Raw genomic sequence first — 288,358 nt, forward strand, 5'->3', positions numbered from 1 at the left:
AGACTGTTTCTTCCCGCCTCACCCTTAGAAGAATCAACTGTGTATGGGAATTTGTCCTGCCTCCTACTGACAGCGTGGTAAAGTCCAAATAAAGCATCTCTCTGCAAGTGAGGAGAGACAGAAGTTCAGGCCTCTGTGTTGGGTACCACCTGCTACACAGACTCTGCATCTAATGGTATCCCTGTAGCAAGGGCTGCTGCCACCCGCCTGCCCCAGTTGTCACCCAACCCCTACGAGCAGGTGTAAGCTCACAGTCGCCTCAGACTGTACATTGGTAGGCAGATGTCCCAGATTAAGCACAAACTGCACCTCCAAACTTCTCCTGCTCTTCATTTATCAAAAGTAGTGTTTTAAGATTTCTAGAAATACAGAGGAAAACAGGAAAGAGAGCACTTAAATTTATTTACTGTCATGATGCTTGCGGTTCCACATGAAAACCAGGCTTTTTCAGTACTGTAGAGTTGCATTCACAATTCATTGTACTGGAAATACTCTTCACAAATCCCAGGAGGAGTTGGCCAGTATTATCCAACACATTGAGATAAGAATATTTCCCCAAATGTCTTAGACTTTCCAAGGCTACTGGCAGATTGTCATTCAGAAGAACAAGCAAGTAGACTAATCCACTCAGGTAAAACATCTGTTTATAGGCACAAGGTCAGTTCTGTGAATAATCACAATGAAATGCTATGCTCACCAGAATTTATTATCATATTCTGGAATTAGTGAATATTAATATGAGTGGGCAAGGGGAACCCTAGAGAAAATATTCTCTCATCAGTAACAGCCTCTTAGTGCATACAATTTCTTTTTTTTTTTTTCTCTGAGCACAGAAAGATTTAGGTCAGGAAATATCATTCATGGGAAACAACTAGTTCATTTGCAAACCCTCCTTGGAATGGACGTGCTCTTGGCAGGTTAACATTTGCCTAAAGGGGTCTCTGGTGAGGGGAAACAAGGACTTCGGTTTCCACCACAGTCAGTCTATTAGCGTTAGCCTAGATGAACACAAGCTCAGCATTTAGAGACATGAAAACAAAAATCTCCCCTCAAAACAATAAACATAATCAGGGAAAAAAAGAATGCTGGTAGTATTTTGGGAAGGGAAGAAAAAACCTGCCAAAAAAACCCGCCAAAAAAACCCACCAAAAAAACCCAACAAACAAACAAAACCCAAAGTGTGTAAGAGATCACTTTGATTTTGATTCTTTTCTTTTTTGTTTCTTTTAATAGTGCGGTAGCCTCCGCTTCAATTGCCTGCCTGTTATGGCAAATCTACTCGCTGGCAAGGGAGAGGAATGGGCTGCTGTCTTTCAAGAACTTTACCTTCTTGCTCCCTCTAGTGTTCTGAGAAATCATGACCAGTTTTACCTGGCCCTAACCAGAAAATTTTTCTCATTATTTCCTTTCCCATCATGCCCAGCCAAAGGGACTTGACAGGAATGGACCGAGACTGACTTTATCATGGCAATAATTTGAAAAGTAAACCTTTGCCTGGCATGCCACTAAGTAATCCAAACTGTTGTAAGATCCTTTACATCACTCAAATTAGTATGCCTTATCTTTGCATAAAAAGTAATGTCTGGACTTGAGAAATGAAGTACAAATATATGCATTACTACAGCTGCTTTTAAGCACACATTTTAATTGCACATTGGTGTTGTAGACCCAGTTTGCAATCTTCACAAACTTTCTTATAACCAAAGGAAAAATATGCTTGCATGTTGTACTTAGTTACTTGTCTGCATTATGGTGCAAATACTGAAAACTAGCAACTATCAGCTTCAAGAAAAGAAGTTTCTAAGTTTAACGGAAAAGCAAACACCCACTAGCTGGCATCATTAACACTTCTGGCCTGCTATGACTGGTGATATTCTTGAATAACGAACATCTGAACTATCTGATTATATATGAGAAGCAGTACTGCTACGCTTCCACAGGATAGCAATAGGCAAGTTCATAACACTCCCAAAACACCACTGCTACGACCTTAAAGGTTCATCTTTATCTTTAAAAAGAGAAGCTGCAAAGTTAAGATCCAAAACATGAACACAGCGTGACTCACTGGCTCCCTGTAACTCCAAACTACCTAAAACAACACTGCTCCCAGGCACCTCAGTGTAACATGTTAAAGTCTGAAACGTCAAGCTAGCAAGACAAGACTGTGTTAATTAGCTTCCTGATGAGTAGGTGTACTTACAGTATGAGCATCTGCAGATTTTATTGTGGAAAACATTGTTCTGTGATAAAAACATGGGCAGTGCCTAGAAAACTAGCACTTGTAGTTTTCCCAGTCTGACTTCTGCCAGTAGCAAGCTGGAAGCACTCCCAAGGCAATAAAACGCGAAGGGATCAAAGTCTTTACTGCTGTATCAGCACAATCCTCCCGCCACTGTCTAAATTTGAGATGGGGAAGAGCAGAGCCCTTGCTTATCGTAATTTTCAAACCCATTTTTTGAAGCTGTTTTTTATATGCACAGGAATATCTTGGATCAGAAAGATCTCAAATAAAACCTTTTCTTCTTTTTCCTACCTCTACAAATTACTGTATCATCCTTGCCATAGACAATGGTTGCCCTAATATTTATATATCATTACAAGTTCCCATTTCTAATCGAATGCCATATTCTTTAATGATGTATCAGAGGGGCAAAATTTTTCACTTGCATACTTCAATTTAAATTCTATAATTTTCTTCAGCATGATATGTACCTAAGTCTTGGAAGGTAGGTTTAAGCCAACTGCTATGTAGAAGGAAAAACTATAAGATAGTGATGAATACCAGAGAAAGTTTTAGCTTCATGCCTAATGCTGAATCACTGATACAGTGATACAATATTTTGGTACACAGATGTACCTTTCGAGAACTCAACTCAAAACATTTTAAGGGGTCAACATAATGCTGTCTTAACAAACAGTGTCATATTCCTTTCTTTAAAAAATCAATTCAATGTGAATCAAGAAAATGAGTCATCCTTATTTCCTCCCAGTCTTTAATGCTTCTGGCTGCTCATAGTTTGGTTTCAGATGAAAGCAAGATAGAAGTGAATTAAAGATTCTTCTAATCTGTTATTCACATCTGACTAGAAATATATTTCCTTTTACCTACTGCATAACATTTCACACATTTTGTTTTATTGTGTTTTGTCCGGAAAATGGAATACAATATGTCTGTGGAAATTAAGTTTTATTTAAATTTGGTAAATACTTTATCTGCACTTACAAAGTAGAACCACATAAAGTGTCTACACAGATAAGTAAATGAACGGTAACAATCATGAATGTATCTATTACCAAAATAAATGTTTATTTGTCAAATTTTTAGGGTAAAAAAGCATAGAATTTTCAAAGACATTTGAAGGATTAATTTTCAGAGTCATTCTCATTTGGTAGACTGAAAAAAATATAGTAGAGGCTTAGTAGTCTTTTAAAAAGTCTTCAATTTTATTTTAAAAACTTCACAGCCAAAAATACTTTCTTTTTCCATTTCTGCTCCCAATCTTCTACTTTCCCATATGGAGAGGAAAAAAAAAAAAAAAAAAAGAGCAAACCCTGCACAAAACAAGACACATATAGACCACCCCCAGTCCCCCCCAGAAAAAAATAAACAACAACAACAACAAAACAAAAAAACCCCCAAATAATTAAAAAAAAACAACCACACCGAGAAAGGAAAAAATGAAAAAAAAAGGAAGTGGAATAACAAACAAAACCCTGGAAGAAAGGCTTGTATTTTACTGATTTCATACCAAATATCTGTTATTCTTTGTAAAAGATAACCAACAATGCTTTTCAGTAGATGACTTTGAATAATTGCAGACCAGATGACCCTGAAAAATAACATATTACAATACATGGGAAGTCCATGTAAGGACTGTTCCTTTCCCCAAACCGAATAATAGCAAAAATGCACTGTTCCACCCTGAACGGTCACAGTCATGTCTTTGCAATGCTGCTAGCAAACATAGCTGCTTTCTTCTGGAAGAAACTGGGTGACAGAACAGGTCCTTGGTTTCTCCATGCTTGTCAGTACATTGCCATTGTTTTCAGACTTTATCTATTTCACACCTAGTTTAGTGGCTCTTCTAAGCAGGTATTGTCCTTTTGAGCTGACTCTTGCCATCAGACCTTGCTGTTGTAATATAATTAAGACTTGGACAGCTACACCCCCTCTGGGCTGCATTAAAGCCAAAGGGCCACAGGCAAACATACTATTTCCTTTAATGTCACTGTATATTACTGTGATCTAAATTAATGTCATAACTATTTTATATGCTGCTTAGCAACAGAGACAGAAACTGCAGCAACTGGGGTCAGCTGCAGTGTTTTATACATTTCTGCATTTGTCATTCAGTTCAGAAGGAAAGAACAGACCTGAGGACACCAATCAGGCTGGTAAATCACAGCCCCCACTATTCTGGCCTCAGAAGGTTCAAAACTTGAAAACAAGGAACTAATTCTATAGCTGATTTCCCAACTCTGCTCACACCCACTGAAAATGCCCTAAAACCTGTCCATAACTGGTAAGACACTTCTGTTATTTGGGCTCTTGGTTGTACCAGTAAGGACCTTTCTGTGAGACATGCATGTTTTTCACCACTTCCAAAGTCACATGAAGAAAGGCTAGTATTCAGACTGACATTTTTCCCCAGCCCATGAAATCAGCTAAAACTCTAATTTGTAGTGCAATCAATGAAAATCTGTTGCTGGAAGCCCTCCATAACCTTCTGCAGTTATTGAAGAAGCATGTTCAAACCCGTAGTACTTTGATCAGGCACATAGGCAAGGTACATAAGAGTGACAGAGCAAAACCAACTCTGTCACCCTTGAATCTTGAATGAAGGCTTAAACAGACTCAAAATTTACTTTCTGTGAATATTATCAAATGTTTGTAAAGAGTTGCTGCTCTTGTGAACACAGCTGCTAGGAAATATTTTCTAACAAATGGACCTCCACACACATTTTCTGGAAATAGTGCAGGAGGGTTGGTGTTTTATTTCAGGTCTTCCTGAGCAGGGTGTTTTTCATTTGACACCTGCTGATGCACCCTGTGATGGAAGACACTAAGAGCAAGCACGAGATCTGGTACTGAGCAGAATAGATGAAAGACACTGCCAATGTCTTTGAGCTCTCAGAGAGTAACAAATTTATTTAGAGAAGATGCTGTAATGACTTAGCAGAAGTGAAACAGAGTAATGATCCACTGAAAATGTCCCAGATCCTCAGTATTCCCTACAAAGACAATTTAGGGGAAGCTTTTCACATCCAAGATCTAGCAACCAGTATAGTGAGCAGAAGGCAAAGCACCTATCAAGCGAAACTGTTCCCTCAGATGCTGATGCTGTTTCAGCTGTGGTGTATTTAAAGAGCTGTGTAACACGTAGTACCAAAAAACCATGAAGTGAGCTGCAGCTTGATAGCAGCGGGATAAAAACCAAAGACTGAAAGCATTGATTGATGAAAGCCTGTTAAAAGAAGAATAATCTTGAGTAAAGTCCTACCCAGTGCAACCATGGCGCAAACAAAATCTAATCCTTCCTGAAAAAGTTGTGGCAGTTTCTGTGTGACACCTTGCATATGTGCAGTCGCAGGTACTTACAAGGGAGCAAGGCTCACAGCAAGCAGCTTTCCAGTTCTTCCGATGGCGCATGCCTTGAAGTGGTTAAAAAGAGGACTTTTTCCTCTTTCTAGCGGTATGCACCCTTCAGGCGCAGAGTAATGTTAGATATCTGCTGTCAGACTCGGTCCCCGAGTTTGGACACATAGCAGATGCATGGTGCTCCTGCTACCCTCACCTGAAGGTGTGAGGCACAGAAATCAAAGAAAGGAGAAAGTGCACAAAGCTGAATCAATTTACTGAACAAGGTCCAAGCCACGGCACTTTCACTCTTTGCCCTCTCTAACCTTTCTTTTCTAACACCCTTGTTGAGAATCTGCCCAAGAGAACCCAAGTTTTATTGTTTTCATGTAGCTAATTCAGTGAACTGTAATTGAGAATGAATAATCGAGGGCTTGTTAGTGTTTGGATAAATTGAATGTCACTGGTCTTTTGCCCTTTATTCCTCTCCATTACACCTTTTTGTATAATAAAACTGTAGCTTCTAGTCAGCTTTTACTAATAGCTGCGTAGTCAGTTCTTTCCCAAACACTGGATCACATTTCTTCATCCGCTTAAGGCCAGAAGTCAACTCCCTGACTTATCAGCAGCCACAACTTCATTAGAAGATGAATTTAAGATTGAGATAAAATGCTGCGTAACACATAAAATTTTTTACATATGGAATCTAACCTAATTGTAAACAGGGCATACAAATGGGAATAAATCTGATTCATGATCACATGAGCAGGATCCAAGGAACAGGGTGTGAGGGAAGCAAGTGAGTAGAAAAAGATGTAATTTTATATGAACAGGAAAATCATAGAATGGTTTGGGTTGGAAGGGACCTTACAGATCATCTAGTTCCAAACCCCGTGCCATGGGCAGGGACACCCTCCACTACACTAGGTTGCTCAAAGCCCCATCCAACCTGGCCTTGGACATTTCCAGGGAGGGAGCATCCACAACTTCTCTGGGAAACATGCTCCACTGCCTCGCCACCCTCATAGTAAAGAATTTCTTCCTTATATCTAATCTAAATCTACCCTCTTTAAGCTTGAAGCCGTTACCCCTTGTCCTATCACTACAAGCCCTTGGACGCAGTACTCCAGGTGGGGTCTCACCAGAGAGGAACAGAGTCGCAGAATCGCCTCCCTCAGCCTGCTGGCCACGCTGCTTTTGATGAAGCCGAGGACATGGCTGGCCTTCTGGGCTGTGAGCGCACATTGTCGGCTCATATTCAGGTTTTCGTCAACTAGTACCCCCAAGTCCTTCTCCGCAGAGCTGCTCTCAGTCCCCTCGTCCCCTAGCCTGTATCCATGTTTGGGGTTGCTTTGACCCAGGTGCAGGACCTTTCACTTGCCCTTGTTGAACTTCATGAGATTTTCACAGGCACACTTCTCTAGGCTGTCCAGTTCTCTCTGGATGGCATTCCTTCCCTCTGGAGTACCATCCACACCACTCAGCTTTGTGCCATCAAAATGTGTGAGGTTTGGTTTTTTTTTCCACATTATGTCTGCTTGCAGGTTCAAACCGACTCAGAGTTTTGTGGAACAGCAGGCAGGGTAAGCTATTTTTGCTAAAGTCTTACTAGGTCCTGACTGAACTGTTATGGGAACACAGTGAATTAAGTTCTTGAGAAAACAGAATTTGATTCTTATACTTTGTAGGGATATGTTTGGCAACAAAAAGGAGCACAAGAAATAGCAATGAATACATAGGGTCAAGCTCTATGAGATGCTGAAGTAGCCCAGTTCCCACAAAAGGCCACATCCATCTTTTCTATTGCTTCACATTTACCCGGGAATACAGAATTCTGCCATTCTGATGTGTCAGTGTTTCATGCCATACTTTCTATTGGGCAACAGGATGTTAAAAATCAAACAAAAAGCCAAAGGCCTTAGAAATGAGCAGGATTGTAGGTGGTCAACACAATACCTGCCAAGTTCATAGATAGTGAGCAACCCTCTAAATGGGAAGTAAACTTCGGCTAGCAATGTTCATAGGCATTAACAAGGAGAGGAAGATCGTACTATGTCACGTTTCTTTTCCACTGGCATTAAAGATACTATTTTTTATCTTATGAAAGTCTTGTCCTTCCCTCCCCAAAATATTTTGCATCACCTCTCGCTTATTCCTTTGACTGTAAGAAAGACACCATCACTGGCAGGCTACTTGCAGGGTTCTCTTCTTCAATCTTACAGCAGTAAAATTCTGTCTCAGAAAAACTTTTTCTTTCACTCTATTCCCCCTTTGCTCTTTACTTCATTCCTCTTGCATTTCCTACTCTCTCTCATATCTTTGGAAGGGGGAAAAAATCCCAATACAACAACACTTCAAAATCATGTTCATTACCTTGATTCTTACCTTTCGTATACTGAGGATACTATCTTATCAAGATTCAATCTATTTTGGATTCACACATTGCTAACAAAATTATTCATAACAACAGACTTCTAAGAAAACAATTTCAGGTTCTTGTTAGACAATTATCATTAGCTACAAAGTACTAGATGACTACAACTCCTCAGGTAGATCATTACATGCATATTCCATTTGATTCAGAATAAATGTCACACACTCCTTCACTCAAGTTCTCAGCTACAATTATTAAAGTCTTCAGAACCAGCTCCGAATAAAATAAAAAAAACCCACCGACTTTCAAGTTTTGTAAAAGCTAAATCAAGTTCCAAAAGATTTAAGTCTGAGGGAAGAGTTGAGGTTTGGGGGGGAACTGGTTATTTTATATAAGAAGGTATGTAAATCAGGAATTAAGAGAGGTGTGAAAATGCTATATGGAATAAAGTTTGCAATTTCTCTATTTCAGCCCAAGTTAAAGCAAAAAATATTTCTAATACTTCTCTTGAATTATATGCAGTACACTTAATTATAGACTAGCATTTATTGCCTCAGTATGAGCGGAAGGACTCCAGTTTGATCTTACCTTACACCACAACACATTAGATGATGGTATTCTTTTCCTGCTGGGTACCTCAAAGTCAGCTGAATCCCAAGGCACTTCTTTAAATTGTCTATGGCATGCACCAGCAGTTAACAGGAAGCAAAATTATGCATGTATGGTGTTCTATAGCTGGAATAAATTAGATGCACATGGAAATCTCACCTATTGACTTAATAATTTGCCTGTATAGCTTATATTTCCTTTTTCTCCATTTGTACTTTGTGGAAAAGTGGATATGAACCTTGATGATTTGACCTGTCTAAGCTAAAGAGGTGCATAAGTTTCTACAGAGCAGATGTCTCTGATTACAGTTTTTACAGAGCCATTGTGAAAGGAGCCAGAATTTACCCCAACATATATTTCCATGTAGCAATAGGCATGAGGGCACTGATAAAACAATATTCACTGTGATAGAAAAATTTAATAAACAAGAAAAATGTTTTGATTTCTTTTACTGACCTGGATCATTATTCAGCATGGGGGATTCATCTGCTAAAACATTTAGCAGTACCTTGCCTGTTGATTGCAGCAGCTTGTTGCTTTCTCTGCAAGAATATGATGGCTGTGATTTCTGCCTCGTACCTGCTGGACACCTTCATTGCACTTGAAGCATCAGTTTTATTTGTAATGTAAGTATCTAACATGCAACTCAGCATGCATTTTCTCTTCAGGTGTTGTAAGCGTCAGGAAAGCTGTCTGAACTAGTCAGCTCTCAATCACTTAGAGCAAGATCTTTGCACTGCTGACTTTGATCTCCCTGTTCTTCAGAAAGAAAAATTGAAAGTGCTGACATAAAAAGATTAAATCGCATTAAACTGAATCAAAGAAACTGTCAGCTTTGCTACTTACTAGGAAAGCAATAATCTTACCTAAATTGGGTTTAGGCGGATCTAGTAGTCGAGCAGTTCCGGCAAGTCAGATTCAACTCCCTAAGTTATGAAATTTCGGACCCAATGATTCAAATTTCACAAGGACAAACACACTCAAAAGATGCCCTATTTCTCTGCTGGAAATCACATTACATGTCTTCCACTAACCTAGTGGAAATTTATCACTTTTGGTCATGATGGAACCAAACCAGAGAAGCAAGTTCTTTCTTTTCAGGACAAAAAATTATACAGAATTTTAATATGTAGCAGGATTCAGAATGACAATTCAGGTGTTTTGCCATATTGTCCACTACTACCACCACCCCTCCACCTTCACCGAGTTTGTGGTCCTTTGAGTTAAAGTTCAGATCTACAGTTTATTTTTGCCCACCTCATTCTTTAATTGTATGAAGATTAAATTAGGGCCTGAAACAATCTGTTCTATGGTTGGCAGAAGCCCTTCTTTTGACTTAGTGTAATAGTCCCACAGAAGTAAACCATCTCCCTAGTTTTAATTTGAGCATTTCAGACATTCAGTTGATTTTCTAATTTTGAGCTTAATTCTACTTTATCATTCACGGTGAAGGGCACATTTTCACAGTCAGAGAAATTTCCAGTTGTAAAAACATGAAGGTTCCCTAAAAAAAAAATCTTACAAGAGAAGTTATTATTTTAACTCCTCAGATGTCTTTGAGTCAAAATCCAAGATATTTCTGCATGATTTATGAATTCAAGGACTCTTTCATCATTAACATATAAATGACCTTTTCTGTGTACCATCTTAGTTTGGGAATTAATTAAAAAAAAAAAATAATCTTCCAGAGACTTTTCTTGAAACTTACATACTTCAGGAATGCAGGAAGTCAAGGAGAGAGAAAATATCCTCTGAGACAGAACCCAGTACACTGGAACTCAATTAGATTTTGACCTTCTTCAGCCATAAAGGATTGGTAGACAGACATTGTTTGCTACTTGCCTGAATTAAATTTGGTCTCCTGAGACACATATGAAGCAAGTGAAAAAAAGAAAAACACAGTTAACTGATTTTACTCAACCATCAATCTGAAGTAAAGCTTATTTACTGTACTTATCTATTAAACTAATATAATCTTTTACATTTTAATCAGAAAAAAAATGACATTTAATTAAGTTGTAGAGCCAAAACCTGAAAAAGCTCCCCTATCTAAGCATTCAGCTAGGTCACCATTTTTCAATCTCCCCACAGTAAGCCTGGTATGCTTTTATGTTTCCCTTGGTCTAAGCCATCTACAGGACCACTTTTCTTAATTCATCTCCCTGGCACACTTTTGAAGCAGGAATAGGCACTCTTGTCACAGTTTCAAACAAATGGAACCTTTCTGGCTCAGCTGCCTTACACCATGAGAACTGGCACCATCTCCATTCCCAAATCCATCCTCTAAAATTTCCTTGTGTACATTTCGGGGGCTTTTTAAGGACTTGTGAAGGTTGAAAGAGCAATGTTAGTTTATAAAAAGAAAACATAAAAATAAAGCAAGCCAATCAATCATAATGTCAGCAATTTACAGATCTAGACATACCAATAATAAAAAAAGTGCCCTGTGCACTTGTTCTTGGTATACTTTCCCTTCTATTTTTTTGATCTGAGCAAGAGCTCCAGAAATGTTGTCCTGTTGAGTGGTTTCACACTATGACTCAAAGATGCTTGGCTATGCCTTGTACCTTCAGTTTCTTCCACCCCAAGATCCTGAAAATTAAGCAGGACACTTTTATGAGAACATACCGCTATTTCTGCCCAAATTTCCTGTATCTGCCTTCTTTTTCTTTCACCTCCACTACTTCTTTCACACTCTTCTTTGTAAGACTGACTTTTTTTTTTTTGTTCTGACTGGGGACCTTGGAAACTTTCTGTCCTGGGTTTGGCCAGGACAGGGTTAATTTTCACTGGACTCCAGGAAGGGGCACAGCCGGGGGGTGGGGGCTGACCCCACCTGGCCAAACAGAACCCGGTATTCCATACCATGTGACGTCACGCTGGGTTCTGGTGGGGGGGGGGGGCGCGGCAGAAAGGGACTCGCGGCTTGGGGGGATGCGGCACCGGTGCTGTTCGGGAGAGCGGCTGTCTGGGTCGTGCGGTTCGTTGTTGTGTTTTCTCCTTATTTGTACCGTTGTTGTTCCTGTTTCCCTCTGTTTGCTGTTCTGTTAAACTGCCCTTATCCCGACCCACCAGTTTCTGCCTCTTCCTTTTCATTCTCCTCCGCACGCCGGCGGGGGGAGGGGCGGCCGCGTGGCGCTTTTGTTGCCGGCGGCAGCCGAAACCAAAACATTAATTACTTCTTTCACACTCTTCTTTGTAAGACTGACTTTTTTTTTTTTGTTCTGACTGGGGACCTTGGAAACTTTCCAGTCCCAGCCTCGTGTAGAAATTAAAAATAACTACTTTCACCTCAAACGCAGCCAGCCATCCCATTGTGCCATGGCATTTCTACCATTTCTACTGTTGGAGTTTAATGGCTCTTCAGTGCTTTGGATCTTGAGAAGCATGGCAGAGTTCTAACACTATGCAGCAGACTGTATATATCAAGCCATTCTAATGATAAAGCAGTTTCACAAGCTTACTCCCTCTGACCCATTTCTACATGCAGACCTAGTCTGTAAATCTTCACCTTTGTTTATTTTTCCAGGATTCAATTTCACCTTTACAGAAATGGGTGACTACAATTCTGACTTTAAGAAAGCATAGTGAGCCAAAACCAGACCAACAAATCAAGCCTCAATAAGCAGTCTTCTGAGTCAGCTTGCAAAGTCTAAAACACAAATATATATTTTTTATTATTTTGTCATCTTACAGCAGGGAATTAGAGCAACAGAACTGCAAAATTGTTCATTTAAAATAAAATTCTTCTATCTCAAAGTACACTTCCTCCTCCCTTGCCCACCGCAGAAATACATTGCAGCAATTCACTTCTAAGCCACCAGTTCTACAAGTTCAACTATCAGATAACATAGTCAAATAAAAGTGACATCAGCTACTTTTCACAGGAGCCCCAAAGACTTGTTTTGGAAGAGGCAGCAGTTTACTCCAAAATTTTTTAGTAATTTTCTTCTCCCACTACAATACACAAGGAGTTTTTATTCATGAAATGTTCTCTTCTTTTACACATGTATAAGCTGAAGGCTGTGGCATGGTCTTCTCTGGATAATATACATTTATTGAAAAGTTTATTGATCAGTGTCTGAACACTTAGCTTATATTCTTTTAATATGCCCATTAAACAGAATTTTGATATTCTTTTTGGAAAAAAAAAGAAACAAAAATATGAGGAAAAGGAAATAGGTGATTAAAAAGATACTTGAAAACTCCTCCAGCAGCAACCCGCAGGCATAAGGGAAAACTCATTGTCAAGTATAATTTATGAAACCTTGTTAAATTTACTGAAGATAACTGGGAGGCAGACTAGTAGACTAATAACCTCTTTAACATAAAAACTTATGGAATATAGTGCATCCTTTCTACAATATAAAAGCTAATTTATCTTGTCACAACACAGAACTGAACTAATGTGGAAGTCAAAAGGCTTTCAATTTATGTTATTAATTACAAATATTGGGTGACAGCCTAGCTACTGCTACTATTCAATGGTTTTTTCTTGCCTTGTCATATAAAAGTTAGATATTAAGTGTGCATGCAAGAGACTACTGTAGTCAAATGAATGTAGATCTACCACCACAAAAAAAATCTACTATAGACTGTGACATTTTAAATCAACTTTTTTTTTTTTTTTAACAGAAAGCTGCATTAAATTAAGCCACTTATGTGATAAAAGTCCAGTTCATTAAAAATTATTACTTCTTGGCAGATTTTTGGTCTGCATGTAACCAGTTTCTTGTTTTACCGAGTATTGGTATCATTCCTTCTGGCCTACAAATGCCAGCTCACCTCTGCTTCTACTACTTGTTTCTCACACACAAATTGTTAACCGCTGAAAAATTGCTCCATGCAAAATGCATGTGTATATATACAAACATACACAGACATGCTGCTGAAGCTGTATCCTATTCTCAGCCTAGACTGGCAGGTGGTCATGACGAACACCACGAGATTCTTGTGAAGAATGCGAGACTCCTTGCTCTTGTGTAGCAAAATTAATGAATACCTGCAAGACATGAAAAAATAGGACTTTCAAAGTAACAGTACTCGAACTGAAACTTCGGAGACATAGCTGATGATATTTTCCAGTTGCTTTAGTAAAGCTTTCGTGACACAAAAAATAATAGTTTATGTTGAGGGAATCTCTCTAGAGATATGTTTTGTAAACTCTAGAAATAATGCCTCTCCATCACTCCAGCTAACACAGTGGTTGATGAATTATAAAAACAATGGTAAAACGAGTTACTAAATTATGTAGGAAAATTATATTTTACTGCTGCACAAGTTAGTAGGAAACAATTGTTTTAATTTGATTTGAAATATCACACCTAAGGAACTTGAGCCCGCTGTTTCTATCAATAACCATCACAGAATCACAGAATCACAGAATAGTAGGGGTTGGAAGGGACCTCTGTGGGTCATCTAGTCCAAACCCCCTGCTGAAGCAGGGTCACCTACAGTAGGCTGCACAGGATCTTGTCCAGGCGGGTCTTGAATATCTCCAGAGAAGGAGATTCCACAACCTCCCTGGGCAGCCTGTTCCAATGCTCCGTCACCCTCAGAGGGAAGAAGTTCTTCCTCATGTTCAGACGGAACTTCCTGCGCTTCAGTTTGTGCCCGTTGCCCCTTGTCCTGTCACTGGGCACCACTGGAAAGAGCTTGGCCCCATCCTCCTGACACCCACCCTTCAGATATTTGTAGGCATTTATAAGGTCCCCTCGCAGCCTTCTCTTCTTCAGGCTGAACAAGCCCAGTTCCCTCAACCTCTCCTCGTAGGGGAGATGCTCCAGTCCCCTCACCATCCTTGTAGCCCTCCGCTGGACTCTCTCCAGTAGCTCTTCATCTTTCTTGAACTGGGGAGCCCAGAACTGGACACAGTACTCCAGATGAGGCCTCACCAGGGCAGTGTAGAGGGGAAGGAGAACCTCCCTAGTCCTGCTGGCCACACTCTTCTTGATGCACCCCAGGATCCCATTGGCTTTCTTGGCAGCCAGGGCACACTGCTGGCTCATGGTTAACCTGTCGTCCACCAGGACACCCAGGTCCCTCTCCGCAGAGCTGCTCTCCAGCAGGTCCACCCCAAGCCTGTACTGGTGCATGAGGTTGTTCCTCCCCAGGTGCAGGACCCTGCATTTGCCCTTGTTGAACCTCATCAGGTTCCTCTCTGCCCAGCTCTCCAGCCTATCCAGGTCACGCTGAATGGCAGCACAGCCTTCTGGTGTGTCTACCACTCCTCCCAGTTTGGTGTCGTCAGCAAACTTGCTGAGGGTACATTCTAACTCTTCATCCAGGTCGTTGATGAAGAAGTTAAACAAGACTGGGCCCAGTACTGACCCCTGAGGGACACCACTTGTCACCAGCCTCCAACTAGACTCTGCACCGCTGATGACAACACTCTGAGTTCTGCCATTCAGCCAGTTCTCTATCCACTTCACCGACCACTCATCCAGCCCACACTTCCTCAGCTTCCCTAGGAGGACATCATGGGAGACTGTGTCGAAAGCCTTGCTGAAGTCAAGGTAGACAACATCCACGGCTCTCCCTTCGTCTACCCAGCCAGTCATGTCATCGTAGAAAGCTATCAGATTGGTCAGACATGATTTCCCCTTGGTGAATCCATGCTGACTACTCCTGATAACCTTCTTTTCTTCCACTTGCTTCATGATGGCCTCCAGGATAAGCTGCTCCATCACCTTTCCCGGGATGGAGGTGAGGCTGAGCGGCCTGTAGTTCCCTGGGTCCTCCTTCTTGCCCTTTTTGAAGATTGGAGTGACATTGGCCTTTCTCCAGTCCTCGGGCACCTCTCCTGTCCTCCAGGACCTCTCAAAGATGATCGAGAGTGGCTCAGCAATGACATCCGCCAGCTCCCTCAGCACTCGTGGGTGCATTCCATCAGGGCCCATGGATTTGTGGACATCCAGATCACTTAAGCGATCCCTCACACAGTCCTCCTCGACCAAGGGAAAGTCGTCCTCTTTGTAGGCTTCTTCTCTTACCTCCGGGGCCTGGGATTCCTGAGAGCCAGTCTTAGCACTGAAGACTGAAGCAAAGAAGGCATTCAGTAGCTCTGCCTTCTACGCATCCTCCGTCACCAGGACACCCGCCTCATTCAGCAGCGGCCCCACGTTGTCCCTAGCCTTCCTTTTGCTGCTGATGTAGTTGAAGAAGCCCTTCTTGTTGTTTTTGACATCCCTTGCCAGTTTCAATTCCAGGTGAGCCTTGGCCTTCCTCGTCGCATCCCTGCATGCTCTCACCACATTTCTGTACTCTTCCCAAGTGGCCTGTCCCTCTTTCCACATTCCATGGACCTTTCTCTTCTGCCTGATCTCCGCTAGAAGCTCCTTGTTTAACCATGCAGATCTCCTGCCTCCTTTGCTAAATTTCTTTCTCAAGGGGATGCATTGCTCCTGTGCATGGAAGAAGTGTTGTTTAAAGAGCGACCAGCACTCATGGACCCCCCTGCCTTCAAGAGCCCTGGCCCACGGGATTCCTCCCAGTAGCTCCTTGAAGAGGGCAAAGTCAGCCCTCCTGAGGTCCAGGGTTTTGATCCTGCTTATCGCCCTGCTTCCTCCATGCAGGATCCTGAACTCGACCATTTCATGGTCACTGCAGCCGAGTCTACCTCCAACCTTCACATCCTCCACCAGTCCCTCCTTGTTTGTTAACACGAGGTCCAGCAGCATGCCTTTCCTTGTTGGTTCCTCCACCACTTGCATCAGAAAGTTATCATCGATGCTCTGTAGGAACCTCCTGGATTGCGCCTGCCTAGCTGTATGGTCTTCCCAGCTGATGTCAGGGTGGTTGAAGTCCCCCATGAGAACCAGGGCCTGTGACTGTGAGGCTGCTTGCAGCTGCCTGTAGAAGGCCTCATCAACCTCCTCCTCCTGGTCAGGTGGCCTGTAGTATACACCCACCGTAATGTCACCCGTGTGAGCCTGTCCCTTAATTCTAACCCACAAGCTTTCAACTCATTCCTCATTTGCCCCCGGGCCAAGCTCAATGCATTCCAGTTGCTCCCTCACATATAGAGCAACTCCCCCACCTCTCCTTGTTGGTCTGTCTTTCCTAAAGAGTCTGTAGCCATCTATGACAGCATGCCAGTCATGCGAGTTGTCCCACCACGTTTCTGTGACGGCGACCAAGTCATAGCCGTCCTGCTGTATAATGGCTTCCAGCTCCTCCTGTTTATTGCCCATGCTACGTGCATTGGTGTAAACACACTTGAGCTGGGCTGTCAATCTCACCCCTGGCCTTGGCACTCCAAGCCTAGGCTCATCCCTAGTGAGCTGGGCAATATCCCCTTCCCCCTTCGAACCTAGTTTAAAGCCCTCTCAATGAGCCCCGCCAGCTCGTGGCCAAAAATTCTTTTTCCCCTTTGTGATAGCTGAGTTCCACTTGTTGCCAGCAGGCCCGGTGCTGTGTACACCTCCCCATGATCAAAGAAGCCAAAATTTGACCGATGGCACCAGTCCCTGAGCCACCTGTTAACCAGGTGAGTTTTCCTGCCCCTTTCAGTGCTGTCCCCTGCCACTGATGGGATGGAGGAAAACACCACCTGCACCCCTGATCCCTCAACCAGTCGCCCCAGTGCCCTGAAGTCCCTTTTGATGGCCTTGGGACTTCTTTCTGCTACCTCGTCCCCGCCAACCTGCATTACCAAGAGGGGGTAGTAATCAGAAGGCCGCACCAGACCAGGGAGTTTCTTAGCAACATCTCTAACCCGGGCCCCAGGGAGGCAGCAGACTTCCCTGTGGGATGGGTCCGGTCGGCAGATCGGGCCCTCTGTTCCCCTCAGAAAGGAATCACCTATGACAATGACCCTCCTTTTTTTTTAGTTGAGGCAGTCGTAATTCTTGGGGCTGTCTGACTCATTCTAGGCAACCCCCTGGATGGAGCCTCACCTTCACCCACATCCTCTGTGGCCAGTCCCTCACATTCCAGAGCCCCATACCTGTTGCTTAAGGGCAACTGGGCAGGTGAGGGAGGCCGGGGGGAGATTCGCTTGCCACCCCGAGCAGGGACCCGTTTCCATTCCCCCCCATCTCTTAGGCCCCCTCTTTCTGCTCGGTGGCAAGAGGGTTGGGGGTTCTCTGCTTTCTGTGGAGCCGCCTCCTGCTGCCTCTGCCTCAGGGAGGGCAGGGTGTGGCTCCACCAGTCGATCTCCCTCTCACACTCCCGGATGCTCCTCAACCTCTCCACTTCCTCCTTCAGCTCTGCCACCAGGCTGAGCAGGTCATTCACCTGCTCGCACCGAACACAGCAGTTGTCGATGCTGTCCTCCGGTACGAGCGCCAGGCTCAGGCACTCCCTGCAGCCAGAGACCTGGACACCCGCGTTCTTGCATGGGGCCTCCGTCTGGGTCCCCACACTCCTTCGAGCAACAGCTTTCCCACGGGTGGTAACCATGGCTAGAATATCTCCTGGAAGAGCGATGCCCACTACTTGAGTTGCCAGAAGGGGCGGCTGCACCCTGCCAGTCGCCTTCCCCGCTCGCCCTGCCCGCGCGAACTGCTGCGCAAACTGCTGCGCCGCTCCCGGGCTGCTGCGCCGCCTCTGTTTGCAGCTCTGTTCGCCCGCGCTCCTGGTCGCCCGCGCTCCCTGGGAGCTGCTCTTATCCCTGAGGGGGTTTGGCCGCTGTCACACTCGACTCCACCCCCCCCGAGTCAGAGCTGCTGCTCGTTGGCACTTCCCGCTTTCCCGCTTTTCCTCCAGTGTAAAAAGAGTAGGGTTCATGAAATTACTATGTAGACATAACTGCTGGTTAGTCACACATGTTTGGGATGATATAGTATTCTACTACATCAATAATTACAGTACACAGCATGTTCAGACAAAAAAAGGGAGGGAGGGAGACAAAGATAAAAGAAATAAAAATAAAAAACAAAAGAGAAAACAAAAAAATACCTGCTCTAATGTGGTTTGGCTGATGGAGTAGTGTCTGATTTGAAGAAAAGCTTTGTGATTCTCTAGGACTCTGAAGAGCTCTGCTAGGCGTCCCTGACTTCGTGGTACATGATACTCGAGCAGGTTAAGAAGCTGTCCCTTAAGAAAAGCAAAATTATAGAAAGGGATAAAAGTGAATGCACATTATGAAGAAGTTACACTTGCTTATAACCAGTCTAGTTTCAATAGGCTTGCATTGCAGTTTAACATGGAAAATATGAACTTTTAAACAAGGATGTGTTTTTCTACTTTGGTAGCACAAAGAAATGTTCATACTCAGAACACATATTTTGTGTATGTTCCAAGGTGACATTTTGTCAATTTCATAAAAGATATATAAATTTAGGAAAAGTTTATGCTATAGTTTTTTAATCCAACAGATTAGTGCTGTTACAATACAGTATGGGAAAAGGCTGAGCAAACACTAACACACACAAACATATACACAAATAGGTTCATATATAAGGTAGACAAAGTTTTACGTGGTTCTTTTCCTAAACACAGATAAAGTAAAAAAAAAATAAAAATTAAAAGCCTTTGAGAGTTTCTTGGAATCTAATTACTATAGGTCTTTTGTAAGGCTTCTTATCAAATAAAAGAATCTCAGTAAAGACTGAGACTTATCATTATGGAATTTCTCAGGAAGCAATCAAATCAACGCAAGTTCAACTTCATCAACAATAAAAGTAAAAGGAAATTTTCACTCAGAGAAAGGGTCTGTTTATTCCTGTGGCCTAAATGACTGTTTGGAGTTGATTTAGTCAATACCACAAGTCAGATTTTTAAGAATTGCTTAACAGCGAAAGGGATGCTCATCATACTTTTTCCAGAAAGATCAATACATCCAAACATGTATATATTGTTCTCACCAGCCCATACTTAGTCCTGCCATAGAACAAATACTACAGTGAGGAATTTTAGCTGTACCTTAAACTGCGTTCCAGGAAAATGCAGTTGCAGATGGTCCAAAATCATTCTTCGATAGCTTATTTCTTTACTAAGCCAAACCTTGACAGAATAGCCATCTCCAAACCTGAGAATTATACAGAAACAAAAATCCATTTGTCTACTCTATGAAGACAGGAAGAACATTTGTTTCAATTGATTTTCCTATAAAGATTATGTCAAATAACATCATGCATGCCTACTGTATTACCACTGTTATTTTAGTATTATAATATTGAACAATAGAATTTCACTGAGAGAGTTGTTAAATCAATGATAACAAACAGGAACAAATAAACAAAAATGTTATGCCTATGTTTTAATTACTACAGGATATTTTGCTGTTCAATGTACCTGAATTTATGTTAGCTAAAGTACGCTTTAATTACCATATTGCTTTGAACGGTTAACAAAAAACTATGATTACCAATCACAAACACAGAAGAAACAAAAAATCCTTTAACTTTTCTAATGAGAAATATGGGCATGTAGCACTATTTTTCAAACCTTCTAACAAAGCTGCACAGATTTATTTCAGCCATGTGAGTACAATTGTGTTTTACAGATACATAAAGGCAACTGTAGGGATATTCAGAGAGATGGCAAAGTTAATGAATTTTCTTTAGCTCTATGGCCACACAATGTCTCTCAGAATAGTTTAGGAGAACTTCTCTTTCTCAACATACGTGTGATAAAAATTAAGTACAGGCAATGTAACCAGCACATTATTTTTATTATATTTACTCACTGCTAATATTTAGTTGGGGAAGTTGCAATAAACCCATAAACGCTGAAATGGCAGCCATGTTTTTATACACCTTGCTTAAGCAATGGAAGTTATTTGACATCACTTCCCAGAGCAAGGGTAGAGCTCAGCAGAGTGATGGGGTGATATAGGGCTGCTGCTTCCGTCCCCTCCCAGCCCTCCTTTGCAGATACTTGTCCTCCCTTTGGGTTCACCTTCTCGGTTAATAGCTTGGGAAAAAAGATCAGCAGGAGCCAAGTCAGCAGACCTTTTCCTGGCTGCTGCTGCTCCCTGTTGCCAGTGAGCAAAGGAAAGGCAGAACTGGGAGGAGGACAGGGAGCTCAGACTGCGCTGCCCATGTCCCTCCGGAAACCTGCCCCTTCCTCCAACCTCCCAGCAACCACCGCTCTCACATGCTTCACTCCAGCATTACTCCCCGTTCTTCACTCTCCAGCTCCATGATTACTCATCGCCAAATCCTTTCCTACAGTTCTTTGGTTTCTAGTGGCTATCCTCTGTATTACTCCCCCGTGCTAACATCCTCCTCTCCCAAGTCTTGTCTGTGTACACCTTGTGATTCAGGGTAGCAGCTGAGTTAATGGCATCTGACAGATGTGAAGCACATTTTCATCTGACCAAAGCAGAAGAATATATCACAGCACACTCTATGGTGCTGCCTTTTTCTAATATACAGAATACTACGTTATTATTTCCAATATAGAAATATAATATTTTTATATTATATAGAATATCAATCAAAATGTAATAAAAAGTGGAAAGGACTATTCTGAGACATATGTTCAGTTTAACCACTGTCTGAAAGACTCCCAGCAAAATGCTTCACATGAAGCACCACCTGTTCCTCATCTATAATATGTGTATAGCAATGTAGGGGCATTAACTTTTATTTTGTGTTGGATCAGAACCCCTGTTGTTATAAAGCAATTAAGTCTTCATTGATTTCAGAGCACGATAAGTTTCCACAATGAAAAATTCTAGACTGCAGATTTTATTCTATTAAGAATTTCACATGAATTCAGGATATAATTTCCAAGGATCTTCTCAGACAGGAAGCCTATTTCTTTGTGTAGGATGAAACCATAGTTGCTACACTTTAGTTGTGATAGTGGCAGCTTCTGCATAAAAGGTTGCACTGTGTTAAAAGCCTCATTACAAAGAAAATATTGTAGCATTTTTTGGTCTTTAGTTGGAGCCTTTTGTTTATTTTTTATTGCAGTCAAATATAACCACTGAACTGCATGAAATGAAATAATAAGAAACATTGCTGATGCAGTGTCCTGTTTGCTAGTTCCTGAAGGATGTTACAAGAATTAAATCCTATGGGGTCCAAGCTGCAGGGAACCAGATATTCACTGGGCAGTGGGACCTGACAAATGAACAATGCTGTTACACCACAGAGATCCAGAATCAGGTGGAATCCAAAGCAGTGGCTGTCTGATTTGCCTTGCAATGATTTACTAACACATAATAGATCTCTAATTAAATGTTTTAAATGCATAACATCACCCTTGGAAAAGTACATATGACAATAAAAAAAGATGTTACAAAGATGGATATAGTTAAGAAACGTGTTCAATTTAGCTGACAGCCAACCTGAGGCAACGTTTTACAAGAGATCATTGATTCTGATCAGTTTTCTGGCATCTTTACACAGCCACTGTTGAATTACTGTTTGAAAAAAAGGCTTATGGAGATGTTCAACATTCTCATAAAACAAAATTGTTATATGCAATGAATTTTCCAAAGAAAATGAATCAAAATACTGATTAGCAAAGACAGAAAAGTCTGCAACTTTGGTTTACTTCTAAATTGTGAATTGCATAAACACTAGCATGGTACAAATAATAAGATTTAAAAGATTTTTTTCTTTTGGCTAGTCAGATTATGATGCTTCTATGCCTTGATTTTTAAATTAATTTTTGTACAAGAACTCCCTATACAGAGTAAGCTGATAAGTAGTAAACAGTTCCCCTTGCTATAATCATCAAGCTGCTTTCAGTGGTGAACTGAGGCAATGGAAATTGAGATGACCATTTTTTTCACTGTGTTTTCCTCCCTGTTTTAGACAATATAATTAATTCAGAAATCCAGAGTGGAATTGCAGAGTAAAGCACAATCTGGTTTGATTAGCACCATTAGGGTCAAACCTTTTTACCTGATAGTTCAAGACCTAAGGAGGGAAACATTATCATTAAAATGGCGTAAGCTGAGCCAGCACACCTGTTTAGAAGCCATCTGCTGCAAAAGAATCACCATCTCTTCAAAGCTATTCAACAAAGATATTTTCTACGGCCAGTTTCTACTACATTACTTTAACAACAACTGCATTTTTATTTGTGTATACACACACATTCTGACAAAAAAATATTTTTCCTTTCTATCCTTCCTCTGCTCAATCAAACTAGTTGTTCATGCCTGACTTTCATCTCATCACTGTTCTGGGACTATTATTTATCAAATGCTTTTCCTACTAAAATGCCACCATGAGAATTAAACCAGAATATAAATTCCCAGACTGCTTATAAACTGATTGAGTATCAACAACCGCATCAATCACAAGAGCATGAACTCAGCAAGGTCTACAAAACGCATGCAAGTACTCCACATCATTAATTGCACAGGTTCTCAAACTAGCTGAGCAGCTCAAATAACACGCAAACAAAGAAAACATAAAATGACAACAAGGAATGGAACAAATTCCCTATCAGGAATTACTAAATAGGCTAAAACTTTTTGGCATAGAAGAAAGATGACTAGGTAGTAGAACTGTGTTTTTACAGAGGCCAGGATCATGACTGGCCTAAGGAAAATAACTAAGGAATGATTCTTCACTCTCATTTCTTCTCACGCAAGAATAGGGGGTATCAAATTAAATTATAGTGAAGGCAATGCAAAATCAGTAAAAAGAAGTAATTTTCCCTACAGCACAGAGGCAAACTGTACAATTCGTTGACACAGGATGTGTTGGATGCCAGCACTTCACATCAGTTGAATAAGAGTCTGGGTAAATTCATGGAGGGGAAAAAAAAACAACATCCACTAAGAGCACCTCTGGCTTAGGATGCCTCTAAGCAACAAATTGCTGAGGCATGGTTGAGCAATGTGGAAAAGTAACTTCATGTGCTTCTCTTGTTCCTGTACTTTTCCTTCCTAGCCGCTGTCAGAGAGAGGATACTGTGCTAGATGAGTCTTTGACCTGGCCTTAGTATAAATATCACAAAGAGGAGATCAGCCTAGGCTAATCACCCAACCGGTTCCCCAGTTCTCAGAAGGGTTTTGCAGCCCACAATACAGTTCCACAGCCATACTGCCAACAGTACAAAGATATATAACGCAAAATAACTTCAGATATGTGTCTACGCAAGCTGCAGTAACACACTGGAATAAAGTGTAGCCAGATCCATAACGATGAAGTAGTCCTCTCCTGCCTGCTCTAGGTGACCCTGCTGCCTGCTCTAGCTGACCCTGCTTCGGCGGGGGAGTGGACTAGATGACCCACAGAGGTCCCTTCCAACCCCTAACATTCTGTGTTTCTGTGATTCTCTGGCTGTTTTCCTGGTGCTTTTTCTGGCCTTGCAATGGGAATAGAAGTGGATTTAGCTGCCCAAAGGATGAAAATTCTCATGAACACCAAGCAGAGTAATTGCCACTTGGAGCAGATCAAGTAATACTAACTTCTTAATGTTCCCTTCTGCCCATTTCTCAGAGGTCCTGCTTCAGAGATTTGCATGGGAACAAGCAGTGAGGTTGCTGAGACACAATGCCTTGTGGCAACATAGCTGAACCCACACCTGGCTGGTCACAAGGGGTCCCTACAGGTGCTAGCCGAGTGTTTTTTGAAGTACAAACCATGAAAACCTGTTTTCTGTGAAGGGTGAAAAAGAAAGTCCATTATCAGCAGACTTCTATTTGCTTTAAAAAAAAAAATCTGTATTTTCATTTAAAACCTTAGGGGCTTGCTTGTCTGCAGTTGAACAAAATCAAACTAGAAACCACTGTCTTAACTTACAGCAGGGTCAAGAATGACCAGTTCATATAATCACACTCTTCCCAAAGCCCCATTACCATCTCTTCTCTCCCCCGATCAAAACTGCTGAAGGTGACCTCAGGAAACCAAGAATATGGCCCTGTTTCCTAAACCATGATAAATAAAAGAAGCATCTAATCATCCATATGCTTTTTTTCCACTAATCAAAGATTACATTTCCTGGAGAATGCTGTGCTATATATGTATCAAAACATTACAGCTCCCAAAAAGTTTACTGGTGGAAAATATAATGTGCATACTTTATGTATGTGCTAGCCTGATTGATCAAAAGAATACTTCAAAGTGACATTATTGGATAACAAAATAAAAAATAATGAAAAGAACATTGGCATTTAATGTTTGCAAGGAACTGCATATTTTAGGGTATATGCCATAAATCAAAGAGGGGGAATAATTTATTACCATGCTGTTTGCCCCTCTGCTTTGCTTTAAATTCCTTTGCAGGCAGATATGGTTCTACTTTCCCTAAGTGAACAGGCCTCATCTAGACAAGCTAACTTAGCTATTCCAGCATGATTGCTAAAGCACAGGATACAGATTCAGGCCATTTCCCCTACAGGCCTAGACACAAGTACAATTCACAAAGAGAACAAAACTTGAACAATGTTCAAAACAAAATACTTTGAAAAACTGAACAAAAGAAACAAAAATTGAAATAAAATTATTAAAACAAATATGTCACAGTCTAAGAAAATTTGAATTCATACACTAAATGTAACTATTTCTTCTATTAAGTGGCAGGTGAAGACAAGATCTAGGAAGGAAAAAAGGTCATTAAATTTGAAATAGTTGCTTTGTTTTTTAAAAAAATACTAAAATCAAATGTGAATATACTATCACTTGCAAAATGTGAATTCCTTCCGCAATTATTCAGAGCAACCTCAGTGTTGTTAAACAGATAAACTTGATTAGATGCAAACAAACAGACATAACAAATAAATTATAAAATCTGTCTTCCACAGATTATTCATAGATTTTTTTCATATTTTTTTAATTGATTATGATTTTTCTGGGCTGACAACAGGAACTTGAAAAGAATTACTGAAACAATGAGTAACACTTGTTCAAATATACTGTACATGCACTATTTGTTCACACAGAGTCCAGGTTCTCATATCAAGCTGTCTAAAATTAATTTCCGTATTCTATAATATCATCACCGTAACAGTGACAGCCTCAGGTTATGAGCAATGAAGGGTACAACTTTGCCTTGCTTGCTGATTGCAGGCATTTAAGTGCTCAGGCATGATTTCAAAATATGTGGTAAAACCCTCAAAAAAATCTTGTTTATTGTTTATACATGTGCACACACAAAATCTGTCTGTATATGAGCTTTTATGTCTGTACATGCAAGTATCAGAGATGTGCTACTCTTGTATTATTTATCTATTACATTCCTAGAGGAACAGGAACAGCAGCACTGTAATTCTGTGCAAGGCTGATGGCACAGTCTACAAAGAACCAAAACTGTTTCCTCAAAGTACTTCTGTCCCTCAATAGTGAAAAAAGCAGGAAGAAGTAATATTATCATTGTGTTACCATCACTTTTTTCTGGCATGCTGTTTTTAAGTGAGTTTAAAAAAAAAACAAACAACAAGATATTATGAATTAAAATGTCTGTTAAAAGGACCTTATCAACACTTCAAGGTTAAACTCTCAAGTTAAAAAGTGCTAGAATGGAGATCACCTGTGAAATTAAAATTGAAACTACTGGTATACTTCCCTTATAGAATAAGCTTTAGTTACATCATCACACAGCCTCCCTTCATGAAATCCCTATCATTAATGCCTTACAAGATATACTGACAGTACCTGCTCAGACAAGTGGCTTTATTTACTGCAACATCTAGAATATGTTGCAAGATAGCAGATTGCTAAGAAAAGGAAAGCACTTCACAGTTCTGGTATGGTCCCGGGGAACCGAATCCTACCCTCCCACTCCAGCACACCTGTGTGACCTGAGGTAATTCACTCAGACTACGCTTTTCTCTGCTGCTTTTCTATTTTGTACAGGGCCCAGCTTGAGACCTAGGGCTCCAGTTTGCAGAATGAACTTGTAGTACTTTCAGGAACAACCACAGCTACAGCTGAAGTTAACAGGCATTGTACTTTGAATGTAATGTTAAAAAAATGGAAAATATTTAGCCATCAACTGCTCAGATTGACTACCCAAACCCTTTTAACTTTAGCAACATGCTTCAGTTACTCCTCCTTAAAATGTGAATAATTACTTCAAATCCCATTTCCCAGAAGTATTGTGGAAAACATAGATACTGATATTTATGAAGCACTGCTCCAATGGATGCTGATAATACTCTACTGAGAGACAGGTTTAAAAAATGTCTAGTAAAACCAGTACACCAATCACATACTAGGAAAATAGAAGAATATGAAATCTTAATTAGCTGCTGCTCATTGAGTAAATAGGTACACAGCTATACTGCAGTGTCCTGTGGAAAATGTAGTATAAGATGACAAAACGAATTTTAATGTACATGCACAATAGGGCTTAATTAATGTTGCACAAAGTTTTATGACAGTGCAAAGATATTGCTCATTTCTGGACTTTCAGTCTGTGTGTTTTTAAAGTTGTAAGAACTCTTTTCTTCAAGCTTTCCTCTGGGAAGATAAATTAATAGCTATATTACATGAATCCACATCCACAGCCTTAATACATTTTTCATGCACAAAGAATTTTTTTCTAGTCAAGAGGAATAACAATTATATTCACTTCTGTATTTTATGGCATGTAAGAAACTTACTGATAGTTTATCTGTTAGTATGACAACACTGTTTCCACTGAAGTATGAAATATAGATGAGATCTTTAAACTTAATCCTCTCTTTTACATTTAAGAAATCTACACGTGTGAGTTTGAAAAAAGCAATAAAATATTCTCAGTCAACCTTTTTTAAAAAAGGTAAACTGTAAATAGCTTGCCAACACATTTGCCATTCTAACTCTGCTGTAACAAATGGATTAATTGTTGGGTAATTTCATCAGATAGCTTGCTGATAAAATTTGAGGAAAGACTTGATGTGTGTCCAGCACTTGAAAAATTGGTATGGGTTTTCCAGCTATGAGAATTCTGTCCAGATGGCCCTAGAATGAAGGATAGTATTCAAAATGTTGTTCCCAGAGGATTGGCCAGCTGTATCTAACATGAAGTGCTTCTGTGAATTATTTAAAAAAACTTTAAGTATAATGGAGAATACTGGAGAGAGCATTTAAGTGTAATCCATTCACAATTTAGAGTAATTGACTCAGTTGGCAGGAGTCGTCTGAAATTAGGTTTTCACGGGCAGAACTGCTAACACATCTATCTCATACAAACTACATCTAGAACTAAGATGCTAAATTTTTTTGGAAATTGCCCTTCAGTTCATTCTTTCCAGATAACACCTTTCCTGGCATTATTCAGAAATTTGCCACGTGCAACAAAAGGCCTTTCTAAAGAAGTCCAACATTTATTATTCTACTGAGAAACATTAGAGGGTATTTTAAGTCTGTTTAAACATAGCTAAATATAGGTCTCAATAGCTGGGAGCAGAAACCCAAACATCTACATTTCTAGCGAGAAGATATTTTCGAATGAGCATTTTGTAACAGGCTTGCACAAGAGCTAGAAAAAAGAGTCAAGTCTCACACATTGGAATCAGCGTCACTTTTTACATCCCTATGAAGCTTTTATGTTTCACATTAGCGTCTTCCTGGAGCTCACCCATAACCTTCATAGCAAAATTTTGTACTGCCATCTGACAAAGCTGTATTCAGTCCAAGACTATGATCTTTCACGTCTGCCAAGGGCTGAAAGTGTAGTGAGAGAGAAAGCTGAATCCTTGAATCTTCCCACCACAGCAAAACAGCAGATTTAACAGGGCCCCAAAGAAGACCCATTAAGCCTTCATCACGCATCCATCAGAAAGGTGATCATTATCTAGATTTTACAGACTGGAATGGTACTAAAGGAAAAGCAAATAAAACAATTCCAAGGATTTCCATCAAGCCAGGCAGAATTGCCATAAAGAGAAGAAAATATTGTCATTTTGGTGGATGTAGCTACTTTTAAAAGAGGAAAAAAACGTCTTGATACGTGTTAAAGTAATTGCAAGTAATATCAAAGTGTGCTCCTACTGCTATTTCTTACAATACCGGACTCATTCTATCATAACTAAAACCTGTATGAAAGTTTTCTTTCTTTTAAGTGTTCATACAATGTTTAGATTTCTTTCATTCTTCCAGTCTTCAAGGATAGGTCAGGTCACTTGAACTTGATGTTAAAATATTTGTTCAGTTAGATTTGTAGAAACAAATTGAAGATAGACTAAATGATATCAAGAGCTACTTATAAATAAGATCAAATTAAAAAAAAACACCTGTAAAATCTAACAGAATAAACACAATAATCTGCAGTTATGGTCCCCATTAATTTTTTTTAGTATCATTCTTGCCTGGTAATATAAATATGTGTATTACTAGCATATTTCATTCACACACAGAGCACACAAAAGCACCATCAAAATCCAATATTTATGGTATGAGTAATTTAGATTAAATCAGCAAAATCAGTTTTTCTTATGCTTTCCTTCACTTACATTGCTTCATGAAACAGTTTTGTTAAACAAAACATAAGGCAATGGGTTTTTGTACCGTGAGATGGTATCAGGAACAAACACACTAGGCAATGGTAGTTGTAGGATAACTCTGAAAAATGGAACTGACTAGTGACTATACCAGTGGAGGTGGCTGTTAAGTAAAGTATTCTTCTGTCAGTGGGTGTTTCCTAAGAGTAGATTTAGAAATCCTCACAGTCCATCAGTTTAGAAGGAATAAAGTTTTGCTGTGTATGACAGTGAGAATAAAAGGGCTGTTAAATCATAGGGAGGGAAGGAAAATGGGAAGGAAGAAGTAACTCAATACTCTTTCAGGTCCCGGACGTTATTCAGGATGTTCACAGGTGGAATGGAAAATGAGAAAATGAAAAATTTAAAATAATTTAAAGCTTAATTATTTCAATGGTTTTCTTTGGAGTAAGAAGTTGAAGAAATCTGTTTCTCTTCTCCTTTCCCATGTTGTGTAGATGCAGGTGTCCTCCATAAGGTACACAGTAGCATATCTGGAAATTGTCTTCAAATAGGTTCGGAACCTGAATTACACAGAGGTCCTGTTGTAAAATAGGGTACATGATGTGATGTACAGGGGGGGTACATGATGTACAGGGGGGAGTACATGATGCATAAGAAGGACAGGGAATTCCACAAAGATTAAGCAGAAAATGAAGGACTGACTGTCAGAGGCCTCAGACAAGAATGTAACAAGCACATGCTAAAGAAGTGCAGATAAACCAGCAGACAACAAGGTCAGGAGAAATCCACAAACGTCTCAGTGAGTCAACTCATGACCGTATATGGGAGGAAAGACACTAAGAAATACCACTTCTACAGCCACCAGGGACCACCAGAGACCATCAAGGACCCCATGGAAGCCCCACAGAGACCCAGGCCGCATGCATACAGACCATGCAAATATGATAATTAGTTCCAGAAAATCGAATAAATATGTATGAACATTCCAGGAAACTTAATGCACATGCATGTAACAGGTTTATCTAAGCTTGGGGTGAGGCAACATATGGGATGAATGTTAGGATGAGCGATCCCCCATGCATCCGGTGCCGTAATAAAGAATGCCTGCTTTTTAATGCTACATTGGTGTTAAGAAGTTTTACTCCTGATTTCAGTGACAGTCCTGGGTTTCTTAATCTCCTAACAACGACTTTATTTATTAGGTGTGTGATAGCCTGGGGTTTATGATGGACCACTGTATTGGCAAGTAAAGAAAACCACAGTCAGGAGTTCTGTCTGGAGGGAAGTTGGAAGCTAGAGTAAGCAACAAAATAATAGGAGCAGAGAGACAGTCTTTGCCTTCTTCCCAGCCCTTATCAAATGTTTTCCAGAGAAACCATGGAAATGTCTTTAATTTAAATTCAGCATACAAGAAAAAAAAAAAAGCAAGCTCAAACAGCTGTGTGTATATGAGGTTTTAAGAGACTGTGCTCTCTACAGTGGCTTTGCTCCCAGAAGCCAAGAAAACGAATTAAGCGGTCAGAACAAATTCAGACAACTGCATGATTTTAATTAAATCCTTCAATAAAGCTAGTGACTATTTTTTCCTAATAAAAAGTTCTAAAGTTTTAGAAAAATTCAATAGGTTCCTGAACAGTAAGTGTGGAAAATTTTGAGACTAAATCAATCAATGAGCTAGGAGTTAAAGGGATTTTAGTCCTGCCTTAAATGAAAAATCTTAGTGCAGCTTCAGCTAGACAGTTTCTATGGAAAGCCTCAGCAATATTGGTATCCAGTGCACATATTCTCCCACATGAATGCTACTGAAATACATTAAAGCATTGTCATAGCAATACAAGGAACGCAAATCTGCTGACAGTATGAAATATTCTTCACACAGAGAAGGTGTGCTTTTTTTAAAGTTACACCGAGTTTAAACAAATAATTGCTATGAATACAACTGTCAAACATTCTTATCATGACCTTGCTTTGGAGAAATTAAAAAAGGCATTCACACGGCCTTGATTCTTCAATGGCTGATCTGTGAATGTCTTGATATCCTCAGAATTAATGTGAAGATACTTCCAGCGTGTCATATAGTTTATTCTTCTACATTGATTTGCTTACTGTGATCTAAAAGAGGTACATCTACAGAGACAGTGCAGCAAATTGAGAAAGAACTGTCCTATTTATAGGAATATAGTGCATACTTATGAGTATGCTTATGATATCTTGCTTCCGAAGATGATGATGGATTGATGCTGCTAAAGGAAACATCAGGAGTGGCAAAACAATGGCAAAGTCACTGAGAAGATGAAGGTGAAGCTAGCCTTTGTGGAATGCCTGATTTGGCGTTCTCAAGGTCAAGCTGAGAAGACAGAGACACATACTCACTCCAGAGGATTTGAAACATAACAAGGAGATTCACATTTGTCCCAGCTAACTTTATGCACTCAGCTGAATTGCCTAGGTAATACCATTTTTCCTTACATGGGGACACAGTTTCATTAGTGGACAAAGGCAGTTTTGACTGCCCAAAGTCTGCATTGTCCTCTACAGACATCGTCTCCCTTACTACAAAAGGAATGAAGCGTGCCTGCACTCTCGTTAAAGTACTCCAGCTAGTAGGACAACAGGCCACTCCGTGCTATGAAATTTGGGAATAAGAGACAGGATGGCAGACAAAGAGCTAAATACAAAAGAAGCAGAGACTGCTGAAGAGCGATTGACTTCTCATGCCTCCAGAAATTGAGGCAACTCCTCTCTGAAAGGTACACAGACATGAAAAGAAGGCTGTGATTACACAGAACAATCAGACATATAGATGCAGACCTCAATGTTTTTCACCATCCAGTCAGTAAGGTCTCTAGCTGAAAGTCTACCCTGATAAAAAAATGTTGAAAGGAGAGAGCTTATGGAAGTAAACGTGAGTCGGGCCCGTCATGCAAATGTAACTGTGAAACAACGGCCTGTGATTCTACCCAAAAGGAAGGACAGAAAGCCAAAAGTGCCCTCAAGGGACAAGAATTCATCTAAGACACAGATAGTTTCTTACCCTATAACCATGGCAGACAACAACTCCAAAACACTTCTGTAAAGCTTGTTTACATTGCCAAATGTATCTGCACTTAAGAGTGCTAAACGCTGAGCTCCTACAAAGCAGTGTAACTTCATTGCTTGTAAATGAGCTGTATCATTTCACACAGCTGACTCTCTGGGTGTCATAAAAACTCTACTTATTACTGAACATAGATGTTCTAGCTAGAATTTGCAGCATTTTTCCCCTCAGCTTCTGATCCTCTTTCCTTTATGGTGGTTTGAGCCCATCCTCTAAATAAACATCCTCATTAACAGATATTAAATTAGCTCATGAGCAGAACTGGAGCAGAAGAGAGGCTCATGCACACCAGAAAAAGGATGCAGAAAAAAGCATAAATATCTGCAATTGCCAGTGAATTCGGTAGAAAGCAGGGATAATTTAAAATACACTTTCTTACTGGCTGCTGACCTATTAAAAATGCTTCTTCCTGTTACAAGAAATCCTCACAAGGAACCAAAGTGTATTTCATCTCAACATGTTGAATTCTTACAACATATTTCTGAGGCTGAGTGCAGAAGTGCTTCATTTTAGATACTGATCTGTCTCTTTCAATTACCAGTGCAGACTACAAAGCATTTTAGCAATGCCATATGTCAATTTAGCTTGCTAAGATATCCTAATTGCCTCTTTTTTAACTTCAGTGATGGCAGAAAAAGAAAGATGTGCTTAGCAGTGGTAAGTATTTATGCCTTGGCACTATTAAAGTGTCTAGCCAGCTCTTAGATTGAATATGTAGCTGCAGAAGGTTTGTTGTTGACATATAATACCTGTTTTTAATGTGCTGAGGAGAACCAAGACACTTGAAACTTCCATTGACCATAATAGCAAGTCGTGTGCAGAGGGCTTCACACTCTTCCATACTACAAAATAAAGAGAAAAAAAAAAAAAAAGGTTAAAAGTATAATCGTGAGATCAGAGAAACCTAAATTTAATTGAAGCAGAAGGATTCTGGACAGCTTTGAAAATGGGTACACAACACTTTTGACTTCAAAGGCAACTGTCCAAATTGCAACCCTAGTCAGCACATACCAAAAGTTATTACCACACGACAGCTAGAAAAGCACCCTAAATTGGAATTAATGTTTTTACTCCAGAACTAATTGGACAACTCTGGCCATAATACAAAAGTTTTATTACCACAGGCAAACATCTAGTAGGCAGTCTCAGAAACGCCACTGAGTGTGAGCGCCATGAACTCTGTTTTTCTCTGTAATATCTGTTTGTGGCCATTCTAAGATAAAGGATAGAGGGAGAAGAATGAAATGTTTGCTTAGCTTGCCTCATGCGTAGTAAATACCCTTAAAACGAAGTTACCCTTAGTCTGATTGCAAGACAGAAGAAGACGCAAAACACTACAATCCAAAAGGAATTTAGAACATGCAAATGCAGCTGAATAGAAAAGCAGAATCCTGTTAGATGTGACTGCTTCAGATGATAAATAAATTTGACTTGTAAAGCTTAGGGTAGATGGACTGCCATTCTACATATTATACATAATTGTGTGAGCAGTTCTTCCAAAGAATTGCTTTTGACTTAGGACATCATTGAGGACAGATCCAACATCTCAAAGAGGAGTCAAAGTTGTTTGATGTTCCTGCAATTCACTGCGGGCACTCCCCAACTCTTCTGAGATAGCTAAACAAGAGTTGTCTTATGTGCCTCAGCCACGTGCCAGTCAAAATTACAGTGCTTTTACTGAACAAGCATGGCAATTAAGCACTGTCCTAGGAACAATTTCCTTAGAACAGAACAGGGAGGGATATGGTGAGAACTGACAAACCACTGCATTTGTAAGAGATGGGGAGAGGGCTTGCTAACACATCTTCCCACAAATTAGGAAGTTAGCTGAGTCTGTTTGGGGTGTAGTAACTCCTAATGCTCCCCTTGGCATAACACTCCCCTGCTGTGGCAAAATAACATGAATTTAGACTTGTATGGACAGTTAACACAATCTCACTCCTCCCTCCCTCAAAACGGAAGTCAAGTTTTTTCTCTGAAAATTAAGTAAGTAGACCTCAAAAATTTTTTTTATACAGGAAACCATCTCTATACCTTTCGCACTTGTTTGCTGATATGCAGGAAGATTCACTTCATAAGAAAAATTCCTTTACTTATACAAGTAGCCTTTGAAAGATTCCCAAATAAATCTCCAGTGTCTTTCAGCAAACAGCATAAACAATATAAAATAACTTCTCCTTTCTCTGCTCTAGCACAACGAAGTCTTATTAATTAGAAGTGAAATACATACACTATCACTGTACTTATATCTGCTTCAAGTCATTCTTTTGTAAAGCTAAACGAGTAATTAGTAACAATTTGATGGGTTTGTTTTGTTATGTTTACAGCATATTAGTAACGAAACCACAACTCTCTTCTGTTTAGCTGGTGTTTGACAACTAAAGTTTCTTAATCTGAACTGAAAAGCCAAAGCACACTGTTTCTTAAATATCACTCAACTTAATTCACAGTGCATAACTTCTGTTCCCTAAATGAGTGAGTTGGTAAGTACTTGGCGATCAAATGCAAGTAAATGATTTTCAAGATTCAGCTTCCATAAATAGAATACTAGAAACTTTTGAGAGCACTTTTGTATCAATAATGTCGCACAAACATGCACAGGGACAACAAACACATTTTGAGAACATCTGAAAAAAGTTTAACAATATGTAGAAAATATTGAGGGAAGTTTTGCTGCATTCTTTTATTGATTTGTCTATGCTTCATATCTCATTTGGCCAAAATATTATATTGCTGTTTTGATTAATGAGTTCTGTCCTCTCTGGGCATGTTTTCACCACCTCTCCTTCACTTCATGCCATTTTATATATAAATATACACACTATACTCTATTTCCTAAAGGAACATATAATTTATTCCATTTTACTATAGATGTTACAAAACAGTATTGATGTTTCCTCCATTAAACCGATATACTGATGACCATATCAGAGAATTGACAAGATATTTAACAGAGACAGACTCTTCTAAGATGATGGGGTTACTCCTACCATTTCCAGTAGTGTGTACAGAGAATAGCTGAGGCATTTGTTGTTTGGATGCCATGGCCTACTATTTTCACACACTGATGCAAAACAGAATCTTTAATAAGATCAGAAGATGATTTTTCAGTCCCTACCTTCCAAGCAAGAAGAGAAACTGCAATATTGAATAGAAAGTGCATAGAAATGAAAAAATTAATTGCATCATTTTTTCTGTGCCTGCAGCCCCCATAAGCCACACTCTAATCCTTGAAAATTAAATATAGAAAGTATTTAGGATTTACAGAAGTTCATTTTTCAAGAGGAGGAAAGAATTACCATAATTTACCAGGACATATTCCGTATTTCACATCAGGGTGAGCACACCTTCAGAATATGCTCTTCTGCTTTCAGCTGACAGCAGGTGAGGACAGAGAACAGGAATATGTTGGCTGCTGGCATAACGGTCCTACCTGTGGGATGTCAGCACAGCTGCACAGCCATCCTGAACTTCCTTCAGGATGGTTTTCCAAAGGTAGCGTTTAGAGCAGGGATCCATCCCAGAGCTGGGCTCATCCTACAGGAAAAATGAAAATGATGATACAGCAGCATGGGAAACACATACCACAGCTCCGGCCCAGCATTAAGAATTAACAAAACTCACAATAAATTCACATATTTTTCTCTAAAAAAGCTAGATTTTCAGGAGGTTCTGTAAAAGACATCCTGATCATTTTTTTGCTTTAACGTATATAATTTCATTTCTAGATTTATAGATGTCACATTTTATTCAAGAAATTGTCATGGTTTAACCTGGAAGCTGACAATTAAGCACTAGACACCCTCTCATTCACCCATCCTCTTTCTCCCTAATGGGATGGGGAGGAGAAACGGGCAAAAGGGGAAACTCATGAGTTGAGATAAAGACAGTTTAATAAGACAACAAAGGAAATACTAATATTGACAATAATAATTATAGTAATAATTATAATAACAAATATGCAAAACAAACTATATACAATACAATTTTTCTCACCACCTGAAGACCAGTTCACAGCCAGTCACTGAGTGGTGATCATGGAACCCAGAATTTGTGGACTTCGCAAATTTCACAAAATTCCCCAAAAGACCAAACTCCCAGGAAAGTGCGAACTCCCAGACCAGAGATAATCTGAACTCATGGCAAAGGGAAAGAGAGAGTCCTGCCCCCTAAGCCAACCCCCATAAATAAACTGAGGATAATGTCTATGGTATAGAATATTTCTATTGGCCAGCTTGGGCTAGCTGTCTGGCTAGGCTCCTTCCCAGCTTCTGCACACCTGCTCATTAGCTGACTAGGAGAAACTGGAAAAAGTCCTTGATGTCATAGCAACATGTGACAACATCAGTGTTATGAATCAGTGTTTCTTCTTGTACTAAATCCAAAACACAACAGCTACGGGGAGGGAAATTAACTCCGTCCCAGCCAAAACCAGGACAGAAATTTAAATACATTAAAATAATATGTTTATATATTATATAATAATGTAATAAATGTAGTATCACTGATAAATATACATATATATATTTAATAATTATTCTATATATACTTTCTTAAATAGGAGAGACTTGCAGATGGTTTTCCCTCACCTTCTTGGAGGATTTGTTCCTGTTGCTCCCCTACATGCACATCTGCCGTGAGCACAAACAAGTGGAGAAGTCATCCTGTAACTCCTGGCTGCCTGCACTGTCCATCCCATAGCCAGATGTGGATAGTATGTTTGGATTTGACACCCTCCAGCACTTACTCCCAGGGTCCATTCAAGCAAAATTGACACCCACAGTAGAGAGAATCCACAGAATTACATAACAAGCCAGTCAGCACTACCCAATGCAAACCACCCGGCAAACCCATTTCCCACTCGGGTGGCTTTCATGGAGTTCAGCTACAGAAAATACACTTCCCCCTGTTATCTAATCCTGCTGTCTTTGCTAAATCAAATTCTGACTTCATCTGCTTGTGGAAGTAGAAAGCATGATATCTGATTGCAAAAGCCAGTCTCTGTCGATAAAAAACGTGGGAGAAGGAAACTCTTCTCGTTTTTTATACTATGGAATTTCATCAGGAGTGTCGGCACCTATTAGAGTGGTATGGCCTTGGCCAGTGTATTTGCAGCAAAGAGTCTCAACCGAAACCTGAAAGCAAAGTTCTCAAGAAACAAAGCAAACACAACATCCGGTTTGATGCTGATTTTGATGCTTAGCTACCAATGGCAGAGTTGAAAAATAATTCGGTTCAGTCTCCTATTATCTGTGGATAGCTAACAAAGAAAAAGCAAAAAAGAACAAAAATAAAGCAACCCACACTATTACTTAAATTAATAGCTATGGTCCTGGATGAAATCTAGAAGCAGACTCAGTGGTTTACATTGACGTCTTTGCTTTCGGACAAAAAAAAGCACCTTTAAAAATGCAGAATAACTCCTTTACATTCTGCTAGTTTTCTAAAGTCAGCCAAAAGTTTTAAAGCATTTGACATGTTTAGATATTTTTTTTCTCCTCTTGTCATTACATATAGAATAGTCTGTGCCCTGCAGCAAGAAGTAGGTTGAAATGGATACTTGCAGTAGCATACTGTCATAAAGACATTAAAAAACAGTTAGAGCATTTTCTCAGATGAAGAAAAAGTACTGATTTAAGATTATCTCCTCCTTTTACTAACTGAACCAGGGTCAGTTTGAGCATAAAATGTAAGTAAAATAATTCACCTCAGAAGTGAGGCAATGACGGGAATTTAGAAGCCTCAAAATGCGTCTGATCTTCTGAAAAATGAACCCTGCGAGAACAACAGATTTATCTGGTTCTAGTTAGCCTGCGATCTGTTACTGGAAGCACTGTCTGTGGGACACAGGACTTGTCCAGATTTTTGGTGCCAAATATAGAAATCGCTGTAAGTGAGCAAGGAGTAGCGGGGCTTGACTTGAGCAATGTGCTTAGCTTGTGGCTTGACTTGTTGCTTATCTTGCAAGACCTGTGCGTATCTTGCAAAACAGATGTGATGTGTTGCAGTCTAACACTCAAATTGAATGAGTGACACCCAGAGCAGGGCTTAGGTGTCACAGCCCGATGTTGCTTCAGCAAAACCAGAAAGATCCCCATACATCTGTACCGAATTCCCTGCCCCCATGCTGAACCATCGAGCCCCGCTGACTTTCCATAGTTGACAACACTTGCTAAGGGCCAACCGGCACGGCAGTTGACTTAGTCCCACCTTGCCAAGTGTACAAACCTGGCATTTGGAAGCCTCTATTTTGAGGATGAGAACTCCAACTAACCAGACAGGTTGATGGGCCTGTACCTTGCTCCTTCCCAAGCAGGGGTGCATCTTTGGTAAGATTTGTGCCTCCAGCTGTGTTGGATGATATCTGAGCAAATTTTTGCTATTGCTTAATTAATTAATTACAGTTTAACCTTAGGATATTTAGCACTAAATGTGGTAAGTGAATTTAGTAATGACAATTCCAGATTTGTTATATCTCTTGCCTTAATACATCATCTATCTGTTCAAACTTTGCGAAACTGACTCAGCGAAAGTCCTTGACAGGGCTCTGAGAGGCAAATCTTGACTCTGAGAAGTGGCTACACACACACGCTCCTTTAAGCATAAACTGTTGACCAAGCCTGGGACTAAGACTGAATCCAGACGCACCTAGACTCCTCTCTGAGAGAGTTTATAAAGCAAGGGGGTCCTTTCTGAACCTCGTGACTCAACAGGAGGGCCTTCCTCCTGCCCAGCCACACATCAGACTTGTACTCCTAACACAACACCAGTCAAGGCTGCTCTGGTAACAAGGCTTCTCGAGTTGCAACCAGTTCCCTAGCAACACCAGTCACTTCCCTAGTGAAACCACAGGCAATGATAAGAAAGAGAATGTGGTGCAATAACGATGCATCTCCCAAAGCTTTGTAATTCCCTGATCTTCAATACAAAAGGCATTGTTTAAACTGGAAAGGCCAGTTTCGGGCCTAAATGAGCAGTAGGGTGCAAGCACCAAAACAACACGTGATAAATAATTCAAATTAAAATTATTCAGGAGTATTAGTTGGATTGTGTCAATTGTGAATCCAACAAAAGTAGAAGAACTAGATAGATTTACGAAGCATGACATAGCAAGGAATATGAATATCCTGAAAATGATGGGTCAATAATTAAGAACACCAGCTCCAAATTACTGATTAAAATAAGAATCTTCCTTCTTAAGGAAGCTAGTAGAATTGTTCATATATATTTTTCTTATGTTATATGCGAGGCAGAGAATACATAAGCAATTAACATATTTTACATTAAATTATTTTTTTTCTTCTCTTAGATAAGGAAATCTTAAAAAAAATTGCATATCCATCTGGGCCATGCTACAAATGCATTTCTGTGTGTTTAGGGCCCCCCCTTTTTTTTGCTCACCTAACTACTCCAAGGGAAAAAAAAAAAAAGGAAAAAAAAAAAAAAGAAAGAAAAAATAACTTCACTTTCTATTTTTGTGAACACTGGAGAATAAAATAAGGATTCATACAGCTGAACACAGAGAACAGTTATACATCCATGTATCAATTACTCCCTGACTGACCAGGAAACTGCCTGATTTTCTTTAGAGCAACATACAAGACAACAAAATTCAATGTAACCCATTTATCATAGGCACAATATTACCTTTACTCACCAGTAAAAGTACCTGCGGTTTACCAACTAAAGCCACAGCAGTAGAGAGTTTCCGCTTTGTGCCAGCACTGTATGTTCTCACCAGTTTGTCAGCATGGGCTTTGAGATGTAACCGGTTAATAAGGTCTTCTGCAACCTGTGGTATAGAAATTTGAAGGCCAGAGAAGATGAGCCAAATTAGGTAGTGTTTGTGCTTAGATTGAAAGAACACTCTGTGCATATTAAACAAATGTACACGTTGTTTCCTTATTTACCTTCATTTGTTTCAAATTACTGCTTTCAAATCCTAGACACATACAAAAAGCTGCTCCAGGACCCCTTAGTCCTCCACAAAGGATAAGGATTTTCTTATGTAGAAAATTGGGCTTTGTCATTGCTTGTAACAGTCATTTGCTTTCAATTTGTGTTGATGGGTTAGTGATCTAAAATGTTCCTCATTTTAGCTTATTCACTGGTATTTATTTGATCAAACATCTTAGTGACTGAAAATTCAGGAGACAAATTTCTACATCAGCCACAAAAAGATGGAAATGGCAGAAAAACAAGTCACAGGTTGAAGATTCAGAGTTCCTTAAAGACAAAAGGTAGCTTAGAGCCATAGTTATATACCTTTCTAACAAAAGAGAGGGGTAAGTTGACCCTAGATGTTTCAGCTATAATTGCTTAAATAAGTACGTGTGATGTGAGTGGGGTGGGCAGGCACATAAGCACAGCTGGAGACAATGTTAATGCTGTTCTCTATGGCCTTTCTTCTTTACCTGTTGGAGACACTCCCAATGTACAAGGCTCCCTCACATACTGGTGCTAGAGAATTTTATATGTTGCAAGAGCCTTGCTCCGCCTATATCAACTATCATTGCTAGGCATCCAGGGAGACCTCAAGTGAAAACATGAGGGACACAGCAGCAACTTTTCTTCTTACAACTGCCAAACGCACTCTGCAAAGCAGCAGGTATTTAGTGGCATGGTGCTGGGTGGGTGTATCATGAAGGGGTGATCCAATTTGTAATAAAGCCAGTATGTCTTCAAACTGAATGTACCACAGCTGTGAGATTCTTGCAAAACAAGTAGTTGCATAGTGCTCTGTTGTGCGAGATCAACAGCCAGAGTACCCCCAGCAACACGGTCCATGCTTTTTGCTCCTTGGTGCTACCTTCAGCAAAATCCAAGGAAGGACTGGAAGGATTGGTCAGATCAGATGGACAGTCTCCAATTAATTCAGAGAATCCAACATGATGAACAATATTGTGAATAAATAGTCACTATCAATTTCAAATAAGCTGCCATAAGCACAATATTTTTTATGACAGTTTTATGCAAGATACTTATGAAATGATCAAGATATTCGTGACCCTTTCAGCAAGATTTTTTCAGTGCTACGTACAAAAATAAGAGACACCTCCAAGAGAAAGTTCTCTGTAAGTAGGAACAACGCTGCAGTGTAAGAATCTGCAGTATTCTAGTGTGGATCCTGGCACTGGTATTAATAGTTGTTTGTGTTTTGTGTACCCTAATGTATAACCTGACATTAATGCATGTTCTCAGACAAAAGCTACATTTCATAAATATTGCTGTGACTATATTAAATGCATAGAGTTTTTAAAAATACTCTTAATCAACAACCATTAAACCACCCACAGGTAATTTTATACTGAAAATTTCAAGTTTTCTGCTATTTCAGAGTTAATCCACAGTGATTTACTTCTGTTTAGACACTGTGGCTGCATGTCAGAAGTGCTGCAAATTTGAACATTCTGTGGCTTTAGAAATGGTCAAGCATCTAAGCTATATTCTAAGATCTAGTAGCTGAGGTTTTTTGTTTGGGCTTTTTTTTTTTTTTTTTTGCTCTCAAGCATAGGTCTCATTATGCATCGAAACAGACTGTACAGTGAATACCTCTAAAGTGTATGGTAGACAGCTTATCCACTCTACTAAATTGACTTGAGTTTACTACCACTGGGAATGCATGCATGTTAGTGACAGTAGGATTATCCTCCCACAAATCCACCAAAAATACACAGAGAATTGCACAGAAAAGCCAATAAAAAAATTAAGACCAGAAAGTGAAAGAGTGTGTGATCTCCTGTTTACACCAAAATTAACATATATTGTAAGCTACAGAAGTCTTCAAGAGTTATTAAACAATAAGAACGAGTACTCAATATCACAGTTGGAACGTAGTAAAAACTACCCTTCAGCTATGACCAGAACCACTGTTTCTCAGACTGCTTTGAAGTGTTACCAAAACTCTTAGACAAAGTCAGAAAAATGCCATTCTTTGAAAGAGACAATGAATGCTGCACAGGGAACAATTTAGAATTCTCTCTGGGAATAGTGCTGGAGAGAGAAGAAAGAAACATTCAAGCAAGCTAAGTCTTCTTGTAGTCTATAGCCCCCAAGGAGACTGAATCATGTGACGGGCTTGAACATAAAGCTCTTTGTAGGCAGCAACATTAAAAAGAATCGACTTTGCAAGATTTACAGTTCTACACAGAGAATCCTCCCAACTATCTGGTATCTACTCAAGCATTCAGTGCACAGATGCTCATGACTACGCTTTCTCCCATTTTGTACAAGGAGAGAAAGCCAGGCAAGTCCTCTGCTACTAGAATTTTGCAAGACAAGGTTTACTTAAGGTAAAAAGAGAGGGGTGGGAATCATTTCGTAGTACCCACTTTGCTGCTGCTTCAAATGTGTAGAACTTCCAAGATAAACCTTGCAGGTCATTGCAGTGCACACCACAATCTGGGTTGATAACTAGATACACTTCTTTGGTGCAAAACATAGCAAATTAGAACAGATTTGGAGCTGAATTACACCAGTGACATAAAGGCAGAAGGATTAACCAGCTTTCTTACTCCTAAAGATTTCCCAGCTGCACCAAAAAAATATACTATTCCTGCTATCCTCCTCATCCCTTACATTTCAAAGGAGCACTGCAGAGCATGCTTCAGCAAACACAAGAATATAGAGCTCATTCTTCTTTCAAGAGACAACCCCAACCCTTTCTCTCTTTTGTTTAATGTATATCATAAGATTTCCAGTAATAACATTCTCAGCTTCATCAATATGACCTAAACAACAACCAAACAGTGATTTGAATAAAATTAGAAACATTATATATTACATATATTGTGGACGAGCCTGTACGTCTGCATTATAACTTCATTTACCTGTATAATCACTGGTATATTGTGGTATGTATCATAATATACTATAAAGTAAAAATGAAAACCCCTCTTAAACTACTTTAAATAAAATTCAGAATTGAATATGTGACAAATCCTCAAAGAGACACACGACTTTATGCAAGAGATTTACAATTCTAATGGTTTCTTTCCTTTAGTGAATGTGAGATATATACACAAGCACCTTCTCTCCCTCCTTGTCATATTTATCACGATGTTCTATTTCTGGTTTTAGTTATTTTCAGCAGTGAAGAGTGAGGAGCTACATCAATTTATTTAACAAGTTGGTAGCACTGAGGCTAAATTAAAAGACACAGAGCTTTATGCAAATATATACATTGTGAGTGCACTTGTACCGTAAAGTTGTTTTACATCTAGTCATGGCTCTAGTAATGTATTTAAGCTCTTTCCTCCCCTACCCCCACAATCCAGTTTATAACAGACTTGACATCTATCAGCTAACAATTTCCCTATTTTCCAACAATCCTCAAAATTATTTACTTTTCTCTTGTCAATTCTAACATCTTTAGCAAAAGTTCTTTTTCCACAAATGAACTGGGACTAGTTCCCCTAGAACTGTAACATCTAAACCAAATCCTCCAATACTTCGTGCATTTCCTAAAGACTACATTCATTCCAGAACAGGCAGTATGGCAATTTTGCACACATATTAATATTTGTGGGAGTAAAGGTTAAAGTAGGCATGTAGGTGTCCTCTATCCACCAGCGAACCAAGAGACACATCCACCTTACTGAAAAGCAGTAAGGGATGCTAATTATGTAACCACTAATGGTCATGATTTTCCACTCTCTTTGATAACTACCATTAATATTCAATTAAAAAATTGAGCAGTACTGAGAGTTTTTAGTTAGTCTTCCAGAAAAACTTGGAGTTAGAGAAGATTCAGTCTATTAGAAATCACTAGAAATGTGATGGTGGTCTATCTTACCTTCAAAGGCTGTATGCATCAGTGCATTAAGTTTGCATCATTTCTGACATAATATACTGTAGAGTATATTCTTCCTATTTTATTTTGAACAAACGGTCATAAAGCAAACCTGACATAATACTGAAAATGTGTATCATACCTAATACAAATGATAATGAGCATGGGATTAATTCTAGAGTCACCTGAAGAATAACCCAAGGAACTACAGGCCAGTCAGCCTCATCTCCATCCCTGGAAAGGTGATGGAAAATCTCTTTCTGGATGTCATCTCTAAGCAAGTGGAGGAAAAGGTGGTTATCAGTCAACATAGATTCACCAAGGGGAAATCATGCTTGACCAATCTGATAGCTTACTGTGATGGCATAACTGGCTGGGTAGATGAGGGGAGAGCAGTGGATGTTGTCTACCTCGACTTCAGCAAGGCTTTTGACACTGTCTCCCATTATATCCTCCTAGGGAAGCTCAGAAAATGTGGGCTAGATGAGTGATCAGTGAGGTGGATTGAGAACTGGCTGAATGGCAGAACTCAGAGGGTTGTCGTCAGCGGCGCTGAGTCTAGTTGGAGGCCTGTAGCTAGTGGTGTTCCTCAGGGGTCAGTACTTGGCTCAGTCTTGTACAACTTATTCATCAATGACCTGGGTAAAGGCACAGAGTGTACCCTCAGCAAGTCTGCTGACAACAAAACTGGGAGGGGTGGCTGATACACCAGCAGGCTGTGCTGCCATTCACCAAGACCTGGACAGGCTGGAGAGTTGGGCACAGAGGAGCCTGATCCCTGGGGAGGAACAACCCCATGCACCAGTACAGGCTTGGGGTGGACCTGCTGGAGAGCAGCTCTGCAGAGAGGGACCTGGGTGTCCTGGTGGACGACAGGTTGACCGTGAGCCAGCAGCGTGCCCTGGTTGCCAAGAAGGCCAATGGGATCCTGGGGTGCATTAAGAAGCGTGTGGCCAGCAGGTCGAGGGAGGTTCTCCTCCTCCTCTACACTGCCCTAGTGAGGCCCCATCTGGAGTACTGCGTCCCGTTCTGGGCTCCGCAGTTCAAAGAAAGATGAGGAGCTACTGGAGAGAGTCCAGAGGAGGGCTACAAGGATGATGAGGGGACTGGAGCATCTCTCCTACGAGGAAAGGCTGAGGGAGCTGGGCTTGTCTAGCCTGAAGAAGAGAAGGCTGAGAGGGAACCTTATAAATGCCTATAAATTTCTCAAGGGTGGGTGTCAGGAGGATGGGGCCAGACTCTTTTCAGTGGTGCCCAGCGACAGGACAAGGGGCAACGGGCACAAACTGAAGCACAGGAAGTTCCGTCTGAACATGAGGAAGAACGTCTTTACCTTGAGGGTGATGGAGCACTGGAACAGGTTGCCCAGAGGAGCTGTGGAGTCTTCGTCTCTGGAGATATTTAAAACCCACCCGGACGAGGTCCTGTGCAGCCTGCTGTAGGTGACCCTGCTTCGGCAGGAGGGTTGGACTAGATAACCCACAGAGGTCCCTTCCAACGCCTACCATTCTATGATTCTGTGATAACTATACACTTCCAAAATAGTCGTTCAAAGTGCCAGGTTCCGAGTAAGTGAGTGCAGTGTAGTTTGAGCATCCTAAATAGCAAACTTTCATCAATTCCACACTGAACAGCATTCATTCTGCTTCAGAGTGAACTGAGAATTGTTAGATTTCTTACATTAGGAAAGAGTATACTCATGGTCAAACTTCTCAGAGAAAATATTCTTTATCCCAGAATCTTACAAAATTGTACACATTAATTCTGCTTGGGGTCTGAAAAAAGTAACCAAATAATAAATGAATTTACAAATTCCTATTTCCAGCAGCTATAGAATATAACATGTAAGGAAGCCAATGAGATTCCACAATAAGTGAAAAATCTTCCTGGAGAGTTAACATAAAGAGAAATCATACTGAAAGTCCAAGAAGTTGCCTCTAACAGCCTGGGTGAAGCTTATGTTGAGATTTGCAACACAAGTTGTAATGCAAACGAAACATGTCATTTTATGTTCTGTTAATATTTTATATTTTTTAACAAGACATGTGCTGTCTTTTGGAACAAATTCAGACATTGAAACTTGATATATTAAAGAAATAAAAATAATATGTTAAATTCATATCTGTCTAAATAGCTCAAAAGCTCTACACTAACTTTTCCAGTTTTGCAGCAAAAAGAAACTTTTGGAGCAGAAATGGAAAGCAAAATAAAGCTTTTCATTACATGAAGCTTAACATCGATAGCAAATGACCCGTTTTTCTCCTCCTTTCCCATTCAGTTAATTACTGTTTTGGAACATTAAGTGCACTCAACTTTATATCAGGCACTTAACTCCTGCTGCTGATAGATCTGTCTAGCAAGGGATTTGATCCTTGAAGTTAGTGCTTCGATAGATAACTTTAGGAGCAATGCATTCTGTAAGTCACCTGCCAGCCTGACAATTTATTAAAAAAGTGAATGTATGTTTCCTTCCACGTCAAAACCATGTGCTCTCTAGAATAGATATGTGTGTGCACATTAGCATAAACACTCACTGGTAAACATTCAGAGGTAGTCCTGGAGCGCCATATCATACGCAGGAGGGAATGAGAAAATAACAGCTTACATTTCCACACAGCTGCTATTCCAAAGCATTCCCAGGCCTTATTTTCTTTACAGGCATCTAAAATGCACAATTTCTCCAGGCACCAGACATTTCTGAGTTGAAACACAGCAGCTGTTCAACACTTGATGGCCATGCTGCATAGTTGGAAGGGCCCACTGACAAAACCGTTTGTTTTCCTCTGAGATAGCAGCATTTCAGGTTTTGATGAAGGTAAACCAAAGTAGCTAAATATTATTTGCAGGAGCCCTTTGATGCCTTGATCGCAAGCATATGGCAACAAAGTCTGCTCTGCAATCCATGCTGACAAAAAAATGAAGGCAACTGAAGGGAAGAACAGTGTCTATATCACAAATGTGAAACTAAGGCACAGAAGGCTGCCTATAAGGAATATTCTAAGCCTACGCCTAGTTGTCTAAGGTCCAGGATAATCAGAAGATAAACATTTATCTTCTCCCAGTGCAGCACAGTAACATAACTCATCTCTAAACAAGGCAGAGTTGATTTTGGTCCACTCGAAGGAGGACTCATACGTGAATTACCACACCATTTCAGGAACTCTTTCCCAAATGCTTTGAGAACTGTAATTGCAGTAGCTATGTACTAATTGCCCAGAGAACAGCTGGATCTGAAAATGAAGTGGAAGTTCTTAGGTACACCAATTATTCATAAATACTTCTGCATTTGAAATGGGTTTTATGAATGCTGGGTATTTCAGAGAGAGCGCTGTTCTCCCATTAGCTACAGAGAAAGTATGCGAAGGCAGGTTACCTTTGTGGCTCCTCACCAAATACAGAGACACCCCGCAGGCACAACACTGAAATGTGTTGGTATTATCCTGCTCATCACACTCTGGAAAACTTCCCAGGCACCTGGGACAAGCTCACTGCCCCACGGACAGTTTACTTTTGAAATCCAGGTCCTTAAGCACACCACTGATCTCTCTCCATTCTCAAGCTTCCACATAGCTCCTGATCGTGCCCCTCATCCTCCAAAACAGTTGCTGCTGGGAGGCCAAATGACCCAAAGGAGTCACAAATCAAGCAGTGCTAGCAGGATTCATGTGCACACGCAGACACGCTCTCCTCTCCTCTACTATGTGGTGTTGACAGGGCTTGCGCAGAGTCTAAGATTAAAGCATTAACAGCCCACTGTAATGCATGGATCAGTTCACACTTCTCAAAGCTACTGTCTCCAGTTGTCTGCAGATAAGGTATTACCAATAAGATGATCTCTGCCAGTGCCACCTGAGCAGCCTTTCCTCACACCTGTGAGTACAAAAAAAGAATGATAACTAAGAGCCTGTGACTCCAGGAGTCAGAAAGGTAGCACAGCACTAAAAGCCCTACTCAGCTCTCACTCAAAGACACCCCTCTTAGCAAATTTCAAGTCAGTTGTAAAACTAACTCTTCCAATAAGGATTACCATCCACCTGGGTTTAAGTTCTTCAGCCTATTCACAAATGGGGAGTATGCTTACTCTATACTCTCGAGTGAGCTTGCTGAGAGTAACACTGTGTGTATATGACCCAAAGTACGTGAATTAAGAGAGTCTCAAGAAATTTAATTAAAACTATGTACTTCTATGATTCAGGTGCTTCTGAAATTTTCATTCTTCTTAGGGTATCTTAAAACCTGCTTCATTTGTAATACATGGTGTACCATTTGGACATATGCATTTCAAGAATATACTGTCTTTTCCTACGAAAAGACAGAAAAAACTTAAAAGCCATGCTCAGAGTATTTTAAGAGCACTGCTGCATAATTAAACAATTGAACGGTTTTAAATTACATGTAGGACAAAAAGCATTCAATAACACCTGTAAGGCATTTGGATATTTAACAGCATCCTTTTGAATGACTACAAAGCTCTAGAGGAGATGCTAGAATCTCGTCCTGGGTTTGGCCAGGACAGGGTTAATTTTCACCGGACTCCAGGAAGGGGCACAGCCGGGGGGTGGGGGCTGAACCCACCCGGCCAAACAGAGCCCGGTATTCCATACCATGTGACGTCACGTTGGGTTCCGGGGGAGAGGGGGGGGTGGCTCGGGAGCATGCGGCGCCGGTCCTGTCCGGGAGAGTGGGTCTGTGGGGTCGTGCGGTTTGTTCTGTGTAATCCCCCTTTTCTGTATCGTGGTTGTTCCTGTTCCCTCTGTTTGCTGTTCTGTTAAACTGCCCTTATCCTGACCCACCAGTTTCTGCCTGTTTCTTTCCATTCTCCTCCGCACCGCGGCGGGGGGAGGGGCGGCCGCGTGGCGCTTTTGTTGCCGGCGGCAGCCGAAACCAAAACATTAAATTGGCGCCCAGGCGTGGGGCGGGGATAACGGCAGGGCTGAGCAGCGGGTGTTAAAACTGCTTTCTTAGGTTTTGTTAAATTTTGTTATAGGCATTTTTCTGTGTTAGTTAAATAGTCACCGGTAAAAATGTTGCTGACTTTGATCAGATGGCTCTGGTTTTTGAATCCTTATTTGCAGTATGTATTCAACACCGTGCTGTTCATCATCACTGGGAAAAAGATCAGGATGATAATTTTGTTGTACTGTATGATGTCGACTTATGACATGATAATGTCAATGTGCATGAAATTAGGCTTGTATTTGCATGCGGTACTGCGATCATTTCCATACCTCGGATCCTATGTCTTAGGATTTGTTAATAATCAAACCCAATCTGTGGGGAAAACCGGAGGGGATACCTTCCGCCACTCTTTCGCCCCCCCTCTCTCCTTCAGGCCAGTCCTAACGGCTTTTGAGAATTTCGAGTACCCGTGGGATGCTCAGGCCAGCGGGTTTCTATTGTTATGCCTCCTGAATGGGCTTCAGGTTTTGTTTAGGGTTAAGCAAGCAGTTAAGAACATCCTGCAGAGACGTGCCCCGGAGACGGATAGCTGTGAGTGGCTGGGTGTGTGGGACAGCATGGGCAAGTACCTAGGGCAGTGGACACCTCCGATGTTTTTTAAACTCACCCCTGAGCAAGTACAGAATCCGGAAAAACTAGTAAAATATCCGCAAAAAGTGTGCTGCCACCCTGGGAACTCCAGAGAGACACAAATCACTGCAACGTGCTGGGGTCTGGCCCATGCCTACCGAGCTGCCCTGTTTAACACTGTTCAGAGCCCTAAAAGGGAAGGGGGGGAAGCGAAGCGGCAGGCACTGCGACTGGCGCTGCCGCCTCAGCTGGCCCTTCAGCCCCTCCAGCCCAGCAGGCAGTCACAGCCCCCCTGACCGGCACCACCGCTGCCACAGCTGCAGGGTCTGCCTCAGTTTCCCCAGCGGGCACGGCAGCTGCTCCAGCTCCAGCTGCAGGCATCGCGGCTGAGCCCAGTGACCAACCTGTGCCAGTAGCAGTCGCCCCCGTAAAACTAAAGAAAGACGCAAAGAGAGCAGATCGCTCCGGGAGGGATGACGATGAGCCAGGTTCATCACGGGAGATAGAGACCGAGATCATCACCCAGTCCCTGTCCCTGGGCAAGCTGCGAGACATGCAGAAAGATTTCAGCCGCCACCCTGGCGAGCACATTGCCACCTGGTTTTCAACAACTGGCATCCAGCACAACTTCATCAAGATCAACGTCTCCTGCAGACTGTGGGCACGGGCCGCACCAGATACACCAGCCGTGAGCTCCGGATGCAGCAAGTGACCGCCCATCACCACACATCACCTCTCCTGCTATGGAAGACCATTACGACAGATGGAGCCCGAAGTCATGGATTAAATGAACTCAACAGACACTTTAGAGTGATGATCCATAGACTAAGGGAATGATATCTGGAGACAGGAGAAGTGGTGGTGATCAACTGGACAATGGGGGACCTGGGCATGACGTAGATGGTATGGAATAAGGGGTGGATAATGTCCTGGGTTTGGCCAGGACAGGGTTAATTTTCACCAGACTCCAGGAAGGGGGGTGGGGGCTGACCCCACCTGGCCAAACAGAGCCGGGTATTCCATACCATGTGCCGTCACGCTGGGTTCCGGGGAGGGGGGGGGGGGCGTGGCGCGGCGTGGCTGGGACTCACTCGCGGCTCGGGAGCGTGTGGTGCCAGTCCTGTCCGGGAGAGCGGGTCTGTGGGGTCGTGCGGTTTGTTCTGTGTAATCCCCCTTTTTTGTATCGTGGTTGCTGTTTCCCTCTGTTTGCTGTTCTGTTAAACTGCCCTTATCCTGACCCACCAGTTTCTGCCTGTTTCTTTCCATTCTCCTCCGCACCGCGGCGGGGGGAGGGGCGGCCGCGTGGCGCTTTTGTTGCCGGCGGCAGCCGAAACCAAAACAAATCCGTTGCCAGCTTTGTGTCTATTAAAGTGCCAGGATAATAGATGCTAGTTATGATAGAGTTTTAGCCCAACTGTTAGAGAGGAACTGTCAGTTCATGGAGAAAACAGGTAATTATACTTGAGAGGTTTAGTGCAATAGCAATTATTCCTTAATATATTTCCTTTAGATCAATGGAAACATATTCAAGTTTTCAGTACTCTGCTAGCACTCAGAAGCAAAAACTACCACCGATGAGTTATGAAGAGAAAACAATGAAATAAAAGACTGTATAATTTCTAAGCAGCCTGCAGGAGATGTACTTTTGAAACAGTCAATTAAAAGTCCAGCCAGGCAGGATACTGCCCAAGAGAAGGGGCAAAAACTTTTAAGACTTTTTTTTTCTTCCAGTCTCTCATCCAGAAACACCCAAATTATTACCTTAAGACAGAAAAGTTTCAAAATATTGCCTGTCCCGATGCTATTATTGGGGCACGATGGCAGTTATTTCTGAATACTCAATGTCCCATTGTGGGAATCATACCTTATTCTGGAATAGCACCTAGCTGCTGGAGACAAAAAAAGCTGCAAAAAACTGTTAGGCTGCCCTCTCACATATAGACAAGGAACTGACTGTAAACCACTTAGCAGACCCTGAGGCATTAGCGAAGAAATTGCTGGGTAGGTAGAAAAAAAGATGTTTTAGTTACAGTTTTTCAGTTTTGCTTCTGGAAAAAGGAAAAGAAAGACAACAGGCAGCATTCTGGAAATTACGAGGACAATCCTAGAGCCATAGCAACTACATGGGACCAATCTATACAGCAGGAATAACAGACACCGACTTCACATCACACTCCAATTTCCTCTTGTTAACAGAGGTGCAATTAAGCACAAGAGACTGAGGTCAGATCAGAAACTTCCATCTACAGAGACAGAAAAAAACCTGTATTTTACACTATATCCATTTGGTACTTAATTTCTGGTATTAGCTGACTGATTGCTTCTACAGAAAAAGATCACTGTTTGCTGCTCAGCACAGCTACATCTGTATCTGCAAATTCAAAACTTCTCAGTGACATTCCCAGATATTGTCATCATCTACACTAGTAAGCTCTTAAAGCACTTTCTGGCATGGGTTTGGCCTCTCCTCCTTGGACACAAGTCCAGGCCTGGTATGGCAGCTGGAGTGTTTTAGGGATGGCCCCCAGCAGACAGTTTGAATGCAGCCACTATCTCATGAAGTTTAAGACATTCACTAGCAGAGTGCTGACAGCTGCCATCTCAGCACCCAGATGTCTGGTTTATTTATACAACGATTTTTAATTCCTTCAGAGTTTAATGCCATCTCTGAAGAAAAGATTTTTTTCAGAGTTGTATGACTTGGAACATGTGGTGTTTCCTCCCAGTTCTCTAAGTGTGGTAGTGAAGGTGTTGAACCATTCATAAATTTCATTTCCTTTGGAGTTTTTGTGCCTAGCATTTCGTTTACATTAGTGTTATTTTGCTATGCTCAGTGACTTTATTGTGTTTTGAAATGGCAGAAGATTGAAAAAAATCCACATTGTTTAAATGAAGTAGTAGTAATGAAAAATCTTATTACTAAGCTGTTAAGATGAAATATTATTCTTCCACATGAAAAAAGTACAATTGTTTTGTAAAGTTCACAGCCCAACCTGGCTTCAGGTTTGTCTGCAAATCTGTTCTGGATAGTTACCTTATCGATATCCTGTTTTGGAATTCCACGCAGTGTACAGTAATAATAAAGATGCTCCCAACCTGTTAAAAGTTCATCCAGGGCATCTTGCTGTGGACAATAGCCAATGAGAATGCCTTCAGAGCTAGCAGACAGTATATCCATTTCAGACCTGTTTAAAGAAAAAACAGAAGACTTGAATGTTGTTTAAAAATACCCCAGCCCTGGGTTTCACCCTTGGGATACAGAGTCTTCAAGACACACACACTTACCCTCAACTCCATAGGTAAATGAGTATGAATCTCTTTGCTCTAATCACTTGCCGTAGTACCACCCACACGCAGTGCACGATATTTGTCGCTTTCAGATTAGCACTGCCACCCGTGCACCACTGTTCTAATGGGATGTGTGTCAAGGTGAACAGATCAACCCAGGAGGAGGACAGATCTGTTAGAATTCTTACCAGGTTTGCCTCCCTCGTCTCTTTGGTAGACCCTGCTCTAAGAAGACATATTTCAAAACCATACAGTGTTTATCACATTCAATATTGAAGGGGCAGTAGTAGAGACAGAGGGAAATGTTGCTGTTTATTCTTTGTGTGTCTGTGCACGCACATAAGCACGCATGCATTCTCTAAACAACAAGAGTAAAAGAAAATGCAGACTATTAAAGCCTAGTATGTTAAAAGACAATACAGAAAATAAATTATAAAATGATCCTGATTTAAGAGGCTTTGGCCATCACTTTGTAGCTGTACAGCATTACTTGAAATTACATTCATTGCTAAGAAGCAAGCTTGATTGGAAGGGTGTCTCATTACCCATAATGACACTAAATCTATCCTATTTATTCCAACATCTAATTCAACATTCAATGAAGCTGATTTACATGTACAGAAAAGACCTGTCAAAATTAAGATACTTAATAATAAAAAAGTCTGAGCTTTGAAAAAAAAAAATTTTAAAAGGAGTCTGAGTAACAGAATGGTTTTCCCCCTAGTGGTTTTCTACATTTCTGGTTTAGAGAACTAAATATATGATTAACCATTAAACACAGAGTAAACGTATTAAATGCAGGATCTACGAATTCCAGCACTAGTGAAAACATAAATATATATCTCCTGTTAACAAGATGCAGGAGTCTGGGAAGAAAAAGAAGACAAAAATTCTGCATTTTACATAATGAATCACAGCACCAAAATACATTTTAATGCTATCTAAAGATAAATTATCATGATTATGAATGACAAACCTTGCTGGGGACAAATTAGAATGGTCCTTTGCTCTTAATGGCAAAGATATAAAATTTTAGTATTTTTGTAGGTTTGGAAGAAGGTGCCAAGGAAGTTAACTGCCTGTAGACAGCTCTCTAAAAGACTTAGCAAAAAAGAAAAGGGATGATAGGGAAAAGGGAATACTAGAAGAGTACTTCCTCACTAGTTTATATCCACTTATAGGTTATTTTCAAGGATGTATATACATAATTTTTACCAGATCATTTTCCAGCCATATCTAAATCAAATGAAATTATTTTTTAAGGTTTTCTTCACCATAAGATACAAGTTGATCAACATTGATCTTTTTGCATAACCTGTCAGAAGCAATGGATTCCTTATTTAATGAATTCTAACATAGTGAAACATTATCCACAGTGAAATGCTGTCTAGATGCTGCTGAGCACAGAGAGGTGTGTCTGGGGTTTGTTTTACTAGGAAGATTCAGGCACACTAACAAGGTTTTCTTTTGGTGCACCTGCTGTCTTTGGAGAAAAAAGGAACTGGGCTTTTGGTAATATGCCAAGTTCAGTCATAAGAGAACAAATCACACTCATGTAATTTCAGGGTCATTTACTCAGCATGAACCCTGTAGCTGGATAGAAACATCTAGTCTGAAATGGGTCCATACCATGACGAACAAAAAATAGGTAAGCACAGCTGCAAAAAATAACATACATCTAGAATATAGCTAGAACTATATTAGACAATAGTTACTTGGTTTGCATCAGGAAATAAAAAAACACATCAATCTTAATTGTACAGATACGATTTTAGTGTTGTGCCTCCCATAAAGCTCACAGACTTAGATGAATAACAACCCAGCCACCAACCTTTAGCTTTCATAAAGGAAGAGTACAGTGAGAACAGATCATTTAATATTCTTACTCAGTTCAGTCCTTATCATGCAACTTTATCCATTAGTGCTGACCTTGAACATTTAAAGAGTTTCCATTCATAAAGAGATTCTAATGTATTCACTAAAGCACTCATGGACCTAATTTTTTTCCATCTCTGTATCTGTCAAAGCAGAAAACAATCTGACCAGAAGAAAAAAAAAAAAGCCATAAGAGGATTCTGGGTTTTTAGTAAGACTTTATTGGTATGTACAGTACAATGCCTATTCTTCCCTCAGCTATATCACCAAATAGATTTCCAGATCAAAAAGCTGGAGTTTATCCTTCAGTTTTATTTAGCCAGGTCCCAAGATTTTTGTCAACACTGAAAGACTAGATGAAAAAAAAATACAGCATAATTTTTAATTACAGTATATATTTTACAACAGAAAACTGCTCTCATCTCTGGAAATGGATTTTCCTTTTTCTCAGATTCTATTTTCATGAGTCTAAATGAAATTAAAGTTTCAAGTAGTGATGGCATGATACCAGAAAACCCTTTCACTAAATGATATACTGTAAATGTTTTTCCCTTTTTTTAAAAAAAATCTGGTGCCATTCATTAAACTAATTATAAACCTCTTCTTCCTAGACTAATAAATTCACAGATGATGTTATGGGAGTCAAATTTGAAACATATTTAAAAAAAAAAATCTGAAGTCAGATTAGCATGCAGCAAAGTGCTGATTTTTTTTCTGAAGCTAGAGAAAACCAGATGTTTGTTTTCTGCCCTTCCATTGTCATCATAGTAGCATTTTTCATTAGGCCATTCATATACACAACAGGACATACAGGAAGAAAAAACTCAATTTGTTTTATAAATAAAAAGAGAAAGAATATCTAAGTACAGATTCCAGCCCCTCTCTCAGCCTTTTTGTCCATAGTACAGTAGACACAATCAATTCCAGTGCAATATCTGAAAACTATAATCAAGAAATCAGACTTTTACACTAATACAGGAGTTTCTGTATCATTATAAAAACATGGAGTAACTGTTATCTTTAAACTCTGTTAGAAACTTTGGTTATGTATCCTGATCAAGTTAAGGCATAGAACTAACATGCTACATGAGTTTTCTCTTTCCTAGTAAATACTTCATTTTTAGACTATATTATTATGCTCAGTCAATACTTTCATTTACTATTTAATTTTTCCTTTAAAGTAGAACAGCTGTAACAGACAAAACCAACAGAACATTTCCAGAAAAGTTTATATGTTAAACAAAATTTTAAAGTTGCAAAATTAATTTCTAGGACACTTTCAGAAAAGGTGAACAGGATGTATGGCATCCATAAGAAAAATAGCACAGTCTAGCACTTGAAGCATGGAAGATATTGTATTCCAGCCCTTTCTAAGTGCTTTGATCTCCATTTATACAGTGAGAATTATGATACCTTGGTGCAAATCATCCTCAAAAAAATCCAGGACTCAAGGAGGCTTCCTAAAGTTTGGAGTGCTCATCTTACAGAGACTTTTATTATCGAGGGAAGAAATTAGCCAGACTTGCAAGATACTGGGGATAATAAACTAAACTCTTAGTGAACAAAACTTTTCATTCAAAATCATTCCTCCACTGATCATTTTAAGGACTTTTACATCGATCCATTTCTTTCACATGTTGAAAGAAACCCCTGAAATCTCATTCCAGCCCTGAAGACTACATTGGGGTGGCATGGGGTACTCCAGACAGAAAGCCTTTGCTGTCACTGAAAAGAAACCGAAACACTGGAATGAGCAAGAATGATCTCAGACAAAAGCTGTGGCCTTCTGCTACCTGAAATGGACCTGTAGTTTCCAGAAAGCTAGGCTGGAAGAGACTAGATTTGGTTCTTCTTTGTTACTGTGGTTACCAGCAACACAGCTTATAGGTAGCTGTGGTCTGACATCCAAAGGTACATCTCACTTTCAAGTTTCCAGAGACAACTTAGTGCCCTCAATATCAGCCTTATGGCTGGGTTTGAAAAAATTGTTTCACTTTTGACTCCGCTGTGCACTTTGCTTTACTTTTGTAAGCTTTTTCTGCAGTGTTTGAATGCATTTAAAATAAAGGCAGTGATATATATGGAATTTACAATGGCTTCTGTAGAGAGATAAATTCCATTAATTAGTCAAAAGGAAATACAAATTTGCAAATTGCAAAAGTAGTTAGACATTCCATTGTACTCCTAACTGCACATTCAATTCAGAGCATACTAAAGCTCAATTAACATTATAAAAAATCAAGGTTAAAATATAATTAATGTAACTATAGCTTAGTTATAATTAAACTAATTATACTGATATACAGCGTAACAACAGCTATCTCAGTCATTATATTGACGTAAATTTATCCTGGCTTTAAAGTAAAGCTATTTGAATTACATTTTAAATTATTTATCAAGCTGAATATCATAACAATCAAAAGAGTCCAAGTTCTAGGTATAAAGAAATATTTCACTTTCCTCTCCTCAGAGAGCAATTCTTTGGTCTTATGACTTCAATCCAACAGCTGAGCTGACTGACACTTAATTCAAATCTTATGGGGAGCTGCTGTCAAGGAGGATCTCTCTGTTCAGAAGGAAGATGGAAATTCATGGGGAGATATATTAATTACATGAGGAAGACTGCCAAATGCTTCAGGCGTCAGTGGGGTAACTTATGAATGACACCCATCTTATCTATTTCTTCCTCTATGCACCACACTACAAGTGAGACTTTGCTCTAAATATGACCTTAAAGTCAACTTTATTCAGCAAACTACAATGGCAAAGACTGCAAAATACCGAGCACAAAAAAGGCAAACAAACCACTACTCACATTATTTATTATTTCACATTGATCTTGACATGACAAAAGTATTTTGACACTTTCTCTTCCAAGCTGCGTTTAGCCCTCCTCAGTTGAAGGAGGCTTTATGACACAGAGTCACTGAGGAAGACTTAGACACAAATATGTAAAGGGAAAGAAAACAAAGAATGGCCAAGGTACACTCAAAAAAAAAAAGTGGAAGACATGTACAATATCTGCTGACACGTCAGCACAGCAGAGATTCAAAGACTATGAGGACTCACTTTGTTTTCCTTTGTTTCACCAAAACAAAGTGTCAGCTTTTCTTAGTACATATTTGATATAGACCTTACTTCTTCAAACTATTTGACAGAAAAACTAACGACAATTACGCTTACAGTTTTATACGCTAACTTTCAGTTAGCCAGCTCACGCACTGGTGGCAATCTAGTTATGGCAGTAGAGATAAACATAAGCAATTTTGAGTCCATTTGTACTCTTAAAGAAGAGAAGCTGTGCTACAGAGAACACAGAAAAAACTTCTAAATGTCAAGCAGACCATGCAGTTAACTATCATACAGATTTAAGCTTGACAACTCCTTCATATGGATGTTGTTCAAAAGCCAGTCAGAGTCTCCTAGTATCTTATAGCACCACACTTTACAAATACAGGTAAGCAAATTTTATTAAAATACTCTCCTTTCTAGTCATTTTCTTTTTTGCTTTCAATATTTCTGCCCTTTACGAGATGGACTGCTGGTACTTCAGTATCAGTATTTTATTTCCACATCTTCCAAAGAAACTGTTTCAATGCTGCTTCTTGCTTTGGCACTCTTTAATATCGGGGTTGCAAATATCCCTAGCATGGAGACACACTTGCTATATGATAACTATTTTTATGTTTCATTTGGAAAGATATGCCACTGACAATGGCAATGTTAATGAGGTACAGAAAATAATAAAAGGGGCAAAATCCCCTGTGAAAGGCCTTTTGCTATTATCTTCACAAGAATGGCTGTGGTTTGTGACAAATTACTACTGTTTATCTTACTGAACTCTCTTTATCATGACATAGTTATGACCAGAACGGGACTGCAAAGGTTAGAATTGCCTAAAAACATTTTCTGTAGAAGGGTATGAAAATAAAAATAAATCAGGTTTTTTGTAGACTCCTCAGCTTGTATACCATAAATGTGCATTTGCCATGTAAATGGTAAGTTTAGGCACATAGTGCATTTAAAATATCTATTTAATTTGCAGTGTATCAAAAAGAAAATAGCTTAATACAAACAGATCAGAAACCTCCTGTTCCCCAAAAGAATGTCCCCATCAAGAAGAATGCCAGGAAACCCTGATTTGCAGAAGACATGAAGTTAGCTGTAATACTTGATGAACATTCCTACTTAAGAACACCCCATCTTACGAATCTGCAAGATATTTTAGACGGAACTTCCCAAAATTCTATTTTACAATTCAACATACACTTTTGAAAAAGCTCTTCCGTTTCTAGTCTCCTGTGTTGTCCAAAAGTGCAAAAGCTGTCCTGTAAAATTCAAGGCTCTCTTCAGTGCACCTGCCTCGAAGAAACACTTCTGACTTCATTGTAAATTCAGTGAATTGAGTAAAATAGCAACCAGGAAAATGTACATATGGTTTTATTTGGGGGGTGTTGGTGGTGGTGGTGTTATATGGGTTTTTTTAAACCACCAACTTTCAAGCACAGTTATTCGAGAAACAGGAACTATTATGAATTAAGAATTTTCTGCATGGAGTTCCATCACTTAGGTTCTCCAATATTTATGATAATAATTTTGCATACTCATTTCATTATTTGGTCACGAGGAATGTATCATGAAGGATCCAACAGATTATAGTATCCTGTCCTCTCAGGGTCACAGAGGACAAAGGTTATATTTTTCCAGTCAAACCCAACAGAGATGGGATGTACATCTAAGCTGCTGCCATCAAGAATTGCTGTCAGAGGTAATATCTCTATGGATGCTGTTTCACAACAGATTTTAAGCAAAGAAGTCTAGATCTGCTGACCATCAAATGGTCTGCATCTGACCAGCAACTGCTTTCTTCAGCTAACTCTTCTCTCTTCCTCTTTGCCAGGAATACTAGACTTTTGAGCACATTACTGGAATAAGAAAAGGAGACTTCCTACCATGATATCCCCCTTCTTCCATTTATCTCAGGTGAAAATGCAAATAAATTGACCTAAAAGTCCCTGGGATGAGTAACTTTAGTCATTCTTCAGCTGTTGAGGAAGGGTTCTCCAGACCTGTCGTGGTCACAATCTTAACGACGGAAGAGTCAACAAATTAGGCCCCTGGTGATTTTCAGTAGTACAGCAACACAATACGCCGTGACCTGCTTAACAGCAGTTGCCAAAATATGAAGCAAGGAACAAAGTCAGGAATGACATAAATCTCTCAGCCTCAAAGTTGTTTGTTTCCTCAAGTTTAGCTACCATGTAACTGCAGAGTTTGCTTGAGGTTACCTTCTCAAGTTAGTGATAAGTTTTGATATCTTGGGAATATGGGTTTTACACTCACTTCAGCCACTCCAAACACCTAAAGATCCTTAACCTATGTTGACACCACCATAATACCAGGTAATAATTGATGTTGTCAAAGGTATTTTGGACACTTAAATGCAAATACCTAATACTTCCTCTCGAGTCTCCTAAATGTGTCGAATTTCATTACCTATATTATAGCATATAGTAAATAACGTTGAATCATAAAGTATGCTTGCATGTTGGATTTAGTAAACACAGTAGGGAAATGAAAGTAGCACACATGATATGCATGGAGAGCATTTAACCTGTTGTTAAATGCCAGTAGCATACTACAGTTGACCTCAGAAGAATTTTTATCCATTTAGCCACAGGAACGTACCATGTCTGGTAAAAGGAATACGGGCATTGTTAAATTGTTTTGTGATTTTTTTTTTTAAAGTTACCTTAAGGGGTTCTGCTAAAATAAATTGTGTAGTCAATAGACATCGTGTAAATGCCAATACACATGATGATGAAATATATACTTATTCTATTTGCTTTCAAGTGGATATTAAAATTTTGGAATTGTCACATAAGATGAAATCATTGACCCAAATACAGATCTGGTACCATATTGTACAGGGAAAGCTATATGCAACCCGTGAATGCACAGGTGGGACCAAAGGCAAGTTCTATTCAAATCTGTAGAAAAATAGTGCTCAAAATCTAAACAAAATCTGGGAGCTTAAATACCGCCTTGAGGGCAATATCTTATAAAAAATTATTACAGATTTTATGTCTGTAAATCTCGACTCCTCTTCAGACTCATGCTAAACTTCTGACCTCCATGATATCCTGATGCAAAGCATTCCATCAGCTCCAGAGAACACCAAATGTTAATTTTTACTTCATTTTAAATAACTTTTGTCATTGTTGTTGTTGCTTAATATCTGAAAAATTTTGTCTTCTTTTCTGGAAAATTAGAAGTTAAAAAAACCATCTAAAAGTCTCTATAGCCATTGTAAGGCCTCACTCATATAACTTCTTATTCTTGTAAGAATAATGTTTCCAAAATCTCTGTAGTCATCCCTTCTTCATGTTTCACTATTATTTGATGGTCATTTCAGGAGTTTTTTGTGATCAAATTACTTTTTTACACTGAATCTCTTGAAAAAAATTTGTTATGAAACATAATGAAAAAAATCGAACAAAACACACTTAAGTAAAATCATGTTTGGTAGTAGTGATGCTGTCCATTTCAAAAGAAGTGTAAATTTGCAGGAAAATGAATTTTGCAATGACTGAAACTACTTACACTTTAAAGTTAAATCTATTTATCTTTGTAAAGAAGTGAGCAAATATTGAGCTATGAAAGCATTTAATTTCTAAAACAAAGAAATGTAACTTGTCATTTTGGAAATTCCAAAATGCTTCCTTTACAAATTTTCTGAATTAAACCCTTTACCTGTCCTTCTCGAAAACACATATTTTGAAATAAACCTGATTTAGAAAAAATTATAAAATTGTTAACTGGCCCAGAATACATTTATATATACACTAATACAATTTTACTTTGACCTGGCTGAAAAACAAACTTTACTTCACCTCCAAATTTGCTGGGAAAAATGATAAATGTTGGTTACATCTAACCCAAAAAGTCCGTTATTCATTTATCACTTCATCAAAGTTAGCCTCGATTCACCAACACTGCCTCCTATCCTACTTACATAGCATATTGATCAAGTAATTAACTAATGACTCAGAAGCACACAAGTATCAGAAAACATTTTAAAATTATCCACTTGAAGCACTGCTCATCAGCCTAAGCCTGGAAACCTTTCACTGCAGCACTAGTATAGGGAATATATGTCCATGCATCTGGAAATACTGTGTGTTAAGATTTTTGTTACAATTTTAAAAGGCTGTGAGTTAAATCTTGTTAGAACCTACTCTTTTGCTACCAGACAAGTTCACTCAATTAACAAAGCTGTCAGATGGGATTAAATAATGCTAAAATGCTTCCCTGAAGAGACTTCACAGCAATTGAGAAATATACATTTAAAAAGGAACAAAACAGGTCCTTAGAGTACATTATAAAGGACTGAAGATGTGCTGAGTCTTTGATCACTGGCATTATCAATTAGCACTGTTCTGGTCAAACCCTGTGTTATTTACCCTGTAGGAGTCCTGATAACAGCACGTCCTGCAGATGGGATGACATCTCCAGTTAGCATCTTAAATACTGTGCTTTTCCCAGCTCCATTGGTTCCCAGGAGTCCAAAACACTGAGCCCCCCCCAAAAAAAAAAAAAAGGAGCAAAAGCAATCATTCTGCTATGCTGAAAGAAATACGTAATATTAATTCTTCAACAGTTTCTCCCCTTTTCTTACTTCTTGTCAAGTCTCTAAGATACTGTATAAGTATACACCATATGTGCAAATTTCATTTCCCACGGAAAACAAGTTTTAAAAAACACATATATATAACATTTTGATCACCCCCTAATTCCTAAAAGTAACTTATTTAGGATTCTAGCCCTCTGCTTAAAACCTTGCCCAGTAACTAAATGTGTTGTTTATCTGTACTATTAGTAAATGCTAGATTTGAACCTGAGGATCTCAAGCCCTGTTTAAGAGCCCTGACCACCAGTCTATAGAGTCAGTATTTCCCAGCTTCTCATGAGCTGCTTCACTCTGTACAAGTAAATGAACACCAAACAGCCAAGACATACACTGACTCTGAACATTTATTTCAGACCCTTAACTCCAATGAATATATGCTTAAGTCCACATATAGCACTTCATAACTTATGAAATACTTCTTTCATGAACCTGATAAATAGGCTTTAATCAGCAATAGTATCCTCCTGGTTACCCAGTTACCCAGCAATCGACCTATAACTGGTAGCACATCACTGGACCTGCGCTGCCATACACTAGTTTCTCGTATCTTCGAATTTGTTATTAGCAACCAAGAAAAGGCTTTTCCTTACCAGTATTTCTGAAATTGGTATCTGCAATTCCCAAAAGCATCAAAATCATGAAAAAAGAAATCCCAGATACATGCTGTCCTGAAATCTTTACTATATTCAGTGCTGAATTTCAGTTTAATAAAATAGTATATTATATGTTATATAAAAATATACTGTGATGATTTCAGCATGGGAATTACAAGTTTGCCTTGGTGACAAATTCAGGATTCAATCCACTGTTTACAACTGAGATGGGTATATTTTTTTTTTTTTTGACATTGAACTGCTATGCTACCTACTTGTTTTTTATGTTAGCCTATAATACAGTAACTTGGTAAAGATAAGCAAGAAAAAAAATTAAGACTCTGATGAATTTTCAGCTGTGGTATTCTGAACCTGGCTAGACGTCAGGTGCCCACCAAAGCTACTCTATCACTCCGCTCCACAGCTGGACAAGGAAGAAAAAAAAACAATGACAGGCTCATGGGTTGAGATAAGGACAGGGAGAGATCAGTCACCAGTTACCATCACAGGCAAAACAACTGGGCAAATTATTTTTATTTATTACCAATCAAATCAGAGTAGGAAAATGAGAAATAAACCCAAATCTTAAAAACACCTTCCCCCCACCCCTCCCTTCTTCCTGGGCTTAACTTTACTTCCCATTTTCTCTCTCCTCCTCCTGAGTGGGGCAGGAGGATGGGGAATGGGTGTTGTGGTCAGTTCATCACACATCATCTCTGCTGCTCCTTCCTGCAGGGTCCTGCACCTGGGGAGGAACAACCCCATGCACCAGTACAGCCTCGGGGTGGACCTGCTGGAGAGCAGCTCTGCGGAAAGGGACCTGGGTGTCCTGGTGGACAACAAGTTGACCATGAGCCAGCAGTGTGCCCTGGTTGCCAAGAAGGCCAAAGGGATCCTGGGGTGCATTAAGAGGAGTGTGGCCAGCAGGTCGAGGGAAGTTCTCCTTCCCCTCTACACTGCCCTGGTGAGGCCTCATCTGGAGTATTGCATCCCGTTCTGGGCTCCCCAGTTCAAGAAAGGTGAGGAGCTCCTGGAGAGAGTCCAGCGGAGGGCTACGAAGATGATGAGGGGACTGGAACATCTCTCCTTCGAGGAAAGGCTGAGGGAGCTGGGCTTGTTCAGCCTGAAGAAGAGAAGGCTGCGAGGGGACCTTATAAATGCTTATAAATATCTGAAGGGTGGGTGTCAGGAGGATAGGACCAAACTCTTTTCAGTGGTGCCCAGTGACAGGACAAGGGGCAATGGGCACAAACTGAAGCAGAGGAAGTTCCATGTGAACATGAGGGAGAACTTCTGTGCAGCCTGCTCTAGGTGACCCTGCTTTGGCAGGGGGGTTGGACTGGATGACCCACAGAGATCCCTTCCAAACCCTAACATTCTGTGGTTCTGTGATTCCTCCTCACACTGTTCCCCTGCTCCAGCGTCAGGTCCCTCCCACAGGAGACAGTCCTCCATAAACTGTTCCAACATGAGTCCTTCCTTCCCACAGGCTGCTGTTCTTCACAAACTGCCTCAGCATGGGTCCTTCCCACGGGGTGCAGTGCTTCAAGAACAGGATGCTCCAGTGTGGGTCCCCCACAGGGTCACAAGCCCTGCCAGCCAACCTTCTCCGGCATGGGCTTCTCTCTCCACATGGTCACAGGTCCTGCCAGAAGCCTGATCCAGTGCAAGCTCTCCATGGGGTCACAGGCTTCTCTGCGCATTCACCTGCTCCATTGTGGGGTCCTCCATGGGCTGCAGGTGGATATCTGCTACACAGTGGACCTCCATGGACTGCAGGGGGACGACCTGCCTCACCATGGTCTTCTCCACGGGCTGCAGGGGAACCTCTGCTCCGGCACCTGGAGCATCTCCTCACCCTCCTTCTTCACTGACCTTGGTGTCTGCAGAGTTGTTTCTCTCACATATTCTCAGTCCTCTATCCTGGCTGCAATTGCCATTCTGCAGGTTCTTTTCGCCTTCTTAAATACATCATCACAGAGGCGCTGCCACCATTACTGATGGGCTTGGTCTTGGCCAGCAGCATATCTGTCTTGGAGCTGGCTGGCATTGGCTTTATTTGACATAGCGGAAGCTTCTAGCAGCTTCTCACAGAAGCCACTCCTGTAGCCCCCCCTGCTGCAAAAATCTTGCCATGTCAACTCAGTACAGTAACCTAAAAAATAAGTGAACTGTTGCTTCTTAAACACCACCAGAGCTTCTGCTTTTATCCAGTTATTGATTTTCAGAAATTACTACAATTGAAATTGTTCTGCTGCTATCTACAGATCTTTGACTGTAGACATCCTGAGTATGTCTGAACAATTGCGCAGAATGAAGTGTTATTTTCTGAAAGGAAAAAAGAGACCTCTTTACCTCTCCCCTCGATATTCCCAAGCTTATGCTTTCCACAGCTGTGTTGTTCTTACTGAAACCTCCATAACACTTCCTGAGGTTATACAGAAGGAGGACATCATTACCAGTTCTTCCACCAAAGAGTCGCTGCCGCTCCATTTCTACATCAACATCTTCTGAAAGGCTGGCCATGCTGTTAACTGAACATTGACCCCTAAAACAGAAGATAGTAACAAATGATGCATGGCAAACTGGACATTGCTGTACTCTGGATAACTCTGTTTTATTTCCCTGGTTGCAACGTCTTAAAGATTGGTGATAAAATCTCAGCAGAATCCAAGGGAAACATCAACTACTTGTATTTTTTCTGCAGTGTCCACTAATTCAGGTACACCATGTTACCAGAAATATTTATCTTCATGTGTTCAAATGAATCCACCATTTTATTTCTTTAAAAATTAGTCCAGTGTCCACTATGGCAGAATACAAATGATAACACACCTTTGTTTCTGGAGGAGATCCCAATGAAGAAAAAGTCGTAACAGCAGAAGCAGTGTTCCCTGCAAGGCCATTTCCACAAAGATCCAGCCCAGGAAATTCATCTCAAAGGGGCTCACATATGAATCTATTCCAAAGTTGCTGGTCAGGTCAAACTTGATCTGATTATATGAAAGTTCTATTAAACCCTGGCCTAAGCAGAACTGTGGGAATACGATGAACACCCATTTGAGGATTTTGTAGATGTTCTGAAAACTCTGTATTAAGTTTCAGCAAGAAGAGGGGAAGAAAACAAAAGGAAAAAAAATTAGCTTTCTCCAATAGCATATTAAGCAAATGTACAAAGCTGGATAATGCATTCAAATCCTACTCAAAGCGAACAGATTTCAGAAGAGCGTATAGTGAACTATTTTGGGGCAGAATTCATCTTTTATTGTATTTGAGACTGCCTAGGGCCATATGATTTCAATTTTAGTTGAGGCTCACAGACAGTAACCAAACACATGTGGCTGTGATCATTCTATTTTGTTAAAATTTTAATATTTGACTGCTTTTAATTCTTAAACCTTAAAACTCAAACCCAAGTCAACACCAGATCTGCCTCCAAACGTGAGTGACATGTAATCCAGACTTGACTTCAAACACAAAAGTTTTTGACCTGATATATACATAGATTTTCATACACATTCTGGATCTCCTCTCCAACAAGTTGCTTAATTACCATTATCACTAATGAAAATTACATACATGGAGTGAGAATGCATGTTACTATTCATATAGTGCAATACAGATCCTAGCAATATGCAGCTTATCTCTTATGTCAATGTTATTTGAACACATTTTACAATGCATGTAATCTAGTCAATGGACCAGAACAGCTGCCATTATGTGACAATTACAACTTAATGGTCTGGAAAATGTCAAGGTTTCAATTAACGCTGTTTTTCCATTATTACAATTTATTTGTTTTTGTTATAAATAAGTTATAATTCAAGATGGTAGCAAGCAATATAGTATATACTAGGGCAGAAAAATCATAGATGTTTAAAACACAGGTTTTTCTGTAGGAAAAAATCTTGTCTGCGCATATGTATAAACATACATATGTATATATACAAACATACACACACATGCATGTGTATGCATACATCTCCCTTATGGGTAATGTAAAGCAAAGGTTTTATACTGACCTGCACTTTGGAAATTATAGCTAACAAACGAGGTAAGAGAGTCACCAGCATGGTACACAGGCCAAAGACAAAATTTAAGGAAATGTAAGAAATAAAAGCTACATCTGAACTGGAGAAGAATCTGGATAGAAGATACATCCATGGTAAAGTAGCATACCTGAAAGTTTAAAGAAACAAAATTACTACAAATAGCAATTTTTTTGTGAGTTGGAAACATGAGACATTCATCATACTAGAAAAAAACCCAATAGTTTCTCCGTATTTTTAAGATATGCAAACAACTCTTTTGACCAACTGAGAAAAAAGGACTAATTTGGGATATGTTTTCCTTGCCAAACTACCTTCTCATTCCATAGAGGTACACACAGCTACTGCCATGTGATGGGCAGATACAATCTGTTTTTGCATATATCAGCTGCAAATATTTACTTTCATTGTTCCAGAAAGCTCACAACCCTAATTTCCAAAAGATTGCGAAACCATGCACCTTAACAAGCCTCTTACAGAGACGGAATTAAAACCAAATATTTGAAGCTTAAATCATGGATGCTGAGCAATCAGCTTTTCTTAGATGCTTTCATAGGGAGAAAAAAGAACAAAAAAGGAAGCAGAAAGTGACCAAAGAGAAAGAAAAAAAAAGAAAGAAAAAGAAGAAAAAATCTTTAATCCTTGAAGTGGAACTAATATTTGTGCCAGAGATATCTGAGAACTGAAATTTGCCAGAGGTCACGAAGCATTGTTATTGCGTAAAACAGGGTATCAGTTAGTAAAGTAGTAGCCATCAAAAACAAGTGCATAGTCACTTCATAGCACAGTGACGATAAGACAGCGTGTCTACAGTTACATTGTTCTCAATGCAAATCTTTAAAGGAGGAGCGAAGGTGTCCTCCATTCTGGCAAGTCAAACGACACCTATTCAAAATGGAGCAGACATATTTTTCATAGAGTGTTAGCTAAGTCTAGGTGGACTAAAACAAAGCCCAGGCAATTTGATGAACATGAATGTGATGTAAAGGAAATTTCTTTTCCCTTCAGCATAGTGCAAGAGATATCTATCAGATAAACAGCATATAGACTGCAGGAGCATAGGTATCAGCACACACCATTGCATGATGATAAGTATATATACAGTATATACATAGAGTTATAGATATAAATACTTCTTATACAGTATTGATGTAAGTAGATAAAATTGTTTTAATAGTTAGCTCAATGCAAGAGCAACTAGCCAAAAATCTGTGAATTCAGTTCTTCATTGCATTAAACAGTAGTTCAGATTATGAACCGTAGAAGTCCCTTTTCAGTATTGTGTATTTCACAGGTGAACTTTTTTCATCTAAGAATTCCAAAATCCCTCACCTTAAGTAACAAACTTTCAAATCCTGCTGTGAAGAAATAGCGATGCTATCCTCAGTTTACAGGAAGATAAAGGTTAGATGACTTAATGTTTGGTTCTCAAGTGAAGACTGTAAGTATTCAAGATCACACTATAGGTTTCAGCATACTGTTGTCAGTTTTAATCACACAATCTTTTCTTCCCTTTGTGCACATACCAATATCACCGTTCCAAGTTTTGCTTTCAATTACAATACCACAAATACAAGACAAGTCCATCCTTGGAAACAACTCAGGAAAGACACATGATTTAGACTGCTGTTACTCTGCTGTAAATGACAGCAGAATTTGATTTGTTTGCTTATAGCTGCTAAGAAATGAGTAAGACTTTCAGAATACTGAAGTTGCGTGATGTTCAAACGCAGCCTTTAAAGTAGCTGCCATTCACACCTACATTCCTATCCCAAGTCTTTCTTTTCCTTCAGCTTCAGCTGTAATTAGTGATTTTGTAAGTATCGAAGATAGAGCATTTTGGACAAAAGTGCTTAAGCAGTTGCACTATAAAACACTTCTGCTGTCAGCTAAAAGAGGAAAAAAAACAGTTTAGTTAAAAGATCATTACATTTTTAAAGAAATCAGTTGTAAAGCAGAACACCATGAAATTGTTGATTATTCTTTCAAGCACACCCCCTTCTGGCACATAACTTCACTTTTTTGTGTAACCGACCTGTTTTTATCTTTATTCTAGATCAGAAATGCTGCACAAGTGTACCCTGAAGAGGAAAAATAAAATTTTAACTTGAAAAAATGCATTATGGAATGGTGATAAATGAGAATTACGTACACAGTACTGGGGAAGGATAAAATGACAATAGGTGTCATCACACTTACTGTGTAGTTAGCCTGAATAAAGGGTGGAATAGGAAGAGTGACAACTATGAAGTTTATCAGGGTGTCCTTGAGACACATTAAACTTACTGACTAACAGTTATTGTATCTTTAATACATGTTAATACACATAGAATATATAGACCTTCTTGTTAAAAATCACTGTATTATCTGTTATGTCAGCCAAAGCTGAATAGTACAGGAGGGATTATACTGAGGTGATTAAGATGCATATACAGTCAACAAAAAAAATTTTAGAAGACAGTCCAGCTTTTCAGTAAACGCTTGTTTCTTCTGAAATATCCAGTCTTTAACTCAACATTTTGGTTAAAACAATGCAAGCATAACTCTTAGAATCTGGGATTTAGCAGTACACTGTGGGCAGGACTAAAGCCTGGAGCACACCACAGAAAATAAGTCCTGACTTCAGCAAACATACAAGTATGTACTGTATGGATCATTTGCTGCTTGACTAAGATCTCTACAGATGCCTATTTTTATGCTAGGATCAGAGCAACTGGATTACAAGAAGGATTCAACAGTTGTACAGGTAATAAAAAAAACAGGGAGGAGATTTAGTAAAGTCATTGCACTAAGACTGACAAGAATTTCTGGCTTTCACTTGAAGGAATGAATTGGCAGTAGTGCAGAAGGAAGGAGGAGGAAGACAAGACTGATACAGAGAGGAGAAAAGTATGGACTTGGGATGTTTTGTCTGAGTCATTTACAAGACCCTGGAACCAAGGCATTTTTACAAGAGAGGACTTGGCTTCTTTGGACTTGCAAAAGTGGTTTGATGAAGGAACATTCTGAAGTATAGCTCCAAATAAACTTAGGCTGGAATTTCAAATACTTCCAGATATGGAGATACTGAAATAGTTTTCCAAAAAAAAAAGGAATTGCTGGAGGCATGAGACCTTGAAAACAGTTTCAAGGTGAAGTAGAGTAAGGTGATGTTTTTAAAGTGTTTATCTAAGTCTTCCTGGAATGGATTTTGTCCTGATATTGCAGAAGGTCCTTTCTACATACTTCCCTGTGATTCTCTCATGGAGCAGTTATATTTCATTATCTAAACAACTGTCTTGTAAAATATGCATTCCCCCTACAAAGATAGCAACGAGTTGCTTGAGATAAGGAAGAAACTTCTTCTCAGAATGCTTATCCTGTAACTATTCATCTTCAGCATTTCTCACATCACCTGGAACTGCACATAGGAAGAGTTAAAGGAACAGAGGAGACAGATCATTAGTTTGACTGAGCCCATGGCTCAACAGCCCTATTTCTACAAAGAAATTAATCCTCTGCTTAAGCAGCTGTTTTAACTTTTTATAACTGATTTTTTCATGTGAAACTAAGCAAGCGGGTAGTATGGGAGGACTTGCTCGCAGTACTATCTGGAGACAAATCTCCAGCCAGCCCAGTACTCCTCATTGGATAGACTTCTGATTGGAAATACAAATTCATGGAGCTATGTAAAATTACAAAATTACAGAAAACGGGTAGAACTGTAATAAAAGACAGCCACTTTTTATCTTCTTGATGATATTCTGCACAGCTAAGCACTGAAATTCTGACCTGACCATGTTATAATTCCCTCATTTTCTGGAAGATAACATACAATCAATTTCTAACACCAAATGATTGTTATACAGGTTGAGTAATTTCTGATACATTTCAGTCCTTTTCTTTTTCCCCTCCTTTTTTTTTTTTTTAAATGCATGAGCAAATCTCCCCCCACCTTCCACATGGAACTTTCAGACACGTGTTTTAGTCTGTTTTCTCACTATCTTTTGCTGAATCATAATCATTTCCAAAGAGAGAAAATCATGCATCCAGCAGCAGGTGCAAACCAAGTCTAAAGATTTCTGTTTGTTTCTTACAACCTATAATTCCATAGTAGCATTTCTAATCACATACCCAAAGAGTATCAGCAGGAGAACAGTGGCTGCCAAGTTCTTTCGGAAAGTGAAGGCTGATAGCTGGAAGGCACTAACAACACCAACACACAGGGTGACTGGAACCATGTAAACCAGCTAGAAACAAAAGAAAAAAGGCACTTAGCAGGTGAGTGTCTCTTACTGGTCTTACTTAATTAGCATAGAATGGGTCTATAAATTAACTTTTTCATATCTGCAATATAATTACACTACCAAATTAGTAAGAATTAGGCAGAAGATCTCTGAGATTTCATAGTCCACACTTGCTGTGAAACTGCCCCTCTTACACAGATACACATGAAACAGCCTGACAAAATAAAATCCAAGTACAGAATATTCCCCTTAATTCCATTTCTATTGACCTTTCCAATACATCCATTTAACAAGCTAACTCTTCCAGATAATGAGTCCATCAGGGACTATTGCTCCAAAACATCAAATTATACTGTGAATGCAGAGTCTTGGATTCAGAAATAGCAGTTTCACTGATTGGTGCTTCAGTCTTGAGAGAATAGTGAGGATACAATTTTAAAAGAGACTTTAATGAAGGACCATGTGTGTTGATGAAGCAAATGACAACTTTTAATGGGAACAGACATAATATTTAGAAGAGTTACAGCCATTAGACAACAGAGAAAGTGGTTTCTTTGTCAAACCTCTTGACATAATGATCACAAAATACTTAAAGAGGGGAGGATATGATTGGTACAGGGGGTTCATATGCAAGTATTCAAGAGAGACAGGTTCTGCTTGCAACTAGCAATGGCAAGATGTGAACAACTATGCTCAATTCCATCTTCAATGACCACCTGCTCTGTGCCTTGAAGCTGAGCTCATTAGGGCAGTGCCTGCCTCCATTTCTGCTTATATAATCTTTAACCTTATCCTAATATAACATATTCCGAGATGCAACTCCAATAGAGGCAACAAATCAAGGTCTAGCTAAATATTCAGTGTAAAAGAACAACATCCTTACTGTTAAATTTGGACTTTCATACAGAAATACAATGCAAACCTGTTCAAAATCAAACCAGAGGGCATCACTTCTTTGCCAGTGGGAAGACAGAGCTTTTTTTAGGAGAAGAGCAAAGGAGTGAAATGCAGGCAGACGTAATGTTCTTGTTTTGTTCACAGTGTACCTTATTCAGTGCCCTATACAAATATCACACCACACCACTCCACAGTTTTAGATTTCAGCTGTCCTAGAGCTGTTTAAAAATTATGGTTGAGAAGTCACAAAGCATCTGAGTCCCAGTCTGTTTCAACAGATCTAGGACACTTTTCTATAAGTAAATAAATAACTTTAAACATTAAATTTTCTTAGAAATCTTACCTGAAAGCAAGGTGTGTTATAGAAGTTGGGCATGTACAGAAAAAATAACCTTAATTTTGGCCTCTAGTGACACAACATTAATCTGAACAAAACATCTCTATTTGTCATGAAATTTTCTTAGCACTTACACATCTTCCATTTGTTGAACATAGTGAAGAATACCATTCACATGTATAAATACAGGAAGAACATCCTGATTCTCATGACAGCAATATCATCAATCAAATACTTCTGCAGGTCTAGTAAAGATTATGCCACAAATAATACAGGACACAGCTTGTAATACTTAAAATATGTAGAGGGATTTCAAATACGACAGTTCATATATTCATGTGTTCAATGTCCCTAAATGGTCTGCAGCACAATTAGCATTTAAAGCAGCGTCTGTTCTTTCCCAGATCATGATTGATCATGCAGTACTGTGCTGAATTTGTGAGAACATTTTGAAAGGAAGAGACTGTCAGAAAATAACGAGCAGTTGACTTTGCTGCACAAGGAGAAGCTGAATGATGAAGGACTGAGGTTTTTATCCAAGCCCTCTTATCTAACGCATCAGAAAAAGGAAGACAAAGATTTACTGGCCAAGTAAAGTCTGGAGAAACGCACTCCTACTTCAAGTTGTTCAGGTGTGAAAATCCTGATTTCAAGCATGGATGGGTGAAGCTCTGATGTTTCAAATTTTGAATAGTCTGCATGAGAACAGCGAGTGTTCCAAAAATCTCTGTTCCTGATCAGGTTAGTTCATGTTTGTGTTGCCTGTGCTAGATCCCAGCCCTTCCTTCCATGACCCAGTGTGTTAAATAAGGTGTAGAAAGTTCATGTCCCTTCTGTGAGGCCAGAAGTCTTTTTACTTTTGAATAAGCCATGTGACTTCAATTGTTCACTATTGCCTCTGATATCAATCTCCCAATCCAAAATGCCTTCTTTGAGACATAAACGATCAACACACAGCATCCTAGTTCTTTACAAAGAGTAATTTTATCCCTTTCCCAAAAGTAAATGACCTAATCTCAAATTCCCACCAAACAGTCAACTAATACTATAGCAAGCCTCATCACAAGCGAATTATGAAAAAGTCTTTCAGTAAGGGACATATATGTATGCCATATATATGTACACACACACATACACACATGTATAATGGAGCAATTTTTAATTTTAGTTTTTAAAAAGTCACCTTTGAAAAATATATTTTAAGATAATTTGTGGAATTTGTGCTTAAATGGCATCCAAAAGAGCTCCATTGTACAACCAATGAAAAATCAGTGATTGCGGACTAGCAGTGACTTGAGAAAGTTAATTCTATTTCATGATCTTTGCTAACTGGCCTGAACAGAAATTAGCTTCTCAGGCTTGAAAGTAAGCAAAAATTCCTATTTCATTTAACTATGTTGGCCTAAATCTGACTTGCCCAAGTCAGGTCTCAGTGGCATTCCTGCCTTTACATTTGATTAAAAGGGTGAGACTTGGAAAAATAATATTTTTTGTGTTCTTTTCAACAGAAGAGAAGATTTTCAGGTTTATTAATGAACTGCAGACACTACCATTTTTAGTGCTAACAAGGGTATAAATTACTTTGCGTGAGAAAAATAAACGTTCAGGACAGAGACTTTACTTATTTCTGATCTAGGTAATTCTGTGTATAACATTTCCTACTGTCTCTCTTGCCTGAAATAAAAGGTACCAGTTATGAGTATCTCATATAACCCACCAACAGAGAACATAATTATGCCTTTAAAGTTAGCTGACTAGTATTTTCAGTCTTCTCCAATAATCTGAAAGATTTTGCCAGTGGCAACTCAAAGCACAGAAACTCCTGCTATGAACTGTTGTGTGGAAGATTCTCCCTAAGTTGATCAGCTAGCTTCCTTTTATTTGTAAAACAGTGTAGGTACCTAAAGCTATCACATGCTTTACCTTACAATTCAAATTTGGAAAATGAAGAACACAATCCCTGCCTGAAAGAATTTTATCTGACAGCATTAAAGTAGGAGTGGTGTCCCAATGCTAGTTAACATGACAGCGAAGAGCAGTTGCTCTGCACAATTCAAATGTTATTCACATGCCTTGTGACCATATCTCCTTTTGCTCATTTATGACAAACTAGTTAAAAATGTGCACCTGAACACATGCTGTCCCACATGATACATACCATATCACAGCAGAAATTAGCAAACCAATAAGTTTTGTAACCCAGGCCTGTGATGTGCTGCAAGCGTTTTGTGCCAGATACTCTGTCTTTCACTATGGCACTTCCAATGGATGCAGTAAGGATGGAGAAACCCAACATGATACACAGTGCTACCCCACACTGACGAACATTCTCCATTCTAGGGTACAAAACAAAATGGCATAATGAAAGGACAGTGGAGGAAAAAAAAAAATTACCCAATTCAAACATTTTCAAGGATAACTTATTACCAAACCAACACTAAATATTAGGACCTTAATCTTTGCAAACAGCATGTTTGTACACTATCAACATCTAACTAGAGAACAGGAGCAACATGATGTATTAAGTTACAACACTATACATGAGTTATGCAACACAGCATGTGTTTAAAGTCTGAATGGTAAAGTGGAGCTTTTGCAAATATTTCCCCTTGTACAAAAAAAATAAAGTTTAAAAACTTGACAATCATTTAAAACAGTTAACCTGTCTGAAAATGTCATGACCTGCTCACAAACACTCCCTAAAGTGCAGTCAGCATAAATTCAATGATTTTCTCTACAAAATAAGGCAACCATATCTGATATAAACAGTAGACTTGACATATAAACACCAGACTAGAGAAAACACTTCACTCACTGGAACAGAATTACATGTATCAAGTCACAACACCTATTGCATGCAACACACATGCTTATTGAGTTAACAGCTTAAATTGTCTCCTCATTGCAACTGTTAAATATTTTAAGAGTTTGCTCACATTTTGTCTTCATCCAGCAAAGCTCCCCCATATGGTTGGCTATAGAGTGTGATCCCTGTGAGAACAGAAATAAATTATGAAATAGTAAATGCTATGTAAGGACTTCAAGTTCTAGAGTACACTGTTTACCCCTTATTACACAAGATGAATGAAAAGGCTAAATACTTAATAAACAACAGAAAGAGTTCAACCACCAAGCTGCCAGACCAAATACTGTCTCCTGTTGATCGATTTTCAGACTCCGGATCCACCAAACATCTAATGAATAAACATAGGTAACAGCTGCTTTTCTGCATTCTGAACTGCAGAAATGGGTTCAACAGTGTTGTATATTGCTGCAGGATCTACATCACAGAAGAGACCAAACACAAAACCTAAAGTAGAATTTGTTCATATACCTAATATTCTGGAGTAAGGTAAGTTTCTACTGAAATTTATATACTTTATATATCATGCATTTTTAGATTTCTGATGTTTTGGAGAGAAAAAAATGTTTAGCTAAATTCACATTTAAAAAAAGGCACACCTCAGAATGAAACTGTAGAGCTTTAAATTAAAAAGATAACCAGTTCAGGAGACCAAGAAAAACCCCAAGGAGGCAATTCTTTCTTAGGCTTATTTTGGCTCTTGGTACAACCAGCCTGTAACAATCTAGCAAACTGAACTTCGGAATTGGAAGACAGTTTAGGACAAAAACTGTGGCTTTTTTTGCTTTTTTTTTTTCCCCAAGTAAAAGAAGAAAAATTGGGTGGTGGAGGAGTATGTGCAAAACTTTGTTAGTGCAGAAGTTGCTGTCCAACTAGTCTTGTTGCTGTTTCCTGACTTATTTCTCTATCTGTGCTAGACAGGTCTGTCAGCTGTAATGTAATACCAACTGGAAATTCTTGCAGTGAAATCAAACCAGCACTATCTAAATAAATCTATGCTGTTCTCAATGAAAAAGAATGAATAAAAAAAATTCATCCTAATGGCAATTATAATCTTTCCAGGATCTTTGGCAAAGAAATAAATTGTTGGTAGCCTTAGAGGGACTCTGCAGGGTGCCACCTAATTGAACACACTTTGTCAGACTTTGTTAGAGTCCAGCTGTACAAAGATAAAAAGTGTCTTCGTTCCAGTAACAGGTGCAGTCTGACTGAGTATATCTACACATTTATTTTTGCCCCTTTAAGTTTTCATTCCTAATCTTCAAGCCAAAGTAATCAAAACATCACTAAGTCACTGTGAGGTAAGAAGCTGAACAACAAAGGATGGTGATTAACTTGCACACAGAGCTAGTACAAGGTAAAGATTTTTCAAATACAGTTAAAAGCTGCACACCGAAGCCCAACAGTAGTTAAAAAATCAAAAAAAGATTCAATTCAATAAGGTTATGATTCATCACTAGTAGATACACGTGCTATTTGCAGAAGTCTTTCATGTCATTTGCCTAGAAGGATTGTTTAAAATTTTCCTTTGTTTTTCTTTTACACCATTAACTTTTTAAACAGTAGCTGCTATTCGTTTTAAAGCAAAAACTAACATATCAAAGAAAACATTTTTCCCCACTGGAACCAAGCATTAGCTAAAATTCCATTTACATAAAGGAAAAGTAACATGATAGAAAAAAGCTTCATTCCCAGAAGTTTTTTCTAAGCTTTTCAAATGGTTGAATAAAGGTGTGCATATTAGAAGAATGCCTTTATTTCATATACATATATAGGATTCCTACTGAATTAGAAATTAGTAACCAAAAATAGAAATAAACCAGTTATTTTCTGTACAAACAAAATGAAATAAATCTGAACTAATTTTCAGATCTGGTTAGAAAAAAAGATCTGATTTTCAGACTTCATCAATTACAATGAGGAAACCTTTTGGAAAATATGAACCCTGATAATTTCAGAGACACTAAACCAAGAAGTTAACAACATGAAATGTACTTCTTGTACTCACTGGTGCTCAGCTAAATTGTCAAAGAGCAGATGTCTTCCAGGCCTCCTCTTTTATGGCCATGAGCCAAGTTCTAGTTACAGAGGATCTTCCCACGATTGTCAAGGTCTTGCCTTCATGATCAAGAATTTGAATACCCTAACCAAGCTGACCTCCCTCAAGCTTCAGATCACAGAAATCCTATAGTAAAATTGCTCCAGCTCAGGGGGTAACATTTTTAGAGATATCAAATCTTAAAATACTGGCCATGATCAGCAAATGCCAAGACTTGGACACCTATAGGTCATAATGATTCACATCCCTTTTCCCAGAACTGTGAGACAGGTAAACCTGTCATGAAGACTGTGGTAGAGAATTATTGCCCATCAAGTGTCCAGAACTGGGGCAGTTTGCCAGGAATTCAGGAAGATCCTCCACTAAATTCCATTAATTAATCCAGGCTGAGTTGAATCGTGTCCCATTGCTCTACTGCTATCAACTATCATCTGCTGTATTCAGCAAGAAAAACACTTACAAGCAAAAAAACCACATAGCTATGAATTCATGCTTGTGCAAGTTCCTATGCAAGTGAATTCATGCTCATAAACATAGGTTTACTAACTTGGATATTTTGACAACTTAGTCAATTAATTTTGTAGGATAAGGTCATCTGCACTGTTGAAACTTTTTCAGAAAGCCCCAGAGGGAATTCATGAAACTTACAAAACATAACAAAGACAAAAATGACATCAAATATTTTACAAGGAATGACTTCTGCTCAGGAACATTTAATGTGTCTGGAAATAATCTCGCTCCTGAAATCACCATGGCCTGTCCCTATGAAGTGCATAGATCCCAAGACAAAACGAGCAAAGCTTTCAGATTACTGCATTGCTATTTAACAGAAGTCTACAGCAGTTGACTTGGGTTTCATACACAGAAATACAGAATAAACAGAGACTGTGAAAAAGAGATAGTTGCTAGGGGAAATAAAAAACCCACGGCATTAAATAGCATAATGCTCCTTGCAGTCTTGTATCATACAATACTGATCAAAAAGCAAATTGTACTGAATTAATTTCCTGCAATGCAAGTCCCAAAAAGCAATTGCTCTTCTTAAACATAGTGACCATTTTCTACAGTCAATTTCTATTCAGACCATGTAGATGAAACAAAGGGTTTCATTTTTGAAAATTTACACACACAACTGATCAAATTTCCCAGCAATGCTGAATTACAATTAACCAAAGTATGACCATGTTAACTTCAGTTCAGTTCTATGTTAGAATTCAAAATTCTATGAATGCATTAAATATAATGCTTGCCTTTCATTATTTTAAATTTTTCATTTAGTCTGGAGCATGCGAGTCTTCTGCTTTTGCTACATATTTTAGTAGAATGATTTCTTCCCTTTTCCAAATTGTCCAAAAATATATGATGACTTTATATAAAGCTAACAAACTGGCTTGTAATTCACAGAGAGAAAAAAGTTCCATTGAACCTAAAAAGGAGTAAATTCTAAACTATCTTCCAATAACAAAATAAGCCAACTCACTTGATCTATGCTATTTGCTAGCATATATACTTTTTAATGAAAAAAAAAACTTCTGTGTTTTTATAATCTATCCCTTCCTAAATTTCTCCTTACCACGTAGACCATCTTCCACTTACCTCTGTCCCAGTATAGCTGTTAACATGATGTAAAATGTACTTATTGATGCTTTCTTGCCTTTATATGCCTTCTTCCCATGTAAAGCTGCTATAACAATGCTCATTAAGTTGAAAACTAAACACTATCTTTGAGAAATTAAAATAAAAACCATAAATGACAGATAAACCAAGAAGTTCTAAATGACAAAGCACATATTAACAGATGTATGTAGTGTTTATGCAAGGATTTTTTCAAGTATTGTGTTTGCAAGCCTTGTGTGAACAGCCTTCAAGGCAGATTTTAGCAAATCAGTATTCACAAGGGAAAAACAAGACAGGCAATCTCAACAAATATGGTACGATTCAGCTCTATACTCTGACTGTTCCTTTTCGTAAAGTTCTCAATATAAAATCATTTCTCCCACATCTACAGATTGACATTATATTCTCCTGATTTCATCACAACCAGAGTTTTCCCAAATGTCCTAAAATATCCTTTGTCTTTGTCACAGAGTTGGTCACTTTATTTTTACAGTGACAATTTAGGTTTCTTTATGGGCATAGGTGAAAATTTGTGATAGCCACCAATTCCAGTCTTTCCAAAGCCCTGCATAAGCAATTCAAGAACACAAAAAACAGTGACCATGGAGATCCTTATACTGTATCAGGGTTTTAATGCTGTATTCAGAGAGTAAGTGAACACCATGATGCCAAGACTTTCTTAGATCTTTTAACCTTCTTCAATGCAAAAATAAAGAGCTTGAGAAATGAGAGGCACCATTTCTGCAATTAGAGTGGAGTGAAAATGAGGACGTCTCAAAGAAACAAACATGACTGTATACATGTTAATTGATATATATGCATGCATGTATAGCTCTGAACAGGAATGAAGCCAAATGTCAATCTCAACAGAAAGAACAAGTTATTTTGGTAATACATTTTCTTACCTGGTTTTCAGCTAAGAAACTTTTTTTTTCATATTGTCCTCTGTTGTTTTGCTTACAGTTAACTACTTTTATTTCACATGTTATTTTTTCTTTTTTTTGTGTAGGTAAAAGGCTCAGTTGCTATCTTTTGTGTTGCTCAGTGAAAGACTTGTCTTTACACAACTGAGAAACAAGGGCATTTTTATCAGTTCTGCAAGCCACATCAGTAAGGAAAAAAGAGTAGTGAAGTAGTCAGAGCTTCACAATTTAACTATAAATTGCATGAATAACTGGGGGGAAATATTTACACTGGAAATGCCACTAGGTGCTCCACGCTACATGCTTAATAGTAGAAGAGGCAATAAACATTTAATTGTACCCTCTTCAGCTGCTCCGTGATTTCTCCTTAGTATTCTCCCTTCCAGGCTGAAAAATCCTCTTCCTGTCCTTACAGTGTTCTTAATTAAACTAGTTTTAGACTCATTAATATGTTAAATAGGCATCCCTAGCCTGGTGAAACAAATTTTTCGTAGAATGTTATAAGCAATATGACATTCTCTAGGATAAAATACTATCCTTTTCCTTTCTGGATAGGACAGTTCACAAGGAAAAACATTACAGACATTTGAAATGAACAGCATCTTGGTTGTAGCAGGAAAAAATCCTGTCGTGTCGCCATTCAGCATCTGCATAACTCAGGACACCTTTCCCCACACCAACGCCTGATTAACAGTCTGCAAACTGTACCTTCAGGAGAAAGTGCTCTAGATCTTCTGTTTCAAATCTAAACCACCTGACCATCTGTCATAAAAGAAGGCCACAAGAAATTTGGCGTAGTCTTAGAGACTTGGAATGTTTCCTTCCTGTGGGCTAGAAAGAACATGAGGTGCTGGTAGCCCACTCCATCCTGCCTGGGTGCAACTTTCCACATAATCACACGTTACAAAACCTGTGGGTTTGCATAAAAATGAGGACAGTGATATGAACCAAGCAGTACTTTTTCAGTATAGGGTGGAGAGATCCAGAGGAAAAAAAGCTCAAGGGTCTTCAAGCTTCTATGTCATCACCATAGGCTAATCAGAGCTGTCCCCAGGTATGTTTTGCAGTTCTGCACTGTATTTTGGGTGTTTCTGAGCCCGTCTCTTTGCACTCCTTTGTAAACTGTCTCTTCTTTCTGTCACATAACGTGCTGAGTCTTGAGTAGATCGATCAATTGGGATCTGTGCTTCTAATTCTAAAACCATAATTGTTACAGATGTGAATAGAAGATAAATCTAGGTTTCTTTATTCCAAACATTTTTTTTTCAGATTAGAAAAAAGTACGTTAGAATAAAATAAAATAGTATGCATAACAAAAATGGAGGTAGATTATTTATATACACTTTTTACAAGCTCTTCTTTGTGGGCATTTAAAATTTATTATGAGATTTCTGTTTGTATAAAATGAGACACTACTGTTTACTGAAAATTGCAACTTACATTTTATGGAGAATTTCACAGGCAGCATCCTCATTAATGATTTTTACTTTCCCCCCACTAACCAGACGTGGTTAAAAAGGTTCCTACTACATGGCATTTCACAGGTTCCTTTGAAAAGAGGTTTAAATTAAGGATTTGCAAAGAAATCAGGAAACTATGAAGTCACTTTCCACCAAAACTCAGATGAAAATGGGTCTCTTGATCGTTCCAGTTCTTTTGAGGAACTGAATCTGAAATAAATGAGGATGCCATACGAACACTTACAATGAGCCCTAGCATGAAAGGTTTTTAAGAAAAATCAGTGACTTCTTTTGAAGTCCCGAGATCGGGCAGCTGCATCGCACAAGGCCTTTCTATATTCATACATTTCTGTTCTTTGAGTAATGATGTAAGAACTTTTTTTGATGTCTGTACTTTACAGATGTCATTATAGATGACTAGCACTCCTGTTTTCTTTATACAGCCTTACCCTAAGAGGTAGGTAACAGTCCTTCCCCTACATTCCAGCACGATAAAGATATTCTGACTTAACTGTACACAATTAGGTGTGAAAAATAACATTTTACTCGATCAGAATTTCTGTCTTAAGCTTCAGTAAAAATGTTACCTTCAATTTTTTTTTAATTTCTCTTGCTTCATTATTCCATTTTTTATTTGTTCACAATTACATTATCTAGTTGTAGGAATGTAGCATTTCAGAAAGAGATTTGGAAACATTCAAACATCATTCACGCAAGCTAGAAGACCAGCCAGAGCTGGAGAGTTTGGACAAAAACCCGGTACATCTTACGTTCTCTGTTGAATAGTATTTCTCACTTTCATTATTTAACATGTTCATTTTAATTATCTGTTAGTGCATTTATAACCCACTACAAAACAAAATGTAATTGGTTTCCTTTCCAGTAAGACAGATGAGTTAGATTTTTTCCACAATTTACATGTTCATGAAGCTGAAGGTAGTTATCCACATGGTACAGAAGAAGAGTTATTTTCATACAAGAAGTATTCTTGAACTGTTGTTCCAAATAGACATCTGATCCGTTAGCTATGATAAATCAGTGTAAATCAATCTGGCTAACTTCTTTTGCTCTGTCTATTTACACACACCTCCAGCTGGCACACACATTTTCTTCAACAACCATAGCACTCTTTACATGAAAATTACAAGAAGCAAACATTGTAACTTTCCAAGCATCCTCACAGAGAAGCTTACTGATAAACCCATACGGGGTGGGTAAAAGAGAAATCTCTCTACTTGCAAAGAAAGGATGTGAAGATAAAATTACACAACAATAAACAGGAAGTATTTTTGATCATCAGATAACTATCATTTGCTGCTCTTGCTAGCTCAGGATGATCAAGAGTCAGTAACTTGCACAGACACTCATTATTTTTTTTTTTCACAGTTTTTGAACAGATACAAATCCCTTAGGATATAAATCAGTGCAAGGTAGCATATGTCCTCTGTATGCTTGGGTACAACTTCTTCCTGAAAACTCTCCATAAAAACACCTAAGTCTACATTTCCTGTATCCTCTTGACTGAAGAAAAGACATTAGATGAAAGCATTTAGCCTGCTTCTCAGCTCCTTATCACTAAAACCTATCAGAATCTGGGACCGGTACTACTGATCTCCTATGGAACTTACTAGGTCTGTCCCTGTAAGCAAAGCAGGTAGAACTAGGCACACTGTCTACAATGACTCTTCCCTCCTTCAGACAACTTGGGAAAACTCCAACTGGGTTCATGTTCAAGAACTACCCACAGGATATAACTGCTAAGTGAAAGGGTTCCTCAGTATTTATATGAGCATTTAAAAAAGCTGTTGACCTCTTTCAAGGTTGTTTCAATATCATAGTAGTTGCTACTTTCTTTACATCCATGGTAATGCTCTTGCCTATTGAAGTAAGTCTCTTTCAGTAAAGGAAGATTCATGTTTTGTGAAGGAAGAAAGGAAAGACTGTGTCTTCACAGTGCCTTTTCAAGTGTCAAATTATTTTTATGTTACTTAAAAAAGTAATAGAGAAGCACTGGTTGACAAAAAAAAGTTATGCTGTGGAAAAAAAAAATACATCCTTACAATCTTCCTCAGAGCAATTTCCAATAATATTCTAGAACTGACCTTGCATACAAACAGAGTCTGCAAGAGAGGAAAAAAAAAATCAAAAAGAAAAAAAAAATCAAAAAGAATAGATTTCAGTGTTGAAACACAGTATGTAGTTTTCTGACTGCTAATTTACAGGACTGCATAGAACCATTTTTAATAAGAAAAGCATATAAATGGTCCTTCTCCATCAGAGTAGTATCCTTAAATAAGAGATAGATAAGCTCAATTCACATTGACTTCTAAGTGTCCCGTATAGCTTTGGAAAACTGCTGAGTTTTTTTTTTAAATAAAATATACATATGTATTTGGCTCTACTCATATATACAAACACACATATATGTGTGTGTACACACACACACGTACACATATATACAGATAGATAGATAACTCCCATTCTCTTTCCAGGATTTCTCTCACAGGTCCCTCTACATTATGTCTCCAGAGCATGATCAATCCACCTATCGCACCACTCCAGTATATATACATGTAAATAAACTACTTTCTAGTTCACAAACTCTACTGCAGAGACTTAGCCAACATATTCTGCCAGAAGATTTTATATCGAGCCCAAGACTTCAAATATTTATTAAACACTGTTTTGCTTATTGTGTTTCTATGTCATGCAACAACACAAAATATAACATTTCTACAATCCTTGGGACAACTATAATTTTCTCTAACTGTAATATGGATGGTAAGTCTCCAATTCTCCATGACAGACAAAAAGGTAATGCTACTTAAATGTTTAAGTTCCTGAATGGAATATCTAACCCTACAGAAAACAAGATAGCATCAGCTCTGTTCGTGAAGTGCTGGGAGAAGTGATTTAAAAAGTTAATTTCTATTAACAATTCATATTAAAATACCTGATTTCATTTCATTTAAACTTTCTGCAGAAATACGCTACCTTTGATTCATTCTCATAATACAGTCAAAAGAATAAAACCCCAGTCACCTTGAAAGCAAGCAATTATTCTTTTTTCATTACCATTCCAGAAACTTTTCTTAATGAATTTCTCTTTTCAGATACCCAGGATTCCTTCCCCTTTTCACTGATTTTTGTCATCTTTCTTCCTTTTTCATTATAAACACATTGAAAATCATTTACCTTTACAGACAACAATTCTACCTTTTCAAGAACTCTTAAAAATTGGTCATAAGGCAATTTTAAATTTCTCTAAACCAAACTAACTCCTCTTTAACAGAATCTTAGGAATTAAAGGAACTGAAATGGATTATCAAACCCAGATTTCAAATGAGATTTCAACATCCTAATACTTCAACTGTGTTAACAGCTGATTCTTTAGCTGCAGTCATATTTTTAAAAGTCTGTTTGCAAAATTTTTATTTGACTAGTTCTTATACAGTTCAGGGACATCTGAGTCAGAGAATTCAGATGTCAAATATACTAATCTCTCTTTTGTTACATACTATAGTAAGACATACTAGCCTCTCCTGTTCCTTGAGTAACAGGATTTTATGGAACACCATGTTGCAGTGTGAATTTACAGGATACTTTCCATTTACACCGGACATTTACACAAGGAGAAAAAGTGACAAAGAATTTATAAATTCACACACTGTTGTGCAATAATAATCCCACTTCAGCAAGCCCTAGCAGTGATTTCACAAGGACTAACATCCCAAGTGTAGTGAATCAATTTACACTTATTCCACAGGAAAATCCTTTGTAAGAAACTCAAATGGCATAGTGAGCTATAATTTCAAATTTTACCTTATTGTGTACTACATTCTTCATACAAATAAAGCTGGTTAATAAAAGTTCCACTTTAAAATCTTCCCAAGAAATGTGTGACACTGCAATCCTACTTTATATTTTGATAAATTTTCATACTTAAAATCATTACTACTTTTCAAAAGATAAGAAAAAATGTTTAAATATGGACTATTACCATACTGTCTCCAATCCACATCAGGAGGCAAATTCAGCCACAGAATGAAGTTATTGAGTTCATTTAAGTAGGATGGCAATGAATGGAAACCTTTTTGGTTGTACCACACCTAGAACAGAGAATCGAAATTGTGAATCAAAAATTAGTTGAATCTGAATGCTGATCTGAAAGCTCCCACACCCTGAAGAATTGCATAAAGGTAACTGTTCTCCTGTTATGACACCTATGTATCGAAGAAGGTGAACTAGGCAGAACAGAATCAGTTCATTTGTACAAGTCTTTCAACGGAGTGCAGCAGTTTATTTTCTACTGTTGGAGATGTACATCTATGTTAATTATTAAAATGAGATTCTCTGATTTAACGGAAGGCTATGTCCCTTCTTTTACACAAATTTGGTCAAAAAAATAGAGGAAAAAACAACGCAAAAATAACATTTGCCAATTTAATTAAAGATACAAAAAATGAGTAAAACCAGTGTTACAAGCAAAGAATGTTACTGAAATTCAGAAAAGACTGATCTAAATAATACCTACAAGTGACACAGCATTAAACGCCCAGGAACAGAATATCTAGAAAGTGGGCAAAGCAAGAATCAAGGAAGAACTGTTTACAAGGTGGGTGTGAAAATGTTCAGAGCTGTGTCTCCACCCTCAACAAGCAATTATCGGTGTTTTTTTACGCATGGAAGAAATTAATATGGACAAACTTTTAGGCAGACAAGGCAAGCCAGTCTCTCTGAGGAGCACAGGGGATTAATTCTGCTGTAACATATACTTTATCCTCAAACCATGCAGATTCATCCCAACTTGACGAATATACTCAAAATTCACACTTTCATGTGCTAGAGCCACTGCTGAGACCCTGATATGTCCCAAACCCAAATATGCTGAGGTCTGAGATTTGCTTTGCCTTTGGAAATGGATTTCATTTCTATGCCTCATTACTGTTAATCACAGTGCCTCTGAACCCACATTATCCGTACTGAAAACCAGGCCAAATCATTAGGTATGTTTTCAGTTTTAGTGTTTAAAATCATCCTTGAGTACTACCCATTTCTCAGTCCACAGCAACCTTTCATTTCCGCTTTTTATTTATACAGTTGAAAAACTCTTAACCTTTCCCTGTTGGATACCAGTTATTTGCTAACCTGTATTTTGTACATCTCAGGTTGATGCTGGGCAATTCTCACTTTGTGTCTGGATTCTGAATCATACAGTAAAGTGAAGTTTTTAATATAGGTCTTTCTTGCCTTAATGGCCGCCTTCTAATATTTCAGTTTTCGTAGATCCTTTCTACAATTACCATCTATACAGTTACATCTTGGGAGCTTCCCTAAAGATTCTTTTCTCATCACTCTGATGCTGTTCTCATCTATTGCACCTCCACATATACGTGCCTCTTCTGGATACTGGTGTAAACTTCCAGATTTATTTTTTTTTAATTAACTTGCAGATAATTCTGGGTTTTCTTTCTTGTAGTATCCGGCTACAATCCTTACTTGGAAACTAGTTCCAGACTTTTACTGTTTTTCCTGCTATGTTCTTCTCTATGTTTCCCAATGGAAGTCGTCTAATCTTCAGCCTATTTCCCTTTCTTAGTAATTTTTTTCTTCAGATTTATCTTCTTAACTACCTACTTGTTTGGATCTTCACACTGTACTCTGCTGTGAGGCAAGGTTTACAGCACTAATTGTTCATTCAGTTTCCACCCATCTATCCTATATCATGCTTTCAAACGCCACTCTGAGCTCCACTGTCATTTCTCCTGTGCCTTTCACACTTGATTCTTTTTTGCCATAACCTCTGTTAGTCATTATTTATAAAATGAACAGTGTCAGTGTACCACCACTCTTACTTGCATTAGTTTTCACTTTCTCTACACTTCTTTATGGGGTCTTCACAACTGCTTGAAATCTCAACAGCATCTTTTGTCCCCACATTTAAAGAAAAGAAAAAAGAACAAATCCCAAACTCTTTTCCCCTTTGCAAACTCATATGCAACTCCTCTGTTCTCCTCCAGTTCAATTTCCACAAATTACTACACAAACTAGATCTCCCATTCTTTAATCAACAGGTGAATTCTTTAAAGAAATGCAGTGAAATAAATAAAACCTAAGTGTCCTGAGGAAAACTGTAAACCTTTTCACTGCTGGATCTCCTGTGCAAAAACCAACCAGAGCAAAGAAACATAAACAAGTAATAAAGGATAGCCAGTCTTTTTCACATCCCCACACACCCATTCCTTATTCTGTCTTTTTAAAAAAGTTTTGTGATGAACGGAAAGTTCTACACACATAATGAAACTCCACTGTAATTGTATTCATTGTATTGAAAAAAAAAAGCAATTAACAAAACAATAAAGCAAAATTCAGATGACACATCCTCATTTAATTGAAGTGGAGGAATGGTCTCAAGTGTTCACAAAACACATTAGAAATCTAATAATGTGACCAATATTCAAATGAAAATATAAAAAAACACTATACAACATTGTGTGTAACAATACATTTTGATATCCCACACATTAATTAGACTTCTTTCTCCAAGTTACATAATGTAACTGAATCAAACCACCAGGAAAAAAATCAAACTGAAGCTAGATATTTAATTGTTTATAATCTGGTAAAGGAGGTATTTGAGGTTGTTCACTTCATCAGAAGATACATTAAAACTCTTTTTTCTAAAGTCTTGTTGTTTATTCTAAATTGATTGCAAAAGTAAAATATTAAAAAGGAAAAATATTACTTCCAGCTGAAATATCTTTCATATTTCTTGTGTGCCAGACAGGTAATTATTTACAGAGGGCAGAAAAGAGATGAGCAATGGAAAAATACATAGATTAAGATGATTGATTTTTATTTTAAATATTATACCTTCTATCCATGTTTGATAAAATTCCTTCCCAGGGAAAAAACATAGTCCCTCACCACATTAGACCTAAGTTCTGTAAAGAAGTATTTTCCATTATTCCATACCACTTTTACCTGTTATTAATATTCCAGAATAATGCTAGATGGACATTTTCACTAACCCTTGGCCTATCAAGAAAAAGGGGTGAGGAAGGGCAGAGAATTCCCTAAGTGCTGCTGGACCAGATTCATGATGGGGAGGCAGAGAGAAGGTGTATTAGACTGGAGAGGTGCAAATTCCTCTGGACACTTATACTATCACTGCACAGTAAAGCCTCAATCCCAACCTTTGAGACTGGAAAAATGCACACTTCAGAATGCCACTTAAACACTACAAATTGCTTCAGGGCTATTTGAAATTGCCACATGCTTTTTCCTATATCTAATTATGTTATAAACAACAGCAACTATGAAATCATTATGAAACACTTTCTCTCCACATTATCAAAGGAAACCAAAGAATATACAGTCAAGAAAAGAGTAGAAATGTGAGGAGGAGTTGTGCTTTTGCTATGTAGCAGTGATCATCAATGAATGTCAATAATCAATGTTTTTAATCAGCCACATCTGCCATGTGGTAGATATATTCTCTCTCATGCATGCATCTATCATGTATGTGGTATATACAGTGTGGTATGATTAAGTAAAATAGGTATTAAATAGTAATTTTTAATTTGAACTGGAAAAATTATTGGCTTTTTGAGTGGAGCAGAATAACTTATAAACATTCAGAAATTTTCAAAAATTAAATTAATGGTACAGTACATCTCTTCAAATGCAAATTTCTCATTTTCTTTCATACAAGGCTATGTGAGTGGTACATTCACTGTCTTGTGAACAAGCCTGAAAGGTCAAAGTAAAAGTCTGGTCATTCATTACTGAAAGGTTAATGTAATAATTTGACATTGCATCAGTTGAAAGCAACTTCCAGGAGGTATTTTAGATAACACAGTGCCCTTTATAAATCTACTCCACTGTTTTCTTTGGGTCTGAAATATGAAGCTTTCTCACTAACAGTATAACTATAATTTATCCATGTGCTTATGGCAGGTGAAGCTCTGTGCCGAAGACATTTAAAAAAAGGACCCGGACGAAAAACATAGTGCAGACATGTCAAAACAAGAGATAAAAATAGCAGTCAGAAAAACACATCTTATTGCAGTCCTCTAAGACTTCAAGTTCCTAATGAAGGATTGATGGAACTGGAGTTCAAAGCTATATGCAATCTGGGGGGAGGAGGGAGATCACAAAAGACCAAAGTGAAAATGTATATGAGTAGAGTGTGTGTATAAGAGATTTTTACAAATCTACATGTAAAAGGCATTGCAAGCAGGCAGTGATTTTGCAAAACTAAATATGAAATTATGTTGGATTGGAGAATATCTGTTCATTATTTTAACACATGGTTTTTTCTACACTTTGTCCTAAAATGGATTTTGGGATAGAGCTTATTTACACTGCTCTTTCTGTTCTTCTTTTGTAAGAGCAAATAAAATCTAGTTTCTACACACCCATTAAACAATTTAAAGGCAGAAGCATCTTTCTTTCATATTCTAATCTGGAATCTGGAAATTCCACAGCTTGCTCTTAACAAATCTCTTTTGCCTTGAATACAAAAATAGAGACCACTCACTGATATTTTTCAATACTCCTCCAAGACTGCTGTACTCATTACTGGTCTACATTTGAATGGATCTCAGAAGAACCTTTCAAGGCATTCCCAAGGGAAATAAAATCCCTTGCACTGGTAATTACCTGTTAGCCTCCAGGTCCCATCTTATGTTTTCACAATATGGAGATACTGTATCCTTCCGGTACATACCAAAAGGCCTCAAGGAAAAGCTCTTTATTCCAATTGTGCTTAGAATAATCCTTGTTTTCCTGACTTCAAAAGTAGCTCCAGACAGAAAACAATGGCTCTGTGTAGCAGTGCCGGACAGTATGATCTACTGTCTGTGATCTACTGTCTACTCTAGATTCAGATTTCACAACCTGACTAATTTCAGTAAGGCACATTTCTCTTTCGGATAAAAATGGAAAGTTACTCATATCTGAAACGAGGGTTATAAACACAAAGTAGCACGTCTGTTATGCAGAATTAGTTACTCTTAGAAGCTAAATCTTTACTTGAGGGGGGAGGAGGGCGGTGGACGACGGGACGACAAATATAGCAAAGAAAATTATTCCTTGCAGAAATGAAAAAAGCATCAGTAATAACTCATTTTAGAGACCTTTAAAAAATGTTGTCAATTCTGACATTGACTTTGTGTGGAAAACAAAAAAAAAAAAGGAAGAGCACCTTGGCTGACTATCTAGAAAAGTTTTAAAGGTGAGCTGTTAGACTCTAAAATAAGTTCACAGGAAAAAAAATGTCGTAATATTTGACTCATTTAAAATTGCTTCTCAGAACACAGGAGAACACTTCAAGAATTATGAAATATGAACTATAACAGACAAAGGTTTTTTTCTCTTGATTTCTAAATGCAAGGATTTTACGTAATTATTTATTATTTGCTAAGTTCTGTGAAGTCTGCAACCTGAATAAGCAAGCAACACACACATACAAACGCACGTACATACATGCAACCCTTACCTTAGCCAGAGGCTTAGATTTGGTGTTATTCAGTTTTTTATTTTGAAGTTCAAACGTTTTCTTAACTCCAAAAGACCAGCCACCATATCTGGTAATAGAAAATAAAGTAATAACAAGTTACCTGCCTCACGCTTACCAGTCTTTTCTTGCAGTGATAAAGTGCTAATAACTACATAAGTGCTTTATTTTTCAACTGAAAGTAAAAATTCATCCCTAACAATCCCTTGCGCTCTTATAAAGAAGGTGTTCAATATACTCTTGAATCAGTTAAACATTATTGCTCTTTTCTGACAAAGGGATTCCCTCAGATAAGAATTTTTACTCTCTGAAAGCTGAAATCCCTGAGCAACAGGATGGTCTGTGAGCAATTGAGGTGTTGCTGACTTTCAGAAACATCTTAAACAGCTTGATTTCTTCCTACTCCATTCATATTCTAGCTCAAATCTTTCATCCCAAGGTGTTTACCTCTATTTTTGTCAAATCAGCTATGCTTTTTTGATGCATAAATAGCTAAAACTTTCTTCTCCTTGATAAAATCCTACTTGCTCTACTGTTCACATTTATGCCAAAAGCAGTGGTTGAGCTGTAAAGGAATGTAAGGAAACCTCAGAATACAGCAGGTAATAATCTCTGTGGCTGGTATCATACGATATGAAGTCTTACTAGCCCTTATAATTCAAAGAAAAGATGAAATGGAGCATATACCACCTCTATTGGATTGAGTCTCTGAGGAATGGAAACTATATTGTTCATCTGATTTTCATATCTATATATGTTTTCTTTCTCTGAGATGCTGAAATAACTCGCTGTGTGGGGCGAAGAGCCAGGGTATGTCTAGAGGCAATTATCATGCAACTGCTGGAGGAAGCTCTGAGAAATGACTATGGAGGGGGTTCCATGTTGCCTTAGCCTGACGCTATGCCTTGGTAACAACCAACAGATAAATGCAACTACCCCTTATATTCCCAGTGACGTAGTCTATGCTTTCAATCAAGAAGGACTGTGGGTTTTATACATAAAGGATGAAACAAGATTAAATATTTTAAGGCTACCTTGCTTTGTTGGAAGGCCTCACTAAATATTCTTCCAAAATGAACCCAGAAAGATTATACAAAATATGTCCTTTCTTATTCTTCACATAGGGAGCAGAGGTATTAAAACTTGGACACATCTGAAAAACAGTATACCTAAGTAAGTAAAGCACTCTTAAAAATCAGTGGCACTACAGCTAGCCATGTTTTATTAAATTTTAGGTAGATTTTACAGCATTGCTTTTCAACTGGATTTGCCTTTCTCAGCTTTGATAACTTCTCAATAAATCATATACCATTTTATGTTAATAAGGCATCTTAAATAATTGTGTCACCTACATACTAGAACCACATTTGATTTCTCTGTGTCCGCTGTCAGGTGACATCTCTTTTGAGCTTTCATGGTTAACAGATCTCTCCCTGTGTGAGTTGCCATTCCAATATTATTTAAGCTTCTCTTATTTTAAGTATACATCTCACTAGTATTAGAGGCAAATTTGTTCCTTGCCCAGCAAAGTAAAAAACTAGTTTCCTCCTTCCACTTTCCCCAAAACTGTATTGCTGTATTTCAGATGCAACTCTTACTCTAAATATTTATCTTTATGAAAGAGAGAACTTATTTGATAGTGGTCCCATCCAGGGAAATATATTTGTCACTTCAGACACAGATTCATATTCATCTTTATTAATCAACATTAGAGCAAGTCAGCAGGAAAACTCACTAATCAAGAAGGCCAGAAATTCTTTCTTTCTCAAAATCCATTCTTTCTTCAAAACTGATTTATTTTCAGATACACAATCCAAATCCAAACCAAATTGTAACAATTGAATCACATTCACATGTAGATTCCCTGGTAGCCAAAGCCCACCTGGAATTGAAGCTGGCAAGGGATGTCAGGGGGGTCCATGAGTGCTGGTCGCTCTTTAAACAACACTTCTTCCATGCACAGGAGCAATGCATCCCCTTGAGAAAGAAATTTAGCAAAGGAGGCAGGAGATCTGCATGGTTAAACAAGGAGCTTCTAGCGGAGATCAGGCAGAAGAGAAAGGTCCATGGAATGTGGAAAGAGGGACAGGCCACTTGGGAAGAGTACAGAAATGTGGTGAGAGCATGCAGGGATGCGACGAGGAAGGCCAAGGCTCACCTGGAATTGAAACTGGCAAGGGATGTCAAAAACAACGAGAAGGGCTTCTTCAACTACATCAGCAGCAAAAAGAAGGCTAGGGACAATGTGGGGCCGCTGCTGAATGAGGCGGGTGTCCTGGTGACGGAGGATGCGTAGAAGGCAGAGCTACTGAATGCCTTCTTTACTTCAGTCTTCAGTGTTAAGACTGGCCCTCAGGAATCCCAGGCCCCGGAGGTAAGAGAAGAAGCCTACAGAGAAGACGACTCTCCCTTGGTCGAGGAGGACTGTGTGAGGGTTCGCTTAAGTGATCTGGATGTCCACAAATCCATGGGCCCCGATGGAATGCACCCACGAGTGCTGAGGGAGCTGGCGGATGTCATTGCTGAGCCACTCTCGATCATCTTTGAGAGGTCCTGGAGGACAGGAGAGGCGCCTGAGGACTGGAGGAAGGCAAATGTCACTCATCTTCAAAAAGGGCAAGAAGGAGGACCCAGGGAACTACAGGCCAGTCAGCCTCACCTCCATCCCGGGAAAGGTGATGGAGCAGCTTATCCTGGAGGCCATCATCAAGGAAGTGGTGGAGAAGAAGGTTATCAGGAGTAGTCAGCATGGATTCACCAAGGGGAAATCATGCCTGACCAATCTGATAGCTTTCTAGGATGACATGACTGGCTGGGTAGACAAAGGGAGAGCCGTGGATGTTGTCTACCTTGACTTCAGCAAGGCTTTTGACACAGTCTCCCATAATATCCTCCTAGGGGAGCTCAGGAAGTATGGGCTAGATGAGTGGTCGGTGAAGTGGATTGAGAACTAGCTGAATGGCAGAACTCAGAGTGTTGTCATCAGCGGCGCTGAGTCTAGTTGGAGGCTGGTAACTAGTGGTGTTCCTCAGGGGTCATTACTGGGCCCAGCCTTGTTCAACTTCGTCAGAGACCTGGATGAAGAGTTGGAATGTACCCTCAGCAAGTTTGCTGATGACACCAAACTGGGAGGTGTGGTAGACACACCGGAAGGCTGTGCTGCCATTCAGCGCGACCTGGATAGGCTGGAAAATTGGGCAGAGAGGAACCTGATGAGGTTCAACAAATACAAATGCAGGGTCCTGCACCTGGGGAGGAATAACCCCATGCACCAGTACAGGCTTGGGGTGGACCTGCTGGAGACTAGCTCTGCGGAGAGGGACCTGGGTGTTCTGGTGGACAACAAGTTGACCATGAGCCAGCAGTATGCCCTGGCTGCCAAGAAGGCCAATGGCATTCTGGGGTGCATTAGGAGGAGTGTGGCCAGCAGGTCGAGGGAGGTTCTCCTTCCCCTCTACACTGCCCTAGTGAGACCTCATCTGGAGTACTCTGTCCAGTTCTGGGCTTCCCAGTTCAAGAAAGATGAAGAGCTACTGGAAAGAGTCCAGCAGAGGGCTACAAGGATGGTGAGGGGACTGGAACATCTCCCCTACTAGGAGAGGCTGAGGGAGCTGGGCTTGTTCAGCCTGAAGAAGAGAAGGCTGAGAGGGGACCTAATATATACTTACAAATATCTGAAGGTTGGGCATCAGGAGGATGGGGCCAAGCTCTTTTTGGTAGTGCCCAGTGACAGGACAAGGGGCAATGGGCACAAACTGAAGCACAGGAAGTTCCGTCTGAACATGAGGAAGAATTTCTTCCCTCTGAGGGTGACGGAGCACTGGAACAGCCTGCCCAGGGAGGTTGTGGAGTCTCCTTCTCTGGAGATATTCAAGACCCACCTGGACAAGGTCCTGTGCAGCCTACTGTAGGTGACCCTGCTTCGGCAGGAGGGTTGGACTAGATGACCCACAGTGGTCCCTTCCAACCCGTACCATTCTGCGATTTTATGATTCTATCAGCTGGGATCATCTGCATTTCCCTTTTGAAAGTAGGTAGTCTTACAGATATTATGGAAGTGTTATATTTTAATCTTGTTTTATATGAGGTTTTTTGTAAGCAAAAAGTCTTATAACATATTTAAAGCAAAGCTGCATCTGCTGAGAATAGTTCAGCCATCTCCAATTCCTGTTATTTCAGATTGATCTAGTACATATATACACACACATATATATAAATAAAAATTGTGAAAGCCCTGAAGACTTCAGAACATGTAGACCAGATGTTAGATGAAACATAAGGAAATCTCCAATCATAACAAAACCAGTGCTCAGAGGGTTTATTTCATCAGCCCTTTCTGTAGCCCTTCAAAAAGAAGGGTCAAGATATTACATGTAATATACACATAATTTTTAAATACATAAGTAAATATAAAATGACTTACCTCTTGTTCAGCCACACATCCACATGAATCCTGGGATGATGTAGATTCCATCTGCCAGCATGAATTATTTTTTCTAATAGGAATAAACAAAAAAATATTAACAACCATTAAATGAAATTAATATATTACTTAACAAAAGAAATTAACAGAGAAACGAGCAGATGTGACATCTTTAAAATCTTCTTAGCATTTTGTCATAGTTGCATCTGTGTCTAGAGCTGCATTAATTCTATTCATTTGTGTCAAAGCACATTCCCTAAAAGAATTTCTGGATGTAAAGCAGCAAATGAGCTGCATACTTTGCGTTTGCAGCAATAAGAGAAGTAGAGCATGGTCACTACTCTGCATTCCTAAATTACGAAATCTGGAATACTTCCTAACAAATATTGTTTTATAATTCCTAACAATAATTATTGTCTAATCTTCATATATATGGATACCAGACTTGAGCAAAATCCTCCTGAAATTCATCAGAAAGATGTCACTGACTTTTTAAGGGATTTGGATCAGACCTCTAACAATGAAGTCTACTTATGTACTTTACCTGAATGCCAGCTCCTTCATCAGAACAAATTTTTCATTAACCTCATGCTGCAAGAAAAGCTTAAGATAGTCCACATTACAGAGAAAAAAGAAAATTGAATTTACAATGTTTACAATTAAGGAAGTAGTTACATTATTCACAGTTACCCTTGTTTTGAATGCATGCATGTGTGGTCCCAGTCAGAGAAATATCTCAGTAGAATCTGTGAAAGGTTACCTAGGTTATCATCTTCAGTGCCGTTCAAAGTGTGCCAGGAGGGAGGGGGGAGGGTGGGAACGGGACAAAGTGGGGGAAGAAAAGAGAAGAAGAAACACAAACGTGTTAATATGCCTTGTTCTACCAACTTTCAAGCTCAAGATCCTACAAGTTTACCAAGAAATTAAAGAACTATAAAATACATGCATAAGAGACATACCAAAACTGTAAAATGATATTTCAAAAACCGTATGTGAACATGCAAAGAACATTCAGTACAATTATGACTAAAAAAATCTCAACATGTCCCCACGGCCATCTTTCTCCTTATAAATATGTGTTCCTAACAGTTAGTGTGGTTTAAGTGTTTTTAAGCTTCATTTATAAATTCAGACAGCATCTTATGTTTATGAAGATATCTGTGTATTTGTCCAGTAGAGAAGGTGATCTGTGTGTGATATGCGCTCGAAACAGAATAGCTCAAAGCTGGGCTATAGATACTGTACATTAGAAATGAATAAATAGTTCTAGCTGGTTTCAAAGCTGAGCGTATAGAAACTAGAGGTTGAGTAAGAAGAGCACCAGGCTTTGACAATACTGTGTGACACTTTCAAACCTGATAATTACTTTGAGAAAATGGCTTCAGACCTAAGCAATTAGTTAAAATGAAGCACACAAATACTTGTTTAAATACTCTTGTGCATTTCCGTATAAATGGCCATGATGGGTATTGAAACAGATTACCCAGTTCAAACTGCTCCAAAGACTTTGTCCTTTCCTCCAGAAAATCCTTTGCACAATGTTTTTCTAATTTTGTCTCTCCCTCATAATAATCTATAAAAGTATACTAAACATCTGAAAAATAAACAGTTATTGTAAAAAGTAACCTATTTTTATAATTCTTTCTGGAACATAAATACTCTTTAAAATATGAGAACTTAAAGGCGAAAGTCCCAGAAGCCTAGATATCGATGATGATGGATGAGCCCTTTACCTAAAGAAGGATTCTGCATTGTCATAAAGTCTTGGCGTCAGCTTGAGAGAAGGATAATCAATGGCCAGCGGCTTCACGCTGAACAAGGCCATTGCCAGTGCAACAAAGAGGACAGGCAGCAGCACATTTGACAGACTTCCTCTCCAGTCTCGCCTAGTGTGTTGAAACCTCTTCATCAGAAGGGCAACAATCTGTGCGAGAACAAGATGGGCTCCACTCACACTTGATGCGCCCATAAGTGAGATATCTGAGTGAGACAAAAAAACCCAAACACTCTTGACAAACAATGAAAATCAAATTTAACTTTTATGTGTTACATTTTAAAATATAGAACATAATAGTCTTTTAGATCAAAAAAACAAAGCTACATAAACCTACAACGTTCTCCTGGATGGAATAGTACAATCCCCCTTGGTATAACTAATTAACTCTTCCTATAAGGGAAAACAGATATGCAGCTAACACATTGCCTCTACAGTTAAAGGAGTACTGAATACCTATTTTTAAAGAAATACTGAATACCTAGTTTCCCATGGTCCTCACACTGGTACAGCCATTCCTTGTACATTACCACCTTTGCTCCTAGACAAATGACCATGGCAAACACAGCCGGTATTAGCACTAAGGTCTTGATCCACCTTGACTGGAATCAGTGGCAACTTTTCCACAGGGATTTCAATGGGACATCGTCAGAGTGTGTAACCGAGCATCACAGATGTTAGAGACGTGGGTTCTCATAAAAGCATTCCCTTCATTTCTCTGCTCATATGGAACTGATAAAATTTTCTAATGAATTAGTTAATGCAGTTTTCATAATCCCAGCTCATGGGCTGTCCCTCACATTCCCATGGAAGCATGTCAACAGCTTATTAACATCTCACCAATCAGACGTTTTCCTAATAGACTCTGCCTTAATTTAATTTTATTGTTCTTTATTAGACACTTGTTAACCACACCAATCACTTTGTCTCCGTTTTGGACTCTAATGCCTTCTAGGTATGTGCAGGTTATTACCAGCTTCTCTTAATTGTGGCCTTGTCAGACTGAACGTACTTCAGCCTCTTTTCTTCCTTATAGCATAGCAATGCCTGAGAGATGTACTACCACAAGTACTTCACCGCAGCAAGATTGAATAACCTGTTTATTGTAGTGCTCAAGGACATCCCATATTTTCTAATCCCTTGTGATTTGTCTCTTATTACCTTCTCTTCTGTGTATTGACACCACTCTAAGCAGCATTTCCATGTGAAATTTTAACAACTATTTGTATGGGAGCTTTCAAGTAACCTCAAATTAATTGTCCTTCACTTAGCACAGCTTTTTTTCTGGTTTATTACAACTTTAATCCCAGAAGACAGAGCTGTGGGACAAATAGACGGAAAAAAAAAGAATCAGAAAAAGAAGCTGAACTTCTGAACAGAGTGGATGTTAGGCAAAACAGTTCAAATTGTGTACTCTACATCAACTGGAGTGTGAATCATAAACTTATGATTTTGTATATTAAAAATTATGTGTATTTTGCCATGAAGAGTTGTAATCAAATATACACATTGTGGAAGACTGTGGCTTTTGGAGTTTAGGCCTACACAGGAGGAGGAAGTCAGGTGAGATAAGGCTTCATGGTGACACAGAATACCATGTGAGGACTTCTCAAGGCTAAGACTTTTGGAAAATATAAACACCACATCCACCTCCAAGAGCAGCAAAAAAGGAGGATCCAGGTAAATACAAGCTAATCATCCTCAGTCCCTGGGAAGGTTACAGACCAAATCCTCCAGCAAACAACATCCAGGATATGAAAAGCAAGAAATGACTGGGAATAGACAACTTGGACCTGGTAAGGTTGAGCCTTGCCACCTGAGAGCTCGCCATGAATACAGGACTGGTTTGGTGAATGAAAGAAGAGCAGTGGATGCTGTCTACCTTGAATTAACAAAGCCTGTGATGTGGTCTTCCATGGTGTCCTTAGAGCAAATGGGGTGAGAAGGACCGCAAAGACCACTGACCGGACTGCCAGGCAGCATGCTGCCAGCTGTGAGCATCAGTACCAGCTCCAACTGAGAAGAAGCTGGTTACTAGGGCTGTCCCTCAGGGGCGACGAGGAAAATGCGAACAGTACTGGTTAACACACACACACGTGTGCACACCTGCACCTGGAGGGGATCCACACTGTTCGGGGGCATCTGTGGGTCGAGCACTGGGGTTGAGGGGAACCTCCTGGCAGCAGGAGCAGCTCCCCAGCTGCACCCAGAGACCCCAGTAGCACCAGGTGTGCCAGGTGTCTCTGCTCAGGGAAAGGACAAGAAGCAACTGGCACCAGCTGGAACATGGGAAATTCTGACTTTACATATCAGAAAAAAAAAAATTTCACTGTGAGGGTGATAACCAAAACTCAAAACCAAACTGGGCAAGGCACTGAGTAACCTGCTCTTAATTGACCCACACTTCCAACTTTAATGTTCTGACTCTATCAGATTCCAATTAACTCTAAGTAGTTAATTTTGGGTTTGTTTCTCAGGGAAAAAAGTTTCCAGCATTTATTCTTTTAATTCCACAACTGAATGACATTTTCACACTTTTTTCCCCAGAAAATCCCATAGAACAGAAATTTTGTCTTTAAGCAGTTCTAATCACAGCTGTATATTGCTAATTTGATAGCTAACACAAATTGGACTTAAGATTTTGAACCTTTATACAAAGAAAAAGTAGGTAAAAAATTAAAATACTGGTTCAGCATTCAAGTGCCCCAACCAAGAATGGTTACATTTTGGGCTTGGAACCTGTTTTATATATAAATCGGACTAGTAGGAGAAGACAGTCTTAGTAAAAGAAGATTTTTTTATTAAAGCAAATTTCTTATGAATGTATTAAGTGCTTTGAGTTATTACGGTAAGACTCTCAACAGTTGACTCAATACAGAAATTGAGACACTTGGAAACAGAACATTTTTCAAGGGATGAGTGCTTTTAGAATAAAAAACAGATCCTGTAAGTGTTTCCAGCTGAGCATCCCTGAAATTGTAAAATGGACCATCTCTCATTTATTAAAGTAGTGAAATCCCAGAGAAGGAGCATAGAATGGTATACTCACCATGGTTTTTGGCCAGTTCATAGATTGTAAGTATGAAATGTGAAAGATGTTTCAAAATTTTTGCCCCTTTGAACCTCTGAAAAAGGGCTGACAGCTACGTTCTGGGGGCAGAAAGAGAAATCAAAGCCGCCATTCATTCTTTTTTCTTGGCAAATGGAGCAGAGAGAAATGATAACAAATTAATTCAGATTGCAATAGGAAGAGAAACTGTCATCCCGAATAAAAATAATTGTCCATTTTGTCCATTATCCTGACTCTTACTCAATATTTCTAATGTTGGACAGCCAAGATATATCACAAGAAGATGCAATAAACCACTATATTAAAAGTATACATTTGGTTCAGGTACTTCTTTTTAAAATTATTTGACTTTTCAAAAAACAAAAAACATGTCCATTATTTTAAATTCTCATTGAGAAAGGTGTCAAACATCTGTCTGAATCACCTTAAATTTCAATCTTTCTGACCTTGAATCCTCTCATTCCTTTGTGTTTCAGATAAAAAACAAAAATCTTGTTTATCTGGTTTGAATCTATTCTATTTGATGTTACTGGATATGCTCTTAAATCTTGCTTTAGGAGACAGGTTAGAGAAGTTTCCAAGCTATCTTCTGCATAAACAATCTCACTCTTCAGTCGCCTCTTATAAAAATCTTTACAGTCCTAATCACCCTCACCACTTGCCTCAAGTCTCCTTATATTACCACTGCATCAGTCTCCAGGATATATTGTGTTCAACATGGCTGTCTACCAGATGTGGAAACACTACTGATTTATACAATAGCACTATGCATTCTTGTACTGATATGCTTGTTGTCTTTATGCATCATGCCATTTTGTCTGACTGCAGCCACACTGTGAAAAGTAGCCTACATTGGGCTTTCCATAATTGTCTCAATATGGCTTTCAAGATTCCCAAGGTATTAAATTACTCAGACAAAAAAAACCTAAATACTATTCCTGTGTACACTTGCCATTTAACCCTTTTATGTTTCTTAATCCTACATGCATAGTCTAATTTAATTTTCTTTTAACTAGAACCCAGAAAAGTAATTTTTGCATCATAAAGCTTGTAATTCACTGCCTATGTCTGTGTATAGGTATGCATGTCAGGAGGCATAAAAGAAGCACACGTTTATAGGAAAACAGTTTCTGATTACCACGGATAATCATAAAAGCTAGAAGGCAAGACCAGCCGACCTCTCTATTATGAAGTCAATTTTTATGCAGAAAGCTTATGGAAATGTTCTCATTAATAATTTAGACCACAAAATTAAACAACTGACCCAATTGTTAGAAGCTGTCTTTCTTGACTTACAACTGCATTTATCTGCAAGAAGTGCAATTATGTTCACAATTAAGTTGTACTTTCCAATTTATCCAAACTCTCCTTTGTATTATGGAAAAGATTTTTGCCCCTTTCCAATTCATATAGTTAATATCAGGTACAGGGAATCAAAGCATAGTCCTAAAATTTTGGAACCAAGATTTTGAAAATTCTTACCTATAGACTGCTCTAGAATTAGTAGAACCAAGTATTTTAAAAGTCTCTAACTGGATGTTAGATGGTCTTTTTCTCCCCTTTTTTGCAGTTCTACAAAATAACGTAATCCTAAACTTTTTTCATGGCACAATAAAATAAGGGAAAATGGGCTATACAATGGCTATGTTAACAGCCAGGAGTAGGTATGTTCAATTCTGCTTCTGTTATTTCGCCATTTAGAAAAGTCATTTAGAGGAGGTCCAGATTTTGGGAAGATAATCCTGGAACTGACCTACCCTGGCAAAACAGTTGAGCTAGCTCACATGAAACATTGCATTTGGAAGCAGTATATATTTATTTGCTTGTCAGAAGTTTTGTGCCAGCAAGTAGTTCTAGGCTGAGCTACTGATCTGATATTGTTCTGCATTTCAGCATATGCCATACTGGCTTACAGTCAGTGTTAGCCCACCAATCTGTGCACCACATTCCATTAGAAGATATAAAAAGTCATTCTTCTCACATATTTCTTTACTTCTTATAAAGATAGATATAATCCTAATTTTGTTTCTAGGAGGATTTAGAGGACTGACTTTCATGTAGGGTATTTGAATAAAAGTCACTGTGACAGTGTGAGATATCAAGGGAGTACCTCTAGTCCGTGTTTCATACTATGATTGATTATTTTCTTATATCTAATAGGGTCATGAGCTGTCTCCATACAGAGCTGGTCAGAAAAAAAATCTATGTTTTGGGGTGAATTTCACAAGAGAAATTCCTTTCTGGCATTTTTAGTTATAAATCCTCACATTTCCTCCCCCCCATCCCCAAGTATTTTTCATTTTCAGCATTGTGAATATTTCTTCTGAAAGCTGATATAAATGGTTGATGTCTTAAGAATTTCCTGTCCAGAAAAGTAAAGCTTCAGCAAAAATTACAGTTCCTCTTCTCTCCCTCATACATACTTCTTAGTCTACTTAAGTGACATTTTTTGGAGGGAAAAGATTTTTATTTTAATTAAAAATTCAGCTTTACATTCTGGACCCCAGATTCCACAATGGGATTCTGCATGGGCCTGAAGATGTTTGAGACAGAACAATTGAGGTCTAGGTAACTGTAGAGTTCATCAGTAAAATTAACATATTGTAAAGCGAAAGCATTGGTGTCTGTCACTCCACAACCTTGTGGAGAAACCCCTTCACAACTCAGATCTCCCAAGCCCATTTCCTCAAGCTAGAGAGTTGACGGATTCCTTCCTTTACCTAAGACATTCCTGTTGTTCATGTATCAACATGTTTAATATTTTAGCACACTGAAGACTGTTAATAGGACAGGATGAAGTATGTAACCAATTTCTGCTGGAAAATCAAGAAGGAATGAACATAACCCGAAAAATGTGCTGAATATTCTCACCAAAAAACCCCGACACCCAAACCCCACAACCCAAAAAACTTCCCTAGAGAGACTACCAGCAAACTTGTAAAGTAGCCTCTTTAAGCTCCTCATTTTTGCATTTCCTAGAGAAAGGAGTATGAACAGAAGTTCATTTGTATGCAAGAAGCTTAGGAAAAGAATGGGACAAATTTCATCCAAATTACCCACCCTATATTTAGAGGAAATAAATTCTCAAGTCAGCCCTAGACACAGCAGCTATGATCTACCCACAGCAATGTGTAAGATGCTGAAGAAATGGTAGGGCACCATTGTACCTAAATCTCTCAGAGGCAGGAATACTTTACAATACCCTCACTCAGCTGGTTGAAGAAGAGATATATCTGATCTTTGCTAGCTAAACAAAAGACACAGCCATGTAAAGTGCTTTTGTGCATAAGGAAAAGTGTAAAACATGCAGGAACTAGACAACAACAATCCTTCATCCACAAAAAAATTTTCTTTACTTTTACTGTTTCATATCACACTGTTATCAAATCAGTGGCAGAGGTGCACGCAAGAAACAGTGTTTGATCCTGGACGTCAATGTTTGCATCCAAGATTTTCATTCATGTTTGTTGCAGGTGGTAAACACATTGTACGGACTCACATAAGGCAAATAATTAAATGGCAATGGAAAATACATTACTAGTATCCATCAGAGAAAAAGAAGGAAACAAGAATAACAGGTTTTTGTACCCTTCCTTTCATTTCTTTTATTTTAGTTTTTCACAAAGCACTATGACATAATCTGAAATGTTAGGAGAAAAGGAACAGTTAAAATGAGGAATTTTCAGTCACCGTTTTACATGAAATATGACTGACACACATGCCTTAAACACTGATCTAAAATACTCCACTCTTGCACACTGATGCACCTTAACCCCACCTTCCATGAGACAGCTTTGGGAGGGCTAACTAGTAAACTGAGAAATAATTAAAACCAGGACTAATTTTGGGGTACTGAATAACCCAACTGAACAGAATGCATTATAGTTGTCAAAATAATGAACTGAACAGAATACATTATCTAGATTCTCAACAGCTCATCAAATGGATAGATTACCTTTGCTAAGCAGTTAGGTGAAAATGTGGAATCACAGCTTCAATGCTGCAGACATCTCTGCAGCAAGTGACTACCCAAAGTTTGATTCCTGCCCCTCAACCTCTTCAACTTTTGTAGAGATTACCAAGTGAACTTGAACAGTGTCCCTCGGAATCTACCTCTTCCTATAGCAGTTCAGCATCAGAGTATGCTGCTGCAAAGATCTACAAAATAGTCACAACAGGAGATTTTTAGTGTAAGAAAGAATCCAGCTCAAGGTGTTTATTCTTTCTTTCCAGACACACCATAGCCTCATCCACATTATGAATATCAGCCTTTATTTCAAGAACTTGTTTTTTCTGAGTTAGAACATACTAATACCTGCATTATACAAATAGGAGCACCATCGAATGCAAGCCAAATATTTCTTAACAATTATACAAATCAGATAAAAACCAAAATGTTAGATCCCAGTTTTTGTTTCCTTTATGTGTTCACAGATACCCACAACTATTTATAGCAGACATTATAATTCTATTATATGAAGTATTAATTTAGGTATTTGTAATGCCCATACAAAATACAAAGAAGGTAAGCCAGCCTCTTAAATTCACACATAACTAATACTGAAATACACACAGCATTTCCTGACTGTTTTAACTTTCTATTCAATGCAAGAATACTCAGTCTCATACCACTGCAAAAATCCATTAAGCTTTCTCATCACTCATATCAAAATAACAGAAAATTTTCTATAAGTATAAATGCCATGGAACAGCTCCTTATGTGTGGCAATAAATAAGAATTTTAGAACAGATGTGTATCACAGCCACTTTCAATTTTAAGGGTAAATTTGGGGAAACAAAACAGTCCAAACGGCATTTAGCAAGTACATACGGTAGTTAGAAAGTCAGTGAAGTGAGAGTGCTGCTTTTAATTTATGGACCTTATTTATAACCTTACCTTCCCAAACCTATATGTCTGTTATATCGACTCATTGCATTCAGCCTTAAATCTACACTGCAAGCTGTCAAAGCCAGTGAGAAACTGTTTTTTTTTCTATCCTTACTATTAGTCCTTATGGTTTCTGGAACAACAGGGCTTGACTTTAGACTGGGTTTCCAAGGTATCGCTGCTTGTATAACAAACAAGAATAGCCACCACAGCGGCTAGGAAAGAAGCCAACGCCCTAGTTGCTGCTGAATGTTGCTGATGTCAAAACATCACTTATTGTTTTTATTAGTATGACAATGGGTAGGCAAGTAGCCATAACAGAGACTGGACTTGAGTATAGATTTATTTTGGAATGTAACACTTCTAGTGAATGGTACAAGCACCTACTACTCTGGTTATAAAAGCAGTCATAACTTTAAATGAATTAATTTTCTAGTACAAAATAGTCAGTTTTCTTCCTTTCTCTAGTCAGAAGCACACAAATAGTGCACAAGCGTAAAGAAATAGGAAACAATGGTGCTGTCTTCCTATCCATTACCCTACAGACCCCAAAGGGAACCACAAAAAGGTTGTTACCCTGACAGCCAAGATGATTTGATGAATGGCCATCTAAACCAGCCTGGTCTTGACAGAAGAGGACACATTGCTGAATGTACATTTCCCATAATTCGTAAATATAGGGTTTCATTTCTTTCAACAGCTGTGACTTTCAGTGTCTAATACAATCTCTGTTGTTAAATTTCCATGTTTTCTTCTGCTTTGCCTTTATTTATATCCCTCCTCTACACTTAAGATGGGGTTGCTACCAACTTAAACCATACTGAAAAAGGAGTTGGAGTTAAGCACCAAGCATTTTTCTACCTTTGTGTGGTGAACTCTCCTGTGGCCAGACCACCTTGATCATGATAAGAAGTGCATATTCTTTGGAAACAAATAAAACAGAAATATTCAGCCAGGTGGACACAATCTTATCATGCCCTGAAAATGAAAATCACTGTAATTTTGGGAGCCCTAATTCTCTGATTCTGAGTTTCTGCATGATTAACTTGCAACATTAACAAATATGCTAATTTCAATTTCCAGAAGATAATTTTACAAATATATCTGCTTTTATTGTAGTACTGTCTCCCCTGCAGTGATGCACCTGCAACGAATTGCCACGTGGAGGAGCGGACAAGAGGGGGAACAGTTGAAAAACAGGCACAGAATGGTGGCTACAAAATGGAAGCCTATTTCAACCTACTGCCTGCATTCTTTAAAAGAACAAAAGCAGAGAAGAATTGCCAAGAAAAGATCCCAATTGATTTCACGTGTATTATATGTGCATATGTATCTCTCTGACCTGGCAGAGAGAAAGAATACATTTGTACATGCACAGGCAAACATCCATCAGATCCTCCTGTACTGAAATATACCTTCTTATTACAATAAGCAGCCCACTTTTTGAGATCAGTTCCTTTTCTTTGTAGAAGTGTCAATCAATACTCAGGGGGCTATTAGAATTCAACCCACTGATTTCAGCCTGTAGACTCAGATTATAACACTTCAAGACTGAATCCAACGTAGACAACAGGGCTACAACGCAAAGTACTTTTCCTGCATTTGGTGAAGATATGGTGAAAGAGCAGGACAGCAATACAGTCTGAATGTTCTCTGCACCACGGCATTTAACATTGTGTGAGACTTAATGCTAAATATCTTTGCATTTTCAAAGTAGACAGATTAAATGTAGCAAAAATCAAAGGAACTATGTATTCAAACCCGGTGTTCTGAAGTATTTCCCACTAGTAACTTCCTTCCCAGAAACAGGACTTTTAAATTGTAGCTGTCTAGTTTTTTACTGCTGATGACTCTTGTTATGTAGCTGTTCAGTTTGCAGCGAGCAGCCTTTGGAGGTACTGTATAAAGCACTCTAGGACCAGGCGCCTGCAAGTGCTCAAAGAAAACTTAGACAACAAATGAAGAAAACCTCTTCAGCAGGGCCGAGATTTCACACTGGTAGACAAGGACATTCTTAACCACTTTTAGAATGTGTGCAAGTATTAGATTAATATGAACAAAGTACTTGGTCTAAAATATTGCAACTTCCATAATCAAGAAAATTTTTAGACACTATCTCTAGTGGAGTTATTCTATTAATAATAAAATCGTAGCAGTTTGTGCAGGGAAAAAATTCAAAACTGAATGATGATTGAGTTCTGAAGGAGGCATGTTTTATTCAGAACCACAGCCACAGCAAACAATTGAAAAATGTATTTGATGTATAATCTCTTTCCTCAGGCATTCTGGTATCTCGTAAATAGTGGTATTAAACAGCTACAAGGATCTTGATTAAAAGAACCAACTGTTCAATTTTTTCTAATGCTTCCAATGAATGCGGTAACCTAGATAAACTGCAAAAATAGATCAAGAGACAAATAGAAAGAGAAAAAATTATATGGGTAAAAATTTCTACCTATAGAAATGTCCAGCACCAGGTCTGCATATCATAAAGTCCCACTTACATATTTCAAATGAGGAATTAACTGGCAACAGCGTAATATATAAATCTTATCAAGGTGTCCCCTTGTGACCTATATAAGTTTACTGCATGAGCAGTTAGAAGGAAGAAGCGCAGTTCTCAGTGCTAGCTGCTCTGCCCACTGCCTTTCATACTGAATCTACTTGGGATGTTATCCCTGTAATTCCTAAAAGAGTTTTTTGATAGTTTTGAGAAAAGAAAACCTTCTAGTCCTGCAGAATGTTGCTAGTATCGAGAAAACAAATGTGTGACTATTGATAATGTCTTTGTGGGCTTTTGTAACACAAAAGAAATGTTTTAGTGACAGAGACAACAGTTTCACCAAAAGAGATAATTTTGAGAAGGTACTGGACACATTAATATCTAGCTTCATGTAGAAGTATCAACCTCAAACACAGGCTAGCTAGCACAATTAAGATGTGTACCACACCTTCTACATATGTATGGTATTTACCCATGTCCTGGTTTCGACTGGGACAGAATAAATGTTCTTCTCAGTATCTGCAGTGTCTTGCATTTAGTATGAGAAGAATATTGATAATACTTTTTCCTGGGAGTTGAAACTGTTCCATGAGTTCAGTCTTTTTTGGGGAAATCCCTTAAAATTTGTGACTTCCAGGTTCCATAATCGCTGCTCGAATACTGGCTATACAATTGGTCATCAGGCAGTGAGAAAAAATTTTATTGTGTATAGCTTGTCTTGCATATTCATTGTTATTATCACTATTACTCATCGTTATTATCACTATTATTATTGTTAGCATTTACTTGTCTTATTAAACTGTCTTTATCTCAATTCATGAGTTTTACCTTTTGTCCATTCTTCTCCCTGTTCCGCTGTGGGGGGAAATGAAGGGGTGAGCAAGGGGCTGTCTAGTGCCTAGCTGCGAGTTGCTGGGTTAAACCACAACAACTCATTAGATGAAGCATGTTGTTAAGCAGACTCCAGGAAGCCCTTTCCCCAAGCAATGTTCCATTTCAGAATGAAAAGTAAGTATACTTAGTCGTGATTAATATCTCGTAAAAATTTTGACAATTTACATTAACTTACAAAAATGAAGTTAAAGTATCTGTACTTGCTGGTGCAACAGCATTAACGAAGCAAATTTCCTTTTTAAAATATTTCTGTGCATGTGTGTACATACACATACACTATCTTAATCTACATAAATATATACACACATAAGTACACTTGGAAAAAATATCTTTATAATATATACTCTACCTTACCTAGGTAAGGCAAGGAACCAGTAGAATTTGCTTTGCATGTAATACCTAAAGACTAGCTATTAACAACAAATATTTTCTGACGCCATATGTGTGATTGTATTAATTATCTAGGAGAAAAAATTTCCTCCAACATATAGGCCCCCTATTATGGTGCTGGGCTGGCTAGCTGGGGTAGAGTTATTTTTCTTCATAGTAACTAGTATGAGGCTATGTTTTGGATTTGTGCTGAAAACTCTGTTGACAATAGAGGGATGTTTTAGTTATTGCTGAGCAGTGCTTACACAGAGTCAAGGCCTTTTCTGCTTCTCACACTGGCCCGACAGTGAGTAGGCTCAGGGTGCACAAAAGGTTGGGAGGGGACACAGATGGGTCAGCTGACCCCAACGGACCAAAGGGATGTCCCGTACCATGTGACATCATGCTCAGCATATAAAGCAGGGGCAAGAAGAAGGAAGACCAGGACATTTGATGTGATGGCATTTGTGTTCCCAAGTAACTGTTAGTCATGATGGAACCCTGGTTTCCTGGAGATGGCTCAACACCTGCCTGCTGATGGGATTTAGTGAAAAAATTTCTTGTTTTGCTTTGCTTGCATGCATGGCTTGTGCTCTACCTATTAAACCGTCTTTATCTCAACCCATGAGTTTTCTCACTTTTACCCTTCTAATTCTCTCCTCCATGCCACTGAGGAGGGAGTGAGCAAGTGTCTGTCTGGTGCTTAGTTGCTGGCTGGGGTTAAACCACAACAGAGGGAGAGAAATAATTATTTAATTTTGAACATGAGAAGTAAATGCTATCTTTAGAAAACTCCTACTATTGAGCAACAGAAAGAGCACAAGCTGTAAAGGATTTCACTATTTAAAATAGGAAGAAAATATTGCTACTGGTGTAGCAAAAGCCACATTAGTTTTACAACAGGTAACCCATCGCTGCTGTTACAAGAGGCAACCCATTGCTGTTTAACTTTCAGTTGCTTTTCAGATAACATATGAACACATAATCCATATACTGAATAAAGAATTTTTTAAGATGTTCCAAATGTGAAAAAAATGGAATACCTCCAAAAAGTGCAGTCAGGTCATTCTCAAAAGGAGTAAGTGAACACAAGTATACTGTCTGCCAGATCTCATTTATCCTCTGAGGAAGAGTTCTACATCTCTTATATTCTTTCCATTTTTCCCTTTTTTTGTAAAAATTACTTAGCAATCATTACAACATGAAATGGAAGACAAGCAGCCCTGCAGAGTGGAGAACAAGACTCCTGAATATTTCATCACAAGCCAGGAATTTAAAAATACCATGAAAGATCACAAAGGCTGTCAATACCTTTTTCCCCATCTTCAGTTGTTGTAATACATTCAACAAAATACAGGAACTAAAAGAAAACAACATGAAACCCTGGAGTGCAAAGGAAATGTTGGAGAAAGAGAGACAGAAGGGAACACTAGCAAGTCTGAGGGAAAATAGAGCCTGTATGAAGAAATACACTGTCAAGAAGAAATCAAAGAAGAGTTTATAGGCAAGACATAAAAGCTACACAGCTGAGATTATTATCACTTGTTTTTCAAGATGTTAAGGAAGTCCACGTTGTAACAATTACCTTTGGATAAATAAAATATTCCCAGTGAACCCAAAACTATCTGTATTTTTTGCCCTAGTGGATCAGCTTCCAAACTCGGAAGCATTTCTGAAGCACTATTAATAACTAACGTAACAAACAATCTAGATTATGACAAAGGCAAGGCAGCAGCTTGTTGGAAAGAGCAGGATCAAAATATTCTTAGACATCCACATCAGGCAGCAAGAGCTGAGAGGTGTTAATATGAAATACAATTTTCTGATTAGAAGACATTTGAGACATGGAGAAATTCAACATACAGTCATCACCATCAAAAGTTACATGCATATCAGTTCTGGTGACCCACAGCTTCAGAAAAGTCTCTGATGATTCTGCTTCTTCTAGGCAGGATAGAAAAGGCATCATCTCTTTCATTCATAAGATGGAATGATGCAACCTCTTTCCTTACTCATTTTAAATTAGTTAGAAACTGGAAATACTCAGTAAACTTCACACCACAGTCTGAAGTCTGGATCTATGCTTGCAGCACAACACATTTCTTCAAGTATACCTTTCAGTCTAAATGAGATTCGTACATCTGAAGAACAGGCAAAAATACCAAATTACACAGTGAAGGAAAGCAGCTACTAAGTCACACAGGTGACCTTCTATGGAACCAATTCAATTCCATCAACAGCACACATTCATGAGCAATTAATATGATTTTCAAAGTAGAAATTTCAGAAGGTAGTTTTATTTTGTTCTCTGGTGCTCTAGCACTTGCAGAGAAGTTTTTGGCAGATGGTTTACTAACTATTTTTTACTCTAGAGCTGAAGGGAACAAAAGGCCTCTGCGAGGAAAGACAGGCAGGGTTCACTTCTTTCATTTGCCAGCAGCTGGGAGATGAACGTGAGGACCAGGAAGTGGAGAACAGGTAGCATATCAGCTTCTTCGCACTGTAAGAGTACCTCCCTCTACTAGAAAATAGCTGTCTTTCCGTTGTTTTTCTAATAGCCCTCTGATGTCAGAGCCTAACAAGAAGCCCGAGAAGTCCATATTGTGGATGAAAAGTGGAAAAGGACCCGGAAACAACCACAAGGACAGCAACTGGTAGGGAAAATGTTTGGATGACAGAAAAAAGTAGTGGGTGAAAAGAGTGAAACACATCTGAGTTAAGTGGAACACCCTGACCGTTTACTTTCAGAAGGATAGCAGGAGTTAGTTATGCACTTAACTGAGAAAACAAGTTTTTGTAAACCTTAAACAAATTAGATGATCTTATTTTTGAGCTCAGATATCTTGTGACTACTAATAGGCAACATTATAAATACGCTTCACACAATCCTGAAGGGGTGATAAAAGGAAAAGGAATCAAGATTCAGGGTTAAGGAGTATAAATAATTGAAGAGGCAAAATTAAGTTTTCAACATATGCTACAATCAGAAGATTTCCTGCAAGAAATTAATTAAAACAACAATAAAAAACTGAAGGAAAATATAATGTATCCAAGATTTTTAGACCAGCAATTTTGATACTTCTTTTTCAGAGTTTAGTGCTGAATTTAAGTGGTAATGTTATCTATACTATCAGACTACCTGAAGACTGAAACATACACTCTATCTTATCCTTACCAGTATATAGCAAAAATCTGAAGATTTTAATATCAACCTTCATGTCAGGAGCCACTTCTTCCAAACAGAGCCACTGTTACTTATCGTCCACAGTTTTCTAATGAGAAATCAAGATACATTTTACAACATGAAGCTTTAAAATCATTATCATATCCTTTTAAGTGAATTTTGCAGGGAAATGAAAGAAGGGAGTTCCACTTAAAAACTGATGTGGTGATGTAACTTCAAACATATTTTAACAAATACCCTGTCGACCCTTATTTTGAAATTACAAGGAACTGGATTTGTCATAGTAGATTAAAAGCTCCTCTCTAAGAACAGAAGAAACGTCTTGATCATCTGTCAACAGACATCAAATTCCACTCAGTTGCCCATGTGCAGAAATCAGTAACACTTTTACTGTAGCACATTTTCTGCGAAGGCCCCAGGCTTGTGTCAAATGCACCAGCAGAGGGAACATACTTCCCTGGGTAGACTAACTCCAACTGTTAATTAACCTGTAGGAGCAGTGCCTGCCCCTAGCTTCCAGCTATCTGTTTCTCTTATTTCTTCCTTTATTCCATTTATCACTTCTGCCCCTATAAAAACTAGAACTATAACAGACAATATTCTCCACCCAAAAAAAAATTGTATTTTTAAGCAAACCAATTCTATCTTCTTTTTGATAAACTACAGTAACAGAGCCCTGATGGTACCTTTATAAGGACTTCACTTCCAGTATTAACTCTTCTGTTTCCTTTCCAAATTCTCAGCTTTTCCTTGAAGACATTCTAACTTAAAAACCTGGACACTAAGTTTTATGTAATATTGTAGCATCCGTCTCATCAATTTTGTACTGACAGTCAAAATGACCTCTTCACTTCCTTTTGTGCATTAAATTGAAACATAAATCATCTTAGTCTTAAATGTCTTAAAACACTGCTTCACCAGCATTAGTAGATAACATTCAAAGTCAGTGGCTTCCAGGTTATTATTCCCTATTACACAGATTTGCCTAACATTTGGTTAAATTAAAACACATTTTACTTAGAATAGGTTCAGCTTTTCAAGTGATCTAACTCACTCTTTTGGATTGGTCTGACTCCTGACCATACTACGAATCCCTTGCAACAGTCGAGGTTTTTTTTTGTCATAAGCAAGGTTATATTTACTTTAGCATCACTGATGGAAATGATCAGCAGGCCAAATTGAAACCCAGTAAAAAATTCACAGAAAGCTCTTCAGTTTGATGTTTCTCTATTAATGACTACTTTTGTCAGCTACAATTTCTTTATTAAATTAGTTTTCTGATGTGCTTTATAAGTACTGTATATTGTTGATCCCTTAAATCCTAATAGCAGCATTGTAACACTTTGCGCAATATCCTTCAAAATGGCTAACACCAGCTGCTTCAGAGAAAGGTTTAAACAAGTAAAAATTAGTTGTGCATCAACCTTCCAATCCACTTTCAGTGGCTAACTTATTCAAGAAGTTCAAAGACATAAGCTCAAGTAGCACTTCTGTTACTATAGCTACTCATATTACACATACACTAATAACCACTCTTTCGCTTTTTTAAACACATTACCACAATCTTAAGTCTCCCTAATGTTTTATGGCAATGAATTTCACATGTTTGTATATCTCTGTGTGAAAAATATAATTTTACCCATTTTGAATTTTCTACAGTTTTGTTTCACTATATCTCAGGCTCCGAAGGTATTTTACTGCCAGAAGAGATTAGATCCAAAGTTGGTATCTCCCTAACATTTCTGAGACATAGAATGGTACAAAATTAATTCATTCACCTCTTTAGCAAGATATCCAAGTATCTTAATTGTAGAGTATTTGTTCCTTAAAGATCCGATGAGCTCACTCTCTAGCTTATTGCCTGCTTTTGCATCTGCTCAGAATATTTTGTTGTTTATCCATGGTTGGCTAGTCACCCTTTTGACTTGCTCTTAGCTCTACTGATTATTTTTGGACATATACTGCCTGCTGCATTTTATGGTAAGTTGGTTGGACTCCATGGAGTTGGATTCTCCATTTTCTGAAGCATATTTGTCTCCAGCGATCTTGTCATGCAGTCATTGCAAGCTCAACCTTTTTTCTGCAAGCTCCGTATACACCTATAAAACAATAGCCATCAACTGTGTGCCCCAGCTGTGCAGAAATTAATTACGTATTTCTGTATTACAATATATGTATGTATTAGGCCTGCACACATAGGCATTCCCCTGACTTAAAAAGAAAATGTTAACTATTCTCACAGAAATGTGAGGTTTATTCCAAGTTTTTTTTGTTGGAATATAATTAAAAATTATGAGTACACCTTTCACAAAGGAAGCTTAAACCACTAGAAATTACACAGTGTGCTTTATATCTTGAAGGTTACCAATATTAAAATTATTACAATTAATTTAATTAATTAACTGCTACATACCTCTAACATTTGCATTTAGAAAGGGTCAGCTAATTCTGAGTTTATTTTAAGATATTGTGGCGTGTTGACCCTGGGTGGCAGCTAAGCACCACACAGCCGTTCGCTCACGCTCCCCCCCTCCAGCAGTATGGGGTTGAGAACAGGAAAAGAGAAAGCAAGAAAACTTGTGGGTGAAGATAAAGACAGTTGAAAAAGTGAAAGAAAAAGAAAGAAAGAAAAAAAAATAATAAAAACAAGCAATGCAAAGGCAATCACTCACCGCCTCACACAATTAGACTGATGCTCAGCCAGTATGATAGCAGTGACTACCTCCCCCCCAAAAAACCTCCCCTCAGTTTTTATTGCTGAGTATGACACTATATGGCATTGAATAACTCTCTGGTCAATTTGGCTCAGCTGTCCAGGTCATATCACCTCCCAGTTTCTTGCTCACCCTCAGCCTACTCACCTCAGGGAAGGGGGGCAGAATGGAAAAAAGAGAAAACCTTGGCACTGCAGGTAATGCTCAGCAATAGCCAAAGCACTGGTGCGTTATCAGCACTGGTTTAGTCACAAATCCGAAACACAGCACCATAAGGGCTGCTGTGAAGAAAAATAACTCTGGGATGCATTAGGAGGAGTGTGGCCAGCAGGTCGAGGGAGGTTCTCCTCCCCCTCTACACTGCCCTAGTGAGGTCCCATTTGGAGTATTGTGTCCAGTTCTGGGCTCCCCTGTTCAAGAAAGATGAAGAGCTACTGGAGAGAGTCCAGCAGAGGGCTACAAGGATGATGAGGGGACTGGAGCATCTCTCCTTCAAGGAGAGGCTGAGGGAGCTGGGCTTGTTCAGCCTGAAGAAGAGAAGGCTGAGAGGGGACCTAATATATGCTTATAAATATCTGAAGGGTGGGTGTCAGGAGGATGGGGCCAAGCTCTTTTCAGTGGTGCCCAGTGACAGGACAAGGGGCAATGGGCACAAACTGAAGCATAGGAAGATCCGTCTGAACATGAGGAAGAACTTCTTCCCTCTGAGGGTGACGGAGCACTGGAACAGGCTGCCCAGGGAGGTTGTGGATTCTCCTTGTCTGGACAAGGTCCTGTGCAGACTACTGTAGGTGACCCTGCTTCGGCAGGAGGGTTGGACTAGATGACCCACAGAGGTCCCTTCCAACCCTGACCATTCTGTGACTCTGTGAACTCCAGCCAGATCCAGTACAATAAGACACTGTAAAACATAATCAGAAGTCACCAACGTTCCGACTTCATAGAGATACTATCACATTTCATTGATCTCTTGCCTGTTTTTGGCATTAGTCATCAGCCTATATCATGTACTGATTTTTTGCAGTTTCATTTAAGAAGGGACCTGCAGACCGCTCCACTACACCTCCTGGCCTGGGAGACAAGAGACAACATTTTGATTTCTACACAATCCTGATGCCTCAAGGACTCAGTACCAGTAAAGGATAGCCAGTGCCCCTGCTTATGCTCAGATCCATGCTTTGTCAAAGCACCTCTCTAATCCAAATTCTTTTACAAAACAAATAGCAGCATCCTGTAATCTTCTCAATAACCCAGCTGTTAGTTCTACATGGGTTTGAAAATTCATTTGAGTACTTTGTCAACAGAAAGTTTGATTGTCTTTGAATCTGCTTTCAATGACAAAATTATACCGGTCAAGCTATTGCCCATGGATTATTCTGATTAGCTTTGAGAATGATTGATACCTTTCATGACCATTTCCCAGATCTCTTATGCCTACACTTCACAACTGTTCTTAATGATGAATGACAGTCATCTGCAATGAATGACAGTTTTCCAGTACTCTCATCCCCAAAGAAATGGCATTATCATCACATTTCTTGCTACAATTTATCAGATTGAAAAATGTAGAGTCTCTGATTACTAGATTCTTTATTAATGCAATAACTTCATCAAATATTAAGTTATGCATTTCAAATGTGGATGGTAAAAGATATCAAGTTGTTGAAGAAATACACAACTGATTGTTATAAAATAAAGGGATATTCAAAGCTGTGTTTTGATTGGAAGTCTTGTTCTCAACACTCACAGGAGTAGATATTTTTTATGTTTAGTGGAGATTTTTTGCTACATAGTTACATCTTCACTGATTCAACAGGGACTGAAAAAGTCCAGCAAAAACGCCCTTTGGAAAAAGTCATCCAGTCAAGTTTACACTTTGTGAGAGAAGGTCTAATTTTAGACCACAAATCTTGGCATTGATTACTCATTACTGGCAAATCCAATTGATTTGATCTTAACAAATAATGCAACCTTGGTTCAAAATTATTACTCCCATTACTGTAACAATGGAGGTCCTCAATCACAGACCAAGACCTTTCTATACCTGTGTTCTATAGAAACAAACCAAAAAGGACTGCATATAGAACAAAATGTTTGACATCTGAACGAAGATGACTATAATCTAGATACAAATAATCAAATAGAAGGAAACATGGTACATGTAGAAGCATGAGAATCCTGGGAACAATGAGAAAGTATTGATGAGCTTTGTGGGCACTGTCTTTAGAGAACCCGAGTATTGCATTTTGCAAGGTATCACATGAGTGACCTCTAAGTAGAACTTTTAAGGAGAACCAGCTTCCCAAGGTTTCAGAAATGCTAACGAGGACCTCCTCCCAGGCTTGCAGGGTGGGAAAACTGAAAGCATGAAGGAACTCGTTTTAAAACAAGTGTCTAAGGGAACCTGAAAAAACATGACACCTCAAAGGACAAATTATATTCTACTGTGGGGGGCAGCAGCTTTTTATTTTTTTATTTGCACATGGATGGAGTTGACTACGCCTTTCTAACAGCTTACAGATTTTTTATCTGTCATATCTCAGCAATATTTATCCAATGGAAGTATGAGTCAAAGTGGGTAATTAGTTTCCAGGGACTAGTAGGAAGCAGTACATTAATGCCGATGCAGTGAGAGAATACTTGTGCGTGCGTACCCTTAGTAGAAAGGTGGGAAGATGACTGTGAAGTGACATGCAGATGAATCACAGTAGACATATCAAAACCTACTACCCAAGGGAGATCATGTCACTCACAAAAAAAGAATTGTGAGACGGTAGCAGGCAGTATTCTCCATCTACTTGCGCATTCGTCAACTTTGGGAACTTTGTGCATGTTTATCTTTGCGTTTGTGATCTTTATAAATCTGGCTGCTTCAGAAGGTACCTAATTGTCTACTTACAGGCTGATTTAGCACCATTTGCATGATCCAGGTGTGCTGCCTGTGGAACACAGGGCATCTTCTCCGAGTCCTGCAGTAGCTTCAGAAATACCTTTCATGAAATAAGAAAAAAATAATTTAGAATCCACTTTCTAAAAACTGCTGTATATATCTCAAACCATCCAGAATGTCAGATATTAGCAGTGGCTGCTGTAGCCATCCTTCTGGAATTACTGTAAAATTAGTCAAGCTCTCCAGCAGAGGGATCCTGCGATAAGGGGAAAGGAATAAATGGCAATAGATGCAAAAGCACCTACGCAAGCAACTGTTGGCCCTTGCACACTACTATTGGCAAAGATTTTTCAAAAGACTGGCTGCCCTTGATTGACATTTTATGCTCCTAAGCTGTGGCATATGTTGGAACTCAGTTACTGCAGTTTTTAGCAAGGATATATTGACAGCTTCAAGTCTCTTCTGATACTCTAGCTAGAAATCTGTGAGCACAACTGGAATGGCTATCAAAGACTTCTAGCTGTACCAGTACAACTAAATCTAATGTACAAAATCCTACAGAACTGAGAATCCATAGAGTTCTGGGAAGTATCCATATATTTATGCAAACGTGTGGGCAATAATGCTATTGAAAGACATTCAATGTCAACACTGTCCTGTCTAATACTATGGAGAGGACTGGGCAACAACACATGTTTTGTAGCAAAACCATTAGCATGCACACCCCAAACTGGGAGAATATGATAGGTTTCTGTTACCTAAAATGACCGTGGGAAGAACTGAAATGATTTTTTTGTAAAAGTAACAATCGAAAAATCTGCACTAGAGTAAATTTGTAAGAGTTGAATTTTCCTAAGCAGGGGGACAGACATCAGAAGGGAGTTAAAGATAACATTAAAAAAAAAAAGCAGAATTCACCAACTTCATAATTATGGCATCTATTTACACAGTATATACATTTTGCCAAATAGATTTGTGTTCAGCCTACTGCTTCCTGCTTAATCCTGTCTCAGTCCTGACCACATAAAGTCCTTTAAATTTCATGGAGATGTATTTCATTTATCAGTCTCTTAGCCCTGAAGAAGCTTGCAACAGCTTTTGTAGTGAGTTGGTTATTAACGCTCACCCCACTTCTTACAGGTTCAAATGAAAAAAACCAAAAAATTTTTCATATCGTAACCTTAACTTCAATTTAAATAGTGATGTAGGAACTTCAGCTAAAAAGAAAGACAGGGATAATTAACAGAATACACAGCTACCATAAGCATCTGTAGTTGAACAGCAAAAGTACAACCAAATTTTGCTTTCTCTTGATGAAAGCCTTCTCTTGCTTTCTCTTCCCTGTTTGGGTTGAGCTGCAAGACTTAGATTATAGCCACAGTGTGACTTTTAGAAATCATTAGGAAACCATTTATTTCTTCCCACGAAAGAACCTGATTTCAGCTATAACAAAAAAATTCCTTGTTTCCAAGGAGCTCATAGGATAGACAATAAAAGCCAGTCAATCTGAAGTACTTCATAGTTGTGGAAAGATATTTCTCGACTTCTCAGGTCTGACTGTTACATAAATAATTTTTTGCTTTGTCAATATAATTGCCATTTAGTAGTGGTTATTGATTGCGTTTTTTACCTGCCAGCTTTCAGGGAACTCTTTCAGCCATTAACAAGTACAAGGCCAGAAGATATTAATACCTCCTGACATTTCTATATCAGACCCTGGAGGGAGACCCTGACTGCCCAAAGCCACATTCTAATCTGTTGCCTTGGACCTGCTTGCTGATGGCTTCTCTGCACACCAGTTCTGTCAAGCAAACCGAACTAAACTGAACTTACTAAAACCACAAAGGAACTGCTCCTCTCTGGCTACGACGAAGGCTACACTACAAAATATTGCCTGCATATACTCAGTTCAGTGTCAAAATTCCTGCTGGGCTTGCAAACAGACATTTTCTTCTATAATCCCTTTATATCATTTGAAGAGAGGATGTAACTGTGCCTTAAAGAAGAAACAAAACCACCAAACACTTTTCTAACACATACTGTGTCTACTGTAGCTTCACTGACACAGCTATTCTGATATATAAGGCAGGCGGCCACCTGCATTGCCCAGTCTTCCCCATAGTATCCAGGCAGCTTTCAAACATCCTATTAAGAATGGGAATCATTAGGGACCATACTGTACATAAAAAATGACAATTTATCTAATGTTGCACAGGATATTGTGGACAGAAGTAGTATTAGCCTAATAATGTTATTAGTAACGTAAGTATCCTCCAAAACACATAGATCTGGAAAACTCAGGATTAGACACCACAACAGTGAGACAATGCGTTCTTGCCATACCTGAAAGACAGGATAAATTCAACAAGAGAAGGTGTCTTCCAGATCCCAGCAGAGCATTCCTTTCCCTACATGCCTTAGCAATTCCTGCTTTGGCTAGCAAGTCCAATATCTGACCAAGGACTTGTCCAGACAGCTACCTGTATGGGAACCTGAGGAAATAGATGTTTTCTGCACCCCTCTCTAAGCTGTATGAGGCAGCTACTCCCTGATTTCTTCCTGATTCCTTCTTTGGGATAGCATCATAAAAACAAACCTGGTTCACTGATACAGTAGCAGTGTCCTTCACACTTCAGTGCAGAGCACGGGGACCCTATCACACCTCAGTTATTCCTAAAACACATCTTCCCCTGAAGATAAAAAGTGCAGAAAATCAAAGTGGTTGAAAGAAAGAAAAAGTGAAAGTGGGGGGGGATCAACCAACACCTATAGACAGTTCTTTATCATCTAAAACCACTCTTTGTCATCTAAAAACACTCCCGAGGGATATGAGAAAGGCAAGGAATGTAGTCAGGACCCTAAATCTTAGGAAAGAAAAATTCCAGCTCTTCAAGAAGTTAGTCAGTAGGACCCCCTGGGAAACGGTGCTCAGGGACAGGGGGGTGGAACAGAGCTGGCAGATCTTTAGGGACAGTTTGCACAGAGCACAGGAGCTCTCAGTCCCCAGGTGAAAGAAGTCAGGCAAGGAAGTGAAGAGACCGGCATGGCTGAGTCAAGACCTGCTGGTCAAACTAAAGGGAAAGAGGTAACTGCACAGACAGTGGAAGCAGGGACAGGTATCTTGGGAAGAGTATGGGGCTGCTGCCCAGTTCTGTAGGGATGAGGTCAGGAGGGCCAAGGTGCAGCTACAGCTGAACTTGGCAAGGGGTGCTAAGGATAACAAGAAGGGCTTCTACAGGTGTATCAGCCAGAAAAGAAAAGTTAAAACTTGCGTACCCCGCTAATGAACAAGAATGGCAACCTTGTATCAACAGATGAGGAGAAGGCTGAGGTACTCAACAACTTTTTTGCCTCAGTCTTCACTGGAAACCTCTCTCCTTGTCCTTCCCCAGCTGATGGACAGAAATACGGGGACCAGAGGGGCAAAGTGCCTCCCACTGTAAGGGAAGACCAGGTTCAGGACTATCTGAGGAACCTGAACGTACATAAGTCTATGGGACCTGACGAGATGCTTCCCAGAGTCCTGAGGGAATTGGCTGATGTCATTGACAAGACACTCTCCATGACATTGAAAAGGTCATGGCAGTTAGGTAAAGTCCCTGGTCACTGGAGGAAGTGAAACATTGTGCCCATGTTTAAAAAGGGTAAAAAAGAGGACCCTGGAAACTACTGAACTGTCAGCCTCACCTCTGTGCCTGGGAAGATCATGGAATGGATCCTCCTAGAAGCTATGCTAAGGCACGTGGAGGACAGGGAGGTGATTTGAGACAGCCAGCATGGCTTCACCAAGGGCAAGTCCTGCCTGATCTACTTAGTGGCTTTCTATGATGGCGTGACTAGATCAGTGGACAAGAGAAGAGCTATGGATGTGATCTATCAGGACTTCTGTACAGCCTTTGACACAGTCCCTCACAATCTCCTTCTCTCTGAATTGGAGAAATAGGGATTTGATGGGTGGACTGTTCAGTGGCTAAGGAATTGGTTGGAACGTCACAGCCAGAGGGTAGTGGTCAACGGCTTGATGTCCAAATGAACGCTGGTGACAAGTGGTGTCCCTCAGGGGTCCATAGCGGGATTGGTGATGTTTAATATCATCTTCACTGACTTAGACTGCAAGATCAAGTGCACCTTCAGCAAGTCTGCAGATGACACCAAGCTGAGTGGTGCAGTGGACACACCAGAAGGATGGGATGCCATCCAGAGGGACCTGGACAAGCTCGAGAATTGGTCCTGTGTGAACCTCATGAGGTTCAACAAGGCCAAATGTAAGGTCCTGCATCTCGGTCAGGGCAGCCACCGCTATCAATACAGGTTAGGGGATGAAAGGATTGAGAGCAGCCCTGCTGAGAAGGAGTTGGTGGTACTGGTGGATGAAAAGCTTGACACGAGCAAACAATGTGTGCTCACAGCCTAGAAGGCCAACCATACCCTGGGCTGCATCAAAAGCAGCGTGGCCAGCAGGTCGAGTGAGGTGATTCTGCCCCTCTACTCTGTTCTGGTGAGACCCCACCTGGAGTCCTGCTTCCAGCTCTCGAGCCCTCAGCACAAGCAGGACATGGACCTGTGGGAGCTGGTCCAGAGAAGGGCCACAAAAATGATCAGAGGGATGGAACACCTCTCCTACGAGGACAGGCTGAGGGAGTAGGAGCTGTTCAGCCTGGAGAAGGCTGCGGAGAGACCTTGTTGTGGCCTTTCAGTACTTAAAGGGGGCCTATAGGAAAGATGGGGACAATCTTTTTAGCAAGGCCTGTTGTGACAGGACAAAGTGAAATGATTTAAAACTTTAAAAGGGCAGATTTAGACGGGACATAAGGAAAAAATTTTTTACCATGAGGGTGGTGAAACACTGGAACCGGTTGCCCAGAGAAGTAGTGGAGGCCCCATCCCTGGAAACATTCAAGGTCAGATTGGATGGGGCTCTGAGCAAGCTGGTCTAGTTGAAGTTGTCCCTTCTCACTGCAGGGAGGCTAGGTTAAATGACCTCTAAAGGTCCCTTCCAACCCAAAGCATTCTATGAATCTAAGATTCTGTGAAACCACCAACTGATATTTCAGCAACATTTCTGTGCCCTCCTACCCGACAAATCCCACGTGTATCCTAGGTGTTTTGCCATGGGAAAGTGTTAATTGCTTGAATTGCTTGCTGTCAAAATTCTGAGTGGTAATGCATTAAGTAATTTCAAAGCCATATAAAAGTCCCTTAAATTTAAGCAGCACATGGAATTAGGAATACACAGAAGCAGTGTTTAAGATTTTCCTAACTGCTTTTGTAGATCTTTTCACTAGGACAGGCATACTCCTATGAAACTATCAGTGAGTACAGAGCAGTGCTAAATACTCATTGTTCCATACTTGAATCACTGGTAATGCTCAACGAAACACCAAAATCTGAAAATCTCTCTTTTAAGAAACATACATCTTCCGCTTGGGAAATGTTTACGTTCTGCGTAATTCAGCATCACTGAATTTTCCTCAGTAACTGAGGGGTACCAGGGCAAGTATCCCTGGGAAGTTTCTAAGTTTTAAGCCTACTTATGTAATCCATATTTTACCTTAAACAACTTCGCTGTGTAGTAGCCAATTTTCCTCTTACATTTTCTATCCACATTGTTTTTACGTTTTCTTGCAGGCAGTCCATGATAAGTATAGTCTTCTGTAGCTACAGGTGTGTTTCACTAAGCAGAACGCTGCAGAAGCAGTCTTAGAGCCACTTGCTGTGGATGACTGTTGACTGAGGAACTTTTGCAAGCAGGTCAATGGTTATCCACTAAACAGGAACACATCCGACTGTGGACCTTAGACACACACACACACAGAGGGAGACAGACACTTGGCACAGCTCAGAGCCACAGAAAGAAACTCTGTATGTTGTTGAGGAAAGTGCTTAAAATAGGTAAGGAGTAGCACGGCTCACTGCCAGCACTTCCACATGCGAGCTTGCTCCATCCCTGGCACTGAAGGACAACCTCAGCCTCTTGCGGGAATGGAGAGAGCAGGTAGACCTGTTGGCTGTTGAGAAGGACTGCCCCACTTGCAAGCAGCAGCCACTGCCCTGGCTGCTTCTTTCAAACCACCAGACTGTCAATAGTTGTAAAAAGTGCTTTTTCCTTCTAAGCCAGAAAGGCAATATTATAGTGAAATAGATTAATATGATCATGCCATTACTAGGTATTGTTAAAGCACTCTCAACAAAATTGAATCTCATTAGCAGCTACATAATATTTTAAGGCTAAAATATTTCAAGGAGGCATATGGATTTCCCTGGAAGGTTTTGGGGCAAACTCTCTTGTCATTTCAAGGAAGAGAATTGAAAGTAGTACTCTACAGATATTTTGGCACATTTTGCAAAGATGTTTCAATGGTTTTGTTCTCTCCTCAAAGTAAGAAAGCAACCAGCTTTGAAACCTCCAGAGTTGCCAGAAAGTGAACCATCACCTTCCTGAGAGCTCTCAGTATACACTGTATTTGTTTAACCACCCTTCTATCCTCTTGGTCCTGCTAACACACTTTGGATTACAAGCATTATAAAGTACACAAACACAAATAGTTGGAAAAGATATTTAAAATCTAAAATGAAGCAAATACAATATTAGTGAGATTTGAAAGTGTGAGGAACCTCAAAACACTTTCATCTTCAAGAACTTCAAGATTCCTTTGAAGTATGAATGGAAGCCTGGTTTCACTTGAAGAGTAAGGTTTGTAGAGTGCAAGTGTCCCTCAGAATGGAAAAGAACAATGACGAGCGTATGAGAGAACAAAAAGAAAGGATAAAATAAGAATCATAACACATTTCTTCCTGTAAAGTCAGAGTTCTTTGTTTCCATATTGAATTGTTTGAGTAGACTAAATCACACTATTATGTTTTATCCATTTAGTTGCCAATGCAAAGAGGCTTTTGAGAAGAAAATGGAGAATTGGGATTGTAATAACGACTAATGATGAGATGCAGAGCTGACAGAAATCACTCGAAATTAATGCGTTAAGTCTTTAAGCTGAAGAATGATACATCAATACCTAATACCACCTGTAAAGTGTTTTTTCTAACCTCCTCTGCAAAACACAACTAAAAGCAAGCTCTCAACTGAATAACAGATGCCGCACACTGAGGAAGATTTCTCATATTCCATGACAACTTCACATTTACTTTACAGATGCAAGTTCTGGAAAGTCCTATGATATCACACAGCGATGTAGTCAAAAAAGGTTCTCAATATATAGATTACCTCGGGATCAACAAAGTTTGGCAGTGAACAGTATTCTTTTTTACAGCATGTTAATCACCCTATATAATTTGGAAGAAGACAATAATTGTCAGTAATTATTTTCAGTAAGCTTTTGACTTGCCTCATAGAATTGTGTAACCTACTTTATAGCATTATGTAAAATGTTTATTAAACTTGTATGATTTATTTCCCAGTCCCACCCCACCCTTGCCATAGCAAATGTTTGCCACATTAGCTTTATGTACTGTGGTCATTTATAAGAGAAACACTGAAGAGATGCCTTTTGGTTTTTTTTCCTCCTTATTTAAATAACTTAGTTGTATAGAGCTTAACTTCAAAGGAAACCACATACTTGCTGGTAGATAATGCTTTGGACAGCATAAAAACAAATGTGCAAAACCAAATCCTTTATGCTTATGCAGGGTCCTAAAAACCTATGTAGCAAATCAATACAGTCCTAAAGATGTCTCCCGGTGGATCACTTCAGGTACCGCAGCCACACATGGTGTCATATTGGTTCAACAAATTTCATGAACAGTTGTTGTTTCAGGTTTGCTTGCAGTATTGGGGTTCTTTTTATATTTTTTCCACAGGTTATATAAGATGAATAATTCTAAACTTGCAAAACAAACCCAGAACTGCTGATGCAGTTTCAAATATCTGACACCATTAATTCCCATATGTATAACTCTCACAGCAAAAATACAATGCATAAGTGATGTCTGACAGGCCTGAAAGGGTTTCTTCTTCATAAAATCAGGAAAGATGAGTATCTTCCCTGGGGGATCTTGTGTTCCAGTTGACCACATCACTACATCATACCATCTTTTAGATTTCCAGGGAACAGAGAGAGAAGGGATATAACCTTTTACTAAGTATTTATTGCTACATACAGAAAAACCATCACTCTACAGGAATCTGCATTTCTTTTCTTTTTTTGGGGGGAGGGGAGTGGGGTGGGGTGTTCTAGCATAGATTAAATTTTCTGTTGGAAAACTGTCCAAGCTTGTCAATCTTTACACTATAGATGATCACTGGAGAAATCAGTTTCACAAAGTGATACTGAATGAATTGTGCCATCATATAAAAATTGTTCTGTGCATCAAAAGAATACCAACATTAGTCTCCTATCAAAACTTGAAGTGGAAAAAATTATATTTTCCAAAGGATCTATAATACAGAACTTGAACAGTGAGGGTTTAGGGAATCTTGATATTTAGAAGTTCCAGTTGGGATGAAAACAATCCAAGAAAAATATCTTTATGGCTATTTATACAGAGCTAAATTCAGAAGTGATGAAGAAGTATAACAGAATGTCTTTCTCTGGTCTGTTCGAGGTATATGTATACATACACACACATATATGCATATATATATTAGTGTGTATATATGTTCACTTATACATATATGTAAGTTTCTCTCAGTGTACACACAAAATACTCTTTAGAGATTTCACCACACAGTTCTGCTAAGTCCTAAGCTTTAGAACTTTGTAAGTCAGAGTAATCTCAGTAATTTTTTTCCACCCCAAGAGCTACCTGAAACAAGACTCCAGCCTTGCAAGTTCAAAGATTATTGCAATGCTAGAGATTCAGGATAACAACAGTGGTTCTCATTAAAGTAATGACTCATTAAATTTTCCTTCAGTAAAGGCAGAAGCATACATTTAAGAGTTCGTCAGTCTTCACACTGGATTCTTGAAATAAGAAATAAGTCATAGGAGAGTGGGTGATTAAATTAATAGTATAGCAAAACTATAAAGCATACATTTTTCTTGAGATTTTAAAAATGTTTTTTTAAAAAACATTCTTCTCACAAGAAACTGTTGTGCAGTATGAGAGGTACAATCAAGAGTAGCTGGAAGCTAATACAGGATTCTCTAACCAAGAAAATGCCATTATACAGAAAAACTAAAAGTACCTCTTCCAAGGTGGTGTCAGAAATGCCATAGCCAGTCAGATGGAGGTGATGAAGGCTTTGATCTAAAGCCTGAAAAAGATCTTTAAAAGAGGTCTTTTTTGCCCTTTCTGGAATCACATAGGTCAGCTCAGTCCCACTGTTCTCTTTCAAGAAGGCTTCTGGGATGTGGGTCTGTACCAAAGATGTGACCCGGACAATATGCTTAGGATCCTGGATTTCAAACACAAAGGGCTAGGAGGAAAGAAAAATAACCATACACAAAAAAGTAAATGTTAGCTGAAGTATGGGACTTGACAGTAGAATTCATACAGGAAAATTTCCACTGATGAAACTGTACCAAACCTGGGATGTAGAGGCTACTTCCCAGCAATAAAGAACGGTGAGACAATGCCCTTTTCAGCTAAATATTGAAATACAAAATTTTCAAAGATGCCATTGTGTTCTTCTAAACAATAATAATAATAATAGTAGTAATAATAACAATAACAATACCACCCCCACAAAACAAACAAGAAAGCTGATATAAACATGTTTTGCTGGCTCTCTACTAATCTATATCAGATATTACTTCCTGGCAGGGACATACAGCTCCCTTAGAATATACACAGCTATTACTTGCCAGGCACTATTGAGTTCTGTACTGTACATTTTTAGTATACCTTTTTTATGAGCGTTAGACTGTGTCCCTGGTCATATGTTTCTCTCAGATAAGAGGGAGAGCCACAGCACCTCAGCTGGCCATGCTGCAGAATGGCAATGCGATCACTGAGCACCTCTGCCTCATCAAGATGATGAGTGGTAAAGATCAGTGTGCAACCTGCATCAGAAAGATTGGTACATGTCTACAAGACCTGGTTTCTAAAGAGACATCTTGCTTTCATGAGGGTCCTTTCACCTTAAAGGAACACGTTTCAGGTCCCTTCAAAACATAACTGCAAGATACAAACGAAACCTGCATTCAGATTTATGGTCTGAGTTAGATTAAGGTCTAAACTTGCTTTGGCTTATAGTATACATTGTAATCAGTATTAAGCCATTACAACTTCAAGCTGTTTCAGGAGCTTAAAAGAGTCCTTAGAACCACATAAACGCAGTGTCTGTTTCAATGGATCATTCACCGTGATTTATTACAACTAATTGAGTGCTCACTGTCTGAAGAGTTTGCTTCCCATAATCCGTTTTTAACATTATGGCACTTGAAAAATTAATGTAGCAGACAGACTGACAAGTCTATTTTCATTAGAATTATATATGCATCTATCTACAAATATGTGAAGAATGGGAAATGAAAACCAGCAAATAATCTTGAGAAGCAAACAAAAAAGGAAAAGGTACGAGAAAAAAACTTCAGAATAGATTCAGAACTAAGCTCGGCTGTGAGACTGGGCATCTGTCTGTAGAACAACAGATTATTCTTGTAATCTCACTTGGCTTCTTCAAAGTTTCCCAAGCTCAATTAAATGCTACTTCTGAAATTAATATTTTTAGTTACTGAATAGCAATACTAATAGTCTGACTATCCTGTTTAAATTTACTGAAACAGAATTCCAGAAAGGAAAATAGGCACAAAATTATGTGTAAAAGCTTTGTACCAGCTTTGTACTTCAGAAGAACATCCCAGATATTACGGCGAGAACATGGATCTACTCCACTAGTGGGCTCATCCAGAACAACTGTCTTTGAATTTCCAATAAAGGAGATGGCGATTGACAGCCTCCTTGTCATTCCCCCAGAAAGGGCTCCAACAGGTTTGTACTGATGTTGAGATAAATCCACATCTTCCAGAGCTCTGAAGTAGGAGTACAGAAATGGGACGCGTTTTGAAAAAGTTTTTCCAGCCACGTCATGTCCACCCAGATCAGAACTACTGAAAAGTCAGTGTAAACAGCAAGTGAAAAAACCCACAACCTCTGACTGATTGTATAATCTGGTGACAAAAATGAACAGAAAATAAATGATCTCTTTACCTACAAAGTATAAACACTCATTACCACCTGAAATACAAATTCTGGATAAGTATTGTGCAGGATAGGAACAGATCATTTTGAAATGAAGTCCAATGACATGAATACAAGTTTATCCAAAGATCTCCGCAAACTCTAGATCCTAGCCTCTTAAAGCATGATAAACAGGGTTAGTTTCGTAACTGAAACGCTTCTTTTTTTTGCAGCTACATAAAGAACCTTAAAAAATGCCTGACTTCTTAAGAAATGTGTACTCATTTGAAGTAAATAAGGCAAAGTTGCTGATTTTATTTTGCCTTTTTATTTTTAAATCGTGTTTCTGTGAAGTAAATAGATTATCAGTCTCTAGGTAGAATAATAACATCTAATCCAATTCAATCTAACTCCTGTGTTAAGCACTGGGGGATACCTTACAGACATTGCATATTCAGCCCTTGCCCTCTAAGGATCATGCATCTGAGCTGCCTGTGGAAACACACTCAATAAAGACAGCACTGAAAGACCATATATTTATTTTTCATCACATTGAACATCCAGTCATTGACCTAAAAGCTTTCAGTTGCTATCAGCCTGGCAAGCAAGACATAAAAGACTAAGCTAATCTCCTAGGATTATTTGAGTGAATATCCAGTCTCTAAACCATGTCATTTACCCTGAAAGAATTTTTAATTATTAGGAAAACCGTTTTCTATAATTGTTACAAAGCTATATACCCAGGAAAATTATTCTTAATCTCTTTAAAAGCCATTTTTTTTGCCTAATAAAAACCAAACTTTGTTTCATTGTTTTGCTGCTTTTCTAATTTCTCTGAAGTATTTTAAAGCATTCATTGCCTTTAAAAAAATAAATTTTTCTTAGTAGCAAGGCATGCAGAGTCCTGAGCATTCTTATGTGCCATTAGTATGACAGACTGCTGCTGAAATTACAATTCAGCAGTCTAAATACAATAAAATACAGGATATTATTTTGCATAAATTTTAACAAAACACTAGGTTTGGTTTTTTTGTGTTGTTCTAGAGAGTTGTTTCTGTTGTTTCTGGAGAGAATGCAGTGTCCCACAGCAGAGATTTTCCAGATCAAAATTTTAAAGTAACAGGCTTTTATGATAGCTGCTAAAGGGGAAAGCCACTTTGCCATGAATGTGTCTGCATATTTCTAAGAAGTCCCTAACACTCTTAAGAAGTCCCATCAAGCTGTCATTTACTTCCATTGAAGCATGGAAGTCCCCAGCCCTCCACACAGTCTAGCATGAAGGTAAAAACTATTTATGCTGTCCCACTATTAGAAAAGCATACATTTATTCCTAAAATTCAGAAAGTGCACCATGCTATTAGTGAACATGGTTTCCTAGTAGTTTAATACACATGATGCAAAAACGAAGATCTAGTCCTGTATCAAAGAAGTAGCAGCCTGAAAACACTGGCAAACATTCTCAACCTGACAAGTGACAAATCCTCTGTGGTCGTCTCAGCTCTGGCATGTTTTGCCTATTGGACTATTTGTTTTTAAACCCTTCACTTATTAAACACATTTAGAGTCTGAATCTGACAAAGGAAAATGGTGATGGCCTGTTTTAAAGGATTGTAACAAGCATTGCCTTTACTGATTTTCCAATCTTTCCTCTACTGCAGGTGAGGGAAATACAGGATAATAAATACATAAAGTCAGTATTGACTTATCTGAAAACTCAGGGCGAACACAGCAGTTTACTTTATCTGCCTTTCCAGCAAGGAGTGAGGTAGGGCAGACAGCATGAGGCAGGAACCACTACAGGTGCTATCAGGCTAACCATCGCCTCTTCAGTCAAAACATGATTCTTTGATGGTTCTCTATACAGCTTCTCAAACATGGACAGTTCCACTACAAATACATTCAAGTACTGCTTAGAAACTAGGAAATCTATTTTCAAGGCATTATTTCAGAACATGAAGTGTGATAAAGACTCACGGAAAACCTGAAGTTTCTATTCGCTTCTAGTTGAGATTTTACTTTAGCACTTTCCTGTTTGAGTGTGTTTTGGTGTGGCCTGGATAAATGCCAGGTGCCCACCAAAACCGCTCTATCACTCCCCCTCCTCAACTGGACAGAGGAGAGGAAATATGATGAAAGGCTCATGGATTGAGATAAGGACAGGGAGAGATCACTCAACAATGGCCATCACTAACAAAACAGACTGAATTTGGGGAGAAAAGGAAGTTTAATTCATCACCAATCAAATCAGACTAGGATAGTGAGGAATAAAACTAAATCTTAAAGCACCTTACCCCCACCTCTCCCTTCTTCCTGGGCTCAGCTTCACTCCCGTTTCTCTCCCTCCTCCCCGAAAGCGGCGCAGGGGGACAGGGAATGGGGGTTGCGGTCAGTTCATCACATGTTGTCTCTGCGGCTCCTTCCTCCTCAGGGGGAGGGCTCCTCACACTCTGCCCCTGCTCCAGCGTGAGGTCCCTCTCATGGAGACAGTTCTCCACAAACTGCTCCAATGTGAGTCCTTCCCATGGGCTGCAGCTCTTCACAAACTGCCCCAGCGTGGGTCCTTCCACGGGCTGCAGTTCTTCAGGAACAGGTTGCTCCAGCATGGGTCCCCCACGGTGTCACAAGCCCTGCCAGCAAACCTGCTCCGACGTGGGCTCCTCTTTCCATGGGTCCACAGGTCCTAGCAGGAACCTGCTCCAGCACAGGCTCCCCACGGGGTCACACCTTCCTTCAGGCACCCACCTGCTCCGGCATGGGGTCCCTTCCACAGGCTACAGGTGGGTATATGCTCCACTGTGGACCTCCATGGACAGCAGGGGTACAGCCTGCCTCACCATGTCTTCATCACGAGTAGAAAGGGAAGACTCTCTGCTCCAGCATCTCAAGCACCTCCTCCCCCTCCTTCTTCACTGACCTTGGTATCTGCAGATTCGTTTCTCTCACATCGTCTCACTCCTCTCTCTCGACTGCCATTTCACCACAGTTTATTTTTCTTCCCCTTCTTAAATATGTTATCCCAGAGGTGCTACCACCGTCTCTGATTGGCTTGGCCTTGGCTAGCAGCCGGTCCATCTTAGAGCTGGCTGGCACTGGCTTTATCAGACATGGGGGAAGCTTCTCGCAGCTTCTCACAGAAGCCACACCTATAGTCCCCCACTACCAAAACCTTGCCATGCAAACCCATAACAGAGTGGCTTTCAACAGATACTACTGATTTAGTTGACAGATTTCAAGAAATGAAATGAAAACTTACCCACTGACTTGCTGATTCAACTGCTCCTTTGTCCAGCCAGGTGCCTTCACTGATCCATAAAGCAGCAGATGTTCTCGCACAGTTAGTGTGTTGAACAGGACATCATACTGTGGGCAAACACCGAGCTCTGTCCTGATGGCAGCCAGATCAGTACGTATGTCCTTTCCATTAATAATAATGGTACCAGAGCTTGGTGGATACAGACCAGTCAACAATGATCTGATACAAGAAAAGAAAAAAAATATTTAGCAAGATCATGTGTAATGACTGTATAACACAGCTCACACTTGGATTATCCGAGACAAGTCCTAACATCCTTAGAGCACACCAATTCAGCAAAGCACAGTTACAGAAACACCATTAATGTTTTGAGTTTTGTTTTTTTGGTTTTTTTTTAAAAGAAAAAAACCTAAGATCTCAACAGTCCTTCATTTCCTTACTTCCAGAACAAAGTCCATTTTCCCCCAAACATAACAGATCTTTGTTTCCTTTTTCATGTGTATTCTATCTGAGGAATAATTCCTAATTGGGTCCCATTCTGCATCACTAGTTTTATTAAAGCTGATCATAGTTAACATAAAGATTGAAATACATTAATTGAGACATTTTTAACTGTCATTTTCAATTTGTTAATTTTGCAGTCCCTTGCAACCTCTAGGAACAAAGCACAAAACCCCACAAAGCTGCATGCTCTGTACGTGATAGCAGTACACGTGGGATGTCAGAAAAGCACACTTTCCTAAGATGCGTTCAATTCCACAATTAGGCATGCCGAGCTCCTACTTAAGCTGCTCCTGAGCTATTACACCATGGTTTCAGCGTCATGGAGGGCCCATTTCTCTATTCATGACATTGCTTTTGCTGTAGATATAGCCTTCACTTTCCATGTGCTTTAGGGAGTTTATTAAATATTTATTTAGAAAAAAAAATGCATAGGAAAGGGTTCATGAACATTTTGAAGTGAGAAAGCATAGCAGAGATCAGAGCAGAGTGTAATAGCATTAAATGGCAGACTTACATAACGGTTGTCTTGCCAGCCCCATTAGGTCCCAAGAGTGCCGTTATCTGACCTCTACGGAACGTGATGCTGAGATCTTTAACAGCAGCCTTCTGGCCATCCACATGCTCTTTGGTGAGGGACAGCAGCACAACACCAATGGTGGCTTCTTCGTCACAAGGGCCTTTCCAGCTTGGAGGTTCTGGGTCTGTATGGTGAAGAGCAGCAGATCAAGAGGTTTGCTGATTCTAACCATATACTTGTGTGTGTGTGTATAGGGAATAACAAATTGACTTAATCCTTTTTGCCATTTACCAAAGCCTGCAACAGATGTTCAGATGTTCCAAACTGATATAAGCTCCACTGAAATCAAAGATACTATGCCAGTTAATATTTGCTCAGAATTTGGCCTGTTCACAGTCATCAAAAAGCAACCTAAAACAGTTGTGCCAAGTTGTGTGCATGTCCACATATGCCTCCATACTGTATAAAATACCTGCTATATTTTAGTTCTAGTAGAAAAAAATACTCATAATGATGTTGCTTGAATCACTGTTTTTTAAGCCTGTAAGTATGAGAAAAGTCTCACTGTGTGAATTACTCCATATATGCCATCCAGTTTCAGGCACATAACATTAACACAGAATTAACAGGCACAGCCAGATAATACTCTTAATTCCCTCAGTCAATAAAGTGAAGCGGATCTCTTTGTAATACGATTCAGAGCAGCAGCCTAGTCTAAACATAATTCAAGGTCCTCTATGTAAGCAGACACCCAGCATTTTCTAACTGTGATGTAACGACCCCAGCAAACTGAGATGATCATATGACACAAATAAAGTTGACTTCGTTTCTATGTCAGGAGGAAAGGTTGGCACTAGTTACCAAAAATGAGCACAGTCAATCACCAGCCCCATAAATATTTTATTAACGTGTAATATTTTATTGACTCACTACAACTGAGAAATCTGGCAGTGGGATACTTTTTTCTTTTTAAAAAAAGGTGACCCAAATTGGAATGTTAGTCCAAATAAACAGAAACTGGTATGGATGAGAATTATGAGAAGAAAGAATTATTTTTTTAATAGTTATTTTATATATCAAAAAATGTAAATTATACATATAATAGATACAAGTTACATTTATATTTATGTAATTGTTTTATATATAATGAACTAAAATATTGAAATATTACAAAAAGAAAGAATTAAGCTTTATATAGAATACATAAAATTATATTAATAAAATTATAAATAATTATATAATTATTTCAAGGATTGGTTTGTTCAAGCTGTGAATGATTTCACAATCAATTTTAAGTTTAGAAAGTACTGGTTTCTTTGTAAACTTAAAACTCTGTTTAAAACTCTTAAAACTCTTTCTTAAAACTCTTTCTAAACTTTGGTTTCTTTCTCTTGCTGGGCCCTGCACTTCAGTCACAACAATCCCATGCAACGCTACAGTTTGGGGATGAGTGGCTGGAAAGCTTCCCGGTGGAAAAAGAACTTGGGGTGTTGGTCGACAGTCGGCTGAACATGAGCCAGCAGTGTCCCCAGGTGGCCAAGAAGGCCAAAGGCATCCTGGCTTGTATCAGGAATAGTGTGGCCAGCAGGAGCAGGGAGATGATCGTGCCCTTGTACTCGGCACTTGGTGAAGCCACACCTCAAATACTGTGTTCAGTTTTAGTCCCCTCACTTCAGGCAAGACATTGAGTTGCTGGAGCATGTCTAGAGAAGGGCAATAAGGTTGGTTAGGGGTCTGGAGAACAAGTCTTATGAGGAGCGGCGGAAGGAACTGGGGCTGTTTAGTCTGGAGAAAAGGAGGCTGAGGGGGGACCTAATTGCTGTCTAGAACTACCTGAAAGGAAGCTGTAGTGAGGTGGGAGTTGGTCTCTTCTCCCAACTAACCAGCGAGAGGACGAGAGGCAATGGCCTCAAGCTGCATCAGGGGAGGTTCAGATTAGATACTAGGAAAAAATTATTTACTGAAAGAGTGGTCAGGCATTGGACCAGGCTGCCAAGGGAGGTGGCTGAGTCCCCATCCCTGGAGGTGTTTAAAAAACGAGTAGATGTGGCACTTCAGGATATGGTTTAGTAGGAATGGTGGTGTTGGGTGGATGGTTGGACTCGATGATCTTAGAGGTCTTTTCCAACCTATGATTCTGTGATTCTATTCTATGATTCTATGAACTTTTGTCAGAACCTTGAGGTTACCTTCCAGCAAGACACTACCAGCAGCTATGACATTTCTGAGGTCTTTCTACCCAAGAACCTCTATTCCAGTTAGTTTCTCTGTCTTTTGGTCTGGAGACTAAAACCACGAAACACAATTCATGTCCTTTCCACTGCTTCCTAAATTTGCAAGTACATCCTGGAACTGAACAAAAACCTTATAGTACAGAGTGAGCTTCACACAACGTATCTCAGGTAAAATTAAGGGGAAGAGGTCCAAATTTCTCGCAAGCAGTAAACTGATCACCCTAGGACTTCTCCTAAAAGAAGTTCCAAGTAGGTATTCAGCACCCAGGTCTCTGCCAGCCCTACTCCAGTTGTAGTTTCAGCTTGTAGGACCTACACACCAGCCCTTCACTGACACACCTCTGATTTTGTGGCCAGCAGGTCGAGGGATGTGATTTTGCCCCTCTGCTCTGCTCAGACCTCATCTGGACTGCTGCGGCCAGCTCTGGAGCCCTCAGCACAAGAAAGACATGGAGCTGTTGGAGCAGGTCCAGAGGAGGGCCACAAAAATGATTGGAGGGATGGAACACCTCTCCTGTGAAAACAGGCTGAGAGAGCTGGGGTTGTTCAGCCTGGAGAAGAGAAGACTCCAGCGAAACCTTATTGCAGCCTTTCAGTGGTTAAAGTGGGCTTTTAAGAAAGATGGGGACAGATTTTTCAGCAAGGCCTGTTGTGACAGGAAAAGGGAAAATGGTTTCAAACTAAGGGAGGGTAGATTTAGACTAGAAACAGGGAAACTGGAACGGGTTGCCCAGAGAAGTAATGGAGGCCCCATTCCTGGAAACACTCAAGGTCAGGTTGGACGGGGCTCTGACAAGCCTGTTCTAGTTAAAGACATCCCTGCTCACTACAGAGGGATTGGACTAGATGACCTCTAAAGGTCCCTTCCAATCCAAACTATTCTGCAATTCTATGATTTCCAAAGTGATTTCCACCCCCACCACACCAACCCTTATTTGGCCTATACGGAACAAACGCAGAAATCACCCAGGAGCAAGTCACTTTGCAGTTCCAAGCAAATTACCCATGAATGCATTTATCCCATTATCAGTACAATGACACCCAGCTCTTATGAAAGACAGCAAGTTCCTTTGCATGCATGGCAGTGTTAGAGTTCACACACAGGCAATTTGCTGCTAAGCACGTGACATGCATCAGTTTCAGCAGAGGAGAAGCGGGATGAACAGATCCACAGCTGTAGGCAATCGCTTGGATGGCTTGAGCCAGAGACCATGCTAGTAATTTTTCAGGCAGAGGAGAGATTTTTTGTTCGCCTTCCACAGAGGATGTGAAGAACTCAAGTGGAAACACTGAAGAAATTAATTTTAAGGACCAAAGACAATTATTTCAATAAAATGGAATTGTTCGAAATGCAGAAAACCAGACAAAATTCATACTGATAGTTCTCCCACAAATGTTTAAATGAACTTCAAGATATTTTGAAGCTTGCCCTGCTCTAGGAAACACCAATACATAGAACTGCTGAGTTGTTCAGCTTCTTCACCTATGCTACAGATGACTGGATCATTTCCAAGCTACTGTAACTTCCAAAAAACCACAACAACCCATCATGTTGTTCTAAGGCCCAGGAGGGAATGCAGGTGAGGATGACTTGCTCATTTCATTCACAAACATAAATGAAATGTGAGAAAGTCCTTAAAGAGATTAAGCAAGTGAACAAAGAAATAGAAGAACAGTAAAAGTATCTGGAGGCAGAGTAAGAATTAGTTACAATAACAGTATCTTTTTAAACAAAAGGCTAAGAAGCAGAGACAGAAAGAACAACGATTACAGAAGAGGAAAGTAAGAAATAGAAGGGAAAGAAATGAACAAACTTAATTCTTCCACTAAAACAAGAAGTAAATAAAAACAGCAGAGGAGGAGGAGAAAGAAAATCAAACCACAGGGGAAAAAAAAACAAACAAGGTTAATAAAGCATAATACTTTCCACATTCAGTAAGAGTTTGAAAGGGCTCAAGCAGCTTTAGAAGATGTTAACAAAGCACAAAAGATATACACAGGGACAGGATGAACCCAAGCGATACTTCTTTTACATTTTTTAAAGTTTGTTTTAAATATTTGTGTTTAATACTTTTACTTGAACAATTCAAGCATTACAGGTGACAGCACAATTAACGATTAGTATGTAATGTTCATAGTATGCACTATAAAATGGGGGAGAGAAAGGGACAAGATCTAAACATATAATATAGGAACAAGCAATGATAAAAGCTGATTGATCAAAATTAGCACATCATTCAGAAAAGCATTGTTATTAAAATTCTATTATGACTACAAACCTTTTTCTTGGAAATTTTCATTGAAGTAAAACATATTAGAATTCAGACAATCTCTCTTCCTCCTCTCTGTACCATACAGGTTCTTCCAGTAGGAAACAGTAAAGGGAAAGTACCATCCATTCTTTAATCCATATTTTCCTAGATGATAATTAAGAAAGAAACTGTTGCATAATTTATAGTCATTTCATATTTGTTAGTAGACTACTAACATCCTATAATTTCTTATGAAGAGCTGTTTAGACCAGTTAATTAGCTCAAACTCTTAGCTGTACTTAAACCTTCATAAAGAGCAAAAAAGTCATTCGGTCATAACACTAGGCCCTGACATAAAAAAACCAGTCCTTGGTGATACTATGCTTTACCCTATCTCCAAATCAGCTTTAAAGTGTAACAGAATCATAGACTTAACAATATGTAGCCACAGCCTAACATAACCTCATAACCTAGAGGAAAGAAAGTGCATGAAATAGTCTGCCAAGGCAAACAGTCTTATTTTTGATTATAACAATAATCCATTCCACCAATCATTAAAGATTATTCTTCCATTACTATCTGCTCAATTTAAATAAATCAGACAGCATAAGAAACATTCATCGTAGCACACAAACAGAAAGGGAAAAAATTGTGTTCCTACACACAATCTAAACTTTGGCTTTGACGGAGCTTTCCAGGTTTCACTTACCAATAACAAAATACACTCTCTGCATGTTTGGAGTTGCACTTCATTGACAATGAAGGGCAAGTGTCAATTTAAGCTAAAATTTGTAAAATTCAATTGCAAACACCTATCTCTCACGGCAAAATTCATGTTTTCTTTTTATACTGTTAAAACAAATACAGAGTAGCTGGAAGAACAGGTGACATGCAAATCAGAGGAAAGATAAATTACAAAAAGCTAGTGAGGCGTTAGGCTACAATTAACAGTGCATCAACCAACTCAACAATATCATAAAACTTGGTTAATGAAAAAAAAAACCCACTACTTTCTGAAAGTAAACTTGAAAGTTAGATTGTGCATTGGACTGTGGACTGACCAGAAGCAAGATACAGTTACCAGGCCAATTAAACTCTTTGTGATCTGACAATGTGTTGTCATTCATGGGTTTCGGTCCAAGTACTACCTCAGAAGATTCATCATTATCACAGGAAGATTTGCTACTAGACAGAGCTCTATTACTCTGAAGTACCAACAAATTCTGAAGTCCTTCAAATATTAGTCCTCCTCGTAAGCAAACAAAAGATATTTCATGCCTGGCCACAAATTCTAGTCCATGTTGTTGGCGCTACTCAATATTTGTATACATAGGAAGACTTTCTTAACCAGTCCCTAAAGGCAATCAGACAGTTCTGCAAATCAAAATCTCATCTGAGAAAAAGCTATATTTTTCGTTTATTTGCATACAATGAGGAAAGCCAAATCTATCCCCTCTATTCAACAGCTTCTTCAAAAACATGAAATAAGAACAACTCCATGATCTTACCAGGAATAATATTGCTGAAATACCAGCCACCTATAAGATATAAAATAGAGTCAAAGAACATCATCCAACACATCCATCCAAAGGTCATGTATCCTCCTTGTGCCATTGACTGGTGCACATTATTCCACTGAATTCCTGGTAGTAATAGTAATAATTGTAGTAATAATGATTTTAAAAGGTCAAAGCTAAATCAGTACAGCATTAAAGATCACAAACATATCAACACCACACACTTCTGGGTATTTAAGCACTGACAGAAAATAGACTGTAGTTAATAACAGTAATTTTAATGAGCAGAAATGAATTGCTGTGCCTCTACAAGTCTCTGTTTAGAACAGCAGGTGACTGCTTCTGGGAAAAGGTAGAGAAGCTGTTGTATAAAGGGCTATTTATGAAGTTTTAACTGGCCCTTAATTTGGCAAAAGAAAAAGAACTACGACTCTGAAAAAATGGGGCTCTGACCTCTTCAAAGCATCAGGCTTTATGCCGTTCTGCCGATATTATAAAGAAATGAGCTACAAAAAGTTTAATGTAATTTCTGTAATGCTAAATCTAAAAACTCAAATCTGTGAATTCTAACAAAGAAGCAAGTTTTTGTGTGCATGGACTGTATTCAGAGGTAAACTGGAACAACAAACTCACTAGATAATTGCTTCATAAAATTACTAAATTGCAGAAGACATGAAAGAAAGAAAGAAGGTGCAAAACAGTAATACTACAGAAAGCTACCATATTGTTAAATAGGAAACAAAAGTAACCAAATTGTAGCTTTACAAAAAGTATTTCATTTTTTTCTGTAATGTTTTGTGTGCAGTAGAATGGGTCATTATATTGTTTCTACAATTCTTTTTCTAAGATTGTCAAGAAAAGCAGTTTTTCCACAAAGCACATCTTGCCCTTCTTCAGTAAAGATAAGTCATTTTGATGAAGCGTCAGGTGGGAAATTTAAGTAATATTTTCTGCAGCTGTCTCGTCCACTCTTACCAACCTTTGTGTCATTATGATACCTTTTCAATGCCTAGTGGCTTGAAACATCCACTGTCATCAATATCGATCTTGCTGTAGTAGACAAAAAAGGGATTACATCCCTTTATATATTTAGATTCATAAATGCATATCCTTTGCAGACATTTATCAATCAAGGACCTAGGCACTCACTTCTTACTTTTCTAAAACTTCAGCACCAATACAGGCAGCTCATAGTTTGGGTATAGTAGGGATCACCAAGTTAAAACATGTAGCAACCTGTTAGAAGATTTAGGCAGTTTCCAAACATTTTCGTCTTCCTAATATTTAAACATATTAGGGTTTTCTCATGATTTCTGGACCTGCACAGTAGCTCAGTGGGGATTTCACCAGCTGCCTCCAAGCTTGCAGAGGCAAGCTGCTACCCAGGCTGAGCAGGAACAGGGTCACATAGGAAAAACACACAAAATACAAAGTAAAGGTAATTTTTTTCTTACTTTCCAACGTATAACAGTTAAATATTCATTCTTGCATTGTGTTGAAAGTGAATAACAATGTTCTTTTCTGTATGCTATTGTTTTTATAAACCTCCATTGTGTTCTGTACTAGTGCATGTGCAAACCCAGACATGTCTACCAAGCTCAAGAGTAGTCCAACCCAATGAATAGGAAGCCAGGTGAAAATGAGGAGACCCGCATGGAAGAACAATGAGCTCCTGGCCAAACTCGAACATGAAAAGGAAGCATACAGGGGGTGGAAGCAAGGATGGATAACCTGTGAGGAATACAGAAATGGTGGAACTGCGAAAGCTAAAGCCTAAATGGAATTGAATCTGGCCAGGGATGTCAAAGACAATGAGAAGGGCTTCTCTAAGCACACAGGTGACAAAAGGAAGACTAGGGAAAACGTGAGCCCAATGAGACAGAGGACCTGGTTACACAGGATGTGGAAAAGGTTCAGGTACTGAATACCACCTTTGCCTCAGTCTTTACATGCAGGTCTGGTCTTCAGAAATTGCAGGTAGCAAAGACCAAGTGAAAAGTCTGGAGCAAGAATGATGTACCTTTGGTGGAAGACGATCAGGTCCGGAAATACTTTTTCTAAATGCACGTACATAAGTCCATGGGCCCTGATGGGATGCACTCACAAGCACTGAGGGAGCTGGCAGATGTCATTGCAAGGCCACTGTCTCATAGACTCTTACACAGTCTTTGATCAAAGACTCTCACATAGTCTTTGATCGACCATGGTAATTGGGAGAAGTGCCCAAAAACTGGAAGAAAGCAAATATCACTTTTATCTTCAAGAATGAGGATCCAAGGAACTATAGGCCAGTCAGCCTTGTCTTGATCCCTGAAAAGATGATGGATCAGCTAATCCTGAAAATCACTTCCAGGCACATGAAGGACAAGAATATCAGCAGGAGTAGTCAGCACAGATTCCAAGAGGAAGTCATGCTTGAACTTGATTAAACTTCTACGATGAAAGGACTGGCCTGGTAGATGAGGGGAGACCAGTGGGTCTTGTCTACCTGGACTTCAGCAAGGCTTCTGATACTGTCTCATGTAAGATCCTCCTGAGAAAGCTAAGGAAGTATGGGCTGGAGAAGTAAACAGTGAGCTGGACTACAAACTGGCTGAATGGCCAGGCCCAGAGTGTTGTGATCAGTGGCACGAAGTCTAGTTGTAATCCAGTAACTGGTAGTGTACCCCAGGGGCCAATACTGAGCCCGATCCTGTTTAACATCTCCATTAATGACCTGCAGGATGGGGCAGAGGGTACACTTAGCAAGCTTACTGATGACACAAAACTGGGAGGAGAGGCTGATATGCCAGAGTGTCATGCTGCCACCCAGAGAGGCCTGAATAGGCTGGCGAAACAGGCTGACAGGAACCTCATAAAGTTTAACAAGAGAGAAGTCCTACACCTGTTAAGGAACAATCCCATGTACCAATACATGGCATCCGGTTGTATGGGAGCTTTGCAGAAAAGGACCTGGGGGTCCTAGTGGACACCATGTTGAACATGAGCCAGCAATGTGCCCTTGCCACGAAGAAAGTTGATGATGTCCTGGGCTTCCTTAGGCAAAGCATTGCCTGCGTGTAGAGGGAGGTGATCCTTCCCCTTTATTCAGAACCGGTGAGGCCACACCTGGAGTACTGCATCCAGTTCTGGGCTCCTTGGTACAAGAGAGGCATGGAGGTACTACAGAGAGTCCAGCAAGGGGCCACAGAAATGATTATGGGACTGGAGCACCTCTCCTACAATGAAAGGCTGAAAGAGCTAGGACTGTTTAGCCTGGAGAAGAAAAGACTCAAGGGGGAGCTTAAGAATGTGCATAAATACATGAAAGAAGGGTGCAAAGAAGACAGGGCGAGGCTCTTCTCAGTGGTGCGCAGCAGCAGGACAAGAGGCAAAGGGCACCAAGTGGAACACAGGAGGTTCCCTCTGAACACCAGGAAACAAGTTTTCACTGTGAAAGTGACCGAGCATTAGCACAGATTGCCCAGAAAGGCTGTGGAGTCTCCAGACTTGGAGATATTCCAAAGCTGTCTGGACATGGTCCCAAGCAACCAGCTCTAGGTGACCCTACTTGAGCAGCAGTGGTGGACTCGTCCTCCAGAGGGCCCTTCCAGCATCAACCATTTCATGATGTTACAAAACTCCCTGTTGATATCCTCACCAGAAAGCAAGCATTAGAGCTGCCACTGACATCAGTGAGGACTTCCAAGAAACTGCCTTAAATACCTTATCAAAGCTTCCTCCAATGGACTGAGAGAAATAGCACGTTCAATGAGCAAAATAATATTCAGTCAGATGCTCAGTCATAGGTAGCTCTACTGAATTTCACTAAATATAAAACGTGAGTTTGTATCTCTAGAACAATTTCACACTCATTCTGTCATCTAACAGGATGTGGAGATTTTCCTCCAACCTGTGTTGTAAATAGAATCACGCTAAGCCCCGTTCAATTTACTGCTAGAAAGTTGTACAAGTTTCACTTGGTTTTCAAGGGGCATTAAAAATGTTTTTTGCATGTTATGATCTATCCTGTTAAGTGATGATTATAGATTTTTTTCAGAACAAAGTGAAAAACCCTTTCCAAATGCAGTTTTTGAAATGATAATTACAAAGTTTTTCTTCTAGCTGCAGAGCTTACCTATTTCTTGGCCCTCAAAGAATGTGATGAAAAATACTCCTTGCCCAAAGGCGGTTGTAGACAGAAGACACTACAACACCAGAGGAGAAACAGGATGTGAGCACCAAATAAAACCTGTCATTAACAAGCTCCATGAAATAAAATAACTTGTGATACTAAAAGCAAGCACAAAACAAATAGACCTTTGTTTCACACAGGTAATGGTCATTATTTCCTTTTATGTTTTAACAATACTCCCCCACATACCAGAGCAGTATTTGCTCCACCTTAAAGAGCTCCACTGACCTAGTTCTTAATATTAGAAAGCATTATTTAAATTTGTAACGAGTTATGGACCACCATAAATCTACCATATACTGAAAACATACAATGTACAACACTGTAAAAGCATACAAAAGAGTATACTTTCCGTAGTAAGAGCAGTGTTCCTACTCATTTTTGTAAGACCAGAACTCAAGAGACAGAGGCAGAAGGAACCTGCACACTGGGTGCTATATGCTGAGACTTGTGCAAGGAAATGACTTTTGACTTCCAAGCAGCAACATAGTCACACTGTGTCATGAAAGTACAAAATGTAAAATAAGCAAGTTAGTGACGTAGTATAACACAGAAGTGTGACTGATGATCAAAACACTGACAAGCTCGTAAAGGCTGATTGGGAGACCCAAGCATTACTAAAATTAATAAGTATTACTCAGTGATAAAGTTCTGCAGTTTGAAAGTGAATTGAAATAGAAGTTCATTTTATCTCCTGTTTAAAAATAATGCAATTAAGTAAAGTTTTTGCAATATTTAATACAAAAGGAACACATCCTGCCAGCTGTCTGAAGAAAAAAGTATGATATAGGCTGGCTACTTAGAAAAAAACTCGAAATCATTAGTGGTACAGATTATATTTTTGTACAGAGAATTTCATGCTAGATCCCATCAGCTGAGTCCCTGCCTCTTACGTTACTCAGGTTTCACCATCTCACTTGATGGCCTCTCCCCTCTCTTAAAAAATTACTGCCTTTTTCACATGCTACTGCCTCTAATTTTCAGCAAGTGCAGGATATCTGAAGAGTTATTTTGAAATAGCTGATTTTAAAGTGTGCAAGTTACCTGATGCATACTTTTCCCTCTCTGTGGCTCAAAGGAGGGGAAAAAAACTACAACAACAAAAAAATCCCAAAATTTCCACCCTGCCTATTTATGTCCAAATTCTGCAGTCTTACATCTGTGCTTACTTGTATGCAAAGAACCAATATATTTTATCTGACCAACTGATATTGAAAAAATGACCATTTTTTTTTAATAATGTACGAATTATTCAATGAGCTGAATTGGTGTGTGAGTTATTTTGAAAGAGAAGAGCCATAATGTGTGAAATATGGTTTGCATTATATGATGGTGATATTTGATGTTGCAGTCAGGGATACAGCATGTTATGACAGAACACAGACATGAGACAGCCTATAGCATGCATAAAACAGGAAAGGACATGGAAGAACCAATGCCAAAGAAATAGGTACCTCAGACTGTATACAGAGATAAGCACTAGACAAATTTCTGATTTAATCCCCAATTATAATCAACAGAGAATTAATCACTATTTTTCCTCCAAACAAAGAATGACTTTCAGGAGTAGCACATCAGCCGGTGTGCTTGAAAGCATGGTAACATTACAAATATTTTGAGGCCAAAAGATAAAGACAACTCATGAGCATGAGGAATGCAACTTCCTTATATTTTCTGTAGGTTTACTAAAATTTCCCTGAAAATTTATTTTTGATTCCTTTCTACATTTCAAACATTTTCTCAATTGGATATTTATCAATGTAACTGATTTCCGTTGAAACACAAAAGCAAACAGAAACCTGGGAAAAAATAAGTAAATTATAGTCTAAAGTTTCAAAACTACAAAAATCCACAGCGTAGTTGATAGAGAAAAATTAGAAAAGGGAAAGAATATTTACCATTATAATCTGGTTGGTGAAACTCAACTGGTTCTGCAAGACCAACAAAACTACGTAGGGTAAAAAACTGATCATATAAACAAGGCTGGCACACAGAGCTGCTGTATCAGCACTGCTAAAAAACGCTCCCAAAAAATAGCTTAACGTAATAACCGTAACTCCAAAATCCAGGAGAAAAAGGAAGATGAGGAAGCCATTGCTATGAGCAAAGATACCACTTGCTTTTAAAATCATGGCCAGGGCACAGCTGCTTATTGTGAGCACAATGGTATTCTCCAGAAACCAAGCAAAGAAATGAACGGCTGGATGTACGCCCATTGTCTTCATATACTGCAAGAAAGTACAGAAAAGAGAGTTAAAGTTAGAACACAAAATTTCTGCTTCTCTCTTTTTTTTTTTTTTTTTTAAACAAAACATGTTGCTAACAAAGGATGTCATCTTCCCCTTAGATTACTCATTTCTTTTCACTTTTCATGTGCTATCCCTTCTGCTGCACTCTCCTGGATCAAACATGGTTCTGAGCAGGGCTGCCTCTGAGCTTATCACACACTGACACAAGGAATCGCAGTGCTCAGGCACAACTCCCATTTGCATGGGGCTGCAGGACCAGATGTCAGATTACTGGGTCCTCCAGTGAAGAGTTTGCCTTTTTATACTCTAGAAAGTACTGAGGATATCTACAGCACTGTATAAACAAATGTTTTTTCCTAGTCTCTTACTGAACTAAAAGTAACATATGGATATGTTTGTAAAACTTTATGTATTAGCGTGCACATAATAATTTAGCCAGGTACGAGGTATCACCCCTCTTTTTCAAAAAATGCTTTTAGAAACAAGCAAATACTACTTCTAAAGCATTTTTCGTAAGATAATCAAAATCAAATTTATTAAGTTAATTTAATATTTTAAAGCATTAAAAAAGTAAGACCTATATCACAACACAAAGTTTAGAGAAATTAAATAATTTCCCAAATTAAAAAAAACTTACTCTAGCAGTAGAAAGACCAGTATTATTCTTAAAAAAAAAATTTATCCATACAGAAAATGTATCATAAAACCTCCTGACCTTCCATATGCTTAACATCTGCTAAGGCTAGCGGTTAATATAAGCAGATACTAATCTCATTTTTTCTGTGTTGTCCTCCATTATATTTCTGATAACTATTCAGTACTTAGGAAATTTTTATTTTGGTTTAGGAAGTTTTATCTTCTTAGACCACATATAGCAAAACTATGAAAAAGCATGGAAAATAAAAACCATTCTAATCACAAGGAATTTTTCCAAATAACACTTTTCAGCTTCAACTTTTATGAATCTTTTGCTTGTTGCTTTTTGTCTCAGAGGAAATATTTGCATACTAGGAGGACTGATGCTCAAAGAATGTTGTGAATCTGAGTTGGCAGCTAGAACTAGAACTTCCTGCCCACAGGAAACAAGTGAAAACAAAGACAGCTGGATTATGAGTACATAGGAGTATCTCAAAGTTTAAGTTTTGTATTTCAGTACACTTTAATATATAAATTTTATTTTTAGAGACTTATCTGCCTCTTACCTCTTCAAGATGAATTTCTCTTTCATAAACTAGCTTGCGAACCATGCCAGCAATGGAAACCACCCATGTTAACATCATCATAAGTGGGAAAAAACCCCTATGTTGTTCAAGAATCTATGAAAGAATGTATATGCAGAGTCGTTAACTCCAAAATACAAAATATATTTTAGTAGAATATTAATAGGTTAATACCGGGACTATTCTCAAAGTAGATGCAAAATAAGGTCTGACTTGAGCAATAAGACTTACTCTTCTTCTGATTAGAACTGGGTTTTTTATGTAACAAAATAAATATATGCATTGGTACTATATTATTGTATTAGTATTTGTCAACAATATAACTCATATAATCATTCTTCAGTGCTCCGTTCAAAGTGAAACAGAATTCAGATTCATGTCTATGGCAATGTATTTGGATAGTAAAGAATAACATGAGCTGGTCAACCTTTGCTCCACCTAAACAGATTTATTACCACTGACTAAGTTTAAATTCTAATAGTCATGATGTTTTGATGGTTTTACAGAGAACAATCCTACACTGTTTCTTTTGCTTCATCAGCCTTACACTTTATTTCAACACATACCAGGGACGAACTTACAGTTTCTATATATGAAAACTAGGGATGGAAAGTGGGTTTCTTAGCATAACCAAAGTTAGTTGCACAGCATGTTGACACAGTCTCTGTCCAGCAGACTACTCCACAGTATAGCTGCAAACAGCTCTTAAGGGGTCATTTGTCAGACGGAAGTTGCGTAATGTGTTGTGGTCACAGCTGTTAACATCTGTTATGCTGTAATGTTCTGGTACTGGACATACTAGCTCAATCCTGTGCTGAGATATACATTCATCCACTACAAAGATCTAGTAGCTTCCCATATCCTCTAGCACTAATCTAAGAATAATGAATTAAAAAGCTGGAAGTTTACTTACAGATCACTGGTATGACAAGGGTAAGGCATGGCTTGCACCTGAATGGCTGGCTCTGAGGTGTCTGTCCCAGTCTGTGCTGAAATAATTGCCCTTTCAATCATGTCTTGAAGAGGAATAAAGACGTGGTTGTATTTAAACCCATCAGCTGGCAACTTCTGGGGATGGGATTTCCACACTGGGTTTTTAATCAAATCCGTTCTCATGCTGTAGAGAACACTTGTTCTAATTGTATATGAAATGTGTTGTGGAAGGAGATTGCTAGAAACTTGCGTCTTGTTCTTTGGTGCATTGAAGATGATACCTGACACAAGAAGAAAAGGATCTTCATACCCAAGCTTATATGATTTGTTATTTATGTAGCTAACTCATGGCCAATTATCATATGATAGTAGGATGCATTCTCCTGCCAGTGAAGGCCTCTAAAGTTTCCTGACCCCCAACCCAAGAACGGTAGGTTTCATAGACACTTGCATTTTTTGCCTTCATGAATACAAAATGTAAGAAATTATTCACATGATAAATGGGTTTGCAACAATCAGTTTTATCTGAGAAGATACCTTCTGTGATATGTTCTTTTGAATTTCTGTTTATTCTCTTTGAATCCATATTTAACCATTTTGGGGGACTGATCTCTATTCCAGTGAAAGCAGCTGCCGTAAAATTTGTCCCTCAAAAGGATAAAGACCCCTGGAAGTGACTGAGAAAGCAGATAATACCAACCCACTAAAATTTACTCTGATTTTTAATTACAAAACTTCTTGTTTAGCACAGCTGAATTCACAGTTTATTTTCTCTAGCTCTGTATAAGAAGAAAGGAGATGAAAGCTTAATCTGTAGCTGGAAAGATGAAGTCAAATACATCAAATTTCTTGTGTTTCCTTTCTGGATGACCCAGACTATTTTAGGACTTCTTGATGAATGTGAAATGTTGACCTTGTTTCCTTAGGAAAGGGGAGACATCTTGCCTACTGCCTAGCACTCAGAGATAATATGATATAGACCAATTTACTCTGCTGTAAAGCTGATTCTTTCAACAGGCCAATTTCATTTTCCCATTTATGCAGATGTTTAATTTCCTAAGACATTTTGTGAGGCTATGAAGTGTTTTGAAGACTACAGACAAAGCAAGCAAGGGAAAATCCACCGTAGTTTAATATCTTACTATGGAAAGGAATGTATGCCTATATCTGAGCATGTAATATTGACGTGCTGAACACATCAGGTCCTCTAAAATGCCATCTTTCCTTTTTAAGCATGTGAAGAGATTATACAGCCACAGTACTGAAAAAACTCCCAAGAAATTTCTTGGCTTATGTTAGCCTATGACCCTTCTGTATATAAGTGGAAGCAAAATGGACCTAGAACTTGACAATTCAGTTTTCTAAGGGCTAAGATCTATCTGTCTGTTTCTTCCCTTGAAGGGGTAAACAATTTCATTCCCTATGTTGTACTCCTGAGAATTTTCCTTATCTCTGTTGGTTTCATATTGATGTAGGGTGGTCATTTCCACATTCTGCAAATGGGGGTATTGTGCAGGTTACAGAACAAACGTGGGATTCCAGACTGAGTAGTTTCACTCTCTAGAGCTACTGTGACATGTCTTCTGTTGTGTACTTACAGGAGTCCAGGGAGACAACAAAAATCAAAACAACAGGGTAAAAAAAAATGTGGCACACTTTATATAGACTTAAATGGGGCTCTTTTTGGGAAAGGCTACATGCAACTCACAGCATTTTACGAGAACAGATAAAGTATGTCTAAAAAAAACATTCTTGTCTTTTAAGCTCTTTTGTACAATTAATTGATTCTCAGCAATAAGGATATAATATGGAAAAGGACAGATAGCAGTATCGCAGAGAAATGAATACAACCTTTGCTTCAGAATTTATTTATTCTGAATAAACAAGTTAATTTCTCTGAGGTGTGGGTTCAAGAATAAAACTTACCAAAAAACCCTTTCTTTCCTTCTTTTTGCAAAGCTAAGAGCATAAAAATTAAAATTCAAAAGGATGTAACCTAGATGATCTTGTCATAATAAGTAGTCAAGTTTCCTCAGTAAGATACATTTTTCAGCTCTTCTTATTCTACTTTAAATATTTATGACTATCCTTTTCAATATTTTGTTAGAAATAACAGACTCCAAGGATTCATATGGCAATTCCACGATTAAAATAACGATATAATTAGTCATTACAGCATATATTACAGCATTCAGATGTTGGGGAATACCTCTAAGGTAAATGTGCTTTAATTTTCCTGTATTATATGCGTTTTAATACATAGTTTGAAACTGTGTAAGCTTAATCTACCTTACCAACAAACACAGACAACTACAAAGTCTGATGTTTTCTGTCAATATACATATTAAATAAGGTACTTACTAGCCAAAAAATTATTTTGCTGCATGAGTTGATGAGCTTTCTCCTCCAATTTCTCAACAGAGTCTAAAGGCTGGAAACGGTCCAGTAACACGCAGGAAGAGATATTTACTACAAGCTGTGACAACAGGTCAATCTGTTTACCTGCAGAGCTGTTAAGCATCTTGTTCATCATAGTTTCTAAAATGAGGAAACAAATTGGAATTCTTAAGTTTTAATGAACAGAAAGGTATGTTCTCATTTGCAAATCCTGTAAGATGTGTTGAAAAAAAGGAAGAAATTTTAAAAACATAGGAATTTTAGTGTGAACTTGTGGAAGTGTAGTTCATATTTCAGTGGCTTTTACAGGTCATCAGCTATGTTTTCCTTCAATTTCAGAGCAACAAAAATGTAACGAATTCTAGGAAAGTTGTAGAAAGACGCCATGTGCTTGAAGCTGTAGGACTTAACTTTTCCTTATCTTTCCATAACTACTTGTGCAAATACAAGCGAGTTACTGTACTTTGAACATCACAACAGAGATCCATCTCTTTCATCTGGAAATGTATTGGCCAGTTCTATCTTTGACACTGCAAATATTTCAAGCATCTTCTTATACAGGGCATAAGCATTTTGACTATAGCCCTTTCTTAAAAAAGCAGCTGAAAAAAGCCTACGACCCCACCATTTTGACTTTGATCTTATCTGTGAATCCAGAATGAATGCATATCTCATCCAAAGCCTGATTTTCAAAAACACTGAACCTTTGGAGGAATTCAGATCTTTATGCATTGGTAGAGAATGCAGAGATAGTGCTATATCCTTATGTTTGAGAGAATAACCAGAGAGATAGCATGATCTAGAAACAATCTTATTTCATCTGCATTTAATGGAAACATCTGTTTTTTTCAGGTAATGAACAATGTTACAAAACATCTAACACAAGTTTCCATCTTAAGTTTTTCAAGACTCACTTGAGGATACAGGCTATAAAAAGGGTAGGAGGTCATCTCCTTTGACAACAGTGGTGACAGACAAAGCATAGATGCTATTCAGCGTCAGCACAGGAAATATTACAATGGGAAGGCAAGTAAGTGGAGAAAGGTACAGAGTAGTCTGGAGAAGAAATGTTACCATCAGTGAGAAAGGATAAAAATCACGAGGAGAAGGAGTAGAGGAACAGATAGTCTAGAACTCAGAAGACAGATATATATATCTGCGTGTGTAATTATATATAGCCCTATATATATATACACACATAAAAAACAATCACCAGAGATCTCTTCACCAGCTGATCTCTGAAAGATCTTAATTTGAAATCAATCGTTAACTAAAAAAACTTCTGTCATGAATTAAATTATTGAATATTTTAGCATAAGAAATACCAACTAATTTGCTGCTTGTTTGCAGCATACTTAAGTGTTTCTGGAAGCAAAATATTGTCCTTCACAACGTTCAAGGACTTCTATACTCTAGCGTAGAAATAACACATATATATGAACAGATACAATCAACAGGAAAGTTTTACAATTAAGATCTATAGAATTGCCTGTCTTGTATTTTTCCCATTTATAAGTGTAGCAATTATGAATAAAAAACCCCGACAAACCTGTTTTCACTATTATCTTCATACTAGGTTACATAGTAACTCAGTCCTCCTCTTCCACTTGGCTTGTTTAACCTATCATTAAGTAACTGGGAGGAAATAACTGATTTATGCAAATCTACTCAGTAGAAGTGCTACTTAAGTAAAAGATTGCAAGAAAAATAAATTGATATAAACCAGTAATGAATGAATTTAGGTCAGAAATTAGGAGAAAGGTTCTAGTTATCAGCTGATTGTCATGGTGGCACAGTTTTCAGCGATGATGTTAGAGTTATTTGTTTCCAACTTTCTATATACACATAAAACTATTTCATTACAATGAGGGCAGCAGAGAAATAGCATGGAGGAAAGCTCCCTGGTTTTTTTTTTACTCTGGCTGTTACTTCCCAGGTTACACACAGCTCTCTGTAAGGGAGATTCCTTGCTAGTGAAAAAAACACTTCACATCTGGAAGAAATCGCAGAAGAAGGAGGCGAGAGACACTTGGTAAGCAAGAATCTAAAAGAAAACCCTGTAGCACAACTGCCTCCCAGTGCCTCTTGAGAGGTTTGTAAGGGCTGCACCCAGCAAGGAGCTCACAAGCTCGAGCAGGACAAGGCTTATATAAAATCAATTACACCCAGGAAACTGTTGCAAATTACTGGGTTGGAAAGCAAGTGTAGAGGAGTACAGTTGCCTTGCCCACACAAAGCTAGTTTAGAAAGAAAATAAGGGTTTAAAAAGAAAGCCACAAACTTTTCTGCTATCAGTTAAACATTTACTTTGTTCCAGGCGAGTACAACTGACACAGTAACCCTGTAAAACAGTTTCAAAAACTGAATAACTTTGCAAGGTCTTATAGCATCATAATTTTGTAGAGAGGTTGGAAGAATTCTCTATCAATCCACTCTGTGTCCATGGCACTTCCTGTCAGGAGTAGCAGGGTGAGCACTACATCACTAAGACTGTTCACCATTTTTATAGCATTGTGTAGAAGTAAAAGAAGATACAAAGACAGGCATCTTGGATTTGAGCATAATTAGAAGTCAGCTTAATGTGAGTGCAGATATAATAAACCAAAGGAATATTTGCTTTAGTTAAAAGATAAAATACATAATCACATAGATTAGGTGATTTTAGAAAACTTAAGCTTTGGATAGAAATAAACAGATTGTGAGTGGTAACACCAATAACATATATGGATACATTTAAGACTTTAATTGGATACAAGAAAGATAATTACAGAACTAAAAAGCTGACTCTGTATGACAGTAATGAAACTAAAAAAAAAACACCAGAGGTTTCCAGTAACAGCTGCACATGATTACAGACTAATAAAATGAACAGAAAAACATATACAAACCAACATAAGAGGGCATATTCATTTCTCAAAAAGTAAAATGACAAAGGAAATGTGTAAAAAGAAGTGTAATCAAATTGTAAATGCAGAAGTCTGACGTTTTGGACAGATCAGCTTCACAAAGGCATAAATGCTGTTGTGATTTACAGCCCATATTGATTTTCACTTTTTATACAATGTTAATTTTATCGACTGTATTCCATTAAAATAAAGAAATTCTAGTTTCATAAACCATTGTATTTAAACGATTTCCTACACTCACCATCCAAGACTATTAATGATTTATTACGCATTTGTCAAATGTCCTTAGCTCTGTAAAAAATCTATAGCTTAAGAAACACATGCACAGATTTCTGTGATTATGTTTTCTGCAACTGTGAAGACAGACTTCATAACTCCAGAGATCTTGATATCTACTTAATTAAGTTTGCCCGTAACCTATCATGTAGTTCCCAGTGTTAGGTTCAAATAAACAAAATCCATCTATTGATTATCTAACATACTGAAACAGCTGCATTTCCAGCAGGCCTTGTGGGTTAGGAGACTTGCTCTTCCCTCTCTCCTGTCTTTCCAATTGCGTGATTCTGTGAGGGATTTTTTAGCTGTATTGTGATCCAGCTTCATCATGAGCAGTGAGCTGTGCCTGACCCAGACTAGGCAACAGTTCAAGTGGTTAATAAAATCTCCCTGAGAGGCAGCAGATTCAAGTTTGAGTCTCTTGCCTAAGGAAGATCCTGAGCCCAGCTTCTTACTTTCCGGATTGAATTCTGGACACAATTTGCCATTTTTCTTAGTGAAAGTGTGTGGCAGCTAGTCCTACCCTTGAAACACATCTTTCAAATCAAGGCCATTTTCAACTACATCTCACATCCTGTGTGCAAAAGAAAAGTCAAGCATGTCAGTTCACACCAACCACAACAGCACCAGCTCAAGGCAGTAGTACAATTTCAGACTAAGAATACACTTCATCATTTACAAGCTCTCAGGAGCTTCAGTGGATTTTGTCCATCTCCTCTGTAGAAGCAGGTACTGAAATCCAGTAAAAGTTGCAATTCAGGTCCATTTATTTGTTTAGTTTACCTCTAGGCTTAATTTTTTGACTGTAGATGAGACTTAATCATCTATATTGCTGTGAAGTCCATTTGTTCCAGTAGTAAGGGCCACACAGCCCCTTCATGCAGACATCCAAGAGCTCATCACTGCCCTCTTCCAACAAAAGACCGGAACAGATTTGTGTCTGGCTCAGAATTATCCTAACTCACTGATAACAAACTACACAGTTCTGTCCTCTCTACCACTATCCTCCTCTAGGAAGCACCCAGCTCCCTTTGTACATGATGTCACACTATCTGTTACCTCACATTTTACCTCACTTTTCTCTCTTTCTGGTCTGCAAAATCATGGACTTTTCTTAAATGTCATTAGACTCTGCCTTGGTATGGACAGTTGCTTCTGGCACATGTCAGCAATCGTTTTAATTATCATGCACCTACCCTACTGACAGCAAGTCACACAGATTTTTTTCAACCATCACGTTCTTCTAAAATCTTTCAATAACTTTATTTTCCAGCATAGACTCTTCCCTTCTCCTTCTTAAATCCCTGTATACCCAAAATTACTCGTAATAATCACCATCTCCTCCATTATAAACTGTTCCCCTTGCCATATCTGGCCCTGGAGGACATACTTTGTACTCCTGGAGGTCTCGCTGCCAGGGCTTAGTATCAATGCAGAAAGGGTGCAGCCAAGGCTGGCTATGGCCCAGGGGGACACTGCTGCGCAGCCCCATGCAGCCATCTGAGCCAGGGCCACTCCTTTTCCATCACAGCTATGCAGAGCTGTGGTTAGGCCTGCCGCAGGCTGCAGCGCCCACCACTTCACAGTCTGGCTGTGGATGTGGCCTTGGACCTGCTGATCTGGGCTCAGACCCCTGCCCGTGGGGTGACGTCCTGGCCCGGCCTCAGCATCGCCCCCATGGTCCCTGCCTGGCAGTCCCAGGGCTGGGTCTGACCCTGGTTGTTCTCTACCAACTGGAGCCCAACTTAGCTGCTCTCTGATTATAGCCGTATCTCAGGCTTTTCCAAGGCTCAAGATCACACACAACTAATTCTCAATACAAGGAGAAAAAAAAATACAGACAGCTTTCAACTAAACACACTATATTCAATCTCATTTTCTATTCATTTACATTTAAAGTATATAGACTTCCTTCAAAATTTACTACAAAAATTTACTGCTACCTAATGGAACTGTGGATACCGGGATTCCTTCTCCCTTCCCTCCTTAGGAATACAGCTCCTCTGTTTATAACTCTCCCATGACAGTTTGCCACTTCTAATAATGTTACCAAATTTTTCAGGTCTTCAATATTTTGAAATGCAAATTGTCCAGTCACTTAGAAGAAAAAAAACAATTAGAAATACTTGAGACCAACTCAGCAAGAGAATTTAAAGTCTGGTACTTCAGCATTGTTTAAGTAGGTAAAACATTCAATTTCAACTGAGCGCAGTGTTAAGTTCAATTCTAATAATGGTAATCACTACATGCACATTTATGTACATACCATATCCTTGAATTTTCTTAAAGAGGTTTTCCATGTCCATATCCAAACTGCTTTCTATAAAGTGCTTTATGAAATTGTTTTGCAGTGCTTCCTAAAATGAAAAATGTTATATGTTACATCAGGTTTATCTTCTCTAAAGAAATATAAAATATATATATGTATTCATGTTCAATTCCATTACCAAGATTTCCTGCATAACACCAGTGCACTTGCTTAGCCTTTCGATGTCTTCAGTGTTCCGTTCTTAACAGGTTAACTCCACACATTCCAAACAAACAGCAGCATATACTCGCCATTGCTGTACATCACTGTCCTCCTTTACTGAAAATATTTTAACTGTGAGTCCATTCTAATGTTCTTGTAAATCTGCTGGGACAGAAACCCATTTTCTCTTCCTGCAAGACTTTTGGGCCACTATACCATTACCACTGGCAGTGGTAAAATAAATATCTTTAGAAAACTGGCTTTTGGGCATTCCTTTTACATTTTAACTTCTTTATCTCATCTGCCAAGTTTTGAGGGGGGGGGGGGGGGGGGGGATTATTAGTTCTCCAAGAGCATCCTGGGATCTGCAAGCCTAGTGCACGATGAGTGGATGAGTGGTCGGTGAAGTGGATAGAGAACTGGCTGAATGGCAGAACTCAGAGGGTTGTCATCAGTGGCGCTGAGTCTAGTTGGAGGCTGGTAACTAGTGGTGTCCCTCAGGGGTCAGTACTGGGCCCAGTCTTGTTTAACTTCTTCATCAACGACCTGGATGAAGAGTTAGAATGTACCCTCAGCAAGTTTGCTGACGACACCAAACTGGGAGGAGTGGTAGATACACCAGAAGGCTGTGCTGCCATTCAGCGTGACCTGGATAGGCTGGAAAGCTGGGCAGAGAGGAACCTGATGAGGTTCAACAAAGGCAAATACAGGGTTGTGCACATGGGGAGGAACAACCTCATGCATCAGTACAGGCTTGGGGTGGACCTGCTGGAGAGCAGCTCTGTGGAGAGGGACCTGGGTGTCCTGGTGGATGACAGGTTAACCATGAGCCAGCAGTGTGCCCTGGCTGCCAAGAAAGCCAATGGGATCCTGGGGTGCATCAAGAAGAGTGTGGTCAGCAGGACGAGGGAGGTTCTCCTTCCCCTCTACACTGCCCTAGTGAGGCCTCATCTGGAGTACTCTGTCCAGTTCTGGGCTCCCCAGTTCAAGAAAGATGAGGAGCTACTGCAGAGAGTCCAGCAGAGGGCTACGAGGATGGTGAGGGGACTGGAGCATCTCCCCTACAAGGAGAGGTTGAGGGAACTGGGCTTGTTCAGCCTGAAGAAGAGAAGGCTGCGAGGGGACCTTATAAATGCCTACAAATATCTGAAGAGTGGGTGTCAGGAGGATGGGGCCAAGGTGTTTTCAGTGGTGCCCAGTGACAGGACAAGGGGCAATGGGCACAAACTGAGGCACAGGAAGTTCCGTCTGAACATGAGGAAGAACTTCTTCCCTCTGAGGGTGACGGAGCACTGGAACAGGCTGCCCAGGGAGGTTGTGGAGTCTCCTTCTCTGGAGATATACAAGACCCGCCTGGACAAGGTCCTGTGCAGCCTGCTGTAGGTGACCCTGCTTCGGCAGGGGGGTTGGACTAGATGACCCACAGAGGTCCCTTTCAACCCCTACTATTCTGTGATTCTGTGATTCTGTGATTCTGATTACTAGCATCATTCCTTCGCTGAACTTTAACAGTTCAATTGACACGTATGGGCCACAACAGGATTCTGCTTATTTTCACAAAGTGTAACAGCCATGCATTATTTCACACGTCAAACATGTCAAAACTAAATTTTATTGGGGGGGGGGGGGGGGCACGTGAGTTACACAAAGATGTAGAATGGGAAAAATCATAGTAACAACAATGCTCTTTTATTATTATTTAATATTGCTCTTACCTGTTTTTTATCAGTTGCACACATTGTTGGAAAAAGCAAGTGATATACAAGCAAGTTTGAGAAAATATTTTATTTCCTACAATCTTACCTTTGTTTTAAAGAATTGTATAAATCTTGTAGGTGTACCTACTTGTTTTATTTCCCCTGTTGCCTGGTAATATTTGACGTAGTGAAGTAACACTTAAGTATTTTCACCTCATAAGTTTCTCAGTATCACACTGTAAGCTCATAACTAAAGTTAATCTGCCTCTTTTTCATGTCTTTTTAAATCTGAAGTCAGATAGATGTGCAGTTTTACATGTATAGAAATTCTGTCTAGATCACGTAGCAAATAATTGGAAAGTTGGAAGTTCACCAACCTGCAGTCGTGAGACCATGAGGACATTCCCACTGGTTTTAAAAACCTCAGATATCCTAAGCCATGTCTCAGAGTAAATATTCAAGTTTTCCACAAAGCCAAAAGTGAAATTAGCCTGGGAAAAAGAATAGATGGAGACAAACAAAGTAAATCTGTGCATAGCAAATCTTATGAAAAAGGAAGAATAGGCTTGTTTCAGGTCTTCTGCAACCCCTTTCCATTTCACTTTGATGGTCAGCAGTAGGGATATCTGTGCTTTCTTTTTTCTACTTAAGAAATGAAAAGTATTTGTTGCAGTCTCTGAATATCAAGCAAATAAAGGTCTTCCTGTAGCATGTATGTTTCCTACCTGAAGTATCATAAAGACCTCTTTATTTTATAGTATCTTTTTCATACAGAGTATCATACAGGTGCTTCAGAAAGACAGAAGAAAAAAATGCACTTAGGACATACTCAAATGAAAGTCTCTGCAGGCCTTGTGGGTCTTCTATGCAAACTACTTTGATTGAATATACAATAAAAGTGAAAGTTAGAACCATGGTCTGGACAACAAATTCAACTGACCAATCAGTTTATTTCAAAATACTCTCACAGAGGAAGACTTGAGTATAGCAAAATATTCTCTCAGTTAGACATAAGCTACAATTTCTCTCTTAGCCATTAGCAAACAACCATCAGGTTTTTTTCCAGTCTGTTTCAAACAGATCACAAGTGTATTGAAGATTGGAAAATATTGCAGTATCTTTTTGTTTAAATTGGTGTTATCAGTCACGTAAGTGCATTAAAGCACAATCCAGCATTGTTATTACAAAAGAGATCGTGACATTTCCCAGCAGAGTGTCTGCAATGAGTTGCAAACTCCAATTTGGGACTGCACTTATTGTAATAATTCCTATTGAAAGTACACAGTTTTTGCCATAGTATTTTAGTGCCTTTTGCAAAATCTCACTCCTAGCACAACATGGGAAAACAATTCGTGGTGGTTCTTTCTTCCCGTTTGTAGCACAGAAGGCCCCAAAGAAACCTGTCAGATAATTCAATTTTCCTGAACTAATTTATGCATTTAATTTCTATGAGATTTCCCATTCCACTTCCAAAGGCAGAGTGATGTTAAACATTAAACTCAAGTTTGGTGTCAAATCATCTAAACAAGTTCTCCTATTAACAAGCAAGACAGAAACGTCATGGAATGAAATCCAGGCCTCAACATCAGGATCTTGTAACCCACTGTACAGGCACGATAGTGACAAGCTGAGAGAGTCCAGAAAGGCTGCAAGGGTAGCAAACAGCCAGAACAGGAGACTGCTATTTCCCCAGTACAGAGCAAGCACAGGTCACACTGGAACACAAAGAGATAAAATTTTAAGACATCATCAGAAATTGTTGTATCAAGCAGCTTGGTAGAGCTCAGATCGTAGTGCTTCTTGACTTGATTCTGAACAACTCAAAAGATTTATTTTATTTTGTTGAAGTTACTTTCAAAGAGGTATTCAACTTCCTTACACAAACAATAAAAAAAAAACTTGCTGCAGCAGAATGGATTTTTGAACTTTATATAAACTTTATATAAAGTAACTTCTTTGAAAGAACTTAAAAGCAGCAAACGGGTAAGTTGTGTGCAGGAGGTACAGAGACTATTTAAGACAACATAAGGAAAACTGAACAAATACATATTGCCTATCAAAAAAAGATTTGAGAAAGACCTGAGAACGATCACATGCATGCACATACACTCTACACAACAGGAGACTACTAGAAAACCTCCTTTTTCAAAACTGAAGTTATAACCAAATAAGAAAACAAGAAAGTCTAGGAAAAAAAGGATTTTTTTTTTAATTTTTTTATTCCTCTCTCATTCACCACAGTAGGCCTTTGGGAAATTCCTATTTCAGAAGCCTTCTACATAGAGAACTCTTTAGTGAATCTGTCTCAAATTGAAGCAGCGTAAAAAAAAAAGGCCGTACAATTTAACAAAATGAACAAGAAGTAGTTTCCAGGACAAGAGAACACCCAGCCAAGAATTCTAAGAACACTCAAGGATTAAAAGGTTGAAGTAGTCACTGTAGTGTAACATTCCAATTAAAATTTCCTTGTTATCAGGGAACTGGAAAATAACCAATGCAATGCTATTCATAAAAAGTTGCTAGGGGAACCAGGAGACTACAGACTAATTCTGAAATCTGTACTAAGCAAATTTTATTTTTGCTATAATAATAAATTTCAGTAAAGAGTAGTAGCAGAAATAGAGAACAGAAATATAGTTGGGAGACATAAACAGGATTTTTAAAAAGAAGTTTCCTCAGTTGAAGAACAAGCAAGGAAGAGGTTGTTGATGCAGAACATCTCACCACAGGCACTATAAATACTGAGAGTTTATATAAACTCAAAAAGCAAGCGGACACATTATAGCAGTAAAGTCCTGGCAAGCCTGACCTTTAAGTTTTTGGAAGTTGGTACAGTATTTGGAGAGTCTATCACTTTACTGTTCTTCAGTTCTTCCCTCTACAGCCTTTACTGATTACTGTAGGAGTCAGAACCTAGAGCAAGATGAATGCTTAATCTCTCATGGTAAAGCAACTCCTGTGAGTTTGTATGCTAATGACTAGATGGACTTTGATGTTTAATAGAAATTCTCTTCAAATTCTCTTCTTCCTAATCAGTAAAGACCCATTAAAATGAATATTCTTGATAACACCTAGGCAGGATATTGCCTTTGATTAAAACCTAGAGTCTTCAATATCAACTCCGGTCCTGTCCGGATTGAATATGTCTAAGCCTCTTCCTGATGTAAGAATAAATAAAAATTGTGGTTTGAGCTTATTGAATTGCTTTTATAATGACATATTTAAACAGGCTGACAAGTCAAGGGTGCTTATGCAAAGTCAGACAGGATACGTAAGTTTATAATAAGAATTTACCTAACTTGTTATCAATTTTTCTAATTGTACTAGACAAAAAGGCAGGAAACTGAAATTAATTAATTTGCGAGACTAGTTTTCTTTCTTTCATTTCTCAATTGTCTTGCTACATTTATATTTATATATACACACACACACACACGTATTCTGACTTCAAAGAAAAAGAAAAAAGTTGTCCTAATGCGATTGGCTGAAGATAAGATCAACTCTGAGAATCTTTTGAAATAAGAAATAATTTCATAAGATCAGCTCATCAGTGGCAAAAAGTTCAGTTGCGAAAGCAAGGATAAAAGACATCAGACGTGGTCTTTGAACTCCTGGATGCCAGTTGTTACTGAACTTTTTCGTTCTTCATCAGCACTGCAGCCTATAGAGTGATGGTTGCTGTTATTCTACACATTAGAATTGTTAACTTCTGAGAAGGTAAAACCAGCAACCTCACAATTTATCGAAGAATGGTCAGTTACGCAGTCTTGAAAAAAACAGTCTGTACAAACAACTTAGGGACTATATCTTAGCATACAAACATCAATGTTCCTTTTAGCTTTAATCCTCTACTGTTTTCTTCTAGTAAATAGCTGCCGTGCGATCACATAGTCTAAAGCAAATTAGAACTTCTGTTCCAATTTAAGAATGAGATTTGGCTGTGCAAGGGCTACAGGGTTGGTTTTTTGTAGCTGTGTTCGAGATACCTGGGACAGTATTTTACATTTAAATTTTGTTTCAGTTAAAGCAATACCTGGTAGGCTTCTGCAATAAAATAAATGAAAAAAATTTTTAAAGAAACTTTCCTACTACCTTTCACTTTTACACATAAACAGATACGCATCCATAATCGCTTGTTACATCTACAGGTTTTGGGGAAGGTTGGGAGTGTATTTACACAGATTCCTGAATAAGCTGATGAAACTTTTGTGAGCCTGAGAATACATAATGAGACAACATGCTAGAAGCATCTACCAGAATCTTTGTATTGTTATAGAATACTAAAAAAAAAAAACAAACAAAGAACACAAGTAAACTTCATTCTGAACTGTATTACTTAGTCTTGATATCACTAAAAGATCTGTAGCGGAACACAACATGTCGGGATATTTATCTTTCTTGCAGATGCTTTTAAGAATGTGATTTTGGCATATTAATTGGCAAAATAACATGGAATGCCTTCAGTGTGTTATTCTAAATGTCATTGTAACATAGAATACAAGTAAGTATTGAAAACACTTTGGAATTTATATCATTTCTTACAACTCATTCTTTATAGAATTTGCATCTATATACATCAAGAGCAGCTTCGTTTTTAGCTGACTAGAAATTTGAAATTATTTACACTCAACTCCAGAGAGATGGTCTGTTGCTCAAATTAAGTTATTTAACTGCAAAATATGAAATCACTGAAACTTTATTTCTGATTCACAGCTGAATCAGAGTTTGCACAGAACTCTAATGTGTACTTAAAATAAGTCATCATTCCTCCTTTTACAGAACAGCCTCAAAGCTAATCATGAACAAACATGTCATTGTAGATAATCATGCTCAAGACAGAGCACCTACCACACCAAAACTACAGAGCCAGTAAAACTGTTGAATTATATCAAGTCAGGCAGCTCAGCTACTACTGGTCATTCATACTAGTGTCATTAGAAACATGATCAGTAAGGATGCTCTGTAGGTTGATTGGCTGGGGGTTTTTTGGCAGTAGTTCTTCAGGGGGTTTTTGGGTTTATTTGTTTTGTCTTGGGATTTTTTATGAATAGCTCAGTGACTCCCGCAGAACAGGCTTTCATTCCTGGGGCGTCCCATCCCCACAGCTCCCTATGCTGCCCCTTTGGAGTTTCCATCATAAGAAAATGTTGAGGGCAAAATCTCACTTGGAATACATATATCCTACACCTTGATACAGCATGATTCACATGATGCTTCTCTAATGTGTTCTTTTTGCTCTTTCTATACAAGGTTTAAGGGGTTTTGAACAAAGTTCTGCTTTCCACACTGAAGTGAAACCACTGTAACAAGCAGGATAAAAGTTAAGAAAAATATTTAAGCTTAAAGTGGGAACAAGGTGAGAACTCAGGGTGGATCCAGTTTCCTGAAAGATAATTTTCCAATATTTTCTACCTATCCTGAAAGAAGTGAATTTGCTCAAGTGTGTCTATACCAACGCACGTAGCATGGGCAATAAACAGGAGGAGCTGGAAGCCATTATACAGCAGGATGGCTACAACTTGGTCGCCATCACAGAAACGTGGTGGGACAGCTCGCATGACTGGCATGCTGTCGTGGATGGTTACAGACTCTTTAGGAAAGACAGGCCAACAAGGAGAGGTGCTGGAGTTGCTCTGTATGTGAGGGAGCAACTGGAATGCATTGAGCTTGGCCTGGGGGCAAATGAGGAACAAGTTGAAAGCTTGTGGGTTAGAATTAAGGGACAGGCTCACATGAGTGACATTACGGTGGGTGTGTACTACAGGCCACCTGACCAGGAGGAGGAAGTTGATGAGGCCTTCTACAGGCAGCTACAAGCAGCCTCACAATCACAGGCCCTGGTTCTCATGGGGGACTTCAACCACCCTGACATCAGCTGGGAAGACCACACAGCTAGGTATTTGCAATCCAGGAGGTTCCTACAGAGCATTGATGATAACTTTCTGATGCAAGTGGTGGAGGAACCAACAACGAAAGGCGCTCTGCTGGACCTCGTATTAACAAACAAGGAGGGACTGGTGGAGGATGTGGAGGTCGGAGGTAGACTCGGCTGCAGTGACCATGAAATGGTCGAGTTCAGGATCCTGCATGGAGGAAACAGGGCGATAAGCAGGATCAAAACTTGGACCTCAGGAGGGCTAACTTTGGCCTCTTCAAGGAACTACTGGCAGAAATCCCATGGGCCAGGGCTCTCGAAGGTAGGGGTGTCCAAGAGTGCTGATCACTTTTTAAACGTCACTTCCTCCATGCTCAGGAGCGGCGCATCCCCCTGAGAAAGACATCGAGCAAAGGAAGCAGGAGACCAACATGGTTGAACAAGGAGCTTCTAGCAGAGATCAGGTGGAAGAGAAAGGTCCATGGAATGTGGAAGGAGGGACAGGCCACTTGGGAAGAATACAGGAATGTGGTCAGAGCATGCAGGGATGCGACGAGGAAGGCCAAGGCCCACCTGGAATTGAAGCTAGCAAGGGATGTCAAAAACAACAAGAAGGGCTTCTTCAACTACATCAGCAGCAAAAAGAAGGCTAGGGACAAAGTGGGGCCGCTGCTGAATGAGGCGGGTGTCCTGGTGACAGAGGATGCGGAGAAGGCAGAGCTACTGAATGCCTTCTTTGCTTCAGTCTTCAGTGCTAAGACTAGCTCTCAGGAATCCCAGGCCCTGGAGGTAAGAGAAGAAGCCTACAGAGAGGACGACTTTCCCTTGGTCAAGGAGGACTGTGTGAGGGATAGCTTAAGCGATCTGTACGTCCACAAATCCATGGGCCCCGATTGAATGCACCCACGAGTGCTGAGGGAGCTGGTGGATGTCATTGCTGAGCCACTCTCGATCATCTTTGAGAGGTCCTGGAGGACAGGAGAGGTGCCTGAGAACTGGAGAAAGGCCAATGTCACGCCAATCTTCAAAAAAGGCAAGAAAGAGGACCCAGGGAACTACAGGCCGGTCAGCCTCACCTCCATCCCAGGAAAGGTGATGGAGCAGCTTATCCTGGAGGTCATCAAAAAGCAAGTGGAAGAAAAGAAGGTTATCAGGAGTAGTCAGCATGGATTCACCAAGAGGAAATCATGCCTGACCAATCTGATAGCTTTCTACGATGACATGACTGGCTGGGTAGATGAAGGCAGAGCCGTGGATGTTGTCTACCTCGACTTCAGCAAGGCTTTCGACACAGTCTCCCATAATATCCCCCTAGGGAAGCTGAGGAAGTGTGGGCTGGATGAGTGGTCGGTGGGGTGGATTGAGAACTGGCTGAATGGCAGAACTCAGAGTGTTGTCATCAGCGGTGCAGAGTCTAGTTGGTGGCCGATAACTAGTGGTGTCCCTCAGGGGTCAGTACTCGGCTCAGACTTGTTCAACTTCTTCATCAACAACCTGGATGAAGAGTTAGAATGTACCCTCAGCAAGTTTGCTGATGACACCAAACTGGGAGGTGTGGAAGATACACCAGAAGGCTGTGCTGCCATTCAGCATGACCTGGACAGGCTGGAAAGTTGGGCAGAGAGGAACCTGATGAGATTCAACAAAGGCAAATGCAGGGTTGTGCACATGGGGAGGAACAACCCCATGCATCAATACAGGCTTGGGGCAGACCTGCTGGAGAGCAGCTCTGTGGAGAGGAACCTGGGTGTCCTGGTGGATGACAGGTTAACCATGAGCCAGCAGTGTGCCCTGGCTGCCAAGAAGGCCAATGGGATCCTGGGGTGCATCAAGAGGAGTGTGACCAGCAGGTCGAGGGAGATTCTCCTTCCCCTCTACACTGCCCTAGTGAGGCCTCATCTGGAGTACTCTGTCCAGTTCTGGGCTCCCCAGTTCAAGAAAGATGAGGAGCTACTGCAGAGAGTCCAGCAGAGGGCTACAAGGATGGTGAGGGGACTGACGCATCTCTCCTACAAGGAGAGGCTGAGGGAGCTGGGCTTGTTCAGCCTGAAGAAGAGAAGGCTGAGAGGGGACCTAATATATGCTTATAAATATCTGAAGGGTGGGTGTCAGGAGGATGGGGCCAAGGTGTTTTCAGTGGTGCCCAGTGACAGGACAAGGGGCAATGGGCACAAACTGAAGCACAGGAAGTTCCGTCTGAACATGAGGAAGGACTTCTTCCCTCTGAGGGTGACGGAGCACTGGAACAGGCTGCCCAGGGAGGCTGTGGATTCTCCTTGTCTGGAGATATTCAAGACCCGCCTGGACAGGGTCCTGTGCAGCCTACTGTAGGTGACCCTGCTTTGGCAGGAGGGTTGGACCAGATGACCCACAGAGGTCCCTTCCAACTCCTACCGTTCTGTGATTCTGTGATTCTGTGATTCTGTGAATTTTTAAAAATAAGTACAAAGACACAGTCAATAAACAGAAATAGTATTTCTTTTGATACTCACCTTCTCTATCACCAGGTCAATCATGTTGATGTTTGAATTGTACAGTATCTTCTCATGTAATAAAGGTTTCAGGAAAGTCCATAGTAAAGCCCCGTTAGAAGACTGCAAAATCTCCTGATAAAGCTTCAAGCAAAATGGAGCTGCAAAAACAAAGACAGATTCATGTTTAAGACGGACAACACAAGTAAGGTTGGATTATTATCTTTTTTTTTTTTTGAATTCAAAGAAAACCTTGAGTCTTAATTTTGGACCTGCCACAACACCATGCCAAATACCATCCAACTGCCACCAAGCATTCCCTACAGGTCCCTGAATAGAAATCTTTTAACCACAGTCTATGATAGTGTTGAGGATGCAGAACTCTACACATTAGAGGAGAAAAATAGAATCAGAATCCAAAGAGCTTCTCACATTTGTGAAAAGCAGCCTGTGAACCCCATCTATCCTAAAAGTTAAATTAGTGCATTTTAGAGTGGAAGAACACATGCAAAACCTCTGCCCAGAAAATGAACGCTGGGAGAAGAGTCACTTAGAAACAAACAAACAAAAAAATCCACCTCAATCCACACCCTTGGTTGCTCTGTAGCTTTCTGTTCTTACTTAAGAAAGTAGGAATACACATATTCCTTCAGAAATAAAGATTTTTTTATTTGTACAATTTCATAAGAATCTACCAAAAATAGAGGAAAAAAATTGGCATGATGCTTAACTTCCTGATTTGAAAAATCTAATAAATTCAATTTTTCCATTCTTTAATCAAAAAACAGGTTCCTATGGACGGGGTTATTAATGCATTAGGGCGTACGTCCTTCAGAACTAGGATCCAAGGAATAGCTTCCAAGATACACCACTGTACTTGCTCTCAAGTAAAGACAATGAGTTTCCTATGAGAAACATTTAGCCTTTTATGCCCATCTCACGTGTTTTGGGGCTTTTTATTATTTACTATAAGTAGTTTCAGAAATGTCCCTTTTCCAGCTCTGTAATAACTCCTCAAGGAAGACCAGTTATTGTACGTCATGGAAAACTAGGCCAAAACCATTTAAACTCCTCCTGAAAGTTAAAGAAACAAGTGTCAGAAATATACAATGAAGAACACCCAGTTCTTTGCTTTCAGATTTTTACCTTCTTCAAGGAAACAATCATTACTAAACACAGTCATTGCTAAATGACAGCAAAGAATTAAGAGGCTCCAAGATGGCCAGTCAAAAACATCAATATGCTAAAGGCACATAAGACTTGGTAGTCTGAGTTGGCTGTGATATTCAGAAAGTCATGGGCAAATGTCTTGTTCACAAAACATGTACAAGTTAATCACTACAAAGGAGTACTAATAAAGTGTCTGTGGCCTCATTTTTTTGTTTCTTTTCTATTGTGTTACTTACCAGTTTGTGAAATATGGGAAACAGTATTAATTCACTCATAAGAATGCTGGAACTAACTGATGCTTTAAAGATATTTTGAGGTCCTAAAGTAAAATGTCTTACAACACTCTAGGGTTGCCACAATATTTAAAAAAAAAAAAAAATCATGAAGAAACAGATACTGTTTCTGGCCTAAACAGCTTTGAAAGACACGAAGTCCCAAACAAGCTTTCTAATCAACCATCCTGCTAACTCCATTATTCAAACAGGAAAGAAAAGCAGAGCTGCCTGCTTACTGCTATCCCACACACAAGCAAAGAAGGCTAGGACAGAGCTCTGGCTCCCTCCCAAGGGCCTCAGCCAAGCAAGAGTCTGTTTCTGGGTGTAGCAACTGATAGATGATAGTGCCTTGATTCATAGTCACAGATCCTTCCCTAGTGATACTCAATCACTGTATTCTTCTCTTGCACAGGGCCACTGAGGCACTAACAAGGTTATTAATGATATTAAAACTAATCAGGTTAAGTCAAACGCATATTGAGGACAGAGAGCAAAGGTGAAATTATACAAGAGCTAAGAGACTTTCTGGGCACTTGGTAAAGAGAACAGAAATATCAATTATTAAAAAGTTATTTTATCCAGAGGGCTTGCATATCTTACTGCACAATAATACCACAGCTTTGTGTTCACAGAAGAAAAGCATGCAACAATAAATTCTCAATCTTGTATCTCAAAGATATATTTTTAATATCAAGTGCTTTAAAAATCCTAACAAATATGTCTCTAAGACAGGAATCCTTGTATTTATTATTCGCAAAGATAGAAAACAACCAGAATTACTTATATCTCCTCCACAGTTACGTTGTAGCCATAAAACTTTAATTGATCAACCTGTGTGCTCAGGACTACAGTGTCAGCTGAGATGTCAGCTGGTATATAAACATTTCCATTTAAGAGGGAAGAATTTATTTAAACTCTGAATTCATACTTGTAACTTGTGATTGATAGTTTTTCTTACTTGAGTCTTCAGGAATGCCATATTTTGCCATATCGTCCTCCAAGACGCCCACGATTCCGGGCATGTCAATGAACAGGTTTGCATTGCTGAAAAATGAAGACTCTTCTTTACACACTGCCTTGATCATAGACCCCAAGGATCCAAGAGCTGAACTTCTGAACTGCCCACCTTGCAGGAACTAGAACAAACAAACAGAAAAACAGATGAATCACAGTTGCTTTTAGCAGCTTCAGGGAGTAGCCCTGGTGTTATCTCAATATTGGCACCCAAGGAGACTGACAAAACTAGACTGCTGAAACTGCCTACGAGAAATAGGGCCTGCTGTGCTCTTTTTGGTTCTCCTGACCACCTTTGCCATGAGGGAAAAAACTGCCAGGATACTTGATGAAAGACAGTAGTATGATGTACCAGATTAAACTTTGAAAAACTGTGTATCTTTTAGGCAGAAAAGGAATGAAAATATCAAGGCAACTGGACTACAGATTCCTTGATTACAATGCCAGTTTTCACAAAGTCTGCTCTTCCAACAGATTACTCCTGTGTCACAAACACAGCAGAAACAACCAAAGTCATTTTGCATATGAATGTTTGCAGTGGAAACTGTTGCTAAGACGAAAAATAATATTCAAGTGCATGTGCCTTAAAAGCCTGTTTTTCAAGTACATCTTTTAACTTCTGAGATGTGCTTCTAGCTTTTGCACATCTTGAGTCAAATTAGCATTTATTATTTCTGTTTGCTCATGACTAGCACATGCCTAATGAAGAGAGCAATCTCACTGCTTTTATGGCTTAAGCACCATCATTCACCACATTCAAAAAAAAAAAAAAAAAACCATGAAAAACAGCCTCCTCTGTGTAGCTTCATTTTTCAGATAACACTCTCAGTTGTAGTGGTATCTCACAGAAGGCTGTACAGGTGCGCAGTTCTAAGAGAGGATACAAGTGCAAGGCAATGTGCTGCTAGAGGATAACTGAAGGATGCATTGGCCCACCTGATACTCATTACTGTTGCAGATGGTTTTTAAGAAAAACATAACTAGACTATCAGATATCATTTGAAGACTGCACAACTGGCAAGTAGAAAAAAAGATTGTGATATGTCAACCAAATACATCTGACACTGAAAGAAAAAATTTTATCCATTTTTATCATTGGATTTATTTTTTTAAACAGAAGAATCAATTTTCAAAGTAGTACATCACTTTAAATAAAGAATAAATCACAGACAGTTTATAGATTGTGCTGTTAGAAACAGTTTATCCTGATCAATGCATTTACTGAAGTGCCAGGTGCTTCTTTAGTAATCCTGGAGGAATATTAGAAATTGTTATTTAAACCTCAGTGTTGGCTGCTCCCAAAAATCGGACTTCTTGCATATGGTTTCCGCATAGAGCATAATAAATAAATAATACCTAGATTTCATAATACCATCATCTACAGTTCTTTATTAAATCTGTTGGCATGGACTTCTTCATCAACAACCTGGATGAAGAGTTAGAGTGTACCCTCAGCAAGTTTGCTGATGACACCAAACTGGGAGGTGTGGAAGATACACCAGAAGGCTGTGCTGCCATTCAGCGTGACCTGGACAGGCTGGAAAGTTGGGCAGAGAGGAACCTGATGAGGTTCAACAAAGGCAAATGCAGGGTCCTGCACCTGGGGAGGAACAACCCCATGCACCAGTACAGGCTTGGGGCACACATGCTGGAGAGCAGCTCTGTGGAGAGGAACCTGGGTGTCCTGGTGGACAACAGGTTGACCATGAGCCAGCAGTGTGCCCTGGCTGCCAAGAAGGCCAATGGGATCCTGGGATGCATCAAGAAGAGTGTGGCCAGCAGGTCGAGGGAGGTTCTCCCTCCCCTCTACACTGCCCTGGTGAGGCCTCATTTGGAGTACTGTGTCCAGTTCTGGGCTCCCCAGTTCAAGAAAGATGAGGAGCTACTGCAGAGAGTCCAGCGGAGGGCTACAAGGATGGTGAGGGGACTGAAGCATCTCTCCTACAAGGAGAGGCTGAGGGAGCTGGGCTTGTTCAGCCTGAAGAAGAGCAGGCTGAGAGGGGACCTAATATAAACTTACAAATATCTCAAGGGTGGGTGTCAGGAGGATGGGGCCAAACTCTTTTTAGTAGTGCCCAGCGACAGGACAAGGGGCAATGGGCACAAACTGAAGCATAGGAAGTTCCGTCTGAACTTGAGGAAGAACTTCTTCACTCTGAGGGTGACGGAGCACTGGAACAGGCTGCCCAGGGAGGCTGTGGATTCTCCTTGTCTGGAGATATTCAAGACCCGCCTGGACAAGTTCCTGTGCAGCCTGCTGTAGGCGCCCCTGCTTCGGCAGGGGGTTTGGACTAGATGACCCACAGAGGTCCCTTCAAACCCCTACCTTTCTGTGATTCTGTGATTCTGATTCTGTGACTTTAATGGAGGAATAAACTTTATTTATGCACAATGCTGAATAAAAGTGGTTTTGAATCTTTATTAGTGACTATTTGCATTAAAAGGATAAATGAGGCCTTCAGTCAAAGAGCACAAACTTGCTAATTAATTCGGGTTCCAATCAAAATAACTTGAAATTCATATACTGAATATTTATGCTGTAAGCTGCCACCAACGGACTGAATCTACTTACTGTCTTTCAACTAAATATTCACTAACTCAATGAGATATGTTTCCTAAAATTTGGCTTTGATAAAGTGGGAGAACTATATAGGATGGATGTTCAGAAAAATTTATCTTTGATGCAGCTGTTTTAGTATAAACTAAATGAAGTAGGTCTGTAAGCAAGGCTAATCAATCCAAACAAGCAGCCTCCTATAAACAAAGCAATCAGTCAAGCCAGTCACTCCAACAAATTCATGGAAGAGGAAGGTTGGTACTGAAGATTAACAAGCTATCTGGAACTGGATTCTCAAGTGAGGCAAAACCCTCATAGCATAGGGGCTTCTGACCTAACTGGACAATTTTATGATAAAAAAAATATGAATAAAACCAAATTAGTGTGGAGTAGAAACATCAGCTATTCAACAAAAAAAGCTGAAAGTCAAGCTAGGTTACAGCACATAAGACTAAGTAAATTCTGAATGACTATATTAAGAGAGAGCGAAAAAAATGCCATTTTCCTGGCAAACTACATAGATGTTAGAGATAATTCAAAATTTGATGAAACCAAAGGGCTAAAGGAAACAAACACAGCAAAATATATATTCCTACTTCTGGGTAGAACAAGAAATAAAAGTCTTTATTGTACTGAAATTGACAGAAGCAGGGGGGGAAATGGCAAAATTGCTGATCTGGTTAAATTTTTTTCCAGAATCCTATCAAATTTAAACGGCAATATTTGAATGAAAAGTAGAACATTCACCTATACTCAAGAATGAGTGACATAATGCTTCAGGAAATAATGCATAGCTTATTGTGATGTTTAATAGGGCAAGATATACAAGAAATTTTAAAGTGGAGAGCAGTTGAAGACAAACAGTATGAAAGGAAGTAGAATTTAATGCATTATCAAATTATCCACTCCATCAATACAACACAGAGATTTTTTCCAAAAAAGATATATGTTATCTCTAAAGTAGGAGAACTCTAACAACCAATTAAAGTTCTTGTCCTAGAAAATAAAATCAGCATCAATCCAATAACTATACTGTGAGCATAAAATGACATTAAGAAGATACTGCAGAGACCCTGCTAAAAGGAAGGAAAGCACTGGATCACAGAGAATTTAATAGTGGTATTCTTATGAGACTTATCTTAGGTACCCCGTGATAAGTTTTTTGGCCCTGAAAGAAGCAAATTATTGAAATTTGCCTAATTTTATACCAGAAGTCATTGTAAGAGAAAAGCAGATCAGAATGCAATATGGCAAGAAACCAATTACCTAATTGAAAGTGAAATGAGTATAAAGATAACCAGTTCAAAGCATTATTTATCAACTGAAATCATGACCTGCTGTTATAAAATGGAGCTTACCTGGGTATATCTGATCCTTTATCAAGCAATAGACAAAAATGTGTGCAGCTTACGAAAAAGGTGAATGCAAGATTAAGAAGGTCATTTTAGTAGGTAGAGACATGAATGAGCAGAACTACAAGAGTCATGAGCCATAATTCCCTTCAAAGACTGCACACATTTCTTGTCACAACATTCAAGATAAATCTTAATACAGCATACAAAGATGACACTAGGATGCCTGAGACAACTGAGAGCCTATTATACAAGAAAAAACCTAAACAAATACTAAAATAAACATATTTAAAGTATCAAAGCAGAGAAGGGCTATGACTGCCCTTCCACAAACACATGGGCAAGTCAGGGAAGTTGTAAAAGCCACAGAACATTTTTGATACAGCAATAACCATACTAGCTATGGATAAATTTAAGTCAGAACTTTGTATGCATACAATGCCAAGAGGCTTTTCAGTAATGACAGTTTTAACAGAGAACTTGTTCAAGTTAGTGGAGGGATTACAGAATGATGCCACCTTTCATAACCAACAGTGTTCAGTAGCTCTGCAAGTCTCCTCCAGCTTATCTGTTCATGAGTGACAACCATACCAAAAATTAGCTATGGAAATACAAACAAACAATTTCAAACAGCAAATAAAAAAGAAAAAATCATGTTCAAAATCAACAGTGTTTGTCCTCGGGGAGTTACCTATTCAGTCAATGTGATAAGCAGTAAAACATGGTTCTGTGTCCCAATTACAACTGACTGGCAAATACTGAGTTTTACATCATCTTTTATTACACAATATGTAGCATATTAATTCAGCTTCACTTTTATAGATATTTTAAAGGTATTTCAGACAAAAATCCTAGTGCATAGTTGACAATTATTTTATTACCTCTTTCCTTATAGAAGTAGCCAATTTTTTTTCTAAATCAACTTCAAAATAATTGTTTCAGTTAGAAGTTAATGAAGGAGACAATCTGTCTCACTCTATGCTGAGGGTCCACATATTTTTACTTCAAAAAGCTTCATTTACTTTACTCGATAATCTTCCTAGGTCACTGAACTACTTTGCTGTTTGTTATCACGAAAATTAAAGCCCTTAAGAATTCACTTTTTTGGAACTAGAAGTAAATATTTAAGGGAGAAAGCATACAAGCAACATCTGCACCTTAGTAGTGCACTTAATCAGTAGCACAGGTTTGGCCACTAAAGAAAAGCAGCAAATAAAATAATCAATAATTAAAGGTATTATTGGAAAGTAGAAAAAAGTCCAGTTAAACCTGAAAAGGAAATGATACTTAAAAATAAAAAAACTACAAATGAGAAAAAGTTGCAGAGACAAAAAAGGCCTTCAAAACATCAAAAATTTGGTTTATTGACAAAAGAAATAGACACTGAATTTTTTTATCCTCCACATATTATTAGGTGACAAAACCAAACAGCCATTTCTCAAAAAAAAAAAAAAAAGGAATTATTAAAAACTAAGAAAAAGATTGTGTCAGAAAAAGTGACCAAAAAAGCAAAGATACAAAAAGGAACAAAAATCCTGAGTTTAAGTATGTACTATATTACCGGACAATATGGGTTGCCGTGGAACAAAGATTAAAACCGTGACCAGATGGCCCTCTGCTGTTCCATTTGTTCCTTTGCAAAATTTTTTTCAGCAGGATCTGTTGAGAGGTTCTTATATGAAACAAGCAACTTTGGGATTTCACTCCAAAAAGAAACTTCATTTATTTGAAGGAAAAACTAATTCTGTTTGTGTCAGACTAAGGAAAGCAGAAAAGGTGCAAACATCGGGTGAAAGCCACCTTTCATTGTGGCAGCCAAAGAGCTACCCCAAAGAATAGAGGCTCAAAACCAAAACGGATATGCACAGAACAGCATTTTACAAAGTGCCTCTTTGTCACATACATTATAAGATCTTGAGAAAGACTCATATCACCAGGGAAAACAGTATTTAAACCATATTTACTCTGTACTGTAGTCACAAACCGGTTTGCACAGTTTACCACTGGGGGACCTTCTACAGGTTTGCAATTTTAGAACCAGATTAAATCCTAAACTTTCCACACAGACTAGAAAATCCAGAAGGTAATGCCACAGGGGTCAGCATGTCTTCTTACGAAACTGGACCCTGCTTAGAAACAGGAATCTTTTTTCTGATTTATTTAATACTAGGTCTCCACCACTGTGCTAGCTGTATCAATGCTCAGACAGCATTAGCATAAAAGGCATGGCTATTTCCAAATCACAGATAATAGATGCTATTTTTAATCCTCAGCCTAACACCATATTAACTTAGGCTATGATCTCATAAGTTAATGAAAAAACAGATGACTGAAACAATACAATGGTAGTCTCAAAATTACCAGAGTGCTTGAAAGAGACCAGATAAGTCTTCCTAGGGTCTATGGACTCTCCTCTCTAAGTTCCCAACTTTCTGGGACACAATTTCTATTAGTGTTCCTCCCTTACTGAGCACACATCCCTAACAAAACACTGCAAGATGCGAATTAATTTTGCATATTGAAATCATACACATACTTGCTGCAATGCAGAGATGTCAAGCACGTCAATATTTTGAATTCCTTGGAGGAACACTGGAAGGTTTTCCATGACGTGGTGGGCTTTATTGAGAAGAGAGCTGATACTAGAAACCACGTCTAGTAGCATGTTTAGTACATTGCTTATCTCAGATGGTATCTTAACCTTGGAAAGGAAGGAAAAATCACAACAATGAATTCCAGTCTTAACTTTTCAAAGAATCAAAATTATTCGGTCTTTTTCTGAAAAGGATTATACAATGTTCCTGCAAACCATGTTTAACAAAACTCCTTTTAGTATAACTCCCCAGTTACTGTCAAATTCAGCTAAAGAAAAGTTCTCTGGTTGCGTTAGAACTGGCCTGTTACAAATCCAGAATTTAAATCTGGTGAACATGTTTACACCTACCAAGATGAAAAGAGCTCCCTACCCAAGATGTCAATGGGATCTACAACATTCTGCCCCCTTGGAATTCAGTGTAAATGAGAACTTTTGCTTCAACAGGTTGAAGATGCTCAATGCAACAGTTTAATATTTTTAAAATAATTCATAAGTTAAATTAAATCTAGCAGCCACTTTGGTTCCATTAGGAAGCATGTCAGACAACAAACTTTCCTGTCACACTGTTCCTCCCTTTGCATTTTTCGTACTCATTACCTTTTACCTAAAATAATTGTGTGCATTTCATTCCCTACTTGACTAAAACTCGACTGGCTCTTAGCTGTTTCCACCACACAAGTTTTGGCATTATGAATTTTCTCTCTATTTCCTTTGCTTTTATAGGTTATTTAGATTATATGGTAATACAAACTGATTCATTGTTACCTGCCTATGCATTATAACTACAACAACATAATCTCATTGTATACTTTCAGCTGCTTTCTCTGATTATCTTTATTTTATCCACCATTATTTGATTCCTACGTATTGTCTGTGCTTAATTTTGTTCTTAAACTTTACCTGCTTTTACACATTAAAAAAAAAAGAGAAAGTGTAAAAAATAATCTTATTCAGTTAAAAATTCAGTAAAACTTCCATAATATTTTAGGATGAGCTGATAACATTTTTTATTCTTTGCAAGAATTCATTATGCTTCAGAAGAGTCCAGTAGAAAAACCCCTCAGAATAAACACTGGGTCTTTCTTTTCATTTTTTCTCTTCCTCTAGCTTGGCAGATAATTCAGAAAGCATAAATCTTCCCCTTTATGCTCTGGTATCTTAATCTATTCTGGGAAATTTTCTTGTGGTGTGTGGCCAACCTGTTTAACTGTACATGCAGCTTCCAGAATATAACCCAGCATCTATGACCTTAGGACAAAATATTCTTCCTCCCAACATTATAACTATTTTTCAACTATTTATACTTACAGCATTTTATGCTCTATCAGTCAGTTACCCCAAAAGAACTGAAATAAATGTCTGCTAACTATCACAAATCACATCCAATAATCTTGCTCCTACAAGTAAAAATATTATCTCACTGAAAACCCACAGTAGATCCTAGATTATCTACAGCTGTACAGATAATACAGTTTTGCTACAGAATTCTACATCTCCTTTATTATAGTTGTGGTATTGTATTATTCTTGTCAAATTCATTTGACTTGGGTCGTATAAAATATAGGAGGTTTGCCCTTATAGCAAGACTCTTCCTGAGAGTCGGAAAAAGCTCCTTCCTGAAGTAGCCACCTAAATCGCCAACACGATTTCTACAGCAAATAAAATGCACTTCAGAGTGCTGTGAATTTTTCCTAGAAAATAATTTTGTAATTCTTGTAGTGTGAACTCCTGTTTTTTTGGTTCCAATGATACTAGATCAGTCTTCCCCAATTACAAATTAAGAAGTGACTAATTGTATGAACTGCAAACTCTGCTAAAGATTAATAAAACTACTTCTTCAGCCTCCTATATTTTCTCTAAAGCTTTCATAATTAACTCCCCAGTGATAATTTTCCTGAAAAAGCAAGAAGTGGAATACAGTAACATCTACTAATGCCATTCTTCAACGGTTGTGAAGTTAAATAAAGACAAAAAATGCCATATATCCAGTGTTTGCTTCCACACAGAAAGAACATTTGAAGAAATAATAGAATTATTACTCTATCTACCTGCATGGTTTAGACCACTTTCAAAAGAAAAACATAGGAACGGAATGCTTTTTTTTTCCCCATCTTACCTTGTAAATGATATGACGTAAGTTCAAATTCTGTATAATCAGTACAAACATAGTATACAAGTCCAGTGCTGGTAAAGAACATAATTCTTCTACTATCAGTGAAGTTTTACTGTTTTCAGGTAGCTTTAGCAGCAGGCTAAGTACTTCTTCATCACATCTTCCAGTTAAAGCTACCACAAAGGCACTGTAAAAAACCTATCATAACATATGTGTATTAAAAATCTTTCTCCCTGAAATGTATCACCTTCTTTTATAATCTATTGAGAGAATTTGTGTCACAGTAACATGAAAATTTGCAGTCATCAACAGATCTGAAGTAATGAACTATACAGCTCTATATCAGATTTTTATGTCCTTACTTTACATTCTACATACATATAAAGAGATTAAATATATTTATCAAAGATTTACTTTCTTTTGTGAACAGCTCAGTCATTCATACCATAAGCAGGCATATTTACAATGCTTAACATACCCATTGTAACAGATACACGCCTCTGTTGCAGAAACACCTAAAGATCAAAATCTATATATATGGATCACTAAAATCAAACAATATAGATCTTCCTTCTTTCAGAGGACACACAAATTTCAAACATAGGCATGCCTATATGGCACAATGTTCACTCTGAGCCAGCTTACTTCTTTCAATAGACTTTTGAAGTTATTATTTAAAAGCAGATGAAGGGACAAATATCTAAGTAGACCTTGGGTGAGACTACAATAAAAACTCATTGGATAATGATGGTTTATTTCTTCCTACAAAAATATCACATCAAAAGACAAATGCTTGCAGCCCAGATATCTCAGGAGTTCTTAGCTACCCTTTCTCCTGAAATGCCTGAAAGAAAGCAAATGGTAGCAAGTCTGGAAAAATTACAAGTTTGGAGACTGTAGGAGCCATAGTACAGTACTCCAGTCTCCACTGTAAGCCTTAGGACAGAAATGCCTGTACTGCCTCCACTGAATGCATCTGTAGCTACTGACAGTATTCAAGTGAGTGAGAGGATTCCCAAGACAATCAAATTAGGAGCCAAAGCTGGTCAAGATATGCAATTTAAGGTCTTAATTCCTAAGAGCATTTCAATTTCCAACTTATTAATTTGACTTCTAGATTTTTATTCTGGAAGAGAATTTAGCCTTTGTGATTCCAAGGATATATATATATTTAAATATTCACTTTTTTGTGCAGGCGTGAGGAACAGAATATGAATATAAATAGAATTCTGCTAGCAGCATAAAAGGATACTGATTTGGACTTCTCGCTGTGGAGGAAATTTGACTCTGTGCTGCAATTTGAAATTTATTTCCTCATGCCCTGCATGAATATCACCATTTCAGTCCAGTTTTAACCCATTCAGTATTTTATTCACTAGATTCAGTCCCTCTGAACTTCCCTTGCAGCTTTGTGAGTACAAGACCTAATCTAAACTCCGATGTTCAGTAAAGGAATGCTTATACTCTTCAGGTTACAGGTTTTTATTAGTTTCAAAACACTTAATCACATGGCAATGAGCATGGCCCAGGAGCCAAGCACAGTAGTAGTATACAATCACAGAAATATAGGACTGCAGTGGGCCTGCAGCTATCATTAGGGTTATTAGATAGTGGCTATATATACAATAAACATAATGGGCATGCCTAAATTATAGCTTAACAAACACACTTGTGCATCTTGCATAATCAGTAAGAGAGATCGGCTTTAATGCTCCAGTTGGACTGAGGGAGGATTTAATAGCAAACAATAAATTTAAAACCAAACAATAAATTTTGTATAGATATGTAAATGAGAGATATGTACATATATCCAAACTCTATACTGGACTTTGGCAAAAAATAAGGAAAGTCATTTGAAAATTCAGTCAATTAGCATTATTATTCCAAAAGATCAAAGGTGCACTGAATCCCATTTAACTGAATTGCTTCCAGATGTCTTCTCTCATTACCATTTACTGGTATCAAAATAACAAGCTAACAATAAAGGCAGTTATACTGCCAAAGCAGCAGAAAACCAAGTCATTTCTAAGTAGTTATGATGGTCTGAACTGCCTTTTTAACAGCCACTTTTCAGGAAAAAACCTTGCAACTCTTTCTGCAAGTGGAGCATCAGAGACACCCAGTGGTTTCTTGACTGACTTTATCGTTTTATACCAAAGGTACGTCCAACTCTTTTAAGTCATATACATATTAATAGGAGAGGGAACCTGTAAGTTAGGTGGCATTTTTTCATGTTTTCTACTAATCACTGGGACCACAGGAAACAGCAGGAATTATAATACACAGTCCTTCACTCAGAAAACTTACACAATCCCCCCCTTTAGACAATACTCAAGAGACAACCAATAAATAAAGAGGAGATAATGCAAGATACTGGTAAGATAAGGTAAGAACAATGAAGAGCACATGAAGGAATGAAAAAAAAATTAAGAAAAAAAAAATCAGACTGCTCCGTACTGCAAGGGTCAGAGGTGGGAAGACACAAAATTATTTCACTGGGAACCCTCACCTTTTCTACACTACCAAGATAGCAAAGCTAAAACTCTGTGTCAGCACAAGTGGGTAACACTGCTGAAGGTAATGAAATGGTACCAATTAAGACCAGCAGACTAGTGCTACTATAAATTGGTCTCTTAATGTTTCGCATTATTATTTGAAGTCCTAAATCTCACAAAATATTCCACATAGAAGTGACAAGCGAAAGATATAAGATTCCACACAAACAAGTGGGTTTATTTTGTTTTGGTCACCACATCAGGCTATAGGTTGACCCTTTAATTTAACACCTTTCTTCAATCTTTTACCTCTGAATGAGAGATACTGGCTTCCAGGATGGTACTGATAGTTTCTTCAGAAATATTGACAGAAGAACCCATGTCCAGCCTCAGCTGAGTAAGATTCTGCACACACTCTTTGACTTTCACACCTGGAAGAGAAGTAGTGCCATCAGTACTACTGTATGCTTAATAAAATTACCCATAGACTGTATCCTTTTCATTACCTTTTATTCTGAGGGATGATAAAGGACACAAAAACTTCATATTGTGTAATTCACTACTTCAAATGTAAGGGTCACTCTCCTGGCAGACTGAAAGTCTTGTGCATCTGTTTGCATTATCCTGTAAGAGCACAGGTTATCCCACCTCCCTGTATTATGACAACATCTGAAATTAGTGAAGCAGCCTTTAGCCCTTTAAGATTTTATTCTTCCACTAACTTAAGTCCCCTTTTCTTTTTAAGGAATCCCTGCATCTTTTCGGACAGGCTCTGACAAGGTAAACTATGCTGCTCTGTGCCAGCTCAAGCGCATGTGTGTGCACGTGTGTACAATGAAAATATATTTCCTTAAGTCAGTAATCTTCATAAGCTGTAGCCCTTTAAAGTCTGAAGAACAATGAAAAAGTTGTCCTGCAAAATTACGCAGTAGTGGCTTGTAAAAAAGTTGAGAAAACTGGAACCCACCAATCAAAAGATTAAAATTGCTGAGAAAAGTTGCCGCTGGATTTTCTGACAAGTGTAGCTCCAAATTTTCATCCATCCTGAAATGATAGCCTTAGTTTCACAAGTTATCAGAACTCAGTCATTGACATCACTATGTATAAAGAGTAACATGAATAGTGAAATAGCCGCTAAATGACGCAAAAAGGTCACATTTGCTCTATATGCACACACTGTGCATGCAGTAAGCAGCTCCACAGACCTTCTCACGCTATACTTCTATGGTGCAATGATCATCATATTTCAAGCCTAAATGAGATGGAAAATGTAGAGAACTTCCCATGATACGTAAGTGCTCTAACAAAGAGTAGCTGGTGGATAAGCACAGATCTAGCAATGTCTCACTTCCATGTTTCTTACTGAACACAGATTTTTTTAAACCGAGAGTTTTATCCTGCATTTCAGGATAAATGATGTTTATCTAATTGCAATTTAAGTAGTAAAGAGTATACACACATCAGATATCATTTACCATTCAAAAACTGGACACGAGTCTGTGGTCCATAAGACCAGCATCTAAGCTCAAGTTCTTCTGTACTACTATAATTGACAAAGACTATTCAAGCCCATTACGAAAACAATCCAACAGTCAAATCAGTATAGCAACAATTATAAGAAGGATGACTTCTGACAGCAAGATTGAAATACACTGTAGTAGCAGTTTTATTCATTTAGTTAAAAATCTCCTATTTTTTCTCAAGGGAATAGAGCATATCTAAAATTATTTTGAGTTCAAACCCATCAGTTACAAGCACCATCCTGTCTTTCTGACTGTTTGAACTGCTGAACTCATCTGAATGTTCACTGTTTTGCAAAAAATATCCAGCTGTTGACAGGACAAGGCCACAGTAAAACAGCTTTAGATAAAAACTAAGATATAAAAATTTTGACCTAACTGAGGTAATGGAAAATTGAAAATTTTTCTTAGTCGCAATTCAAAGCATTCTCCTTGTGGATCTGCTACAAGTTCTCAGCAAAAGTGTAAGGGATTTTAGAAATATCCAGAATTTTGAACATTACTTAGATAATTTGTGCCTTGTATCCACTCAGTTTTCAGTTAAATGAACTAAGCTTAAAGAGACTTTGATAAACAGTATTTCTCCTGTAATTACATAACCAGCCATACGCACAACGTAACATCTTTAACAAGAACCATTTGGGGTACCAAAATGTAAAAGGCTTTACATTTGCAGTCGTCTCTGTATGTTCCCCGACATTAGTTCACATTCACAGCTGTCATTGCTGGTATTCTGCAAGGCTCTCAGGAAGCTCTCCAAAGTATTGGGAAGTTTTTGATTTATAAATGCCATACTCACACACTTCTCCTTGTTGAAAGCAGACCACATTCTTTCAATATCCTGCGAAACATAATGATCATATGGTTAGCAAGTTCATGAGATTATGTTATTGCTTGAAGTAGCATGTCTTGGCAACTAGATGATGCATATTTTCAAATGACAATGTGGCTCAGGTAATGCTTTTATGCCCATTATATTTGTAATTGAAACTGTGTAAGAGGTTTTCAAGAACAAAGGAATTTTCAAAGATTTGAGTTTTGGACAAAACCAAAAATATTTGTGAACTTGACCTAGCCTATCAAAGAGACTCTTCCATTAACAGAGATGCCAACATTTTCATTTGAAATTTAATTTCAAAATGAAATGATCTTCTTTTTTTAAAAAAAATTTTAGGCTGACCATTTTTACATTTTTCAAAAAAAATTGTTCCAAACATCAGTTTGCAAAGAGCATATAAAAATATCTGGATACCCATATCATAAATTTTTCTTGCATTGTGCTTTGTGTAATATTCACTTTTATATTTTCTCCTGAATATTCACATTTCTTATTTTGTAAGTTATTTTAATATTTGCAGAAATAGGTCATAGAATGGTGGTGGCTACGAAAATGCACTTGTTCTGCAAGAATCTGAGATATGAGCGATGCCTCTGGCCTCTGTTTACCTTAAAACATTGCTGTTCATACCAGCAAAATGTCCAGATAGACAAACTAGCAGAGCTATTTCGTAAAGAGGCGGCAAATTCTATAATAAAAGCATGATGTTTTGTTTCATCTGTATGTGCACACATGTGCGCACTATCCAAAGGCCTGCTTCCAGCTCTAAATGAGTCTCTAAATGCCAAATGTTACTCTCTCCCACTGGTAGTTTCATGCACTGTTAAAGAAAAACAGGCTGACCTCAACTGGTAATGATAATTGCTATTTTAGCTTGAATGACTCTGGCCAAGAAGTTTATTTGTATCTAGCTTGATTTCACAGTTGTTCCTATGAAGATTTAAAAGTACTGTGTTTCATGAAATTAGCAGTATCACAAAATTTAAAGGAATTTTAAAAAGGCTGCTGTTTGATATTGAATTGCAATCTAGTTATCCTGCTTATAGGAATTCTAGTAGTTCTGGCTATATTTACAACTTTCAAATCTCACCAATGTTTACTTAAGGAATTCCTTCTGGGTATCACTATCAAGAGCATCAGAGCTACACCCATATAAACTTCAGCTTTGTATAGCCACTGTGGATACATTCAGACAGTAGGAAAAAAAAGACCACATTCACATTAGTTTCCAAAGTTTAATGCATGTTGTAAAGAACACTTGTAGGTGTGGAAACCACTCTAACCTGATAACGATCTCGAACCAGAGTGATTCCTTCAATGACAGAGAGGAATAAGTGACTCATTAATCCATCTTGACACTTTGTAACAACACAAAAAAGCTTGCCAATGACAGCTGGTTCTTCTGTAAGAGAAAATGTCCAGGTTTAATCAGCTAAAAAAACTGAATAAGTTACTGTAATCAGATGAAAAATTAACAAAACAATAAGGGACAGAAAAGGTTTTAAATGCAGAGGTAGTCTGCTAGATTAAGGGACTGAGAAATATTTCTGGCTAAGTTCATTTATCATCGCAGAGAGCAAGAAGGGCTAGTTTGATTCAATTTCCATTACTCTTCTCCATTACACTTTCCTGATCAAATCGACTTCAGCAAGGCTTTCGACACAGTCTCCCATGATATCCTCCTAGGGAAGATCAGGAAGTATGGGCTGGATGAGTGGTCGGTGAAGTGGATAGATAAATGGCTGAATGGCAGAACTCAGAGGGTTGTCATCAGTGGCGCTGAGTCTAGTTGGAGGCTGGTAACTAGTGGTGTCCCTCAGGGGTCAGTACTGGGCCCAGTCTTGTTTAACTTCTTCATCAACGACCTGGATGAAGAGTTAGAATGTACCCTCAGCAAGTTTGCTGATGACACCAAACTGGGAGGTGTGGAAGACACACCGGAAGGCTGTGCTGCCATTCAGCGTGACCTGGATAGGCTGGAAAGTTGGGCAGAGAGGAACCTGATGAGGTTCAACAAAGGCAAATGCAGGGTCCTGCACCTGGGGAGGAATAACCTCATGCATCAGTACAGGCTTGGGGTGGACCTGTGGAGAGCAGCTCTGTGGAGAGGGACCTGGGTGTCCTGGTGGACGACAGGTTAACCATGAGCCAGCAGTGTGCCCTGGCTGCCAAGAAAGCCAATGGGATCCTGGGGTGCATCAAGAAGAGTGTGGCCAACAGGACGAGGGAGGTTCTCCTTCCCCTCTACACTGCCCTAGTGAGACCTCATCTGGAGTACTCTGTCCAGTTCTGGGCTTCCCAGTTCAAGAAAGATGAGGAGCTACTGGAGAGAGTCCAGCAGAGGGCTACAAGGATGATGAGGGGACTGGAACATCTCCCCTACGAGGAGAGGCTGAGGGAGCTGGGCTTGTTCAGCCTGAAGAAGAGAAGGCTGCGAGGGGACCTAATATATGCTTATAAATATATCTCAAGGGTGGGTGTCAGGAGGATGAGGCCAAGCTCTTTTCAGTGGTGCCCAGTGACAGAACAAGGGGCAAAGGGCACAAACTGAGGCACAGGAAGTTCCGTCTGAACATGAGGAAGAACTTCTCCCCTCTGAGGGTGACGGAACACTGGAACAGGCTGCCCAGGGAGGTTGTGGAGTCTCCTTCTCTGGAGATATTCAAGACCTGCCTGGACAGGGTCCTGTGCAGCCTGCTGTAGGTGACCCTGCTTCAGCAGGAGGTTTGGACTAGATGAGCCAGAGAGGTCCCTTTCAACCCCTACTATTCTGTGATTCTGTGATTCTGTAATAAGAACAGAAATATATCCTACAGAACCCAAAAAGAAAACTTTATTTTTGCTCTTTGTTAGCAAGAAGCATAACTCTGAGAAGCTGTGTATACCAATCACATCTACCTCCTCCTTGGGCAGGCTGCCCTGATCCTATTTCCCCAGGGAGACAAGAGGATGCTACTAACCCTCGAGTGAGTAGTAACTTTCAGACCTTAGCTGCAAGGGGAGGGAAACAGCATTACATAGACATTTTGTATATCTAGGGGTAATGAATCCAGATAGCGGATATTTATCACCTGATCATGCATGGGGGAAGTTTCTACCCAAGTTTGCGGCCCCCATGTTGCTGGAAAAAAAACTCCATTCCCCTGCCTGTAATGGGTTTATACATGGGATAGTAGGGAAGGAGTTTGGTTTGACAGTTGAATTATTGGTTTATGGAAGGATTTGGTTTGTATTTTCTCTTCATGTTTTTTTCCTTATATTTGGTTCATATGTCAAGAAGGAAGAATAACAAACATTCACCACTGCTTCCAAAACAAGGAAAACTTGATCTTGCTCACAGAAGTGATACAATGCAACTCAGTAATGCAAACCAAGTCAAGCAATTTTCACCTCTTCTCATTAGGTTTCTTAATGTTGTCTGCATCAGATGAAACATTATGAAACATCCCTAAGACCAGAGTATGAAATAAGAACAACAAAAATTTAGTTCCTCAATCTCAGTTCTCTCAACCAGACAGTATTCTTCAGAGGTCAAAGACAGATCCCAGGTACCTGGCACACATTTTCATTATCGCTCATTCTGAGCTCAACTTTGTTACAATTTTATTCTTTGAGAACAACATCAGTCACAGGAGAGTGGAAAAGATAGTCAGAATTGGGTTGTAATCACATACTATGTTTTGTTCAGAAATTAATTTGGCATAAGACATTACCGATCTCATCCCTTGCTCTAGAATGACAGGTTAATGCCTCCTTGCCCTTGGCAAAAAATTCTGGGCATAGCTGGTTTAAAAGACAAAGTTTGAAAAGCAAAGGCTTTGGTTTTCCCAAAGAAAATACAATATGAAATTACACCCTTAAGTCAATACAGGGCCTTTCTGAAAGTGTTCATCTTGGGGGCCTATATACAAGGAATAAAACAAGCCTAACACATCAAAATTTGAACAGTTTATTGAAGATGAAGTTATTCAGCTACTGTTAGGCAATGTACTGGCTCAACACACCCAGAAGTGGGAGGTGCCACTTCCTTTATATACTTGCCCCATTTTTTCTTCCTGTCAGTTAGATACTGCCTTGTGCCAACTCTGGCTCATCAAAAAAACCTCTGTGAATTGACTCATTTCACGAGCCTGGTAAAAAATATGCAGCAAAAAAGATAAGATGAAACCTGAATGTGTATACAGTCTTCTGCTAGGTTTGTGAGTCATATCAAAAAAGAAGGAGGTCCTGATGCACGAGAGTAAGCCCAGGAGGAAGGTAAAGAGCGTACGACTAAAAATGAGAGGAGACCTGCTGCTTCCACTGAGATTTTGAATCAACATGACCACTCCGGAAAGAAATCATCCCTTTACACGATCTGCATCAAAATTTTTCCCGTGCCTCTGACGGTTTAATTTCCAGGCAGCAGTACACTTGCCTTGCTTGGTGTCACCCAAATTAACTAATTTTTGCAAAAGGTTACTCAGAATAAAGCCTTAACATTATAGTACTAATGTGTATGGTGACCCATACAGTCACTGCTGTGGTAACCAACCTGAAAAGACTTTAAGAACATTCAAAATAGTAAACTGCAACTTCTGCAACAGTAGGACACCAGCAGGGTGTAGATGTTTCTGAAGAATCTCGCAGATTTTAGATGCTCTGTAGAAAGATTAATAAGAAAGAATTATTTTCATAACAAAGGTACCATAAAAATATTTTCAGCAAGTGACTATGTACAGTTGCAATCTTCAATGCATCATATAAGGATTTCAATATTAAGTTATTACATTTGTCTGAACTGTTTCAAAAACAGAACATAATAATTTCATTTAAAAAAAAACCCCACAAAACAGGTTTTCATCAAGGTAGCAAGTCATCAGCTTTCTTAAGACCTTAGGAGTAGCCAGCAGTGTGCCCTGGCTGCCAAGAAAGCCAATGGGATCCTGGGGTGCATCAAGAAGAGTGTGGCCAGCAGGACAAGGGAGGTTCTCCTTCCCCTCTACACTGCCCTAGTGAGGCCCCATCTGGAGTACTGTGTCCAGTTCTGGGCTCCCCCAGTTCAAGAAAGATGAGGAGCTACTGGAGAGAGTCCAGCAGAGGGCTACAAGGATGATGAGGGGACTGGAACATCTCCCCTACGAGGAGAGGCTGAGGGAGCTGGGCTTGTTCAGCCTGAAGAAGAGAAGGCTGCGAGGGGACCTAATAAATGCTTATAAATATCTGAAGGGTGGGTGTCAGGAGGATGAGGCCAAGGTCTTTTCAGTGGTGCCCAGTGACAGGACAAGGGGCAATGGGCACAAACTGAAGCACAGGAAGTTCCGTCTGAACATGAGGAAGAACTTCTTCCCTCTGAGGGTGACGGAGCACTGGAACAGTCTGCCCAGGGAGGTTGTGTAGTCTCCTTGTCTGGAGATATTCAAGACCCGCCTGGACAGGGTCCTGTGCAGCCTGCTGTAGGTGACCCTGCTTCAGCAGGAGGTTTGGACTAGATGAGCCACAGAGGTCTCTTCCAACCCCTACTATTCTGTGATTCTGTGATTCTGTGAGTGATAGAAAGTACCTGAGCAAAATAAGACAAAATCATAATGGTGTCAGAAATACTGAGAGCCCACAGCATATACTGACTTGACAGCAAAAAGAAGAATACTCAAAATCTCTTATAATCAGCATTTATGGAAAATAAACCACTTTTCTAGTATTTGCTTTTGATTTTTCAAAAGACGTGGTTAATGCCTGGCCCTGCTGAGCACTGGTTTGACATATCTGCATAAAATAAATCATAAAGGTCTAAATTCCATGTCAGAATCATGCATCAACCTTATAATACCATTTTCTAGCTGGTCTGTCAGTAGGATCAGTAGCTTCACCAGCAAAAGATCCTAGAGCTGTTTGGAGCAGCCATCCTGTGGGATTCATTCAGTAAGTATTATTTAAATGCAGCAACTCCAGTCCAGCAGTGGTTTTACTAAATAAGTTGTTAGTAAACATTTTCCTGAAGCAGAATTTCCTCTGCTGCTGGATTACATTTAATTTATCTGGCAAAAACCATCTTGGGCTCAAGATTCCTTCAGCAACTGTATTTGTTAAACTGAACAATTTAACACTATAACCATAGCCCCAAAAGGGTCATCTTGTTTGCATAAGTCATCAGCAAATTTGAGTTGAAGGCATTCAAATACAATATATCCTCACTTGAATACAGAAAGCAAAAAAAAAACCCACCATAAAACATTAGTCCCAATCATTCTTTAATATTTAACTCCATAGTCATAACAACTGTTGTCCACCAATAACTGTGGGTTCATTGTTCAATCCTGCAAGGATTTTAAAAGACTAATATCTTCAAATATTTAGTTGCATAAGAATTCCTAAGAAACCACCTCAAGTATCAATACAGATGACTAACACATCAATAACCCGGCCCATGCAATATAACGTGATGCCATATATGGCTGATCTGAACAATATAAGTTGGTATAAAATATTATTTTACTCAAAGGCACAAATCTGAAATGAAACAGTAATTAACTTAATAAAAATTTTGATTGAGCTGTTTACAAACAAAGACCCCTTCTGTCATGGTCAGCACACCATCAAAATTAGTAAAAAGAAAATACTTACCTCATTTCTGCCATTATAGCCCCATGCAAATCCTTTAGTAAGAAGCTTATTTTCTTCCTGTCATGTTCTGTGGTAGACTGAAATATCATCTGCAAGATCTCTTGCATGATCTCCAGAGTTCTGTTTAGGGACTGAGTAGAAACTTCACTATATTGTGCATTATCAAAAAATGAATCAATGAAGTCAGCTGCCTGAAGCTCAATATTCTGTGTATGCAGAGCTTCTTCTATAACAGCAATATCAGCAATTACATAAAGGAGACTGTTTAGGAAAACTGAATCAGCGGTATGAATATTTTTCAATTTTTCTCTGCTAAGATGACCATCATCAAGCAATATACCAGAATAATCTTCCTTAGACATATTTTGGAATAGTTCCAGAAAGTCAGTAATGTCTTTGACGATGAGCAGTAGGTCATTCGATAAATTTTCATTAGTCATAAGGAGAATTAGAGCATGCATTATTTCAAAATTATTTTTACTGTTACACTCGCATAGAAATCTATTCAAAATCTCTTGTATGTCTTCAAAATTTCTTAACATAGCATCTACAGATGATGTATTAAAATGCTGTATTAAAACATCAAGAGCCATTGAAGAGGACTGTCCAGTAGCTAAACTTAGTAATTGAAACTCTTGGTCTATCACCGCAAGTAAGTTTCTAACATTAAAATTCACAAATAGGTCTTCTATGCTTGTGACTACAGGAAACCAGAAGTTCTCAAAGATATCAGATATATTACTGCTTCCATTTAAATCTGATAATAGCATAAGCATTGAGCGTGTCTGGTTTCCAAAAGAAGACAGCACCATTAAAGGCTGAATTACAGAAAGAAAAGAAAGGACAGCTTCTGTATTCAGGAGCCCAGCGACTTCCCTGGTCATATTCTTAACATCAGTAAGAACAGTCTTTATAAGTGATGTTCCTGAATGTGTGTTCCCACTTAGACCACCATAAAGATCATCCAGCTGTTCAAGAACACCTTTGGCCATCTCCATTTCTGCCGCTGGCATACTGCCCAGTGTTTCTACAATTCGTAAAGCTGCTTGTCTCTTCGGTGTAGAGGAACAATTGATTGAGTACGTATTATTCACCTGCAGAGGCTCAATGTAGAGGAATAGTTCATTCCAAAAATCTAGCAGCTTTTTGAGAACAGAGCCATTTACATGGTGGAGCTCAGAGAAGTTTAGAAGAATAGAGTTCCATTCTTTGATCTGATGAAAAAAGCAAGTCAGATTGCGAGTGATATCAATCTGAAAGTCTTCCACAGTGCATGAGGAACTGTCCTCCAGAGTGATGAGTTTCAGATCCTTAATGACTTCAATGACTGCATTGTAAATAAGAGTAGAATTGCTACGCGCAAAGTCACAAGGTTTAAAAGCGGGATGATTCTGAGGTGTTGCTGTTGTGAGAGTCCAGCACGATGCTGCGGAAGAACACACTGGGACCCCTGCTGGTCCACCAGACATGTCTGTCAGTGTGTGCAGTAACATTAGAAGACTTTCTACTTGATTAGAGAACTCTTCTTCCGTAAACACTGGCATTTTTGCTTCCTGAGTGAGTAGGAAAGAGTATACTTCAGTTAGTGCTTCCATGATGTTTCCATGAGCTAATCTTTCTGTAAGGCTAATGACATTGAGGAGGAGTTGGAAGATCTCTTCTACAGCATAGAGCTCATCTTGTTCAAAGAGTTATTTCCCATAAGCCAGTCAGGTTCCAATTACAGGAGTTGTTCTTGAAGGCATCCCACCAGTCTGTTAGCATTCCTAACTCAGAGTTCTCAGTATACAAAGGTTTGATATTTTTAAAGAAATTATCTAGGCTCCTCTGGACTTGTTTGAATTGACTTATCAAGAACTCAACATCCATGTCCCTCACATTTTGCACCAAGGATACTATATTCTTTAGAAACTCTTTATCATCAGTTAATGGAAAGCCAGTGAAAGTAGACTTGAAAATTATAATTGCCTTCCTTACCAGTTCAATATTCAAAGCTGCTGTTTCTATCAGTTTCTGGAGAAATGTTTTGTGTTCACCCTGCAAGTTTGAGTCAAGTTTATGAATCAAATATTGAAAGAACTCCATCAACAAACTGATATTTTTCTCATGCAAGAAAGGTTCAATCTCTGTATCCAAAGGAGAGGAGATGTTTTCTTGGATTTTTGAAGTTTTATTTTTCAGAAATGTTTGAATTTCTGCCAAAAGTTCTACTGACGAAAGCTGAACATGGTGAAAAGGATTAAGGAGCATCCTTGAAGTCCTGTTGAACCCATGGACTGACCGACTAAAATGGGTCTTATTTGAGGTATATGGTAAATGCCCCACTAAATCATTGACAACCATTTGCCCCCCAGAGTTATTTAAAAGTGTAAAAATTAATTCAGGCACACTAATGTATTCTTTTACATAAAATCCAGGAAGAATAAATTTTAAATTTTTTGCTATAATATTGAAATAAGCATTTACACAAATCACATCAGAACTAGTTAGGGAGCATTCAGGGAGTACCAAACTAAAAATCAAACCAACAAAGTCCACCACATTCATTAGCTTAGAATCTGTCTCAGTGTTTCCCAGTGATTTCAGTAGAAATAAAATATGTTTGGCACTTTCAAGGTGGGAAGGTGACTTGTACTTTTCACTGAGATTACTTAATCCCCTTATCCATCTGTTACAATCCTCTACTTCATCCACTGTACTATAAAAGTTTAGAAAGGAATTAAGATGAGATGAAAAATTTTTTTGTGGATGGCTTATGTCTTTCAAAGTATTGTCCAACATTAGTTTTGTAATATTCTGGAAAATGCTGATACAAACCATATATTTGCCTTGAGGTACACTTTTAAAGAAAGCAGTTCTGTCTTTCATCTCTGTGAGAATAATTCCAAGTTCCTTTTGGGACAGCTTGAGAATAGTAGAAAGGGAATTTCCAATGGAAAATAAACCCCTATCTTCTCCCTCGGGTCCTTCTGAGATGAAAGTATCAAGCCAAGAATTCAAAAACTCTTCATTCACAACCTTCAGTATAGGTTTCTGCAATCCTGTTATGATGACTCCCATCATTTCTAAAACACTTTCTAAACTGTAACCTTTAAGTGAGCTTGTGACATCAACTGCATTGTTAAATACACTTTGAAGATTAGCAAGGAAAGATTCAAATTCTTTCCAGTCATTTAAATCACCACCTCCTTCAAGTATGATTTTTAATAGATTCATTGCTGCTGTTGTAGCTTCAGTTATAACCATAGCTGTATTATTGCACAGTTCGTCATGAGTTGCATTTAAAAGACTTTCAGAGAGATTTGACAAATCATTACTTAGATAGATAAAAAAGGTTGAATTCAAATTTAAGAATTTGGATGCCTCTTCAAAAATCTCTGTCCAGGTTTGAAGCCATGTAACAGTGCAGTGCAAGGCAGAAGGCACGCTTACCTTATCTCCCAAATTTGTTATATTAGACAGAACACTGTCCAATGGAAGGAGAAGCAAGTCATAAACTTCTGCTAAATGATCTACAGAAGTAATGTTTGATAGATAAAAGTCAGTGCACTCATTATTTACCAGGCATTCTGGGTAGACACAAAGAAAGTGTTCCAAATAACAAAAGGCAGCTGTTTGGAGCTCTTCATCTATGAATAAAGTTTTAAGGCTGCTCAGAGTGCTAAACACAACTTGCATGTCTTTTTTTCCTTTCTGTGCAAGAGACTGGGCCTGAAACTCTGTGTAGTTGTAAATGATTTGTAACTTTTCACAAAGAGACTTACTGGTAAAGTTCCAGAGAAGATCAAGTTTCAGAGAGAATATCAAAAACTTGGTCCCCGTCTTGGAAATCATGCCATACTTGAAAAGATGAAATGTCTTTTGAAGTCTCATGAAGAAATGTTAACAGAGTGTTATTGCTCTCAATATTTAAGACCAGATCATCATTCTGATACAGAGAGAAAAGTACTGGATCAAGTGAGGCCACATTAGTAGTGTTTAATTTTTGGACATTTTTTAAGAAATCGTGCACAAGTTCTCCTAATGCTTGTACTTTATATATAAAAGTTGCATTTGAGAGTGATAAAGAGGAGGCATTATTCACTCCGTGAATTGTGCTGAAAGACACATTGGCATGATCACCAGTCAATGATCCCTCCTCATAGAGATTCCTTAGGAAGTTTTCACTGAAGTGTTTTAGATGGTCCAAAGCAGCAATATTTAGCTCTGGCCAATCAGTCAGGATATTTTGGAATGATAGCACACTTCTACGAAGGATTTTATTTTCTGTAATGGAAAATATAATTCTAGATAAGGTCTCAAATACCTCATCCTCTTCCACTTGACTCAACTGAGAGAGCCTAGAATCAAGGTCATGGAATACAATTTTCACTATATGCCAGAAAATTTCTGTCTTCTCCTTTGTCCAGAATCTCTGAAGAGGCTGGAAATATTTTAGTAGTTCATTATGGAGTTCAAAAACTGCAAGTGAGAAATTGGTGGCAGATTCCTTCCCCTCAGCAAAATTTTTCATCCATGTAATTGTATTATTCAAGACATTTTCAATTAGAGACTGGTTTGAAGAAGTTGATAAATGAAGGATTATAATTTCTTCTATGACTTCTACAAGATGAAAAAGATGATCCAATTCCTTTTCATCAGAAATCCGTAAGTTTTCTTCTTTCTTCAAAAACTCTTTGACAGATGTCAAAATCCTGAAAAATTAGGCATGATTTATTTCTTGTTTGTTACCTAGCAGGCAGGCAAAATTGTTTAAATATATATTTTGTATTTTTAGAATAGAGTTTTATTTATTTAACTGAAAGAAAGTTCAAACATGATTTAAATAGCAGTCACAAATTAATCACCACAAGGCCTGAAATATCACAAATTACAATCACTTTGGTTTTCAAAAATGTGACAAAATTCACCGAAAACTCACAGCCACATTACAATCAAAACCTGAATGCAGGCAGCTAGGTTAAAGAAGTGTTCATTTATCAGTAGTCATAATCAAGCGTAAGCCACAAACAGTGGCTGAAAAGAGAAAAGCTTTTATGTTCAACAGACTAATAATTTTCTAGAAAGGAACTTATCAATAAAATCTATGAAAACCTCTAATTTTTAGTGAACTCTGAAGATTTTGTTTGTTTGTTTTATCGTAATTATTGGAAGCCAAAACATTCCAGTTAACTGACTGGTATCTCAACACTGCTATTTTAGTATCTAAACCCAAAACGTGAAATCACAGTGAAAATTTTAATGCTCCAACTGACATTTCCACCACTCTGTAAGACTGCTCAAGATTGAGGCGCATGGAAAAAGGAGATTCCAATGCAAAGGTCTCAGGTTGAAAATACCTTCTCATTAAATATGTTTTATTTTAGAAGTTAAAAAGCAGGACACCACACACACCATTAAATAGCTTTGTGAGGGAATTTCTGTGTCGGTTACTGGAATGGCTTCTACATGAGAGAAACCAAGATACAAAACATTGAGTTAAAAAGCATTCCCCACATAGAATCGTTTTCCTAGACCTACTGGAGTCAGAGAAATACCTCTGCAAAGAAAACCCAAATAAGTCAGGTGATTTTGTTAGTACTACTGTGTAGAGAAAATAGTGCATACTTTAGAAACAGCATTTAAAACCAAATCCAAATACTTACCCTAGCAAATGTGTCTGCATTGATCTTTATAACAAAGTTGGGAAAAAGCACAAAAGAAAAGTGATTGAACATTCAAGATATCAATTTGCATGCTACTCCTTAGCTTCTATTTTGTCTTTACTGTATATACCCAGGAAATCCAAGATTTTGAAAACCCAAACCAGGAGTGGTTTTCTTCTAGAGCCTATTTTAATCAAGATTCTAAGGGCCCTGTCAAGGTCAGTTTGAATGAAAAGTATGACATGACCTGTCTAACAGTGGAGGAAATATTCAAATTGTGCCGTTTATAATATATTTTCTTTTATGGCATTGAATGTGGTTATATCCATCTGATAGGTTAAACAAGGGACTGATTTAGTAAAGAGCTAAATAGCAACATAACGAAAAATAAAGTTCAGAGTCCAGAAACGTAATGTAGAAAGTATTCTTATCTATTAACAGCTGTGATCACCAGCATAGCATGGTAGATAGTTAATAGCACTTCATAGCAGAGGCAGAACTCAACAATTAGTCCAAAGTTATTCCATGAGGGATATTTTTTTCTTTGTTTAAACAGCATGATGATTAAATGGTTCTGTTTCAGTGTTCATCTAGACATTAGCAGGGCTATAATGCAAGTGACTTCGTGACAAGAAGCCCTTGTAACAACACACTGGAATCATGAGGAGCCCACCACTTTGGTTACTACTTATAACACACCAGAAATCGAGATGTCTTTTTTTAACGTTTTTGAATGACAGTAACCTTCTCTGCAGGATTCTATTTCTTTCCAGCAATACTGAAAAACACCAGTTCTTTGGTGAAAAGAGGCAGGGTAATTACGTTCCAGAGTTACAAAAGTTCAAAGTGGGGGCGGGGTAAAGGATTTCTGGAAAATGCTTAGACATAGAAATTAAGTTGACTAGTTCAACCTTACCGGGCCGAGGAAATAAATGAGGAATAATCTGGTAAGTCTTGTAGAAATGCTAAATAATGACCTAGGATGGTCTCCAAGCTCAGCTTTTGTCTAGAACATATAGATGCTTCTAGTCCATCTGCAGAGAAAAACAAAAAGTTCAACTTCAAGAGACAGATCAAAAATTTTTTATGAACATGACTAAGAACATGTTCCCACTGAAATAACCTGAATTAGTCCTACCTAATTTAGGACTTGAACATGTGCAGAAAGAGAAATACTTCACGTACATTTTAAAAGAAGTAAACATGCAACTTTTATTAAAGTCTTTTATGTTAGTTCTACTGAATGATTTAAAGGAAAGAATTGCAGAATCAATAAATACCAGCTCTACTTAGGACACACCTGTATTTTCCTTACATAATTCCTTAGAGAAAAATTCAAATACAATTTCTTAAAGGAAAATGGAAAAATAGAAGATATCTTTCGAATTATACATGAACTGAAGAACTAGTTCAAATAAAAATCAGTTTTATTATACCAGAGTGCTCTTAGTGCTGTACTCAGCACCGAATTGAACTTTAATATTTCTTTTTTCCTTGGAATTTCAGTAGAGAGAAACCAGTTCTGTGAAATTCATTATTACTGCCCAGACAACCAAAATATCTGGGGCTGTAACAGATTAAGAAAATTGTACAATCAGTTCACATTTGAACAGTTTGTTTCACTAACACAGTTCTTCAATTTAAAAAGTACTGCTTATTTTTGTACAGATTCTATAGCTGCCCACTTACTGACGAGGTATTCAGCACATTTCTGATTAGCTCTACAGAGAAAAAGAGCAGAGAAAAAAAATAAAAATATGTTTGGAAAAGCAGATCTTTAGCAAGAACATGATCTCTCACAAATCCCAGGACATAGTTTAAAAAAAAAAAATCTATCCATAAACTAAATCTTCAGAAGATGGATGTGTAAGTGGTCAAAAAAATAGAACTGGGAGCATGATGAGAACACTTAAAGGAAACAAACAGGTCATTTTGCGCAAGGTCAATTTTTAGAGCTGTTTTTGGTCAGCCACATTGTGCCCTGCTTCATTGCTCCACTAAAACGTTGAGAAAAGTAACACAAATGTTTAATGAGACAGAACTCTGAAATGGAAGATCCCCCATTCCTCAGCATAAATCATAATTTCAAAGTTTTCCCCAAATAATTAAAAAACTAGTGTATTCCGAGAAAGATAGTAGTGTATGGGTCAGGACATCTGGAATATCACAGAGCAACTGGGATGAAGAATATCAAGCATGAAGTCCTTGACCAATATGAAACAAGCCTAGAAATAACTCCACTGGGTGACCAGCTAGTCTGGTCTTCCATTTATATCCTGGACTTAAGGAACCTTCCTGACAGAATACTGTTGCAAACGTGGAGACTCCAACCAGGTTCAACCAGCTGCAATTTTCCCAACAGAAATGGACGATCCAAAAATTTTCCAGCTGGCACTGTAATCACAGATATTTACCAGAGTCTGGCTCTGTATGTTATAAGTTTCTGCTGCTAATGATTCATCCAGCTGGTGAATCTTAAGGCTGATGGAAACATAAAGAGGAACAGGCTCACAAATTTAAAAATCACCCCTTTTCCCTTTCTGAGGAATACCGTACCCTAAAATGGACAGGGAACCATCAGAATAAAGCCTGTGCTGTGCAGTATCTGTTTCCTCACCTGACTGACCTGCTGTGAAGCCTGAGCCTTGAGCTTCCTTGCATCTCCAACTGACAAAAGCTGTTAAATCCTTCCAGTACAGGTTTCCCTCAAACAAAATATCTTGAAGTGTATTATTAATTCTGAAACGACACATAAAACAAGGCTACCATGATTAAAACAGTGGTTTCTTCCAAAGTCAAATTACCTTGTGAACACATGCCATTTCTCTGTAAATCTCTAACTAAATTCTATTGCTACTTTCTGCATACAGACAGTCCTATTGACCTAAGGCAGAACTGAGGCAGACAGGCTAAAAGCAGAGTCCTTTGCTGAAGAAATCAGTGACATAGCTATTACATCAGTCTAAGCAGAACTAGACTACTATACAGATTTGTGAGCAGACAAAATATAAATCTAAAAAGCCTTTTAAGAAACCTTCAACAAAATGCTCTGGTTCAAAAAATAGCATTTTGAACTGAAAACAATTATCGAGAGATGCTTCCTCTTGTCCTGAAATAGACCTTCACATTAAAAAAAAAAAAAATCATTGTTTTGTCCCTGGAAAAAAAAAAAATCAATCAAAAAAACCAACAACAAAACACCTTGCATAAAAATAGTGCACAGCTTTTCTTGGGCTTCAATGTTACTTCAACACAGGCCTCTATTCCCAGGGGCCTTTTAGCTTTAGAAGTGTTTTTGATGCTCAGGAATGTAAAACTAGTCCTCCTGGTGATTTCATAGTCATTGATAAACACCGAGGGACAGAAGGCAATCAGCCATTGACTAACAGCAAAAGGGACAGGAAAAATTACATAAATTTTCTAACATCCAAGATGTTATTAATATAATCCCTGCTGCCAATGCAGTCTGTGGAATTTCTGACAGATTCTTGAAGCTAATTCTTAGAGCTAATAGTTTTACTGCTTCAATAGCAAACTCTTTTTTCAAGTTTCTCACATGCATAAGTAATACAGATAGTTGTGTTCTATACATGTTTACATTTGTGACCTAGGACACCTATCCAGTATAAATGCAACTTCAACTTAAATGCATTATGCTCATGCTTTACATTGCTAAACTAGAATAATAAAATCCTATCCTATTTTAAAGCACTTTATTGATATAGGGCTTTGTCTCTAATATACTCTGATTTAACATCATTAAAGCTTGAAATCAATAGAGTTACTAGGTCATTGCAAATGACAATTAACAAAAAGATTAATGTCTTTTCTGCCAAAATAGAGGAACGGTGACCACAAGATGTGTTCAGAAAGCAATCTGAGGCTGCAATATTCCTCCTAGTCCCCTTTCTAACTACCCTTTCTTTAATGTTTTCCTGCATCTCCTAGAAGTCTTTCAGATCCAAGTTTCCAAATATCCTGAGCAGCACAGTACCAGCAAGGTACGTACCAGAAAGCAGTCTGAGAAGTGGCGGAAAATCCTTGGATGTGAGAAGACAAAAAGGGAGAACAGGCTTTTGGAATCCTAGATAGCTGCCTATCCTCAGCCTATTTTCATCCCTACCCCCCCTAAATACTGCTACTACTAATGAAAAATCATCCTCTACCCTCCTGTTTGTGCTCAGAGAAAATTGTTAATACTGGTGGTAAACAAAAGCAAAAACCAGGGTTTTAGCCTTTTTATCTATTCAGTTACTGGTTATAATACTTTCCTCCAGGCTGGTACCAGTCAAGATCTTTAAGTACTAGAAGGCATACAGCATACATACAGTGAGAAAAGCAGCTGTTCCTGACAAGACCTGAAACGGACATCCTCCTCAGATGGTGCCTCTGTGCTCAGCAATTGCTTAATTTCACAGTAATAAGCATAATTTTTGGTTAGCTGCTCTTCTGTTTCTTGCCATCCGAAATGGTCATCCATTATTGAATCTGGCACGCTCTGTTGTCCTTGAGTTACTTGCTGCAGAAGCAGGACCTTTCACAGTAAAGAAAGCAATATTTGAAACCAGTAAATGAGACACTCACCTGAGACCTTGGCCCTGCTTCTTAGATTTGTAATATTGATGATACTGAAATACAACATAAGACAGATTAAATCAGCAGTCTGTCAACTTTCTCATTTTTTTTCTGGAAGCCACAGCTTTTCTGGAAGCCACATGTCTAAAATGTCTCATCTACCCAAGAGACTCCACAGGACCACTTGTGCCTTGTCCCCAAGCACATTTTAATCAGTTTAAATATTCAATTACTCATCCACTTATTAGCAGCAAACACTAAGTAGTAAGTTACAATCTCTGCTAATTTATTTCATTTCGTAATAGTAACATATATAAAGCACTGCAAGCTTTAAACATGAAAAGGTTTCAGAAGTACTTACAGATTCCTTTAGTGACTGGACCTGGTTACTTAGCTTGAAGGCCACCTCTGAACCATTGCCAGGGCACATATATATTGCTAAAATGTCAATGTCATCTGAGCCCTGTGGAAGTCTCAGGGTCTTCTCAAGCATTGTAAGCACTTCATTGCACGTATAGGAAGCATTGCTCATCAACAGCTAAAATTTAAAGAATATACTGTCACTTCAAAAATGAACTCAGGGTGAAGGAACAGATTTAATTCACGCTCCATATTAATTCTGAGTGAAATATCAAAAAGATAAAAAAGGATAAAGTAAAGATGGACCAAAATGCTGCTGAATAAAAAGTTAAATACTCTGTTTAGCAAGTACTTTCTATTCCCCAAAATAAGCCTCCTCAGGTTTATGCAAACTAATATACAAACATTAAATAATAACATACCTGTTTTAGCTCCACAAAGAGCTTTCTGATGTCTAGATGAATGATTCCATCTCTTTGGGCAAAGTGAACCCGTTTTTCCAGACTATGTAAAGCTTCTGTAAGACATATTTAACCTACAGACTAATTCAGGGACAGTACAGTAGGAAGCATCCTTCTGGGAAAAAAAACTATGCATGATACGGTTTTAAAATACAGCAGGTACAGAGGCATAAAGGTTCCACTTTGGTTTCCTGCCCAAAGCACTCCAACATTTTGCACAAAATATGTACACAGTTGCACTTTGCACTTGTGAGAAGCAAAGACTGCTCTCTGCCTGCACTGCCACTGAAAAAGGCTCAGCACAAGGCAGAAAGAAGAGACCAGTCTTCTCACACCAGCAAGAGCACGACCCTATCCCCTTTCACAACTATATCAGAGTAGCTGCAATGACTTCAGTGAGATTTCATGACTTTTAGGAGAGCAAAATGAGGTCCTGCATAGGCTTCTAACTATGAATGCTGTAAATAAACTTGGGCTCTTTCCATAAGTAACTGTTGATTTAGCCAGTAAATTCTCCTGAAATATGGAAAGGTGGTCTAATTCCTTAAGCTCCCAAGCAAAATTAATCTCGCCCTTCTCAAATAAAAGGCAACCACAGAAACTTGACCAGGTCATGTTAGGGAGTTGCCCAATCCAGCAGCCCTGCAGAGGTGAGGCTGCCATAGCTCTGTGCCCCCCAGGTCCAAGCGGCAGCAAGGCTGGGCAGGTAGGCACATGCACATGGCCAGCCACACAGACGAACACACGCAGCACTCGCACACACAAAACACCAATCCCATTCACCTCCCTGGTTGGTCGGGATGAAAGTCTGTTAGAGGGAATAAGTACATATATTTATGTACACAGCGTAGATATCCCCTCAGCAGCTGAGCTCAGATGCCCAGTCTGCCCAGCAGCTGCCCCTGGATCCCTCCCCATTTGCTGGCACTTGGGCATACAAGCCCTCAAGGCTGCAGCCCTGTGCCAGCTTCTGGTACAGATGTGCTTGCTCACACACAGAGTGGATCCCTGCAATAACTGCTTTTGAACGCTTAGTCCATCTAGCAGCAGTCATCCAAACCAGTAGGTCCTGGTCCCTCAGCTCTCCCCAGCTGCCACACAAGAGCTACACAAACAGGTCTCTCAGGCAACCCCCAGACATCATGGTCTCTCTGGTGTTGGCCTGGACTTCCTGGTTCCTTCCATAGCTGACCCCTCCTCACTGGCAAAGAAGTGCACACACTCCCATCTCCCAGGCCACCTAGTCCAGCCTGATATTTACTAGAGACCACACACTAATATGGCCACCCTCACTCTAGTTTCTGGCAGCATGGACATACAGGTCCCACCCCATTTGCTGGCACTTGATTTCACTCACTCCAGTCCTTCCAGTTGTTTCTATGGGCCCCTATATGTCCCCTGTTCCAACCTCAGTTGCTGCACGCAGACCCCCATACACACACTTGCACACAGAATAGAGTCCTTACCCAGGAAAAGTCAGGAATGGTGTTTAATGAGAAGGCAGGACAGCTTGCAATGGTCAGGTGTGGGGCATGGCCAGGCAAGCAAATTGACCAAGCAGCCTGTCTATATGCGAGCAGCCCCTTTTGTAACCCTATTTCTATTTTCCCATACTTGTTCCTCCCCAAACCACCGAGATCACTTCCTCTCCCTGCCTTTGGTTCCTCTTCCACACCTCCCATACTAAGTCTTGTGCAATCCCAAAACGTTCTTTCCCTGCTTCCTGTAATAAGTCCCATACCCCTAAGCAGTAGTCTCCTCAGCCTGTAAGGCAACCTGGCCTTGGAAGATCCAGGACAGGGTATCATTTGGCTTCTCCCACTTGCCCCTCTTCCTCTGTACTCCTTCATGTGGATAGAGGCTAGCATTTTACCGCATAAGTTGACAAGGCAAATGCCCAGCTGTAGTAAATCAGTATAACTCCACCATCATGAAGGAAGGTATATTGATAGACAGTATAGAGGCAAAGTTGGCTAGCACACTTCAAGTCAACCCATCCTAAAAAGGAGACTACAAAAAGTATCCTGAAGTTCGCAGTGTCTTGCAGGTTTGGGTGTACAAGTAAATCCGGATTCAGTAATACAATTAGCAGTATTGATTCCATGAGACCATGTGCTATGAAACAAAACACACAAGACAAAAGTGACACTTTTTGGTCCAATGAACTTATCAATGGAGAAGATAAACAATCAGCAACCTTTTAATATTAAAAGTCCTAAAAGTGTGCCTTCAGAAATTTATGTTGAAAGAGTACTTGTTTTCTCATGACATCTGCTCCCTGCTATGGACTTGGTCCTTGTTCATTTTTAGAGGCTAAAACAGACTTTACAGTTCAGTTTAGTTAGACAATACAGCTAAAGGGTATATTGGCTTGTAACATTCTTTTGTGTATCAACAAGAGAACTGCTCGCTAAATACCCAGAGAAATCAGCTATAACGCCATTGGAGGCAAGAAGCATACACGTGTCACACAACATAACCCAAGGAAAGTGGGCTTTGCTGTGATCACTGATACTGTAATGGGACCTGCACAACCTTTACTCCTAGTAATAATGCACAGTACCAAAATACACAAAACTTGTATCAGAGTCCGTGTTAATTTCCAACAGTGATCTTCAAACAAGAGGTTTTTATTTGTAATCTGAAGACATCTCAGCTAGAAATCAAGGACAAAATTGCATAATTTCAGTGGCATCTTGGACAAAATTTGTACTGTCAATTGTTTATTCTTTACTCTGAAGTCATATGCAATTATCAAGTAATTTAAGACTATTAAGGATCAAATTGTTTTGCACATACCCAGTAACAATTTAGTAATACAACTCTTCTTCCAATATATAGACATATTACAGTATTTCAGGTCTCCACTAAAAGGTGGAGAATATCACAAAGATATCTTGTTCTTTTTTCCCTTTTTTTTTTTTTTACATCCATATCTGTGTGGACCTTATATGATTCTATTGCCAACCAGCTCCTGGGTGTCAGGATGCTGAACACCATGCAATCTGAGTCCTAGCACACCATTTAATATTATAAATATATTCCAAATCTGAAAGTCATGATTGCTGAACAGACTTATTTACAAGAACTTCATGGGAGTTAGTTCATCTTATTCAAACTACTGAAGACAGATCCAGTTCCCCAACTTCTTGTAAAACACACCTCCACTTGCCCCGAGTTCCTCAATACAGTCCCCTCTCTTCTTGGAATGGCATCTTCCACTGCCTTCACCATCAGCCTAGCTTTGTGTCCAAAAAGATAGCCCCCAGAGAAAGAAGCAAGCTGCCTCTGTGCTTCACAGACCTCAATCAAATCCTTACTTAAAGGAATCAGAAAATCCTTATGTCCAACCAATGTCTTGCCTCACTTGCAATGACCAGTCAGAAAATCAAGCTGCATCTAAACCTAAACCCAAGACTTCTTTTTCACATATACACATGGCTGATGGTGTCCGAAATTTCTCAGGCATTGATAATTTTTATTTTTATTAAGCAGGCTCTTTTTCTTGAGTTAGAACTTTTAACAGCAGCCACAGCAGCATAGAACTTTGTATAAGATGCCTAAGGAAACTGTTTGTTCCTGACACAAGTAGTGAAAAGAGGTATTATGTTGTGTTCTATCATCACTAAGGAAAACAAAATTCTAGGAACTCAAAAACTGCTGTAAATAATTGTGGCATGTATTACAGAGCCTAAATGCTTTATTAGAAGTAGAATGTTACCCATTTCCCATGTGATTCTGTGGAAGTCATTTAAGTGCTAGTAACGAGTAACCACCACGCAGCTTTACCTTCAGTGAAGTATAAATAATGTGCTATTACATTCCTCATAACTCCATCTACCAGAAGCAATCTCTTCGTAACAGGCCACCGAGGTACACTCTGAAGTATAGACTGCATTCCCTCCAGGTGCAGGATTCTGCAGTCAAACGAGGTAGAGCACAGAAACACTGTGTACTACAAACAAAGAGGTAAAGTTGCTGAAAAATTATGGAATTTTTTTTGTTGTGCAGTCACTATACCATTTACTCTATAGTTTCTTACAACAGCAGCAGAATAGCAGTTTTCTTTTTTATAAAAGAAAGAAATGCCAAAACGTACTACTAAATTATTGAACAATTTGACTCCAGTGTCTCTCAACAGTAGATCACAGATTTGACAAAAACCTTAGCAAACTAAGGAAACAACAGCAAAAATAAAACAAAAGAACCCCTCTGACTTTCAGCATTAGCTGAGCAGTCTCCCAGGTGAGAAACACAACTTGTTTTCATGGACAAGTCTACTTCTTTTCAGACTAAATTACCTGAAGGTCAAAACCATTAATGTTAGGGAAGATTTACACACACTCACCTTTGCAGGGAAAAGAAAAAAATAAACCATAAGTTTCTCATGAAAGAGTTCATTTTCTACCAGGCTACTTACTGTACTAAAAAAATATGCTCTGAACACTCAAAGGTGGGAAAAGGAGGTAGAGGTTGTTCTACCAGTGATTGTTACCTTAAATGCATGAGTTATATGCATGTTCGTAAACGTGTATCAGTTCATCCACTTAAGAAATACTTTTTTCATTTTTTTGTGTCTCTTCTCAAACAGATTTGTTTGGAAATAGAAAGAGGCCTGTGTCCATTTTAAGAGTTTGTTAAAAAAGCAACAAATCCAAAACCAAAGACATTACCTGATCACTTGCCACTTGGGGGTGTGCTGCATGAGAGCACTTTGTATCTTTCAGATTTATCCTCAGATGTTGATTTGTATAACATGGATCATACCTCACCTGATGGACAGTTTTTAATACGAATAAGTAGAGCTATTACAAGCAAGGCCAAGATGAGGCCAACATTGTCACTCGCAGAAGTGATGCAGGTCATCCAATGTGTAGTTAGACAGAGAGAATTATCAGTTCCTGCACGCTACCATAGACATTTCATGAGGCGTTGCCAAATCTGACAAACATTAACACCCTGTGTCTACAACTTTTAAGTCCTGTGTAGAACCTTTCAAGATTATTCATAACAAGTCCTTTTTTATATATATAGATAAACAGTAAAATCACTTTATTTTATATAAATCATCCAGAACTATTGTCTTGATAATTATTAAAACACATACTGTGAATCAGAATACCTGAAATTAAAGCACAGTTAATCTTTAGAAGTTTGTACTTGCACTTGTCCTGAAATGGGAATTGAAGGCATTTCCAAAGTTGCAACAAAATAGATTTCTACTAGATTAGTGACCAACTGCTAAAAGAATAACTCTACTGTACAGGAAGATTTGCACAGCTTCAACAAAATACGTAATTCTGAAAGAGTACGGAATATATAGCCATCACTTCACATAAACTGCTTACATTTGCATTAAGTGATGAGCCGAACGGGGAACTTAAAACTCTAAGAAAAGTTCAAAAACATTAAAAGAAATCTTAGCCTCAGAATGCCCTAGATAAGATTGGACACTACATTTATATATAGACACATAACATTACATTGTATTTCTGTTCTCCATAGTAGGCTTCTGTTCCAAGATCCCCTGCATAAATTAACATGAGTATGACTCCTGTAATAAAAATCCAAAATATTCCAGATGCACTGAACTTACTGTACATAAGTAGATTGATTCTATAGCATACATCTGTGAGAAGCATTACTGAGTCACAGCAACTATTTGTGGGAATTAGACTTTGTTTGCAGAACAAGATAAAGAATTCAGGTCCTAGTTTAAAATGCTTAATTATACACAACTGCTGATTCCGACGAGTCCTGATCATGTACTTGGGTCCTCTGCTGAACCTGTAAGTAGCTATACTCTGAATCACAGATTTACTTTATTTTTCAGAATGTGTATGCATCAGCACAATTATTTGACTGTATACAAGGTTTTGAAGTACAAACTAAAAAATACAAACACAAAACAGACAAAAAACAGAAATAAATTAAATGTAATGTGAAAATAAATATTCAAGTTGATCTGAACTTTATACGACAAGTTACAAAATCATAAGTATGACTTACAGATCATGAGCTGCAGCATATCCTTCTGAAAAGTAGGGTTCTGATTTCTCATTCAATTCCTGGATCAGAGTATTTATCTCTGACAAAAGTTTCCTTGCTTCCCTGTCATCTAGAAACTGACATGCTAAATCAGCTATGATTCTTTCAGGTTCCAAAAGGAGTTTCTGAGAGAGCCTGCTGCTGCTGAACCATTGCTCAAATACCTAGCAGATTGAATGCAAAACAGAATGCACTTTGTTAGAGAATCAAAGCTTTATTATTTAGACAATAAACATAATTTGCACATCTTTAACAAAAAAACCCCACAATTAACAATGATATCAAAATTTCCCCCTACAAGTGTATCTAGAGTCTGAAATGACTGCCTCACAAAGACTGATTTTCAATACAGTTTGGACTGAACTGCAAGTATGCAGTATAACACGCTACCTCTTATAGAGAACCAATATTTATGATGTGCTGTCCATGCCCAGTGACCCAGGAATGGTAAAAAGATGGCCTGAGACTGAACACAACCAAAAGTAGACCTCCACAATCAATTACTCAGGCTTGCTTTCCCCTGCAGGACTTCTGCCTGCACTACCAACGTGATGGAAAGCAAGATTTCTGGGGTCCCATTAGACAAAGATGGAGAAGGAGCCTGCATGCTCCCATTGTGTAGCCTAGAATAAGGCATAGCAAGGCCTGGTCAAACCTACTGACCGCTCCCCTTTCCTCCACCATTATGTTTCTTTAATGCCAAGGGGTTATAACAAATTTTTACTAGATGAATAGAATAGCGATGTCCTGTTCACCAAGGGTATTCTCAATGGCCAGCAATTTACAGTACTTCAAGCTGCCATTATAAGAATGTCAGCCCTTGCAAAGAGTTTTAAAGTCACGGCTGAAATTATTACTGGATTTTCCTATGGCTACAATGGGAATTAGTACATTAAATCCAGCAATCACATTAAATTATTACTTCAAGTCACCAAACATCAGTGAAACCTTTATCAAGAGAAATCAAAGACTACATTTTTGAGGAAACACATGAGAAGCTCTATATGTTTTCTGTAGATGTTATTGCAAACATTTCCAGAGCAGCTTGATACATAGCTGATATTTTTTAATGGAAAAAAAACATATTTCTTTGGAAAAACAAACACCAGAGTTAAGGCACCTAGGTAAGTGTTCTTCTCAGGAAACATCTGAATGGTTTACCCTTTTCTCCACACAACTACACAGATGTCATCATAGAGACTATATGCCAAGGTGTTCTGCCAGAGCAGAATTTTAAAATTACATACTGGAGATTTACTCTCATTCCCTTCAACATGCTTCAGCGCCAGGGATAGTGGAGGGGAATTAAAAATAAATAAGTCATATACTATATCAGTGGTGGCCTGTAGTCTGCTTTCAGTTTTGCCCAAAATTCAGTCTCAGGTGGGACAGTAAATGGGTTTTCCTTCTGTCAGGCCTCTGCAGTGCACTATATTTCAATATACTCCCTATTAGATTTCAAACCTGTATTTGAATTAATGAGAAAATCTGTTTAAGTGGATACATTGTGATAGATTATAATTCCACTGTAACGACTCTTTATAAGCATTACTTTGTCTTGTTAGCAAGATGAAAAATGTTCATGACAATAACATTTAATAGCTAACTCAGGTCTTTTAACTGAGTTACTGTTGACAGCCTACATGCAAAAATTAGGAATTTAATCGATTAACTTATTAAAGTGTACCTGCACATGGAGTCTAAGCTTGGTGACAGCATGAACAAAATACAGTTTGGCCTCGTGCAATGCAGAAATACAGCCCTCTTCATTATTCTCTTTGTTTGCTTCATCTTCTGGCACACTGGACAGAGCCGAGCACACAAACTGCTCCAGTGTCTCTCCTGTGGGAATCTGGCAGGCACATAAGAAATTGATGAGCATCTCAAAAGAGCTGCTGTTATCTCTGTTATGAACTCACTTATCTGGTGAAAAAAGAATATCACATAGCCTCCTGCAGTGAGAACAAAGCCCATTTAATCCAGCTTCATATTCTGGGGCATGTACTTCAAAGTACTCCACATGCATGCAGAGTGCGGTATAAAATACCAGTGGCCCTGTCAGGGTTCTCATAGATCAGGCAGAATGGTGATATGTGTATAGAAAGGAATTTTCACTGTGTAGCTGCACCAGTGTTGCTACTTCTACAGCCATTTGCAGGCTGATGCTGAACTAACTTGACAATGACACTGTACACCTACCCTAGAATAACTGTATCAAAGCAACTTCACAAGTATAAAAACTACTGACGCAAAAAGCATTCAGTACAATGGTACCTCTCAACCAATGATTACATACAGCAAACTAGCTTTAAACTGAAGATGGCAGGTTTCAGCAGTGTGGCCAAAAGGCCAGAATTTTTTCCTCACCGCCTTACTTCCAAATTCTGTGTTGATTTATTTTTCCCAGTCATATAAATTTTATTCAAGCATACAAAAATAATTAAGCACATTTTAATTCTCCCTACTAATGTCTTTGAGATACTTTATACATCCTAAACCTTTCAACTGTGACTGGACATTTCATTAAAATTTTTAAGATGTTTTGACACCAAACCAGCTGCGGCATTACATGCAGAATTGAAGTACTCAGAACAGACATCGTCCAGGCTTCCTTTTTTATTTTCTTCATACTTTTTGAGGATCTTCAATGCCCTAATACAAGCACACAATATCAAGATAGTAGTTTAGTGTATAAACAGCTAGCAAGTGAATTGCCTGGAATTACACAGCCTACAATAGCTAACTGGCTGCAGTCAAATTCAGTTCATTTGATCAAACTGGCCATCACTGATATTTCATTAAAAGGCTGTTCAGCAGTCAAGCTTTTTCATAATTTATCCCTTTGTGTAAATCAGGTATTTTTATAATGAGTTCTTCTGGAGTACAACTCTAGACTGTACCTGGCAAAGAGCATTTCAGATAAATACCAGCATCTTCTATTCAAAAACTGTGGACTTTAGTAGAAATTCAAAAGATGTTTCAAGTTTTCTGCAGTTCAAACCAGACCATCACAACAGACCACTTCGGTCTACAAGAAAGGTTAGAAAGTCCCACCTGAGAAAAGAGATTTTCTTCAAAATTTGATGTTTTGCCAGTATATCTGAATAGCCCTACTGAGACAACTCATCAGTCAAGCATATTCATACCAGGACTGCACAACTGAGAAGAAAGAACTCTTGCTGTGCCTTCATTTACACACAGAACAAACAGGTATTCTTTGTCCAGCAAACTGGATGAAAAATGCTACCAGCCAAATAAATCCAGGCAGTTTGAAATCTAGAATCTAGTTTAAAAGCTTAGTGGAGCAAATCCCAGAATTCTCTGCAGGATTGGCTGATAAACTCAGGACTTTGTCGTAACCAGTGGTGATTTCAGAGAAGAATAATTTCATTAATGTACACAGCTACACCTATTAACATCTTCAAGTGCAGAAATTTCAGCTGAAGCTAAATACATTTAGTTTGATGGCAATGAAGGCAGGATATTTAGCAGTCTTGTAGATGCTTAATGAGTCTATGACTATAGCTTCTGTAAGACATGAAAAATCCCTCCAGGGTAGGAATAAAAACAGAGATGAAAGGGAGGCACACTGAAATTCTCAAGTGATTTACCTTTGTTAATTGTGCTGTATAACTTGGCAGCTTCTCGACACGAAGATCATCAAAACCAAACCTGGATTCAAGTTCTGCTCTCACAGCATGCAGATTCCACAAAACATCCCCAAGAGAAAGATTAGACTGCAAACCTGAAAGACCAAAACATTCTGTTTACATCATTCCTGCTTTTTTTTTTCATGTTGTTTCATGATGATTCATAGTTGATGAGATCCAAGCACCACATTTCCAGCTTGTTGGAAAAAAAATAAAAAGTGTGCACCTGAACACAAATTTCACTAGGGTAAAATCCATGACTGCATTAGCTATGTGGTATGGTAAGGTCAGTTAATTTGGTGGTATTCCAACAGCTGATAGGATAACGGTCAGATGCACAGTGATCACGAGCAGCTCCAGCAGGGTGCCATTCTGAATTGTGCATCTAATTCTGCACGTAGTCATGCAAATGTGTGTGTATGGGCTGGATATGAATCATTGCTAAGAGGGAGAACACCAGAAGACCCAGGGAATTCAAGCTCACCCTCTGTGCAAGCTTATCACCTTTGTACCACTTCAGTCTCCGTTTTGACAGCTGAAGTGGGAGTTAGACCACCTATAATTCTTAGCCTGAAGAGCGGATAGCTGCACTTAGAATTTAATTGTGTGTTATCCAACAGTTTGCCAATGAAACTTGTTCCTGACCTTTTCCTGAGGAGTTGTCCTGAGGCAAGCCTACCTTTTCGAGTTAAACTCATCTCCCATACTCAAGCAGCAAATGGGGAAATGTAGCCCTTCAGCTAAGAATTTATGATAACAGAAGAATGAAGCTTAAAGTAAAATAGTCATAATGCTTAACATGCATATCCAAAACAAGAGGCTATCCCTCTATCAAATGGAAGAAATAACACTTTGCAGCAATTTAGTATCTCCAAAATTCACCCCTGGAAGATCATTCTAAACACAATATATTAGACCAACACGCATTGTTCATCAAATAGTTGCCAGAACGTGATGAAATGTAGTTATTAGTATTTAAAAAACAGATCAATAAAGAAATGGGTTAGCACTACAACAATATGGTTCAATTCTTAGACATTTTATGTTAGGAATTAAGCAGAAGTTCAGACAGTTACTGATATTCCATACTGCCAGCATGCTCGTAGTGAATTAAAAAAAGAAATCTGAGGCAAACTCCTTACCTTCTAAGCGCCTATCCTGTACTGATGCAACAGTCAAATTCAGTGCTGTTTTTACCACTTCATAGAAACTTTTGCCCAATGGCATCATAGCTAAATCCTTCAATGACACTAATGTACTGAAAGTGAAAAATAAAACAAAAATGAAGGTCTCTATAAACTCAGAAAAATTAGAAGAGCTTGGTGGAAAAGATGTACTTCAAGCAATTCAATATTAAAACATTTTCTTTATTGTTGAAAAACTGATGTTTTGTCAATCATACTTTTCATTAAAAAAAACAAGTTGATATTTAACAGTTAGAGTTTCACTCAATTTTCATTACAGAAATGTCTCCTAAGAGGACCAGTATCCTCTTAAACAAAAAAAAAAAAAAAAAAAGAAAGAAAAGAGAGAAAAAGAGTTAAAAACGAGAGTAAAAGTGAGAGCAAATCCATGACATGAGTTCTCACAGTTCTCCTCTCAACAAGGCAGGGTGGACACAGAATACTTCTATTTTACTTCCACCCAATTTGCAGAGAAAAAAGGGACTTTAAAACAACAGAACATTTATTCTCACAAGAAATTAAACAAAGCACATTAGAGAACGCATTGATAAAAACATATCTATCTCCTGAATTTCTTACAAGTCCCAGTCCGTCACTTTAGCTGTAAAACAAACTTCTTTTTTAATGTAGCTGTAATTTACTACTTCAAGTTTACATCAGGTTTACCAGTTATTTCCTGTAGAGTATTTATTTGTTATTAGGAAAATAAGAATTCAGTTTTGTTAGAGTGGATCAGAAGTTTCCAACACATGTAAAAGGAGAAAAAAAAATACATTAAAAAAACCCAATACTATTTACCTTCTACATGTAGGTGTGAAAAGTTTCTAGTAATCATAAAATCATAGGTTGTAAAAGACCTCTAAGATCATCCAGTCCAACCGTCAACCCAATACCACCACACTTACTAAACCATGTCCCCAAGTGCCACATCTACACGTTTTTTAAACACCTCCAGGGATGGGGACTCCACCACTTCCCTGGGCAGCCTGGTCCAATGCCTGACCACTCTTTCAGTAAATAAATTTTCCAAATATCCAATCTAAATCTCCCCCGACACAACTTGAGGTTATTTCTTCTCATCCTCTCGTGGGTTTTTTGGGAGAAGCGATCAACACCCACATCCCTACACCCTCCTTTCAGATAGTTGCAGAGAGCAAGAAGGTCCCCCCTCAGCCTCCTCTTCTCCAGACTAAACAGGCCCAGTTCCCTCAGCCCCTCCTCATAAGACTTGTTCTCTAAACCCCTCACCAGCTTCGTTGCCCTTCTCTGGACAGGCTCCAGCCCCTCAATGTCTTGCTTGAAGTGAGGGGACCAAAACTGAACACAGTATTTGAGGTGCGGCCTCACCAAGTGCTTAGTACAGGGGCACGATCACCTCCCTGCTCCTGCTGGCCACACTATTCCTGATACAAGCCAGGATGCTGTTGGTCTTCTTGGCCACCTGGGCACCCTGCTGGCTCCTGTTCAGCCGGCTGTCGACCAGCACCCCCAGGTCCTTTACCTGCATGATCATAACAACCCCTATGCATGGAGTTGTTATGACCTAAGTGCAGGACCTGGCATTTGGCCTTGTTGAACCTCATAAACCTGGCCTCGGCCCATCAATTGAGCCTGTCCAGATCTCTCTGCAGAGCCTTCCTACCCTTGAGCAGATCAACACTCCTGCCCAAATTGGTGTCATCTGCAAACTTACTGAGGGAGCACTCAATCCCCTCATCCAGATCATTGATAAAGATATTAAAAAAGACTGGACCCAAAACTGAACCCTGGGGAACACCACTCATGTCTGGTCGCCAGCTCGATTTAACTCCATTCACCACCACTCTCTGCGCTCAGCCATTCAGCTAGTTCTTTATCCAGTGAAGAGTACACCTATCCAAACCACGAGCAGCTAGTTCCTCCATGAGGATGCTGTGGGGAACAGTGTCATAGACCTTACTAAAGTCCAGGTAGACAACATTCACAGCCTTTTCCTCACCCACTAGGCAGGTTACCCGTACCTCTTGAGAGACACAGCCAAGACAGTAGAGCCCAGGAAGTGGGAGACATTATAAATTTAGGATCCTTTCTGATGACTGAAATCTGCCTGAGCTAGGACCTTTAGAAATGTGTTAGTAATGTGAAGCTAGTAAAGAAGTGAACATTGGTTTTTGTAGTTTGCTTTCCAAATTGCAGTAATTATGGCAAATTTGGCCATTGAAGGGCACCAAAGTCTTAAAAACAACCAAAACTCAACTGTAAACATCTGAGTCTCCTCCTACTAACCACTTGTGCATTGACCCCCAACTGCCAGCCAAGCACCTACACAGCTGCTCATTCACTCCCTGCTCCCCTGGGACAGGAAGAAAATAGAAGGAAAGTGAGAAGACTCATGGATCAAAATAAAGACAATTTAATATGTTGTTCTGGTTGGGATAGAGTTAGTTTTCCTCATAGTAGCTAGTATGGGGCTATTTTTGGATTTGTGCTGAAAACAGTGTTGATAATACAAGGATGTTTTAGTTATTGCTGAGCAGTGCTTGCATAGAGTCAAAGCCTTTTCTGCTCCTCACGTCACCCCACCAGCAAGTAGGCTGGGAGGGGACACAGATGCAGCAGCTGACCCCAACAGACCAAAGGGATGTTCCATACCATATGATGTCATGCTCAGCATATAAAGCAGGGAGAAGCCGGAAGGGGGGGGGACGACATTTGGAGTGACAGCATTTGTCTGCCTGAGTAACCATTACGCATGATGGAGCCCTGCTTTCCTGGAGATGGCTGAACACCTGCCTGCTGATGGCAAGTAGTGAACGAATACTGTGGTTTGCTTTGCTTGTGTAATCAGCTTTTGCTTTACCTGTTAAACTGTCTTTATCTCACACCACGAGTTTTCTCACTCTTACCCTGCTGGTTCTCTCCTCTGTCCCACCAGGGAGGAGTGATTGAATGGCTGTATGGGGTTTAATTGCTGGCTGGGGTTAAGCCACCACATAGATGAAGCAAAAGTTGTGCAATGCAAGCAAAGCAAAACAAGGCGTTTATTCACTACTTCCCATCAACAGGCAGATGCCCAGCCACTTCCTGGAAAGCGGGGTGTCGGCCTGCAGAACAGTTACATGGGAAGGCAAACACCATAACCATGAACATCCTCTGCTTTTGTCCCCTTCTCGCTCTGTCTGTGCTATAGGCTCAGGGTAGAGAAATCGCTGCTGAGATTATATTAACAGAATAACTTGACCCAGCACAGCAGCCAGTGCAGCCTTGCTGCTGCTGAAGGAGACAATAATCATCTACTTTCAATCAAATTCCTCTCTTACCTCAGGAACACTCAGACTCAGAGTGTGCAAACCTTTCAGAAAAGGTTTCTGCTTTTGTGATATAATCACTACAAGCACAACTAATACAGCTTTGCATGTTAATAGGTCAGAGAACAAGCTGGAATAAGGTTACAAATGACTTATGCATAAAGGGGATGGGGGGAATCCAGCCCCAACAGCTGCAGTCCACATTGTAATCAAAAAAGACGTTTTCCCAGTTCAAAAAAAAAAAATTATGCCATTATATCTGTCATATTTTTTTTATTAGGAAAGAAAACAGTGGGATGGTAAAGGGTGACAAAATCAGCACAGTAATTTCCCATTCAAAGTCTTTGGGCCCCTGCTTCCACATGGGGTAAGGCTGCTAAAGTTCACGGCCAGTCTTGCATAGACTATCAGGTGCAGTGGCCTCCTCTAGCCTTATAAATACATTAATTTACTTCAATGACAATCACCTATCCACCTATTACAACCAACTACCTACTCTGGCAAATACATTTTTTACTTTTTCCTAACAATTCCCTTATTTTACTGAAAATTCCTGTAGATACTTGTCTTAGTCTGTGCTTTTGATACCAGGTCTTCCTCTGAATCCAGCTGTCCTTTGCCTGAGGTAGAAAACTTTCATATTCAGAATATAGTTCCTGTGGGGTTTTCTTGCTGCTTCATTTCTTACGTAAGAACAGCCAAAACTATTTTGATAGCAAGAGGCTTGAGAAACAAAATGGAGCAATTTTCCCCAATATTGACCAAGTGCTACGCACCTATTAAGTTGATTAGAATCCTAACTACAATTTGCTTATATTCATATGTAAATATTCTGTCTTTCAAAGAGTCCCAAAGAACATTACGAGGTTCAAAGCCATGTTGTGTGACAGGCTAATTTCAACCGTTGGTAAGATGAAGCTACTTCTTGGAGAATCCTGGGGAATCTCTGCTGAGCTGGACAGAGATGAAAAATACAGTTATGCAGGAATCAGAATAGCTGAAAACTCGTATCACACCTCTATAAAATCAGGATCTGGTAAATGGAAGAAGATTTCAGTCTCTTTACACCAATAAGGATATTCACTTTATTAAATAGCCAGAGAGAACAAGAATTGCAGGTAAGATTAAAACAGCACCTGCAAGCATGCAGAAGTACTTACTTTTGAATAACTTCTAGAAACTGTGCTAGGGCAGCTAACCCATCTTCTGTATAAAAGATGTTCCATTCAAGATGAGGGAGTGAATGCAGAAGGTTCCAGAAATATGGCTGTTTGTACAGGTTTTCTGCTGTAGAAATCACTTCCTCCACTTCATTCGAATCCATCTTTATGCAAAGAAAACATTTATATGCAACACTTCCATCAATGGAAAAAAAAATAGCAGGTATCTTACTTCCCCTACCCCTGCCCTCTTGAATTTTAAATTATTTAAATTTTGTTTCTTTTCTCAAGTGGAAACATAGGTCTAGCTTTGAGCTTGTGTGGGGAAAATAGCTAAGCCATCTCTTTCTGCCAGGAAGTGTAACTGCCAAAGAGAAGGATCATCTCTGAGATCTCAAACATAAGGAGCTCTTTAGCCCTGCATTAAATTTCTAAGTCTAGGATATAAAGACCAGGGGACGGTCAGGGACATGCCACCCTTGTCTCACAGCTCCTTGGGGGTTGTGTAGGGGTGTCAAATAATAATGAATGGCTCTTTAAATATAGACTGGGGTAAAACCACTTCTTTTATAGGACTACACTATGAGACACCTATACAAAATATAGGATCTATCATAGTTGTTTATTATGCAGTCTTTGTTTCTTTTAATGTCTCTAGTGCTCTTTTGGGTCATGGTAACATAAGCATCACTTACGCAAAAAGAAGATTGTGTATACAGACTCTGTTACTAATAATAATAGTCTATTTCAACTAAATATTTTCTTAATGTTGATAAATACATTCTTTATATTTTATATTCCATTCCAGAAGTTAAATTTCATATTGATACAGTTTATTTCACTGAAGTACCTAATGAGCAATTTAAAAATGTTAGTATAAAAATGCCATCTAATTTCAAGTTATAAATTGGAAATCTATGTTTCATGAAGTAGCAGTTACAATCAATCACATATGGAAAAAAAGCATTTTGAAATATTTTTAAAGTGAAACTGGTGAGCTGTGAAAGGTACAAAATTGACAGTAATGGAGATCTACTACTGTGCCTGTTCAGCCTTCCTCTTTTTTTAGCGATTGCAAGGGTGAAAAATTAATGTAATAGGGACAGCACAAAGACCGAACTCATTCCACAAAAATTACCAAATTGATTCTAAAAGGAATTACGCTGCATCTTGCAAACATGTCTTCCTTCACCCTCACTTAAGTCTGCTTGTCATGATTACTGGATCACAAATCTGAATTCAAAGTAATCTCATCCAAGCACAATCCTCATTTCAATCTCACTGCAGTACTTTTATAAGTTTTGGGTTGTTTTTTTTTGTTTCGGGTTTTTTTTTGTTTAGTTTTCTTTGTAAATAAGTACACGAGTTCCTTGCAAGACATTTTGTAATATGATTTTATACAACTACATAAGGTCTGGGAGATTCATTTTTAGATTTCTCCTAATGAACAACAAACCTTCAGATAGCTGTGAATTTTAGCTACTAACAACCTAGACTAGTTTAAAACAGTAATCTTAGAAACCACTGGACCTCTATCAAATTTACAAGACATCATTTTTTCCTTCAACAGCATACTAGTGTTTTTTAAAGATAGTTTACTAAAATATGACAGCATGCAAATTTCTAACCATTATAATAAAGATGCCTCAAAATGCAGAAATGTAATTTAGAAATGGACTGTAAAAATACTTACAGTAATAACAGCGTTGATGTTACGAAGCCCTGTAAAATCAAATATTTTTCTTTACAGAGAGGCATTATTAACTTCAGAAGAATCAATTTTATAAGCAATAGCAAGTAGTACACAAAGAGCATTCCTACAGGAAAAAAGGCATGTGAAACAACTAATACCTTAGAAAGATAATGATCCATTTGATTTTCTGTGCTTTGCAATACTATACTATTATCACAAAAACAGTTTAAAAGAAATTGCTTACCATACACTTTCCAGTAAGGCAAAATCATCGCATCAACACTAGATGAACGTGCTAGCTCCCAGACAGCCAGGCATGAAAATGGCTGTTTCCTCTAAATCTTTTTGCTTGCAAATTCAGCCAGAAGGGCAGGGTAGTAGTAGGTCTTAAATGTCCGCCTGCTACAGCAGCAAGGCTGCATAGTATCAGTAGCAACAGAGCAGGAGTATCAGAACTTGGTGTTTCCAGTCTCACCGTTTTAGTGTGAGATGGACTTGTTTGCCAGCAGGGTCACCAGGTGAGAGCTACTGAGGTTTTCCTTTCCTATACTCTCTAGCACAACAGAAAAATCTGGGGAGAAAAACTTAAATCCTGATAAATTAATTTTGAATGCATGTTAGACCAAGTAACCATGTACTCAGATTATTAATCCTTACCTTTAAACCTTTCCCCTCACAATATTTTGTTAACTGTCAACTAGTAAAACAAGGTCACAGGTTTAGAAGGCCAACTTTTTCTGATAATTTTGTGATGGCCACAATAATAGCAATCATAAAAGTGGATTTTTTCAAATCAGCTAAAATTTTAGTTTGTTCATTTTAAGATAAGACTGTTCTTTTGTTTGATGGTTATCTCTACCTGATAGAGAAATGAATTAATTATTAGAAACATTACAGCTTACCTGAGAACTTTGAGTTTTCCTCCCACATCTTTTCTAAAGCCATAGTTTTCTCTGTGGTCTCAATAAATCCCCTTGCAAGTTCTTCTATCTCTTTCATGAAGTCTAGATGAAGTTCTGTGAAGCTCTCTGGACCACTCTGGATGCCTGAAGTACTTTTTTGCAGAAAGAAATGGGGCAGGAGAGGTGATCACAAACTGAAAGCAAATAGCTGGAAAGTGTCTATATACTCACAGGAATATTCTTAATTTTTTTTTTTACACTATTACACTTTACATAACTTATATTTAGTTCAGTTCATTAGTGTACAAGTTGCAGCACTGAGTCTCAAAACCTCAGGAAAGAGGGCAAGGAAAATTTGGTGAGCTGGAGCAGCCCACCTATGCCAGTAACCCAATTCTGGCAGAGGCCAGAGGCAGACAGGTCCAAAGAAGTCTTTGATGTTTCTGAACACACTCAGCTTTTCTCTCATGGTTTGTCATGAGTTCAAGTGATGGTTCTTTCATGCCCTGTACCCTGAAATTCAGACTTTCCTATTGCATCTAAGGCAACATGCTGCAATCAGAACAGGTAAGTTGGTCAATGTCACCAGATGATGAAATATAGGTTAAGTCCCTCTTTCTGGGCCCTGAAGAAATCTGGTGTTTGCTCTTTAGTTAAGTAGCTAAAGCAACAGAACTGTGATAACAATTTCACGACCTTAATAAAAAAGCATCCATACTAATAAACATATGCTGATTCCAGATGATGTCCTCCTCAAGGTACTCTTCTACTTGAAAAGTGAGAAGAATGGTGTGTCTGGCTACACATTTTTGCCTTATGCTGACTCACACATAAGTGTCAGTTGTGAAGAAAACCTATACAGTTTGTATTTTGTATATGACACCTTGTTTTTTCAAATACATGCAACAAACTACAAAAATAGTATCTTCTTATCGTTGCTGGCTTTCCCCTGATTTTAGCTTACAGTTAAACCCCCGGTGCATATTTTCTCTATAACCTCTATCATACTACCATCTGGTGGCTACTCAACAGTACAACGATTTTCTAGTAATACTTTCAAGGTGAAATCGGAGGTCAGTCATTTAAACGTTTCTACACAGGACAAAATAACTTAGACTCTCCCAAGACACTATAAACAATGGAATAAACTTTAGCTAGGAATATTCATCTTTTACTAGGCAGTTGAATTCTGTTTTATCTTATAGGAAGTTCAAATTATCTTAGGGCGAAATACTGTCTATCAAAAAACCTGCTATTTTTCATTAGAAGCACAATTAACTGTCATACAAGCCCCACTTGCAAAAATATAATAGTTACATTCCTTTCCTGTCAAATTTGTATGTGAATACTAGTTTTCAGCACAATTCTTACTTAGTGGTGAAGGAAAAACCTACTGAGATAGATTCACAAACTGAAGCAAAAAACACCAGCCGTTGCTTTCTGATTCTCTTGTTTCTCTTTCTGTCCTTCCCCAGTCCTCATTTGTTCAGACATCCATAGAGCTGTCTGCAACTTTAGACTAAGGGATGAGAAGAAAATTTAATCTTAAAACAATCAAGTTCTTGATTGTTTCAGCACAGCTTATTTTGATCCCAACTTGGCAGACAGCCAGTGGGATTCTAGCTTTCTAGAAGCTGCTTCAAACTTCAATGGATTAAAGGCAGAACAATACTCACAATACATTTTTTTCCTTTTAAAGCAAGTTTTTAAAAACAGGTTTCTGTTGTGCAGAGGGCGGCTTTTAGGGTGATTAATAGCTGCACTTTAGCTATTGCTTTTGAAAGCTACCACACCAATTCCAGTATTACCAGCACATCTACTGTCTGAAATTTCAGAAAGCTAGAAACACTGGTGTTTAGCAAAGAAGAGGAAGACTGACCACATACCGAAAACTTTCTAGCACTGTGCTTCTTGAGCATGAACAATTGGCCAGTGCTTGACCAGAATAACCACCACATTGGTTAAAACAGAAATCCAGTCAGAACTTCAAAAAAACAATAGCTCAGTTTCCACAGGACTTTCCAGATTTTTTTTTCAAAATACTTGCTGAACTTTAAATTGACAGCTAAACTCACAAAGCAAGGCTAAAAATCACAAGTATTCAGAGAAGTGGAGCATAAAGGCAGTATTTCAACCAATATTGTTTTCCCTCCAAACTAGACGTAAGACCTGCATCCCCATGTACAAATCTCCCTGTTTTAGAAACATTGCAAACAATAATGCTCTGGGGAAAAAAAACATTTTCACTCGCATGGGAGCATGTGGCTGGGCTCAGTCTGGCACCAGGGTTGCTGATGCTGCCCGGCCTCCTGGCCAGCAGCAGATTGCACAGATGACAGTGACAGGGGAGTTCGTAACTCCCTCTCCTCTACTCCCGCCACTGACTCTGCTGCACTTTGCATCTGCAACGCTTGGGCTGATAGAGAGGAGGAGAACCCTCTCAGCATCTAATTTTAGGTGCTATAGCCACCCATTTGATATATAGCAGAAGCACACCAGATAATGTTCACACAACTCAGCCTGTGTTAAAAGCTTCTGTTAATCTGAATCTCTTGCGAACAATTCCAGCCCAGAAACCATTCAGCCGGGCAGTTCTCGGAGCAGGTAAGTGGCAATTTTAATAGATAAGCAGCGTCTGTCTAGCAATAGCTTTTCAAACAAGAGGAAAACTGAAATCCCCCAATTTGAGTGAGTAAAAATGCTGTCTGGTCTTCATCACTTAGACTCAAAAAGTTTCACTGATAGCTGTAAGGCTTCCTTTGAACTACAACATTGCGCAAAAGGCTTCAGGTCATGCTGCCCTAGGTACTATGCAAGGCAGTAGCAGCATCCTGCATAGTCCTTCCGCTCTGCCCCTTGCCCGAGCAGGACGGCAAGCTCAGCCAGCTGTCCCTTCAGGGTCTCAGGGCTTGAGGGCTGGGGAGACAAGCCACTGCCCTGCAAGGTCTCCCACAGAGTACATGGAGTGGGAGTTGGAAAGACAGACAGACTAGAAGCATTAAAGAAAACAGGTGGCAGCACTTGGAGTGTGGTGGCTCTGAAGAGCTCCAGGAAGAAGTGCAGGGAAAAGCAAGTTGATGGTGAAACTGGAGAGCGAGCTGGGAAACAGTAGCGGGGTGTAGAAACTTAGGGTATGGAAGGACCAAAAACCAGGCATAAGGCAGAGAGAAGGTGGTACATGCAATCTGAAAAACCCATATAAGCACCACAGTCCCAAGCACCAGCCTCCCAGCAGGCTGACAGCCGCTGTTTGGCCGTGCTGTTTCTGAACCATTAGCTTTACTGGGATTTCCACGGCAGGAGCGATGTCAGCCAGCTGCCATTCATGCCCCTCTTCTGCCATCATTGCCACAGCCCTTCTTCCTCTGGCGTCTCTTGAAGCTGAGCACAGAGGAAATGGCAACAAGCATGATGTTAGTTATCAGGCTCAGTTTTATGATACAGATTAATATATTAGAGGTACTTTTTGTTAAATATATAAAATGCTTTAAAACTTAGGACAGATATTTTCAAAGTGGTATACAGGACCATTTTATCTCCTTATAAGAATGCCACAAGATACTAGTTTCTCACTTCAGCACAAGTTACACAAAATTGCAGGAAGAAGTCACCATCTTGCTGAAAAGATAAGTAACAACTTCCAAATCAGCTGCAGGGACAGTCAAGATAAGCAAATTTTCAGAGAGTGTGCCAACAAAAATACGTAACTGTTGCACTGCTACTCTCCCAAAGAGCCTTCAATGCGTGCTTTCTGGAGCAGAAGATGACATTAACTTACTTGCATATGTGCAGAGGAAGTCAACAGCAGCAGTTGCTGGGAATAATAAAGAGAAGCAAGGGATGACAAAAGGAGGAAGTCAGTATTTTGTAGGAGAGGACATACATAATTAGAACTGGGGTGTTAGGAGAAGGTGTGTGTGTGCGCATATATGTATAATTTCATTATCATCCGTGGTAAGTCTTCCCTTTGTTGTGCATTTCCAGAAATACTTGCAAGCAGACAGTAATTAAACTAAATATATACATTCACATGAGTTTTGACCATGACAAAACACTGCAAAAGAGCAAAAAGACTGCATTTCTTTGAGCACGTAAAAGAAATTGGCATTTCCTAAAGCCATAACTCAAACACTAATTCTGTCCAAATTACCCAGTTACTCAGGATGACAATAAGACCATTTCAGAGTTCATCTGAGATCTCGGCTATGATGTGCTGTGCCATTTAGACTGGTGATTTTCATAAGCCTCTCAGCAAACTTTTGTCTCAAACTCACCCGTCACCACATTAAAAATTTCTCTCTGAAACTGCAAAGCCCCAGCTGTGCAGGCTCCTGTTCTGCACCATCTCAGGACAGCCTGAAGGCATGACATCTCCATCAACACCAATACACATGCTGGACAACAGCTTACTGCATGTCTGTCACAGAAAGATCTTTCCCCTCCATGTTGCGTACTATTTTAATCCTTCTAAAATGCAGTGGACTAAAAAATATAAAGAACCAAAAAAGTGTTGTTCTTCACTGGATATAAAATGGAGAAAATGCATGTTGAAAATTCCTTTTCTCCCCAACTCTGACAATCTGTAAGCAAGATCACAAAAGTTGCTTAGATTTTTGTTTTCCAACCACGTAGCATAAGACTACAAAGGCTTGCCCAGACCAAACCAGATTGCTATTCCAATAAGTTACTGCAGACATACAGCTATCTTGCAGATTTCTTTTTTTCATATGAAGATAAACACTGTTAAAGAAAAACGTGACCCTCTATGCAATTCTTAGCAAATGTTATCATTGTTGCGTATACCTTCCTGGATTTTGTTTTTTCCACACCTGCTGCTGTACATGAGCTCTTCCGATACCACTCCACTAGAGAATCACAGAGGTCCAGGTACCAATAAAACCAGTAAAAAGAAAGGGATGAGCATAAGTGAGGCTGCTCCAGGAGGGGTGCCAAGCTAGGAGCTGAGGTGAACCTGGAGGAGGCCATGCCCTCTTCGGGTGGGGTCACAGGCCCCAGTGACAGCCCCGACATTGCAGGAGGAGCCCAGAAGTCCAGTCAGGTGCAAAAAGAGACAGAGCTACCACATCAGTCTGAGGGGTCGATCCAGGAGAAGATGTCAGAGACAGACCTGGGGCTCTGACACACCTGCAGGGTGAGGCTGCTTAGGCTGCTACTATTTGTAACTAAATAAGGAGAAAAACTGGTGTGCTTAGAAATAAGATTTTAGAGTCTTGTTTTCATGCTCTTTGTAGTCCTAAGTCTGAGAAAAACTAAGCTTAATTTTCTTTTAGGTATTGAGAAGTCCAACAAATATAGATCAAGGAGCCTGAGCTGGAAGGGAAAATCCTACCACAATCTGCAAGGTTTGCAGTCGAATCAGGAGTAATGGGAATACACTATGTTTCCATGCACATGCATTCTCATTTGTGGGTGTAAGGCCATAGGACACTGTGCTGCATGGTTTTTATCTTACTTGCATGCTCTCAGTTTTACTCTGTGCTCCATTAAGATGAAGTAAGGAGTGGAACATGCTGGAAAGAGCAGGGAAAAAATTCCTTTGCCATGGAAGAGATTTACCTCCTGAATACTACCTTATTCCTCTGGTCTAAGATACTGCTGGGTGTAACAGGCTAGAAAATCACATCAAAGACCTGCAAGCCAGCAGCTTTAGTGGCTGAAGCAAGGAGCAAAGCCTCAGAGCTGCTGAAAAATGGATGCTTTCCAAGGCACCAAAGGAGGTGGCAGATATTGCTGCAAATCAGAGTTAATGAAGTATTGGTAGCCTTCCCTGGCTCATCATCTTGCCCTGTTGGAGGCTATTAATGGAGCCTGTAGCCTGGGGGGAAGGCACCACATCTGTGAGGGCATGTCCTTCACCACAATGACTTCAAGCCCTGGCTAAGCACCCCCGTGGAGCCCCCCTGCTTGGACTGCTCACTGGCAAATAGTAATTTGGGTGGATTATGGCTTCTAGAGTGGAGGTTCCAACAGAAGTCAGAATTACTTTTTTCAAAAGACCACATCTTTATTTCAAACTGATAGCACTAATGTGGTACTGTCCTGGGTTTGGCCAGGACAGGGTTAATTTTCACCGGACTCCAGGAAGGGGCACAGCTGGGGGGTGGGGGCTGACTCCACCTGGCCAAACAGAGCCGGGTATTTCATACCATGTGACGTCACGCTGGGTTCCGGTGGGGGGGGCGGCGCGGCGGGAACTCACTCGCGGCTCGGGAGCGTGCAGCGCCGGTGCGGTCCGAGAGAGAGCAGGTCTGTTTTTGTCGTGTTTTCTCCTTATCTGTATTGTTGTTGTTCCTCTTTCCCTCTGTTTGCTGTTCTGTTAAACTGCCCTTATCCCGACCCACCAGTTTCTGCCTGTTTCTTTTTTTTTTCATTCTCCTCCGCACGCCGGTGGGGGGAGGGGCGGCCGCGTGGCGCTTTTGTTGCCGGCAGCAGCCGAAACCAAAACATTAAAATTGGCGCCAAACATGGGGTGGGGATAATGGCAGGGCTGAGCAGCGGGTGTTAAAACTGCTTTCTTACATTTTGTTAAATTTTGTTATACGCATTTTTCTATGTTAAAATAGTGGCCGGTAAAAATGTTTCTGTCTTTCATCAGATGGTTGTGGTTTTCGAATCCGTACTTGCTGTACTTGTTTCCTGTGGTGCTATTTATCGTCATGGGGAAAAGGATCAGGATTATGATTTTACTGTACTGTACGATATCGACTTATGACATGATAGCATCACTGTGCATGAAATTAGGCTTGTGTTTGCATGCGGCACTGCGGTCATTTCCGTACCTCAGGTCCTATGTCTTAGAATTTGTGAATAATCAAACCCAGTCTGTGGGGAAAACCGAAGGGGATACCTTCCCCCACTCTTTCGCCCCCCTCTTTCCCTCAGGCTGCTCCTAAAGGCTTTTGAGAATTTCGAGTACCCCTGGGATGCCCAGGCCAGCACTCTCCTTTTGTTCTGCCTCCTGAATGGGTTTCAGCTTTTGTTTAGGGTTAAGCAAGTAGTTAAGAACATCATGCAGAGACCTGCCCCGGGGCTGGATAGCTGTGAGTGGCTGGGTGTGTGGGACAGCATGGGCAAGTACCTAGGGCAGTGGGCACCACCGGTGTTTTTTAAACTCACCCCTGAGGAAGTACAGGATCCGGACAAACTAGTAAAGTATCTGCAAAAAGTGTGCTGCCACCCTGGGAACTCCAGAGAGACACAGATCACCACAATGTGCTGGGGTCTGGCCCATGCCTACCGAGCCATGTTCAACACTGTTCAGTGCCTTAAAGGGGAAAGGGGGGGAAACAAAGCGGCAGGCGCTGCAGATGGCGCTGCCCCCCCAGCCGGCCCTGCAGCCCCTCCAGCCCAGCAGGCAGTCACAGCCCCCCCGACCGGCACCACGGCTGCCACAGCTGCAGGGTCTGCCTCGGTTTCCCCGGCGGGCACAGCAGCAGCTCCAGCCCCAGCTCCAGCTGCAGGCATCACGGCTGAGCCCAATGACCAGCCTGTGCCAGTAGCAGTCGCCCCCGTAAAACTAAAGAAAGACGCAAAGAGAGCAGATCGCTCTGGGAGGGATGACGATGAGCCAGGGTCATCGCGGGAGATAGAGACAGAGATCATCACCCGGTCCCTGTCCCTGGGCGAGCTGCGAGACATGCGGAAAGACTTCAGCCGCCACCCAGGCGAGCACATTGTCACCTGGCTGCTGCGGTGCTGGGATAATGGGGCCAGCAGCTTGGAATTAGAGGGCAAGGAAGCCAAGCAGCTGGGATCCCTGGCCAGGGATGGGGGCATTGACAAGGCCATTGGGAAAAAGGAACAAAATCCTCAGCCTCCGGAGGAGACTTCTGTCAGGCGTGAGGGAGAGGTACCCCTTCAGTGACGATTTTGTATGTTATCCTGGCAAGTGGACCAATATGGAAAGAGGTATTCAGTATTTGAGGGAATTAGCTATGCGGGAGCTGGTTTACTGTGACACAGAGGATGAGCAGGTACCCACAGACCCAGATGAACTCCAGTGCTCACAATCCATGTGGAGGAAGTTTGTGCGGAGTGCACCCTCCTCATATGCCAACTCACTGGCAGTTGTAAACTGGAAGGGTAAGGAGGCACCAACAGTGGATGAGGTGGTTGCCCGACTCCGGCAATATGAGGAAAGTCTCTCTTCCTTCCTTGTCTCAGCTGTGGAGAAACTGGCCCGGGAGGTCTGACAAATGAAAGAGAGTATGTCCTACTCCCCACCTGTACGGGCCAGTGTCTCAGCTATTAGGGGCAAGCGTTTCCCTGCTCAGGAGAGGGAATACAGAGGCTACACACCACGAGGCACCCTGTGGTTTTACCTGCGTGACCATGGAGAGGACATGAGGAAGTGGGATGGAAAACCCACCTCAAGTCTAGAGGCACGAGTACATGAGTTGCGAGGTAAAACAATCACAAAAGGGGATTCTGTTAGGAAAAATGCCACTCCAGTTTCCAGCAGCCAGCTCTCCAGACCAGGTAGACAGTTTGACCTTCATTCCAATCCTCTGGAGGGGACCTCCAAGTCATTCTTACAGCAGGTGAGCAGCAAATTCTCTGACGAGGATTAGAGGGGCCCTGCCTCCAGCCAGGTGGAGGAAAGGGACAACCGTGTTTATTGGATGGTGTGGATTCGGTGGCCTGGCACGTCAGATCCACAAGAGTATAAAGCTCTAGTGGACACTGGTGCACAGTGTACTTCAATGCCATCAGAGTTAAAAGGGTCAGAGTCCATTTGCATTTCGGGAGTGACAGGAGGGTCCCAAGAGCTGAGTGTACTGAAGGCTGAAGTGAGCCTCACTGGGCAGGACTGGCAGAAGCACCCCATTGTAACTGGCCCCGAGGCTCCGTGCATCCTTGGGATAGACTATCTTAGGAGAGGCTATTTCAAGGACCCAAAGGGGTATCGGTGGGCTTTTGGCATAGCTGCTGTGGAGACGGAAGAAATTAAACAGCTGTCCACTTTGCCTGGTCTCTTGGAGGATCCTTCCGTTGTGGGGTTGCTGAGGGTGGAAGAACAACAGGTGCCAATCGCGACCACAACGGTGCACCAGCGACAGTATCGTACCAACCGAGACTCCCTTGTCCCCATTCATCAGCTGATCCGCCAGCTGGAGAGTCAAGGAGTGATCAGCAAAACTCGCTCACCCTTTAATAGTCCCATATGGCCAGTGAGAAAATCTACTGGAGAGTGGAGACTGACAATAGACTACCGTGGCCTGAATGAAGTCACACCACCGCTGAGTGCTGCCGTGCCAGACATCGTAGAACTTCAATATCAGCTGGAGTCAAAGGCAGCCAAGTGGTATGCTACAATTGACATCGCTAATGCATTCTTCTCCATACCTTTGGCAGCAGAGTGCAGGCCACAGTTTGCTTTCACCTGGAGGGGCATCCAGTACACCTGGAATCGACTGCCCCAGGGGTGGAAACACAGTCCCACCATTTGCCATGGACTAATCCAGACTGCACTGGAAAAGGGTGAAGCCCCAGAACATCTGCAGTACATTGATGACATCATTGTATGGGGTGACACCGCGGAGGAAGTTTTTGAGAAAGGGGAGAAAATAGTTCAGATCCTTCTGAAAGCCGGTTTCGCCATTAAGCGAAGTAAAGTCAAGGGACGTGCTCAAGAGATGCAGTTTTTGGGAATAAAATGGCAGGATGGGCGCCGTCAAATCCCAATGGATGTCATCAACAAAATAGCAGCTATGTCTCCACCAACCAGCAAAAAGGAAGCACAGGCCTTCCTGGGTGTTGTGGGTTTTTGGAGGATGCACATCCCAAATTACAGCCAGATTGTAAGTCCTCTGTACCACGTGACCCGGAAGAAGAATGATTTTGAATGGGGCCCTGAGCAACGACAGGCATTTGAACAGATTAAACGGGAGATAGTTCATGCCGTAGCCCTTGGTCCAGTCCGGTCAGGGCAAGATGTTAAAAACGTGCTCTACACCGCAGCCGGGGAGAATGGCCCAACCTGGAGTCTCTGGCAGAAAGCACCAGGGGAGACTCGAGGTCGACCCCTGGGGTTCTGGAGCTGGGGATACAAAGGATCCGAGGCCCACTATACTCCCACTGAAAAAGAGATTCTGGCAGCACATGAAGGCGTTCGAGCTGCTTCAGAAGTGTTCGGCACTGAAGCACAGCTCCTCCTAGCTCCACGATTGCCGGTCCTGGGCTGGATGTTCAAAGAGAGGGTCCCCTCTACGCATCATGCCACCGATGCTACGTGGAGTAAGTGGGTCGCGCTGATCACCCAGCGTGCCCGAATGGGAAACCCCAGTCGCCCAGGAATTCTGGAGGTCATCATAAACTGGCCAGAAGGCAAAGATTTCGGAGCAGCGCCAGAGGAGGAGGTGACACGTGCTGAAGAGGCCCCACTGTATAACCAGCTGCCAGAAGATGAGAAACAGTATGCCCTGTTCACGGATGGGTCCTGTCGCATTGTGGGGAAGCAGCGGAGGTGGAAGGCTGCTGTGTGGAGCCCTACACGACTAGTTGCGGAAACTGCCGAGGGAGAAGGTGAGTCCAGCCAGTTTGCCGAGGTGAAAGCCATCCAGCTGGCTTTAGACATTGCCAGTCGAGAGAAGTGGCCAGTGCTCTATCTTTACACCGACTCTTGGATGGTGGCCAATGCCTTGTGGGGGTGGCTGCAGCAATGGAAGAAGAACAACTGGCAGCGCAGAGGCAAACCTATCTGGGCTGCCCCATTGTGGCAAGATATTGCTGCCCATCTGGAGCAGTTGGTTGTAAAAGTCCGTCACGTGGACGCCCACGTCCCTAAGAGTCGGGCCACTGAAGAACATCAAAACAACCACCAGGTAGATCAGGCTGCTAAGATTGAAGTGGCTCAGGTGGATCTGGACTGGCAACATAAGGGTGAACTGTTTATAGCTCGGTGGGCCCATGACACCTCGGGCCACCAAGGAAGAGACGCGACATACAGATGGGCTCGTGACCAAGGGGTGGACTTGACCATGGCCACTATCGCACAGGTTATCCATGAATGTGAAACATGCGCTGCAATCAAGCAAGCCAAGCGGGTAAAGCCTCAGTGGTATGGAGGATGATGGCTAAAATGTAAATACGGGGAGGCTTGGCAGATTGACTACATCACACTGCCACAAACCCGCCAAGGCAAGCGCTATGTGCTCACAATGGTGGAGGCCACCACCGGATGGCTGGAAACCTACCCTGTGCCCCATGCCACCACCCGGAATACCATCCTGGGCCTGGAAAAACAAGTCCTGTGGCAACATGGCACTCCCGAGAGAACTGAGTCGGACAACAGGACTCACTTTCGCAACAGCCTCATAGACACCTGGGCCAAAGAACATGGTATCGAGTGGGTGTATCACATCCCCTACCATGCACCAGCGTCTGGAAAGATCGAGCGGTACAATGGGCTGCTAAAAACCACTTTGAGGGCAATGCGGGGTGGGACTTTCAAAAATTGGGATACCCATTTAGCAAAGGCCACCTGGTTGGTTAACACCAGAGGGTCCACCAACTGGGCTGGTCCTGCCCAGTCAAAACCTCAGCGCCCCGTAGAAGGGGATAAAGTCCCTGTAGTGCACATGCGGAACATGTTAGGGAAGACGGTTTGGGTTAGTCCTGCCTCAGGCAAAGGCAAGCCTGTCTGCGGGATTGCCTTTGCTCAAGGACCTGGGTGTACCTGGTGGGTAATGCAGAAGGATGGGGAAGTCCGATGTGTACCTCATGGGGATTTGATTTTAGGGGAGAATAGTCCGTAAATAAATTGTATAAAGTTAATTGTTAAATAACCCTGTCACTGTCTGTTATCACTGTTATAATTGTTATATTTAGTACCAGTAGTAACATAGTAAGAATTCTCCAGATTAAAGAAGGATGGACTTTTTTGATGAACCCTAGCAGAGCACAGCGATGATGGAACTGGACCTGGTTTTCAACAACTGGCATCCGGCAACTTCATCAGGATCAACATCTCCTGCAGACTGTGGGCACGGGCCGCACCAGATACATCAGCCGTGAGCTCCGAATGCAGCAAGTGACCGTCCATCACCACGCATCACCTCTCCTGTCATGGAAGACCATTACGACAGATGGAGCCTGAAGTCATGGATTAAATGAACTCAATGGACACTTTAGAGTGATGATCCATAGACTAAGGGAATGATATCTGGAGACAGGAGAAGTGGTGGTGATCAACTGAACAATGGGGGACCTGGACATGACGTAGATGGTATGGAATAAGGGGTGGATAATATCCTGGGTTTGGCCAGGACAGGGTTAATTTTCACCGGACTCCAGGAAGGGGCACAGCCGGGGGGTGGGGGCTGACCCCACCTGGCCAAACAGAGCCGGGTATTCCATACCATGTGCCGTCACGCTGGGTTCCGGTGGGGGGGGGCGGCCCAGCGGGAACTCACTCGCGACTCGGGAGCGTGCGGCGCCAGTGCGGTCCGAGAGAGAGCGGGTCTGTTTTTGTCGTGTTTTCTCCTTATCTGTATCGTTGTTGTTCCTGTTTCCCTCTGTTTGCTTTTCTGTTAAACTGCCCTTATCCCGACCCACCAGTTTCTGCCTGTTTCTTTTCATTCTCCTCCGCACGCTGGCAGGGGGAGGGGTGGCCGCGTGGCACTTTTGTTGCCGGCGGCAGCCGAAACCAAAACAGCTACTTACTGTGAGAACAAATGGGTTAAGTGTCCATGAAAACTATGCACAGTGTTTGATTTACACTTAATAAACACAACATTGTTGATGCAAAAAAGTCCCTGAAAATTATTATAAAAGAACCGCCTACGGTTTGATATAAATCCTTGAAGGGAAGATAATTGGTATTACAGTTCCTATGCCACCGCTTCTCTCCAGTCAACACAGGGACATTGTAGGATTCAGTTATGTTTGGCTGATCAAGCTGACAGTCTGTGTTCCTCAGGCTGTTGGCAGCCAAGCATAAGTCAGAGCAGCCCTGAGGTTGATTTAATTTATACTGATGGACCTGCTGGAATAGACTGACCTCAGAATGAACTTCATCCTATGTTTTTACCCCTTTTCCTTACCTAGGCTATGTGTTACCTAGCATAGTTTATTGAGTGTATAAATATGCCTAAATGCATGCATTTTACATTTCAGTTGAAAAATTTAAAGCCACTGAAAAATGCCCCCCATTCTTATATAGGTCTAAGACTGCCTCCAGAAAATTCTTTTCTGCCTTTTTTTTTTGAGCTGAAATGTAATTTGAGCAGTTCAAAGCAGTGTAAATAATCATGCTTAGCAGTCAATATAGCTTACAGTTTCTAGAGGTTTAACACACTTAGATGGCATCTGGACTAGTGATATAGATAAAAAATATCCTTTTAGGAAACAATTTTTAAAAAGGCCACCCATTATTGTAACTCTATAATCCAGTAAGATAGCATTGCCACCACAAGTAACAGGCTACAAGTTTGTACAGAGTTTGCAAGACCATGGCATAGAGGCTTGCCACCTTGGCTGTCTGAACTTGCCTCAAGGTGCCTGCAGTTTTGGTTTTGAGTTGGTTTAGCTTTAATAACTTCTTTTTTCTGGCCAGATGGCTATGGCTATTTGCATCACTTTCACTTGTCATTGTAGAATATTACTATAGTTTTTTTACAGATAGTAGTAACAAGTGATAATTCAGCACAAAAGATATTTATCATTAAGATAGTGAAGCAGTGCAGAGGAATACAGGCCCAGTATAATAGCAGAGGTCTTGAGAAGCGAGTACACTGGAAGCAGGGTACTAGAGTGCAGGTCCAGAATGACAAGAGATGGGACACGGACTGGCTCTGAGGACCCTATGGCTACAAACAACTCACCAGTGATCAGTTAAAATGCAGAACTACACCCAGACAAAGCCAATTTATAAGTATCAAGAAAAAGAACAGATACCTCACATATGTAAAAGATACCATACACATTCAGATGTACCATATAAATTCAGATGCATCATAGAGCTGCAGACCAGTGAGGAACAAGCAAGGTACAAAAGCACAATAGCAAACAAGTGACCCGAAGGGCACCTGGAGCAAAAAAAGCCATCAACACCACATTCTTCCAGGTAAAGGCCTCCAGATCATGACTTGCTGTAACAAACCCGCCACCACTAGACCACAGCCACTGACTTTATGACCCAGAGCAGCAGTGGAAAGGTAAGCATAACCACAGGGAAAGCAGTAGAAACTAAGTGGTTTTGTAACAATTTTAACTGTATTATGAGAATTTTTGTTTAGGGGTATTACTGTAATATTGTTATTTCTATATATAAGTATGTTGTATCATAGATCTGGACTAATAACAATAGCTTAAACTTAAGTTTTCAATTCTACTAGTAAATTGTTTCTTAAGAAAAAAGTTTACCCATAAACCAGATTTCTTTTGCATCATCTTAGGCCCAATCAACAGCTCTACATAACAGAACTAGAACAGACTGTCTAGGTCAAGCGATAAGCATTATGGCCTATTACTGTGATACTGAAGCTTTCCAGCTTGCTGCATGCTGAATTTAATGCTATCTATAAACTTCAATAACAAACCATAAAAACTTAATGCTCTTACACACTTACCTGGCTCAAACCTCTAAGATCTTTTTTGGTAGACAATCTCAATTTTCTGGGAATAAACATACATATATACACACATATATCCTGACTAGTTCAGCTTAATTTGCCTTGTTGGTATATATTTTGAAAGGCTGCTTACGACTACATCCTTCAGCCCATTTGCGTAAGTGGTTTTGCATCTCAGTGCTTTTCAGCATTTTGGAATAGGTGAAATCACTACATTTCTCAAAGAGAAAGGCAAATTCAAGTTCATCTTTTTTCTTCCTGCATTCTGGGATCCTATGACAAGGCCCTCTATTACAGAGCTTCTGCTGTTCCTTTTGGCTCTTTATGGGTCTGCTTACTCAAGAGTTATCCTTGTTTTGCCTTTCTGTTTACTTCTCCCATTATGTATGGTCCTGAAATACTCAAAGTTTAAATCCATGTATGATATACTTCTTGTCGCTCAGTCTCACCCGCACAGAATAAAAGACTTTCCACTGAAGGATAAAAGTATGCTTTCACTTGGCAGCAGTGAAGGACAACAGAATTACAAGGTACTTCTCCACATCTCCCTAAGACCATTTTTTGGTGTCAAATAACAGCATGAAATGCCCGTGAAAGGCAGAGAAAAATTAGGAAGAGGCACGACTAAAGCCCTACATCTTTTGAATTTACAAGGAAACTGAAGGAAACTTAGTATAGATGAACAAAGTTTCTATTCTACCTGCCTACAAAATAAGAAACTTTACTGTAGAAAAAAAGATGCACTGTGATACTGACGGCTCTGTCAGACTTGTGTATCTTACCGTAAGCGGCTGGTTTTCTGTGTCATGTAACTAGTATTCTTGCATCTTGAACCAAGATTACAGAAAAGAGTCCGTATGAAAGGATAAACACCCCGACTTGGCAAATCCCGAGCTTCTAAGTAACCTAAACCCAAACAGTGGCAGAATTAAAACCAGTAACATCACAGTTATAAACCTGTACCATCACATTGTGTTCTGTTCTCACAGAAAATGGCTTTGTCACCTGTGAAGTTGTATAAGAATAACTAAATAACCACAGAAAATGGGTAACTTCTGTGCCTGACTAAGACAACAGGGTAATGTTCAAGAGCAGTCTTTGGAAAGCTGATTTTCAGTCATAATTCTGTAGCAACATCATAGGCTTGCTAGCCTCTCTGCACAAAATGACTTGTGATCTAGATTAGAATGTAGAGCTCTTCACAAAGTAGTATTTTGTCTTTTACCCCAGGTTTCACAAGATAAAGGAACTGCTATTCAGGAATGTCTGAATCTACTTCCATCAAGACTATCTAAACAACAACTTTTCCATATTCTCTGAAAATTTATACCTCAAAATATAAAGCAACTTTTTGCTTATTTTGAAACAAAGAACAGCTATAAGGTTCCTATTTAACCTCATTGCTTCGTTTAAAACAGCTAAAACTGAGAAATACTTGAAAGGTCATTCCCCCCTTCCTCTGGATAACCTTCTTTTGGCAGCAATTACATCAAAATTAAGGGAATGAAATGAGAAGATGAGAAAGCTAGTATTTGGGCTAGCACTCTTACTGAATATTCATAATTGAAAGATGAAGAAATGGTGAATTTGCTACATATACATATTATTTAAAAATCTGAATTTGATTTAAATTCAAGAGCTAATATTTTGAAGACATGTACCATTAAAAATTGCTCCTTTAGTCAAACCATATTCCATTCCTCAGGAACTGTACCTGATGTATAAAATAATGAAATTTATGTTGTGAGTGACCATTTGCAGATGATTTTTTTTTTTTTTTTTATTTAGCACACTTCAGTTCACATTGTAAAAAGCTCTCCGAGTGCACACACTGGAGCCCTTTCTGCTACAACAATGCAGAAAGTGTACTCCAAGAACACACCTAATGTTCTCAAACCACTAGCATGCATTGCATCCTTGGGCCTAGACTAGAGACAGTCTAAAGTAAATGTATGGAGTGCACACTAGGTTCTGTCCAGATGTTTCACCCTACAGATCTATAATTGTTTTACCAAATTGGTTTCTAATGTAGCTAAATCTGGTTTAACCCCAGCTTACTGACACCTGGGAAATAACAGTATTAAACTCAGTAAACTGTAATAAGTCATTCTTTTCTGAATGAAGTTAACTTTTGACAAGACAAAAGCCAAAAAAGAACTTTAAAGCGTGGAGGTAGTCGTAAAAAGTTTTGAACTGTGGATGGAAATGGAAGAATTTACCATTTGCAAAATGCTCACTCTAAATTCCAGGAAGTGGGTAGGGGTAAGATTCATCTTGTCTAACTATTAACATCTTCTGCATAATTATCTACATCAAAGCCAGGCATCTAAATGCCATCTGTCAACAGAAAGAAATAAGTATAACTAAAACCCAAGTAATCCACTTTACTCCATAATGGATATCTGAAACTGGTCTGACAAATCAGACTTTAAACTTTGTATTTCTTTTTCACCAAAATATGACTTGCTCAGATCCGCAGCTAGACAACATTGAATCCCACTCTAGGGTTTTTTCCATTGACTCCACTACATTAAGTCACCCTTTCTAGGGTATCTTTAATTTTTGCTAAATACTTCTACAAGCTGAGGCAACCAAAATAAAACAAAGGTGAAACAAAACTTACAGTTTTCCTTGTATTTGGGGGGCTCCTGGAAGCGGATTGCAGCCAGAATCAAGAAAAGCACACATGGCCAGAGTATTTCAGTGAGAGACAGGACCTGAAAAGGGAAGTCGAAACATCATCAGTACTATGGAAAACAGGATTTGGGAAAAAAATAATTAAAACTCATACATCTTTTGATCAAAAAACAGTGAATATCCCCTGTACAACTACTTAAGGGAAAATAAGATCATTAAAAGCAAATTAGTAATTAAGACTTCCATTTAAAAAATCCTCACTACTTTCCCAAATACACTGCTTTCAGAGTACAAAAGCAGTTTTCACTTCTTCCATTTACAGTGTTTGTAAGTGTTTCCCTCCAGTGAATATAAAGTGGGTCTGAAGAGGTGACAAGAGTAACACACAGCTTTCCCACACCTGAGTCTCCTAAGCAGCCAGCAGCATTCTGCTCCTTGCACTCCCCTGAAGCCTGCTGTCCCACACCCTCCCCAGCAGCATGCCACCTTGTCCTGCCCTGGCTCCCCAGCTGCTGCCATTACACCCTTTCTCTCCCCAAAAGCCGCCTTCACCATCTCCAGCAACAGGGCCTTATGAGACCAAGCTCACGGGCCCAGGGCTGCCCACTGCCACACTGCTCCCTCTCCCTGCCTTCCCCTTTCCAGAGCCATGGTGAGAAGGCACCCAAGATGGTGTACAGCCGGACTGGCGGATCTTGAACAAATCCCCTCCAAGCACACTGCACGGACATGGTATGTGCTTACGCTGCTTCAGAGAGGCCACAAACGCCCAGAGGGGGGAAAGAAAGCCATCAACAAAAAACAATTGTCTCAATCTTCAGCTGCAAAAATAGAGCAATTGCCATCCAGCCAGCTTTCAAAAGACTTCTAGGTTCACTGATAAAATAATGCCAAACTCAGTAACAGAAATGACAAAGGATCACACTAAAGATCTCACATGAGAGGGTACGACCTCTCCAAAGCTTATTAAGGATAATATCAAAACTGTGCCAGAGCTGAACCAAACCCCAGCAGCTCCAAGCAGGACCCGAGTGCCCAGGAGCCCCATTTCAGCCAAGCCCTGGGCCCTGCCAGATGAGGTGGGTCAGGGCCATGGAGGCTCAGCAATGGCCCTGGAGCCCAGGCTGCAGCCTGCCTTCCCTGGTAGGTTCATCCCCACACCTCCCCATGAAGGCCATGATCACATCCAGGATCAGACAAAGCCCTGCCATCACCAGCAGAGCCCCCATAAAGATACAGCCAAGCCAGAGACAACCACTCTTACTAGAGGCCACAGAATAAGCTTGAGCAGGGGCAGGGCTGGGTCTGTGGGTGGAAGCCCCAGGTGAGGTTATTCAGGGCCATGAAGACCTATCAGTGCCCTCAGGGCCCTGACACCTGTGAGCAGAGCTGTAGGTGTGTTTAGATATTCATTTCATAATGTCCTCTAGATAGGACAGAGCTGCTTCTCATCTGCCCTTCTTCGCACCTGCTCACCCTTCCGTAAGCTGGAAAAACTACCTAGGATTCCCATACCTATGGAACCCCATACATCATGGGGACCATCTCTGGGGAATTGATGGACTAATCAAAGCCATCTGATTTCAAGCCTGCTGCTCTGTTCTCTACCTTTCCTAATGCACCAGACTTTTACCAGGGACTTCCTTTACCTCTTGCAAGTGGACCAAGCATAGATAAAGAAATTGAAAGTGTAGTTGGCTTAATAGCTTCCAGGTCTATTGCACAATATCCAGAATCATACTTGTGAACCCTAGGCACTAAAATAACTCTGCCAGATCTTTGCTCTTTAAGTATAACAGCCAGAACAAAACACAAAGTCATGTAAGTAAAACCAGGGTGAGGAGCCACTACAGCTGATTCCAGGCAGCTCTACTTCTGAAAGCCCAGGACTGGACTCATGGCCAAAACAAGTCACTGGTTGTCATCTAAAGTTTTGCTTTGGCCTGGATAAATGCCAGGTGCCTACCAAAACCACTTTATCACTCCCCCTCCTCAGCTGCACAGGGGAGAGGAAATATGATGAAAGGCTTATGGATCGAGATAAGGACAGGGAGAGATCACTCAACAATTACTGTCATGGACAAAACAGACTGAACTTGGGGAGAAAAGGAAGTTCAATTTATCACCAATCAAATCAGAGTAGGATAATGAGAAATAAAACTAGATCTTAAAACACCTTCCCCCACCCCTCCTTTCTTGGGCTCAGCTTCACTCCCGTTTCTCTCCCTCCTCCCCCCAAGTGGCCCAGGGGGATGGGGAATGGGGGCTCTGGTCAGTTCATCACATGTTGTCTCTGCCTCTCTGCCGCTCCTGCCTCCTCAGGGAGAGGACTCCTCACACTCTTCCCCTGCTCCAGCCTGAGGTCCCTCTCATGGGATACGGTTCTCCACAAACTTCTTCAACGTGAGTCCTTCCCATGGGATGCAGATCTTCATGAACTGCCCCAGAGTGGGTCCGTTCCATGGGGTGCAGTCCTTCAGGAAGAGGCTGCTCCAGCGTGGGTCCCCCATGCAATCACAAGCCCTGCCAGCAAACCTGCTCCAGCGCAGGCTCCCCCATGGGGTTACAGCCTCTTTCAGGTATCGACCTGCTCCAGCACGGGATCCCTTCCACGGGCTACAGGTGGATATATGCTCCACTGTGGACCTCCATGGATTGCAGGGGGACAGCCTGCTTCACCATGGTCTTCATCATGAGTTGCAAGGGAAGAATCTCTGCTCCAGCTTCTTGAGCACCTCTTCCCCCTCCTTCTTCACTGACCTCAGTGTCTGCAGAGTTGTTTCTCTCGCATCATCTCACTCCTCTCTCTTGACTGCCTTTTTCACTGCTGTTTATTTTTCTTCCCCTTCTTAGATATGTTATCCCAGAGGTGCTACCACCGTCGCTGATTGGCTTGGCCTTGGCCAGTGGCAGGTCCTTCTTAGAGCTGGCTGGCACTGACTTTATCAGACATGGGGGAAGCTTCTCACAGCTTCTCACAGAAGACACCCCTATAGCCCCCCTGCTACCAAAACCTTGCCATGCAAACCCATAACACCTACCAACCGAAAAACTGCGAGGTTCTTAGTTATATTTGACGAAGACATACGATGTGAGAAGAACAGGAATCGTTTTACCTACTGGACCAGTCACCAGTATCCAAACTGTTAGTAAAAATCTTGTCTTATTCTATAGAGCTAAATCTAGGCGTTACTAAAAAGACATGAATTTGGGGCAGCATTTCACTAGGACACTTGCTGGTGAGAGTACCTCTTTGGTCAAGGAAAACTAACACATTTGTAATTAGTAAGACGATTTCAAGCATAAAATGCAGTGGATTACATACGTTGGTAAGAAGCATTTCTTTGTGCTACAAAGCAGAGGAGGGATAGACTTGAAAACTTTCACCATTACAAAGGCCTTCCCAGAAGGACAGATGTTACTAAATGTCGCTGGAGAAGTAGATCTAGGATCAAAGATACCACACTATCTTACCACTAGAATTGACAAAGAGCATGGTACTAGCACTGTAGGACGCTTTTGAGCTTGTACAAACAGCTTTATAGGAGTTATGGTGTTTGAAAAATTCTACTTGCTTACCATAATAGAAAAGCAGAAAACATCTTGTGTTTCCCATTAACTGAGACAAAACCAAACCCTACCAATGGAGAAACAAATTTTCCATCAATTCAGAATAAGGCAAGGTTCTGACTTCAAAATCTATATTAGTTCACCTAAACAAATAGAGAAACACCCTCATTCTGGACCTTTTTCGTTTTCTTACATTTCACCTATTAGGCTCCATTAAGGACCAGTCATTCAAATTTTAGATAGCTGTGAAACTAATTGGACTTCCTCCATTGACACTCCCTTTGGTATACCATAGCAGGTCACTAGAGGCTCACTCTTGCAACATTCATGGGCTGTGATATATCATTTGGCCTAAAACTTTGAGTGCTATTCTTCCTGTAGATTTCCACAGACTTTGGATGCAGACAAGGAAGCTCATTTATTTCAGGTAGATTTTAGTTAATTGGTTTTGGCACGTTCCTGGGCTTTTGTGTTTGCACTTACATTTTAGAAATTTTTGAACTTTAGGAGTTTGACCCACCGGGAATTGCTGCTGGATTATTAGATGGTACATAGAAAGCTAGAGAAAGGGGAAGAAATAACCCATTTATAGGTATAAATGAGTGTCATCTGGCTAGAAATACAAGAGAATATTCTGTGACTAGAAAAATCACACAGGCTGTAACAGAGTAGGGCATGCCAAGTGCAGAACAGCTTCATCTGAGAACCCTTCTCTGGTTTAAGCTCTTCAAAAATTAATATTCTTAGAAAGAATATCCAAAAATCTGGCATGCAGGGAAGGGTTATTCCAAATCTAGGACCAGAGCCAGAGATTATTATAATATAAAAATACAACAGCAGCATTTTTTAAAATGGGCAAATTGTCTACATTCTTATATTCTTTTTTTTTTCCACAAATCTAGGGATCAAAATGAACATTGCACAATGCCACTAGCATTGGTACTGGGGAAGAAAGGCACCTACTGAAATTATAAGAGCTGTAAACAATTGTTACTCTCATTCAGGGCTGCATTCTCCTTGGTTGTTGCTGTTCACCTGAGAAACCCCATTTCACCTAAAGAATAGGGTAAATAGCAATGATTTTGGTGAATCTATAAAACCCAAGGTTTAATAAATCTATCAAATTCATGACTGGAGAATACCAGTAAGCCAACCAAGTATAGGCCTGTTAAAATAACTTCTGTTCTTTAGAAGGTTTTAGGAAAACAAATAATTTCCTCATTTTCCATTTGTCTCCAGAATTTCAGCATGCATGAATGGCTTATCAGAGATAGACCTCTTGGTCTAACACGCTTAGGCCTTTCTTTGCTAGGGTACCGTGAGTCTGGATGCTGATAATAGCAATTGCAGAGCAGGTAGGAATATGAAGAAGTAATCCCCTTGCCCACATTGTCGTAGTCTGCTCCAGCTGTCCTTACTACTGTCTCAACCACTGCCTGGGTAGCAACAGCAGCAACCATGCAGCTGATGCTTGGATATGAGGGAGTCTGAAATTGTCGAGTTATTTTTCCCAACCCCATAAGAGCCCTTAGTAGTCCTGTCCTTTGGTAAGCTAATGATTTTCTTTTAGATGAATAAAGCAAACTCCACTCAGCAGGCTTCTAGCAGAGCTTTGGACAGCAGAGGAATTTGAGGTACAGGAACTGAGAAGGCAGCTGCAGAGGCAACAACAACAAGTTGGGCTGAAATGCAAATAGGTAGGAGGACTCAATGAATCATCAGCACGCTGCAGACATTAAGCAAGAAAAATCGATGTTATTGAGCAAGTTATTCCTGGTAAAGGTGGGAAGAAATGCTGCTGTACAAGGCATATTCATGTTCAAATAGGAAGGGCACCAACAGAAGAAGGTCCGAAGACGGCCGTCCTTGTGCAGCTGCTTTGCCCAGGCACTGAGGGAAGCTGAGGTCTGAGAGCTCATGCCATTCTGGGGAAGCTGCATCTGGGAAGAATGATGAATTTGGTAATGGAGAGTTAGGACCTGGCTGATAAAAGCGGACAACTTTGTAACCATTCACTGTTCTTTTATTTTTACTATTTTGCACTGATGGAAAAACATACATATGCTAAACAGAGAGCAATCTGCAGTAAGCAATATTCATATCTTCTAAAGCGTGGAAGAAAGGAGTGTGAACTGTAAAGGATAGAAGCAGGGCAAAGATGACACAGTGTAGGGGCAGATGAAAAGCAAAAATTATACAAGTATTTTCTCTCATTCTTAACAATATTCCAAAATGAAAATAATTAATACTAGAATTTTTTTTAAAAGGCATAGTTTTAGGATAGGCTATGTTTCTGTTTTCTCATAATATCTATATTAGAAACTACACACTCCAAGCATTTCACTATATGATTATAATCCCAGTTTTCCTCTAAATTAGGGTACCAGAACAAAAGAATTTGGGAATTACATTTCTTCCTTTACCTAGCTGCAAATTTGGATGGTAATAAATACTATGTAAACAATAGTTAAGAAATGCAGTGATAGAAAACTCAAGTAATACAGTTTCCTGGTAGTATGTATCTCCTGAGCTTCCAGAATCTGTAGCTCAGAAGCAAAAGCTTCTGAAAAGTAATAAATGAGAAGGTGTCTTCTAAACAACTGCAATTTCAAACTCCAGCTGATGTCCAAACGTACATATTATCCTGTGTTGCCTTTGAGCCATGTTAATAAGAGGTGCTGATGCCTGTCTGAATTTTTGTTAAAACACCTACTCTTGACAGAACATTTACATCTTTCACAGCCCCTTTACCCTTCACTGTGTGATATCAACTAGTGCCACGTAACTCTCAGGACACACCATTAGCTCCACAGACCACACTTGCCTTCTAGTCCTAACTGCTGATAAACAACCGCAAGCAGACAATTGCCATCTACAGAGAGATCTACACAATATAGTACAGAGCTGAAGCACATCATATCTTTCAGGAGATGCTTTTCTCTTCAGGTTCACAAGGATCTGACCTGCCCTTTGCATAGGTGGATGATCTACTTGGATTTCTCCTTGCCTAACTGCAGATGGAGCACCTTCATGGCTCAGTGTTCGAACAATGAGCACATAAGGAGGTTTTGCAAATTCCCCAGGGCAGCTCCTGGCTCTGGACAGGTAGAATTAAGTTTGCTTTGGGTCATTCATTGTAATTCCTGGTTTGGGGAAGCCTGCATCCCAGTGAGCTCTCTATTCAGGAAAGCTACCAATTAGGCAAACTTAAAACTTACATGAATGAAGATTTTGTCCTTCGAAAATATATGAGGGAAAACTAGACAGAGCAAGAAGAGAAATAGATAAGCATGGAGGGGAACAGGAGACACTGAGAAGCCACTTAATGCACACTGATTGAAGTATGAGGAACAGAGAGCATACAGAAGTGTTTAGGAATGGAGAAGAATATAATCAACAGTATGCCTCTCCCCAAAATGCCTTTCATATTAAAAAACATGACTTAAAATCATTTGGAGAATAAATTCCCTCTCTAAATCACAAGTTTATTGAAGTGAAATATTTCTGAAATGAGAAGCTGTGTGTTTATTTGCTTGAGGTAATCCTATCCAAAGCAGCCAACATTGCAAATCCCCAGAACATCACAGACAAGGGAAATCAATGAGAAACTACTAATCAAAGTGACATTTTTTTTCCCACAAAAATGTTATCTCACTTGAGAAAATTCTCCTCCTTCTATCTTAAATTAAAAAATCACGTCAATCACAGTAAAAGCAAACAATGACATCTCATCTTTTATTTGAGTATTATTTTGACTGCTGTTGAAGTAACTGCCACATTCTTCTGCATATTGGAATTTGAAAGGTTAAAGTGCGCTTTGTAGGGTGGACAAGAAAGGAAATTTAGAAGAATATACAATCTTAGTATACAGTCCTTGCATTCACCTTATCTAGATTTTTATCTCAGTTGTGCAAGCTTTCTTACATTACCAATGAGTATCTGTAATGTAAGAAAATTTATTTTCATCCTTGCCACTCCTACAAGCACTGGTAGTATCTAATGACAAAAGATAAGCTGTGGGTCTTCAAAACCTGTATGAGATTTCCTATATCTCATTTGCAGATTGGACAGCATTGCTTTATTCAGCCATTTTAGAGTTAAAAAAACACGCTTGTTCTCTACTTCTGTTTCCAACAATAAGGAGACAAAACACAAAACAAGAACCACTTGCAGCCTGCCTATCTTTAACAATCTGCAGTGAAAAGGGAAAATTGATAGGTACACTCTTTCCAACAGCTATTAAAAAAAGATTTTAAATACTCAGGTTTTTAACATTTCCAAAAACTCACCGGTTGCCTCACACGGCAGAGCCAATTCTTCCAAAACAGAGCCTTGAACTGGTGCACAGCATGCCCCATATCGTCTTTTTCCTTCATCCACTTGCCGAGTGGCTTCTTAAGGACTTTCTAACTCCGAATCATCTCACCAAGCAGTCTGAACGTATTATTCAGCAGCTGACTGATTCCAGCACCAGAGGACGGTGCAAGAGATTTGCCTGCTTGCTGAGAAAAGATGAGATTATATTTCTGCTTCTTGTTTTCCATCCATTGAGGAATCTCATCTTTCCATCTGCTTCTCAGTGCAATGAACAGTAAGGGGATGGGTTTGCACAAATGCCCTCAGGGTGCTTTACTCCACAGTGTGTATTCTGCACTTGTTTCTACTTTTCTGGAATAAAAATGAATGCAAACAACAGGAAAAAAAGAATATGTAACATGCATGTGTGTTTCTCCAGAGTTTGGTGACTCTCTGTCACTGCAATGTTAATGTCATTTTGCATGCATATGCTTAGATTTTTGAAAGAATAGTAGGGAAATAAGTACACTGTTTAACCACGTAGCCCTATAAATGTCTGTACACTTCTAGAACACCCTTATAAGTACACATCTAGCACTGTGGTGATCCCGTTGCATCCTCATATGACTTGAATTTTATCTCATAAAGGGTATTTGACTTTTCATTCTCCTTTTCCAGTACGCTTCACCTACGTAAAGGTGGAATATTCCAACCAGTCAGAAAACTGTGTTAACTAATTGTCACACGCCACCCAGGATGAAAATCAGTCTTCCAGAATTTCCTTCAGGAAAGAGGAGGGAGGGCAGTTCCTGGTGCTCCGCGGAGGGACCTGCAGTCGGGGAGCCTCCCATACCTGCGGCAGCAGGGCAGACACAGCACGTGTCGAGCGGTGCCAAGCTGTGTTCTTTCACTGAGGGGCGAGGATGGATGCCCTACTGCTTGGGAATGCCACCTTAAGCAAAGGAGTAAATTTTCTGTATGTTTTGTTCGACCCAAATTAATTGCGTAAGACAGACTCTTATCCCCAAAAGCTCTCTCTATGGTCAATGGAGATACAGAATGCAGCCATTATAGAAGGTGATTCAAACCACCTATAATCAGAATCATGAATCACACAGACACACACATTAGGACAGTGTGATGCCTGAACAAATTTCTTTATTTCTCATTGTTGCTGAGTAAACTGAGTCATTACATTTTCTGCAAAATGTATTACTGTTGAGTAAAAGGGACATCTTGACATCCATAGCTATTCTTCCACATTAAGAGTAAAATCTGCAAAAATTGAAAGACATTTCAGATATAGAAGTCACTAGTGAGGAATCCAACTTCCATTAGATTTGAGATAAGGCAGCAATCTAAAGTATTACTAAGTCTGATACTTCCACAAAGAGCAACCGTTCATCTGTAGGTCCGCTGAGCTCTGCCAGTTTTTGTGGGATGAGGTTCCGCTGACGCCTGATATCCAGGGCCTGAGCTGCTCTTTCCCAAGCTTTGGATTTGGGTCACCCAGCAGCAGTTTTTGGCCCTTCAGAGCATGTTGGGAAGATTAGTTACTCCACTTCATGTTAAAATGACTCTTAAAATCTTTGTATTTTAAATGGTGCAAATTTCTGTTTTAATTTTTGCGTTTTCCATGGTTTCAAGGAGTAGAGAAAAAACAGATTACATAGGTGTCATGAACTTACAGGTTTTTACATACTGGTAAAAATCGCTCCCTGAGCAAAGAAGAAATCACAGATGCAGTCATGGCAGAATATAACCAGTTGAACGCCATGATTCCTCAAATATGGTGGGATTTCCTTTTATTTTCTCTGCTCTGAGACTGAAAAATTACTGAAGCAATTGTTCAGCTTTAAATAGAAATGTGAAGGTCCTCAGGACATACTCAAAAACTAAGTAGTTCAGCATTTACCTGAATGATGTTAAGCACGTTTGCACCTCTAAGGCAGGATTAATTAAATTATGTGTGAAGCTGGGTCTACTGAGCACATCTTCTGTCTTTTCCATTCACCTGTTTCCCACCCCGCTTCCTCATCGTGGCACTGGCAAAGCGCACACCTCCAGCAGTCATCAAGCCCATCACAGTCTTTCTGTTTCCTCCAGCGCTGAAGAGCAGCCCCTGTGCCCCCACGTCTCACCTCTCCCATCATCCCCCGCCGTGGGGCTCCCGTCTTCGTGTGCCCTGTGGTGGCAAAGTGCAGCAGGGCAACCAGCCAGAAAGCAAGCAGGTACCTCACCAAGGAGCTCCACTTTACAGCTTGCTGGCATTAGCAGAAGGGATGTTTCTGCTTTTAGTCAAGCAATGCTAAAATCCCTGCTATTTCAGAGTATGCATGGTAATTTTGCTCACTAGGACCACAGGGGAGATCCTGCGACAGCCGAGACAAAATATCACTGCACAGCTGAAGTATGCATTTTTAAACAAATATTTGTCAGTAATTGAATATAGTGAATATATGTACGGATTCACACAGCCATTTTGGAAAGCCAGGGAGCAGAATCTATAGTGTGTGATTTGCAGGAAATTATAAACCAATCAGTCAGCATAATGAATTACAAGCAGTTATTTATGGAAGACAGTTCCTGGCTGTAAGTATGTAAGCTAGAACAGCTCACATGAACTGTTTGCCAAATAATTTTGAACAAGTAATTCCGCAAAATCTCTGCTCATCTGACTGTGTGATGTGCATAATTTATTATGCTCTATATAATTACATACTCATAAATGTTGCATTCTAATTTTTAATGCTAAGTAGCTTTTCGTGGATACAGGAAACAACTGTTTTGTACACAATTAGTATTCAGCACTAGTGAACTACTGACTCCTCATTTTACTACATAAGACACTGAACAGACAAACACCTTTCACCAGTGAGTTTTGTTAATGTTTGCCCTCATACATCATTGTCCTTTCCTAAAGAAATTCATCCCTGCCTAGTATGGTGTTCTCCAGCAGTAGACTTGTATTTCTTAGAACAAAATTGATGAAAGTAAAAGATACCTCGTACACACTCAACCAAGAACAATCTCTGCAGTGGCATTCTGGGAAATTGCTTCTAAAAGTAATTTTAGAAGGAACAGGATCTATGAGCTTGACTGTATTATTTGCAATGTTATACAAATATGAGAAATATGAAATCAAACCACCACCGCCACCTCCCGAAACAAACCTTAGGCACAGAAGGGATGGTAATATTAAAAATTAGGCACAAAGGCAGGAAAAGCAAATTAGTTCTGCATATTTTGGGGAAGAAGTGTTGGCTATATTGCTGCCATCCTGGAAGCTCTTTTGTGTGATCTAGGTTTCATCAGTACAGTGCCAAGCAGTATCCTGTGCAAGTACCAGCCTTAAACAGCAACTTTGTTTAGGAGTTGCATGTACAAAGAGCTGAAAAAGGTTCAAACGCCACACAGTTGCTATTAGGCTAAATAAACTATATGCTTTCAGGGCTCCTTAACAGAGTGGCTGTAGTCAACAACACCACCTTGAATACTGCAGGGCAAATTAGAAGGTCGTGTACTTCATCATGCGCTCCACTCATTCCTTCCTGGATGGAAAAAAAATGCCTGCTCAGAATCGGGTCTCCAAGAAAGGGCAAGATAATGACCTGCACTTTTCTGCTTCTGCTTAGCTTGTATCGGTTATAACTTAAAAGCTTACTCATACAATATGCAAGATATCCAAAACCACTGGGGCAGAAAAGGCAGAGAACCTTCTGCCAGCATCCATCTCCGCTTTTAACACTTGTCTGCTTTATAATACAGTTCCATCATCACGCCACGTCTAGCCCATAGTTTTAATATAGGTTAATTAGAGTACATTGGCAAGCACATTCAAAGAAATGTAGTTTTATATGTTAAATAGGTTAAAGCCCAGGAGCTAAAAATACTGTTTGGTAGACAGGAATGCAGTCAAACCATGTGAGAATATGGCTGGGAATCTGGCAAACTGGCACATTTTCCTACCACCACCCGCAACTTCTTTCACAAGGCTTGCTGTGTGATCACAAGGCTTTCCATTTAATGTTCTTAGGAGCACTCCTTGTAAATGTTTACGTGGCACAGACCTGTTGTGCAGACAAAGCGCCTGCAGGATAACATCAGTTAGCAGCATCTTCCCTGGGAGACACTACCTGTGTGCCAGGGTTGGATATGATGAAAAATGTTAGTTGTTGGCAAGGGCAAATAATAGGGTTGACTAAAATACAGTTACACATTAAACAAACAAAACAGGCCCAATCTCACAAGGAGGCCAAAGGCTTGTCTGGGCTTCTGGGCAACTCTAGGAATTTCATTCCTGTAGTATGACAGACTGATAGTAAACTGAAAATTTTCTCACAGTTACAAGCTTAGCGCTGACAAGAAGCATCTGGAATCAGGTTTCTGTGTTGTGTAAAACCGGCTCTGTCTTCCTCTGCTGCTGCATTTTGTTTGTAGCCTGAGCAAAGCATTGCCCCTGTCAGCATTACTCTTTCTTCTATTATTGTACCACAGAGCTTCAGATTTAATGTTGCTGTCTGTTCAGTGACCTCCTTTCTCATCGGGCTGAAGACATTTTTAACTGCAATTTAATTCATACTCTGGAGACTAATATTAAATGGTAATTATTTAGAAAGAGAAAGCATGTATTTAAATCACCCCCAACTTAAAAACCGAGAAACTTTCAGGGAAAGCAAACCTCAACATCATGTAGTAAACTGCAACAATGCTATCAAATCACACTACTGCGCTTTTCTGTAGTCGGTTGTTGCACACAGATCCAATCCCCAAAGCTCAGTGTTCTGCTCGCAGTACTGAGCGCTGCATTCAGAACAGAACCGACTGCTGACGGGCAAACCTAAAAACACTCATGACTCATGCTTTAGCTTCTTTCAACTTACCTTCTCAATGGAAATCAAACACACCTCTGATTCAACTGTATAAGCATTTTATTTAGGAATACATTGAGATCCAGACTTGAGAAGAAAATCCAGTTCTGTTGCACAATGAACTGAAAATCCTTTGCAAAGACTTCGCAAGAATGAAAAAAAAAAATGTATTACATATTATATGTATATATTTTCCACACGTACTGAAAATACTAAATTATTTGCTTGGTTTTTAAAGAACAGATAAAAACATTTATACTCTTAGCACTTCTGGCAGTAGGTTATTCTAAAATGTTCCTTTTCAGGATTTCTCATACCTGCCATTAAAGAAAATCCTTCTCTGAAGTATATGAAGATGCCAAAACATAAAATTCCACTCCTTCAAGTCACTAATCAAGTTGCTGCATATTCTCAGTCCCTTACAAACATGAACCAAATGTGTTCTAGCCTACCTCCATCGTGGTCTTAGCCATTGCTTTAACAACAAGGTAGGAACGGGCCAGAACACCACCATGAATCACAGAATAACCCACTGGTAGAAACCATCGTTATCTCCCTTCATACTGCCATCGTATTCATATCTTCTGCCTTCCTTCTTTGCTTTTAACCCTTCTGATGTCTGGAGGAAACTGATTCTACAATGTATTGCTAGGTGTGGGGTAGCATAGAGAACAACAGCAGGACTTTGATTTGAAATTGAGGTTTCTGAGGTTTGCAGGACTTGTTTATCTACCAAGAGACACTGCACTATGTCATATCAAACCTACACGTAATATCATACATGTTTTTAAAAATATCTCCACTCCAGATCTTGATTCATGTTCTGCAGCCTATCTATGCTGCTTTTCTGTATGATACAGAAATGATGTGAATGACTAATATTAAATAATTGATTTGCATATAAAAGCCTGTTAAATATTTTATAATTCCTTACGGACGCCTTTGTAAAATCTACAGGAAGGTAACTTCGCCACCGGATGCACACAGCTGAGTCATTTCTTTAGCTCTCTGTCCGCTTGCAGTCACGAGGCAAAACACAATTGTTCTTATCAGGGTAATAGTCTGGCAAGTTTCCTCTGAAGCTAAGGAAGGTATTTTATTGCACGTTAAGATGTGTCTACAGAGCACCCTCTTGCATTAGCAATACAGCATTACAGGATGGTGACCAGTGGAAAACAGCCAGATACTTGCTCTCCTTTGAACTCTAATTTTCAGTTGTAGATGAAAAAATTTTAGCAGAAAGAAAACTACAATGCCCTAAGGAACAGCGGTAAGAGGAAACGACCTATTGGCGAAAAGCGAATGGCAAAAGTCTTCCAGGGGTTAGTGCTAGGGTTTTGTGTACTGATTTAATAGAATAACTGCATCACTCCATGAATGCTTGAACGTTAGGTCCAACTCGGCCAGGCCACAACACTAGTTATACTTCTGCACGCAGCATGTAAGAGCTTTCATATTACCTATCAAAATAGAACTGCCTGCTTTATATGAATGTTAATACACAAGCTCTGTAGTTTCAATTAAGCAACTTTTTATTTTTAACCACTTTCCTGCTGTCCTTCCTTTGAAAAGACAAATCACACCATTTCAGATCTATACCTCCAGGAAAACTGCAATAATACGCATCCCCAAAGCTTCCTGCAGCCACGTTAGGCGTTGGTTTTCTTGGTAAAGTATTTTTCTCTTCTTTAGGTAATGCACAACAGCAAACTGTCCCCTCCAAACCCATACTGGTCAAGTTGGTAGAAGTTTTTATTCAGCCTAGAGTGCAGCACGTTGCTTCTGAAGTGATCTCCTTTTTGTTTCCTTGCTAGTGTTCTGGGAACAGGAGGTTTCAGAGCAAGGATGTGCCTTGTTGCATGTTTCCCAGGGGCCCTCGCGGGGCTTTGTGCAACGCCTAGGCAAGCACTAGGCACAGTTTAGAATTTTTTTTTTTTTTTTTTTTAAATAAGAAAGGAACAGTTCAAACAAACTGTGGAGCCATTCCTACCTGACTCCTTCCCTTAAGTCTGGGGGGAAAAAAGGCTTTCTCTGAAAACTTACATTCATTGTAGACCCCAAGCATAAAAGAAGAAAATGAGTTTTTAAAATTAGAGGAAGATTAGATTAGTAAATTAAAGGTATTTAAACTATGGGGTTTCTAAACAAACAAACAGTATTTTTTGTCTTTTCCACTATGCATCCCCACTATGTTCCCCAGTTGAAAATTCATTAAATTTAAGGAGATTAATCCTCATTAGCGGTTTCATATTCACGTGAGTTACCCTTGCCTTTTTTAAAGTTCTCACCACATTGCTTCCAGTTTCTGCCACTTCTTGGTGAATGCACCTACTACTACATCACTCCCTCTTAGATCTAACTCTTATGTTTGTTAACAGACTGCTGCAGACTACAACCCTCAAAAAGAAAATATAATTTAGCTGGATCAGTGACAGCTGTTCTGAGAGTTTATTCAGACTCTTCTACCTGTGACTCCTTTTTTCCCAGTAGAAAAAGAGATAAATGCATTCTTCTTTAGTTGACCACATAATTATATTCTAACCACAGCAGCAAAGCAGCAATGAGTATGATTCTAAAAAGAAACAAACACTAGGCAAATGAGAGTGGAAAAACTGCAGAAACGGTTCTGATGGCCTGTACAGTCCATACAGGTATTCCCCCGTTCTTCAGAAGTACTGGGAACCATGCAACAGTGAGTGTTGTCCTGAAGACATGGAGATGAAAAGTAATTTAAAAAGAAACAAAGTAAAAGGAAAAAAAACAAACTACCATAACGCAGTCCTGTGAACATGCTGTGCGTCTTCGGACTGCCTTTGGTTCCTCTTCAGTAAGCAGAGGCTTTGATTCAGCAAAAGATTTTGAGTTCGTCAATGCAAAATTACTTAATGCATAAATGTTTCCTGGGTATTGATTCAAATGTGTAGTTAAAATGGGATATGAACGACCTTGTTGGATCAATATTTAGGAAATATAGATATTCAGCAGCTCAGTGTCAAGTCCATAATCCTTACAAACTTCAGTCCCACACTTTGCAATTTCAAGAAATTTTAATATATGAAAATAGTATTGTTTATTCATCAAAGTTTGCAAAAAAACTGCAGTCACTTTAAGTTTTCTTTACAAGTGAAACAACAAAGAATTATAATTTATATAATTTTTTATAACAACCACAGAGGCATTAACATTCTTAAATAATTTTAATCTGGTGGTTTGCAAGGACTTGGCAATAAAGTTTGATTTTCTTCCTAGTTTTCCTTTTACAGCAGGGATAAATAAAGTTTTTTCAAATATTATAGCAGGCTTGTCCTTTGCAACAGATCCACTTTCCAGTTCACAGAAAAGTGAGTCTTATATCCAACAATGCATAACTAAGCAAAACTTAACTGAAGTCCATTCAGCACATTCTGTTCCCAAAGCACAGTGACATAAATGATTAACTTCCGCAGACACACGGAATGCTGTAAGCTATTCTGAGACAAAAGACCTGTAATGCACAGAAGTCGTGACCATCACTTCTGCTGTGCAAAAGCCTGCTTCTGTAAGACAAAGATGGGTATTTCATACTTTCCCAAGACTTTTCTTAATGAAATACCCCACTAACTTCTGCGGTCTCTGCTGATACTCCACAAGCACATCGTGTGAGCTACTAATCTGGTCCCCTTCAAGCCGATTCAGAAGAGTGACGCACACCACAGCAGCTAGAAATTAAAAGATGGCATTAGTTAGGAATGACATTCTGGCACTTCTACAGTGCAAAAGCACAAATTATTGAACAAGCAGGTAGAAGATTAGAAATATGAGAGAAAACAACCCCCCAAAAAGGGTGCACAGTTGCAGAAGATGCTAGGGGACTAGCATGCTGTGGATGATATAAAAAAAAGTTACAAATAGTTTAAGACAAGTGATCGCTACATTAAAAAAGCAAGAGCTCTCAGGCATCTGCAGATCCTTATTGCTATATCATGATTCTTACGTTTTTCTGGAAAGGAATTATATTTCGCAATTACCCAGGACTTGACTGGTAGGAATCAATCAGAGATGCTATTCCAGCAGACAGTTACAGCCCCCTATTATCCACCTTATCCCCAACTCAAATCTCTGTGCTGAAATCCCATCCCTCGGGAACCAGCAGATGAGCTGCTTCGACACTTCTGGATGGCGAGCATGGCAAATACATGAGGATCTCACAGACCTTCTCAGGCCTATCTGCTCCCTTTTGGTAATCAGAGCCTGAAAGGTAAAACCCTTCTTTTCACTCAAGCTGAGCTCTACCATCCCTTTTCTGAACCCGTGACAATTTGCAGAGCACAAGCAGTAACACACATTACAGACCTACGAGGTAGAGACAGCAAAAGGTAACAGGCTCAGCGATAGCATGGGTTGGGTTTTTGATCACTCTCACATCAGTAAGAACGGAGGGTGTTTGATATAACGGTTGGTCTTCTTGCTTATTTTTCTTCATTTCACCCTCCTTGAGTTTAAGGAATTTGGAGAAACACCAGTGTTTTAAATTGGCAAATTCCTTGCCAAGGAAAGTGAGAGACTATAGTTAACATGATAAGTGGAAAGGCACTGTACTACATTATTTGTAATAGCTCCCACCCCCCCCCCAATCTTTACCGAAAATTAGTTAGCTTGTGTAAAAAAATTAAAATCTCATTTTATGATAGGAATGGTTTATTCACAATGCTACTAAAAATCTTTTAATCATTTAAGAATTAAATCAGTAAGTCTACACAAAATGCTTCTATTTTCAATTTGATATGAAAGTATAGAAAGTGATTATAGTTTTATGTATATAAGAATCACCTGACTGATTAAATTAACCAGTTACTTCCTATAAACTTCAAAAACTAACTGAAGAAAAAAAAATAACACTATAGCGTAACTAGATACTTTAACGATTCATGTGCTTGCCACGGGCTGGAACAGCAAACAACAGGACTGATCTGTGCAAGAACCATGTGATGAAGTTTGCATAAATTTTGAATAGATATGACACAAATCAAACCATCATAGCAGCAGAACTATAACCTTCTACGTATAGATAAAACAGTTCTGATATGTGAACACCTCATTTGCAGTTTTTACCACAAACCCCTTGCAATGCAGAAAACTTCCTACAGCATCAATAAACTGACTTTAAGTTAGTTTACCTTTGACACCACTGAGACTACACATTGCAGCAAATACGGAAGACTCCATCTCGATGTTTCTGACACCAGAATCATAAGCTTCCTTCAAATACTGCAGCTTCTCTTCTTCATTATATACGCAGATTGCACCATCCAACCTGCCCTGCCCTACAAACGACATTTTGCACAAACTTTCAGTGATGAAGTCACAGAACAAATTCAGTTTCTAAAACACCCAATTACTGCAGTTTCCTCTATACAGTGTCCAGCTTTTACTAGTACTCTTCATTTTCACGTGCAAGACAGATAGGACAAACTGATTCTCAGCTATCGCTAGAGCTTCTATATATTACTTGTAGTTTTTATAAAGTGAATCACTGTAATGTACTTGGTCTTCTCCAGCTTAAATTCTCAAATTCATAAATGGGAAAAGGTAAGTAGTAGTTTTTAGCATGCGGGGCATATGTCAAAATTCAGCAACAAACTTTGAGCTGTATGGAGTGCCACATTTTTCCTATGTTTAATCATTGTCTACAAAAACTGCCAGGCTTGAAAATGCCTTCCTGATGCTACCTTAAAAGGTGGAACATTTTACTACTTACAGACTCTTTAAAGTAAAAGATGAAGAGTCTCTTATGCTGACTAGGCAATACTATTACCATTTATTGAGAAAATTAGTTTATTCAAATTATTCAAGACTAACACCTACAGATAAAACAGCAGCAGGTTATGTACAGTAAAGTTAAATTACAGTGTTTTACTCAGTATTTTTTTTTGCAGATGTACTCCTAATTAATGCCCTTGAGCCTGTTCTCAGTGAGTTGAAAACATTCCTGACACTTCTTTTTAGTGTAGCTTGCACCTGTGATTGCTGTCTGAGGAGATACACAAAATGACAGCTTCTGACCAAGCTTGAGCACTATTATGAAGATCACGCGTTCCCCTCTGCATTGCACCCTTTGTCACCTATCCAGTAACAGCCAGAGAAAGTAGTATCAGGTGCCACCTACACTTGCTCTCGCATGATGTGAAAGATGTTTGTCAATATACTTGGGAGATCAGAAAAGCACCTGAATGTCTATATGTTTGTCCAAAGTAAGCCGTGGAAGTTATCCTCTCCTATGTAGCAGCACTGACACGACTCAGCAAAATATTGTCTTCAGTTGTCTGATCACTGCTTTGCTCAAAAAGTGCATGGGAAACAAGTTTCAACACTTAGAAAAGTTTCACTTTCGATATTCCACCAGTGGGGGAAAAAAAAACCAAACAAACACAACTAAAACTGAAACTGCCACAAATAATTCTTATTCCTCTAATCCTCTAGGATGCCTCAGTAAATCACAGAAATTTAGTGACAAACATACCTAACTGACGAGTATGTGAAAAGTGTATAGCAGACTACATGTACTTCAGAGGAGCTATTAGAGCTGGGGGGAAACAAACCTCCAGAAAATTAAAACTTCAATACAGGGAACTGCTGAGCACAATGCTTGATTTAGATATATGAAAAACAGGTTCATTAAGGTAGACAAGACAGCTCAAAGTAGGGAATGCCCTCTGTTCAGTGAACTGGAACCTTAATCTTAAAATATTCTTCAATATTTATCTGTTGCTGCTTACCAATATACTTCTGTTAGTCTGCTGTCAGCCTTACCTTCATAGAAATCCAAAGTGCACATAGTGTTTCCAATGACTGTATTGAATTGGTTGATTTCTTTACTGCACTGCATCAGTTCCTTAGCTAGCTCTTCATCTAGGTTTGTACTGCGAATTACAGTCTTTCCCAGAATAACCTGCTCAAACTGAGGTTTGAAGGTGGCATCTACAGACTGCCTCGTTATAACCACTGAGCCTGGCTCCAGACCTGCAGGAAAAAAAACAAAAAAAAAAAACAAAAAAAAAAACAAAACACAGATAAAGCTTCACAATGTGGTTAATACTTGACCAAACTGTGCTTCTTTTAAAGATGGCAATTTTGCCCCTGAATTCACAAAGAGATTTTTTTGTGCATGCCTAGCTGCTTCAGTTTATTACTATAAATAATTTTTAAAAGAACTAAAGTTTTACTTTTCCACTGCATATTCTGTCTTATCGCACACTTCCCACACAGGACAGGAAGATCCTTCTCTTTGTCAGATCTTCTAAGTGCATTTTCTCTATCCAGAGAGGCAGATACTGCCTTTTCTTTCAAAATTATGGAAGCAAAATGATTCCTCTCCTGTGCAAAACTGTTCTGATTATCAATCACTTACTTGCAGAGAGATGCTTTACTCTCTTACAAAGATGCTTTGGTTTGAAGAAAAAAAGAAATCAAGAGGGGAAATACCTATTCCACCGGAGGTGCCAATGCGAATAATGGTTATGTTGGAACACTTAGCATGATATAACAGTTTGATCAGCTCGTGCAACATGATTGAAATAGAAGGAATGCCCATACCATGCTGAAACGAAAGCAGAAATTAATATTTGATATTCACATAGACAATGCTGAATATATACAGAAGAAGGAGCTGGACAATATCTCTTTCCTGGTATTTTTTTTCCAAATGTCACTTAACTCACTCCCACAAAATCCCTAACTTAGGGGCCTACTGAAAGGCTACTGCAGGCAAACAGAAAGACTCCCACTGCATTTGGTGGGCTACAGATGAAGTACAGTATTTCTAAAAATCATGAATTATAAAATATTTACATTCTCAAAAGTATAAGCACTGTCTTTTCACAAACGCACTTCATCACAGAACTTTTCTTAAACACAAGAAAAAGCCCACTGTGATTTTTTACCAACCTGAAGTGCTAGTGAACAGTTAAGCTAAAATTTTTCAGAACACAGACACCGGTTTATTCATGAAGTTCAGCAAACATAAGTCCACCTCAACTTGCGTGACAATGCAATAATTACAACTCAAATGAAAGGGTGTAGCATGATACTACAGTTATGCCATTGCAACTGCAGTATGTAATTGTATCTACAAATCAAAGGCATGAGGTTTTACAATGCACACATGAGTTGGCTGCACAAGTCCCATGGAACGCTACTCTTAAGCTATGGTAGCACATTTCACAATGCCATCGTAGACACTTAGCTATGGATGCGACACAGCCATTTTTTCCAATACCCCACATGCACTGAGTCACCTTTTTTCACACACTGTTCAGGATACAGAACAGAAACGAGGCAACAGCAAGTCTGCTCAAAGATTTGTAAGGCCATTCTTGCAATGCATCTCAGTGGTACACTGAGGAAAATTGAGGCAAGAAAGGAATGAAGGTCTCAGAGATTTGCCGTTTGAAAAGAACGGGCTAAAAAGGAATTCATAATTAGTTGACTGCACTGTTTTGAGCATGGCTGATGCAATCTTGAAAACCTGACTCTACTAAGCACTCAAAAGAAATGCGCATTCAAATTTTCTACTTTGAACAGCATCACTGAACTGTGTCCCGTATCTGATTAAGTGGGGTACTTACACTGACTGACAAAACAGGTCCCACTTTGTACATTGCGTAACGATCAGTTCCTGCACAGATGTTAGGGTAGTCGTAACCAGGGCTCCCAAGCCCCAGCTCTTCAGCTATGTAGGCGATAAAAGCTTTCATCCGTGAAGGACTTCCTCCAACACACACAAACTGGCGTGGACAGTATTGAACAAAACAAAATCAATTGCACGATTTGGTATATCAAAGAACATGCAAAGATCAACACAAGATGCAAATACCTTCCATTAACACAAAGCTGTTCCCAGATGTGGTTCTTCTCATAATCATTCTAAAAGGCCATGAAGAACAACTATGCAAAAAAAACCAACACCTTTGCATGTAGCACTCAAGTTCCTTCATCCCGTTTACACTAGTAGAAGACAAATATTGACCTGAAGGCCCCCAGAAGAGAGTTCTACCTGAACAGAGACTGCAGCATTTGTCTTTCTACTGGATGGAAAGAGAAAGACACAAACATTTATCCCTGATTTTGCCTGATATTGAAAGTGACAAGAACACACAAAATCTTATCCCCTTTCCATTCATCCCTCAACTGACAGTATGCTAACATATTTAGTCTTCTTTTGAAGACGGCTACACATCCACCTTCTGCAGAAAAGCTTAGGCTTGCTGAACAAAATGAAGCTTCTTACCTTTACATCTCCAAACAATGCTGGGAAATCATGGGTACCAGTCCCAAGAGCAAAATGGTACAGGATGTCTTCTTTCATTTTCTCCAGGTGAGGGTTGCAGAGATGGATAAAATTCTCTCTGTCAGGACAGCAGCATTGTGAAACACATAGAAACATAGCATCGTTTATGCTGGAAGGGACCTTCAAAGGTCATCTATTCCAAGCCCTTTGCAATGAGCAGGGGCATCCACCACTAGATCAGGTTGCTCAGAGCCCCATCCAACCCGACCTTGAATGGTTCCAGGGATGGGGCATCCACCACTGCTTTGGGCAACCTGTTCCACCCCCAATGTAAAAAATTTCTTCCTTATATCTAGTTTAAATCTGTCCCCTTTTAGTTTAAAACAATTACCCCTTGTCCTATCGCAACAGGCCTCGCTAAAAAGTTTGTCCCCATCTTTCTCATAAGCCCCCTTAAAGTACTGGAAGGCCGCAGTAAGGTCTCCCTGGACCCTTCTCTTCTCCAGGCTGAACAACCCTAACTCTCTCAGCCTGCCCTCACAGGAGAGGTGCATAGAGCATATACAAAAGCCTACATAGAACGGATGTGAATTTTGCAAAGTCAAGCAGTAAATGCTGGGAAATGCCACACCTAAGCATAGCTGCACTATCTTATTTTGGGCCCTCATGTATTACATTAAGGAAATCCTGAATTTCCTGATCATCTTACATCTCGTAATAAGTCACATGTGATATTCAACATTCCATTCATTGTACAGGATGAAATTGCTGAAGAAAAGCCCAGATGGTAGCATGCATTTGCAACAGTGCAACCTATATCCTAAACAGTATTAAAGCTATGAACCAGGGTGGGTCTTTACAGTGAGCATAACAATGGGAGCAGAACCAGGAAATGTTCACCAGACCACCTTACTACACAGACAATCTACAGTGAAGCTCAAAAGCAAAATTGGCCTCTGTGTTTTGACTGACCCTCTTAGTCACTTGAGAGGGGTGGGAACATTTGGGCTTTGCAGACAGGCCCAAAGGGAGTTTCTGGCAATCTGGCTCATTGTGCCTCTGTGTCATCCAGCCAGAAGGAAGAAACTCTGTAGCATGAGACTGATAATAACAGTACAGACGATCTGAAGTAGGAGAGGAAAGAAGCAAATGGAAATCTAAAGCAAAGAATAAAACAAAGGAGAGAAAAAAAAATGCAAGAAAAAGGGAACGAGAAGAAAAGGTAAAAAGAATTCACTTCCTCTTAAGTTGCTTCCTGTAAGGAAGTGATACAGCTTAAAAAAAAAAAAAAAAAAAAGAAAATCTTTCTTAAGAACCAGGAAACTACAAGGCAAGGAGAGAAACTGAACTACTTAGCATGTGGGATCGTCTTAATGGAAAATGTCGTAGTGGACTTACTAAGCAAGCTGAATGACTCAAAATGTCTGCCTTCTGTGCTTGATATTTTACGTTCAATTGAAACAGGTAGGAAAGACTAGTCAATAATCACAAGCTTAAGCTAAATACTGGCCAATACTTCAAAGCAGTGTCTGAGAGGTTAAATCAAGCAATGAGTATCTCCCAGACACAAGAAGATGACTTAATAGCTTCATGAAGGCTCACTGCACTCACAGCACAGCTCAGCAAATTCAAACTGCTTCGTCAGAGGAGGCAAACAAAAGAGTCTGCCTGGAGTTTATGCAAAAAATTGTTTGCAGGAACAACTCTGAAGCCTAAACATAGGCGTTGAGTGCTATTTCAGATATTTTAGGTTATCTTGTCTGTTTTCTAATGCCTCTCCGGAAGGGCAGTGCTTTTCTGTAGGTCCTACATCTTATCTGCCAATACTGTGCAGCATGTATTGGTTACCTTATGAAGCCTAAAGTGGCCTAGATGCCCATACTGAGGTCACTGAACTGTTCCTCAGGAAGCAAAGAAAATAGTTACAGCGCCAATATTATATCAATTGCTTTTGTTCTTGAAATTCTCTCCCTAATGTCACTAACTATTCCTGAGCAGCTGCGCAGCCAAAGAGGTACCATCCCAATCCACCCTGTTTGTCCCTGCCCACCACAGACTGCCACCTTCAGCAACTGAAAAAGCAGCCTGACAACGCGGGTGGTTTGTTCGCTCCTCCAGTGGCAGTTCCTTTCCATCTCCCATGTGCCCCTTTTGCCTCTCTTCATACAAATGCCGCCTGATGCAGAACCAAAGGCCTTGGTTGCCTTTCTTCTTCCCTCTGAGAGACCTGTTTGACTCCAGGGGAAATAAAGAGCAGGTTTATGGCTCTTCAGAAAGGCACAGGAGTCCAGGAGTTTTCCAGCTCACGTCAGCAGAATTCCCAGGCTGCCTCCTGTGAATTATTCCTGTTCAGTTTTGTGGGACTCTCTACCCATATTTAATGGGTCACGCAGATCAAACAGCTGGCTGTGCTGATGTTTACTGGAATTGCTTTTATATACAAGTAGGCTCTGACTTGAAAACACTTTACAATTTGTTCTCAGGTAAGCAAAAACTATTTCCTTCTTTATGAGAATGACAGCGATAAAAGCTTCTCTCCAGGAAATAAACTGCAAAAAGGCAAGGCCCCTATTAAAAGTACAGCGAAATTCATGCGGTATGTGGCAACACCACTGCCCTCACGCCTGGCCTAAATACAGTTTCCTTCTTCAGCAGTCTCTGTATTTCACCTTTTTCCATCTCACACACTGCCAGCAACACTCTTCAGCCCACTGCAGCTAGGGGCTGTTACCAGCTTGTACTCGTTCTCTGCCCACCCAGATCTAATTGCAGACTTGGACCCTGAGGTAAAATGGGCAATAAAAGTGAGCACATTACTATGTGTACATAGCACGAACGCCATGGATTTACAGTAGAGGCAAAGTTTGCCTGATAAAAATCTGTGGCTTGTAACTCTAAGGAGCAGATAATTTATTCCCCTCACACTGTTGTAAAGCACCTGCAACTTCTGGGGGTTTAAACAAAGCATGAACATCTAATTATCTATCTAATATCTATCATTAATATCTAACAACTAACCATGCATGTATGGTTTTACTAAATTAAGCTTGAAGTAAGGATTACAGAAACAGACTGAAACATTTGTTCAAACTCTCGAAGCAGGTAGGTCTGACCACACACAGCAACCAAAGTCAACACTTCAACAGCTCACAGGATTAAAAATAAATAAAAGCATCACCTATGCTTGGAGAAATTCACTGTCGTGACAAATGAAAATGGCTAGTCAGCAAAGCTCTCTGCGTAGATGTGGTTAAAGCAGATAAAGACTCCATTTGTCAAAACCCCTTCTACTAGATATTTGATGTTACAATCAATATTTGTACCATAAACTTTATCTTTAAATACACACGTAATAAGTTCGGGGAGGAAGGTAAGTGTAAACTTCAACAAGATAATTAATTTCTGAATCTTACTTTGAAGACTGTTCATCATCAGTTTTCTTCTCATTTGAGACACCAGGAGCCATGTTTGACTATACCTACAATTAAATTTTAAAAGTTAGACATAAGTGCATCAGAATAGTCCCATCTGTAAAGCTAGCATCATTAACAGTGATAGAAACTTTCTATTTAGATAACACTGTCATGGATATTAAACTCTCAGAACAAGCCAGCCGCATTACAGCTTTTATAACTGTAGCAAAACAAGAATCTCCAACATTTTATGGATGAACATCACCACTTTCAAACCACTGAAGCTCAGACTAACTCCTTGCTAACACAACCCCCATCTGTTCCATGGTACATGGAACTCCTGGCTCAGGGGCCAGAGAGGGGTAAGGCTCAAAGCTAACTGACTAATCCTCTTTCTTCCATACCTGCTGCAGCAACAGTGACTGCTGTGCAGCTTCAGCCCCCTTTAGCTTCTGGCTCCAGGTCTCCAAAGCTCACTTCTAACTGTCATATGCCTGAAACCTGAGTCCAGGAAGCATCTTACTCATAATATCCTCTTCATTAAACTCCTCCCACTGACCTTAAGAGCATTTCTATCTGCCCCAGCCTATGGGCGACGAAGACTAAACCAAACACGACTCCAAAAAGTCACAGCACTCTAGTTTATCATCCCTCTTGAATATCTGTCTTCCTAATCCATTACCCTAACCTATACCAAAAAAAATTTCTGCTTTCTGCATTCTCCTTCACATTTAAATAGGGAAACCTACCACTGAGGCTTTGGTGCTGTGTCTTGGTTTTGGTTAAGCCAGAAACAATTCTCTTTTAGTGAATTTTTCTTACAGCTAAGTTCTTCTAAGTAACTGCATTTTTCTGAAGCTGGCTGCGTATTTTACAGACAGTGTCCACTCCAAAGCTGGTAACACCTAATGTTTATAGATACACTGAGCTAACGGTAGGAAGGGAATGCAGAAAAAGGCCCCCGTTCATAATTATTACTATAGCAGCCAAGGCCACCGATAGATCTCTTAGGTCCCACAAGTGAGGAGTCACAAAGGGTTGCACTTGCAGGGAGGGGCGGACAGGACAGGTGACCCAATATTGACCAGCGAGGTATTCCATGCCATGCACGTCATACTCAGTTTAAAGCTGGGGGATCACAAGGGTCTCGCTCTCTTCGTCCATGGCCGGCTGCCGAAGAGGACCCTGCTCGTTGTCCTGCCTGCCATCCTGATCCAGATCCTGATCCGTGCATTCCTGAGTCCAGTTCCTGCCCACTGCCAAGGCCAGTCCGGGACTGCCTGGTGCCAGCACCCCGGCACCCAACTCCGGGAAACTCCGTATCGGTTTTGTATATTTTGCATTATTTCTCTTACTGTTCATACTATTAGTATTATTAGTAAAACTTTTCATATTCATTTTGTAAGTGTCTCTCCCTTTTCCTCCTTTTCCCTTCCTCTGGTAGGAGGGTGGGGGTTGCAGAGAGCATCTGTCACTCTGTTTATTGACGCCCTGCTTTAACCAGTGACATGCTGATACAATGGCAGAATTATAAAATGATTCATTTGCTATTATTTTCAGAAGTGACTAAGGCTACATGCCGAAGTTGGTACTTTCTGGGAATGTCCTTACAGGAAGTATTGAATCACAAAGTTTTGCTCTACCCTCCCTTACAAAGGGCCTGACAGCACACAGATTATTATAACAGAGGCAGGACTGTAACCCTTAAAAACTCCAGGATTACACTACAGGAAATAGAAAGAAATCAATCTTGCAATAGCATTACAGAACGCATGAATTTTGAAAGAACTGAAGAACCAAATGAAATAAACCTGAAGTCTGCCTGTTAAAAGTCACTGAATAATGGAAATGTATTAAAATTTGTAAAGATGATCAGTTTTTTCATTTAAAATATTAAAATACTAAATAGACCTAAACTTCACATGTAGTAGATGTACTAAACGTTTACTAGAATCTACGCTCAAGGAGGTAAAGTACAGAAGTCACATTTAGAATCAATTATACATCCTTATGGTCAGAGGATTAGAGTCAACTACTCCAGCGTGCCGCTACTACACCATGTACTTTCTGGGGAAAACGCGTTATTTTTTTCCAAGAAAACTACAGTGCCGTGAGTCCTAATAACACGGAGTCAGGAGATCAGAAAAAGGAACAGCAAAGTGATTTTTATGTACCTAAGACAATAAACGGCTGCAAATAAACCAAGGATATTCATCCAGCTGCTGTTCGCGGTATTAGGCAACCATGTGATTTTTAACAGTGTTCTTTGTTCTGCAACCCCCTAACTAACGACGTGCTTCAAAAAACTGAGAACAAAGTTCTGGCAGTCCAAAGGTCCAGAGCACCCCCTCCAGCAGTGCCCAACAGGAGATGCCTTGGCAGGGACAGAAACCAGGAGCCAGCAGCGAGCAGCTTGCCCGTGGCAGACCCCGCCGGCAACCAGGCGCTGGCTGATGAACACAAAGCCACAAAACTCTCACGCTGTCTAAACAAATGGAATTTTTTTATTGCTGCATCAAGCTTTAGTGGTCTTCCTCAGCCAAAGATAAAACCGATGGACAAGGGTAATGTGCTCCCAGCAGCACTCAGCTCAAGCAAGGCCACGGCCCACTTCAACCTGCGTGCGAATCCTCTGAGCGATGGTTTAAACCCGCGCAGAACCCGCTACCGTTACCTTCTACTTATGCATCCCCTGCTCCCTCCTTTTTCTCAAAGGAAAACCTCAGTCAGCAGCATCCGCGAAGTACAGCTCCGGTCTGGCGTTGATCCGTCACCAGAAAAACCGAAGTCACCGCAAAACCGATGTCCACAGGGTGGCCCCCCCCTCGGGCCCCGGCAGGCAGCCCCCGCGGCTGACCGACGCTGCCCGCCACCGCCAGCCGCCCGCCCCGGCCCCGCTTCCCTCCCCGGGCCGAGCCCACGTCTCCCCGCTGCGGGCACCTCAACGAGGACGGCGGGCTGCAGGGCCCCCCTCCCGCCTGGGCCTCCCGTGCGGCGGCCGGCGGGGCTCGACGCTCACCTGGGGCGGCGGGACCCGCCGCTGGGAACCGAGGAGCGCCTCCCGCTGTCACCCGGTCGGGCTCCGGGCCGCCCCGGCCGAGCCACCTCCCAGCAGCGGCGGGCGGGCACCGCCCCGCCCCGGGCCGGGGCCGCCGCACCGGACGCCGTTAACTCCCTGCGCGCCGGCGGCGCGGCCGGGCGGGGAGCGGAGGAGAGGGGCGCGGCCGGGGCCGGGGGGTGCGAGGCGGGGGCTGTGGGCGGCGCTGAGGGGATGCGGTGCGGGGATCGCGTGCCCCGCCGCGAGGCCACGGCCGTTCCGGGCAATCTCGGAATGTATGTAAAAACACACGAGCACGTGTGGGAGCCCCGAGGCTGCGGGGGGGGTGGGCGGGGCATGTTGTACGGGCGTCCCGTGTCGGTCGTTGTAACTTGGCATCGGTACGGACTGTCTGTCAGTGGCTTCTCCCGCGGGCGCTTGGGGACGGCGAGACAGGGTGGGGAGGAAGGAGCGGCGGTGACTGCAGCTGTTCACAGCATAGATGAGGCTGCTTCACTGGAAGGGACCTCCAGCGATCATCCAGTCCCGCTGCCTGACCAGTTCAGGGCTGACCAGAAGTTAAAGCCTGTTGCTAAGGGCATTGTCCAAACGCCTCTCAAACACTGACAGGCTTGGGGTGTCAGGCACCTCTCTAGCAAGCCTGTTCCTGGTTTTGACCACCCTCTTGGTAAAGAAAAGCTTCCTAATGTCCAGCCTAAACCTCCTTTGGCGCAGCTTTGAACTACTCCCACGCTATATCCCATCACTGGATCCCAGGGAGAAGAGCTCGGCACCTTGCTCTCCACTTCACCTCCTCAGGAAGCTGCAGAGAGCAATGAGATTGCCCCTCAGCCTCCTTTTCTCCAAACTAGGCAAGCTCCTTCTCATAGCACATTCCTTCCAGCCCTTCGACCAGCTTTGTTGCCCTCCTCTGGACTCATTCAAGAACCTTCACGTTCTTCTTAAGTGGTGAGCCCAGCACTGCACACCGCACTGAAGTTCAGGCCGCACCAGCTCTGAGTTCAGTGGGACAATCGCCTCTCTTGACCGGCTGGTTGTAATGGGTTTGATGCACCCCAGGGTACGGTTTGCCCTCTCTGCTGTCAGGGCACGTTGCCGACCCACATTGGGCCTCCTGCCCACCAGGACCCCCAGACCGCTTTCTGCAGGGCTGCTTTCCAGACTCTTCTCTCTCAATTTATACTTGTGTGCAGCATTGCTCCATCCTAGGTGCAGAATCTGGCATTTTGGATTTGTTCAATTTCATCCCACTAATCATAGCCCAATGTTCCAATCTATCTAGAACCCTCTTGCAAGGCCTCTGGTCCCTCAAGAGAGTCAACAACAGCTCGCAGTTTGGTATCATCAGCAAACTTGCTGATGGTGCATTCAACTCTTGCATCCAGATCGTTGATAAATACCTTGAACAGAACTGGCCTTAGAATTGAACCCTGAGGAACACTACTGGTCACCAGAGGACAGCCATATGTAGCCCTGTTCACCCTTTGAGCTCTGCACTTCAGCTAGTTCTTCACCCAGCACACTGTGAACCCACCCATCCCACAGCTGGACAACTTGTCCAGAAGGATGCTGTGAGGGACAGTATTAACAGCCTTACTAAAATCCAGAAAGTCTACAGCCACCACCTTCCCTGCATCAACTAGGCAGGTGACCTTAACGTAGAAGGATACCGAATTGGTTAAACAGGACTTTCCCTTTGTGAACCCGTGTTGACTGTGCCTTATGATTGCATTGCTCTTTAAATGCCTTTCAGTAGTACCCAGTATGATCATCTCCATAATTTTTCCAGGAACTGGGGTTAGACTTACAGGTCTGTGGTTTCCTGGGTCTTCCCTCTTGCCCTCCTTGTAAACTGAAATAATGCTGGCTAGCTTCCAGTCAGCAGGAATCTCCCCAGACTCCCAAGACCTTTGGTAGGTGATTGAGAGGGGCCCTGCCATAACATCCTCTAGCTCCTTCATTACTCTGGGATGAATCCCACCAGGCCACACGGACTTGTGAACATTCAGCTGATACAGCTGGTCCCTTACAATTTCAGTGTCCGCAAACGGAAAGTCACTGTTCCCACACTCATGGTCCTATAACTCAGGGCACTGGGCAGCCCAAGGTCTATCTGTATTATTAAAGACCGAGGCAAAAAAAAACATTGAATGCCTCCGCTTTTTTTTCATCCCTATGAGTTAGATGACCATCTGCAACAGGTATTGGTTCGATGTTTTCTTTAGACCTCCTCTTGCTATTAACATACTTAAAAACCTGTTGTCTGATACAACACCAGCCCGTTTCAACTCTAACTGAGCTTTGGCCTTTTGTGTCTTCTCCCTGCGTGTACGAACCACAGCTCTGTAACCTTCCTGCAAAGCCTAACCTCACTTCCAGAGATCATACAGGTTTTTTTTCCTCTTGAGCTCCATGATGAGTTCCCTGTTCAGCCAAGCTGGTCTTCAGCCCCACTGGCTTAACTTACGACACAGTGGAATTACCTGCTCCTGTGCTGCTAAAAGGTGGTTCTTAAAAACTGACCAACACTAGTGGACCCTTAAGCCCTCAAAAGCAGATTCTCAGGATACTCTGCTAAATAGCTCCCTGAGTAGCCTAAGGTTTGCTCTCCTGAAGTCCAGGGTAGCAACTCTGCTGTCCTTTTTTCTCATTACACTGAAAATTTTAAACTCAACCATTTCACAATCACTGTGGCCAAGGCAGCCACCTACCATCACATCTCCCACAAGCCCTTCTCTATTCACAAATAAGAAGTCTAGGAGGTCATCTTTCCTAGTAGGCTCACCAAGTACCCGTGACAAGAATTTATATCCTACAAACTTCAAGAATTTCTAAGACCTGCTCATTACAGCAGTATGATATTCCCAGCTGACGTCTGGGAAGTTGAAATCTCCCATAAGGACAAGGGCTACCTATCCAGAAATTTCTCCAAATTGCCTGTAAGATAACTTCTCAGTGCTAACATCCTGGCTGGGCGATTGGTAGTAGACACCCACTATGACATCTCCTTTTTTTTCCATTCCCCTAATCCTCACCCAGAGGCTCTCAACCACATCACCACTAACTGTGAGGGCTGTACAATCAAACCTCTCCCTTATGTACAGTGTGACATGTGCACCTCACCTGCCCTGCCCACCCCTCCTGAAGAGCCTGTGGCCCTCCGTCCCAGCACCCCAGTCATGGGACTCATTCCACGGAGTCTCACTAACACCAATGATACCAAAGCTCTGGGAGCTGACCAATGCTTTCGGTTCATCCTGTTTGTTTCTTATACTGCGCCCACTGCTGTACAAGCATTTCGGATATGCTCCTAAGCCCTCCGTGCTCCTGAGAGTAGCGTCCATGTTCCCACTAGCACTGGCACCCTCAGGCGATGCCATGTCAACGCTTGGCTTACCTTCAGCAATCCCGTTGGTATCCCCTTCCTCCACTGATTCTAGTTTGGTTACCTTACCGTTAAGCAACTTAACTCCAGAGAGTTTCATCATCATCTCATATTTCCCCTTTCTTTTATGTTTTTGCCAGTAGAGCATGTAACTGCAAGAAGTATCTGCAAAAGAAGTTTTTCCTGCGCTAATACAAGTCAGAAGGTCAAAGTGGGATTAAAAGTAGTACTGTTGCTGATAGTTACACCCTTAAAGTGTGCTGCAAAGGCTGTCACACACAGAACTTATTTTGCTGTTGCAGTTTACTGTTGGTGGGCACAACAAACCCAGCCTTCTATTACACCTTTTTACAGACACTGAAAATAAAAATTATAACCTTATCCAAAGACGCTATCAAATAAAGATAGCTGAATTCCCACATAAGGCATGTTTATATGACTGGATAATTCTGAAAAATTCATAAAACAGTACTTATTTTTTGGAGGTCATCATGCATCTACTGATGATTACTGCATTAGGTGTACTTTATAGTTGAAGTCCTTAGGGTGTCAACAATTTTCCTGCTATGCATACACAGTTTCTTCACACAAGCTTATTCTTCAGTGAGTCTCTATAATGACAGGTGACAGTTTTTCTGCTGGTCAGGTTTTAATACTATGAGCTCCAGCTTTGGCATCCCCTTAGTACTCTAGCCTAGAAAAGTAGATTTCACCAAAAGCTCTGCTTTCACAGCAAAATTAATGGTTTCAATGTATCGGAACATCATCCGCAATACAAACTGTAAATGAAAACAGATATAAGGTAGTAATTATTTTTTTCCCCTTTAAGGTACACTCAGTGTAAGCCTTTTTATGTTTGGAAAATTTTGCTGACTAACCAATAACTGTACGTTTAGGTAATTTCATATGTTATAGTGTTTTATTCTTGTGAATACAACTTAATTGAATTGTTGGTTAGAATGTACAGCAAAGGTGGACTCAGATGTTGGGTCTAGCAACATGAACAGCAAAACTTCAACAAAATTTCACTGAAAATTCTGAGGGTTCAGATTAGCAATAGGATTACCTATTTCCAATCAGTTTTCATATCAGATTTCTAAAGAAAATCACAGTTAAGCCAAATCCTCTAAACATTCTAACGTCTAATACATTTCAAAATCTTCAGCTCTTGGATTCAAAGGTGTGCAATGCAGAGTGCGCTCTGAAAAGGAAACTAAAAATTACTGGTTTACTTATTAAAAACTTCAGTTTTCATAGTGTCAGCAAAAAGTATCTTATTGAAATTGCATCCACTTTCTAGTGGTTTTTATAATAAATATTTAATTATTCATAAGATTTCAGGGATATGTCCTGATTCAAGTAGATAGAAGAGTAAATGTCAAAATATCAGTATATCTAACTTTTTCAAAATATTAAAATAATTTATATACATTAGTATTTCAAAGTACAAACTGTTTTGCTGGTGTGAATAAACAGAGATCTAGCATATAACGTTTTTGTTGCAGTCAAAACTTCAGGATAAAAAAAATTTTTATTTAACTGCTGAAAGTGCAGACAGCATATATAGCTTAGCCCACACCACTGTTACCCAGTGATTCATCTTCTATGCAACAAGAGTACAGCAGGAAATGCCACCAGGTCTTAATTTAATTGTGTGGCTGAACAGTATGAGTGATCAACGAGTTCTAATGCAGCAGGCATAGCAATAGAATTGTCCTAGAAAGCTGAATATCTGATCTCAATAAGTGTGCTTTTGGACTAAGAAGCCATATTTCCAGTTAGGGTTTGAGTTTTGTACTACAAGTATCCATACCAGTTTAATTCTTTCTATTTACATTTCATCCTATTCTATACAATTCCCCTTCAGCTTTCTTTACAGCATAGGTCATGTAACTGTAGTTAAATAAAGAAAATTGCCGGTTTGGACACATCAATATCGCGCCCGTGTCTAGCCAAATCAGCAGCAATATTAGGTATAGGTAGCCCTGTTTGACAACAGCAAAGGAGCACTAGTCTGGTGTAGCAGAGAACTTCTGTTTTGCTTTATTTTATTTGTTATGTTAAGAAAAATCTAGGAATACACACTGACAGCTGTTCTTTAAAATTTGCTGTAATCAAGCACAATGAAGATCATCCATATTATAAACCACACTAATTTCTCAGTCAGGGATGAGTTCAGCTATAAAAAGTAACCTAACCAACATGTAAATTGTGGACTATATAAGCCATATAAGGCTTTACTTTCACCAGTAGCCTTTTGAGTTATTGATTACATCCCTGAAACGGTGGTTTCAACTCATTGCTTGCAGGTGCTGATTCAGACTGTGATGGCTCTGAATCTGCAATAAAAAACAAGATTAAAGTTCTTAAGATAGCTTCAACCGTAAGAATAAAAAGTTCAACTAAAACTTTCAGTTTCTCTTTCTAACAAGCATGTAAATTGTGGACTATACAAGACATATAAGGCTTTACTTTCACCAGTAGCCTTTTGAGTTATTCATTACATCCCTGAAACGGTGATTTCGACTCATTGCTTGCAAGTGCTGATTCAGACTGTGATGGCTCTGAATCTGCAATAAAAAAAAAGATTAAAGTTCTTAAGATAGCTTCAACCATAAGAATAAAAAGTTCAACTAAAACTTTCAGTTTCTTTCACGTCAACATGTGTGCAAATTGCAGTACATTTAAATTTTAACTAACAAGACAGACAAGCTGTCTACAAAGTTTGCAGTATGATGCAAATCTATAACCCAATACAAATGGATTATAGATTTACACATGGAATGGGTTATATCTCCTGGTTGATGTGTCTCGGACTTAACCTGTGTAAGAGGTCACAGAGCAAGCTCCACCTCAAAAGGGAGCTGCAAGGTGCTCGTGCTGCCAGCTGCTTTCGATGAGCAGACCAAAGTAGCGAAGCAGGAAGCAAATACAAGCACTACCTTCAGTGCATACTGGAAATAATGAAAAGGACAAGGTCAAAAGTGAATCAAGGTGCATGTCTGGATGAAACCATGCTGTTGAAAGCATTAAAAAAATCTCCTTCTACATTGAGATAGAGAATCGGTCTCAATTGGAATAGCTATTATTGACAAAGGAGGGTAATACAAGCAAAGCAGGTGTCATAGTATCTAAGAATTTGTGAAAGAAAAGCATCTCAAAAATAAGATGAATCTATATATCAAACTATGCAGCATATTGACTTTTCAGCAGCCTTTAGAGTATACCCATCATCTTGTTCTCTATGCCTAAGTGGTATGACCAAACCAATATCATCATTACTCTTAAAATTTAAATCTGAGGCTTTCTTTATATCCCAAATGTCCCATTAGAGGCACATTTCACATTAAAAAATCAGCTATCACCAAAGGAATGAATTTGACGTTTCGAAAATCCTAAATCCTTTCATTTTACTCACAGTAATGAAAAAGAAAAATGTCAGTGCACAGGGAAGTTAAATGGAATCTGAAGTCAGAAGCAGAATATTCAAGGTTTTCTTTCATGCTAGAGAAGGGCACTTTTAGGCTCCATGGTTGAACTGTTAGGTTATAGCATCTCCCAAGTCAGCATCCTCTGCATGATCAGAGTTTGGATACTTAAGTTGACTTTGAAGAGCGGCTTCTCAGGCTGTGCACCCTCTTCCAGGTCCAGACTGAGTTCTGGCTTCATCCTTCAGTTTTACAGCAGTTTTTCTTCTGAACAATAACACACAACTTCTAGTTTTCTGTTTGCCTGTTTTCTTCTGATACTCACCTGGAGGAAGAGGTTCTGCACACAAACACACAAAAAAAGTTACTGTAGATATAGTAACGGAAGACACAAAGATGAATTCAGGAAGTGCTAAAGTGTCACACAAACTAAATTAATGAACCTCTAAGACTTCCACACATTGACATATCAAGCTCAAGGGAGTCATGGCAATCCCCAGTGTATCACGAGCATTCAGTGATACAATTAAAAAAAAAATCTGGAGCTAGTAATGTGTAAGTTCAACAGCATTTTAAAAGGTTGCTGTAGAAAATGGATATACCCCCCGTGATTACCAAGCCACTGTAAAAAGCCTAAGCGAAAGGTCTTTGAATTAAGGGGAATCTTCCACCCTTCAGCCTTTACATATAAGTGTTTTCAAGTGATGCATTTCATAGCTATTACCGTTGTGCATCACAAAGTAAGGTTTGAAATCATAAGTAAACATTGGATAATTTTTTTCCTCTCTAATAAAACTGTTGCAACTCTACTGTATTCAATGATGTGCGTATATTTATTTTGACAAATTTTTATGAACAGTGATCTATTTCTTAAAAATTACTATAGATGTCATTTATCACAGAAGTTCTCAGAAAAATACTAGGGGCAAAAGACTATTCACAACAAATTGGCAACAAATATTTTACCATCTGTTTACATTTAGGCAGGAGGATGGCTGTGTCTCTGCAGCATTTTACAAAAACACATCACAGAGAAGCCCTTGGATCAGAGCAGAGCATACTTCTGCAACTGTAAAGATGAAAAAATCCATGAAAGCCCCCGCCTTCGCTGACTACAAACCGGAGCACTCTTTTCTGTAGCTGGTCATAAGGTATTGTAAGCTAAGCATAGTAATTCAGAAAGTCTCACCATATCCAAAGAGAGTCACACAAATTTTTCAGGCCACCATCTGCTGTTACCTTGAGATCCCAACTCACTTTAAAAGAAACAGCTTTCAATAATTTTACCTTTGGACTGCTCAGTATTTTCTGATGTTTCTTGAATCTTTTTTCCCCGTGCAGTACGCTGCTGAAACCAGTCAGTCCCATAACCATTGCTAATTAATTTGCTAAAGTCTACTGCTTCGCTTTTTCTCTGAGCAGGCCTGTAAGTCCAAATGTATTAAGGAAAACAAGAGCATAAGTAAACAAAAATGGGGATTAGGTAGGAAAATTTCATTTTGCACAGAAAGGGCAATAGCCTTATAGCACAATTTATTTGGAAGTAACTAAACATATATTCTACATGTAATCATCGAAGGGAAAAAAAAAAAATTAAAACAACCCCAAAGCGCACAACTATGCCTGATTCAGTAATGTGTAATTTCACATAAGAAGCGCCATCCATTTTATTGGAACTTCAGATGTACAATACTTACACAGTTCTGGTCTTAGAGACGAAAGAGGGAAATCACACAAAGAATGTGTACGTAAAAAAGGCTGACAATACTCATTCTGTGCTGCACGAAGGTGAAATTTTGTCACAGATTTACTCATAAGTTCATTAGACAGTTTGAGCACGTATTTTACATCATTAACATATTTCTAAAACATACTGGGATTACTGGTGACTGTGTAACAAATTTTCAAGACAAAGTACACAGAAACAATTCAGTTGTGCATGCAGCTGACGATGTGATTACATCACATCATAGGTGATATAATAATTTGCTTAAAAGACTATTATCTTCCAGGTGTTCATTACGGTATTTTTGCTGTGCCTGACCTTATATAGGCTACAGTTTATGTGTTTTCTTAAAACAGTAGTCCTACTCGTGTCTCTGTAAGTTATGCTTAAAGAACCAACAATGTACCTCATAGCTTGCATCTGTTCACTGGTATTGAGAAAAAAACCAGACAATTTAGAATACAATAAAGGTGTGCTACATGCTGTATGTCTTAGTTTTCCTAAAGCAAAGTTATATTGAATAGCTTTCCTGTATGAGATAAAGTGCTATTATTTTAGTTGTTGGTAAAATTATTTTAGTATCAGACATGATAGCAAGTTTAGTAGCAGTGAGGATCCACAAATCCATACATACATCCATTAATATCTGCAATTTCACCAGGAGTAATATTAATTGCATGCATGAACAGCTGCAGGCTTAGGAGTTTAGCGAATTTCGTAAGCATACTACTTACACAGGTGGGAAGGAAAGCTTATTTTTCCCACTAAAGTCCTTGTTTGTAGAAACATTCGGCATTCTGCTTGGATATTTAGGGTTTATAGCTGGGAGCTTTACCTGTGTTTGAGAAATGTTAATTAATAAAAGGAGTTACGAAAACAACCAAAAAGACTATATAGTAATACAACCTTCAAAAGTGAAGGTTATATTAAAGGCCCTAAATGTCTTCAAATTTTACTATCTTATCTGTATTATTTTCATAAGTAAGAGTAGAGGAGTATAAAGGAACAGCAAAAGATAAAGCATCACCTTAGCTAGTTATTCTAGATGAGATCAGCTGTTTGTTCATTATGTCAATAATGCAAAATGTGCTCTCCACAGGCTTTTCCCTCACAGTACACTTCTATCCGGTTAAGCTTCTAATTCAAACCTACCTGTTGCAGCCTTTCATCTTGGCTCATTTCCCTGTATGCAGTGTATGAAGACATCCCAGTCTTATTAAAGTCAGTGGGAACAGAAATTCATTTCCAGTTTAATTCCTGCTTTTTTTTGGTATAAAAAGCATAAAACATCCCATATAATAAGAAAACAGTTGTGGTACATTAAATAAAGGTTTGAAATGTGAACAAATAGAGATACATTGGGGGAAACCAACAACAGAAAAGTGTATTTTAATTTTCTCATCTTTCACTTGTTAATGACAGGTAAAGAAACTTAGTACTGACTGAAAGACAGACAGATAAGATGACACCTAGAAAGCCAGTGCAATGACATCACAAACTGTAGAACTGAAAGTTGGAAAACTAAATAGTAGTGGAGAAACAGCAACACGTATCAAAGCTGTTTATTTTAACTTCAATTAAAATCAACAGCTGCTAAAGGGTCAACTTACTTCCCTCTCAAATAAAAGCATTAAATTAAATATTCCCAACAATTCCCAGATATTTTTGACTACTAGCTGCTAAGAAATTCTGAGGTTAAATTAAAAAACAAAACGTCTTTATAGACTATTTATGGCTTCCATCATTGCATGAAAAAAGAGAGGAAAAAAAAGTCCTGAGAGCAGCACAAAATTTTCAAAGCTTATTAAAAAAGGTTTTGTGTTGCACTAATACATCCTTTTAATTAGAACCTACATATTATTTGACCAATTTCTCTTTTAAACATGCAACACAGGAGAACGCCCTATACGATAAAAGATACTACTTGCAGGTCATTTAAAAAAAATTAGGACAGGGTAACTAGAAGTGAGATGTATTGATCTATAAATTTAAAAGTAAAGATACTTTTCACCTATGTGGAGATACCTACTGCAATACAGGTAAGAGAGCAAACAATTATGAACAGAGTGCAAAAATTAGATGCGTCAGCAACAGATGCACTTGGATTGCAGACACTACAAAACAACTCCCATGAAAATATCCATGAGGAGAAAATTCCAAAATAGATGTAAACACACCACAGACTTCTCAAGGAGCCCATGCACATTTACTATGGAAAAAGCAGGAAAAGTATAACAGCATTTGAAAACATCTAATCAGTGAACTAATTAATAAGCCACTAAGAGAAGCAGATCTGAATGACCTGGGAGAAAGTGAAGCCTAGGACAGATGGTTCTACTGATTCTGAAACAGGATGTCAGTGCAAACCAACATGTTAAGTCAGTGCTGAAATCCCTATAGACTTCAGTGGAGTCAGAAAAACTCAGAAAAAAAAAAAGTCAGAAAAAAAAAAGCAGAAAAATGGATGGGCTACTAGATTTCAGCCCGACTGATGTGATGTTGAAGCTTAAAGAGATGAAAAACTGGGACACTTGTCAAAGAAGAAGAGGTGATACTAGCAAGAGCATACAGTGATGCTGGAGGCAGGGCTGTCAGATGAAGAGGGGATCTGTTGTCCAACCTGGAGGTTAAAAAATGCATTAGCTGCTAGGAACTGCTTTTCAAATCCATTAACACTACTCTCTCCTGTAGCAGCCTACTTGTGCTTTACATTTCAATAATGCTATCCTGTTGTGCAAAAAATAATAGTGCTGCTTTCTATCTACCATTAAACTGCCCCAGTTCAGATCTGACATACCATGGAAGTTTCAGATCCAGGACAGAGCTACATGCAGTCTCAACTGACAAAGCCAATTTAATTAGACAAGTAGAAACCATCAATCTCAGGTAATTTTTGGCACATTTTGAAGGCACGATGGCACACAGGGCATCACAGAAGCACAACTTGATTCGATAGGCAGGATACACAAATAGTAGATGGAAAGAGATGAGACCACTCTTGGCATTGACGAGAAGCATTAGAAAAGGAAGACTAGTAATTAGAGTTAATTAAAGGACATAGGGAGAGGGGAAGCCTAAAGAGATTTTGTCTAGAGATAGACAAAGGCCCAACTGTCAAAACTAAGTCAAGGAAAAAAAGGGGAAAGGAAAGACAACGAGACAAGACTCAAAGGCTGCTAGCAAGTCTCGCACATCATTTTAAATGTTGTCTTTCTTTTCCTGGTATTAAATGAGACAGGCTAGCATAACTTGCAGGTATCAAAACATTCCCTACTGTTTGAATCAGCTAATGAGTGACAAAAGGAGCAAGGGAACAGATTGGAATTTGGTTTCAGAGGGCACCTGCAATCCCATCAGGTGCTATTTTTTACTTTGCTGGGCAAATTCAGCGTTAAAAGCAGACCTTTGTCCCACTACACCCCAACGGCTATAACACCCTCAGTTACAAAGCTGAGGAGGCATTTTCACGTTGACAAGCCTCTATATAACAGCCATCAAGTTTCCCAAATAAAGCAAGCTATGTAGGACATTTTCTACATATTCTCAGTTTCAAGCGTTCTCTCCCTTTTTGAAGAGATGGCAATGACATACTCTAAAAATTACCCCATAAATTTATTATGCATAAGCATTTATTAGTCTCAGATTCAAGAAACATGAAATGTGCTATGTATGGTGCCTGGATGGTACATGAAGAACAATGGATACCTGGTGCCAGCACAGAAAGCTAAAAGCCCCCGGATGAAGGCCTGGCTCCCCTGTGACCAAGGGAAAAATTCTAGATTACATTTAAAATCTCCCTCTGAGACAAAATTCTGACCTCAGATGAGAAATCGTTTTGCTACAGCACATACATACATACATATGTATGCATATATACCCATACATTTCAGGCAAGGGCCTGAAAGAGATGACTTCAGACACAAAGCAGTAATCTTACAAGTGCCACAGGAAGATTGCCTAATACCGATGATAACCCTGATACCACCTCCAGCTGATGTCCCACCCACATACAGGCCTGCATCCTTCCTAAAATCACAGCATTTTAAACCCAACCCAGATGGTCCACAGGATGCGTAGGCAAAAGAATGTTTCCACCTGGGCTAGTAGTCCATCACTTTGTTGTGAGCACAAAGTGTAAATCCTTCATGTACTAACACGACTTCGCTGCTTTGCAAAATTCCCAAAAAATGAGAATTATGCATGTGATTAAGGCATTAGGGAGGAACTACAGGATGCATCCCGAGACATAGAGGACCATGTAATAGCCCCCCTGATCTCCAGGCCTTCTCTATGCAGTGACAACCATAATATGAGGAACAGTGGAGATTCTAATACTTCAGAACAAAGTGGCATAAAGGTTTAAAGCTCCAGAGCAAGGACCCAGTTGGGAACAATGTTTTTCAAACTGAGTAGAACAGATACCCTTAGAGACTAAAATGTTTTTGCACTTGTCCCTAAGGGAGCCCTTTGGGATTTATCTCCACGATTGCATCACATATCTCTCTTCTGAACAACTGCTTAGTCAGATTGGACTGAAAAATATTTTCAATATGTTCAGCCTCAATACTTGACGTAGTTTGCTGCAGCAGTATCATCATGTAGTCAAACAAATAAATTGAAAATTCCTTAGAAATTTGCTTGTGGTTTTTTTTGGAATACACCTCTTACATTTCAACATACAAGATGTACAGTGAGAAAACTAAAATCGAGACTGTTTGGTAGGGCTAGTTCCTTTGTCTCACTCTAAGACTCTTCAGGAAGGTACACTTAAAGCACAGGATAGAAACCGTCTCTAAGAAGAGATGACAGCTGTGAAAGAAATGCCATGTGATATTTCAAGATATATGAGATGCCTTCCAGGATACAAGAAAGGTATGGTGAAGGACAACCATTTCAGAAAGAGTAGTGTAGAGGCAGAGATAAAGCTAGAGACACAGGATCTGCGTTCTCAGGCACCTAATCTTAAAGAAAAAGATTTGGCAGATTTAGTACCTTAGCCAAAACTCAACTTCAGCTTTAAGAAGAGCAGTGTAAATTATATATCAGGGCCTCGGCAGATTTGGGATCAGAGCTGAATATGTAACATATATTCACTTTGTATTTGGTGATAATTAAAACACATGGGAACTTTCATTCACATGAAACTGGGTCTTGATCAAAATCCACCCAAACAGAAATGGACCTCAGTCTCACTTCAGCAGTCACCACACAGACTTGAATTACACTTACTGTTATCAGAGTTAAATTTTACTCTTGGAGAACTGAAGATAATTGGTTCTTAAGTAAGGGAGCAAGGGACAGCACACCATCTCCCTCCTAGTTCGATCCTTTAAGAGGCTCTGTGGCAGGCTACATTTCTATTTTCAGTGCCTTAAATCTCTGATTGAAAAAAAGCTTCACCTACAAGCATCAGTCAAATTATAGTTTAAGCATATGTTGCTTGTTTGCCTGTTTCTACAGATGAAGCAAAGATTCCCAAGCCTATTCAGAAATGAGGTACTCCCATTTACACAAGCCATCATTCTGAATTTGCACTACTTACTAATCTCAGCAAAAGTTAAGTACTTTTTTTTCCTAAAACATCCAGCATCTGCCCCTCTGTTCAAGAACAGAGGTACTGGTGTTCAAGTACATCAGATGCCTTTCATGTATACTCCAAAGACCTATGGTAAATGAGGCAGCCAAGGTTATGGAGGATATTAAAAAAACATAAGGCTTCAGTATCTAAAATGGGCAGAGACAGGGAGGATGAAAGCAGGAAGACAGGAGAGAGGTTTCCAGGACAGAACACCAAAATGATTACAGATAGGTTTGTTCTGGGCGTAGCCTGTGCTGTACTTACTCTGTTCTGCCTACATCTTCTGTTCAAAGACAGCTAGTGTGATATCTTTGGGGACTCTCTTGCATTTTACACTAAAACCAACCTCTTTTTCCGAACAGTCTTCTGTTCCTTCCTGCTGCTTCTTTCCTCTTCCCCCAAGATCGCTAAACAAGAATTCTGTTCACCAATTGTGAATTGCAGAGGAAATAAAACATAAGAATATAGAAACTAACTCCAGGCTTTCACACTTGTGTACACGCACCAATAAATAAAACATAAGAATATAGAAACTAACTCCAGGCTTTCACACTTGTGTACGCGCACCATATAATGTGGTCGGAAACTGAATTTCCATTACGTATGCTATACCTGCAGCACTGAAGAGAAACACATCTTTCTTCTCATTCCCTAACTGCAACATAAAAATTGCTTCTGGAATACAGAAACTTGCGTGGACTACAGCTTCCATTCTGTAAGAACCCACAAACCCAGCTAGAAGTGTCTTCACAAGCTCTACAACCAAAGCATCGTCCCAGAGTGCCTCTCCATCATACCTTCTTTTTCTCTGCATTTTCTTTGTCCTCGGCATCCCGCTGCCAAATGCTTTTCATATCAAAATCAAAAGGTCCTCTGCTTGTCTCATAACTGTTACCACGATGGTCATCAGCCTTAAACTCTCTGTGAACCATATAATCTGGTAGAGAGGAAACATAGCTCCTGCAGGCAAAGATTTAACACTTGTTTGTGCAACAAATTTGACACAGTATCTTGCACCTTAGTATAGAAGTATTCTGAAACACCAACAGGTGAAGAGAGAGCCCAAGAAGTTATGCAGGGTCTCAGCAGGCTTACCGTGGCTCATTGGTCGCTGGGGGATTGGAGCAGTGCGAGTACCAGTCAGGCAGAACATATGCTGGTGGAGAGGACTTCGTGGCCGCAGGAGTGTAGTGCTTCAGTAGGTCTTGAGAGAAAAAGACAAAAGCCACTGCTTTTCTGACCTCTTGTCTGATTGCAGAAGAATTACCTTTGTTCCCAGGTTGCTGTTTTATCAGGAAGAAATGCTTGCTTTTTTTCAGTGAGGAGCATTTGTCTCCCTTGATAAAATGGACAGTCAGAACCTTGCAGCACTGCGTTCCGCTTGTACCTTTTTTATCTTGCTCTAAATGCTTTGACATGTTTCTACCAGTCTGTTAATTCCTATTTCTGGATTTGTCACCCTGCTCTAAGCGTGCGTGCAAGGCATCTGCTCAAGTTCCTCAAGCTTCCTTCTTTAATAAAGGAAATAACAAAACCATTGAGCACCTTGGTACAAGAACAGAATATGTACAGCACTGTAACAAACTGAATGTCATCACAAAAAAACACTTTATAAACCTCTCCAAGTTTTCTGATGATGCTTTTTTGTGACATCATTTTCACCAGACCGCTACTTAAATAGCCCAAGCATAAATTGCAAAGCCCTCACTCAAATGCAGCTAAACCATCACCATCTACTTAGATCAGATATAGTACAAAACTACACATTTTGCTAAAAGGCACCTATACATAAATGGCTGCAAGGAAGTCTTGACAAAGTGACCTCTTATGGTCATATTTTCAGTCACTGATTTCTTCTATAGATTAATTTCAAAAATCCAGAGGATTCTTCTGTAGTATCTACAAGCACTTTCTACCATCACACTCAAGCAAAGTCCAAGAAAAAAAAAGGAAAAACAAGTGAGACAGATGCTCACCAGGTTGGCCTCCTTGCTTTGCCAGCCTGACGTAAGCTGAATCAGTCTCCTTGATCCACTTCCTGCGGCACCCAGAGGACACTTCATGGGGAGCTTTTGCAAGGTCACCGAGACCCGGAATCTGAGATGTTGGAGGAACTGTGGTCTTCGAGGTGACTGACTTCTCTGGTCGTTTCAGTGGCATGGGGTATTACCATCCTGCAGTAACAGAGAATGAACTATAGTAAAAGCATCCCTTTCTCAGGCAACTAACGAATCGAGCCCACCTGAAACTTGAGCAATGTGCTGCATTTCAGCTTGGAGACAGAAGACCAGGCTTGCTCATTCTGGGGGATATAGTACACACAGCTTCTAGAGGATCAGATGCAACAAGGGAACACCTTGGTTTCAGTCTTTAAGCAGCATTCAAGTTTTTACGTAAAGTGTTCTAATAGAGGGGATCATGCATCTTCATGCAGCAAACTATTTCCAAGGACACAAAGAGCAGCAAGAGGCGCAGAAGACAGCAGGAAACACTTAAGCCTTTGGTTTGCTTTCCTTCTCACCCACCAACAAAAACAAAGACAGTACCTGTCTGTTTGCAGGTCTTTATTTGTAAAGCAACCAAACCCAATCCCCAAAGTGCCCACCCCCTAAATAAAATTAAAAAACCAACACCCAGCAACCCACCTCCAGCTACACTGCTTTCTCAGCTTCTAGTGAGCAAAACCAAAATGTAAATAAATCCCCATTAATGGGAAAATGAAGCGGCAGACAAGGAAAAAAAAATCAGTCTAAGGAATTATGCCATTGAAGGTGGACAGGACACTTACTGACGTGACTCCAAGTGCAGAAAATGCCGTTTTGCAGGTGTAAGTAAACTATGTTAAAGCAGGGATCCTGTTAGGCAGCTCTTCAGTAAACACAAACGTTAGCTGTGCTGAAACTCAGCTCCAGAAGAAAAGAAAAAAACAGCCCAAAGCACTCTCCTTGGTAGCAGTGGTAAAGAAACATTATGCTCTGTTTTCTTTCACTTCACTAATTGCTCCATCAGAAACTGCTCGACCTAATTATCCCAAATGGTCTCCTTCTTTTTAATTTGCTGGGCTGCTGCCATCTCGGATGTCTACTGCACGCAACGGCTGAAAATTAAAAAATTTAAAAAAAGAAAATATTGAGATTTCCTCTGAAACGCTAAATTGGCAATCCCAGATAAAAGGCCGGGGGGTAAACAAACAGGAGCCGAGTCCCTCGGCGGCTGCACCTCACCGTGCTGTTCACCTCCTTTCCGCGGCGATGGGCCACTGTGGCCCACGGAAAGCCTGCCCGGTGGGCAGCCTGTGGTGGGAGTCACGCGTGCCACCCACCACAGCAGGGCTCGATTCCAGCTTTCCGCACAACCCGAAAGACAGATTTCGTCAGGAATGTGCTTTTTCTTAACAGCGCTACAGCTCGAGCTGGGGGCCTCTGAAGAGGGACCCCGAACAAAGAACCCCCTGGGCAATTCTAGTCTGCCCCGGCTGGCGGGCGGCAGGGGCTGCGGGTGCCAGTGCCCTGTGGGCGGGGAGCCGGGTCCCTCCCCGTTAGCTCAGCGCCTGCCCATGGCCTGTGGCGGGACACCTCTTCTTCCTCCTGCCCTGGACTGGGCAAGGGATGCGTTTCACAGTGTCACAGAATGGCGGGGGCTGGAAGGGACCTCTGGGGACCATCTGGTCCAACGCCCCTGCCGAAGCAGGGTCACCTAGAGCAGGCTGCACAGGACCTCATTCAGGCGGGTTCTGAATGTCTCCAGAGAAGGAGACTCTACAACCTCCCTGGGCAGCCTGTTCCAGTGCTCCGTCACCCTCAGAGGGAAGAAGTTCTTCCTCATGTTCAGACGGAACTTCCTGTGCTTCAGTTTGTGCCCGTTGCCCCTTGTCCTGTCTCTGGGCACCACTGAAAAGAGTCTGGCCCCATCCTCCTGACACCCACCCTTCAGATATTTCTAGGCATTTATAAGGTCCCCTCTCAGCCTTCTCTTCTTCAGGCTGAACAAGCCCAGCTCCCTCAGCCTTTCCTCGTAGGAGAGATGCTCCAGTCCCCTCATCATCCTTGTAGCCCTCCGCTGGACTCTCTCCAGTAGCTCCTCATCTTTCTTGAACAGGGGAGCCCAGAACTGGACACAGTACTCCAGATGAGGCCTCACTAGGGCAGTGTAGAGGGGGAGGAGAACCTCTCTCGTCCTGCTGGCCACACTCTTCTTGATGCATCCCAGGATCCCATTGGCCTTCTTGGCAGCCAGGGCACACTGCTGGCTCATGGTCAGCTTGTCGTCCACCAGTACTCCCAGGTCCCTCTCCGCAGAGCTGCTCTCCAGCAGGTCCGCCCCAAGCCTGTACTGGTGAATGGGGTTGTTTCTCCCCAGGTGCAGGACCCACCAGTCGGTCGCAGAACCTGGAGGAGAGATGGGACTCTCTTGGGGTTCTGGCCATGCTTGGGTCAACCATGTGGAGCAGGGGCTGGGTTTTGGGATGCGAGGCCTTAGGCCCTATGTCAAACGCTGTCATGAAAATGGCCCTCTTCTCAGGGTGGTACCGAGAGGTTGCACAATAGGGCTATTCCAGAGGTGCATCCAACCTCTTTGACGTATCCCTTCAGTCTCCTGTCTTCCTAGGCAGCCCAGCTGCTGCCGGACAGGTTCCTGCTATGCTTCCAAGGGTGGTTTGATTCCAAATCCTTTCTTGATACGACCCTGAGAAGTTCATCGCTGTGAAGCTGCGAGTTGAATTACGTGCCCACAAATGGATTTTTGAAGTGGATGGCACATTGATGGCCAGGGCAGCAGGACTCTGATACTGATGAAAACCAAAGGACTCCAGTCATCACATGCAAGCCAGTGCTTTGCTGAAACCTGTGCAGGTACAAATGTGCCTAGTCGTTGTTCTTTGTCAGTTGTGTGCAGTGCCATGAACTGTGGAGACACTGGTGTTCAGTCCAGTGGTCCTTCACCCAAAGAACCTGTCAGGGTGGCTACTGTACCTGGCCCTTGCCACAGACTTTTAATGAGTGGCAACCTCTGCCCTGGAGATATGCTGGCAGAACCAAGGCTCGTAGGCCTGGCCTACTGCTGCAGTCCTCCAGAGGCTTTCTTCAGCAAGCTGTCCCACGTGGTAAACACTTGTCAGACAGACAGCAAAGCTCTCCTTATGCTTAGAGCTTGGTCTAAGGCTGGGGTATGCGTCAGGCTGCCCAGTCCCCTTTCCTTGTGTCTCCTAGGTGCCATAGTTGTCTCTTCTTTTGTAGTCTTTGAAAGAGGTCAGGATGGCACTTGGGCTCTGTAATAGACTTACATTCACTCCCCTGGAACATGCTCCTTGTCCTGCAGAAGCTTCTCAATCTTCTGGGGCAGGCGAGGTTAGCTACTGCCTCTCCCTTGGCTTAAGAGATCTGGCTTAGCCCTCCTGGGGAAGGCAAGTCACCCCTTCCTTGCCCTCACACCCGTTCCTCTGCAGCAGGATGGACTGGCATCTTAGCCAGGCTTCTCTGTTCACAGCAGGGGAAGTGGACCAGGGCAGAATGGAGCCCTGGGCACCTCCTAAGGAACAGCTCTCAGATCTGAGCTCTACAGAGACTCGCCAGAAGAGAACAGACCACCAAGCAGCGCCAGGGTCACCCTCAACCAAGCCTACAGAGCAGCAAGGACGAAAAGGATGGTGAAGCTGGTGGTACCAGGGCAGTTCAGCAACAGACTCACTGCCCACGCTGGCCGAGGCTGCAGAAGCTGGGGCTGGTCCTGTCCGCAGACCGCAGTGCTCTGGAGAGCAGCAGGCCCTTGGCTTGGGGATTGCTTAAAAAAAAGAAAAAAGAGCTGAGACACATGAGACAGGCACTTCCTACACAAGTGGTCTCGTGAAAGCTGAGAAAAGCAGGCTAAACTGACACAAAACGCCCTTGCAGCCAAGTTACTTCTTCCTGGCAGGGTTGCCAGGAGCTGCCTGCGCCCACAGCTGCAGGCACAGGAACGCGGGCGAGGAAAAGGCTGCCCAGCCTGCACCCCTCCCCTTGGCACACGGTGCACGGGGTCCACTCTAGCAGCGCTCCTTCACAGCCGGGTTATTGCTGGCCCTTTTCTTGTCTTAGATGCAGACAAATGCAAACTGGGTAAAGAGGGAGGGAGGGCTGAGTGTAAATGCAGGCTGGCAAGCCATGGGGAACAATGGGAACTCCAGGCCCCCTCCCCTGAAGCCTGATCTGCCAATAGAAAGCACGCACCGCTCTGCAAGATGGAAGCTCCTGTTGTAGGAGAGTCCCGAAAGCCCTTGTCACAAAGGCACACCAAATGACTCCATGCAGGCAATAAACTCAAACATACTTTAATTCGTGACCGAAATCACACAACCAGAACTGATGAAACAACGGAGGTAACCAAGATGACACTCCGATAACATTTAACAAATTGCAGGTTCGGTATACCGGTCGGGGATGTTACTACTACACGACAACACGCAAGAACAATGATCCAAAGTGTGCCCACATTTGCTCACAAAGGGGAAAACTCTCACTCAGGGTCACCCAGGCTTTCTAGGCCTAGTCCTGGCGTTCGTGAAGAGACTGAAGAGACTGCAGCTGCCTTTTCCCACCTCCAGATCCAGCTCTCAGCCTGTCTTGCCTACCCCTGTCATGGTTTAACCCCAGCCACCAACTAAGCACCAGACAGCCGCTCGCTCACTACCCCCAGGTGGGCTGGGGGAGAGAATTGGAAGGTTAGAAGTGAGAAAACTCATGCATTGAGATAAAGACAGTTTAACAGGAAAAGAAAAAGCCGCACGTGCAAGTGCAGCATATGTATGTATCCCTGGCACAAACAAGCACTAAATCTTTGTCTGCAGGAGCTCTGTTTCCTCTCTCGCAGATTATATGATTCGCAGAGAATTTAAGGCTGATGACAATCATGGCAACAGTTCTGAACAGAGAAGAGGGCTTTTTGATTTGGATGTGCAAAGTGTTTGGCAGCAGCATGCTGAGGAGAAAGAAAATGCAAAGAAAAAGAAGGTATGATGGAGAGGCACTCTGTGACGATACTATATGTCACGTATATTTAAGCACGAATGAAAGCCAGTAGTTAGTTTCTATCTGCTTAGGCTTTGTTTTCCCTGCAGTTCACTGCTGGTGAACAGAATTCTCATTCAGTGATGCTAGCTTGTGCCTGTGAGGAAGGCAATGGACATGTGCGGTGGTGTGGGTGCTGGCACGGGTGCCCTGCCAGGAGGTGTCCTCACACTCAACTCTGGGCTTCCCATGCCTTAGGAAGCAGCTGGTCCTCAGCCTGACACAGCCTGGACCGTGCTGAGAAACCAAAGAACAAACTGTCTCTGTAAATGCTGTGGTTTTCAAAGGCTGTAGGGAGCCAGTGGAACAGTAGAGCTGAAGGACTGGATCTCCTTCAGCAGGAAATGGGCATCTGGGATGGACTGTTCTCTTGGAAAGATGCTGCTCTGGTATCAGATCTTCTGTGAGGCTTTTTCTGATGAAGTTGAGGTTGCTGTGCCCAGCAAGAGTACACAAGCGCAGCAGCCTTCAGCTTAATGGTGAATACAGGTACCTGGACAGTAATACCTGCAAAGCTGGGCCCAGCAACTAATGACATCTTCTTTAAATAAAACACAACAGGCAAAATTAATATTCCTGTTTTATTCCATGGTACTGTAATGATACTCCTCCCATTTGTGTCAACGCCCAGCATAAAGCTTGACAGAGAGCAGATATTTAAAATTAGCAATAAAGAAAGCAGTTCTCTCTAATGGGCAGCCTTAACTGGCCCGCTGGACAGGTTATAATAGGCTTCATCTTCAATTTTATGACGAGACCTGATGCATACAGCACAATCAGACATTGGAAGAGTTTTGAAAAATCCAAGTCATATGCACTCATATCGAAAGGAAGCCTGAAAATACAGAGTTAGATGCAACTTGAGGAAGGAAATGAAGTTGTGAAGTAGCAATCATTAACTGCAACCGTCATCTCAAGACTTGGGTCCTTAGCAGTGGGAGTAGCCGCAGCACTCCCACTGCTAAGGAAGTATTTTCATTGGATCAAGCCTCCATCCTAGTTTCCTATGTATTGTGTACTTCACAACATTCCCTATCAATACAGGAGCCCAGATGTTGATGGGCATCACTACAAGAAATATATTGAGTTGCTGGATTGTGTCCAGAGAAGGGCAAGGAGGCTGGTGAGGGGTTTAGAGAACAACTCATACCAGGAGTGGCTGAGGGAGCTGGGGCTGTTTAGTCTGGAGAAGAGGAGGCTGAGGGGGGGGACCTTATTGCTCTCTACAGCTACCTGAAAGGAGGTTGTAGTGAGGCGAGTGTTTGTCTCTTCTCCCAGGTAACTAGCGATAGGACGACAGGCAATGGCCTCAAGTTGCAGTGGAGGAGGTTTAGATTAGATCTTAGGAAAAATTTCTTTACTGAAAGAGTGGTCAGGCATTGGAACAGGCTGCCCAGGGAGGTGGCATCCCTGAGTCTCCATCCCTGGAGGTGTTTAAAAAACAATTTGATGTGGCACTTCAGGATGTGGTTTAGTAGGAACGGTGGTGCTGGGTGGATGGTTGATCTCGATTATCTTAGAGGTCTTTTCCAACCTACAATTCTATGATTCTATGATTCTATGATTCTGTGGTGTGTAAGGACACTTGTAAAGGACAGCTTCCACTTAGCAAACTACTAGTTTCTATTGTAGGCATCAATCAGCAAGTCACTACCCAGCCACTGGCCAGGGCTAAATTAATTCTGTCTAATGAATGGAGAGTCCACCTGACCTTACTCGTAGGTCCCCAAAATTTCTTACACATTGATGTATGTAAGGGCCAGTTGTGGGTTGACTTGTGGGGAAAATTCCCTTTCCTGTTTCCCCTACAATTCTCCTGTATGGCCTATAAAGAAACCTAATGGTAAGTGGCAGCTAACAGTAGATTATAAAGCTCTGAATGCTGACAACAAACTGCTCCCTATATAACTGATTTAGTCAAATCTCTAAATTAGCATATCTTTTCATGAATGGCAACTACGGATCTGAAGGATATGTACCAGATGCAGATAAGGAGTGACTTGCTTCCACCTGGCAGGAACTGCACTCTATGTTTACTCCCTTAATGCGTGTTTTAAACAGTCTGACCATTCCTCATGCTGTATTGTGTAAAGAATGAGAAATATTAAACTTACCACAGGAGGACACTGTTGTGCAGTATATGTTTATATCTGGCAGAGTGATGAGCACAATCTCTGGACTTCTGAAAAGGTGCTGTTAGGAGCTTACAGAGGGCTAGTAGTGACTGAACCCTTGACCCAGGGAAGGAGCATAAAATTACACTGCCAGTACATATTGTTAAACCTATGCTTGCTGGTAAGCCAGTACCTCTGGGTGTCACATGTAAGACCCCTGTACAAAGGTGAGTACTGTGTATCTATCATCATGAAACTGTACATGGCTTAACTAAGAATAAAGTTACTAAAGTTGTGGAGCACATAGGAATGTCCATTGAGCACATGGAGCCTCTTTGCTCTTCTGTCCAGGACACTGCTGGATGCATTGCCTTTCAACCCGGTAGTGTCTGGTTTGCTGACAGAAGTGTTGCAAAATACAGGGTAAATGGCAAGGAATGGCTACTGCTGTGTTTGTAGCCAAAGAACCTCTAGTGACTGAGTGAACACAAGGTTTTGCTCAAGTAGCAGAGCTCTATGCCATAGTATTAGCTCTTAGAAGTGGCACACAGGCCGTATACGTTGATTCCTATGCTTTATGGTCTAGTGCTGCACAATGGCTAGGAAATGGGGTAAATTACCCATATATCTCAATATATAGGGAAGCAGATATTGGGAGCAAACACAGGATATTGCCAATTGTTATCCTATTACTGTAGGGCATGTAGCAGCACACCAGAAAATGATGATATTTACCTAGCCATTCAGTACTCAAGGCCTTTCTTCTGCCTTGAGTGCTAAATGGCTGCATAAGTGATTTGGACACACTGGAGCATATGATTTGCATCAGCATGCCAGAAGGCAAGGTTGGCCAATTGCTAAGAAACTAGCAGATCATATAATGAGTACCAGTGGACTGGATAATGAAATTAAGGGTTCTCTTGCCCAAAATCAACAACAAGAAAACCTTAGGAAAGGATAAGTTCTTTGAGGTACTGGGCAAGTAGACTTTATCAGACTCATGACATGTACCTCCAAGGCATGTGTCGCAGTTTGACCCAGTAGCTGGCAACTAAGCACCAGACAGCTGCTCGCTCACACCTCTCCTTCCCCCCCAGTGGGATAGGGACAAGAAATGGACAAAAGGTAAAACTCATGGGTGGAGATTAAGACAGTTTAATAAGACAACAAAAGAAATACTAATACTAACAACAATAATAGTAATAATGAATACGCAAAACAAACAATACACAATACAGTTTTTCTCACTACCCAATGACCAATTTGCAGCCAGTCCCCGAACAGCAATTGTGGAACCCAGAAATCACGCATTTTGCGAATTTCACAGAATTCCCAAAAGAGACCAAATTCCTGGATGAGACCATTCAAACTCATGGAAAAAAGAAAGATTCCTGCCTCCCAGCCAACCCTCATTTATAAACTCAGCATGACGTCAATGGTATAGAATATTTCCCCTGGCCAGCTTGGCCTAGCTGTCTGGCTGTGCTCCCTCCCAGCTCCTGCACACCTGCTCATTAGCTGAATACGGGACTAGAGAAAGTCCTTGATTTCTTAGCAACAGCTAAAGACATCTGTGTTATCAACATTCTTTTCATACTAAATTCAAAACACAGCAGCAACTGGGAGGAAAATTAACACTATTCCAGCCGAAACCAGGACAGGGTGGAAATTTATTACAACCGCAGCTGAAGTAGTGAGCGGTTTGGGTAATGTTTACCGTGCACACACTGCATCCAGATTGCAAACTGTACGACGATTAAACCAATGGTTTGCTATATAGCCAATGCCACAAGAAATACAGTCAGATAATGGATCACATTTTAAACATTAATTAGTACAGGAATAATGTATTGGGCATGGAGTTAAGTGGACTTTGCACTTACACTACTGAGCTCAGAGTAATGGTATAGGAGGAAGAGGAAGTGAGTTGCTTAAAAAAATCATATGGCAGCAATTGTGGTGGCACTAATTAGGGGAGAAAAATGGGAGGCCATGCAATTCTTAAAATCCTGACAGACAGCAACTAGTAGTCCACTGCATAAAATTTTTGAACTGTCTCCTGTGCTGAACCAACACCAGCAGGGTGCTTTGAACACCTCAGTGTGGCATGCAGGAGATCAGGCGAGAATTCAACACTCATCACTTGGAAAACCCTGGGTTACTTTTCAGTGCTTTTGAGGGAAAGGAACATAGGAAACTGCAGATAGTACAGGAGTGATATTTATCAGTACTGAGGCTTGGATACAGTCCAAGACAAGTCCTATTTCTCAGTCCCTAGGAACCCCTGACCTCCTGGACAAATGAGTGAAAGATGCCATTTGACCTGCATGCTATGGAAAGTGTCCATCTAGCAAGTACACTAAATATTCCCCAGAACTTCATTAACACTCCCTGTGGTGAGGTGTTATCACCCACCAGGGAGAATGTTGACAACATCTAGAAAGTCAGGATCCTTCATATATCAAACAACTCTGATCCTTGTGTTGGGAA

At 39.9% G+C, this 288,358-nt stretch overlaps 3 protein-coding genes across 5 annotated transcripts; all 3 read right to left on the bottom strand.

Annotated features, from left to right (window-relative positions):
- Positions 1 to 13,473: 13,473 nt before the first annotated feature.
- Positions 13,474 to 242,049, bottom strand: ABCA13 (ATP binding cassette subfamily A member 13). The gene is given in 58 exon segments (XM_075415298.1): positions 13,474 to 13,563; positions 18,462 to 18,599; positions 19,428 to 19,533; positions 32,692 to 32,784; positions 35,376 to 35,479; positions 39,600 to 39,734; positions 52,297 to 52,447; positions 61,889 to 61,998; positions 65,064 to 65,256; positions 65,544 to 65,797; positions 66,731 to 66,887; positions 70,871 to 70,986; positions 74,376 to 74,553; positions 75,154 to 75,208; positions 85,140 to 85,248; positions 90,642 to 90,729; positions 91,694 to 91,812; positions 95,083 to 95,155; positions 95,773 to 95,863; positions 96,817 to 97,062; positions 117,378 to 117,468; positions 126,511 to 126,741; positions 127,170 to 127,327; positions 128,103 to 128,299; positions 131,701 to 131,919; positions 132,719 to 132,905; positions 137,235 to 137,372; positions 138,716 to 138,850; positions 142,842 to 142,911; positions 144,797 to 145,126; positions 146,350 to 146,444; positions 146,447 to 146,463; positions 147,281 to 147,581; positions 149,662 to 149,838; positions 155,146 to 155,236; positions 157,424 to 157,537; positions 165,414 to 165,553; positions 167,796 to 167,973; positions 174,297 to 174,461; positions 176,473 to 176,667; positions 179,274 to 179,395; positions 179,932 to 180,008; positions 181,153 to 181,325; positions 182,606 to 182,724; positions 185,857 to 185,963; positions 187,926 to 189,614; positions 189,616 to 191,712; positions 191,714 to 192,619; positions 204,976 to 205,178; positions 206,702 to 206,866; positions 208,626 to 208,759; positions 209,807 to 209,922; positions 214,296 to 214,459; positions 215,989 to 216,017; positions 216,891 to 217,026; positions 232,254 to 232,390; positions 234,108 to 234,201; positions 241,981 to 242,049. Coding segments are annotated over 58 exon segments (12,372 nt in total).
- A 7,658-nt stretch (positions 242,050 to 249,707) lies between these two features.
- UPP1 (uridine phosphorylase 1) lies at positions 249,708 to 262,676 on the bottom strand. 2 transcript variants are annotated; one of them, XM_075415300.1, is made up of 8 exons: positions 262,211 to 262,294; positions 259,537 to 259,601; positions 256,124 to 256,241; positions 255,462 to 255,620; positions 254,320 to 254,434; positions 253,648 to 253,857; positions 252,015 to 252,161; positions 249,708 to 250,556 (listed from the first exon to the last, which is right to left on the bottom strand). In XM_075415300.1, the coding sequence occupies exons 2-8, from the start codon at positions 259,587 to 259,589 to the stop codon at positions 250,417 to 250,419; spliced, it is 942 nt and encodes a 313-aa protein (XP_075271415.1). In that variant the 5' UTR covers positions 259,590 to 259,601; positions 262,211 to 262,294; the 3' UTR covers positions 249,708 to 250,416. The 2 variants fall into 2 exon arrangements, with proteins under 2 accessions (XP_075271415.1, XP_075271414.1); XM_075415299.1 differs by lacking the exon at positions 262,211 to 262,294 and adding an exon at positions 262,556 to 262,676 and having other exon boundaries at positions 249,709 to 250,556.
- Positions 262,677 to 267,659: 4,983 nt separating this feature from the next.
- On the bottom strand, positions 267,660 to 279,618 carry C3H7orf57 (chromosome 3 C7orf57 homolog). 2 transcript variants are annotated; one of them, XM_075415302.1, is made up of 9 exons: positions 279,500 to 279,618; positions 278,688 to 278,885; positions 277,807 to 277,915; positions 277,509 to 277,671; positions 271,868 to 271,968; positions 270,695 to 270,831; positions 269,733 to 269,747; positions 268,452 to 268,549; positions 267,660 to 268,318 (listed from the first exon to the last, which is right to left on the bottom strand). In XM_075415302.1, the coding sequence occupies exons 2-8, from the start codon at positions 278,869 to 278,871 to the stop codon at positions 268,473 to 268,475; spliced, it is 786 nt and encodes a 261-aa protein (XP_075271417.1). In that variant the 5' UTR covers positions 278,872 to 278,885; positions 279,500 to 279,618; the 3' UTR covers positions 267,660 to 268,318; positions 268,452 to 268,472. The 2 variants fall into 2 exon arrangements, with proteins under 2 accessions (XP_075271417.1, XP_075271416.1); XM_075415301.1 differs by having other exon boundaries at positions 267,660 to 268,549.
- Between the last annotated feature and the right edge of the window lie 8,740 nt (positions 279,619 to 288,358).

This window comes from Opisthocomus hoazin, chromosome 3, assembly GCF_030867145.1.
Source record: "Opisthocomus hoazin isolate bOpiHoa1 chromosome 3, bOpiHoa1.hap1, whole genome shotgun sequence".
In the NCBI taxonomy this organism is placed as follows: domain Eukaryota; kingdom Metazoa; phylum Chordata; class Aves; order Opisthocomiformes; family Opisthocomidae; genus Opisthocomus; species Opisthocomus hoazin.

Excerpts from the sequence above, each read along its gene's own strand:
- C3H7orf57 (XM_075415302.1), bottom strand. The coding sequence starts at position 278,871 with ATGCCACTGAAACGACCAGAGAAGTCAGTCACCTCGAAGACCACAGTT. Across the intron at positions 277,672-277,806 it reads CCAGCGACCAATGAGCCACG|GAGCTATGTTTCCTCTCTAC; the intron begins GTAAGCCTGCTG and ends CTTTGCCTGCAG. Across the intron at positions 271,969-277,508 it reads AAAATGCAGAGAAAAAGAAG|GTAAAGCTCCCAGCTATAAA; the intron begins GTATGATGGAGA and ends TCTCAAACACAG.
- UPP1 (XM_075415300.1), bottom strand. The coding sequence starts at position 259,589 with ATGGCTCCTGGTGTCTCAAATGAGAAGAAAACTGATGATGAACAGTCT. Across the intron at positions 256,242-259,536 it reads GATGATGAACAGTCTTCAAA|AGAGAATTTTATCCATCTCT; the intron begins GTAAGATTCAGA and ends CTGTCCTGACAG. Across the intron at positions 252,162-253,647 it reads CACTTTGGATTTCTATGAAG|GGCAGGGCAGGTTGGATGGT; the intron begins GTAAGGCTGACA and ends TGTCGTTTGTAG.